Genomic DNA, 288,358 nt, shown 5'->3' with positions numbered 1-288,358 from the left:
CGGAGAAGTATTCCAAATTTGTAATGCACTGTTTGTAGTGAAACTTTTATAAGCCTGTGTCGTTGTTGACTGGACATGGTACTTTCCTTTTCGTGGACGATGGAGTAAATGTGCGTTTTAATTTCAGACGCTCCCGTTGAGTAAACAATGTGATTTACGAACTAGACGCATCCTTCAACTGCCGCTGGAGTGCATTGCGGTCGCGTATACCACGTTGTGGGCCCACGTACCGTATGCACAAATCGCACCGTTCCTGAGCGTTCAGCAGCACCTTGAACTAGGCACGCTCAACGTTAACGTTCGACAGCACGGTCCCTGTGCCGACGGCTTTACCTCCGTGTGTCAGTGAGATCTGCGTCGCACCACAGTTCCCACGCCCTCCGTGCAACTGCGATTTTAGGCGGTGTTTGTTTTTATTGAGTGTGAGCTATGAATGTTAGCCATTGGCTCTAAGTGGAAATGTCTGACACTCGCTGAAAAGCAAAAGTTTACTGACGAAGTGAAAGCAGGAATGAAGAAAGAGAAAGACATAGCTACAGAGTTTGGGATTCCGGCAAGCACACTGTCGACAGTAATCAAGACTGAAAAACATTATAATTACCACAGAAGAAGGGACAGATCGAAAACGACAACGAAAGGCTGAGTTTCCAGATTTGGAAGAGTGTTTAGTGCAGTAGCTTCTACAATAGAGGAACAATAATGTGATCATTGGTAGACTTATTTTGCAGCAGCTTTGGGACGCGATACGTTTCATGCGATGAATGGGTAGTTAGAAAATTTCAGAGAAAAACGGTACTCGATTGTTTTCCGAAAAGCGAGCGGGAAAAGCACCAGTGTAGATAACAAAATTTGTGACGAGGGAAGTTAGAATATCAGAGCGTCCTTCAAGATTACAAACCTGATTATGTTTTTAACGCAGGAGGACTTGGATTTTCTTTACAAATGGCTTACACACAAAACTTTGACTTTCTCAGGATAAAAATGTGACGGAAGCAACCTAAGCAAAGATCGTGTTACCATCCTGTTAGCAGAAAATCTGACCAGCACAAAGGAACTCAAGCTACTTATGACTGGAAAATCTAAGAAACGGCCGCAGTGTTTTTCCGGGTGTAAATCGTGGAGTACACTACGAATGAGAAAGCATGGACGGCTTCAGAAATGTTTTCCAACTGGTAAAGGATTTTGATAGGAAAATGACTCGGGAAAATCGAAAGGAAATTTTGGAAATTTGTGGTGAGTTCCTATGGGATAAAATTGCTGAGCTCGTCAGTCCATAGCCTTACACACTACTTAATCTAACTTAGACTAACTTACGCTAAGGACAACACACACACCCATGCCTGAGGGAGGACTCGAACCTCCAACGGGAAAAGCCGCGCGAAAAGTGGCAAGGTAACTAGACCCTACGCGGCTGAAAATCGAAAACTTATGTTGTTTGTGGACAGCTGCACTGCGCAAAATGCCATCCCTCCGTTAAAATCCGTGACAGATCAATTTTTACCACGAAACACTATGTTGAAATTGCAGCCCTCAGATAAAGGAATAATCAGGAACGCCATACATACTACATGTATGAAATCGTCCAAATGACAGTCCGCAGTACTAAGACATCTATCAACATTTTAGATGCTAGGAGAATGCTGGATGCAGCGTGGAGAAATGTGAAGGAACAAACGATCGTCAATTGTTTCGGAATATGTGGATTTTCGACGACAGATAACAATGAGCAATTGGTGGGTTTGATAATCAAGCACGTAAAATCATAGTTTCATTCTGACACTGGCTTATGTGAATTCTGATTTAAGTTTTTATTGTGTACAGTACTTACAGGAGACACCACCTGTCTCTATCCCCGAGTCCGAAGATATAAAAGTGATGTCTCACTTTAACACTGCTCACGTTCGTTTTGAAGATTTCCTGAATATGGACAAGTAGCAGGATCACCAACAGAAGCCGAAATTGTTGATTCCGTAAAGACAGCGAACGAAAAAGCAGGCGGCAACAGTGACTAAGAGCAAGCGGAGGAGCGGGAGAGGACGTCGAAATAGCACTGTCAGTAACGGCCAGGCAGGCCAAAGCGGCACTCGGCAAGATTAGATAGTGCGTGGAGAAGTATGACGAGGTAGCGGTTAATGTGTTCTCAAGTACGGTAATCACAGACAATGTAATTGAACCACAGATGATCAAACATTAGGGCAAGCCAAAATTACGGATTCTTTTAAGACCAATGATTTCTGGGAATTTTTATGTACAAACTGCGTATTCATTCGTGAATTAAATTTTTTTACGATGGAAGTATCTTTTTTTAAACTTATAAATTGTTGTCTAGTTCAGAAGAAATAAAACTATATGCAAAACAAGCTATCTTTATTCTTTTTTTATATTAAAAATCTAAACGTAGACCTGCATCACACACAAACGCGAAAATATTCAAGTACAGTAAAAAAATTGTGGGTTGTAAACTGTTACTTTTTCCAAAAACCTCATTATATCGAACCCTCGACGTATCGAATTAATTTTGCCTTCTATACAGATTCCACATTTCGAGGTTTGGCTGTACTGACATCAAAACTACTGAAGCGAAAGCTCCACTGCCGTAAGGTAAGCCGGCCGCTGTGGCCGACCGATTCTAGGAGCTTCACTCCGGAACCGCGCTACTGCCACGATCGCAGGTTCGAATCCTGCCTCAGGCATGGATGTGTGTGCTGTCCTTAGGTTAGTTAGGTTTAATTAGTTCTAAGTCTAGGGGACGTTGACATTCAAACAAAAATAATTGCTATGACTTCTTGTACAGGTCGTATTGTCTACTACATGCAACTGTCACTGGACATTAATTAATTCGCTTAAATATAACGTACCACCTAAAAAAAACACACAGGGTAAGGGAGAGAAAAAAACGACAATAAAGGTACAGATTAAAGCACGTCAATTGCCTTTTTCTTATTTTCAAGATAAAGAGAGGAACATGAAAAGTGAGGGAAATTCTCTTTGCTGATGACAGCGGTACGTATTATAGTTACTGACGAATCAAGAGAAATCCACTAGGAAATTAGCAAATTATCAATATGCATTAAACTGACAATGAACGTAACGCGTACAAATGTCATGAATTTCAATTTGAAGACGGAAAACGCACTGTTAAATTAGATTTTAATGGCACCTCTACAGAATGTGTAGCAAACACGAAGTTTCTGGGAATGAATATTGAATCACAGTTGAAGTGGCGTAAAACATAAAGATACTTGCAGACAAAATGTTATGAGCATGTTATGTCCTCAGAGTCATCTCATCACTATGTATCAGATGGTGTCTCTTAGTGACATACTATTGAAATACACGCTCAGTTCTTGGATGTGGAATTACTATCTGGGGAACAAATGCACAAAATGTGAACACAGTTTTCAAACTGCAGATAAGGGACTACGTATAATCACCAAAAATAGTACTCGATCTCATTTTAGAGATCTGTACAAAACGCGGTATGTTTTAGTTACACCCTCTGAGTACATTTACCAATCACTTACGAACATCAAAAGTAGCATCGACAGTTACTGCACAAATACCTTTGTCCATGACCATGGTACGATATCTAGGCTGAATGTACATTTACCAAGAAAGAGTAAACAAAAAACTCAAAATAGCAATTTATAGGAAACTATGAAATAAATTCCTCAAGAAGAATCAAGAGATTACTAAGACGAACTTACACTACGGGCCATTAAAATCGCTACACCACGAAGGTGACGTGCTACGGACGCGAAATTTAACCGACAGGAAGGAGATGCTGTGATATGCAAATGATTACCTTTTCAGAGCATTCACACAAGGTTGGCGCCGGTGGCGACACCTACAACGTGCTGACATGAGGAAAGTTTCCAACCGATTTCTCATACGCAAACAGAAGTTGACTGGCGTTGCCTAGTGAAACGTTGTTGTGATGCCTCGTGTAAGGAGCAGAAATGCGTACCATTATGTTTCAACACGTACCATCATGTATCCGACTTTGATTAAAGGTCGGATTGTAGCCTATCGCGATTGCGGTTTATCGTATCGCGACATTGCTGCTCGCGTTGGTCGAGATCCAATGACTGTTAGCAGAATATGAAACCGGCGGGTTCAGGAGAGTAATACGGAACGCCATGGTGAATCCCAACGGCCTCGTATCACTAGCAGTCGAGATGACAGGCATCTTATCCGCATGGCTGTAACGGATCGTGCAGCCATGTCTCGATCCCTGAGTCAACAGATGGGGACGTTTACAAGACAACAATCATCTGCACGAACAGTTCGACGACGTTTGCAGCAGCATGGACTATCAGCTCGGAGACCACTGCTGCGGTTACCCTTGACGCTGCATCACAGACAGGAGCGCCTGCAATGGTGTACTCAACGACGAACCTGGGTGCACGAATGGCAAATGGTCATTTTTTCGAATGAATCCAGGTTCTGTTCACAGCCACATGATGGTCGCATCCGTGTTTGGCGACATCGCGGTGAAGGCAAATTGGAAGCGTGTATTCGTCATTGCCATACTAGGGTATCACCCGGGGTGATGGTATGAGGTGCCATTGGTTACACGTCTCGGTCACCTCTTGTTCGCACTGACGGCACTTTGAACAGTGGACGTTACATTTAAGATGTCTGACAACCTGGGGCTCTACCCTTCATTCGATTCCTGGCAAACCTTACATTTCAGCAGGATAATGCACGACTGCATGTTGCAGGTCCTGTGTGGGCCTTTCTGGATACAGAAAATGTTCGATTGCTGCCCTGGCCAGCACATTCTCCATATCTCTCACCAATTGAAAACGTCTGGCCAATGGTGGCCGAGCAACTGGCTCGTCACAATATGCTAGTCACTACTCTTGATGAACTGTGGTATCGTGTTGGAGCTGCATGGGCAGCCATCCAAGCTGTGTTTGACTCAATATCAAGGCCGTTATTACGGCCAGAGGAGTTGTTCTGGGTACTGATTTCTCAGGATCTATGTACCCAAATTGCGTGAAATGTAATCACATGTCATTTCTAGTATAATATATTTTTCCAATGAATACCCGTTTATCATCCGCATTTCTTCTTGGTGTAGCAATTTTAATGGCCAATAGCGTATTTAAAAAGGCAGTTAAAAAGTACCTGTTAAACTACGCGTTTTATTCACTCAGACAAGACAGAGTCGGGGTTTGGTAAAAATGTAACACAAGTAAATGATAACGATGAAGATAATAAAACTTCAATCATATCACTAAAGTCTTCCACACTGCATTTTTCATCTTTTTCTTTTCTTTGTTTTCTTTTCTGGTAAACCTTATTCCCAAAGAAATGCCTTGTACGAAATGGAAACCGTACACTATCGCTTTTTTCTTGACGTCAGGTGATCGTACTTTGATGTCTAGTGTTATATTACCAAATGATGTGTGTAGGGTATCTAGTGTGTGTAGTGTGTGCAGTGAATGGCAGTGAGAAATCAATAAACAGTGTAGCTCTAGCCTATTACACAATTTAATAACGTCTTCCCAGAGCTGAATGATACACTACGGATAAACCGAATGTGGTAGCTCTGTTTTAAACAGTTTGGTCTTGTTGAACAAGAAACACCGCTGCAGCTGTGTGGTTACTTTATTTAAAAGCATGACCGGTTTCGTAACCTTAGTTACATCATCAGGTGAAGTTCTGAATAGAAAGAATCCGTGAAATGATACCAGAAAGCGACAACCATGGACAAAAAGAACGTCAAATCAATGCCAAAACAGTTTGAATGCAAGTAGTATAAAACGTGGCAATGACCAATACATACAACATGAGACTGGTTTACAGGTGGTATTAAACTTTTCCCCGGTTCCTAAAATTTCACTCCATTCTAAAAATCTGTAGCGTATGTTCAAGATCAGTATCGAATTCGGAACGGCGGAGGTTCCAATCTTCATCCAACCATCCTGATTTAGATTTTCCGAGGATTACCTACATAATTTCTGACAAATTCCGGGATGGTTCCTACGGTAGGGCCACGCCGACTTTCTCTCCATCATTTGAAATTAGATCCTAAGTATTTAAATGCCTGTATACATAAATTATTTTATTTTTATTGTTCCTAAATTGTAATACCACTACATGACCAACATCATTGTAAAACCACCAGTACTACATAAGTAATGCTCTTCAGTGGTTCTAGGCATTCGTTATTTTTGTTATTATTGTGCTACCGAACCACGGTGCATCTCTCTCTTTCTCTTTCCAAGCATTGTTAGCACTCTTGAGGTCAGCGTACGATGGTCACACAGTCATCCGAGATTTACGGCTGATTATGTTTCTGTGACCGGGTGTAACTCCTATTCCCTTTACACCATTTAAGGTTGGAGGGAAACTCAAATATTTTACGATAAACTGCTACTGCGGAACGGGGAGTCGATGCGGATGTCACCACTTCCTGCTCTGAAACTAGCAAAATTGTTCAAATGACTCTGAGCACTATGGGACTTAACGTCTGAGGTCACCAGTCCCCTAGACGCAGAACTACTTAAACCTAACTAACCTAAGATCATCACACACATCCATGCCCGAGGCAGGATTCGAACCTGCGACCTTAACAGCAGTGCGATTCCGGACTGTGGCGCCTAGAACCGCTCGGCCACAGCGGCCTGCCTGAATCTAGCACTCCACGCTTTAATGCACATGAGCATTGATGGAAGACTAAACTTATCTTTCTAGTGTACGACATAAAGCACTGCAGATGTCGAGCGACAGTTTCATGCACCGCGCGACTGCTACGGTCGCAGGTTCGAATCCTGCTTCGGGCATGGATGTGTGTGATGTCCTTAGGTTAGTTAGGTTTAAGTAGTTCTAAGTTCTAGGGGACTGATGACCACAGCTGTTAAGTCCCATAGTGCTCAGAGCCAGCCACAGTTTCATGCCTAAGGCATCCCTAGACAGTTATGGTGGAAGGATGTAGGCTCAGCACACACCTGTGAGAGCCAATGTTTGTTATTGCTTTCCTGAAAGAGCCCGTCACTTGACCCCATGAGCGAATTCGAGTCCTCCATGAGGAACTCACAATAGCTATTCAGTCATGTAATCGAACGCTCATTGCACGTAAAAGCAAAAATGTTCTCTAATAGCGGCTTGTTGAAAAGGAAATGTCTCTTTTCGCACAATGCTTGCCATTCCTCGCAGAACTGAATAGAGGGTTATTACGTTATATTGTATCGCAAGTTTTCTGCAGAAACGAGTGTATCAGATGACCTCGAAGGATCCGTAAAAGAACCGATATTGTTTCAGTGCACCTAACACCTATTTCGCGCGACAAATAATATCCAAACTAGGTAATTGTTTCTCTGGGGTAAAAATAAGAGTGATATCAGATTAGACAAACACATCAACAATATGGAAGGTGAATGGAGCGTGGATTTTTAGGATATAGCAAAGTTCAGCTCGTCTGCCAAGAAGCCCCACACAACACGCCAACGCAGCCTGTTCGAGGTCAATGTTCCTAGATTTACAATCCTTATTAAGTAGACCTGATAGCCCACATCGAACAGATGGAAAGATGCATTAATAAAGTCGTAAAAGATCTGTGTATCCCAAAAGAATATGCACTATAAAAGTTCAGGGAATTTAAATGGAAATCATTCCAATAAAGTCGAGACTGTTCCTAAGAAACACAGTTGGGTAAATACAGAGCACTAGTGTTCGAAGAAGACTGTAGAACAATTCCGCTGTCTCCATCCCATGTCTTAACGTACCTATTTTGGGAAAAAGATATGAGACAGTAACGTGCATACCGAGGCATATTCACAGTGACTTTTCCCGCACTCTAGATGCTGTTGGAATACGACATAAAGTCGCCATATGTTCTAGAACTCATCTACCTGTCAAAGGGGTCAGTCATCCAATATTTGGGGATGAGACCACTCGGAGACTTGCAACAAATTTTACACAAAATTTCAAACCTTTACGAAATTTCTTCTAGGTTACGATATTTCTGCATCAGGCATGACTTTTTAATTTATTACTTCTTCATTACTTACTGTATTCGCTGCACATTTGCAGACAGAATTCACAATACCGATAAATGTAACTACAAAATTGCATCATTGTATGACACATAGTTCAGGAAATTTGATGTCATAAATAATGATATGCGTGAAAAATGCCACATCGTGTGTGATGTTTTAATTTATTACTTTCTTTTCTGTCATTCACATATAACACTGAGTGTACCAGCAAAATTACGTCATTGTACCACACATAGATCGGCCGGCAGATATGACTTCAGATAATGAGATACGTAAAAAACTATAGCATTATTCATGATTTTTAGTGTAATATTTCTTTACAGCTAACTCTTTTCACTACCATTTCTCAGCCAGTAGCCGTCTATACTCCAAAATTACATGATCGTACGACATGTAGTTCAGGAAATAATTCATAAACATTGGGTTGCGTGAAGATGAAGCTATAGGGCGAAATTCGCTAGAGATACGTGTGACAATGTGTACAGTTACGTGTGAAATATTTTAAATACGTGTGAAATATATCTGACATGTGGGCAAAGCCATGAGTAAAAAACTAATACTAAATCTCAGGTATGATTTGTCAAATATGTGTGAAATCTTACGGGACTTAACTACTAAGGTCATCAGTCCCTAAGCTTACACACTACTTAACCTACATTAGCCTAAGTACAAACACACACACCCACGCCCGTGGGAGGACTCGAACCTCCGCCGGGACCAGCCGCACAGTCCATGACTGCAGCGCCTCAAACCGCTCGGCTAATCCCGCGCGGCAGGTATGATTTCAACCAAATTTGGAACACATATTCGTTACAATCTGGAAAGAAATACTGTGGGTGTAAGGACCACCAGCCTCTTATTGAAGGTGGTGAGAGAATGGGGGGGGGGGGGAGGAAGAGAAGATGGACAGACAGAGAGGAGGGGGTGGAGGAATGGACAGTGACAGGAGATTTGGAAATGGGCAGAGAAGGAAAGAGGAAGAGATTGACAGAGGGAGGAGGAATGAGAATGAGATTTTCACTCTGCAGCAGAGTGTGCGCTGATATGAAACTTCCTGGCAGATTAAAATTGTGTGCCGGACCGAGACTCGAAATCGGGACCTTTGCCTTTCGCGGACAAGTGCTCTACCAACTGAGCTACCCAAGCACAACTCACGCCCCGTCCTCACGGCTTTAGTTCTGCCAGTATCTCGTCTCCTACCTTCCAAACATCACAGAAGCTCTCCTGCGAATCTTGCAGTACCAGCACTCCTGGAAGAAAGAATATTGCGGAGACATGGCTTAGCCACAAACTTGGGGATGTTTCCAGAATGAGATTTTCACTTTGCAGCGGAGTGTGCGATGATATGAAACATTCTTGGTAGATTAAAACTGTATGCCGGACCGAGACTCGAACTCGGGACCTCTGCGTTTCGCAGGAGAGCTTCTGTGAAGTTTGGAAGATAGGAGCCGAGATACTTGCAGAGGTAAAGCTGTGAGGACGGGGCGTGAGTCGTGCTTGGGTAGCTCAGTTGGTAGAGCAGTTGCCAGCGAAAGGTAAAGGTCCGGAGTTCGAGTCTCGGGCCGGCACACAGTTTTAATCCGCCAGGAAGATTCATATGAGCGAGAAAGTGATGGACAGTGAGGGGGTAGGGAGGAGAAGAACTGGGAGAGGCGGCAGGAGATCGACAGAAACAGCGTTGGAGGAGTTGGACATAGAGAGATGGGGGGGGGGGGGGGGGCAGGAAATGGACACAGAGTGTAACCTCCCCCTCACTTGTCGACCTTAATGACAGTGAAAAATTAAACCGCGTGTACCTAATGGAAATTTGGGAAAAGCAATCGTCGCCGAAGTTAATCTGTCGGTAAAGAGGGAGGAAAGGGTTACATCTAAATGAAAGGAAAAATGCAAATGAAACTGGTGGAAATTAATCTTGAAAAAGGGGTAAAGTTAATAAAGGAAGTAAATGTGCGGCCGTTACGTTAACAATCAACTAGCTACTTGAATCTACGCAATTTAGAAATAAGAGATTTAACTCTGAACTTGAATTAAATGATTCTGAACAATTAACAATAGTAAAATTTAGTACGTACCAAGCTGAGCTGCAGTCACAGGTAAGCTAAAATACGGTAACAAAACTCGCACTCTTAATTTGTGCTTGTGTAATCTAAATATTGTAGCCAGCTATAAACACCTCAACTAAACTTTGAAATTAAAGCAGTGAAATGGAATGATATTACTTTAACGCTGGCGTCTGAATTTCAACGACACTCGAGTTCATTTCGGAAAAGAAAGGGACCCTTCTTGGTAATGCAATTGGGACAATGAGCAACAAAGGTTCATGCTAAGTTGCTGTAATTTTGTGATGCAACAATTTTAAAAGCTGAGGTCTGCCATACAGTTCTAAAACTTTACGTGCTTCCAGTCTTCCTTGTTGGTTGATTGAAGGTTCGAAGCCGTCGATCGAGGAGGTGGCGACAGTCACTCATTGTCGGCCGTCGCTATTGCAGAAGCTGGATGTTGGCGCGCCTTCTTCTCGACACGGTCACCAGGCGAAACGGGCTCCAGATGTGTGCCAGCTAACGCTTCCCGTCCGCGACACCATGTCAGAAACTAATATAGCAAGTCGAGCGCAATTACACGCTGCCAAACCCCGAAAGCGCGGCAACTCGCGGAAGCGTCACACAACACACCTGCTCCACTGCCCTCCTCCAGCCAGACTCCTCTGCCCGCGCTCCACGCGGCCGAGTTCACACTGTCAAAGATCCTAAACACTTTGGTTCTCCACACGACCTATCGATGTATTCGTTCGATAGCATAGTTTTCCCTAGGCAAGACCCAGCGTAAAAATACAAATAGTATTTACAAAACAAACCAATTATACATCGACATAAATGCATGTATATACAAATAGTAAAACAATTACAATATACAAAGACACAGAAACGTCACATCTTCAGGTAACAAAATAAGGAAAAAAATTTATAGTACAATAGATGGAAATAAGAGGATATGCATTTCCGGCTTTACAAGAGGAGCGTAAGGAGTAGATGGATAGACAGAGGGGAATGTGGAATTGACTAAAAGAAGACTCCAATAAATGTATGCATTAACATTTTTTTATAAGTAAGTTTTTAACTGCTGTAAATACTCCAGTGTGCAGCTAGTATTGCTATAAAGTACCATTTGCCATGCGAAGATCAGTAACTTACGGAGTACATCCGTAGATGTAGAAATTATTAACACTGGTCCAAAACTGTCCTCTTCCTGCGATAAAAGAAGTTCAGCTGCGGAACAAGGGCCGCAGGAAACTGCCAATCCGCCGTTAGAAAGTCCCAACACGCAGACCTGCGTCCGGCAGGGAGGCGTGTCGGATGAGCGGAAGATTAGCAGACGAGCTCCGTTCGGTGTTCCGCATTGCCTGTTGCCGCAGACGGCCGTAGAAGGATATTGCCCAGCCGCCAGCAAGTGGGCGTGACGAATGCAGCGCAGACGGCCGCCTCGCCTGCTCTGCTGATGAGTCCGCTCTTTCACAACTCTGCGCTCTGCCAGCAGGCAGCAACAGCGAGCGCGGCATGTTTCGTGCTCACGTAAGATCGCTACTCGGAAAACTTCTCAGTAAGGATCAATAGAATTCCGCTACTCTGAATCTCCGTTCATTCTGAACGTTCACGAACGCCAGAAGTTTTGCGCAGAAGTGAATATTCACTTCTATGCTCGTGCATGTCCCCAGAAATAAATATTTTGTGGATAAGTGCCTGCGACGATGCAGATATCCACGGGTATGTCAGAGGTACCCGCAATAATAAAATAATTCCTTTGTCGTTAACATTTAAGGATAGTGTCACTATTAGGAGTTCCGTCAGTTCACATTACCTATGATCGATCAACGTGACTGCATGAAGCAACACCGCAGGTGTTTTAAGGATAGCTGAAAACAGGCTGTCTATAACCATTCTTGAAATGTCTGCATGGCCCAGGCTCTCCGGAAGACCATTTCTATCTTTGCCTTGTCAGTTGCCCACTTGTTTAGACGATTTTTATAAACTTCATTTGTTTGGTCTATTGATACTATCGTTTTGTTTCAGCATCGGACTATTAACTGTAGAAATCATTTCCGGATAACTAACTCCCGACGTACACGTATCATTGTAATAACGTTCTTAACTGTGTGCCTATGAGACATGTTTCGCCTCTATCTGCTACTGCCACTCTTCAATATAAGTGATTCGGTGGAGTTCTGAAAATGCCTCTCCACTCATAGTATACACACTAGTACACAACCCACATTTTTTACTCGAATTAGCTATTGGTCTTTAAGATTCCATTCTATAGCCATAAAGAAAAATATGCTGATACTGCACAGTATTAATTATAAAATAAATACTTTGCATCACTATTCGTGCCAACGGGGGCCGCAGGCCGACTCGTACGTGTTCACTACACGGGCCGATGTCGCGAACACGAGATCTATCTACCCGTCATATTTGCGGTGCTAAAAGCTCGCCCCATTCCTTCGCTGATGAGGCGTCCCCACGACGTCTGTGATCTCCGGTCTAGCAGATGTGGTAAGGGTAAGAGCTGCCTCTTAATAGCACTATCGACATCTGTATCCATGCAGCCCTTACCTACATTTTTAAGCTGTGTATTGATGAGACCTTGTCTTTATTGTCGCGTGTGAAGCACCTAACGGATGCAAACCTAGCCACTGGCTACATGCGATGTATTAATAGGGAACTTTCTGCTAGAATACAATATAGAGCATTTGTTTCAGTTTAAAAATTTATGGCTTGACAGCGGACGCAAAACAGGAACTTCAAGACTTTTTTCCAAATAAAAGTGAGAGATTGGGAAAAGTATTAACACAGATGTCACTAGTCCTTAAAGTGTCCCATAATATGTAGGCGCCGTGCCAAAATACGTCAGTCTTCTCAATAAACTTTTTATTTCTTTGAAGTCTCATGCGGATATCATTTTATTGATAAGACACAGTTCATTATTGGTGTGGGAGCCCAATACCATGATGAGTTGTAAGAAACTAGTTCATTCAACTAGTACTGCGAGATATGTAATAGAAACTGCAGATCTTTTGCTTGGAACTCCGAGGGCGGTGACGTCCGAAACGTATAATGAATAAAGCTGTGTTTTTTTACAATGTGGAAATTCAAGCCAGTCTCTACCTCAAATGGTTCAAATGACTCTGAGCACTATAGGACTTAACATCTGAGGTCATCAGTCCCCTGGACTTAGAACTACTTAAACCTAACTAACCTAAGGACATCACACACATCCACGCCCGAGGCAGGATTCGAACGTGCGACCGTATCAGCATCGCGGTATCGGACTGAAGCGCCTAGAACCACTCGGCCACAGCGGCCGGCCAGGCTCTAGCGTACCTATCAAAGCCTAAGTTGCCTATGGCTTGTTGACTTCCCAAAAGTCTTCCATACACTCTTGTGCTGTTAGCCATTAAATAAAAGAATACCTGAGGAACATCGGATCAGTTATGTGATAAAAGTGAATGCTGCACAACAAACAGGGCTCAGTTCGATGTTCCCAATTGGGAGACATATTTGGAAAGGAAGATAGCGCCGGTATAGGCTTTAACCAGGCGGATACCGTGATTCAGCAGAGTTTTCCAAATGTGGGAAACTTTATTACTTTGTACCTGCGCTTTATGACTTTCCTAGAATGCCCATCATGTGTAATGCTGGATCTTGGATTATGGAAATGTACTTTTCCAGTTTTTTGAGTTTAAGTGATTGCTGTACTCATTTTTGTCACTTTGCAAAATCCCCCTTCGTGGTTTTATCTCCCTAATCCAAAAATTAATTGGGAATTGGGGGCCAGTCCTTTCTCTAAGATCTATGCTATGAATTTATACTCACACCATTTTTGACAGCTATCGTTTTAGATTCTAAAATAGGAGTTTATATAATAATTAATATGACAGGAGGGTATATGATAAAAACAATCTTTCATTTAAACACTCTAATTTATTTCATTAAGATATTAACCTTTAAATTTACGAGGAAGAAACACTGAAACAGCTGGTGAATTATATCTCTAAGAACATTCTGATTATAGAGTGTTATGGATATCAGTATCACTCCACTACATGACAAATTTGTAAGCAGTTAACTTACATTCCAGTCTGAGACTCAAATTTAGACCCACAAATTCCTAACGAAAAAACACAGTGACTCCTTTGCTGATGATTTCTTAAAACGATCATACACTATTGGCCATTAAAATTGCTCCACCAAGAAGAAATGCAGATGATAAACGGGTTTTCATTGGACAAATATATTATACTAGAACAGACATGTGATTACATTTTCACGCAATTTGGGTGCATAGCTCCTGAGAAATCGGTACCCAGAACAACCACCTTCGGCCGTAATAACGGCCTTGATACGCCTGGGCATTGAGTCAAACAGAGCTTGGATGGCGTGTACAGGTACAGCTGCCCATGCAGCTTCAACACGATACCACAGTTCATCAAGAGTAGTGACTGGCGTATTGTGACGAGCCAGTTGCTCGGCCACCATTGACCAGACGTTTTCAGTTGGTGAGAGATCTGGAGAATGTGCTGGCCAGAGCAGCAGTCAACATTTTCAACACTTTCTGTATCCAGAAAGGCCCGTACAGGACCTGCAACATGCGGTCGTGCATTATCCTGCTGAAATGTAGGGTTTCGCACGGATCGAATGAAGGGTAGAGCCACGGGTCGTAACACATCTAAAATGTAACGTCCACTGTTCAAACTGCCGTCAATGCGAACAAGAGGTGACCGAGACGTGTAACCAATGGCACCCCATACCATCACACCGGGTGATACGCCAGTATGGCGATGACGAATACACGATTCCAATGTGCGTTCACCGCGATGTCGCCAAACACTGATGCGACCATCATGATGCTGGAAACAAACCCTGGATTCATCCGAAAAAATGACGTTTTGACATTCGTGCACCCAGGTTCGTCGTTGAGTACACCATCGCAAATGCTCCTATCTGTGATGCAGTGTCAAGGGTAACCGCAGCCATGGTCTCCGAGCTGATAGTCCATGCTGCTGCAAACGTCGTCGAACTGTTCGTGCAGATGGTTGTTGTCTTGCAAACGTCCCCATCTGTTGACTCAGGGATCGAGACGTGGCTGCACGATCCGTTACAGCCATGCGGATAAGATGCCTGTCATCTCGACCGCTAGTGATACGAGGCCGTTGGGATCCAGCACGGCGTTCCGTTTGTCCCTCCTGAACCCACCGATCCCATATTCTGCTAACAGTCATTGGATCTCGACCAACGCGAGCAGCAATGTCACGATACGATAAACCGCAATCACGATAGGGTACAGTCCGACCTTTATCAAAGTCGGAAACGTGATGGTACGCATTTCTCCTCCTTACACGAGGCATCACAACAACGTTTCATCAGGTAACGCCGGTCAACTGCTGTTTGTGTATGAGAAATCGGTTGGAAACTTTCCTCATGTCAGCACGTTGTAGGTGTCGCCACCGTCACCAACCTTGTGTGAATGCTCTGAAAAGCTAATCATTTGCATATCACAGCATCTTCTTCATGTCGGCTAAATTTCGTGTCCGTGGCACGTCATCTTCGTGGTGCAGAAATTTTGATGGCCAGTAGTGTATATCCAACACCCGAACGTTGAACACGAGACGGGCGATCGTGTGAAATTCCACAAGTGCGGAACAGAATGAACTAGCTCACCGGTGCCGCTTTTAATGCTCATCGCAAATTTCTACTGCGCTGAGATGAATGCTGCTGGCATGGAGTAGCCTCGCCGGAGAAGACAAGGATGCATTGCGATATGTGCAACACTGTCTCCTGGTCGTCTGCTAAGATGCACTCCTTTCCACTTCATCCGAATGCGCCAATGAATTCCGACAATGATCTGCTAACGACTGTAGTCAGCCAGCTAATCTTCACGGACTGCCCTGGACGGAAGACTACACGTGGAACTCTACGGATCACCACCAATCCCAACCCGCCCGTCAATTTTCCATGGACCGTCACCGACTGAAGTCCGCCCCTGAATTTTAAGATTTAGCTTTCCTGTACTCTCTGTGCTCTTTTTTTCCGCCGAATGGTGTCTGTTGCCAGTAGCAAGCTTACAAAATAGTGTGGCCCAATAGCGATGTTGTAGACGAGACAGTGCTTAGCGGCCCCCTGTGATGCCGTGTCAGTCCCAGTTCCACGACAACAGTTCCTGTCCCTCCGGCCACCGCGCAATGCGCCAGTCTCTATTACATTTTCTGTTCACCCATCTCATTTCCAACACGTTGTGTATTCCCACGCATAGAAGAACACTCAGAAACCATTGAGTCGCTCAAGACGTCAAAGAAAGGAAATTACATACGGCACCGTACTATTTTCTCATTGGAATCACCACGGTTCTCATTCTCTGAATTACTAAACCGGTGTCAACATTAATGAGAACGGAATGTAAATTTGCCTGTCACGTTTCAGTATGTGTTTTTTGTTGTCTTTTCTTATTGCCTGGTCCAGACATTTGAGTGAGTTTTCTCGTTCTCCTTCTGTTGTGAACTTTATATTTTTGTGTACAGTATTTATGTCTTTTGACATACACAGAAAACCCATATCAAATGCCACTAGCTCAAATGCAACCTTAAACCACCCGAAGAATCAGAAACAGATACATGTTAAACAGACTAAACAGTATCCCCCAAAACACTTCTCATTACCGAAAAGTACTGGCCATTATGAAGCATATAGAATAAAAAAATGGTCGCATAGAAACAATGGTGGACAAACTAAACAAAGAAATAAGGTCGCACAAATAATGAAAAAATTAACCAAGCCACACCAACACATACAAAGAGGCATACAATGACCCACAACAAATTCACACAAAAATAGGTAACTTATTCAAGAAACAAGGCATAAACATTGCTTATAAAACGAAAAACTCAATACAAAAGCATATCTCAAAACTGGAATCAAAACCAGAGAGATACCAACAATCTGCTATCTGTCAGCTCAGTTACAGAGGTTGTGAAAAAATGTGCATTGGAATGACTGGCAGGACATTCGACGCAAGATATAAAGAACACGTCAGAGCACCCAAGTACGGTGCAAGTCATTCAACATTTGCAGACCATCTGAAACAGGAATACCACAGACCAAGCAATATTGAGAAAGATATGAACATCATTAGTATCAGTCAAGACAGACACCCCCTCCCTTTTCAAGAAAATTTCGGAATATACGAAGCATTCACACTAACAGTTGCTCAATGACCAAATAAATAAACCAGACATTATATAAAATGATTGAAAAACGCATGAATAAGGAAAGAGCCTTTTCCATCCGTCACCCTCTCCCCTCCCACACAATGCCGCTGCACTAGCGACGTGGGTCGCTCAGACGGATACACTAAGGGCTTTATCAAATCGCTAAGTATACGTAAAAAAAAAAATTATAACACTATGATCACGTTCAAACTTCTATACTAGATACGTAAAAGTCAAACTGTCAACAACTGAACAAAACATCTAATTTAAAGCATCTTGGACAGAGTTCTTTTGCAATTATTTTCGACATAAGCAACCCCGCCGACTAAGTAAGCGCATTGCAGCTGGACTTGTTAAACGAGCATTATCACTCCTACTTGCGAATCTCGGCAATTACGTGCTGTCCTCGCGTGTGACCTGTCTGTGTATACTGACTGCCGGCCGGTGTGGCCATGCGGTTCTAGGCGCTACAGTCTGGAACCGCGTGACCGCTACGGTCGCAGGTTCGAATCCTGCTTCGGGCATGGATGTGTGTGATGTCCTTAGGTTAGTTAGGTTTAAGTAGTTCTAAGTTCTAGGGGACTGATGACCTCATATGTTAAGTCCCATAGTGCTCATAGCCATTTGAACCTTTTTTTGTATACTGACTGGGAACGCAGGCAGGCCGCACATTTTTGTCGTGGTCTGAAACCTACCGCTTCAGCGCTCGTAAAAACTAAGCAATAGACTGCGGAATATAGTTATCACTCCGTCTTCAGGCCACCAGTGGATCGTCGGGGCCATCCGACCGCCGTGTCATCCTCAGTTGAGGATGCAGGTACGAGGGGCGTGTGTTCAGCACACCGCTCTCCCGGTCGTTATGATGGTGTTCTTTGACCGGAGCCGCTACTATTCGGTCGAGTAGCTCCTCAATTGGCATCACGAGGCTGAGTGCACCCCGAAGGAATATAGTTACCGCATCGATAATTCCTACCTGATTAAGTAAATGGGCCATTTAGGTCAATCCATTTTTTAGAGTTTATTCCAAATAAATGTTTGCGTTTCTCGACTCAAGCTTACTACATTCAGGTGGAGGGCACTAACCCTGCAAACGACAGTGGGTTGCCCCTGTCTGTATTTACCTTCTTACTTCATAAGTTTGTTCAAAAAATGGCTCTGAGCACTATGGGACTCAACATCTGAGGTCATCAGTCCCCTAGAACTTAGAACTACTTAAACCTAACTAACCTAAGGACATCACACACATCCATGCCCGAGGCAGGATTCGAACCTGCGACCGTAGCGGTCACGCGGTTCCAAACTGAAGCGCCTAGAACCGCACGGCCACACCGGCCGGCCATAAGTTTGTTAAGCGGTCACTTAAAGTAGGTGTACTTAAAGAATACGCGAGGAAATAAACACGTAAATAAACCTTATCGGAATAGCAGACTGTTGGGTGGGATTAGTGGGGCAACTGCTGAGCCATCTTGATGAAAGTTAGCTTGTCATTATGAGGAACAGTGGCAGGAAGCAAATATTAAAGGCCGACGAAGATTAGAAAATTGAAGACGCGTTATTAACGAAGTTGGATGAACTTGAACGCAGAGCTGAAATAACCAGTACAAGACAGCAAGGGATATCATACCAGTAGTAAGAACGATTACTTGAAAACAGCCTTGAGAAAGGCAGAGAAGTACATTATTAGTGACGGCTAATCCAGGGAGGAAGGCGTGTTCAATTCGTATGCACGGGGTTGCTTGTCGTGTGGAGTTCAAGCGGTGAATTACAAAAACTTCGGAAGTAACGTCAGCTGTGAAACTTCCTGGCAGATTAAAACTGTGTGACGGGCCGAGACTCGAACTCGGGACCTGTGCCTTTCGCGGGCAAGTGCTCTACCAACTAAGCTACGCAAGCACGACTCCCGCCCCTTCCTCACAGCTTCACTTCTGCCAGTACCTCGTCTCCTACCTTCCAAACTTTACAGAAGCTCTCCTGCGAACCTTGCAGAACTAGCACTCCTGAAAGAAAGGATATTGCGGAGACATGGCTTAGCCACAGCCTGGGGGATGTTTCCAGAATGAGATTTTCACTCTGCAGCGGAGTGAGACACATCATGGAAAAATGGATTCTGGCCTTACTTTTAGCTTTTTGTCCACCACTGTTAACCCTGAGGCCGTACAAGAAAATTTATCAACGCGGTTTGCTTCACATTAAATATTTTTTTAGGCGAGACGGGCATCTCTAAAAGAAGGACCCGACCTTTATCGGTTCCACTGCCGAGTTCCGGAATAGCAACCGGATTCCCTTTCACCCAGTGGCGACCTATGCTACGGTTGCTTCATATTAGTAAATGAACAATACAGGCCACTGACGCACTTGACGACATTTTGCTGGCATCCACGTCCAGTACATTGCTTCCGCAGGCCGCAGCAGAAACTCTGTTGAGGCCGCGTTCTCAGGAGCAGCATCAGTAGTCGCAGATGGACGGCTGTTCGCAGACAACGCCCGGCGCCTCCGGTGTATCGTTCGCGGATGCCGACGCGGATGTACCTCCACCCTCAGCTGCGAGGCATTTCCGGCCCGCCGTGGCGCTCTGATTCATGGCCGACCCTTACCCCGCGCGATAGCCATCTCTGTCCTTAAAACAGACACCTCGTTGCGGTTTTGGTGAGACGGCTGTATTTAGACGCAGAGTGCCGGTCAGTTCCCTAGCGAAAAAGCCGACACGCTACCGGTTTCTCGGAATTCAGTGGTTTACTGACAAGGCTCCTCTTAATTGCGGGTGTGTTTTATACGGCCTGTGCCAGAGAAAACGGCGAAGCCATAAACGGAACTACCATCTCTCGCACTGTGTACGACTTGAACAGAGTTGTAGTAGCAACGTATAATCTGTGCATTAATTATATACTTGCAATAAACGTTACGTAGGCAAAGATTCCGACGTAATGTAAACGCAGTAATATCACTCATGACTGACGTCGCTTAAAAAAGTCCGAGGTGAACCCCTTAGTTCTACCGCCTACGAGAGTGGCGGAAATGCCAGTTCAATCTTTCCTAACAAACAGTGCGCAAAATGTTTTAGTTAGAATGATCATATGAGACAGGATAAGTCTCTGTATTTTCGGACTCAAGCAAGTCGGCTTCTACGCTTATGTTTGTATCAACTTGTTGACGATAACGTAATGGGGCCACTAATGTTCATGTTAAACTTAATATGTAATCGGTGCTGATTACAGCTTCAGTGCTCATATGGAGATGAGCTACTTATACTTATGTCTAGTGTGACTTCACAAAACTAACCACTGTTCCAGTGCTTGATACCTGACAGTAGATACAATTTGGTATAGCATGTATTTGCAAAACATAATTCTGTACTGCTCCAGTGCTAAATCTGTTATACCCCGATCGAATGATTAATGCCAGCTACACCATCTGCTCAAAAATATCCGAAACTCATGTTATTCCTGGCGTACAAGGGACGTGCAGGGATGTGCATTCGACCAGTCACTTGAGAAGAGCCAGTGTTAAGTCTTACACGGGACAGCAGTGTGTCAACGTTGCTGTGTCACAAATCTCCAGAATTTCTTGCAGGGCAGAAAAGTGAGCACAAAGTTTATCCAATACGCCTTGACCCCAAAACAAAAAGAACTATACATGAGCGTCTGCAGCGTCTTGATTGAACTGCAAACCGCGCACATTTCTTTCTTGGAAATAATCATCATAGGTTAAGAAACTTGTTGTTATCAACACGAACCTACCACAAAACTACAAAGTGCAGGAATAAAGGGTCAGCGCTTTGATGTAATAATCGACATTCAATCTGGTGCGTTTTATTGGCAAGACACTTAGAAAATGTAACAGACCTACTAAGTAGACTGCCTACACTACGCTTGTCCGTCCTCTTTTAGAATACTGCTGCGCGGTGTGGGATCCTTACGAGATAGGACTGACGGAGTACATCGAAAAAGTTCAAAGAAAGACAGCACGTTTTGTATTATCGCGAAATTTGGGAGAGAGTGTCACAGAAATGATACAGGATTTGGGCCTGACATCATTAAAAGAAAGGCGTTTTTCGTTGCGACGGAATCTTCTCACGAAATTCCGATCACCAACTTTCTCCTCCGAATGCGAAAATATTTTGTTGACACCGATCTACATAGGGACGAACGATCACCAAGATAAAATGAGAGAAATCAGAGCTCGTACGGAATGATACAGGTGTTCATTCTTTTCCCGCGGTATACGAGACTGGAATAATAGAGAATTGTGAAGGTTGTACGATGAAACCTCTGCCAGGCACTTAAATGTGATTTGCAGAGTGTCCATGTTGATGTAGATGTAGATGTAGATGTAGTGCGACGCGCGATTTAAACAACATGTCAAGGATGCACATTACTGACAATTCACAGGATTGTATGAACGTTCAGTGCGTTGTACTGAAGTGGGAGAGGCTATGTAGAACACCTGAACCATCAAAACCACCATATTTTCTTTGTATTTATTTATTTTTTTAAGTGATCTAGTTTTTAAATTCGCGGATTATATATCTCTGAACGCCTGTTTGGTCTGAAGCATACCTCTACAAAACGTTATCTGCTCTGATGTAAGAGTTCCTACAGCATAGAACAAGTAGATGGTGAAGTATAGAGGGCTGGAGCGTATTGAGCCTCGTCTGACGGTGCAGCATGGCACCGACTAGCAGTGTCTTCACAGTGGTGCAATTGAGGCAGTGAATGCCTTTGGAGGTTATGTTCACTGCTAGGAACCAGAACACTGACTAGGTGCTCCATGGCACAAGCTGTCAGCTGAAATAAGGACTGCATTCCTGCAGGCCAAAGTGACTGTGCTTGTTACAGACTGCAGTATGTGTAGATGAAGACTGTGGCATGTAAGCAGGGCAGTACCTTGACCCGAACAGACTTCAGTGTACGAGTGGGAGGCTGATGATGAAGACAGCTATCCAGTGAGTGCCGGTGGCCATCTGGTTATGGTCACTGGCTCAATCCTGTCTGGTGGCTGGGTAGGTGTGCAGAGCTAAAGCCTTGGTGACTGTTTGGTTGGCTGTCTGGTAGCGAAGGCATGCCGCGTCCATGACTCGTCAAGAACATCTTGCCGGGTATTGATGTAATGTGTAGGATCCTTTGCAGGTGAGCTGTATTATCAGGCCCATGTCTAGCTGGAACACAAAGTCCCAAATTTTCCTGGCATCATGGTGCTCCACTCGTATTGCAGCAGAAGATAGTGAGTAAGTAAAAAGGTGTGGGTAACTGCAAGTATGTTAAACTGGAAAAACGTAGCCATCTTTAATGTCGAGCTTCCTGAAAGAAATTTACTGTTACCTCAACAACACTCTCAATGAGAAAATTTACTCAAAGAGACATTATTTTATAGTAATTACAAAGGAGATACTGATCGATGCCACATATGTACATAATAAGTAGTCGTGATGAATACAACAAGCTTTGGTGGGCAAATAATGTACCTGGAATCTTCTACACATCAAGGCATTGTACAATATTGATTTGTGATCTAATAGCAGCATACAAAGTAGCTAAAGGAGTTCAATATGTCTCTTTCATACACTATAGATCTCCAGAGGTATACATATTTTGTTAAGTCTAAAACACCGTGTATCCACGTGATGTGGACCATACTTAAAACACAGGTTACTTAAAAAGTCGAAACAAAGAACATAGATTCATTTCTTACAATTGTATTTTGGTTTTTCTAATGCTGAAAGTTACTTGTTTTCCTCCAGTCCTATAGTTCTCTTTACTTTCTTCATCTCCCATACCTTATTCGCCTTTTCGTTATAACTACAGGTTTACACAGAAGATTGATTAATGGAATGAGCTGTTGTGTGGTTACAAGCAAGAGGGCACTTATAGCTCGCAAGCTGTCCCTGGTAACAAGCTGGAAATCTCAAGGCATTAACTACTCTGTACTGCTCTCTGCTTGTGGATGGCGATCAAACATGACAAAAATCTTCCAGCAGAAGTACATGGAATCTTAAATATTCACTGAATGCACTAAAACTAGTTCCATATCTAATTACTGCTCAAATTCGTAATAATGAAATTATTTGAACAAAATTATCACCACACTTGTGTGACCAATATTAGTAATGTAATTAACATTTACATGTAGAATTGTTTATGACAATAGTGACAAAGCTTACAAAGTATTATGTAAGACACTTAGCCTGAATGAGCATGAAGTCAGTTACTAAATGAGCATATTTAACATGTCAATAGACACACTACGTAGTCATTGTCAATAAACTACCATGTTATTGTCTCAAACACACCAAAACAAAGAACTCTTCACAGTTCTAAAGACGATTAGCCTCCACATAATAGATCAATAACATTGTTTCTTGTTGTTTACATTTATTTAACAAAAAATTTGTGAATCGGTGTTCATAGTATATCCATCAATCCAATGTGGTGAGGAACTAGCAAAAGGGATAAAGAAGCTCTCTTGACTAGCATTCACCATTCCATTTTGTACAAAGTATGAAAATTCAGTAAAAAGTCAGGTATTTGTCAGTGTGTAATTAATTTCATTGTTGGTATGATATGATATTTAAGACTTGTAAGGAACTATATTCATGAAATGGTGGTCAACCAACCAGTTACCCTTTTGAGTAAAGCTGTGAGTCACATGACTGGAGTTGTAAATAAGTGAGCAGAGAATTTATTAGGTTCATTTTGTCACTATCCTCAGTGGAGCAAAATTGATAAAAAGGACTTTAGATGTGGAGTAAATGCCTGGGTTCATCAAAAATGAGACAGTAAACAACAGTGCTGTTTTCAGCAGAATCACACTTCTGTTCTCCTTAAATAATGTAGGATAGGATACCATTGAAAGCCAGCTGAACATGTCTTTGAGTCTAGCACTGTTCAATTTTCTTACCATTTATGTTGCCACTAGACATTATTGTTTTAGAAGGTATAGGGTTTATTTAAAGTGAAGTATGGAAATTCATGAAATGACCATAATCATTTAGGTACAAATAAAACACCCAAAAGTGTATTTCAAAGTGTCATAAGAACATTGAGAGTAATTGTACAGTCATCATTCGCAGAACAGGAATATGTCTTACAAAAATATGAATAATTGTAAGTAACTGAATGCTGTTTATAAGAAGTACTACACTGAAATAAAAATTACATACATGTGAGACATAAATCAATAAAATGAAAAAAATCAAAAACCTCTGAAGAGGTGAAATTAACACTAAATAAAACACTTTCTAGTTATATCTCTCACTAGTAGCGTTGTTGGGATAGCAAAGAAATAATCATCTAGATATGTTTAATTTGGGCTAGTAACTCTTGTTAGGATATATAAACCATTAAAAAATAGAAATTTGAATTATGTTATACAGTCAATACAGTTATTGTATACATACTATAATATTAAATCTAATAGTCATATATAATCCCTATGTAGTAGCTATATTTAAAAACTTGCTTGGTACAATATCGCTTATTGCAACTGACCCTACAAACTGACATACTTTTATTACATTTTCTGAAAAACATGTTGGCTATAACATCAATGTCATTTTTGTTTGTTACATATATAGGAATTAGTAGCAGCAAATTAACACTTATTTCCAAACTCTTGTTTTGTGCAAGTTGTTGGTTTCAAATCAGGAAGTGTTTGAGTTAGATAATACAAGATGCCAAAAAAAATGAAAATATTTAATATTCAAGAGAAGTTTCACATAATATGGCGATTACAAAGTAGGGTACAAACTTCTTCATCATCATGAGTGAACTCGGTGTCTCACACTCAGTGACTTCCACATTTTGAAACACAGAGCGAAAATACAGTCTGTTTCTGGAAAAAATTCTTTAAAAATCATATGGACGAAATCATCTGAGCACAAAGACAATGAAGAAGCTTTATTTTCATGGTTAACAGGCAAACATCATATAATGGATCTATTCTGCCAGTGAAAGCCAATGAATTTACATATCTGTTGGGAAATCCAAGCTTCTGTTGTTCTTTATCTTTGAATAAAAGTTTCTTACCTCACTATCAAGTGATTGTCAGGAAAATTTGTGGGGATGCTGCTGGCATACCTGATGGTATAACAGACAAGTGACTCTCTAAGATGTGGCCTGTTTTGTATGAAGGTTGCCAGCAAGATTATACATTCAATGCAGAACAAACTGGCTTGTTTTATAACATGATCCCCTGAGGTGAGACATTGAAATTTAGAGATGAACAACTGTGTTAAGGTGGAAAGATGTCTAAGACAAGAAGCACAGCTATGGCTGCTGCAAATATAAGAGGATCATGTTAAGAAAAGCTTTTTGTGACCAGAAAATGGAGGAAACCTAGACATTTTAAAAACATTCGCTCCCTACCACTAATTTAAGAAAACAATACAAAAACTTGGATGACAATTACAATTTTTGAAAAGTGGTACCACAACTTGGACTCTCAGCTCAGATGAAAGAAACAAATAGTTATTCTCCTGGTCGATAAGTGACCCGCTCATCTAGCAGTCAACAGGACACAGTGCACAAAGCTTGTGATTTTACCTCAAAACATCACTTCAATTCTAGAACCAGGAAGTTAAAAAAATTCAGAAAACGTAATATGGTAAATGTCAATTGATGAACATGTTACAAAAATCTAATAATGTGAAGAAACAATCTTCAGTGTTCTTGATATAGTTTTAATAATATTGGAAGCACGTGAAAATTTCAGTCAAAAGACTATTGCCAGTTGTTTTAAATATACAGGATTCAAAAATAACTCATCATCATCCCACAGTGAGAGCAAGGCGTTTTCAGCAATAGCTTATGGTGCTTTTGATGAAGATGAGGATGAAATTCCTCTGGTGGAACTATGGCAACAACTTTGTCCTTCTTTGTCAATGTGTGAAATAGAAGACTTTGCCCAGATATACCACAATTTTACCCTGTATGCCTCGGTGAGTGAAGAAGAAACTGTAGCTGACATCCAAACGCAATATGTGATTGGCGAACATGAAAATGAACAAGAGAAATGGTTTACTGTGGCAACATTCAATGAATCTCTCAAACCAGTGAAAACTTAGTAAAATTTCTTATTTTCAAAGTGGATTTTATTACAAAAGACAACAATAGGGCATTAAAATGAAACCATCATCAAATGCAAAATGTATACACATATCTTGAATGAAAAACAAAGATAACTAGGTCAGTACACTGCAATGTGTGTTACTGTATTGCAATTTAAGGCAATTGGTTGAAAAACTGAACAATACTATCTTCACTATGAATGTAGAAAATGAGAAAGTTAAAATTCCAGTATATGTAATTTTTTCAAAGCATAAAGTTGGAATAATAGTGTATTTGTGATTGAAGATTAGTAGTCATGTTTTGGATGTTTTCAATGTGTTCTGTAAAATTCATCAATTTGTACAAGTCAGTGAGAAATCTAGGAAAAAGTGTAGGCTCTATGTAATTTATGTATCAAATGCTGTCTTTTCTTCATGGTTCTGTTGATTAATTTTTGTTATACATACGGTAACTGGAATGAAGTTGTATCATTGAATATTCTATAGCTATAAAGCACTTACAGTAAATTGTTCATCATTTATCTCATTGATTATGAAAGACTGTGTTCGACAGTATTCAGAAGTTAATATTGTTTCCGATTCTTTCTTCACTTATTAGAGGTTTTTATGTTTTGATGGCACATAGTTGCTGTAGTACTCCATAATTATTCTTCAGTCCCTCTCCATGAATTTTCTATTTAAAATACCAAAAGATACTGCATTTCTACCACTTTTTTAAGTTTTACCTTTTAACTCTGTGGCTGCCTAAAATTCACTGGTAAGAATTTGTTATTAAACAAGCAAAAAATCTTGTTTCTGCAACTATTGACTATAATGACCATAAACATCACTCCCTGCCACATTGTTGTAAATGTTTTCAAATCTTCGTGTGTGTGTTTGTTTCTGTTTTTGTGTGTGTGTCTGTGTGTGTGTGTGTGTGTGTGTGTGTGTGTGTGTGTGTGTGTGTGTGTGAGAGAGAGAGAGAGAGAGAGAGAGAGAGAGAGAGAGAGAGAGAGAGCACATCCGTTTGTGTAAGAATAAATTTTCGATACCCTCAGGCAGTGGCGAAGCAACAATAAGGATCCAGTTTTCAGGTGTTGGATAAAGACAGTATTGAGAAGATAATAGTTTGGAATGGAAATCAATTTCAAGATCTGTTGTAAATGAAAAATAAGCTTATCATATAAAACTGACTTTCAAAACAGTATTAAAATTTTCTGTTGATGTCACTGTAACAAGTATTTTGTGAAATGAAGTATGAAGGTGTACACAAGGGAAAAAATGATGGCAGCATTTTCATCACATAATTGAAATACATGAGATATCTATATTATGGAAGTTAAACAGAGAAGATTTTTTTGTAGGTAACAATTACGTATGCCAGGTATTACCTGCAGTGGTTTAAAGTGGAATTACTGGCAATAAAATAAGCAGTAAATCTTTGTAATTAATTATATGAATTATTTTGCACTCAGTTTCTTCTACAATATACTTTTTCACGAAACTTTTATTTCTTGTCATAGTCATGTTTCTCACATTTCACAATCTATCAACAATAAGGAAAAACTTTATTTTAAAAGTAATTCCACAAAATTACTTTTGTTCAATTCAGGTAAGTACTGATACATTGAATTAGGTATTTAGTTTGTTTTATTTTTCTGTGGAAGTCTTTTTGATATATTCACTCCAAAAATATAAATGTTACTTCTTATAGGAACCATTGCAGTGTAACAAGATGCTGAATATCTTTTGCACAGCAGGAGGTGTATGATACAACCCACTTAATCTGATATATATGCAGTAAATACAAAACTGGAAAAAACTCTGATAATCCTTCTCCACTACCTCTATACATAACTGGAACAATCAGACATGTTATTTATGAACAATGATATACCAGACTACAGTTAAGGATGAGTTGGAACTCTCCACTTGTTAGTGAAACTAGCAAACAATAGTAACAAAAAATTATTTTCCATCTAAGAAATAATATTTCTTCTATTTTATTCTGTGATCCTACACCCCTACATTTCAATTCATGAATTTCAAAATAAATATATCATTTTCCAGTTTTCTCCTTTTTCAGCACAGAAATACTTTTATTCAGCCATCATAACTGTTTCTACTGTCTTTTCCATGTCCATTATGACCATACCCAACAGTCGAGATGAGCACACCATAACCAAGCAATGTTACTATTAATCCCACTATTATTTTGAACTTAAATATGCACAAACTGAATTTTGGTGAAAAAGAAATCAAATTAAATGACTTTATAGAAAATGAATATACCAACAAAAAATGATAACTACAAGATTACAAAAGGCATATTTTGTATTGCTACACATAAATTCACAAAGATAATTCCAAACCTTGTAGTGTAAAACATAAGCATAACAAAAGCCAAAAAGAAAGTAATGTAGTTCAAAGTCAACATACACAAAACAATAATCACAGTATGATAATTTTCTGAACTATAGAAAAGCTAATACTTGTTTACATTGAAGACCATCCAAAAATACTGTATACCTTAAAAACTGCATAAAAAATACATATTAATGATGAAGAGGCACTGAAAAGAAAACAAGCATAAACATACTTCCCAGTTTGGCACACTGAATTAGAAAGAGTTTTATAGTTCTGGCAGCAAAGTGTATGGCTCTCTACAAGGACAGCTTTCAGCTAGATTTTGCTATGGGGAGTTTGACAATGAGCTAACCAAGTATTCAACACAATGAAACATTGAGAAATAAACAGAAACTACCATAGTTATCATTGTTGTAATGTTTCAGAGAATGATGAAATTATGTTTTTAACAAAAATGAGAAAGTATTTTTTCTTGAGTTGTTCAGTAAACCTTCCTTCACCTTTAAACTAGGAAACTTCTCTTCTGCCAGCAGAGAGAGACTCTGTCTCTTTGGGCTTCCTCCATTATCGTGAGATCGCAGAGCTCTCCCTTACTCTAACTTATTCAATTTCTTATGTTCTCTACAGTTATTTTGACAATTGGAATTAGATTTCCATTTTTGGCTATCACTTATGCAGCATGTTTTGCACATTTGAGCTGAGGAAGCCAAGATTCTTACTCTTTCTACTGGCACAGTTGTTTGTCACACTCAGATTGCTAGTTGGAGGTTGTCATCAATAAAATTGCTTTAGTCCTTCCTGTGCGGAATGGACAAAGTTCTCACTATTGAGTGTACCTTCTCTACCTATAATTCCCATATACAAACAGAAAAATAAAATAGAGCTTCAGGACAGTGTGGTGGTGATATTTCAGAATCTGCTTAGTATGTGGATATCAGATGCGTGGGAAGTTACAAAGTATAAATGCACTCATTTAATTCTTGATTAAACAAGCTTAAACTTTTCTGTAAATGAATTTTGTAGTAATGGAAGATAGGCAGTGAGTGACAGCATACACACTAATATCTGGGAAGGTGAAAGTATTAGAAGTTAAAGTAAGTAGAAGAATATAAGTGGCAATTGTGAGACAGTAAATGTTATGACATGACACATAAATAATAGTGGATATGAATGTGTGGCTGAATGAAGTGCAGATTATGCGTAAGCAACAAATGCTTAAAATTAAGGTTTGTGAAAAGCTGTACATCATACATAATAGCAATGTACAATTCCATAAACACTGCATGACTCATGAACCTTTATGTGTGTAACACTAACTACCTTCCTAATAACAGGACCTATAACTGTCATTTAGTTTCATTTGAATGTGACAAATTAACAATACATAAATGCCTCTAACATATACAGTGTCGCGATGACCTAAGGTTTTTCCAAACAGTACTACAGCTTAAGCATTATTAATAATACAGCAGTACATGTAACAACCTTACATAATTTGCAAATGGGATTCATGTAATATCCAAACACAATTCAGGTGGCTTGAGATTTAATGAGAAGCAGTATCTTTTTATGATAATACATGTACTGAAATATAAGGCAGCTGAAGAACAACTAGGCAAGAAGACCAAGCCTAGTGCATTATGTGTGAGATATTAAACTTAAATGATGAAAGTAGAAAACGTAAAAATTCAGTAAACCAAGCACACAAAAGGGAATAAAAACACCTCTGACACGACTCTGATGGGAAAAACAAAATATCAAACTCGGAATGGATGGAGAAGAAATGCTTTGCTGAAGCATGATTGACGACAATGGAAAAGACGCTGCTGGTGGGAAAAGTAAAGAAACCTTCGGGACTAGTAACTATGCGAAGTTGATGAGGCTTGTACAGGACAGACCAATATGAAGAGCTGTATCTAAGTCTTCACATTGAGGACAACAAAAACATAGCAAACAACAATGGACCCAAAATAAAAACTGTGTAGTACCACATCTGATTACTTCAATTTCTGGGTGCCTATCAGTACGTAACTGACATCAAACTGTTATGCAAGTAAGCTAAAAACCACACTGTAACAACAGGCTGTCTTTCCTTGAAAAATGTTTTCCATAATGGATGCAGTTGGATTCCACGACTGTTCCTGCAGAGGGTAAAGCTGAAGGAAAACCGCTACCAGTCACTTTTAAAAGCAGTTTCTTAAAACACAATTGGTGTAGGGTCATCTTTATGTGATTACATTCAACTTCTATACACTCAATATTGGCGATCATTGTTTAACACAACAACAAAATTTATGTGATGTTCACTAAGGAGATGTAAATGACAGCACTGACAGACACAAAGTGATAAAAGTTAAATGTACTAATATACTTACATATAGATTCTTTTTCAAATGGTAATAAATGTGGTAAGTAAATAATAGTAACACCAATAAATATGCAATAACTATTTTCTAATTCGATCTGTATGTAAGTGCATTACTATATTCTATTCCTGTCACTTTTTTTGAGAACTTTCTGTCATGTCTCCATAGCGACGACATACTTTGCCTGTTATGTTAAACATTGCACTCCAAAAACGAATGCGTATAGAGGAAACTGAAGGTAATAGCCTGAATATCTGTGTATGGCAAGAATAGCTGTGTTTTAAGGAAATTGGTGACTAATAGCGGATTTTATTCAGCATCCTCTTTGAGAGATCGGACTGCTTGAGCTTCTTGTTCATGAGCGAAACTTTTCATAACAAAAAGTGGCTTAAAGTTAACAATTCAAACGCGACACTGCAATTTTTTGTTCTTGTGTTTGTGCTAATTGTGAGAAATAACAAGTTTTGCATCTTCTTACACAGCAGGTGTAATATCATTCATAAGTATCACAAACAACAACAGACACAAAATAAAGCCCTGTGGAACACCACCTCTGCTTCAAATCCTGAGTGGAAGTGATATACAATACACTGCTTTCTGTTACTCTGGTAAGCTTAACTACACTACTGGCTATTAAAATACACCAAGAAGAAATGCAGATGATAAATGGGTATTCATTGGACAGATATGTTATACCAGGACTGACATGTGATTACATTTTCACACAATTTGGATGCATAGATCCTGAGAAATCAATATCCAGAACAACCACCTCTGGCCGTAATAACGGCCTTGATACGCCTGGGCATGAAAACAAACAGAGCTTGGATGGCGTGTACAGGTACAGTTGCCCATGCAGCTTCAACACGATACCACAGTTCATCAAGAGTAGCGACTGACGTATTGTGACGAGCCAGTTGCTCGGCCACCATTGACCAGACGCTTTCAGTTGGTGAGAGATCTGGAGAATGTGCTGGCCAGGGCAGCAGTCGAATATTTTCTGTACTCAGAAAGGCCCGTACAGGACCTGCAACATGAGGTGGTGCATAATCTGGCTGAAATGTAGACTTTCGCAGGGATCGAATGAAGGGTAGAACCACGGGTCGTAACGCATACGAAATATAACGTCCACTGTTCAAAGTGCTGTCAATGCGAACAAGAGGTGACCGAGACGTGTAACCAATGGCACCCGATACCTTCACGCCAGGTCATACGCCAGTATGGCAATGACGAATACACGCCTCCAGTGTGCGCTCACCGCGATGTCGCCAAACACGGATGCGACCACCACGATGCTGCAAACAGAACCTGGATTCATCAGAAAAAATTACGTTTTGCCATTCGTGCACCCAGGTTCGTCGTTGAGTACACCATGACAGGCGCTCCTGTCAGTGATGCAGCGTCAAGGGTAACCGCAGCCATGGTCTCCGAGCTGATTGTCCTTGCTGCTGCAAACGTCGTCGAACTGTTCGTGCAGATGGTTGCTGTCTTGCAAACGTCCCCATATGATGACTCAGGGATCGAGACGTGGCTGCACGATCCGTCACAGCCATGCGGGTAAGATCCCTGTCACCTCGACTGCTAGTGATACAAGGCCGTTGGGATCCAGCACGGCGTTCCGTATTACCCTCCTGAACCCACCGATTTCATATTCTGCTAACAGTCATTGGATCTCGACCAACGCGAGCAGCAATGTCGCGATACGATAAACCGCAATCGCGATAGGCTACAATCCGACCTTTATCAAAGTCGGAAACGTGATGGTACGCATTTCTTCGCCTTACACGAGGCATCACAACAACGTTTCACCAGGCAACACCGGGCAACTGCTGTTTGTGTATGAGAAATCGGTTGGAAACTTTCCTCATGTCAGCACGTTGTAGGTGTCGCCACTGGCGCTAACCTTGTGTGAATGCTCTGAAAAGCTAATCATTTGCATATCACAGCATCTTCTGCCTGTGGGTTAAACTTCGCGTCTGTAGCACGTCATCTTCGTGGTGTGGCACTTTTAATGGCCAGTAGTGTAGCATCGTGTCAAGCACTTTTTCGCTATCGGGCTATTTGCGTGTAATTTTTGTGCTCAGAACATTTCATTGCACGAAATGACTCGTGTTTATACATCTATGGCGACGTCAGCCCGCGAGAGCACATTGTAGGTCTGCGCGCGTGCGCGAAGCGGGCGCTCGCCTGGAGGGGGGAAGGAGTGCGCGGAGAGACCGCCGGGCGGCGCTGGCGGCGCGGCCGGGCGCGTAACGCGACGAGGAGCCGGAGCGGCGGCGGGCAGCCTGGGCCGCAGCAGCAGCCAGCATGCAGCAGCCGCCGCCACAGCCAGCGCCGCGCGCCGGCGCCGGCTCCGACGCAGACGTGGACCCCGGACCCGGGCCCGGCCCGGCGGTCGACCCGCCGCTGCCCGACGACGACGACGGCTGCAGCCCCGAGGAGCGGGCCATCTTCGCCGAGAACGTGCAGCGCCTCGCGCTCAGTCTGCAGGTGCGACGCGCTTTTCGCAAAAGCCGCCTTGTCTGTCAGTGTGAGTGTGTCTGTGTGTGTGGAGGGGGGGGTCCCGGCGTGCACCACTCTGTGTGTGTACGTGTGTGTGTGTGTGAGGCGAGTCACCGCCGGCACGTGACACGTCGTCACGCCCCCGGTACGACATCTTTTTCCTGTAACCGGTCGCACCTCGATATGCAAGTGTGGGCTCAGCGTCACTCACTGATAGTTTTATTGTGTAATAAGATGAGTCACGCCGTAAAGGGATAGCTCCTTCTTGGCAACACGGAGGAGAGTGGGGGGTGGGGGCACTCAGAACGTGACTGGCATTCTAGTTATCGCTTGTTTATGGTATCGTGCCACAATCGGTGACCTTATTCGTTTGAAACCTAACCCGATGATACTTTATTTTCGAGATTTCCAAAACTAGTTTCACGTGGCTGAAGTTGCGGAATTTTAGCAGCTGTAAATGTTTTTCTTCACTGCCAGAGTGCTTGTGATACTCTTGTATTAATTAATTCCATCTTAAGATTTTTTTGCTAACGTAATATGCTCAGTAGGGTTTTTGCTGATGCTGAAATTTTGGTTAATTTGAAAGCGAATCCTTGGAGCTTAGAACGGAGACCGGCTACCCAGAACAGCTACAGGCGTTGCATACCGCTTTCGGTGAAAGGTGCTTCACTGCCCGCACAGAAATAACCCATTTACATTCCGTTATGAATGTATTATTAAAAAAATTTAGTGACCCTCGCACCATGTATCTTAGGAAAATAACAGTAGTATCATTTCGTCCCTGCCACAGTTCTGCCTCCTTTACCGTCCCAGCTACCCCTCCATCCACCCGGCAACACACAGTCACAAAAAAATGGCTCTCGATTTCATCACCTCTTCGCATAATTACAGGCACATAGTTGTGATCCTCTGACAGGTACACTGATAACCGCAGTATCGTATATACCTCTATAATTTTTGTACATCATTCTATAGGGCACAGCGAGTAATTAAGTCCTTTAAAAATAGGGTTTCAAGTCTTTCGCTACAGCGTTCTTTCATTAATGCTCTGGCCGGCCGAAGTGGCCGCGCGGTTAAAGGCGCTGCAGTCTGGAACCGCAAGACCGCTACGGTCGCAGGTTCGAATCCTGCCTCGGGCATGGATGTTTGTGATGTCCTTAGGTTAGTTAGGTTTAATTAGTTCTAAGTTCTAGGGGACTAATGACCTCAGCAGTTGAGTCCCATAGCGCTCAGAGCCATTTGAACCATTTCAACCATTAATGCTCTGTGTGCCAATGACGGCTCCCGCTGTTCATTCCCTTTATAAGAAATGTAAAAAATGCGTAATACCTGCCTTACAGTAAAGGAATACCCTGCGAACGCCTGGCAGAGAGGAAGCTGCAGAACGAAAATGATTTCTCAGCTGTTCTACAGTGTCTGCTGTTTCTTTAGTGCTTTCTCACAAGAGCTGGAAGGCGCTCAAGTTCAGTTAATTGCTAAATAACGGCAGATAAAATAATCGCTATCGTTAAAGAGCTAATGTTTGACCATGGTAGTCCCCATTGTTTTACTGCAATGATTTTATATCGTTTAAGATAGATAAAAATTTGAAAATTTCTCGTATTGAAGTTTAAATTTCAAGGAACAAAGTTCACACTTGCCTCAGCAGCAACAGAGTTTTGCTTTTCATCTCGGATTTCACTAGATTGCTTCGCTGGTAATCGTCTGCACAAGAAGAATGTTAAGAAAAATGTGTAGTAGTGAAGACGACGTTGAACGGCAAGAAATTTACGTCTGGTCCTTCAAAAGAAGCGCATTTTCGTTAGGCACCCAATAAATTTCAAAGGTGGTACTGCCTGATACGTTTCAGTTATGAATAATATCTTGTCTGTCAAACTGGGTCAGGAGAAAATATATAGATAATGACAGCATATATATTAATATAAAGCTGATTTTAATCTTAAAGGATTTCCTATGTCACTGCAATAAGTATGTAAAAAGTCACAAACATTAGGAAACCATTTTTAGCTACGCTAAATTGCTGTAAACAATTTTGGTGGGTGTTTGAGCTTTTTAAACACAGAATACCAAAAAAGTTTCATGTTTACGTCAACAGATGAACAAGACTGTCTGCTAGAATTGGATGTGTTCTTGATTTAAGTCAGCGATTGCTAAACATGAGTGATTGCTGAAGGGTATATTTGTTATGCATTTTAGTGCAACCATCTAACTGGTTGGACACTCAAATAGGTAAAAAAAAACCTCGATATCGGAACTGGGTCAGTCGCTTACCATCAGTGACGTTTGTAAATACATAATAAATTAGGTACACCTATGATTAGTTGGAATATTTGTGACGAGAAAATAGAATAGAAAAGAAACGGAATACCACTGGTTTTGGACATTTCGCAAACGCAATCAAAAGAAACGTTACCGACCCGATACGGGGATTCGGCTTAAGCTACTTTGAGCCGTTTTCCTACATCCTACAAAAACTTAAGACACCCAGCATTGTGCTAAATCGTTACCTGAATAAATTTCGTCGAAATGTAGTTAATTAGCAATCTAAATGCTGTGTAATACACTGAAGCGTCGGTCCCTGGACCCATTGCTAAATTCGAAGACACATTTCAAATTTTTATAAGTAAGTCAGCATTGTACTGCTGTTCACTACCTTGTGCCTTTCCTTCTGATATTTTGAAAGTAAGATATGTAAAGCTTTCTTTCTGAAATTTTGTGTACACCATGGACCACGCTTCAGATAATGTCAATCATTTAGTATTTGTCACTTATTTTCCACACATCGTACTTAGTTTTAGGACTGGTATATCCACAGGCCATCAGAATCCAACGTGCATCAATTTTGTTATAATCTAAATAAAGTTTTCTTTCTAATGATTTATTTATTGCGTGGTTACTCAGCGCTAAGATAAAAAATACAAAAGTAAATTACGTAATACATATTGTCTTAAGTTGTTTAAGAGCACTCAAAGGCCCTGGTGTAGATAATGAACTCTAGTATCATTTAAAAACAGTATCATGCTTCTCGAGTTGCAAAATAAATTTTATTGTTTACGACACATCATTTGTGTTAGCGTCTGATCGCTTTCTTTGTTGCTCTGTTTAAGTGCTGGTGGTATGGTGCGATGTTCCTTATGTCGTTTCCATTCCTTGTTCCTTTCCGTTTTTTTATAGCTCTTCCCTTGTAGTTAAGCGTTTACAAGCAACTGGGTTCTTGGTACCGTTAGCAATTTCTCTCGCTCGTGAAATAAGGCTTATAACTATTAGTGCTGTACTCGACGTTGTTAATTACAATTGTAAATTATCAGTATAAGTAAAATCACCAATACTTCATTGAATCTAATTACATTCTGTATTTTACTAATCACTGCGAGATCGAATTCTGAATGTATGCTAGAGTTTTACTTAACTTAACCTTAACGTACTTACAACCTCGTCTCAAACTTACAAAATTATTGGCATCATTACTGCTTCACTGAACACATACCATATCTGCAATATATATATTTTAACAAGCAGTTTAAGAAATCACTAGTTTTCCGTTAAACCCATCTTCCGCTCTCTGTTGTAATGATCACTGTGTACCAGTAATTCAGTTGTAGGGCTTATACCAATAATGTCAGAAATACAGATGGAGCTGGTATCCCGTTCACATGTCGACTCTCACAATTTGAGGCAATGAAAACTAAATAAAGCTTTTTTATTTCCATCATGTATATAGTCATAGAAACATTGTGGGAACTGGTGCAAGCGTTGGCTTGCGCAAAACGCATTTTCGCATTACACACATAGAATATTGTTCATCACACTAATGTTCACTTAAGCATTTGTGCATATACATTTATGCCCGGAAGGCCTTGTCTCTGTCAAGCAATGGGACATAGTTATGTTATTTACGGGATATATCACACGTCGTTAGTACATACCTGTGTGTTATGAGGAGATTGCAAGAAATCCCAGTATCGATCGACATGCTACATTTGCGTACATGAAGAATACGTTTCGTTTTACAGCCTCGACGATATTTACAACGGCCAGTTCGTACCCATATTCATGTACAGTTGTACAAGTTATGACTTCTTGTAACACACACACACACACAAGCGCGAGCGCACGCACACGCACGCAAATGATTACAAGCGAGTCGAAGCACTTATGCACATATCTAAACTCGTTTAAAACAGCAGGGTTTATGAATATAATGAGGGTGCCTTTGGCAGTTCATTAATTTCTGGAAAAGGGCATTCATTTCCGAGCACTCCACGCGGTTAGAGGTGACAATGTTCGGAGAACAGACGCCACGGCGTTTCCGAATTATGCGCATGTTCCCGGCGCATCCCGCCATAAATCCAGGTAGCGCTGCGTTACCGCTGGTTCCCGCTGGGGTCCATTATGTTCGTGCTGGCTCGACACCACCACACTGTTTTCGTGTACGTGTAAAAGGCTTAAAAATGTTCGTCGCTTGTGGACATGTTGACGTCTTCATTCAGAAAATTATTTTCGGTAATGCACGACCGAGCATTATCTCAGCAAGCGCCGGGGGAAAGCCTATCGGAATTTATTCCCGGCGTTGCTTCTTCTGTCCAGCAGATGAATCACCCGGGCTATCTCCGATCGCGAGAGTGGTCCCGAGCCTTTATGCGTCTTCCCTTGTGTTTTCACTCTCTTTCCCCTCTTCCTTCCATCGTATCTTTGTTTCCCTACTTCTTCGGTTAATGCCCGCCCTTCTATGGCCTCTTTCGTTGTGTTTTTTACATCTGTCGCTTCCTGCGTGCGCGTGTGTGTGTGTGTTGTGCGTGTGTGTGGGGCTGGAGGGAGGGGGGAGGAAAGAGGGGGGGAGGGGCAGAAAGAGTGAGTGAGCCGTTGTGTTTCTGGAGCTGGCCGGCTGTTACGGTGTCACTGAACATCCGGCGGAATGATTTCATCCGCTGGACCACCTGCCAGCCGGCGGTAACCCTCGCTTTCTTATTCGTGCCGCTCCGGCCCTTTCTCCGTCTGTTAACACATACATTTCCACATGTAGAAAACTGACAAAACAATGGAAATGTCGCGCTACTACAGAGGTAGTTGTGATACTGTTCAACGAACGATCTTACACTGTGACGGCCTTTCCGTACGTCGGCTCTGTATTACGCAAAGAACTGTAGGTTGTGTGACAGCGGATATTTACTTTATTCCCCACAGTGTCTTTTAGGGCATGCCGTGTAAGGTGCCAGTAAGGATGAATCTGGTGAAGGGTATATATAAGAACAGAAGACCAGCACGATTTACTTCGAAACTATGTAGAACAAATCAGTTTACAGGCTACGTAAACATGATTTATCTCCGTTTACAGTTGTGTGGAATGCATTTGTATATTACTACATGCGTAATATTTAATAAAAACGAACATGTTTATCTTTGACACTATGCGTCTTACTGGCGGCAATATTTAAATTTAATAGTAAAAGAAAACATCTTTGCCTTAAATACTTCAGCCGGCCATTGTAGCCGAGCGGTTCTAGGCACTTAAGTTTGGAGCGGCGCGACCGCTACGGTCGCAGGTTCGAATCCTGCCTCGGGCATGGATGTGTGTGATGTCCTTCGGTTAGTTAGGTTTAAGTAGTTCTAAGTTCTAGGGACTGATGACCTCAGCTGTTAAGTCCCATAGTGTTCAGAGCCATTTTTGAACCTTAAATACCTCACAGACCCTTATTAATCCGATAGTCCTTGTACGTTAAGTTTACAGCTTCTACAGATTTCGAAAAAGCTTTCCTCACTCCTAACGTGTACGAGCACTGATTCACAATGAAAGTAATCAAACGCTGACCAATATTTGTTAGAAGGAAGTGAAGAAATTGTGCATAATCTGCTTGGAAAGACTGCCGTATAACATAGGTCGGAATTTAAGGTAGATTGTTCACACGTGCACAGAAAACATGTGAAATATATTACTTACGAAAGCGTTGTGATAGTCGAACATAACTTCTGTAATTCCTTCTTCCACTTAAATTAGTCTGGGACGACAAATAAGACAGTAACTGAAAACAAAGTTTTCGTTATGTGTTATTTATAGTGAGTAATCGAATACGGGAAAAGTGCGGAAAAAATACAACAAAATTTAATCTGTTTGTGGCACCATACATAGACCCCTAAAATGTTGACTTCAAACAGGATAATGACTACGCCAGTGTTGTAGTATAAGAGCAGTAATGCAATACGAAAGAGATTATAGGAAAAGGAATGAGAATTTACAAATACAGCTGCCAGTAAAAGCAGTAAAATTCAAGGTTAGGGAACACAAAGGAAAGTAGCTTCATCAAGCAGGAAAAGAATGGAAGCCCCAGACTCCTAAAAAGCTTGACAAATCAACCAGCTGGATGAAAAGATTTTGAATGCAATAGATGAGGTAGTGAGGCATGCTGTGAAATCAGAACATACCTGAGAAGGTGAAGGAGAAAGAGGCAGAGGAGGAACAAAGTGTTCGTGTTCCTAAGAAACATGATTTATATCAACACTTGAGCTTGAGGATTCACTGATTACGCCCAGCAATACTTGTGTAGGCTTGTTTTAAATAACTCTGCGCCCTCGTCAATAGCTTGCATATTTCTACATTGGGCTCATCTCCTTGACTGGTAGCTCACGCACATCTAACCCTTATGCCAAACAAAGTAATACCACCTCGACGATTAATTCTCTATGCGGCTGTTCAGCATTGCTTATACGTTTTTGTTTCTTCTTGGTTACAAATTTTACACAGTTATCGAACGAGTGATCAGCCAGCGTCACATTATTTTACTACGATCTAATTAACACTGGAGTATATTTCCTCTCCGACAGGGATGTGTTGATTCTTACCCAAATTAGAATGGCTCGTTCTTGCCTCTACTATGAATTTTATGCTATTATGATTACACTATTACTTTACAAAAATGAAGTTGCCGGACCCAAGACCAAGGAGTTATTTAGTGGCAAGTAACAAAGTAATGTAGTATGGCATATTTTGCAAGGACATAGCACCGACAGAAATATCACCATGAGTTTGACACCCTCTGAAACAAGGCCATCAGCCGTCACATGAACTGTCAAAAGACCTTGATTGATGAAAGAACCAAAATTCCAAGAGCAATGAAGCTGCTTCAAACGCATACAATGCTAGTTCTTATGCCGATTTTGTGCAAACTGATAGGTCAGAGTATTATCCTCTTTATGAAATATGAACACACCGACGTTCAACGTTTGGTATTTTCTTTTTCTACTAAGTCCAATGGTTCTCAAAATACGTTGCACATTTTTTTGAATTTTCATCCAACCCCCTGCATGCTTCACTGTCTCAAAATAAGTTACGAATTGAAATACAGATTTCAGTAGTTTTATTGTGTTTATAGCTCTAGCACTCAGCTAACGAAAACATTGTATTACGTGATGCAATTAGGAACATAAAAGAGTTTATATTATGTTTTCGCTTGTTGCATAAAGACAGACGCTACATTAGTCCATTCTACAATGCATAAATTTTCGAATACATTATTACTGTGATTTTAAGAAGTATGCTCTATACATTGATCGGGTGTGATACATCACAGTTAGACGAAGCTACCGGATTACAATTTTAAAAGCATCGTTCCTAAGCTGGTCCAGTTGGTGGGCTTGACAGTGAAGTGTCTTTCGAAGCACAGAGTAGGCTCATAAAGGGCACAAGTACTTGTCATGCCCATTGTTTGCCATTCATGGTTCGCTTTGTCACAGAAGTATATAAAGGGGTGGTTAAAACAGTCAGCCATTAGACTGTGAAATTACAGAGTAACCAAAGGTACAGAAGAAAGTAATTAGTTAGGCGCCAAGAGATAAGTGGGAAATAGAATAGACATAGAAGAGGTTGTGGAGGAGGCAGGTACTTCACGGATCAAATAGAGTGCGGGGATTGAAATTCAGTGGCTTTGACACAGAGACTGATTGACTACATCAGGGCATATAGGAAAAGTGGTCTACCCGAATTTGTAACGCAAATAGTAGCACTTCTAGTAGAAGAAGGATAGATGTCCGCACCTGCCGAAGAAGAATGAAAAAACATAACTTTGCCATAGAGCTACGCGCCACAAGCCACTTCATGGTATGTAGCGAAAGTTACATTGTATACAACAGTCACGACCACTACAGCTGAATGAGCGTCTCTGTGACACCTCCGTGCTAACTAAGTGAGACAGTGACGAAACGTGCTGCTCTTCTTTGGAGATTCTCTATTTCTTCTATCAATCTTATGTTGTAACGGTCACAAAGCGACGAGAGATACTCAGATAGCGGCCGAACAGTGGTTCCGAGATTGGACTTCACTTCCTGGGAATTCTTCTGATGAATCGTAGTTTAGTTCCTGTCTTTCCTACGATTAGTTCCAAACGGTCGTTTAAATCGATCCGCATGCATACTCCAGATATTTAATAGATGTGACTACTTCCGGTGAATATTCGGCAATCATGAAATCATACCGCGACGCTATAATTAAAATGAGAGGTCTAGGGCTGTAATTGTCGTATGGCAGCGAGACTTGGTAGATATTCTGATGCGTTAATGCGGAAACGATTTACGCTGGAAAAATTTAATTCCAATTTTGGCCACCAGGTGCAAATCTGACTCTGTGAATACAAGAAAATCGTATCTAAATGTACCTATGTGTAATGGAATAGGAACGGGACGTGGTCAGAAAAGGTTAAACAAGTGAGAAAGGCAAATTCGGCAGTTCTGAGTATTCACCACTCCCTGTACTGAAAAATTTGCCTCGTCACTCCCTAGAATATTGCCCGGCCACATGTCAGCAACTTCGATCCATACCAGAAACCGAAGAGAAAATTAATTCAGAACGTTCAAATGGTTCAAATGGCTCTGAGGACAATGGGACTTAACTTATGAGGTCATCAGTCCCCTAGAACCTAGAACTACTTAAACCTAACCAACCTAAGGACATCATACACACCCATGCCCGAGGCAGGATTCGAACCTGCGACCGTAGCACTCACGTGGTTCCAGACTGTAGCGCCTAGAACCGCTCGGCCACATCGGCCGGCTCAGAACGTTGTTTTGTATCATGAGGCATCAGTTGCTGCGTCCCCTGGACTTTGTGCGGATACCAGTGTAAAATAGACCGCAGAACTTTCCGTGCTGTTGAGCATGGGATGGACAATTCTTGTGATACTGCACGAGCACTAGCAGTACCTGCGGCACATCTTACGTGGTCAGTTACAGCAGCAGCAACCTCGTCAATAACTTCCACCGGGTTAGGACGTCTTCTTCTTCCAGGTGCCACACCTAGTCCACCCGTGTTTTCAGTTTCACTATCATCTTCCTCAAAACTTTCAGTGGACGATACTCTCTCGATGCAGCACTGTAACTGCTGCCGCTCACATAAAACAGTTTCACTAACAGCGCACGGTATCTTCTCGAAAACCAAACTGTGCGCACTCACGCTGTGGATTGTCCAGTGACAATGTGGATGTTAAACCGTCATACAGTGTACAGTGCCAGATTTGCACCTGGTGGCCGCAATTGGAACTAATTTGTTTTCCAGCCTAAATCGGTTTCTCATTAATGCATTAGTATATCTACAAAGTTTCGCTGCCACGAGATAATTACCGTCTACACTAGACCTTGTGAGTAACTAACTGCAGTTTAATTTTAGCCGCCCGGTACAGAACAGGTCTTGCAGCATATTTATATATAATATGTTACATTTATTTATGTTGAGCACCAACTGCCAATCGAAGCACGAAGTGTTAATGCTGCGTAAGTCTTCCCGCGTTTCTCTAAAATTTCCTTGCGCTGTGACTTCTCCAAGTATACCAGCTTCATCTTGCGTATGTCAGAGAACCTTCTCTTTAATATGTCAAAAGTTTACTGATTGAGGCTGCCGAATCCTAAACCGATGTGTATCAAAAACTGGTATCCCATCAATAATTATAATCCGTTGAGACGCTATAGGACTCGGTGTTGTATAAGGCTTAGTCGTAAATTTATAATTATCACCTCGAAAAAATAGAGTTGCGACTTTGAAACTTGGTGGCGGTGTTAGTCGAACATTGGTTCAAATGGCTCTGAGCACTATGGGACTTAACATCTATGGTCATCAGTCCCCTAGAACTTAGAACTACTTAAACCTAACTAACCTAAGGACATCACACAACACCCACTCATCACGAGGCAGAGAAAATCCCTGATCCCGCCGGGAATCGAACCCGGGAACCCGGGCGTGGGAAGCGAGAACGCTACCGCACGACCACGAGCTGCGGACGCGGTGTTAGTCCTTCCACACATATTCATCCTTCAATGTGACGATTTTCCCTACGATGGATGACAAGGCGGCGTCCTTGATCGTAGAAGTCGCATTTTGACTCCGGGAAATTGCCACTCCGAAAAACTCCTCATCATCATCCTCGAAAGCCTGCCTCGCAATGGTTTCTTCGTTCAGGGGAAGAAAAAGAAGTAACAGGACGCCACATCAGAAAAATAGGGAGCGAGAGCGAAAATTTCAAAGCCCAAAGAAGTCACCGAAGCTTTGTCTTGATAGCTTTCCCTAAACCTCACCAGGAGATTTCGGCAGTATGCTCTAGTGGCAGTTTGCCTCTTAAGAGCACAATATATTAGCACCACACCTTGGCAGTACCAAAAGCACACTATCGTCTTACCCGATGATGGTTGGACCTTCGTCTTTTGCGGCGATCGTCAGTCCACATGATCCCATTGCTTCCTTAGCGCCTTTGTTTGTGGTTATAAATGAGATACCCAGCATACATCCACTGAGTCGCTGAACAAGTCATTCGGACTGGCGTGACGGTGCTGCAACATTTCCTCTGCTCCTTCGGTCCGACCTTTAATGGGTGCGAATAGCCGTTGAACGTTTGTCACGTTCCAAAAGTTCCGAATGCTGAAAATAGGTCCATAACTAGTTTCCACTTTTCCCATCATGGCCTCAATTTTGGAACGTCGGTCTTTGAGCACCAGGGCCATCACTTCGATTGTGAATTTCTGTTCGTTACAAAGAGGTGGTCTGCCACTTCGGTTTACGGCATTGAGAATTATTTGTCCACACAAGAGGTGTCTACCATACTTAACCACTCTGTCATGTGATGTTTCATTGTAACCATAAACTTCCGACAACTCGGCATTAATTGTTGCAATGTTGTTCCCCTTCAAAGGCAGAACAGGAATTACCACACGGTACTCCACTTTCATTAGACTACACCATTTTGTTGTGCTTCCTCTAGAGGCGTTCTACGGTACTGATGCGCCACGATTTCAACGTGGAGCAAGAGTGCAGATATGTACCTGTAAATCTAGTTACCGCATTTTATTTTTTCTACGTGATAACTAAATCGTTAATATGACTTCTCGTATTGTTTTTGGCGAATTAGTTGCCGATAAACAAAATCAACATGATATATTATTTCAGCGGAGCATCTACCCACTGCTGTTGGGATCACTGAACTGACGCAACTTTGGAAGCTGCTTCCCCATATAAGTGATAAAATCGACTTGGCACTTAAGCCCAAAAATCAAGGTTGAACGTCCCGTCGATGATGAAGTCATTTGAAATGACGCACAAGTTCGAATAGGGAAAGACAGGGAGGATATGGACCGTATCTTTTACCAACTAACCATCTCCGCATATCCTGGAAGGAAATTTGGACCTTTCCCGGTACGTACTTGAGGCCACAAATGCTGTCCACAGTACAAGCCTATATAAAGCGACAACATAGACGAATACTGGAAACAGCTGACTTAGTGTGCCTATCTTGTGTGCTAGAACGGACAAATGATGCAAACGCCCGCAACAGGAAACGTGGTGGCGAAGCCGTAAAGTCTTTATTATGGAGCAATGGAAGAAAGTCATTTGGTAAAGTGTCTTGTTTCACGCTGTTTCCAACTACTGGCCGAACTTTAGTCTTAAAAGTGAAACATGGTGGCAGTTCGGTGATGATTTGGGCATCCATATCGTGGTATTCCATGGGTCTCATGGGCAGTCAGCAAGGTTGCATTACTGCCAAGGATTATGGGACAGTCCCGTAGTACAATGTTTGTTTAATGGAGCTGCAGTGTTAGAAGGTCCGCAGCTTGTGGTCTTGCGGTAACGTTCTCGCTTCCAGCGCATGGTGTACCGGGTTCGATTCCCGGCGGGGTTAGGGATTTTTCCTGCCTCGAGATGACTGGATGTTGTTGTGTCGTCTTCATCATCATCATTCATCCTCATCACGGTCGGAGGAAGGCAATGGCAAACCACCTCCACTAGGACCTTGCCTAGCAGAGCGGCGCGGGTCTCCCGCATCGCCCCCTACGCTCCTCGGAGCGCGGGACCCCATCATCGGTGTTCCAAGGCGACAGGGCCCCTGCTCACACAGCTCACGCCGTCCAGGACTGGTTTCGTGAGAGTGAGGATGGATTGTCGCATGTCCGCTGACCACCACAATTACTAGTATTTCAATATTACTGAGCCTCTGTGATCGTTTTGAAGAGATGGGTCCGTCATCGCTATCCACCTCCGCCGTCTTTACGTGAACTAGCCACTATTTTGCAGGAAGAGTCGTATGTGATGCTTAAAAACCATACAGGACCTGTATTTAACCATTGCGAGACGACTGGAAGCTGTTTTGAATGCCAAAGGCTATCCTACACAGTACTAAGCATGATAATGTGTTTTGGTGCTTCCATATTTTTGTCCAACCCCTGTACCTCTTCTGTGGGTGGACTACACGTCCTCAGAAGCCGTCTAATGAATCTTTCATACCTGCCACTAGTTACATGTGGTTGTTCCACTTCAAATCGCTCCGAAGGCTCACTCTCAGATACTTAATGAATGTGACTGCTTCCAGCAATTGTACTGGAATTGCGCAGTCGTACAATAATGGGTTACTCTTCCTATTTATGAGGAATATGTTACATTATTTTTTCTTCAGATGGATGACCTATATCTTGTCCGATAGCTCCGTATCGGTCAACAGTTTTCGAATATGCCTCGTATGACGTCTACCCTACATTAGAAAACACGAATTGATACTGACTAGGGGTAGACTTCAGACACGGCCAACTCCCAGGTTTTGAGAAAACGATCCCTAAAGTTCAATAAGCAGAATCGAATCTAAGTTGACGGAATCGATAAATAACCGAAAGCGAGCGTTTTTATCATATTAGTGGGGTCCGCAACGGCGAATATCCCAAGAAATCGAGGAATGAATTTATTACGAGAGCCACTTACGTACCCACTAGGTAAACACTGTTTAACGAAATAGACGCTGGCGTAGCTACCAAGGCATCTGGCATGGGAGCGGAGAACCTGTTCGAGGTCACGCCACAGAGTGAGTGAAAGGTCCATTTTAGGGCGACCAGGATTAAAATTTTAATTCCTTAAGAACCAAAATCGTTTGAGAAATTTATTTGCCACCTCGTTATTATTCCTTATTGAATTGCTTACCTTACTAACACTCCTACTCTTAACAAATTCGACAAAAAAATATAAAAATGAAGAAAAAATTGCAGAATGTATTTGAGAATTGAACACAGGAACTCTGCTCCTTAGAGAGATGCCTTGGTTGTTACACCAGCGCCGCTTTCACTATCTATCATTTACGTTATTGGTAAATAAACGGTACTGGTAACAGCTGCTTTCCTCGATTTCTGGGATAATACGTATTTGAGGGTCCCACATATGAAGGTGAAATATGTCCAATTCTCAATTATCTATAGCTCAAATAAATTTTGAGTCGGTTGCGCTTCATTGCCTTTCTGAGCGATTTTCTCAAAAAACGAGAGTGCGTGGAGGGGGTATTAAGGCAAAATATCTTAGTTTTTTATTTTAGGATGTACGCTAACGACTTGTCAAGTATGAGCCGAATCGGTTTGCCGTCTGTGAGGCCCTCACCTTTTGAGTGATCTTTCTGTATATATGCAGATTGAAGCAACGAATGAAACTTTGTACCAAGGGCAAGATTAGAACTCAGGTCTCCTGGTGACGAGGCAGATGCGCTAACCACTACGCCACCGAGGCTCTGTATTGGAATAGCACCTCAGTATCACACGAAACCTAAAACCAGACGTGGGTGCTTTGATCAGATGTACACTACTGGCCATTAAAATTGCTACACCAAGAAGAAATGCAGATGATAAACGGTTATTCATTGGACGAATATATTATACTAGAACTGATATGTGTTTACATTTTCTCGCAATTTGGGTGCATAGATCCTGAGAAATCAGTACCCAGAACAACCACCTCTGGCCGTAATAACGGCCTTGATGAGCCTGGGCATTGACTCAAACAGAGCTTGGATGGCGTGTACAGGTACAGCTACCCATGCAGCTTCAACACAATACCACAGTTCATCAAGAGTAGTGACTGGCGTATAGTGACTAGCCAGTTGCTCGGCCACCATTGACCAGACGTTTTCAATTGGTGAGAGACCTGGAGAATGCGCTGGCCAGGGCAGCAGTCGAACATTTTCTGTATCCAGATAGACCCGTACAAGACCTGCAACATGCGGTTGTGCATTATCCTGCTGAAATGTAGGGTTTCGCACGGATCGAATGAAGGTTAGAGCCACGGGTCGTAACACATCTGAAATGTAACGTTCACTGTTCAAAGTGCCGTCAATGCGAACAAGTGGTGACCGAGACGTGTAACCAATGGCACCCCATACCATCACGCCGGGTGACACGCCAGTATGGCGATGACGAATACACGCTTCCAATGTGCGTTCACCGCGATGTCGCCCAACACGGATGCGACCATCATGATGCTGTAAACAGAACCTGGATTCATCCGAAAAAAATTACGTTTTGCCATTCGTGCACCCAGGTGCGTCGTTGAGTACACCATCGCAGGCGCTCCTGTTTGTGATGCTGCGTCAACGGTTGACCGCAGCCATGGTCTCCGAGCTGATAGTCCATGCTGCTGCAAACGTCGTCGAACTGTTCGTACAGATGGTTGTTGTCTTGCAAACGTCCCCATCTGTTGACTCAGGGATCGAGACGTTGCTGGGCGATCCATTACAGCCATGCGGATAAGATGCCTGTCATCTCGACTGCTAGTGGTACGAGGCCGTTGGGATCCAGCACGGCGTTCCGTATTAGCCTCCTGAACTCACCGATTCCATTTTCTGCTAGCAGTCATTGGATGTCGACCAACGCGAGCAGTAATGTCGCGATACGATAAACCGCAATCGTGATAGGCTACAATCTGACCTTTATCAAAGTCGGAAACGTGATGGTACGCATTTCTCCTCCTTACACGAGGCATCACAACAACGTTTCACCAGGCAACGCCGGTCAACTGCTGTTTGTGTATGAGAAATCGGTTGGAAACTTTCGTCATGTCAGCACGTTGTAGGTGTCACCACCGGCGCCAACCTTGTATGAATGCTCTGAAAAGCTAATCATTTGCATATCACAGCATCTTCTTCCTGTCGGTTAAATGTCGTGTCTGTAGCACGTCATCTTCGTGGTGTAGTAATTTTAATGGCCAGTAGTGTACACATGCAGACTGAAGCGACGAGCCTCTGCAATGCTATACGAGTTTAGGGAGAATACCAAGCGGGCTGACGGGAATTTGGATGGGGGAGGGTGGCGTGTTATGTTAGTATGTGTAATTCTGTAAAGCCACGGTGCCAGGGTGGAGTAGTGGTCAGCGCATCTGCCTAGCCAGCAGGAGACAGGTTCGAATCCTCCTCTTGGAGCATATTTTCATTCCTCGCTTCAATCTGCATATACATCGTAAATGTCTGACACTTGTAAATGTCTGTGGAACGATATAGTTTCATTTAATAAAAGTCTTTCTTCCCATGTACTGTGCGTGAATAGAATCGAAAGGGGAGAGAATAACACTGGTACTGTACTGTAGTAGTTACTGTGTGGTGGCTTGAGGAGAACAGTGTGGAGTGAGACGGAGGCTGGTACACGACAGGGCGCCGTGGTGACGGCTCTGCAGCAGGCGGCGGCCGCGCCCAACCAAGCGGCTGCGGCGGCGCTCAACCTGCATGCCATCGAGTCCTACCTGGCGCTGCAGAGCCTCACGCAGATCGTCGCCTCCAACACGAAGCAGGTGGGCGCGCTGCCACCGCTGCTGCCCCCGCCGCTGCCGCCCCCAGCGCACGTCCCCGAGGAGAGCCCGGTGGTCGCGGCCGCCGAGACGCCCGAGCCACCTCCTGCCGTCGCCGCCGCCGCCGCCACTACGACCGCCTCAACGGCCGCCTCCGCCCCCGCGGTCTCTGCTGGCTCGGCGCCACAGCCACCCCCGCCGCCGCCTCCGGCGGCCTCCGTCCCGGTTCCGTCGCCTTCGCTGGCATCTGGCACCTCCCACAGCCACCACGCGCACCAGCACCAACACCACCGGCCCAAGAAGCAGTTCATCTGCAAGTTTTGCTCGCGGCACTTCACCAAGTCGTACAACCTTCTCATCCACGAGCGCACGCACACCGACGAGCGGCCCTACTCGTGTGACATCTGCGGCAAAGCGTTCCGGAGACAGGACCACCTCAGGGACCACAGGTGAGTGGTTGCCAAATACTCTTCCCCATTCTCAGGATACGCTGGCGATCGGCTAGACTTACGATTTTACTCATCAAGTAGATAAACCTGAATTTTGGCCTTGTGTTTGGCATCTAGTTCTTAGTTGCTGATGAGTCTTCCGGGCTGCAATTTCGTGGCCTGGACATCTTTAGAGGCGCTACTGTCGACACAGAGATTTGCCGATTCAGCGTCGCCTGGAGCTCCTCTAAAGATGTCCAGCGCAGCTCATTACGAAACGAATGGAACCAAAAAGTTTCTTCGACGACGGCCATTCAGCCCGGAAGACTCAACAGTACTCAATCATTAAAGGCTTTCTGTAGGATCAAACTACTTCTCCCATGCCTTATTTCCCACGTTACTCGGGGTCAATCTTGTTAGTCTGGTTACGTCATTCTTAAATTTCTTCATCCTTCCTGGTCTTCCACTAGGCTGCTAACCAGTATATTTGTTGTGCGTCCAGGACTTCTAAGTACTGTTTTAGTCATATGGTTAGATTCACGGCACAAGACATGCCCGTGCCAGAATCCAGAAAACTTTTCCATTATGTTTTCTGCCTGAAAAGAGCCTCAGATGTGGTTGCTTCTTACTCTCTTAGATTCACACCTCCAGGCTAGCGTAGCAACCTTGTCTCTGTTACACGGAGCTTCCGTTCGTTTGATTTTCACATGGCCCAAATTTGAACCCTACGTCAGAGCTGGCTTTATCGCTCGTTTCTATATACATCCTTTTGACATCGAAAGGCATTCTCTCATCGCACATGGTCGCTGTTCGTGATCTCTCAATCTTTATACAATCTTACGTCTTTATATGTCAAATCTGTGGATGCTATTACTGATCCGATTGGTTGGTGTTAGAGGAGCATTGTGTAAATTAACACTCTCTGACTAAAAGTACTCTATGTGATCAAAAGTATCCGGACACCCCCATTTCATATCAGGTGCATTGTGCACCACCTACTGGCACTCAGTAGCCATTATTCATCGTGTGAGAGCAGATTGGGGCGCTCCGCGGAACTCATGGACTTCGAACGTGGTCAAGCGATTGGGTGTCACTTGTGTTGTACGTCTATACGCGAGATTTAAACACTCCTAAACATCCCTATGTCCACTGTTTCCAATGTCGTAGTGAAGTGTAAATGTGAAGGGACACGTACAGCACAAAAGCGTACAGGCCGACCCGTCTGTTGACTGACACAGACCGTCGACAGTTGAGGAGGGTCGTAATGTGTAATAGGCAGACATTTATCCAGGCCATTACACAGGAATTCCAAACTGCGTCAGGATCAACTGCAAGTACTATGACAGTTAGGCGGGAGGTGAGAAAATTTGGATTTCGTGGTGGAGCGGCTGCTCATAAGCCACACATCACGCCGGTAAATGGGAAACGACGCCTCGCATGGTGTAAGGAGCGTAAACATTGGACGATTGAGCAGTGGAAAAACGTTGTGTGGAGTGACGAATCACGTTACACAATGTGGCGATCCGATGGCAGGGTGCGGATACGGCGAATCCCCGGTGAACGTGATCAGCCAGCGTGTGTAGTGCCAACAGTAAAATGGTGGTGTTATGATATGGTCGTGTTTTCCATGGAGGGGGCTTGCACCCCTTGTCGTTTTGCGTGGCACTGTCACAGCACAGGCCTACATTGATGTTTTAAGTAGTTTCTTGCTTCCTACTGTTGAAGAGCAATTCGGAGATGGCGATGCATCATTCAACACGATCGAACACGTATTCATAATACACGGCTTGTGGCGGAGTGGTTACACGACAATAACATCCCTGTAATGGACTGGCCTGCACAGAGGCCTTACCTGAATCCTATAGAACACCTTTGGGATGTTTTGGAACGCCGATTTGGTGCCCGGCCTCACCGACCGACATCAATACCTCTCCTCAGTGCAGCACTCCGCGAACAATTGGCTACCATTCCCCAAGAAACCTTCCAGCACCTGACTGAACGTATGCCTGCGGGAGTGTAAGCTGTCAAGAAGGATAAGGATGGGCCCACACCATATTAAATTCCAGCATTACCGATGGAGAGCGCCACGAACTTGTAAGTCATCTTTAGCCAAGTGTCAGGATACTTTTTATCTCATAGTGTATCTGAACACCTGTTAGTGCACTTTAATATCGAGTGTGTCCACCCTTCGCCTTTATGACGGCTTGATCTGTGCTTGGGGCTCTTTCAATGAAGAGTCTGTCTCTCGGGGAATGGCAGAGCCGAAACTATAGAAGATGGCATTGAAACAGAGGATGACACGCGTAAAGCTGAAATACTAAACACCTTTTTCCAAAGCTGTTTCACAGAGGAAGACCGCACTGCAGTTCCTTCTCTAAATCCTCGCACAAACGAAAAAATGGCTGACATCGAAATAAGTGTCCAAGGAATTGAAAAGAAACTGGAATCACTCAATAGAGGAAAGTCCACTGGACCTGACGGGATACCAATTCGATTCTACACAGAGTACGCGAAAGAACTTGCCCCCCTTCTAACAGCCGTGTACCGCAAGTCTCTAGAGGAACGGAGGGTTCCAAATGATTGGAAAAGAGCACAGGTAGTCCCAGTCTTCAAGAAGGGTCGTCGAGCAGATGCGCAAAACTATAGACATATATCTCTGACGTCGATCTGTTGTAGAATTTTAGAACATGTTTTTTGCTCGAGTATCATGTCGTTTTTGGAAACCCAGAATCTACTATGTAGGAATCAACATGGATTCCGGAAACAGCGATCGTGTGAGACCCAACTCGCTTTATTTGTTCATGAGACCCAGAAAATATTAGATACAGGCTCACAGGTAGATGCTATTTTCCTTGACTTCCGGAAGGCGTTCGATACAGTTCCGCACTGTCGCTTGATAAACAAAGTAAGAGCCTACGGAATATCAGACCAGCTGTGTGGCTGGATTGAAGAGTTTTTAGCAAACAGAACACAGCATGTTGTTATCAATGGAGAGACGTCTACAGAAGTTAAAGTAACCTCTGGCGTGCCACAGGGGAGTGTTATGGGACCATTGATTTTCACAATATATATAAATGACCTAGTAGATAGTGTCGGAAGTTCTATGCGGCTTTTCGCGGATGATGCTGTAGTATACAGAGAAGTTGCAGCATTAGAAAAATGTAGCGAAATGCAGGAAGATCTGCAGCGGATAGGCATTTGGTGCAGGGAGTGGCAACTGTCCCTTAACATAGACAAATGTAATGTATTGCGAATACATAGAAAGAAGTATCCTTTATTGTATGATTATATGATAGCGGAACAAACACTGGTAGCAGTTACTTCTGTAAAATATCTGGGAGTATGCGTGCGGAACGATTTGAAGTGGAATGATCATATAAAATTAATTGTTGGTAAGGCGGGTACCAGGTTGAGATTCATTGGGAGAGTGCTTAGAAAATGTAGTCCATCAACAAAGGAGGTGGCTTACAAAACACTCGTTCGACCTATACTTGAGTATTGCTCATCAGTGTGGGATCCGTACCAGATTGGTTTGACGGAGGAGATAGAGAAGATCCAAAGAAGAGCAGCGCGTTTCGTCACAGGGTTATTTGGTAACCGTGATAGCGTTACGGAGATGTTTAATAAACTCAAGTGACAGACTCTGCAAGAGAGGCGCTTTGCATCGCGGTGTAGCTTGCGCGCCAGGTTTCGAGAGGGTGCGTTTCTGGATGAGGTATCGAATATATTGCTTCCCCCTACTTATACCTCCCGAGGAGATCACGAATGTAAAATTAGAGAGATTAGAGCGTGCACGGAGGCTTTCAGACAGTCGTTCTTCCCGCGAACCATACGCGACTGGAACAGGAAAGGGAGGTAATGACAGTGGCACGTAAAGTGCCCTCCGCCACACACCGTTGGGTGGCTTGCGGAGTATAAATGTAGATGTAGATGTAGAAGATAATGAGATTGGATTCTGGAGTCTGGAGCCAAATCGACTTTCTAACCCATCCCAAAATGTTCAATTGGGATCCAATCGGTATTATGGGTAGCTAATCAACATCGGGATTTCATTGTCGGCAAACCATTGCCTCACTGACGCTGCTTTATGACAGGATGCATTTTCATTGCGATGCAGTCATCATCTTCAGGTTGTTTCTCTACTGTACCTATTACACTATCATGTAAAATGTGTTCACGTTCTTCCACATTTAGCATTTTTTTAAGCGCAGTAGGAGGACCTCATTCTCATCTCTGTAACACCCACACGCCGTAACAGCACCTCCTCTGTACTTCATTACTAGCACTATATGTGATGGCAGATAAAGTTCTTCCGCCATTCGCCAGACCAGAACCTTCCCACCGAATTGGATATGGCCTGCAGTCATCTGCTGTCCAGTGACATCACTCTTTACATCAGTTCACGTGTCGTTTAGGGTTGACTGCAGATATATGTGGTTTATGAAGAGCTGCTCGACCATAATACCTCACTGTTTGCAACTGTCTGCGCACAGTCGTGCTTGCTGGACTGCTGGCAGTAGGGCATACTTCGGAATTCACGAGCGATTCCTTCCGCGGATATCACGCGATTTTTACAACCACCCTCCACAATTCTCGACGATCTCTGTTCGTCAGAACATGAGGTATGCTTTGGTCTTGGTTTAGCTGTACTTGTTCTTTCGCGTTTTCGCTTCACAGTCTCATCACAAACAGCCGACTTGTGCACCCATAGTACGGATGAAATGCCACTGATGGATTTGTGACTCACAATCAAATGACGTCCAATGGCTAGCTCATGGTCGAAGTCACTGAGCTTTTCTGACCGATCCGTTGTGCTGTTGCTGCCTGTCCACTGACAACGCTGTAGTCCCCGCCTCCTTTTATATTGGCCTCTCGTGACATCTGGGCTCTGAGCACTATGGGACTTAACATCTATGGTCATCAGTCCCCTAGAACATAGAACTACTTAAACCTAACTAACCTAAGGACATCACACAACACCCAGTCATCACGAGGCATCGTGACATCTGGTGTTCAGTTAAGCATTACATATGGATGTCTGGATACTTTTAAACAGATAGTTTACTCACTGTTTAGAAATGGCGGTCTTTCTTCACGAGTTGCAATAGACAAACTCCGTTTTCGTCCTACTTTCTCTAAGCCTACTACATTCTTGCCCGTGAACCAATAATTATGGTCGTACTGAATTTCTGGTACAGATTCTGCTATTAAAACTATATCGTCAGTGTACAAATGTGCGCATGTAGCTGGTTTCTGCAGACGTTCTGAGACATAAATCATGACCTGATTACCTCCTAGTTATGTGTTTGTAAACGCGAGTAATTTTTTTATATACCTTCTACACCTTACACCTTTCATTTAGCTGTTACGACCTTTCAACTCTTATTTCTGTTTAACATTGAATCTTTCACTCCGCAGTGTAGTGTGCGCCTATGAAACTCCCTGCTAGATTAAAATTATGTGCCAAACCGGGACATTTTCTGGGGAAATACTCTTACTGACTGAGCTATAAAGGCATGATCCACTACTCGCCCTCACGAGTACACTTCTGCTAATATCCCCTTCACTGTTTCTCGGACCTTACATTCGACTGCATACTTTGCTGGATTGTCACTTCTGGTAGAAAGGTAGTGTGGAGGATTGGCTTAGTCACAGTTAACTATTGTTTCTTATTTCAGTTGGCCCAAAAATTTAATGTTAAGAGCAATTTCTGTACAGAAATATCTGACTTTTGGCCTTTTTTCTGAAATTTTTTTCGCTATAAATAATCTTTATGACATTTGAAATTGGAATTAAACTCTGGAAATTAGTTATACGGTAAGTAAATGGCATATCGGTGGCTCTAGTTTACATATTACTGGAAAAAACATCCCGCCAAATTGGAGGCAGGAATACATTGACAATAAATCTTCCAACTATACATTAAAGTTTCCAAATGTACTTCCTCTTGTGGATCCAGTCGAATGCGAGCCTAAATCTCAACAACGTTTCTACGAAGCAATAGCTAATCACCTTCTGCTAACTCCTTTTGCATGTATCGCTGTAGTGTCATTACATAATTTCCTTTAACAAATTTTTTACTAGCGTCAGCAACTCACCCCGTGTTACAGCTGGCTGAAGTTACTCAGTCTATTTCATATCAGACCAAGTCGGGTACTGTTCCGTTATCCTAGGAACCATAATCAAAACATGGATGTTTAGACTATATTTAAGAGAGACTGTAGGATCTGATGACCAAAAGACACTTATTTTAAAAACACAAGCGCAGAATCCTCGTTTTTCAGAAATAGAAGTTCTGATGAGTTTTTATGTCCTCCCTGAAAACTCATCCCAACTATTTGTAAATGAAAGAAAGGAATAAAATGAAAATTATTTGTTTACAATCAACCGACATGGAGGTCATTAGACTTAGCATAGGTTCAATAGCTTACTAATGACGATGGAAATTGAGCTTATACTTGATGAAGGAATGTTTTGGAATTCGTGATAAGTTGTTCATGGAAACCGTATAAAATCCAAGATCAGTTTGCGAAAAGGAATCTAAGCCACTTGCCCTGACAAAAGGGTGTATACCTTACTTCTCACGCACCACGCTATGCCTCATTCTGAGACTATACTCGGATAATCGTTTTTCTTGTCCATTTTTATCTAATCCGTCTTGTGCGATGCTGTACATTTGCCCAGTGCCGTTTCTTGACGTTACCATTAAACTGTATACGAAATTTCTTGGTCTGAAGGGATTCAGAGACAGAGCAGTAGTCAAGACAGACGGAAGACGGAAAATCAATTAATTTATAGTTATTTACATAACAAGATGAGTGGGGTCGTTAGAGTTATAACTGAGACTAGGCATTGTCGTTTATTTGCATCATTTCATTTGAAGGGCTGCGTATTTGTATAGGGACAGTTCGTAGTTGTCTTATCAAAAACAAAATTATTGGTATTAACAAAAGTGATTTGCGGAAATCGCGGGAAACTGAAAAAGGAGCAGTCGACCAGAGATCTGGTCCGCTGCGGTGTGTCCGTTGCTTTGTGATGATGGTAGTAATGACCCGGCGTTTTATCTCTTCAAGTAGAAATGTGACTAGTTCAAAAAAGGCGACGAATTTTCAGTTTAACCTTAGAAGGTGAAAATGACAGCAGGATAATGGATACAGACTCTCTTCTCTGGCATTATTTCCGTTTTTTGGGGTCTTGCACGATGGATACCCCAAAATCTACTGTAGACCATTATTATTTTTTGTGATTGAAAGCCAGTCCTGTTACCTCTTATCATTTAAACTAAACGGAACGCCACCATTCTATAGATCTTATCTCTATGTAATTTCTTGTCGAAACATACTGTATATCTTGTCTCTAGGGCAAAGGTAGAAACTGACTTTAATCACCTACTTAGTAGTCGTCATTCGTATTCCTAAATATTAAAAATATCCCATACCCCAGGTCTTGCCCCCTTCCCCCACAAACTATCGTATGAGCGCTCTTGCCAAATATAGTTGAGTGTCCTGATTTGTTCTGGTCCCTGCTGATCTCATTGCCTCAAACTATACGATATATGTGGAAACCCAGTTTTCATTTCAGGTATTAGAAACTAGTAACGAGCTTAGGTATAGAATCACGACTAAGAACGGGTATCTAATCTTCACGGACAAATATATTCGTAACTCCTTGTTTGAAATGAAATTATGGGAATGTCGTTGACATAACTTATTGCTATAATGGGAAAAATGCATTGGAGCTTTTATATAAATGAACCATGACTATCTAGTTATACCGCTAAACATGATTTAGCATGAATGTAATCCATATTCTGAAGACAGTTGTGCAGAATTAGTGATGGGCCTTATTTATATACTTCATATTTTCGGTTATTTGTTGAAATGTCAAGGTAACACAAAGTGATAGCACGCCATAGCAAGTATTGCGCTGGAGATCAGCTAGACCGCAGGTTGGCTCGTCCTTCCAGGAAGCGGCGGGAGAGATCGGCGCTGGAAACCCTGGCCAGACCACCCACTTAATTAAGGCTGCCGTTATAATAGGGCGGCTACTACGGTCCTCCCACACCTAACAATGGGAACGGCTGTTACGGCAGGTAGGAGGGCGCCGCTATGGGAGAGCACAGTATAACAGTACGGTACGGTAATAACACTCATTTCGGTTCGGGGACGGATCCGCAACAGATAGCCCTGGCGCGCTCTGACGTTTACTGCCTCCGTGGGAAGGAGTGCGGATCCTTCACTGGACCGAAACTAGCAAAAAAGGAGCACGCGGCGCCCAATGAGCTTACGAGTGGGTACTGGGTCAGTCCTCTGGTCTGAGGCACCGTGTCGTGAAGTTTCTTACATTGCTATGGCGTTCAGTCCCGAGACATACTACGAATAGGAGACAGCAACTAACAAGAACAACTAAACAGTCATTAGAAAAGCGCAGGAGTGTACAATATTTACTCAACGCTTGTTTTTTTTTTTTTTTTTAGTGAGTCAAAATTATTGGTTGGGTCTACAATATATATATAAACTCTAGGGAGGATTCGGAAAAACAAGCTCTAATGAACTTACGTCCGCAAATGCATGGTTTCCAAGCTATAGACCATTTATTCAGCGACACTGTTACAGAGACTGTGGTCTAATATGCGATGTACCATGCAGCCACAGCTACGGTTTACATTGCTTTCTAAGGGGGTGATACGGTGACAGCGAAACATCAGTATCGGTGCAGCCGGAATGTGTGGTCCAGGATAATTAGCAACCTTTTTTGGTACCAGTCTTCCTTCCACGTCGCCTAACAGGCCGGGACAATCGGCGTTTCTTGCGGGTGACTTTGCCTCCCCTGTTGGAAGAACTGCCATTGATGACTCGAAGGGTTATGTGGCTGCTACATGATGGTGCTCCAGCCCACTTCGCCGTTAACGTTCGGACGCATCTCGATAGTGTCTTCCCTGGTCGATGGTTCGGATGAGGAAGTCCAGTTACGTGGCATGCTCGTTCACCGGATCTCAACCCGTGCGATTTTTGGTTTTGGGGCCATCTCGAAAGTATCCAGATGTGGAGACAATGGAGCAGCATATTCATGCTGCCTTTGACACTGCTCGGATGCAGCGTGGCCGATGTGAACGTGTAAGACAGAACATGCTACGGCGCGTCCACGCATGCGTGAGGCACATGGAAACGATTTTCAACACATACTGTAACTGTTGCTGCATGGTACAGCGCGCATTAGACCACAGTCTCTGTAACAATATGCATCACCTCGTTTCCGAGAGTTCCGCAACCTGTACAGGATATTGGAATAGAGATCAACATAAACATCATTTCAGCCCTTTTTATTGCTCATGAGAACCACACACGGCATGTTGTACCACCAAACAGCGAAACCTTCAGAGATGGTGGTCCAGATTGCTGTACACATCGGTACTTCTAATACCCAGTATCACGTTCTCTTGCACTTATGCATGCCTGTATTCGTCGTGGCATACTATCCACAAGTTCATCAAGGCACTGTTGGTCCAGATTGTCCCACTCCTCAACGGCGATTCGGCGCAGATTCCTCAGAATGGTTGGTGGGTCACGTCGTCCATAAATAGCCCTTTTCAATCTATCCCAGGCACGTTCGATAGGTTTCATGTCTGGAGAATATTCTGGCCACTCCTAAGCGGTCCATTCGGCATGTTGTTGGGCCCATGTGTACCGCGCTGCATGGTTGCAAAGATGGAACTCGCCATGGACGTCGGGAATGAAGTTGCGCATCATGCAGCCTATTGCGCACAGTTTGAGTCGTAACACTTCGTCCTGTGGCTGCACGAAAAGCATTATTCAACATGTTGGCGCTGATGTCAGGGTTCCTCCGAGTCTTAATCCGTTCAAAATGTTCAAATGGGTGTGAAATCTTATAGGACTTAACTGCTATGGTCATCAGTCCCTTAGCTTACACGCTACTTAACCTAAATTAGAGGAAAATCCAAACGACTACCACAACACCCGGGAGTTTTACACGCCATATTTCAGCAGCATATGGCCAGGAATGTGCAAGCCTTCTTCGAAGAACGAAGGGTACCACTGTTTCCTTGATCTGGCTGTTCGCCTGACATGTCGCCCATCGAAGATGTCTGGGATATGGTCGGTCGGCGACTTGTTCGTTTATATCCTTCTCTAGCCACAGTTCATGTATTTTTTTTTTTTTTTTTTTTTTTTTTTTTTTTGGAAGCGGGTACAAACCGCGTGGCAGAGTATTGCCCCAGCAGCATATTCCATGCCACGACGTCTAGCGCGATTCTGAGTGCAGCACGTGGCGGCACCATTCCGTACCGCGAATCTACAGTGTGCGTGTGTGTATGTGTGTGTGTGTGTGTGTGTGTGTGTGTGTGTGTGTGTGACGGAACCAAGAAAGAATGACTCAATAAGAGAACTGCTACTGCTTATCTCTCTCTAGGTTTGGTCACAGCCAACTCACAATGTAAATCATGCTTTAAGTTCGTTTGCATATTCACTTTCCTTTTCGTTGCTACTCGTACTGGAAATTCCATTTCCACACCAGTAAGATGTGATGGACGTAATCAGTATAGTGTAATTTTAAGAACGAGGGATAGAAAGGAAAGGAAAGTGACTATTGGTATCACATGCGCCAGGACTGTGTGCGACATCAGTGGCGACGAGTGGAAATATGTGCTGGACTAAGACTCGAACCCTGTATCTCCTGCTTAATAGGCTGTTGCGGTAACCACTGTGCCACCCAGACACAGTGTTTATCGCACTTGCGCGGAGTACCTCGCCACGCCTCTCGGCCGGCTCACATTCCCACCTAGCGCCACCTATTTGCAGTCCCTGCCCATGTCCATGTCCTCCACGCTCGCTAAGTTGAGATTCCCGCAGGAGGTCCGACGCAAATATGCATTCGCACTGAAAGTGGCAGATCCATTGCCCATCGAGGAGAATCAATTATGTGAATGCATGGTGTCTGTTCTTTCGGACAGACACTACGCATTCATGTAATCAATATTCTTAAGGTTTTCTCTGTTAACGAAGAGCCTTGACCAATTTCCTGGTATTGCCAGTTCTGTCAGTTCTGTGTGGCTTTGCAGAGCCCGGGAAATTATATTTAGGCTGGAATTTCACTCTCTCAAAGTATTCTTTCAATCACTTCTGTTTGTTCTAAAACCCAGCCATTAACATTCAATTTTACCGATTACGAAAACGTTTGTGCATTTCTGTATATACACTATGTGCTTCATTTCCGTATTCTTTCAGCTTTTGCAGTACCACTTGAAAATGACCCAAAGGCCAATACTGCAGTTGTGAAATAAACAGCTGCTACAGTCAATGGTGAATATGACGTTCTTTAAAAAATTCTACATGATTCTGAATCCCGACTATGAGAAATTAATCACTTGCTAACTGAATTTACTTCTTATGTCAAGTACACATCATCGTGCATTGTGGGAAGATCGAAACACACTGAACGTAAAACTTGTAACGGTAAAATTGCAATTCGCCAAGAAAATTGATGGCCTTATTTTGTGCCATCAGAATATTTTTCATATTTCCTTACAGGCCGACGCTAACACATTTATTTGAACAACGAACCCCACAAAATATGCCAGTTTTGACATGACTGCATTAGCCGTTTCCTTAGATCGGTCCGCGAGCGAACAAGTGCCCGACGACAAGCTAATCTAATTGGTAACTCTGTCGAACCACTGGACACTCCGCACCACGCAAGCGTAACGTTACGGTAAGTTCATCTACATCTACATCTACATCTACATTGATATTCCGCAAGCCACCCAACGGTGTGTGGCGGAGGGCACTTTACGTGCCACTGTCATTACCTCCCTTTCCTGTTCCAGTCGCGTATGGTTCGCGGGAAGAACGACTGTCTGAAAGCCTCCGTGCGCGCTCTAATCTCTCTAATTTTACATTCGTGATCTCCTCGGGAAGTATAAGTAGGGGGAAGCAATATATTCGATACCTCATCCAGAAACGCACCCTCTCGAAACCTGGCGAGCAAGCTACACCGCGATGCAGAGCGCCTCTCTTGCAGAGTCTGCCACTTGAGTTTATTAAACATCTCCGTAACGCTATCACGGTTACCAAATAACCCAGTGACGAAACGCGCCGCTCTTCTTTGGATCTTCTCTATCTCCTCCGTCAACCCGACCTGGTACGGATCCCACACTGATGAGCAATACTCAAGTATAGGTCGAACGAGTGTTTTGTAAGCCACCTCCTTTGTTGATGGACTACATTTTCTAAGCACTCTCCCAATGAATCTCAACCTGGTACCCGCCTTACCAACAATTAATTTTATATGATCATTCCACTTCAAATCGTTCCGTACGCATACTCCCAGATATTTTACAGAAGTAACGGCTACCAGTGTTTGTTCCGCTATCATATAATCATACAATAAAGGATCCTTCTTTCTATGTATTCGCAATACATTACATTTGTCTATGTTAAGGGTCAGTTGCCACTCCCTGCACCAAGTGCCTATCCGCTGCAGATCTTCCTGTATTTCGCTACAATTTTCTAATGCAGCAACTTCTCTGTATATTACAGCATCATCCGCGAAAAGCCGCATTGAACTTCCGACACTACCTACTAAGTCATTTATATATATTGTGAAAAGCAATGGTCCCATAACACTCCCCTGTGGCACGCCAGAGGTTACTTTAACGTCTTCGCTGCCTGCGCACTACATTCAAATAACGCAGCGCCCATAAACTCGTTTGTTCATCTGAAAGAAAATTGTCTAGGTCATAAGTATGCAGTTAAAAAGTCATGAAGGTGGGGCATAGGTTACAGATACATGGGTAAAACGGTAAATAGTTAAAAAGGTAATCAGGAAAACTTTGAAGTGGTAACACGTTTAGCTCACTGGTGGCATAGACACTCGCTTCTCACTGCGAACCTTTACTCTGCTGCTTTTCACATCGCCACCGTTACTTACTCATTACGCGTTAGCTATTTACTGTTTACCAATTTACTCGTTTACGCATTTACTCATAACCATTACCTGTTACACATTAACCGTTACCAGTAACACATTTCCACGTTACACTGGAAAACAGACCGCAGTAGCTGATGTCTACAAAAGCTGACAGTCCATAGTAGTTCTAGTTCACTGTACGTAATTCCCATAAGAACTCTGATGTATAAAATTTCTGAAAAATATTAGTTCAACTGCAGTAGTTTCCACTGTGTGATAGCATGATTTAATATTTTCAACAGAAGATAACAAGCGTTTTATATTGCGAACTATAGTTAATACCCTTGCATGAATTCATTATAATATTTGACTGACTTTGAAAGTGGGTAGCTGAAAGCACAATAATCCAGTGTAGTATCTACACTGAAGAGCCAAAGAAACTGGTACACCTGCCTAATATCGATTAGGGCCCCCGCGAGCACACAGAAGTGCCGCAACACGACGTGGCATGGACTCGGCTAATGTCTGAAGTAATGCTGGAGGGAACTGACACAATGAATCCTACAAGTCTGTCCATAAATCCGTACGAGTACGAATGGACAGAGATCTCTTCTGAACAGCACGATGTAAAGCATCCCAGATTTGCTCAACAGTGTTCATGTCTAGGCAGTTTGGCGGCCAACGGAAGTGTTTAGAGTCAGAATGGTGTTCGTGGAGCCACTTTGTCACTTTTTAGCAACTCTTGAGGTAAGATGTGTCGCTTTGTCCTGCTAGAATTGTCAAAGTCCATAGGAATGCACAATGGATGCAGGTGATCAGACAGGGTGCTTACGTATATGTCACCTGTCAGAGTCTTATCTAGGCGTGCAAGGGTTCCCATATCATCCCAACTGCACACGCTCCACACCATTACAGAGTCTCCAGCAGCTTGAACAATCCCTTGCTGACATGCAGGATCTATGGATGCACGAGGTTTTCTCCATACTCGTACACGTCCATCCGCTCGATACAATTTGGAACGAGACTCGTCCGACCAGGCAACATGTGTTCAGTCATCAACAGTCCAATGTCGGTGTTGTCGGGCACAAGCGAGGCGTAAAGCTTTGTATCATGCAATCATGAAGGGTTGTTTCGTTGATGTTTCGTTGAATGGTTAACACGCTGACACTTGTTGATGGCCCAGCACTGAAATCTGCAGCAATTCGAAAAGGGTTGCACTTCTCTCACGTTGAACGATACCCTTCAGTCGTCGTTTGTCCCGTTCTTACAGGGTCTTTTTCCGACCACAGCGATGTCGGAGATTTGTTGTTTTACCGGATTCGTGATACTCACAGTACACTCGTGATATGGTCGTACGGGAAAATCCCCACTTCATCACTACCTCGCAGATGCTGTGTCCCTTCGCTCGTGTGCCGACTATAACATCACGATGACACTCACTTAAATCTTGATACCCTGCCTTTGTAGCCTTGTTGTGTTATATAGGCGTAGCCGACTGCAGCGCCGTATTCTTCCTGTTTACATATCTGTGTATTTGAATAGGCATGCCTATACCAGTTTCTTTGGCGCTTCAGTGTATATAACTGCGTATTGTAATATTTGACATTATCAGTAGCCTAGAATAGATTCACTATAATGGTTGGCTGACTTTGAAAGAGCTGCAACCCTGTTTCGTGCAGATACGAATGTGAATTAGTACTCGAACAGTACTGCCGGTCCATAGTGTCCAACGGGCGCAATATTTCGGCGATCAGACATTTCGCCATCGTCAGGTGCGCTGACGAACTGAGCTCCTGATGCGCGCTGCAGAAGTTGTTGGGGCATCTTGGGTTGCCCAGTCTGAAAGATAGAAGTACAAGCCTTGCGGCTACGCCTTCAATGATAACATATAATGGAAATAAAACATTGACTTGTTGGTGGGCTAAGATTTTCCAACATTAGAGCACCTACATATTTGCTGGCCAAATACCTGCCAGAATTACTAAGCCCTTATGTGGGTAAATGCCCTCATCAATTTCGTAATTCTGTGGATTCGTAAAACGTCTCGACAACTTCAAGCTGAAAGGCTCAAATGTCCTGGTGAGTTTGGACGTTGTTTCATTATTCACCAGGGTGCCTCTTCGAGAGTCAGTTGAGCTTATTGCACAGAAATTTGACGAGAAGACGACCGACCTTTTCAAGCACGTTCTGATCTCCACGTATCTTCTTTTTAATGGAGAATGCTATGAACAAACAGAAGGAGTCGCAATGGGGAGCCCACTCTCGCCTGTGGTCACGAATTTCTATATGGAGTACTTCGAGGAGGAAGCTTTGGCATTGTCCAAATGGAAACCTACTTATTTTCTATCTTATGTGGATGACACGTTCGTGATCTGGCCCCATGGAAGGGACAAGCTCCCAGACTTCCTTACACACCTGAACTTCATACATCCGAACGTCAAATTCACTATGGAGACCGAAGCACTAGGACGATTACCATTCCTGGCCGTCATGGTCAAAAAAAGAGCGGAAGGCACCCTGGGCCACGGGGTATACAGGAAGCTGCCACCATCCTGCGCAGAGGAATTGGGTGATAAAAACACTGGTGCAGAGGTCGCGCACCATCTCTGACGCACAGAGACTGCCCAAGAGCTGGAACATCTTAAAACTGTATTCCGGAAAAACGGGTACTCGGAATGGCAGATCAGACGCGCTCTCCGCCCCACCTCTACAGTACTGCCGGCCGCGGTGGTCTCGCGGTTCTAGGCGCTCTAGGCTCTAGGCTGCGACTGCTACGGTCGCAGGTTCGAATCCTGCCTCGGGCATGGATGTGTGTGATGTTCTTAGGTTAGTTAGGTTTAAGTAGTTCTAAGATCTGGGGGACTGATGACCAGAGATGTTTAGTCCCATAGTGCTCAGAGCCATTTGAACCATTTCTACAGTACTGCGTGTGGAGACGGAAGAGGTCACGGATAAAGAGACAGCCACTGCCTATATACCGGATACTGGCGGACTAACGGGGAAAATAGGACGCATATTGACGCATATTGAGGAAGCACCGAGTAGGAACTGTCTTTTGCCCACCAAACAAAACACGAGCATTATTGGGAAGTGTCAAAGACGATCTCGGTTTGCGGAAGGCCGGCATATACCAGATTCCGTGTCAATGTGGGAAGACTTATATTGGACAGACAGTGCGCACCATCGAAGATCGTTGCCGAGAACATCAGAGGCACATTCGACTTGGGTACCCCAACAAGTCGGCGGCCGCAGAGCACTGTTTGTCCGAAAATCACGAAATGGACTACCAACATACCAGGGTCTTGACACGGACACCTAAATACTGGGACAGCGTCGTTAGAGAGGCTATCGAAATTCGTACCAGGGACGGACTCATAAACCGAGATTGCGGCTACAAACAGCAGGGCATGGGAACCACCATTGAGTCTAATTAAAAAGACGCTCAGCAAAGGAAATGAACAGGTGACTAGTGAGGACGAGGCAATTACACCGACGCCACCACAGAGGACGACGCCAGCGTCTCACCGACCGCTGGCGCGCGGGCGCTCACGGCGGAGATGGTGGTGGTTGTGGTTGTTGGATGTTTAAGGGGGACTAAACAGCGAAGGTCATCGGTCCCCCACACGGCGGAGAGAACGCCTCGCGAGAGAAGGGGATTTAAGACGGCCGCCCGCCCTCAGGAGCTCAGTTCGTCAGCGCACCTGACGATGGAGACACGTCTGATCGCCGAAATAATGTGCCCGTTGGACGCTATGGACCGGCAGTATACCCGTGGACTGTTCGAGCAAGAAATACCCCTGGAGAAGCTGAAGAACTACATAAATTACTACTGTTCTGATGAAATCGTCTCAGGCTTCCGTATAGGTGGCTGCGCTGAAATTCTGCTACGTATCAGTAACTGTCACTCAAGAAGACGATGAGGGTAACATCTATACGTCGCACAATTTCAGCGCAGCCACCTGAGACGATTTCATCACCAGAGCACGACAGAGAAGTCTATATTCAAATATACTGCTGTTCAGCACATTGTTCCATCGTGATGACATGTAGTTTCTGCTGTGTGACGTCAGAAAGTGACATATATTTTGAACGGCAGAATGAAGCTGATTCGCTAGCATGGGGTTACCATAATGTTTGACTGACTTTACTATCGCTTTTAGAGGCAAGCTGTTGACGAATTTGGATGTGGGAACAACGTCGTTTACTTTGATAATTTTCGTCGTCAAATGCACCTTGAACTGTAAGTTAGATCAGCCGTAGTGCCCATGTGTGTTGCCGGCCGGGGTGGCCGAGCGGTTCTAGGAGCTACAGTCTGGAACCGCGCGACCGCTACGGTCGCAGGTTCGAATCCTGCCTCGGGCATGGATGTGTGTGATGTCCTTAGGTTAGTTAGGTTTAAGTAGTTCTAAGTTCTAGGGGACTGATGACCTCGGATGTTACGTCCCATAGTGCTCAGAGCCATTTGAACCATTTGAACCCATGTATGTCGTTCTACACTGAATCGATAGTCAAATGTATTGGATGACGAGAAGACAAGACTTGTCAGAACAAGTAAAACGCTCAGTCTGCGAGTTTTGTCTTGCTAATGCCTGCGTACCTGCTTTGTGACACTTCTTAAGCATCATAGAACAATTTAAATGTGGAAAACCGTTTCAGGCTCCGTTGCACCTTTCACTGTTTGTGGTACAGAAATTGAATTTTTTACATACACATGTGCTACTTGTCATACTATTTGGGTAAATACTTCTTAACAAGGGACTCAGATTATTTGGATACTTTTGAGCACGACCAAGATGACGGGTCTGTGGTACACTGTGGCTGGCTGTTTCACTTTAATAGGCTGTAAAGTATTTAGGATGTGTAAGTGCTACAAGTTACACCTTTAACGTAATTTTTGAGTAAGTTCTTTCAAACATGGCACAAATAAGAAGTTCAAAGTGTTTAAATACTTTTTTCCATGACCATAATGGCTGCTTTGAGGCTACATTGTGGTTAGCTTTTTCATTTCAGTGCCCTGTAAAGTACTTTTAGATTTGGAAATACGGCAAGTTACACTCCTTTAGTAATTTTTTGGATAAATAATTTTGAATACGCCGGAAAATAAAAAAAATCAGAGTGTCTGGATACTTCTGAGCACGGCTAAGATGGCTGCTCTTGTACCACTTTGTTTTTGGCTGTTCATTTTAATCGTATGTGAAGTATCAGGCTCTGGAGAGGGGAAGTGAGAGGAGGATAATGTTACAAGGCACAATTTGGCTACCGTTGCCATAATTAAATTTTGTTCTAGAATTTTTCTTTTAGTTTCCCGCTATCTTGCATTTTTAAATTTTCCACCAACGCCATCTTGGATTTTTAAATTTCCGACCATCAGCCATCATGCCGTCACATTGCATATTTTTAATTTTCCTGGTAGGGCATCCTGGATTTCTTAATTTCGCGCCATCCTTCACCTCTGAGTTTTTTAATTTTCCACCAGCGACAGCGGCGTTACGACTGCAGCGCTGACGACTGGCGGAAATTTGTACTGTGGGTCAGAATGTACATAGCAGTCCAAATTCTTGGGTTGGGTTGTTTGGGGGAAGAGACCAAACAGCGAGGTCATCGGCCTCATCGGATTAGGCAAGGACGGGGAAGGAAGTCGGCCGTGCCCTTTCAAAGGAACCATCCTGGCATTTGCCTGGTGCGATTTAGGGAAATCACGGAAAACCTAAATCAGGATGGCCGGGCGCGGGATTGAACCCTCGTCCTCCCCAATGCGAGTCCAAATTCTGACGCTGTTCACGTCCCCTCTATATCCTACCAGGCACCAGGCCTGTTGATAACAGTAAACACGAATAACACTAGGGCATTCTGTGGCCTTTGTGTTTATCGTAGGGAACCGCCATTCTATAGTCATTTACGTACCTGTCAATGGTATGGACGGGTGCGAAGTTACGTTGGCACCCGACTGTGTCTTCTGGATTTTTTTCTTCTTTTCAGGCTGTATACTTCTGACATCGTCCTTGCTCTAACAATCCTCTGCAGTCAGCTGACTGGCTTATGGTGGTCCAGCACTGTATTAAGAGTGTTAGAGAGCATTCTTACATTAATTCAATAACTATTCCTGCAGTAACGAGTAATGTAGACACAAATTAAGATGCCGACATAAGTAAAAATAATGTCACTACAGAATGTCGTCATCTTTTTACTTTGTGTTTTTAACCTCAATCTCAAGATGAAACAAGGCGACTGAATTACAGTACACCTTATTAGAAGTGTCGTGTGACACTGAGGCTTGGACTTGTGGACAAGTCAACTTCCAAGATCATGAAAAAATTCGAACCTGTCTACAAGTGTGAAGATTAATAGCAAGCTATTAAGAACATCGGTCACACTGAAGACTATAGACGCTATGAAACCGAGACAGATACTTTTGTAGAACATGCGCTGACCAAAAGAAAACTTTATTTCATGCAGCTAATAATTAGAGGTATGAGAGAGTATAAATGAGCAGCTATAACAAAGGTAACACGCCTCCAAAATTATTGTACTGGAACCCGCACCGCTGGTACGCTCTCCAGATTATCTGGAAAGCAAGGGGCGGGGGTGAACTCTCCGGAGTAATAATCAACACCCTTGCGGTCAGACGCGGTACTGGAAGGAGAAGAAAAAATACAAAGAGGTATAAAAAGCAACGAAGTAGAAAACCAATTCAAACGGAGCGGTGCAGATAGGTAGTGAAGCAACAGGTGCAAGTGGGAGATTCTTCTCATATCGTAGCGCATTCCAATGCACACTGAAAAAGTGATATATAAATAGCTTTAAGTCAGGGAAATATTACAACTATTGCTGAATTTAAAGCCGTGACTGTCTGCGGTTATTGATGTCTTCCTTCTTCTGACCTCCTGACCAATATTCAGTTATTCGGTAAATTTGATTTGCCATTCGAAGCACAACAAACAGTTGCAGTGTACTTCACACACATAAAGCAACTCGAGCGAAAGCTAAGATTTAGACCAAACATGCCTCAATCAGTTAAAGGTCGATGATTTTGTTCGTACCATAATGTCATATTGCTGTCCATCTGCTACTTGTGTAGGTACAGGTATGAACAGGATTCTCTTATGAGCACGTGACAGTCGAGACATTTGATCGACACGACACAAGTCGTAAGGTTTAACGAAATGAAACCCGAAACTTGAAAGCGTGTATTCATTAGACTCTTTGACGCTGTGTCTTTTTCCCTGGTTTATCGTCTTCAATAATTCGTGCTATCTCTTGTCTGTCTAACCAAATCTCTTCAGTTGGTAGCAAGACGACATGCACATAAACAATGATACGTGGGCAAAATTATGTGTTTCATGCGGCCAGAGATGATACTAGCGACGCTATAAAAGCGGAAAAAAAGCGTGGCAGAAAGTACTTTTAGTTTGTGGCAATGGAGGAAATTTTTGTATTGCCACGTCACTCTTTGAAGGTGGTAGTTTCGCGTTTCACCTACATCTCTACCACGTATATCATCGCCCGCTCTAAGGCAGAGAGGACATACTCACTTTCCTCCTTTACTATCCCATTCGCAGATGGTATACACAGGAAGAAATATTGCCAACATTCATCAGTGTAAGACAAAATTTCTCTTATTCTACCGTCTTAGTCTTTCGCGAGGTGTATGTTGGAAGTTTGAACTACTTAAACCTAACTAACCTAAGGACATCACACACATCCATGCCCGGGGCAGGATTCGAACCTGCGACCGTAGCGGTCGCGCGGTTCCACACTGAAGCGCCTAGAACCACTCGTCCACACCGGCCTGCTTAAACGAGGGTGAAAATATGTGACTGTTCCAACGTAAATCCTACATACTTGGCGGTTGGGCAGATTGCAGTAACTGATTGCCGATCGTATAATCAAACTACATCGACACTTTTCGTCTACTTACGCACATTGCATTAATTTATCGTGTGGGTGAGCCGCAAACCTTAGGATCAATGCGGATCACCTTCGTGTCTCATTCCAAAAATAAGACAGAGTAAGGTGGCGCTGTGGTTAGCTCACTGGACTCGCATTCGGGAGAACGACGGTTCAAACCCGCGTCTGTTCCTCTGATTTAAGTTTCCCAAAATTTCCTTAAATCACTTCAGGTAAATACCGGGATGGTTCCTGTGAAAGGGTACGCCCGATTGCCTTCCCCATCCTTCCCTAATTCGATGGGACAGACGACCTCGCTGTTTGGTCCCTTCCCCCGAATCAACCAAAGATAAGAATTTCTTTACGGATCCGTCCCCCTGCACACAATTGCGTCCCTGAGTACAGACTCAGAGAGCAACAGACGCTATGTGGCAGGTCGTTCATACAGAGTGTTTCATAGTTTTTGTATCAAACGTCTAGGGTGATAAATCGCGTCATGGAGAACCACTCAAGTATTTTTTATTCCAGTCTTTGATCACAATATTAATTCTTTGGACGATGACCGGTTTCAATCCGTAATGACCATCCTCAGATATTTTTTACACCGTGTCCTAAAGTGATAAGGACATGGTGTAAAAGAGATCTGAGGATGGTCATTACGGACTGAAACCAGTCACCGTCTAAATAATTCATATTGTGATCAAAGACTGGAATAAAAAACACTTGACAGTATTGGATCACTGTTTGTATACGCGACCATGTCGCAGTTGGTGATGGAGAACAACTGCCATTAGAGACAAAATAGTCCGCTCCCAACGATGATAGGCGTCCCTTAGTATACTGCGACCCAGAGACTACGAGATTTTACCGAACTATTAGTCAACGGCCATGCGCTGATGGATACACCGGTTTTCTTCAAATTACCGAACTTAAGCACCGTCGGGCGCGTCAGTATTTGGATGGGTGTTCATTTGCGTACGCTGCGTGCTAGTGACAATTTCCCCTTCCCATTTACGGCAGAGGGGGTGTGGGGGTGGCGGCATAAAATCCCTGGTCACTTTGCGCTAATGACCTGGATGAAATTATAAATCTCTCCACAGCGTCTCATGAAGTGAGGGCATGCGACATTATTAATGATGATCTGTCAGCTGGATGGGGACCTTAAGCTTGGCGGGCCCTCTGGTGATGATCTGTCCGCTGGATGGGGACCTTAAGCTTGGCGGGCCCTCTGGTGCTCTTCGAGTGTTTGTACCACGTTTCACCGCCTCTCTTCTCTCATCATCTCTAATACGAACAGGGCACTAAACTCAAACACACACACACACACACACACACACACACACACACACACACACACATGCACACACAAACCATTACAGTCATCCACACTTCCAACAAATATACTTCCACACACAGCTCTCTCTCTCTTCGCGAAGAAACGTTGCCTGTGGGCTCTAAGGATATGAAATACCTTTCCACTTAGGTGGCTAAATCAGTCTTCGGGGTCTCCTAGTCATTATGCGATACGGCTTCTTATAATCTACCGAAGTAGCAGAGTCTAATGTGCTGCTTACTACCTGCCCCAGTAAATAGGATGATTTTCAACAAGAAAACATTAAGAACGAGTGTCTCTAAGCGGAGAAAGTTATTTTAGGGAATCAGAAACTTTATAATTTTGGTGGGCCTACTCTTTCACACGGGGCAGGCGACTGGATTACAGACACTGCCTAGAGTGCCTACGCCCTACCGCCTCTCAGGGGCATAACCAATACATTAGAACGGCTATCTACGGTAAGCGATGCCGTGATCATTTAGTTTCTAACAAAAGTTGTTCCCCATCACGGGATGTATCAGTACTAAACGTATGATGCAACTACTTAGAAAGACTCTGCACATATTGTGAATACTAGAGGTCCTATACCTCTATGCTGAGATATGCTAAACCCTTCTTTCGCTTCTGACAAAGTGTCTCCAATAGGAATGATGAGCAGGGTGCTGTTTGCTAGAAATCTGCATATGAATCGCACATCAGTTCGGAATCATGGACTTCGTTATCTGACGGGGCGAAATTTTTAGGAATACAATAAAAGTGGGATCGGCTTGTGCTCCGCTATGTACTGCCTTGTCTTGCGATCGAAGTCTAAGGTGGCCGTGTTGGTTCCCACAGAGGAATTTCCCCCGGTTCCAGAAAAGCGATCGCACACGAGCATGTTCATTAAGTAATGCAATACATTTTTTCTCGTCAGTTTCTGTTGAAAAAAAAAATGCGAAATTTGATGTGGGATATGGTGGAATATTCCCGGCTCAGCCCTTTTAGTTTCATGAAATTTCTATTGTTGGCGATACTATACGTAACCTTCAAAATGGCGTCTGTAACGTAAGTGCGTTCCATGTAGACAGCCATCATTGAGTTTCTTTTGAGGGAGAACCACAGCATCACAGATATTCAGGCGCTTACGGAGACTCTGCAGTGAACAAAAGCATGGTGAGTCGTTGGGCGAGGCATCTGTCATCACCGCAACAAGGTCGCACAAACCTTTCCCATCTTCCGTGTGCCGGCACAGCTGTGACTCCTGCAACGTGTTCGTCGCCACAACTCACACAAGTCTGCGCACTTCAAAAAAAATGTTCAAATGTGTGTGAAATCTTATGGGACTTAACTGCTAAGGTCATCAGTCCCTAAGCTTACACACTACTTAACCTACATTAGCCTAAGGACAAACACACACACCCATGCCCGAGGGAGGACTGGAACCTCCGCCGGGACTGACTGCAGCGCCTTAGACCGCTCAGCTAATCCCGTGGGCACTTGAGAGGGGCTCAAAAAACTTCACTGGGCTGTTCTCCCTCATCCACCCTGCATCCCGGATCTTGCGCCTTCCGACTTCCGTCTGTTTGTCAGAATGAAGGATGCACTCCGTGGAATACAAAAATAAATGGCTCTGAGCACTATGGGACTTAACATCTTAGGTCATCAGTCCCCTAGAACTTAGAACTACTTAAACCTAACTAACCTAAGGACATCACACACATCCATGTCCGAGGCAGGATTCGAACCTGCGACCGTAGCAGTCCCGCGGTTCCAGACTGCAGCGCCTAGAACCGCACGGCCACCGCGGCCGGCCGTGGAATACAGTACATGGATGAAGGGGACGTTATTGATGCAGCAAGATGTTGGCTCGGACATCGACCATTAGAGTTGTACGATGTTGACATTCAGGTCCTCCAAGTAAGGTGGCGTAACTGGACCGGGATTTTGTTGAAAACAGGTTTTTATAGTCAAAAGAGTGGAGTTTGGTATGGTGTATTGCAATCCTAAATAAAACCAACATGCTTTCAGAAAAAATGCTTTGCATTACTTACTGAATGCCCTTCATATATTTCAGACTTCTACGACATATTTTTGTTAATAGGTTACGAGAGGAAGTTCTGTCTTCCTGAAGTTCGACGAGGTCATTAGTTATGTGGAGGTGCAGTTCAGCCGACTGTGTAAGGTGGAACAGCCCCACCTCGCTATCCACAGGGAACTCCGCATTCTGCTGATGGTGCTGCAGAGATCCTGGCTTGTCTGCCATTTAGCCGCTGCAGAGCCGGTGAGCAGTTTGCCGGGCCCCGTGCCGGATATCCTTGCAGATATGCTAATAGTAAGCCATAGCCGCGTCGCCCCTGCGACCTCCGCCGCCCATTGTGGGGTCGTCTACAGCTTACGCAAGTGTCGCCCGCACCGCAGCAACACGATGCAGCTGCCACGCGACACAGGGCCGCCGTACCACTGTGCCAACAACCAACAAGTCTCCAGTCGTTTGACAGTACAGCAGTAGCCAGTCCCGACACCTACACAGCAAACTCCTCAAGAACCTTTTCGAGATCCTGATTTCAGTTCAGTAGAAGACATATTTCGGTTCTACTGCCACTAATATGTGTCTCAGTTGTAACCTAATTAAATCTGTGTGGTGATAAATACATTAAAACTATGATACAGTGAACATAGCGTTGTTGTCTGCAATGAAGGTATGCAGTGTAGCGAGAGTGTTGTCGGTACGCTGCAATACTAAGCAATTCTGAACAACATTAATTACAAACTTCAGTTATTTTATGTTAATACATTACGATATTTTTTTTATTTTAGATGTTTGCTGTCCTTCCCGCATAATCTGTATTGTGCTTCTTTATCTTCTTCTCCACCAACAGGGTTTCCTGTACGTCACTTGGAACCACTGGTTCGTATCCACGTATTTCTCAGCGATCAACATCTGCATCTATATTCCGCGACCGTGTACAGTACGTAACGGAGGATACTTCACGTACCACTACAATTTCTCATCCTGTTCACGGGAAGAGCAACTGCTTATAAACTTCCGTATGAATTAGAATCTCATTTGGCAACATTGATACGCGAATAAGTAAAATATTGCTCAATCATTTGTGGAACGTAACTTCTCGGAATTTAAACTTACCTTTCACGCCACCCTCTGGGTCTGCAGTTGATGTTGGACGAGCATCTCCATGACGCTTTCGCTCTTACTCGACGAAAACCAATATTCTTCTCTGGATAATCAACGTATCCTTGATTATCCCTACCTCGTAGGTGACTGAGGGTCAGGATCAGTCAAGCGTGCTCTTTATTAGCTGATTTTATTACGGACCCTTCGTGAAGCCATCGTTTTATTGCCCCACTAGCAATCTGTTCCATAAATTCCTGGGATTTTTTTTAGCATTCCCATTAACCCCATTTACCTAGGTTGAACTCGGATATTTAAGCCCTTTTTAACTGAGATATTGAAAGACATCAGCTAACCCGTTATTCAAAGAATGGACATCTGGCCTAACGTAACGATGGTGCTGATATAAGAGAGTGCGCACGTGTTTTTGTGTGTAAGAGTGTGTGTGTGTGTGTGTGTGTGTGTGTGTGTGTGTGTGTGTGTGTGGGTGGGTGGGTGGGTGTGTCGGACTAGGCCAATGATGCATAACAGCGGGTAGCAGTTGAATGATGCTGCAAAGTCGATTTTTCTCCGACTTTTAGGTATTTGAACTAATTACGAAGGCGTATGGTGAATCCCTGCAGCCGGCCGTTGTGACCGAGCGGTTCTAGGCGCTTGAGTCTGGAACCGCGCGACCGCTACGGTCGCAGTTTCGAATCCTGCCTCGGCCATGGATGTGTGTGATGTCCTTAGGTTAGTTAGGTTTAAGTAGTTCTAAGTTCTAGGGGACTGATGACCTCGGATGTTACGTCCCATAGTGCTCAGAGCCTTTTTTTTTTTTTTAATCCCTGCAGAGACGGAATGGCGCAAACATTTCCGTCATGGACAGGAATGGTGAAGGATGACGAAAGCTGTTGTCGATGGTCATCAGCTCAGACCTATGGAGCAGTATAGCTGTCACTGAACTAACTGTAAAGAATCACGACGTGAGAAGAGCGCCAAACATCCCTAACATAATTCCTTTGTCAATCTTGCGTGAAGATTTAAACAAGCGCGTATATTCTCACTTGCTCTGACACGGGAACGAACTGAACATCGATTTCAGTCTTCTTAAGAACGTAAACTTTCACGGCCATCGTCACCCATGTCAAAAATTAGTAGCGATTGGTAGAACATATTTTTGCAGATCTTACGGTCTTCTTATTGAGGCCTTCCTTCGAGAATTGGCTGCACACTGCGACATACTTTCTCTAATTTGAGGGAAGTACTTCATGTTTGCCGTCGTAAACGTTGATAATTGTCTATTCGGTGATGTTGTCGTGATTAGTGAAAGCGTTCAACGGTTGTTCTAGACGCTGGAGGGCGAGTCGTGAGTTGCGTCTTGTTTGTGTCTGTGTTTGCAACTGCCGCTGGCGTCCTAGAAGCACTGAGGACAGGCAGCCAAGCCAGCAGGAGATTAAAGCCATCGTCACGATCCAAATTTGCTCTTGAGTGTACAAATTCGACTACTTCTCTGAATTCCTGTTTACACTGGTAGGTTTCTTTTGTCAAAACACGAAGATTAGCAAAATATACTCGCATATCTTGAATACATGTTCGACTATGTCCAGTTTTTCATTGCGTCGCCTAAGCTGCACCTTGTTTGTCCTCTTTTAGATTTTCTTTAACTGCACGACCTGTCTGCCCAGTGTATATTTTTACCACATTTGCACTTGATTTCTTCCACTCCAGCTGGGCGTAGCAGTGTTGGTTGGTCTTTCGTCGATGTTGATAACATTTTATTTTATGATCACTTGGGAAAAAAAGACAAGCTTTAATCTTTTATCCCCGTGGATCTGTCCTATGCAATCGGTCACTCTCTTTATGGTAGAAACAAGTTGCCATGATGCTGCGACTTTTTTCTCTTCCTTGTCTGTTAATTTCCTACGCTTCAGAGCTCGGTGGACTGACTTCGCATCATATTCATTTGTTACCTACGTTTTCCTTAGGTGACTCAACTATTATTTCAAATTGGCAGAGCAACTGATACGATATTACCTTGCTGTAAGCCAGCAGAGAAATGCCTATATGCACACTGGGTGGTTATGAGAATCGAGATGTGTATATACTCCTGTATCTGTGGGTTCCTGTGTACTGGGCATCGAAGTGCGGCAGACAGCAAGTATTCTCTCTTTCCATAGTGGATCTCGGGACTACTTTCTCTTCCCGAAACTGAAAATTCCCAAGTCAGTTGATGGGCCCCTAAAGACCATCAAACACTCAAGATTTCCTTGGAATTATGAAAAAACTGAAAAACTGTAATCCATAGCGTCAAATGGATCCAGTGTGTAGTAAACAAACGGTCAAAACTCGTACGACTTTGGTTTCGATTCTTTTATCTCCTGAATCGGTGAACGCACAATGTTTGTTACAGAGTATCAGTGTGGGCCATCTGTTATTCTACCTGGTAAGCAGTGTTGTGTGTTTTGAAATTGAATTACTTGAATTGAAGTTATTTCTTAGATGGGTTTGGAAAACAGTCTTTGAAGACAATCTGGCCAATGGACGAACCAAAAACTCTCCAAAAGCTCCAGAGAGATCGCCATCCTAGTCGCTCGCCCATATGATGTTAGGTGAATAAGTTTAACGAGCTACACGTACAACAGTTATTAAGTTAAACAGATACAATGGATTTGCCTTCGTACTGAATGGCCTCAATCCATTCAAAGTGTTGTCAATATTTGTACAGCGCCATTACATAAATGAATATGTTACTATAATGAAGCCTATGATTGTCAGTGTGTACATGCTGGTGGATCTTCATCACTCACTGGATTCCTCTACATGCGCAATTAACAACAGCCTTGAGTTGATCATTACAGAGCATAACTTCAGCTGCATTATTTGCAATACATACGCGTGAGAACAAGAGAAACATCAAAATACAAATAAAGCTTCTAGCACAGATTACATTCTTGCATCGACGTGAAACCCAGCTGTTGCGGAAGGCAAAAAACTGTATCTTAAAAGCATTCACTCAAGACGACCCAAGAATTAGACCATCTTTTCAAGGCTACACATGCTTGTGTCACTGAAATACTTATCATCAGTAATAAAACACTATTGAAACTGCAAGGTACTAAGAATTGACAGTAGCCTATCTCAACTATATTTTACTCTCAATTCGCTGTAATATTAGCTCGCATATCTCATTAATCTCTCATTCCGCCTATAGTTCTCCGTGACTAAATAAGAGGGTCCTTCATTAATATTTATGTGAAGGACGAAACAACACATATGCAGAATTGTTCGCGAATATTTTTAACAGCCGTCTGTTCCAAGAACATTCATCCACAAAAATATCCCTCCCAGGAAACACCACTCGAGAATAACACAACTCTCTTTTCCCACATACGATAACTTGCAAGTAGTTGCCACAGATGAAAATGATGATTCCACCTTTGTAAATTTCCGAAGGACATTCGATAGCATACAATCCGACCACCTGATATCAAAAATTCGGCAAATGTAGTTTCTTTTGAAATATGTGATTTGCTGGAAGAACTAATTGATAGAACCTAGACGTTAAGTTACTAGGCGAATATGCCTATTCATTAGAAACCAAAATAACACGGGTGCACGTTAAGAAAGCATCACAGGGCGCCTAATATTTTAAATATACGTACACGATTTATCAAATGGCGTCAGAACCAAACGCAGTGTTGTCATTTACAAAATTGTATCGACTCTTGATAGCTCTTAAGAAATACAAAATGACATAGACCGTACATGGGCGTGGGGAATTTCAAAGTCATGGTTTCTTAAATATGGACAAATAGGATATACCGATCAACAAGAGAAAGAATGCGATGGTGTCAGATTAGAACATCAGCTGTAAAGTGTTGAATATCGTTTGAATAGCAGGAGGAGATACGAATGAAACGAACATTTGTACAAAGTCTTAGGGAAGGGTAATGGAAGATTTAGGCTGATTGAGAGAACTAAGGAAAACTGCGATCCATATTTAAGAAAGACGCGTATAAGAATCTAGTGCTCTTATTGTTACTCCAATGTTTGGTGTCCTTATCACCTGTGTGTTGCGGAAGATTTCAAGAGAATTCACTGAATAACCACTAGGACGATAATTCGTCGATACGGCTCATTCGGATGTGGTACCGAGTAATTTACGGAATTTAAATTTTTAAGAATGGCAACGCTGTTCTCGCTAAAGTTCATTGAGTTAATTTACAGAAACGGCAAAGAGTAATGGGCAACGATTCTAACGACTGCATTGCATATGTCGTGTAGAAACCACGCGCACAAGGAGATAGTAGAGTGTGGGGTGGCAGCCACTTTTTTCTGGCTACCCAAGTGAATGACGTAAGGAAGGCAGTAGCTTGCACAGTACAAGTACACACAGAGTGTAACGGGCAGAAGTGAATATATTTTTACACAGTGAAGACCACATAAACGTTTCAGCGCAAATATCTATGCAAGAACAATAGATACTGATAAACGACTTCGGCGGGCGTAAATGTAAGGCAGGGGCTCATGAAAGTAAATACTATGAGAAATTCTAAAACGTAAGCAAATATTATTTTTAGCGGATACTTAATTTCTTCAAATGGACACCCCGTGTTATTTCTTAAGCAATTAATAACATGAAAAATCTCGAAAAGAATGGCGTTTGCTGCATCGCAATACGTCAGTTACATCCCGAGAGATTGCAAAGTGAAGTTGACGCTTTAAATAAACGAAAAGCGCATCTATTGCACATCCCGAGATGCAAGCGTGAACCACACGCTGCTCCTAACCGTGACATGATTGACGTACTATGACACAGCAGCCGCCGTAATTATTGATATTTACACTGTTATTAAGTGGACTAGAAATTATACAGATGTCCAATCACACAATTATGTACAACTACCAATTACCCATCTATTAGTCCTTGGTCAGACATTTACCCTTGCCGGTGATATCCGGTTTTTCGTTACGTTATGTTCCTTCTAGTATTATAGTAAAGATCAGTAAAGCTGGAACGAGTAAACCTTTTCCCTAATTTTCATTGTGTGTGACTGGACATCCGTATTGTTTCCAGTCCACTTAATAACAGTGCAAATAGAAATAAGTACAGCGTTTGTTACGTCGCAATACGTCAATCATATCGCGATTGCGAGAAATGTGGGGTTCACGCTTGCACCGTACATGCAATAGCGGCACGTTACGTTATTTCAAGCGCAACTCAACTTTCCAATTTCTGGCGATGTAACTGACGTATTGCCATGCAACCAACGCCATCCCTTTTGTGATTTTTCATGTTATTGATTGCGTAAGAAATACTACGAGGTCTCCATTTGAAGAAATTAAGTATCCGCTAAAAATAATATTTGCTTACGTTTTAGACTCTCTCATGGTATTTACTTCCATGAGCCTCTGCAATACATTCTTACACGTGAAAGCTGTTTTTCGACATCTACAGTTGTTCGAAAGATATTTGTGCTAAAACGTTTAAGGTGACTACTTTATAAATGGTACATTAATATGTACTCACATCAGCGTGTTGGCTGTTTTTCCTCTCCATCGAACCATGTTCCCCTAAACGCGTCATGAATCTTACGACCTGATGTTTTCTGTATGACCGTAACTGCACCGTAGTCGACTATGTCTCTCATTGCCAGTGTAGACTAATCGTTTTGCGTCTACATGTCCACATTTGAACGCCTGACATCCTGTCCCGGAGTAAACAAGCATTAAGGACTTGCTCTTGTCACACGTACTTGAGGGTATTGGCCAACCTGAAAACATATAACATGTAGTGGCTATAATTATTAGTCCACAAATGAAGTAAATACTGAGGTAATGTTGTTCAGCATACCGTCCTCAGTCAACAACATAAATATCTTAAATTATACCCGTTACATCTTCTACAGATAAAAAGATTTCACAAACACGATGAATAATAGAACAGGAATTATAATCTGTGTGTGAGGGCAGTGCATTCGTAGTTCCAACTACTATTATGTTCCCTATGTGCCAAGAAAGACTTCATCTCACAAAAATAGCGTTAAAGATATCTACCGTTTAACCTGACTCTCAAAGGTCTGTCAAATAAATTTCTCCCCGTTCACACACCGAGCGAGGTGGCGCAGTGGTTAGCACACTGGACTCGCATTCGGGAGGACGACGGTTCAATCCCGCGTCCGGCCATCCTGATTTAGGTTTTCCGTGCTTTCCCTAAATCGTTCCAGGCAAATGCCAGGATGGTTCCTTTGAAAGGGCACGGCCGACTCCCTTCCCTAATCCGATGAGACCGATGACCTCGCAGTTTGCTCTCTTCCCCCAAACACCCAAACCAAAACCCCATTCACAGAGCTTTGTATTTGACTTTCAAAGTCTTATTTTGCCAGCTGAATATGTTACCTTCTGACAAGCTTGGTTTACATGAGTACCTTAACTTCCCAATAGCTAAACCGTTATACTGCGGACTTCAACACCGTAAATTTACGTACGATACAATGCACGGTAACATAAGAGAGACTAACAAAGATTGCGTTCGTCGTAATGCCTGGTTGTTGCCATAGTGTCAGTACTGTAACCTCCGCAGTGCGAAGATATGATTGAAAACGCAAGAATGAGCAATAGTAATAAAGTCGTGAAATTTTGTCTGATGACTGCAATGCATTTAAACTGAAACTAAAGATACATGTCATGTTTACGTGCAGTATTTCACTCGAAATGCAGCACATAACCAAACAGTGGCGTGGTACTATGTAGGTAATGTTGAAACTGGCATGTGAAGCTCAAAAGACAAAGATCAAAACTTTGCAATCAGTTTAAGAAATGAGTCTGTTTATGTCTTTTTGTTTTATGATTACCAATGACATCGCGCAAGTGGTAATACTTAGAACTTGTTCTGTCTGACATTAAGTTTCTGTTTTTACCTTTTGTATTTCTCACTTTAACGGATCTTACGTTCATCGATATACTTCATTCATCTTCCTTTTATTGAAGCACCTCAACCTTTAACCAAACAGAATTATATCGTTTCAGGCCTTGCCTGAATAAATTTTTAAACCGAGATTAAAAATTTGGGCATGCTATTTTGATTGTATTACAGGTTAGCATTTCTATGCCTGTGTGCACTGTATATAATGTCAAACAGCGTGTAAATATCGTATGCAAATCTTGACATTGCTACTGTCGGTAAAATAATATATTATTACTGTTACTTTTGAATATGAAATTAATATGCATCGACCGTGACAAATATAAAATATATAATTAAATTGTAACCACTTACGTTAACCCTTAGTTGCGAAGAATGTCTCCAGAGGTCCACCGATTCCTTGGCGTAGAAATACCAAAGCAAAAAGCTGTCAGAACCAGTAATCGCGTGGTGAACGTTGTTTAATGAGCCAAAACTTTCAAAAATATTATTTACAGTCAATAATCAAATGTTCAAATTTGTGTGAATACCCAAGGGACCAAACTGCTGAGGACATCCGTCCCTAGACTTACACACTACTTAAACTAACTTATGCTAAGAACAACACACACACCATGCCTGAGGGAGGGCTCGAACTTCCGGCGGGATGGGCCGCGCAATCTGTACATGGCGCCTCAAACAGTGCGGCCACTCCGCGCGGCTAGTCAATAATCATTTATCATTATCTCAGAGATCATTATTGGTTAATTCTTAGATGTATAACGCGGCAAGGACAACGATTAACTCATTAGGCTCATATACGATAGGAGTGAAGACTTTCCGTAGTTCCCTGAAATAAATTAAGGTGAATTTTAGGTTCACTCCGATGAGCTCGGCACAATTTCACTTTCCATCCTTGTACTATTTCACCTCGTGCTTCCTCTATGATGATATCTTCGTCGATGAGACGTTTAACACCTATTTTCCTTTGCTTTCTTCCATCTATTTATTGTATTAGACATTATTGTTTCAGAGTTTTTTATTCTGGCGTTGGCGGTTGAACATCTGGAAATTTGCTCCCTATACAAACACAGAATTACAGTACAGCGCAACACCATATCACGTCAGATGGGAACGAATGTTGAAACCATTCGTCTGTTACTAGGGCAGAAGTTAAATTTTGAACGCGAGTTCACATTGAGATACAACTTCATGGTGGATTAAAACTTTGAGTAACTGCAGAGCAGTATTTTGAGGAGCAAAAGTAAGTTTAAAGTAAAAGAGCTATCCCGGAACACAGTAGAATGTGTTAGAAAGTTTGATTTGCCTCTTCACCGTTGTTATTCCTCTTTTCAAAAATGCAAGTTCGCGTTTTATATTCTCTCTGCTACTGTCACTGTCAGCTGTTTAGCTGTCTACCTACCCAAAACTCCTCTAGGACTTTCAGTATATGATTTCCTGACACAATTCCCTCAGCACCACCTGATTTAATTAAACAATATTGAATTACTCTCGTTACACTTTTGTTATGTTCACCTTACAATCTCTTTATAGCTTCTCATATCTCAACATGCATTCCTTCAATCGTTCCATTACCTGAGGCGCTTATACACATTTAAACTCCATAACTGACGCCATGTCTAGGAATCCTGACCTGTTTTTCTATCATAAAAGAAACGCAGTCTGGATCACAACTTTTTGATCACCGTCTCCCGGTTTCAATCTGCGTTGCAGATAATCTTCCGGTCTGAGGCCGCAAGGCGCTGTTTGCCAACAGTAGGGCTAAGGGGTTGACAAACTGTACTTAGCTGCGCCAAACCTGATGATGGTATGTGGTGCAGTTTGAAACCGGAGGACGGTGATGAGAACCTTGTGATCCAGATGGTATTTGAATATTTATTTTAACATATAAACTCGCACTAAAGTAATGTATGTTGGCTTTGTATCAGTGCTGACCACAATAATGCATTCACTATGATGTTCACAACAGTTTAGCTACATTAATACTTCCTTGCTCATTATTAAACCAACTCCTGAATTACCTCTGCATACGTTGTGTTTACTATCTAAACCATAGTCATAACTGCCTGGCGATTCATCGTCCAGTCTCAGCAAAATGTAACTATCGATATATCTTGTACTTTATTGCTTTGTTTTCGCATAAAGTTTCTGTATGACGGCGGCAATATTTTGCCACTTGGTGTACAAACATAAGTTTATTCTTTTCGCCAGACAAAAATGCCATGCTCTTGTTGGTAAATAGACGCGACTCGACTATGAGATCGTGAGGCAAGTAAGAGCGACTTAAAAATACGTCGATCATAACAGCACCAAATACGCGCATGCCAAGATGTGACCAATGAGAAGGGTGAGGGTGGGGGCGGACGTGCGTGACGTAAACGCGTAACGCACTCGCGTGTGTACGTGTGCGCGGCCGCTGCCGGCCGGTTATAAATAAGCAGGCCATGTGTCAGGATGGGCATAACTCAAAGGCGGAGCAGTAAATATTTGACGGCGAGGGCCGTGCCTCACGGCTCCCAAAACAGGTCGGCAGCCGCCACAGAGCTCTGCGCCCCCCCCCCCTCCAACCCCTCCCCACCAACCCACCCCAAACATCCCCCACCACCACCGCCAAGAAACACCGTGATAAAACACTCTGACGTAACTAAATCAATGTGAAGCAGTTGTAAACCTGAAAGTGGGTTTGGACGCCGCACTAGTTTACTACGCGTCATCTAACGTAGATGGTTCCTTCTTCCAATCGGTTTCGAAGGAATGACATGCGATCCAGTTGTTCCTTTCTACTTTCGGCGTATGTCACATGCGAAAAGTTACTGTGCAATGGCCGGATCCTCCTGTCAGACACTCCACAGTATTTCTGCTACAGACTGGCTAGCCATCATTACATCGACTTAGGACTGGAGTCTGGAGGTCGAACTTTATTTATTTAGCCATTTACTTCGCCTAGAAAGACTCGATAGCAAGAATACATCACAATTTGTACAGTACCTGAGCAACATACAGGGTGTCCCAGGACGAATGCCGCCCGCTGTGGCCGACCGGTTCTAGGCGCTTCAGTCCGGAACCCCGCTGCTGCTACGGTCGCAGGTTCGAATCCTGCCTCGGGCATGGATGTCTGTTATGTCCTTAGGCTAGTTAGGTTTAAGTAGTTCTAAGTTCTAGGGGACTGATGACCACAGATGTTAAGTCCCATAGTGCTCAGAGCCATATGAACCATTTTTAAACCAGGACGAATGGTCACTATTCAGGCATATGAGAAGAATGATCATTCGAAGTACAGAAAGTCTACTAAACATTGGGTCTAAAATCCATATCTTAAGAGCCATGAGAACGGTTCTTCTTCAATACTGTGAATGAAAATCTCTTGTGCTGGAAGTTCTTTTCTTTCCATGATTTGAGAGGTGTTAGTGTGGACCAAACAGTGGCCAGTAAACTTGATCTCTAAAGTGCATACCTTAAGAACTGTAAGCAGTTTTTCATCTTCGCTATGTGAACAAGTGCTCATAGCAGTTGAGGTATCCATTTTAGAGCCCATTAATACTACACAACGTTTCTTATTTTTGTCCATTCTACCGCCTCCCAAAATATGAAAAGCAAAACGCTAGCAGTAAAAGACAGTTGTTTCAGAGTAGCGAAGATGAAGTTCTTGAGGTAAATTTTTTACAGACCATGTTCACTAAACTTTTTTCTTCACATGATTGTTCCTTTCATATACTTGAATAGTGACCATTGCACCTTGGACACTCTGTAGAATAATAATAATAAAGTTATTTATAATAATAAATATGTAGATTTTAAAAAACGTCATTCTTATTGAAGCTGAACAATTTCCTCTTTATATTTTTGTGAGAAGCAAGAACTAACAGACACGTGTGACAACAGCACAGAAGGAGTCAACTTGAAGGAGAAGTTGACTGATCATAAGAAGAGCGATAAAAAACAGAGTAAAATTAGTAGATGAGACGGAAGGAAGAACTTAAGTAGAAAGATATGAGGAAATCAGAGATAGTTTACAGTGTGGCAGTGACATACGATAAAATACCCGCTGGACAGAAAGAAAACAGCAGGAATATGCCGAGACAATGCGTAAGCTGATAATAACAGAAAAAGCTTTAATCTGCTCTTGAATGCAGAGTAGTTTCGGATAAGACGCTGGTTACAGGGCAGTTTGTTCCACAGTCGTATGGCTGAAACAGGGAAGGAGGTAGAGAAAGATTTAATGTTATGAGAAGGTATAGCCAAGATGCTGAGCGTGCCCGATCTGGTATTACAGTTGCGGAATGACGACAGGTATTCCACAAACAAGGAGAGGTACAGAGAACGCTAGCGATTAAGAAACCGATGACGTAAACAGAGGGTGTGAAAATCATTCCGCCTATCGGGTCACATTCAACTTAAATGAGTACAGGAGGGACCGATGTGATCATAACTCCAACTTCCAGCTAAGCGTCAACCAGCGCGCATTGAACTCGCCTCTGTAGCTGAAGTCGCTAATGAGTACTTGTGCTGCAGTTCTCAACTCGAGGTAGCCGGATTGAATCCCGAAATCTTAAGTATTTGGCCCACAAGGGAAGGAGAGGTCGTTTAATTTACCTCTATATGCCACAGCCTACTAGAAAGTCCTGGGTTAAATTTCGAAACACTCCGAGTGGTTCTTGGTGTGAGAGCATGGGCACAACTGGTGATACGTCCGTTGGAGCGAGGTGTTACCCTTTTCTCATCATCACCAAACAATAACACGAACACAGCATTACAACACACTCATTTTGGTCACGTTCATGCGACATTTTTTGGGCAAATCACACGATTAATGCCTAAGTGACGTCAATCACAAAGAGATTTGCACCATGTCGTAGTCCTAATTAATTCAGACATTAAACCCCCATTACGATGACAGCTCGGTCCCTCGCCGAAATACTTTTCGTGTCTACGGAGCCTTATTGAATGTTTGCCCGATAACTCTTCCTTCAGGGACTTATTGTTTGATATAGAATCTGACCAGTGTATGAATTTTATGTATCATACGTTAATTGGCACGTAGCGATTTTACCACTGTCTTATCCTTGGGTCCTAAATCTGACAGAAATGGTCAAACAATCAGGATGTGCCTTAAACAAGACAATGAAGAGACAGAATGTAAAACAGGATATGTGACATTACGATGTATGAATGTTGTAATTTAGTGATACTTTCCTCCCTAACAAAAAATTTCTATCGTGAACTGTAACACAGACAGGCTCCCATAGGGAAACGTCTTTGTGAAAGATATACAAGAAACATTATACTCGTTTTAAAGTGCTATCGCTACTGTGAGCCTTAAATACGCCAGAGGGTAAAGATGGGAAAAGAAATAAGGATATAAATTAGATGTTTTTGCAGAAACAAGAAAAATACAAAGAGGATGAATAATTCCAGTTTTGGTAGGAAAATTATACCATCTGTCAACGGAAACAAAATCATCGTGAACGACCACATTCATCAAAAGTCAAAAATTTATAGAAGTAGAAAATCAATCAGAATTGAAGTTGTCCGCGTCACTCATAATAAGCTGGTTTGTGGTCAGTTAGGACTGGTATGAGTACTGATGATACTGGTGCAATATTTACACATCGGCACAAACGATAGGTACGTTGCCACGCGAAGTGGCCGAGCGGTTTGAGGCGCCATGTCACGGATTGCCGAGATCAAAGGAGTGAACCTAAAATTCACCTCCATTTATATTAGGAAACTATGAAAAATCTTCACTCCTCTCGTATATGAGTCCAATGAGTTAATCGTTGTCCTTGACACGTAATACAACTAAGAATTAATCAATAATAATCTCTGAGATAATGATAAGTGATTCTTGACTAGCCGCGCGTAGTGCCCGCAGGGTTTGAGGCGCTATGTCATGGATTGCGCGGCCCCTCCCGCCGGAGGTTCGAGTCGTCCCTCGGACATGGGTGTGTGTGTTGTTCTTAGCATAAGTTAGTTTAAGCAGTGTGTAAGTCTAGGGACCGATGACCTCAGCAGTTTGGTCCCTTAGGAATTCACACACATTTGAGCAGAATTTTGTAGGTACCTGGTGGAATACAAACACAGACTTGGACTACGGGACTTCCGTATATAGGACACCAGTAGTTGTACTGTGGTCTGTAGTATTCCAGTCAAGACAGTAAGAAGTACTTTTTTCCCGCCGAAGCTTTCAACCAAGTCACGTTCTTTTCGAAATTTCATATGTGAGCCGTTTTCTGTTTATTTAGTTAGAGCTTATAGACGCGTTCCGAAGTCTGAGAACTTTAACACATTATTCTATTTTATTAATTCCATTTAATGAAGACCACTTATTAAGGCACCAGCAATCAAAAGGTCACCCACTGCTGAACATTAGTTGATGAGGGCGACTGAGTAAAATGCAGTCAGATACCAAATTTCGACCTCAATAGGAAATACTTTCGAGAAATTTGAAAGGAGGTGTTCCGTATGTAAAATACGGAAGACATAGAATATCTTTCAGATGTAGAACAAAAGCACCTATTTGTAGGTTGTAAGACTCCTGTTGTATTGCCTCATTTCTTTGATAGTTACCCTTCTCCATGTCGATGATGAACTGTTTCATCATCAGTACTATTTATTGAACAGTTTGATGCGTTTCATTAAGCACAATGAATTTTGATACCACTATTGGTTTATTTTATCCTTATTTAGTAGCAGGAATAATATCGTGCCTCGATATTTGAATAAACTTCAAACTTGGGCGACAGCCCCTACTTGCGAATTCACTATCATCAGCAGCAGCAGCACCAGCAGGTCTTCATCTTGAAGAGTTTCCAACCCCACGCTGGGTTGTTTGGAACACAAGCCTAGCCATCTAGTCGTATTTTCCCATTATGTGCTCTCTCTGGTTCTGTCAACGCGTCTTTTTTCAGCACCTTCCTACACACCTTCGATACATCTATCCCTCGGTCTTCCTCCCGGTTGTTTTGTTTGCATCTTCATTTTATGTACCTTCTTGGGAATCTTCTTCTTTTCAATTCACTTTAAATGCCCATACCATTGTAGCCTTGATGTTTCTGTCCTGTTCTACGAGGGTTCCTCGTACACTATTTCCTTTGCGCTTTCATTCCTCATCTCTTCTCTTCTTGTTACTCCTATCCTACTTCGGAGAAACTTCATTTAACTTGCCTCTAATCTGCTTACGTCTCTTTTCTTCATTACCTATGCTTTAGATGCATGTGTCATTATAGTAACTTCTATATACTGCTTTTTTTGTGGAACATCTTAGTTCCAAATCAGGCTCCCAACACTTTGCAGTGCAAGTCCCATAGTGCTCAGAGCCATTTCTGAACATTAGAATTTGCTTTTAGCGCTGAAACTGATATTTTTCTGTCTCGAGTTTGCTCTTAGTGATTAGCGAAAGTGATTATAGTTCAGCCGCAGATTGTTGACCGCTTATTCCTGGGATACACTGCACATCGCCAGGTTGTGGTTAGGTTAGGACTTGAGATTAAATAGAGGGTGAGTTCGGAACAGGCAACAGCCTAATCCTTGAAATAAGATGATGATGATGATTATGATGATGATGGCTACAAAACGCCTCGTTTGCCGCAGTTCAGTCATTGGTCACTTGAAATCAGCTATCGAAAGAGCATCTCGCATTTCCGTCATACCTCGGGGCAGCAAATTCCAATATTGCCGCGCGTAACACAGTAATAACGCTTCTGAAGTGACCCGACGTGTTTGTGAGTCACCTATAACAGAGAAGTAGCCAGCAGCCGTTGTCGCAACACTGTAGCGGCAAGAGACAGACGTCAACTGTCCAGTAATTTTAATCGAACTGCATTAAAACTTGTAATTAACAATTACGGATCACCCTCTAGGCGTGGAAGACGCTCATTTGAGCCTTGCAGCAGAGACACTTGTCTGCGAACCGCATCCGCCACTGGTCCCGACAGCTGCGACGTGCACACGAGCACGCGACGTAAGAGCCCGGTACGCCGCCTGGGGCCGCCACTCTGCCTCCGCACCCCCGGCGCCGTGCGGCCCAGAGTGGCGGCTGCTGCAACGGACGGGCTGGCCGGCCGGCCGGCCGCACTTTGCGTGGGCGGGGGGAGGCGGCGCGGCCGTGACCCGTGCCCGGCCAGCCACCCACGCGGCCGCCGCGCCGCCCGCCGCCCGTCGCCGCCTTTCAAGTCGTCCGCTCACGGCGTCGCTGCCAGGCGGCCGAGCTGCGGGCCCACGGGGCGCTCCCTCCCCTGACACCGGACGAATCAGCCGCTCTCCCCTATACTGTCGAACTGGGCCCCACCATCACTTTCTATGTGTATCTACATCTACGTTTACATCTACATCTGTAATCCGCAATCCTCCTTACGGCGCGTGGCGGAGAGTACCCCGTACCACTACTAGTCATATCCTTTACTGTTACACTCGCAAAGTGAACGAAGTTAAAATGTCTATCTGTATTCCCGCGTACTAGCCCTAATTTGTCGCGCCCTGTCTTCCTGTTCCTTAATCGCAGTGGGTGTTGGAGGCAACAAAATCGTTTTGCAGTAAGCTTCAAATGCCGGTCCTCTAAATTTTCTCAATAATGATCCTCGAAAAAAGGCGTCGCCTTCCCTCCAGGGACTTCTACCGGGTGATCAAAAAGTCAGTATAAACTTGAAACCTTAATAAACCACGGAATAATGTAGATAGAGAGGTAAAAATTGACACACATGCTTGGAATGACATGGGGTTTTATTAGAACCACCCCATATTGCTAGACGCGTGAAATATCTCTTGCGCGCGTCGGTTAGTGATGATCGTGTGCTCAGCCGCCACTTTCGTCATGCTTGGCCTCCCAGGTCCCCAGACCTCATTCCGTTCGATTATTGGCTTTGAGGTTACCTGAAGTCGCAAGTGTATCGTGATCGACCGAGATCTCTAGGGATGCTGAAAGACAACATCCGACGCCAATGCCTCACCATAACTCCGGACATGCTTTACAGTGCTGTTCACAACATTATTCCTCGATTATAGCTATTGTTGAGGAATGATGGTGGACATATTGCGCATTTATTGTAAAGAACATCATCTTTGCTTTGTCTTACTTTGTTATGCTAATTATTGCTATTCTGATCAAATGAAGCGCCATCTGTCAGACTTTTTTTGAACTTTTGTATTTTTTTGGTTCTAATAAAACCCCATGTAATTTAAAGCATGGGTGTCAATTTGTACCTATCTATCTACTTTTATTCCTTGATTTATTCAGTTTTAAAATTTATACTGAGTTTTTCATCACCCAGTACTTGGGTTGCCGAAGCACCTCTGCTATACTTACGTGTTCTTCGAACCTACCGGTAACAAATGTTGACCATTAAAACTGCCACACCAGCAAGGACTCAGAATGAAATATTCCTGATTGTGCGTACACTGCGCAGGTAGCTTAGAAATTATCGTGTGGATACTCTAAAGCGTAAATGCGGAACCCACCTAACTCTGCCACTTCGTCTATGGCCGAAAAGAAATAAAATGCGAAAAATGCATTTAATCAGAGATGCACCTGTGTCAGGGGCTCACACAATCGGCGGGAATACATAATTCTTTTTTAATGGCATATGTATGTTTTTCTACAGAAATGGAAGCTAGAGCCGGCTGCTGTGACCGAGCGGTTCTAGGCGCTCCAGTCTGGAACCGCGCCACCGCTACGCTCGCACGTTCGGATCCTGCCTCGGGCATGGAAGTGTGTGATGTCCTTAGATTAGTTAGGTTTAAGTAGTTCTAAGTTCTAGGGGACTGATGACCTCAGATGTTAAGTCCCATAGTGCTCAGAGCCATTTGAACCATTTTTTTGGAAACTAGACGTACAATTAGTGAAGGCAAGCTAGGTTTCGCTATTCGAAACCTCATACACACTGAAATATTAGACTTCGAAGGATGGCAGCGGCGCCGTAATGGGCATGACAAGGGTGACTCCACTGTCCTGCACCCTGCAGTAAATAGACGTTCTGCCTACACTGTTCAGTTTGCTCGGGCCTCCTGTGCTGCTGTCGGTGCCAAACAGGAAAATAGACTGCGACACATTTCAGGAACGTTTCAGACAGTGCTCTCCCGAGTTTGGTGTAGCTTCTGACATATGCAGTCGTCTCATCTATATGCCGGTTTTCAGTGATGAAGAAAAACTGGATGTAATGTTAATATGCGGCTGTCACAGAAACGCAACCACAGCTGTGGCAGTGTTCAACGAACGCTACCCAGACTGACGGCGTCCATCACGTCGTATCCATTTCGAACAGCTGTACAACCCTCATGGAAACAGGCAGCTGGACACCCAAAAAGTGCCAACGTACAAGCACAACTTACAATGGCAATTACATTGCTGTTCTGTCTGCTCTAGCGCACAATCCTGAGGGGAGTGTACGACAGGTACTGGAATGCAGGTACTCGAATAAGTCGTTGTAGTGTGTGGAGAATTTTGCATTGGTATACGTTTCATCCGTATCATATCTCACTCCACGGAGAAGTGTACGGGAATGACATTGAATGCCGCACGTGTTTCCAGGGAAGTTGTGGGTGCAATGTTTCTAAATAGGTGAGCTGGGCATCCCTGTCCTCCGATGTGACGCCATTTTTCTTCTCTGGGGCGGAATGAACAAGTATATGTACCACGAACCCCCAACGACACCAGCGGTTATGTAACAACGTATTACCGCTGCCTGTGAGGCAGTATCTGTTGAAACACTGCAATCTGTGCAACGCTCATTTGTTCACCGTCTCCACAAGCGAATTGATGCAAATGGTGAGCACTTCGAACATCTGGTGAGGTGACGCAGGATCATCGGACATGAAGTTACAGGTTATTTGTGAGTCCGTTTTCCTTGCTGGATATCATACACAAACTTGAAGTTCCTATGGGCTATATGCCACCCATAATTGTGTTTAGGACACTAGAACCACGTCTTACTAAACTGAACCTCTAGTTTTCATTTCTGCAGAAAAAAATCACATGTGCCATTTAAAAAAAGCGTAACTTTTGAGTTGAAAGTGGTCTTCGTTGGCTTTTACGTATTATACACTCTTGCCCATTGTGTGACTCCCTGACATAGGCGCATCCCTGGCAAATTGCATTCTTCGCATTTTGTTTATTTCGGAAAATATGTAAGATGTCAGAGTAAGGTCGGACAGCCTGTACAGTAGGAAGAACAGGTACATTACTAAACTGCCGGCCGAAGTGGCCGTGCGGTTAAAGGCGCTGCAGTCTGGAACCGCAAGACCGCTACGGTCGCAGGTTCGAATCCTGCCTCGGGCATGGATGTTTGTGATGTCCTTAGGTTAGTTAGGTTTAACTAGTTCTAGGGGACTAATGACCTCAACAGTTGAGTCCCATAGTGCTCAGAGCCATTTGAACCATTTTACTAAACTTGTAGGGGATTTGAGAGTACACAGGACGCAAGATTTAGTACTCTGGCAGCAACAACGGTATCCATACTATTAAGCGCCTAACACGGGGCAAAATCCCAGCTGCAAGTTGCCTGTCTAATGGCTTCCTGGGGCAACGAATATTAAATTTTCAATATTGCATACAACTGCTGACAGAATTTAAAAATTTAAAATGCTGTCTCATATAGAGCTGTACTCTTATGTTAAAGGTTTAACACAATAATTCAAGTATTACAGTTGGAGACTGGGTATATGTCTTCAGGTAGCGTAACTCAAAGTGCACAAAATTACTCAGATTATATTCAGCCAGTATCTGATAATGAACGCACTTACACACTGAATGACGAAAGGAAAGCCTTACCACGGTTCGCGCGGCTCCCCCCATCGGAGGTTCGAGTCCTGCCTCGGGCGTGGGTGTGTGTGTGTGTGTTGTCCTTAGCGTAAGTTAGTTTAAGTTAGATTAAGTAGTGTGTAAGCCTAGGGACCGATGACCTCAGCAGTTTCGTTACATAGGAACTTACTACCACCACGAAAGGAAGAAAAGTTTATCGTTTACTCTATTTACGCCGCTCATGCAGTAAAAGTGCCAAACATCAAGAATGACGCTTTAATTTATTACTTCTTTACTGATAATTCTATTTGCAACCCATTTTGCAGACAGTATCCACATGTGCCACTGAATATACCTGCCGAAATTATATCATTCCACCTCAAATAGTTCAGCGAAATGCGTAGACTGTACTCTTCTGGGTTCGTTTGATTCTTCATTAATCTGTGATTCACTAATCTGAAACTAATAAAACCTACGTAATTACGATTTTACATCTTCAACCATAGATGTTTTACTTTATTAACGTAAAATAATAACACAACTGTACTGAGATGTCTGAAGCTATTTATACATTGTAGTTCGATTTTTAAAGAAAGAGGGGAGGGGGAGGAGGCTTTGCTGATCGAGTCTAACTAAACCTCTGTATAAAGGAAAGTATGGCCATCCTTTTCCCCTGCGTTTGCCGCCGTCCGCAGTTCAGGATTCGCTGAAACCGCGTCCCGTGACATTAGCAGCCATTGTGGGCCCAAGCGTTACGTGTGATAGCAGCCATTGTGGGCCCAAGCGTTACGTGTGAAGCATAGAAAGTGTTGTGTATTTTCGAAGTTTTAAGTAGAATAACGCCTCAGTGCCGTGCTTCTGGCTGTTCGTTGGATGGCGAAAAGGGAGAAAAACTGCATAGAATTCCTTCCGAAGGGAGAGGTGCAACAAGAAGGAGAACATTGGTCGAAATGGGAAACGTTGCAGGAACTCGACTTAACCATTGAGTTAATTTTATTCATTTCTGGCCCTTTGTCTTAGTCTCCTTTTTACCTTTCGGTTACTTAGTTTCCAATCCATTCGAACAGCAAAAATGTTAGAAGAGCTGATGGGATGGTTCAATTGTAATTTAATCACAAAATAGAAACGTTAGACATAAAACTGCCCCTATTAGCATATAAAATGAAAAATAGTGAGTGGAACCGTACACCGTTATCATGACTGGTAAAAAATTTGACCTGATTGACTCTAAAATATGGTTTAAACTTATATTTGCGATGCTCACAACAATAAATTGTACTTTGTTCAACACAATATAATGTACAAAAAAATTGCACTAGGCAAATACCGAGCCTATGACCCTTCTTTCAGTAACCATTAACATTACCAGGAGACCATTACTACTGTGATGACCTGGTCGCTAATCTACATTGTATTAATACAAATACAGTTGTTACTGTTTCCTACAGCCTACTTTTGATCGTAAGCCTAGCTTTATTCGAACACATTTTAAAAATATTATATTCTCTTGTACTTTCGTAATCATTCTCCTAATGTCATAGAATAATTTGCAGACAAAATTTTATGGGATAGATCCGCCAAAAATATAATGCATGTGTAATCATACAGGCACGTTTATCAATTCTATTTACTAAGGTATCGCACATATATTTGAATCCAATGCTTTATAACAAAAGAGACATTGGGCGAATTTTCGTAGTACCGAGTAACAGGAATAGGAAGTAAGTCGATAGAGAGCTTTAAATTAGTGATGGATGTTTCCTTGCACTTGCGAACTAATATTGGTTCCCTTTTGTTCTGCTGACTATTGGATAGGACCAATTTATTGCTAATTACGAAAACACGTGTTCAAACAAGAACTGCGAAATCTGCTTTCGCTATTAATCAAGGATAGCAGAGAAAAAACTGTGTTTCATGTTCGCCACAACAAATGCTTTTCGACTCACTTAGCTTAAATTTGTTGAGATTTTCGTTGGTGAATATCCGACATGTTCCGTTTGAGGCCATGATCAGTTTTAGCAATGCATTAGACAGCTGAGTGCACTTCTCTAATATACACGGCTAAATATGCAGCAGATGTCAATGTATCACCAGCGGGGTAGTGGGCCCAAAATGGCGGCCACTGGCAAGTTGGCCGTACTTTCCTTATACAGAGATTTAAGTCTAACTGGTCTTGTATGACTAATGCGGGTACCTCAATCCACGCTGCCTCAGACTTCATCACTTGTAAGGGCAGTCGACTTGTGGCATGCCAATCTATAGGTAGTCAAGGTTGTTTTTACTGGGCGACATAAGTGGAGAATGTGCTGGCCAGAGTAACAGTCGAACACTTTCTATATGAAGGTACGTCACGGCACCTCAGGCAACATGAAGCCTTGTGTTATCTTGTTGAAAAACAACGTCACTGATAGTTCGAAGTCAGGAAACAACCACCGACTTAACCCCTGCAATGCCATGGCATTTTCTACATTGTGGATTACCTAGAGGCCGGGGAGTACTTTACGACCACCCTACAGATATTTAAAAAATTCATTAATTGTTCATGAATTATATTAACAACACACTTTTTAACGAGGTACTGATGTGTAAGTGGGGTTGAGAACCTGAAAATGCCTTTTAGCACACTCTTAGAGGTATCAAAGCACTTTCAATAACGCGTAGTACTCACTTTTTGACCAATATAAAAAATGTTAAAACCGGAGATTTCCTTCACTTTTGTTGACTTTTATTCTCAAAAATGGTTCAAATGGCTCTGAGCACTATGGGACTTAACATCTATGGTCATCAGTCCCCTAGAACTTAAAACTACTTCAACCTAACTAACCTAAGGGCAGCACACAGCACCCAGTCATCACGAGGCAGAGAAAATCCCTGACCCCGCCAGGAATCGAACCTGGGAACCCGTTTTATTCTCGACAGTCTATTTAAAGAGGTAATGAAATGTCAGTAAGGACTTGAACCTTGAAATAATGAGTACGACATTCAGTAGGGAAAGTGGCATCCACGCCGAAACTTAAATTTTTTGGGTTACGTTTAACTGAAAAACTTAAAAACATGTTTGCCGTCTGGTAGAAGAGTTCATCAAAAACAATAATATTTTTTTCAAAATTTTGAAATATAAATTAACTGACAAGATAACAATATTTTCAAAAGGTGGGCATAAAGTATCCAGGGGGAGAGGGGCGGGTGGGAGGGCTTCTCGTTGCGAGGGTTAACACATCAGAAATGTAACAGCTGCTTTCCAAACAACCGGCTATGCGGAACAGGAATAATCGAGTTGTGTATCCAAAGCCATCCCTTACCATCAAGCCAGGTGCTGGGCCCGTTTGATGATGATGGATGCAATCTGGCAAGGTTCGTTCTCCTCGGAGCCCATACCCACTGAAACGTACTTCCTCATGATGTACCAGAACCTAGACTCGCCTGCAAAGACCGTGTTGCGCCAATCCAGGTCCAGTATAGTCGTTGACCTCACCACTGTCGGCGCGACTATCCCTGTGTCAAGAGAAGCCATCACGAACAGAGACCGAGGGTAAAAGAACGGTGGAGCCCAGAACTAACTGGTCTAAGGCAGAACATAAGATGGAACAGGAAAGTTTATCACAGGGTAATTACGGATAGATTTAGACAAATGAGATCACGGGACCTCAGAATCACCAAAGGGCTAATCAAAAACGTATTGCAGATGACTACGAAACTATACTGGGATAAACACACCTCAACACAATTGCAAACCCACGTATGGGTTCAGCCATACAAAATAAACGCGAAGTAAATTTCCCTTTAGTTCTGGCAACGCTGAGGCACGATGACGGTACAATCACGCAAGGATGGAGGAACACAGCGCAGTTCTTGCTGAACGAACTCGTCCCAGATGAGGACCCTACAATAGACACATAAACACAATATAAACTAAGAAACGAAGTAAACGGGGACTACTGAGCTTGAACTGTCACCTACCAATTAATTGAGAGGAGGTCGCATTAGCAGTAGCCATACTAAAGGAAAAGGAAGCTCAAGACCCAGACAAAACTCACTCAGAAGCATACAACAGGTTGCACCGCAAATAACACCATACTCAACGGATTTATTAAATGATGCTCTGTAACTAGGTAGAGTACCTGCATCGTTCAAGGCAGCCAGCACTGTAATAATTTAAAAACCGGCTGATAAAGACACTTCCGAACTGAGATACTGTAGGCCAATATTCTTCCTAAATTCTGTAGCAAAGGTGCACCAACGTGTCCCGTGAGACTGTTACAGGCACGCACTGAGCAGTACGGCCTTAGCCCACATCAGTACATACTCAGAAACCAGTGGATGACGCTATAAATAAAGTTTTGCAAATCGTATGGTACATCACGTGTAAATACACTGAAGTGGTAAAAGTCGTGCAAATTGCTGTAGCTTCACGTACACAAAGTACAAGGTGGCAGCGCTGTGGTGTAGCTGTCATTTGTACTCAGGTGATTCACGTGAAAACGTGATTATGGCCGCACGACAGAAATTAACACACTCTGAACGCGGAATGGTAGTCGGAGCCAGGCGCATTCCACTTCGGAAATCGTCAACAAATGCCCGCATCTCGTGGTCGTGCGGTAGCGTTCTCGCTTCCCACGCCCGGGTTCCCGGGTTCGATTCCCGGCGGGGTCAGGGATTTTCTCTGCCTCGTGATGGCTGGGTGTTGTGTGCTGTCCTTAGGTTAGTTAGGTTTAAGTAGTTCTAAGTTCTAGGGGACTTATGACCACAGCAGTTGAGTCCCATAGTGCTCAGAGCCATTTGAACCATTTTTCGTCAACAAATTCTGTATTCCAAGATCCACAGTGTCAAGAGTGTGCCGAAAATACCAAACGGCAGCCATTACCTCTCACCACGGACTACGCAGTGGCCTACGCCCTCCACTTAACGACCGAGAGCAGCGGCGTTTGCGTAGAGTTGTCAGTGCTAACAGACAAGTAAAACTGCATGAAATAACCGCAGAAATCGATCTGCGACGTATGCCGAACGTATCCATTAGGACAGTGTGGCGACATTTGACGTTCATGGGCTACGACAGCAGACGATCACCGCGAATGCCTCTCTCCGCTCGTAATCATGTCTGTTGAACCCTAGGCGACTGGAAATGCTTGGCCTGGTCAGATGAATCCCGATTTCAGTTGGTAAAAAGTGATAGTAGGGTTCGAGTGTTGCAAAGATCCCACGAAGCCGTGGACCAAAGTTGTCAACAAGGCACTGTGCAACCTGGCGGTGGCTGCATATTGGTGTGGCCTGTTATTACATGGAATGGACAGGGTCTTCTGGTCCAACTAAACTGATCATTGACTGCAAATGGTTATATTCGGCTACCTGGAGACCATTTGCAGCGATTCATGGACTTCGTCTTCCCAAACAACGATGGAATTTTTATGGATGATAATGTGCCATTCGTCTGGCCATAATTATTCGCGATTAGTTAGAAGAAAATTCTTTACAGTTCTGTCGAATGATTTGGCCACCCATATCACTCGACATGGAACGTGATCGAGATGTCTGTTCGGGGATAAAATCCTGCACCGCCAACACCTCAGCATTAAAATGAAATGAGCGTTTGGCGTGATTGGTCTGGAGGCCCCTTGCGGGGCAGGTTCGGCCGCCTTGGTGCAGGTCTTATTACATTCGATGCCACATTGGGTGACCTGCGCGCCGGATGGGGATGAAATGATGAAGAAGACAACACAACGCCCAGTCCCTGAGCGGAGAAAATCTCCGACCCCGCCGGGAATCGAACGCGGGCCCGTAGGACGGCAATCAGTCACGCTGACCATTCAACTATCGGGGCGGACACTTCCGCATTTAAGGCCAGGTTCTCACTCAAATGAGCAAAAACTAGAATAAATATGGATTTTTTTTGAGACAATGGAGAGACACACAAAGGATCTGTTTGGGAATTGTGATTGATCACACTTTGAACTTTATCTTAGATTTTCAACAAAAGAACAAAATGGTACCCGTAACTGTGGTTTGCTCAAAGGCCTGAGAGTTTGAAGTACGCATACTGCGTGCAATGTAGCTCCTCAGGAGTTATCTAAAATAAAAAACGGATAACATCAGTCGATAAGACATTAAATTTATGGAAACTTACAGCTAACCACAATGAAATAGCCTTAAATTTAGCGATATGGTGGTAACTCGAACTTTTGAGTTCGATTTTTGGGGATTTGTTTCACTTTATGTTCTTATAAAAAACAGTTAATTTTAACAGATTTCATATATTATAGGTATAAGCTTCCGAGGGAAGCGTTTACTTTTCTAGGGTCGAAGGTAGAAATTAATAGGTTGAACCGTCTTTATTATAATCTGCAAGAAGTTTTGAAAACGTATCCGTTAGGACAGTGCGGCGAAATTTGGCAGTCAGGGTCTACGGCAGCAGACGACCGATGCGAGTGTCTTTGGAAATAGTACGATATCGACTGCAGTGACTCTCCGGGACTCGTGACAATTTCGGCTGGACCCTAGACGACTGAAAAACCATGTCCTTGTCAGATGAGTCCCGGTTTCGGTTGGTAAGAGCTGATGGTGGGTTCGAGTGTGGCAAAGAGCCCACGTGAGCATGGACCCAAGTTGTCAACAAGGCATTGATAGAACTGTTCGCGATTGGTTTGAAGAACATTCTGGACAATTGAGCGAATGATTTGGGCACCCACCGAACATCAATGGGACTCAATCGAGAGGTCAGTTCGTGCTCGAAATCCTCTACGGCTACACCTCTTCAACTATGGACGACTATAGAGGCAGCATGGCTCAGTATTACTTAGGGCACTTCCAACGACTTGCTGAGTCTACGCTACGCTTAGTTTCCGCAATACGCCGGCCAAAAGGAGGTCCACCATGATACAGGGTGTTTATAAATGAATATCAGGGTTTTAACGCTTTATAATATTTATTACATTAAACGTACAGTTATAAATGATATGTCAAACGGAAGAGGAACTCAAACAGTTGTGTTTGGCTCCAGTGCGCATGCGCAGCACGCAGTGTTTCCGCCGCAATCCGGTGGACAGTGGTAGCAGCGAAGATAGCCGAGCGCTGGATAGGCTGCAAGGGGCCCAATGACGAGGCTTGCTTTGCATGGCCTCCACGTTCACCCGACCTAACGCCAAGCGATTTTTTCCTTGGGGCTTCATCAAGGAACGTGTGTACGTGCCTCCGCTACCAGCAGACCTCCCAAATTAAAAAACCGGATTGGAGCAGCTTTTGATACAATCACTGGAGACACACTTATGAACATTTCGGAAGAACTCGGCTATAGACTTGATGTGTGTCGTGTGACAAATGGTGCTCACACCGAACATTAATAAGGTTCTTAGTAAAACTGTTTGAGTTGTTCTTTCATGTCACATATCATTTATAACTGTAATAAATATTGTTGTGTTGTTATGGTCTTCAGTCCTCAGATTGGTTTGATGCAGCTCTCCATGCTACTCTGTCCTGTGCAAGCTTCTTCATCTCCTAGTACCTACTGCAACTCACATCCCTCTGAATCTGCTTAGTGTATTCGTCTCTTGGTCTCCCTCTACTATTTTTACCCTCCACGCTGCCATCCAATACTAAATTGGTGATCACTTGATGCCTCAGAACATGTCCTACCAACCGATCCCCTCTTCTAGTCAAGTTGTGCCACAAACTCCTCTTCTATTCAATACATCCTCATTAGTAATGTGATCTACCCATCTAATCTTCAGCATTCTTCTGTATCATCTCATTTCGAAAGCTTCTATTCTCTTCTTGTCCAAACTAGTTATCGTCCATGTTTCACTTGCATACAACGCTACACTCCATAAAAATACTTTCAGAAACGACTTCCTGACACTTAAATCTACACTCGATGTTAACAAATTTCTCTTCTTCAGAAACGCTTTCCTTCCCATTGCCAGTCTACATTTTATATCCCATCAGTTATTTTGCTCCCCAAATAGCAAAACTCCTTTACTACTTTAAGTGTCTCATTTCCTTAATTCGACTACATTCCATTATCCTCGTTATGCTTTTGTTGATATTCATCTTATATCCTCATTTCAAGACACTGTACATACCGTTCACCTGCTCTTCCAAGTACTTTGCTGTCTCTGACAGAATTAGAATGACATTGGCAAACCTCAAAGTATTTATTTCTTTTCCATGGATTTTAACACCTACTCCGAATGTTTCTTTTGTTTCCTTTACTACTTGCTCAATATACGAATTTAATAACATCGGGGAGAGGCTACAACCCTGTCTCACTCCCTCCTCAACCACTGCTTCCCTTTCACACCCCTCGACTCTTATAACTGCCATCTGGTTTCTGTACAAATTGTAAATAGCCTTTCGCTCCCTGTATTTTACCCCTGACAGCTTCAGAATTTGAAAGAGAGTATTGCAGTCAACATTGTCAAAAGCTTTCTCTAAGTCTACAAATGCTAGAAACGTAGGCTTGCCTTTCCTTAATCTATCTTCCAAGATAAGTCGTAGGGTCAGTATTGCCTCACGTGTTCCAATATTTCTACGGAATCCAAAGTGATCTTCACTGAAGTCGGCTTCTACCAGATTTTGGATTCGTCTGTAAAGAATTCTCGTTAGTTTTTTGATGCCGTGACTTATTGAGCTGATAGTTCGGTAATTTTGACATCTGTCAACACCTGCTTTATTTGGGATTGGAATTATTATATTCTTCTTGAAGTCTGACGGTATTTCGCCTGTTTCATACATCTTGCTCACCAGATGGTAGGGTTTTGTCAGGACTGGCTCTCCCAACCGACAGTAGTTCTAATGGAATGTTGTCTACTCCCGGGGCCTTGTATCGACTCAGGTCTTTCAGTGCTGTGTTAAACTCTTCACGCAGTATCATATCTCCCATTTCATCTTCATCTACATCCTCTTCCATTTCTATAATATTGTCCACAAGTAAAGCGCCGTTTTATAGACCCTCTATATACTCCTTCCACCTTTCTACTTTCCCTTCTTTGCTTAGAACTGGGTTTCCACCTGAGCTCTTGGTATTCATACAAGTGGTTTTCTTTTCTCCAAAGGTGTCTTTAATTTTCCTGTACGCAGTATCTATCTTACCCCTAGTGAGATAAGCCTCTACATCCTTACATTTGTCCTCTAGCCATCCCTGCTTAGCCATTTTGCACTTCTTGTCGATCTCATTTTTGAGACGTTTGTATAAATATTATAAAGCGTTAAAACCTCGCTATTCATTTATGAACACCCTATATTGAATACACTAAGCAGATTCAGAAGGATGTAGGCTGCAGTAGGTACTGGGAGATGAAGCTTGCACAGGATAGAGTAGCATGGAGAGCTGCATCAAACCAGTCTCAGGACTGAAGACAACAACAACAACAACGTATTATGAGGTATGCCACGAATTCTGTCACATCAGTGTAGTGTTGTTATGGTGTCTGATGACGACGTGTTTTTTAATAAAATTTGGTTTACGTAAGATATATCTCTTTAAATTTTAGACGAGTGGACACTTTACTAGTTTTTTGGTTTGTTGGTTTCGTGAAGTGTATGGACGAGTTGTTTTAAGCATTTCTGTATTACATTTGTTGTTGATAATGCTTATTGCTACAGTTCGTCCATGTGAGTAATTCAGTTTTAGCTTGTTGTTCACCACTGAATAATACCTTTGGCGGCGGAAACTGGTCTTGGGTTGTAAACTAAAAAGAAAAGTGCTAATGGTGCTGGCGTTTTACTCAAACTCGACTTGTACGTTGAGCTTAAATTCATAATAATCTGTGTCGAGCCTTAACTAACATGCTACAGTTAAACATAACATCGACAGTGCGTGTGAGGCACAAGTAGCTGGCCGCTCGCCCCTAAGACAGCGCCGGGCTGGCTGCTCGCCGCCGGCGCCCTCGGCGGCCGCTGTGTGGCCGGCCGGCCGGAGCGGCGTGTTCCCGCCGCGGGGCGCCCGCACAGCACAGCACCGCACCGCACCGCGCAGCGCAGCACAGCTCAGCTCTGAGCGCGTGCCGCAGCCGGCCCGGCCCGTGCTCCATTATTTAATTAACTCTTCGCCCCGAACCAGTTCCGCTGTCCGCGGCCCGCTGCTTTTATTTGTTCGCGCCTTTTGTAATCAACGGGCCGCGTCGCTCTATCATCATCCCAAACTAGCCGGCAACGCGAGCTGCTCGCAGCCGCGGCAAAAGGAAGAGCGGCGCGCCGCCCGCCGCGATATTAGCCGGATTTACACGTTTCTATTAGCGGCGAGCGTCCGTCCAGCCGGCCGTCGTTCCATTCGGAAGTGCAGGTAGTCTGGTTTCGCGTTTGTTACAGCGATTCACACAACGTTCTCCGTGCGACAGTGATTTATGGATCAAATTATCAACTTACTACACACATACACACACACACACACACATAGTCCTGGTCGCTTCGTCACCTTCTACCGTACTCTGATCACATTATCAAGTTATTATTCTCTTATATACGAGGCGTGTTTTTTAAGTAAGTACCGTTTTGAAATTAAAAAAAGAGGTGCTAAGATATCTCAATAATTTTTTTTTTACATGTAATATGAAGAATGCAATAATTCCAATCCCAAAGAAAGCAGATGCTGACAAATATGAAAATTACCGAACTATCAGTTTAATAAGTCACGGCTGCAAAATATTAACGCGGATTCTTTACACACGAATGGAAGAACTAGTAGAAGCCGACCTCGGGGAAGATCAGTTTGGATTCTGTAGAAATGTTGGGACACCTGAGGCAATACTGACCCTACGACTCATCTTAGAAGCTAGATTAAGGAAAGGCAAACCTACGTTTTTAGTATTGTAAATTTAGAGAAAGCTTTTGGCAATGTTGACTGGAATACTCACTTTCAAATTCTGAAAGTCGCAGGGTCAAATACAGGGAGTGAAAGGCTATTTACAATTTGTACAGAAACCAGATGGCAGTTATAAGAGTCGAGGGGCATGAAATGGAAGCAGTGGTTGGAAAGGGAGTGAGACAGGGTTGCAGCTTATCCCCGATGTTATTCAATTTGTATACTGAGAAAGCAATAAAGGAAACAAAAGAAAAATTCGGAGTGGGTATTAAAATCCATGGAGAAGAAATAAAAACTTAGAGGTTCGCCGATGACATTGTAATTCTGTCAGAGACAGCAAAGGACTTGGAAGAAAAGTTGAACGGAATGGATAGTGTCTTGAAAGGAGGGTATAGGATGAACATCAACAAAAGCAAAACGAGGGTAATGGAGTGTAGTCGAATTAAGTTTGGTGATGCTGAGGGAATTAGATAGGGAAATGAGACACTTAAAGTAGTAAAGGAATTTTGCTATTTGGGGAGCAAAATAACTGATGATGGTCGAAGTAGAGAGGATATAAAATGTAGACTGGCAATGGCAAGGAAGAGAAATTTGTTAACATCGACTATAGATTTGTCAGGGAGTCATTTCTGAAAGTATTTGTATGGAGTGTAGCCATGTATGGAAGTGAATCGTGGACGATAAATAGTTTGGACAAGAAGAGAATAGAAGCTTTTGAAATGTGGTGCTACAGAAGAATGCTGATGATTAGATGGGTAGATCACATAATTAATGAGGAAGTATTGAATAGGATTGGGGAGAAGTTTGTGGCACGACTTGACTAGAAGAAGGGATCGGTTGGTACGACATGTGTTGAGGCATCAAGCGATCACCAATTTGGTATTGGGGGGCAGCGTGGAGAGTAAAAATCGTAGAGGGAGACCAAGAGATGAATACACTAAGCAGATTTAGAAGGATGTAGGTTGCAGTAGGCACTGGGAGATGAAAAAGCTTGCACAGGATAGAGTAGCATGGAGAGCTGCATCAAACCAGTCTCAGGACTGAGGACCACAACAACAACAACAACAACAACAACAACAACATGTAATATATTTTAACTAAACACTTATGTCTCAACAACACTTATGTCACAACACTTACGTCTCAATAACGTAGGTGACCGGTTTCGGTTATTTTTATAACCATCTCCAGACCCATGGTTTCCTTGGAGGATGGTAGGCGGAGCTCTTCTCAGCTGCTACGAAGTCCACTGTTCATATCAGTTGACTTCGTAGCAGCTGAGGAGAGCTCCGCCTACCATCCTCCAAGGAAACCATGGGTCTGGAGATGGTTATAAAAATAACCGAAACCGGTCATCTACGTTATTGAGACGTAAGTGTTGTGATCAAGACTGAACTTCAGTTCATATATAATACTCTATAGATCACTGTTTCCAAAAATATTTACCAAAATTTTACATGAAAGTCTGTACCTTAATCTACGCACTGACGCCATTACAGTCTGATTCTTCCTTGTTTACGTTGTGTACTGAATGTTTAAGATGCCTCCGATAATCGCGAGTCCAGCCAACTGTGAAGTACGAGCTGTTATAATATTTCTAAGTGCTAAAACGCCTAAAAGCGATCGATATTCATCGTGAAATCTGTGCAGTTTACGGAGAAAACATTATGAGTGATGGAATGGTAAGAAAGTGGATGAGAGCATTTAAAGATGGCCGCATAAATGTGCATGATGAACAACGGAGTGAGCGTCCTTCGGTTGTTAATGAAAGTTTGGTGCAGGAAGTGGACAATAAGGTGAGAGAAAACAGACGCTTTACGATTTCCTCCTTGCGGGGTGACTTTCCTAATGTTTCTCGTAGTGTTTTGTATGACATTGTGACTGAGCACTTGAATTACCGAAAATTTTGTGCACGGTGGTTACCGAAAATTTTGACGGATGTGCACAAAACCAAACGTTTAGACAGTGCATTGACTTTCCTTGCGCGGTACCACAACGACGATGATGATTTCTTAAGCCAAATTGTTACGGGCGATGAAACATGGGTGGCCTACGTCACACCAGAATCAAATCAACAGTCCATGGAAGCTGAGCAAGGGCATCGTTTTGCTGCAAGACAATGCCCGTCCGCATGTGGCAAATCAGACCAAAGATCTCATCACATCATTTCGATGGGAAACTCTAGAACATCCCCCGTCCAGCCCCGATCTTGCGCCCAGTGACTACCATCTGTTCCTGCACTTGAAGAAACACCTGGGCGGTCAGCGTCTTCAAGACGATGACGAAGTCAAAACAGTGGTGATGCAGTGGTTAACGAGTCAGACGGCAGACTTCTGTGAGGAGGGTATTCAAAAACTGGTACAACGTTATGACAAGTGACTCAATATTGACGGAAATTATGTAGAAAAGTAGGTTAAGGTACAAGCTTTCATGTAAAAATAAAATTATTCAGATATCTTAGCACATCCTTTTTTAATTTCAAAACGCTACTGTGAAAGCAGAATTAGGCACACCTGAAGAAATCGAGTACGTCTTTATTAATCGGATCTATGTAGAGAATTCAGATAGTACCGAACTTCTCATAGAAGAGGCCAAGTTCTGCAACGATCTTGCTACTTATTTATTTATTTAGCGTATGGCTCATAACATCACAGTAAAAATTACAGAAACAACACGATAGACCAGAGAGTTACCGCCCCACTGCCCTTCTCAGTATGGTCTATAAATTACTAGAAAGACTGCTCCTCAACAGAATAGGCCCAACTATACTAAAAAAAAATAAAAAAAAATCTTGCTACTGATGCCGGGTCTCGTACCGCCACTTCTTGACAACATTGCTGTTTCGCTCGCTAATTTGTTGGCGGGCTACGGTCGTTGTAGTAGCGGCGTGTGCGAGACAGTTCTTGCTCCTTCAGTTTCCAGTGACACACTCCGGTAAGCCCCAGTACAAATATGTGTACCGTATCTGAGAGCGGTACGAGTAACTGGCTCGAGAGAATAGTGCTAAACTCTTTGTCAACTGTAAGAATGTAACTGCAACCAGCATGTTTTCCTGGTACAGTGTAGTTGTACTCACGTCGACAGCACCTGTGTCGTTTGCTGAAGCGTATCAGCCTCCGTCACTAATTCTGGAAACGTCCCTGAATTGTACAGATGACTCACAGTGAGGCATCACTGGAATATTTTAACTTGACTGTTAGATTAGGGCGCTTTAAACTCTCAGCCACAATATATTTTCATTTACAATATTAAACCCAAAAATGATTATAGCTTTTAGATTCTGGTACAAGGCCCACATCTTTTCAGCTTTATTAGAAACTTACCCACCCACACGTCTTTACACACATTTAACTTCTTTTTATAACTCAGTCTTGTACGATGCCTAATGTTGGTAACTGTGTTTTATTTTTGCTTTAGATAACTATCTTTAACATTTTTCTGATATGGACACCGTCAGTATACCACCTGTGCGGAGAACAGAAATACGTTAAAACTATACCAAGGGTAGATGCTCTAACACAGAAGGCTCGGCTATGGTTAAATAAAACAGTCATTTTGTGTTGTTACTAAAGAAGAAAATTCATCATCCACTGGCAGCTACGAAAAAATCGTTTCTGAGTGTCTTACACTTCCTCATTAAATGCACGTGAATTTTCACGTGCCTATAAAGTAAAGGTATGTGTAAACATATGTAATAAATGTGAATGTATGTAACAAAATCACTTCTGTGGAATGCGTCCTTGACCGTGTAAACGCGAGCTATGTGATATGCTTGATTATACGTAATGATGCTGTAATAAATTATATTTAAGAAATATATTTACCTGGTGTTCGTAATAGTATGTACTATTTAATTTAAAGAAAGTGGAAAGTTTTCCCGCTTTGCGTGTGCTGAATGGAAAGCAGAGAAAGATAATTATTTAATAACTGGATACAATCTCTACAGAAGAGCGAGTAAAGTCAGCTGGAATGAAGTCCTGTTTTACAATTGCATGCTAGTTGCATGAACATAAGCTGGAATGACATGATGAATTCTCAGAACGATATGTCAATAAACTGCAACTTTCGTTTCGTTATTTAGCTACTGTCATCAGAATCAATTAAGTTCTTCATTTCTTGACTCTGTTACCCCTTTATCTGCAGGATTAATCCATAACTTCGATAAAGGTTTCCTTAAGAGTTTACTGCTTGTTGCTAACAATCCGTTATTGCGTACCAATCACACAGCGGCAAAAAATGTCTGGTGTAATGTGGATCTGCCATATTATGTGCTCTAACAAAATAAGCTCCCTGACTGTGTCGTTCGAGGCAATACTATTGCGCGGCAGAATGAATATGTTCTAAGCAGCGAGTTGCAAGATTTTGATACTCTGTAAAATAATCTCTCATAAAGTATCCCAACTGTCACCATAGATGCTTGCTGTTTACTAACGATCAGGAGATTCTCTACACAACGCTATCGATTTGAATATTTCTATATAACAATGTACACCGTAGGAAAGTCATGTTCCGTGTTACGAATTTTTAATTCTTGCCTGTTGCTCACCCGTTTGTGTTTGCTGAAAAACGCCACGACTTATTCAAGCTCACTTCCTCTGGTGGCGTGTGTGTTTCATCGCAAATGGCTCTGTTCAAGGTACAATGTTAACTATAAAAGATGTGTCCTTATTGAAACTGCACTGAACAGGAAAGAACGCAGGCTGCTGAGACAATGTGGCTTACGTAATCTCTCGGGGCGTTTGGCGGCTAGGCCTAAATCTCAAGCGAGTGCTCAGAATTGCAGCTAGCGTAAGGCAGGCGTATGGTAAAATTTCTCAGTCATCCTTCAAAAATTTGATAACACCCAAGATAATTCTCATGTTGATCGATTTGTTAAGGAATAAATTCGTCAGAAATCACTTAAACGGCAACTAAAAATGTCTGTACCGAGAGCTGTATACAATTTTCTGGAATCGTATAACAGTGGCGGCTTTAAAAATAATCATAAACTGCATAAATTAATTGAACGATTGTGGGTTTTAAAGCCTTCACCTGCGACGTGTTTATACCGCAAAATAAAATGGACAAGTCTATGAAAGTGTACATAAGAAATGTTTTTATTTCGACTTGTTCCGTGTACGTTCTCTGTTTTGGATTTGGAAATGTTCATCTGTGTTTTATTTACATATTCGTTTATAAACCACTGGAGACGAGATGTCTGTCTGGTTACTGTCCGTAAAAGCAACTTGGATCGCAAACTGCCCTAAATAATGTGAGGTCGTCTTAGTATTCTACGGTCATTTGTATGTTAAGATGCTACGTGACGTTTGTTTTGTAATTTCGGGACAGTTAAAATTTTATACTATTATGATGTCCAAATTTTTTGGCAAATGGCCCTGAGCACTATGGCACTTAACATCTGAGGTCATCAGTCCCATAGAACTTAGAACTACTTAAACCTAACTAACCTAAGGACATCACACACATCCATGCCCGAGGCAAGATTCGAACCTGCAACCGTAGCAGTCGCGCGGTCCCGGACTGAAGCGCCTAGAACCACTCGGCCACCAAATTTTTAAGTCGTGTAGACTACATCAATTTCATAGCGTTTTACCAGCTGGGGCTTTTCGTTTTTAATTTAAAAAGCAAATATAAAAGCTATATGTTTAATTATTCGATTGATATCGGCCATAAACGACAGCAAATATTTGTACTTTTAATGGGCTCAGCAGTTTCATCGCATGTTACTAATTTCCCAAGCATCTTTTTTTTTTTTGTAGAACAGAAACTACTTCTCTCACTAACATGTACTACAGGGATATAACATCGTTGTCTGAATTGGTTTTTTTCCAATTCGCTTGTTAATGAAAGCACAAAAGAAAGCAGCAATCGCTCATAGAACTAGTAACTCAGGACTCGTGAAAGGGATAAATTCATTTTTATGTTTTAAAAATTTTTGCAAAAGACCATATAAGGGTAAAACTTTAAAATTTGCGCTACTCTGATAGTTTCTCGAAGGTAGTATCATCTGCACCTAGACATATATCCTACAAGGAAAAGAATACTTTCAGACACAAAAATTATGATTTTAACAAGCATTGTTCTGCTCCTTACTGGAAGTGATAGCGGTTCGCACATTTCGACAACTGAGCACACTACTCGGCCAGTTATATTAGATGGATCAGCGCGAAATTCGAAACAGGATAAAATTTACCAGTTCTTAGATAAGCTGTACATAAACAGATCTGAAGCCATTTTAAAGAACTCAAAGAAATCCTAGACGAGTCTGGTGCTCGAGGCTCGAATCGTTGGATTTAATAATGTGGCGGAAGTGTTTCAACTACTACTGCTACGTCACCTTGAATGTGTAACACAATTCAATGAAAGGTGTAAAATCGTGAATTACTGTGGCGTGCAGCTTAAACTGCTATTCAGTTACACTACCTTCAAATCTCTTTTGGTAATACAACAAAATTTACAAGTGTCACATGAAACAATTTCGAGAAAGACGTCATACAAACATTGTAGTGAGCGCCCATATGCAAACAGACGCATACTGATATTTAAAATACACCGAAACGGCCACCAAAAATGCTACGATGACATAAACTGAAACACTACTGGTGTAAACAAAAAGAAGGAAGCGGCACAGACCGGTGAGAAGTTTTCCACTCATTTCAAACACACAACTTGCCCGGTAACGCAAAGTTAAGGTGACGATTTTTAATTGCTGCAGACTCATGGCGAGTGGAGTTCACCTTTAGTTTATCTTCACATTGTCAACATTGACCTACTTTTTACTGCCTAATGAGAGTGCAGAGGAATACATCTTGTTTGCTTAAACGTCAGATATCGTTTGACGTACACACTTACCTCAGACTGTAAAATGAATATTCATACTAATGACCAGCCACAGCTTACGTTATGTCATGCTATTTATTTTGCTAAATTGGCAGCATTAACAATGTGTTTGAAGAACTTAAATGTAGTCCTTGTCACAAGTTACTTGTGTTCTTACTGGAGAACATTGTCCGCCTCATCGTTCATGTTTCTGGGTAATCTGTCGCTTAATCTCTATCAGTCCTTCTGGCGATAACAAAACACGGTAATACAAAATGGCATAGGGCGAAATACTTTACAAAATATAAAAAAATGTCGGCGCAGGACGAGCCCCGACGCGGTACTTATTTAAGACGCATATCAAACAAATCAACATAATGTTGAACACAGCAGGATTTCAATAGTATCCAGTTTATTTCAAATCACTCCTAATTTACGCAAATGATTTCAGCATGTAATAAAACTGTGTCTCTAAAAGTATCTAAATGAAATGCGTATATGATTGTTACAGTTCTAAAATGTTAAAATCACTTGTAAAAAACACCCTAAAACGCAGAACGCAGCCATCTAATTATTCTACGCTGATATACACGATAAAAATTACGCTACAAAATTTGCGCCGGCTGGTGTTGCCGATCGGTTCTAGGCGCTTCAGTCTGGAACCGCGCGACCACTACGGTCGCAGGTTCGAATCCTGCCTCGGGCATGGATGTGTGTGATGTATTTAGGTTAGTTAGATTTAAGTAGTTCTAAGTTCTAAGGGACTGACGACCTCAGATGTTAAGTCCCATAGTGCTCAGAGCCATTTGAACCATTTTTTGACCAAAATTTGACATGTACACTGTTAATAATCTTATTACCCAGTAATAATTCTTGAAAGTCCTGCGGTGTTACACACATTGCATCGTGCAAAATATTTACAGTGAAACTGGCATACTAGTGAAAGTCTGAGTCGACTATTAGTTGTGAAGATCGTTCATGTTTCTCTCTGACCTGTTTTATTCATTCTTTGGGAGTGAGCTTCTGTGTCTTTTCGAGATAAAGTGGTAGATTTCCGTTTGATTCTTGTTCCGTTTCTTGATTGCCACCCCATTACTTTGATTGTTTCACCTGCCGTCGTCTTTTCTTGCACGTTCTCCTCAGTCCATCAAACCAGTTAATGTATTATCCCGCTCTCCAAAGCATCTCCATAATTCTTCTGTTTTATATGCGGACCTTCTTTCTAATTTTTCTACACTAGTACACAGTGTTGATCTTAAAAGATTTTATGAGTTTCATTGCCACTTAACAGAGATCTACACTGCATTGGAATTCTTTACTCTTACACATCTACATTTTTATTAACATTTTACATTACTTTTCCTGTTATCTATCAAAATTGCTTACATTTCTGATGATTCGGACATGACTTTCTCGATTTAGTTTTACGTCATTACTCGATCGCTACAGTTTCCTTCGCTGCAGATGTTCCTCGATTTCGTCGACCGTCTTCCCATAATTTTTTCCTTAGCGGACAATATGATTATTTTGTTATTCGTCATCCTTGAGTTACTTAAACAAGTTTATCTGACATTTTCTACTTTTGTAGTCCTGTCGGCCTCAGTTGCGTATAATATTACGGTACGCTGATAATATTTATATTGGATCTCTATATATTTAATTTTTGTGTAGATCAACATCCACGAAATCTGTAAGTAGAATTTAAATTATTACTGCTTCACCAGAGTAGCAAAAATTCCGTAACTGTTGATAAGCTATTTAATACAACGTTCTAAATGTAAATTAAATAGCACAGACGAAAATTTGTACATATTCTAGGCCACGGAAGATGTCTTGCAAAGAATGAAGGCGAAATGCACAGGGAACAAAAATTGTGTTTCATTCAGTTGTAATTATACGGTGTCAAAATAAAAATTACAACATATGTTAAACGCTTATTTCAATTTTCACAGCTTGCAAGTACACTGTAAGCCTTCTGTTTACTATTTCTGATAATCTTTCTTTAATCTTTCGTATAAAGCAACAGACTCGTTCTTCAATAATTTATTATTTATTCGATCTTAACGATGTACCGCTCTTCGTCATGGTGCCTACTACTTTCCCTCTTTTACAGACACTGAAACCTCATTCAATAATATCCTGTCGATTTTCTTATCTTTGCGTTCTATGAAGACGCTTTCTTTTATTTTATTTTTTTTAAATTTAAATGTCACGTTCCGTAGGACCAAATTGAGGAGCAAATCTCCAAGGTCATGGAACGTGTCACTACATGAACTTATAACATAAAAAGTAATAACAGATAAAAAAAATGTTCATGAACCTGAAAGAAAATCAGTCCAAACGCTATCAGCAATACAATGAGAATCATCTTAATTTTTCAAGGAACTCCTCGACAAAACGGAAGGAGTGACCCATGAGGAAGCTCTTCAGTTTCGATTTGAAAGCGCGTGGATTACTGCTAGGATTTTTGAATTCGACTGGCAGCTTATTGAAAATGGGTGCAGCAGTATACTGCACACCTTTTTGCACAAGAGTTAAGGAAGTCCGATCCAAATGGAGGTTTGATTTCTGCCGAGTATTAACCGAGTGAAAGCTGCTTATTTTTGGAAATAAACTAATATTGGTAACAAGAAACGACAATAAGGAATATACAGATTGAGAGGCCAATGTCAAAATACCCAGACTCGTGAAAAGAGGTCGACAAGGGGTTCGTGAACTCACACCACTTATAGCCCGAACCGCCCGTTTCTGAGTCAAAAATATCCTTCTAGAATGGGAAGAGTTACCCCAAAACATAACACCATAAGACATAAGTGAATGAAAATAAGCAAAGTAGACTAATTTACGTGTCGAAATATCACTCACTTTCGATACCGTCCGAATAGTGAGAATGGCATTATTAAGTCTTTGAACAAGATCCTAAACGTGGGCTTTCCACGACAGCTTACTATCTATCTGAACACCTAGGAATTTGAACTGTTCAGTTTCACTAATCACATGCCCGTTCTGTGAGATTAAAACGTCAGGTTTTGTTGAATTGTGTGTTAGGAACTGTAAAAACTGAGTCTTACTGTGATTTAACGTTAGTTTATTTTCTGCAAGCCATGAACTGAGGTGATGTACTGCTGTACTTGAAACCGAGTCAATGTTGCACACAACATCCTTTACTACCAAGCTAATGTCAACAGCAAACAGAAATATTTTAGAGTTACCCATAATACTAGAGGGCATATCATTTATATAAATAAGGAACAAGAGCGGCCCCAACCCTGATCCCTGGGGCACCCCCCACTTGACAGTACCCCACTCAGATCCCACATCACAGCCGTTATCAACATCGTGAATAATGACCTTTTGCTGCCTGTTGCCAAAGTAAGAGGTGAACCAATTATGAGCTACTCCCCTTATTCCGTAATGGTCCAACTTCTGGAGCAATATTGTCTGATCAACACAGTCAAATGCCTTTGTTAAATCAAAAAATACGCCAAGCGTTCGAAACTTTTTGTTTAGCCCATCCAGTACCTCACAGAGAAAAGAGAATATAGCATTTTCAGTTGTCAAACGACTTCTAAAGCCGAACTGTACATTTGATAGCAAATCATGTGATATAAAATGATTAATTAACCTTACATACACAGCCTTTTCGATAACTTTTGCAAACACTGATGGCATAGAAATAGGTCTAAAATTATTACATTATCCCTTTCTCCCTTTTTATAAAGCGGCTTTACTACTGAGTACTTTAATCGCTCAGGAAACTGACCATTCCTAAAGGAAAAATTACAAATATGACTAAATACAGGGCTAACATGTGCAGCACAGTACTTTAATATTCCACTAGACACTCCATCATAACCGTGAGAGTCCTTAGTCTTCAGTGATTTGATTATTGTCTCAATCTCCCTCTTGTCTGTATCACAGAGGAGTATTTCAGACGTCAATCTCGGAAAGGCATTTGCTAAGAAATTTATATGATTTCCTGTAGATACTAAATTTTTATTTAATTCACCAGCAATGCTCAGAAAATGGTTGTTAAATACTGTACATATATCTGATTTATCAGTAACAGAGATAGTATTACTGCAAACCGACTTTGTGCTGCTGACGAGACACTTCCTTCACAACTGACCATATGGCTTTAATTTTATCCTGTGAATTAGCTATTCTATTTGCATACCACATACTTTTTGCCTTGCTAATAACATTTTTAAGAACCTTACAATACTGTTTGTAATGGGCTACTGTAGCGTGATTGTGACTACTTCTAACATTTTGATATAATTCTCTTTAGTGTGATTCAACAGTGTACAAGGCACGCGGCAGAACCACATACTAATTTAATTTAATTTATTTATTTTAAGTGTTAGTGTAAGTTACATACCATCACGGAACGGCTTTTCAAAAATATAACTGTCTGTAGGACGCTGAAAAATCTGTCGTGACGATTAATTCGCATTTGCCGTTAAAACTAAGATTCGTAGTTCTCCGTATCATCGTAGCGCCTACTTCCAGAATCTGAAAATTGTTCGTGAGGCACTCCAGCCACAAATCAGTTAATATTGATTTACTTTCTGGAAGTGCTCCAGTGGTGCGTAATGACCCGTGGCAGCTGTTTGCACGAATGGAGTCGCACGTGAGCCATGATTCACAGACCGCTTTTGCTGCGCTCGCTGATTTATGTGTCTTGGCAGCTACAACTCCGGAGCAGAGAACGTTCTTTGTAATCACGGTGACCATTAAGTCGACAGTAGGCTGTTTTATATGTATGACATTTGTGTTCTGGACATGTTACGATTTTATATGTAATGCTGACTCTTAACAGGACACCACTAGGTAAGCCACTCTGAAATTTGAACTTATAATTGCCTGTCTGTGGTTTGCAGTACAACGAATTTCATCCGATACGATACGTAAACGTTCCGACGTGTTATCCCACTGCGAGATTTATGCTGAACCAACGTGAATATTTCTGCAATAAATATCACAAGTTACAGCAACCTTTTATTTGTGTTGTAGAACAGACATTAAGTACAATACAGTACTAGAAACGAAGCTGTTTATGTGAAAACTCCATGGCTTGATGAAAAGCAGAAGTTACTTCGATTCCTGAGGCCACAACTGCATCAGGTTCACTGAAACATTCCCATCTAAACGAGAACCGGTATAAGCATGTCACATGGTATTGCTTTTGGATGCATAAAGCAATTAAAGAACCCAAGTTTTAATCCTTGACAAGTAACCGTAAAATTCTCTCGTCGTGTCCCTCACGTCAGGTCCGCAGGGTCTGTTCATTTTGTTTTTCGAAAGTCGAACATAATTGCGTTAGAACGTAATTTAAATGGTCTGCATACGGATATCGTTACGAAGAGAAGGAAGACTAAGGTTTAACGTCCCGCCGACAACGAAGTTATTGGAGGACTAGCTAGAATAAGACAAGTATGGGGATTAAATCATCTTACTCAAGCAAAATATAAATTATGTTGGAATGGCATGAAATTGAAATGAAGGGTCAGATCCTTAACCACTTCACCAATTATATGAAGATTATGAAGCTTGGACGCTTACGCAAAAGAATACACGCTTACACCTGACTACGTAGCTACATCTTTAGCAGGTGCTTAAGATGCAACATACTCAACAAAGACAAGTCTACAAAAATTACATGGTATGCTTCATCATCAAACACTTCAGTAACAGTTAAGTTACGTGCGAGGAAACGAAAGAAACGAATTCAAATATCAAGGATTGTAATCAATAGCGGTGAAATATGCTTGCGTAACAAGTAAAAAAGTTTTGAATCGAGATAGATCCGAAAATTCTACATTTAAAGTTACTAAAACACTACACAAAAAATTTTCAGCTACAGATACTTAGATTAAAATAATGGAACCACTATGGCAATTATAATGATGGCAACACACGCCAGTATACCCGTCCATTTCCTGAGGGAGAGTAAATGGTTTCACATGTACTTGCTCAAATTCTTTAACTCTTTTTTTCCCATCTGTTCTTGTCGTAGCGACTCGAGCATCACAGTACTCTTTTGGTTTGTACTGATGTGCCAGACACTGAACTAGGCTGTAATGTTCTCATTTTCTCATATTACAAATATGTTTCACATGTTCCTCATTCTTAATATTGATATATTTAGTTTTCATCTGAATAGTACAAACTGTTTGTTCAGTCGTTTTAACATGTTCTCTTTGACATTCATTAATTAAGTTTTGCGGATAATTACCTTCACGTATTTGATCTGCCAACTATTCTTTTTCGTTGTAGGTGCTAATGAATCAGTGTCTAGATACCCTCCGATAAACGTTACACAGTTCGTTTTCTTTATTCATGATCATTGCGCAATGCCTCCCTTTTCCTATTTCTCCCTCTGCTAGCTACACAAAGTTGACCACAAAAATCTAATTTTGGCCGAGCGGTTGTAGGGGCTACAGTCTGGAACCGCGCGACCGCTTCGGTCGCAGGTTCGAATCCTGCCTCGGGCATGGATGTGTGTGACGTCCTTAGGTCAGTTAGGTTTAAGTAGTTCTAAGTTCTAGGGAACTGATGACCTCAGCAGTTAAGTCCCATAGTGCTCAGAACCATTTTAACCATTTTGAAAAATCTAATTTCCGCAGCGTCGATACTTGCATCGTCCTTCACTTGTATTGACCCTGTTCACCGCCATTTAGGTAACATACTGTAGACGTTTTTTAACAACATTTCTCCTTCTTCATACATTATCGTTTCCTATCCTACTTTTCGTGGACTTCTATACCACTCGTTCTTAATTACATGTGAAATTGCTGGATAGCCCAAATAAAAAAAAAAAAATGGTTCAAATGGCTCTGAGCACTATGGGACTCAACTGCTGAGGTCATTAGTCCCCTAGAACTTAGAGCTAGTTAAACCCAACTAACCTAAGGACATCAGACACATCCATGCCCGAGGCAGGATTCGAACCTGCGACCGTAGCGGTCTCGCGGTTCCAGACTGCAGCGCCAGAACCGCGCGGCCACTTCGGCCGGCCCCAAATAAAAGTCGTATTTCAGATAGGTAGATGTTTCACAGCAACAATTTTATTCTGCGGTAATGAGTCGATATAACGTGCAGATACTATATTACCTGCGTTTATGATGACGCACACCATACCCCGTTAGATGCAAATATCTCTAATTTTTATTGCGTCTCTGTTCCTATGCACTGAGAACTACTATCACGAAAAGAGGCGAAAAGGCTACAATTTCGCTGAAAAGAAAAGTTAAGATATGTTGTTAAAACAATTAAATCGTAAATATAACGTACATTGCACTATTGAGAAAAGAGCCCGTAAATTTTCTGGATTTAGTAGCACAAACTCTGTTGAACCTCAAAAACAGTTTGAGTACTGAAAACAAAAAGTAACAAAAGTGGAAGTGTGCACATTATTATTAATAGCACATTAATTATGAGACGTTCATTTCCCGTCCGGAACTTTTTTTTCCTAACGAAAAACACGCATAACACATTTTATAATTTCGGTATTGTTAACGCGTTATATTACAGAACTTAGAGAATATCTACGATAAACGGACTGCTTTAATTCCGCATACGTTTTGCAATAAAAGTCTGCCTTGAGCTAACAATTTTCTCCTTTTTCATGCATACCTGTTTCGACGATGTATTGGCATCATTAGTGGGTAAGTTGTATCTTCTGTCGAATAAAGGATAGAAATTAGTATGATAATGTATACATTTTTGAGATTATGGTCATTAACATTTTTTTACAAAACGTATGCTGTACCTTAACAGCACGTAGTGCCATTCATGACGCCGTCTGTAGTGTGCAGAAGAGCTGCGTGAATGTAATTATGTGCCATTAAGATGTATATTTTGTTAAAATATTATGAATATCATAGCCATAAATCCAAACCTCGTATATTATCATGCGAAATTTTACCTTTTATTCGACAGAAAATAAAACATATGCACTAATGATCGAGGGAAAGCGTTTCTGAAGAAGAGAAATTTGTTAACATCAGGTATAGATTTAAGTGTCAGGAAGTCGTTTCTGAAAGTATTTGTATGGAGTGTAGCCATGTATGGAAGTGAAACATGGACGATAAATAGTTTGGATAAGAAGAGAATAGAAGCTTTCGAAATGTGGTGCTACAGAAGAATGCTGAAGATTAGATGGGTAGATCACATAACTAATGAGGAGGTATTGAATAGAATTGGGGAGAAGAGGAGTTTGTGGCACAACTTGACAAGAAGAAGGGACCGGTTGGTAGGACAATTTCTGAGGCATCAAGGGATCACAAATTTAGCAATGGAGGGGAGCGTGGAGGGTAAAAATCGTAAGGGAGACCAAGAGATGAATACACTAAGCAGATTCAGAAGGATGTAGGTTGCAAAAGAAATGGTTCTGAACACTATGGGACTTAACATCTGGGGTCATCAGTCCCCTAGAACTACTTAAACCTAACTAACCTAAGAACATCACATACATCCATGCCCGAGGCAGGATTCGAACCTGCGACCGTAGCGGTGATGTAGGTTGCAGTAAGTACTGGGAGATGAAGAAGCTTGCACAAGATAGAGTAGCATGGAGAGCTGCATCAAATCAGTCTCAGGACTGAAGGCCACAACAGCAACAATGATCTAAATAGGTATACGAGGAAAAGAAGCAACCAAGTGGACGAAACGAGCTTTGACATCAAAAAGTGTTGATTTCATTAATGTGCTTTGCCCTCAAACCCACACAATCCATATCGTTTGGCTACATTCAGTAGTTCCCAGCTGAGCACACTGCACTCGCAAGTTACTGGCGGGCCAGTATGTTCCTGGACTGCCGCAGTTTGTTACATCGCTGCGGACAGCTTAATACACGAGCACCCGCTCTTGGACTGGTGCCCCATGGCCTATGTAGCGGCAGAACACGTGGTGGTGATACGGGCCGCTTTCTCCTCTGCGGGCTCACCTCCAGGTGTCGCCCTTGACCCTATGTCGACGCCCAACACTACACCAGTCGAGTGTTCTCCTTCCAGGAATTCTAGAGGCTGGTACCAAGTTACAGCAAAGTGTCGTTTGGCTCTTAGTATTATTCTACTTGCATTCTAAATCTCATGAATCGTTTGCGCAGTTTAGTTTAGGAAATCAGTACAAAATTACACAACTGCCAACTTATAGCGCTGGGAGGGTCTTGTACATAATTTTTGGGGTTTAAAGTAGACAACAGTACATACAAAATACTTAATTAGCATTTACATCAGCGCAGCAGTTCATGGTAATCTACATTCACGTTCCACGGAAGGTACTTTGTGTATCACTGCTTCTTTCTCCTTCTCCGGTTTCAGTCACGAATGGTTCGCGGGAAGAACGATTTCATGTACAGCTTCGCCTGGACTTGTATGAATCTAATTTTACTTTCATGGCCTTTTCGCGAAATATACGGTGGAGGAAGCAACATATTGGGTGACTTTTCTAAGAATGTACGCTGTCGGAACTTTACAGTAAACCACAGTGTGACACTTAACGCCTCTCTTGCAGCATCTGCCCTTATAGTTAGCTGAGTATCTCCGAGACGCTTTCGTGCTTACTAAGCGCACCCGTAATGAAACGCGCAGATCTTTTTTGCGTCTTCTCTGTTTCTTCTATCACTCCCATCTGGTACGAATCCCAGACTGTCGAACAATACACAGGTACTGATCGAACGAGGGTTTTATAAGCTACGTCCTTTGTAGGCGACAGAATTTCCTGAGGAATTTTCCATTGAATCTCACAAGGACACCACACCCCAGTTGAATTTTTGTATTCTTTACATTTATTGTGCTGAAGTTCAGACCTCAAATATCAATCTGTCACAGCAGTTCGAGTCAACTTTCAAAAACTGATGACTGACTTTGAACTTTTCCGAGCATCTTTAATGCCCTGAATCAAGCTCTTCCCCTCGATGGCTCGCTCGTCTCTGATGCAGAATGCTTATCTGCGACGTGGATGGCCTGGATTCCATTCCCGGCTGATGCATATTTTTAAGCTAAGGTGCGTGTACTACGAGCATTTCTGTGAAACATAAAATACATAAATATGCAAAAAAACTGTAGTGCTGAGACTGCTAAACACTGGCTTATTTTTTTCGTCTTCCACTCGTTAAGCTCGGACACTTACGTCATTTAAATATAAAATTCATCATATGTATGCTAATTAAAACAATTAAAACTGCTGCTTTTATGCATAATGCACGTATTTTTATTTCTAATTGACACCGCAAGCAAAAATTCAATTTTCATTGCAAAAATAGATTCTTAATTAGCGACCTTTTATAACTCGTTGTTAATTAAGATTACTTAAATTGAAAAACTTTAAAATTACATTTTTCGTCTTTATATATTTTACGCTTCAGGGAAATGCTCATAGAACATGCACCACATCTTAAAAGTATGCGCCAGTCGGGAATCAAACCGAAGACAAGCCAAGCCCAAATTCTACCTCAAAGCCGTAAAACCCACCGAAAATTTGAGCTTATTTTCGGTTACTGACGACGCTCGGGAAACTTAAAAGTCGATTTTTTAGCGACATTAGAGAGTTGCATAAAAATGCCTGTGGGGATTGATATATTTTAAAAAAATACAAATTCCGATTGATGCGACGTCTGTCAATCTGACATTTGCCTCACCAGCGACTAGTTTTATGTTGTCCTTCCACTTTAAATTGCTTCGTAGACATAGCCTACTCATAGGTACTTCTTGGCTGGAGCTGTTTATAGTGATTGTTCTGCAATCGTGCAATCGTACAATATTGAATCTATCTGCTTCTTTGTGAGCTAATGTTTGTTTATGTTGAGGGTCAACTGCCAAGGCCTGCACTGAGCGTCGATCCTCTGCATGTCTCCCTGCATCTCACTACAGTCTTCCAGCGTTGGGGCATCTCGAACTCCCGACGTTATCCACTAGGTCATTTGTATGTAGCGTAAAAAATCAAGGAATACGGCACAAGCCCAGATGTCGGTATCTACTGACTTCTGGGTCTCGTGAACGAACAGATCGAACAATCGTCCAGAACTCACTAACAATAAGTCACAAACTACATGGGAGTTGTAGGGCGTTTCCATTTTCATGGAACTACATGGTCTGGTACGGATACGGTTATAAATTGGGCTAAGTCCTTTTCCAGTAGTTATACTCGGTGTAAATATCATATCATACGTGTAGCAATCCGGTTCAACGACGATATGGGAAAGTTCAAAATTTACACTCTGCCAGGCGAATGATCAGCTATAGAAACAAATACACAATACAATTAAATAAAATGTCTCTCTTTAATTAACCAAACCAGTTTTTCTTGATGGTTAAACAGAGAGCAGCAGTGAATACAATCATTACCAAATCGATAATATCTTACACTAATGAGATCACAAAAACCAAAGAATAATTCAATAAAAAAGTTTAAGTAAAATATTTAGAGCAAAACTGCCTTAACAGGGTTACCTATAACCATTGTGACTAGTCACGTACAGAGAAACCGAAAAACGGTGTGTCAATTAGATCGTCCAAAGATGAGACAATGTGGAGACATCTTTAAACATCTTCTGCTGAGAACTTTTACCAGAAAACCATCGTTGTGAAACATAAATGGATACGTGAATGGAAACGTCAGAAATTAGTGAACATACTGCACAGAAATTAGTGAACATACTTCACAGAATCCCCAATGAACAAAGACACTCTTCTATCGCCTTGGCGTTGGTAGGGGGGGGGGGGGGTTGGTTGGAGGTAGGTGGAAGGCAGCAGAAGAGTATCCAGGAGGTACAGTCTAATAGACTTATCAGCGTGTTGTATGTAAGGAACATTTCTTACACGAAGATGACAAGTTCTGCTTTAAAAATGGATGTCCAGCATGATACGAAATAAAAGGAAATTAAAATTGACATCTTGGGTTGTCGGGTGTTCTGCCGGATATCAGCGTCGTACTTGCACGATATTTCGGTCACGTAGCTCGAGACCTTCATCAGGTGCGACCTGAGACTCAGTCTCAGGTCGCACCTGATGAAGGTCTCGAGCTACGTGACCGAAATATCGTGCAAGTACGACGCTGATATCCGGCAGAACACCCGACAACCCAAGATGTCATTAGATCGCCGGGAAAGCCTGAAGAGAAATTAAAATTAATTTTCAGATAGTTCCAAACGTAAGGATTCCTACAGATTCGTATATTCTGCTTTATTTACTAACCGGGTTTATAGTATATCGTTATCTATTCACGTAGCTGCTTTTATCTGTCCTTTTTTATTTTTCGCGCTTTTTCTTTCTCCCACTTTTTTCATTTTTTATTTTGCGATTTCGGCCTTATTTAGGAACCCTGTAGTTAGAAACTCGCCCATATTTTCATCTTGTTGAGATGATATGTCTTAATATCTCTCTTTCAGTGTTTCTGCTTTTTCAGCTTTTGCCTTTCCTCATAACAATTTGCGGTGACGAATGCTACATCACTGCGTGCCAGATCGAGATCTGAATATGGCCTATGACACAATGAGAAGCTGTCTTGCTCATTTATATCTTTTTGTAGCTGTGACTGAAGTAAATAATCACCTACATGTCATCAAGAGTTGCTGTGTCTGTCTATGACGCTACTTCAAACCTTTTATTCTCCATTGTTAAATTAGGGTCCACCAGTAATATTATTTATGTTACAGCTGGAGTCCACATTTGTGTCGTTGAATGAACATTGACCACCATTCTTGGGTAGCGGCATGCTCGTATACTTGACAAAAGGTTACGACTCTAAAATGCTCAATGCAGAAATTACTAACTTAATGAAAGACATTTACCTCAATTGGGATCTCTTTATGTCCTATGCACCATATAATTTGGAACGCAGTAACATTATTTTTCAATACTAAAAGCAGCCGTTCATACCGTTGCACTTGACATGCTGTACGCCGAAAAGAATGGCAACAAACGTAGAAAGTATGCAGATAAAACGGCGACAGATATAGAAAGCATGCCGTGACTCATATGTAAAATCGTACAATAAAACTAATCACACAATATAGTGTCTGGAACGAAACATTACACTTGTAACAACGTTTTTGTAATGTTTTGTAAAGATGCTAATTTTGCATATTTTGGAATGAAGAAACCGGCTGATGATGGCGATATTTTCGCTGAAACTAATTTGGGGAAGAAATTAAATAAAAGTGTTTTGCACCATGGCGGATGCACATCACTTATGCTAGACTCAACGTGCAATTAGAGGATATCACTAAGAACGTCTAGGCGAAATTCTGCATGAACCGCTGAAGTGTCGGAACATCTATGCTATCGATGACATCCTGAATAGCTATTTTGAGCTCAGCATTGGTTTTTAGGTTATTGCTGTACACCTTGCCCTTAATATAGCCCCACAAAAAGGAGTCGCATGTGTTCAGATCCGGAGAATATGGCGGCCAATCGACGCCTATACCAGTGGCTTCTGGATACCCCAGAGGCAGGATGCGGCCCCCAAAGTGCTCCTCCAATACATACCCCACTCTCCTGCTTCGATGGGATCGAGCTCTGTCTTGCATGAACCACGTCTTGTCGAGATTAGGATCACTCTGGATAATGGGGTTGTAATCATCTTGCGAAACCCTCACTACCATTCGTTAGTCATCGTTCCATCAAGGAATATAGCACCGATTATTCCGTGACTGGACACTGCACACCAGTCAACCGTTGAGGGCGAAGAGACCTCTCGATCGTGAAATGCGGATTCTCAGTCCACCAAATGCTCCAATTTTGCTTATTGACGAACCCATCCAAATGAAAGCTGCCGACAACAACAAGGCGCGTGCATGCCCATACTAATTCCCATCATGTCCCGCGGCCAACCGTGCAGTTTGAACGTCCTAACGCCAACAGTTCAGAGGTTATGACGATTTTATTTCATGTAGTTCAATAATTGTCACCCTGTAACAGGTTTCCATCTCTATACTATTATGCAGTTAACTACAGCCTACGTTGCTAATAATCAGATCGCAGTTCTGTCGCAATAGAGCACCTCCCCTGACGTGTACAGTTGAGAATTACTGACTAACGTATTCAGATACATATATTGGTGTACGGAAGACAGTTTAATTACTAGTACTTTTTATTTTTTTTTTCTTTCGTTTTAAGCAAATGATTAGATAATGACTCGGCAATAACCCAAAGCCTGATAATGACATTTGTGTGTTTGAGGCATAGATATATATAATTTATAAAGAGATTCGCTGTGGTTGTGGCACTAATGAGAATAACAGAATGTAGATGGAAACACTACATCTTTATTGACAAGGACATGTACGAGAACATCAAGACAAAAAAAAAAAATGGTTCAAATGGCTCTGAGCACTATGGGACTCAACTGCTGAGGTCATTAGTCCCCTAGAACTTAGAACTAGTTAAACCTAACTAACCTAAGGACATCACAAACATCCATGCCCGAGGCAGGATTCGAACCTGCGACCGTAGCGGTCCTGCGGTTCCAGACTGCAGCGCCTTTAACCGCACGGCCACTTCGGCCGGCTCAAGACAAAAGCTACAGGTCTTGAATGTGTTGGCGAAATTGGTGTCCACTACTTTTCAGTGTGGTCATGAACTATGTGACAGAACATCTATAGAAATAAATTTCATGGAGACTTTTATATGCTGGCGACGTAGTTCTAATAGCAGATTCCCTTTAAGAAATTGGAGATAATCTAAATGCTTCTTGCACGGCGCTAGAATGTAGGGGACTTAAGAGTAGGTAGGACTAAAACGGAGTATGTGTACTGCAGCTTCTCCAGAAGGGCCACCAGTTATAAACCGCAACCACATCTGGATAATGCCATTGCAACACCAAATGATCGGTTCGAGTGCCCTGGATCGGCACCACTGCTGGCGGCTCACCTCCAATTGCGCAATTCTATGGATAAAGACATCGAAACTTCTATATCAACAGGGTGGTTGAAAAGGAGGTCTCTAACAGGGGTCACCTGCTATGCGAATATGCCTATCAGATTCCAAGGAAATATATGTAAGCGAACGATAAGACCAACTCCATACAGTACGCTTGAGAATGGTGGGCGATGTGCAAGCACACGAACAAAGGCTGCAGATCACAGACTATGGGAGAGTTGCCCTACAAGACAAACTAAGAAACGACCACAAACGAGGTTCGTTTAAGGTAGCAGACGTAGTGGAAAAGCTTGAAGAGACTCACGTACTCTGGTACGGACATGTGATGCGCAGCCTGAACCTAACCATATCACAAGACGAGTACTTGGCATAAAAGAACCAAAAAGAAGCCCTGGATGCGCCCACAGAATACATGTATTAGGACTCTAAAGGACGACTTGTAAGCGATGGGCAGCCTGCAATGACACAAATACGATGTGAATGATGTAACAAGAGTAAGAGGTCCGATCCCAACTGGCACCGGAAATAAGATGGGGAAGAAGATGATGGAATGTTTTGAGCACAGGTACAGAAAATTAAATACAGTCGTTATTAGTATTGATTTGGTGCATGAGTTCGTAGCGTTTTTCCATAAGTTTAATAAACACAACAGATACACATAGTAGAGACTTTACTCATCAATAATACATTCTCCTTTACTACTTACAACAGTCTGCCAACGCTGGGGTAACTTTTCGATACCGTGACTGTATAACTCACGTGAGTTTGAGGCGAAGAACTCATCGAGCCATGTTCGGAGAACATTTTCATCCGGAAAGGAAGTTCCTGGAAGGTTGTTCGATAGACAGCGGAAAACGGGAAGAATATGAGGGCGGAAGAGGAACGGCTTCCCAGCCAATCTCCTGTAAAATGTTTTTTTGTCAGTGTAGTACAGTGCGGGCGGGCGTTATCGTGGAGTAGCATCACTTCACGCAGTCATACTGTTCGTCGTTCTTGGATTGCGTCTGCAACACATCTCGGATGTTGACAATAAATGTCACCACTGATGGTTACACGTCGAGGAAGCAATTCGTATTACACCACTCTGTCGCTGCTCCACCACACGCCTAACATCAGCTTTTGTGATCGCGGGGAGGTTTCTGCACGGGGAGTAACTGCTTGGTTTGAGCTCAGCCATTACATTTTGATCCTTACGTTAGCATAAAGGCATCATTGCTCGTCACCAGTAACGATACAGGATAGGAATGGTCGGTGTTGTTCACGGGCCAACTGATGGCGAGCAAGATGATTTTTGAGATTTTGGCTTAGAGCATGTGATACCTGTACACGCGATTTTTAAACCTTCCCCATTGCTTGCAAATGTTCCAAGACCGTGGAAGATCGCAGTACATTTACCAGTTCTCGACTACACTTACATGGCTCATTGTGGATTAATGCGTTTAAACGGTCTTTATCTGATCCCGAAGGTCTTCCTCAACGTGGAGTCACTCGATAAAACGAGAAAACCATTTTGTTGCCGTGCTCTGTCCAATGGCATTAAGCCCATGCACGGCGCAAATGTTCCTGCCTGCCTCCGCTGCTGTCAGGCCTCCAATGAACCTAAACGCAAGAACATGTAGAAATGTTGCGATTTTACCACTCGGGACTCCATTTTCTAGCTTGCTTAGCTCCAGTCACTATCTCCAAACGACAAAATGACGATATGGAAACTCATATAGCAACAGCGAGCTACAGATAATAAATAACAAATCTATATTTAAACCCATGGCAACTGGAATACCAACATGCAAAACATAGGTCACGGAAGAGCGAAATGTACATATACAGATGGCGGTAATGTGAGGTACACAAGGTATAAAAGGACAGTGCATTGACATAGCTGTCATCTGTACGCAGGAGATTCACGTGGAAACGTTCCAGAGTGATTATGGGACACTTTGAAAGCGGAATTGTAACTGAAGCTAGATGCATGGGACGTTTATTTTGGAAATTCTTAGCGAATTGAACAGTCAGAGATTCACAGTGTCAAATGTGTACCGAGAATACCAAATTTTATGCGTTGCCTATCATCACTGACAACGCAGAAGCCGACAGCTTTCACTTAACGACCGAGAGCAGAGTCGTTTGTGTAGTGTTGCGAGAGCTAACAGATAAGCAACACTGCGTCGAATAACCGCAGAAATCAACCAAAGACCAACGTGTACGTTTGGATAGTCCAGCGAAATTTAGCGTTAATGGACTGTGGCACGAGACGATCAACGGAAGTGCCCTCGCTAGCAGTACGACATCGACTGCAGCGCCTCTCGTGGGCTCGTGACCGTATCGGTAGGACCCTGGAAGACTTGAAAACCGAGGTCTTGTCAGCTGAGTAACGATGTCAGTTGGTAAGACTGATGGTAGGGTTCAAGTGTGGCGCAGACCCCACGAAGCCATGGACCCATGTTGTCAGGAAGGCACTGTACAAGGTGGCGGTCGACCCATAATGGAGTGGGCTGTGTTTACGTGAAATGGACTGGGTCCTTTGGTCCAATCGAACCGACCATTTAGTGGAAATGGCTATATTCGACCACTTGGAGACCAGGTGCAGCCATTCTTGGACTTGCATGTTCCCAGACAACGATGTAATCTTTGTGGATGACAATAAATCATGTCACTGCGCCACAACTGTCCGGAATTGGGTTTTTTAACGTCCCCTTAGAAAAAACATTACAAATGACAGTGCTGGAAAACCGCTACGTTATTTGATTTTCAAACAGCTGAGCAAAACTGAACATACTCAGACATTTCTCTCTTTACTTATTCAGATCAACACTCAACTGACCTCAATATTTTTAGCCCAATACTTTCAATATTCCCTACAAAAGAATGGCCCTGGCTAACGATAACATATACCTTTCATGAATCACTTACCTCACAAAAGCCTTCGTTACTCGAACTACTGCAATACAGCGAGCGCCAATACTGCTAGCTAAATAAAAGATTCTAACTACTGAAGGCACTAACTACTGATAGGCATAGTTAGCAAATGAAAGATTTTGATGGAGAACAAACAATATATTTACATTAATAATGTTCAAAAGTCATCATATATATAAATATATATCATTTCATGATATCCAGTATTACAAATTTACTTTTTCTGATGGACACACGTCCAGATCATCCGCTCTCGAAATTCTGTCACCTCTCTCCCCACATCCACCACTGCTGGCGGCTCAACTCCAACTGCGCAACGCTACGCGCTGTTCACATCCAACTGCCCAACACTACAATAGCGAATATTCCAACAATGCCAACCAGCCACAGACACACACAGCACAGCCAGTGATTTTCATACAGAGTGCTACGTGGCGTTATCAACGTAAAGACTTAAACAGCCTACTTAAAGTCTGAAGAACATTCTGGACAATTAGAGAGGATGATTTGGCAATCTACCGGGTGATCAAGAAGTCAGTATAAATTTGAAAACTGAATAAATCACGGAATAATGTAGATAGAGAGGTACAAATTGACACACATGCTTGGAATGACATCGGGTTTTATTAGAACCAAAAAAATACAAAAGTTGAAAAAAGATCCGACAGATGGCGCTTCATCTGATCAGAATAGCAATAATTAGCATAACAAAGTAAGACAAAGCAAAGATGATATTCTTTACAGGAAATGCTCAATATCTCCACCATCATTCCTCAACAACAGCTGTAGTCGAGGAATAATGTTGTGAACAACACTAAAAAGCATGTCCGGAGTTATGGTGAGGCATTGGCGTCGGATGTTGTCTTTCAGCATCCATAGAGATGTCGGTCGATCACTATACACTTGCGACTTCAGGAAACCCCAAAGCCAATATCGCACGGACTGAGGTCGGGGGACGTAGGAGGCCAAGCTTGACGAAAGTGGCGGCAGAGCACACGATAACCACCAAACGAAGCGCGCAAGAGATCTTTCACGCGTCTAGCAATATGGGTTCTAATAAACCCCATGTCATTCAAAGCAAGTGTGTCAATTTTTACCTCTCTATCTGCATTATTCTGTGGCTTATTAAATTTTCAAATTAATACTGACTTTTTGATCGCCAGTACATCGCTCGACACGAATCACGTCAAACATTTATGAGACTTCATCGAGAGGTCCGTTCGTGCGTAAAATGATGCACCGGCACCGCTTTTGCAATTATGGACGGCAACAAAGGCAGCATATCTCAATGTTAGGTCAGCTCAGTGTAAGACCCAGCGATTTTCTCGCAACCGCTTCGATCCTATGTCGTGTACGTAATGCAAAAACAGAAAGAAACAACAGCAGTTACACAAGAATGGAGTATGACCGTTTAAGCCGTCTTTCAGTGAGACGCTCGCAGAGAGAAAGGAGAAAGCCATTGATATGCCGGCGGTAAAATAAACAAGCGCGCGGGGATAGGTGCGTGGGGTGTCGGCGGGATGCAGCGCATCGGCGCAGCCAATCTGGGCCTGTTTAGGGGTAATTGCCGACCGCGGGCCGCAATTAGGCGCGCGCACGTCTAATTGTCGTCGGCGGACAACAATGCGCGCCTAATCCGCCGGCCATCGGCTGACTTATTGTCTGTGGCCGCGGCATTCCCGGCCAGGCGCGGCGTTCCCACGCGCACGCGTGCGTGCGCGCGCCTGCATGCCGCCGTAATCGGCGCGCTCGCGCATGCGCGTGTGATCTACTGCGGTGCCGGCCCACGCCTAATTTTCCGGCGTTTACGACCGCGGCGCGGGACGGGCGCGAGCCGCCGGCGACGGGACGGTTCCGCAGTGCGCGAATGAAATGTGCGCCGCGGCGCCCTGGCCGTGTCCGCCGTGCTTCACTGTCAGGCAGGGCGGGCTGCCAGCAAATTGTCCCATCAGGCCCGATCCGAGATCGCGAACCAACAAATTGGGGGCGCGTCATAACAGACAACAACAGCCGGCTAGATATCTGTCTTACTTGCGAGTAGTTGCGTGTAGTTGAGCTCATGTGGATGAGCGAACAGAACCGCGCCGAAGTTAGACTAGGCCTTATAACTTTACGCCACGTAGCGTACTTGCGTAAAATGCAAAAATGTGTCAGAAAGCTTTCGGCAGTACTACGGGACGAAAGGTTATAGTTTCTACCCTGAAAAAATACTGATATTTTTGTTATGTACGATCTCCACCTTCCTGAATGCACTGAGGTGACAGAAGTTATGGCATATCTCATAATATGGTGTAGAACCCTCTTTTGCGAGGCGTAGTGCAGCATCTGGACGTTACAAGGACTCAAAAAGTCGTTGGAAGTCCTCCGCAGACATATTGAGCCATGCTGCTATTATACACTACTGGCCATTAAAATTGCTACACCACGAAGATGACGTGGTACAGACGCGAAATTTAACCGACAGGAAGAAGATGCTGTGATACGCAAATGATTACCTTTTCAGACCATTCACACAAGGTTGGCGCCGATGGTGACACCTACAACGTGCTGACATGAGGAAAGTTCCCAACCGATTTCTCATACACAAACAGCAGTTGACCGGCTTTGACTGGTGAAACGTTGTTGTGATGCCTCGCGTAAGGAGGACAAATGCGTACCATCGCGTTTCCGACTTTGATAAAGGTCGGATTGTAGCCTATCGCGATTGCGGTTTATCGTATCGCGACATTGCTGCTCGCGTCGGTCGAGATCCAATGACTGCTAGCAGAAAATGTTCGCATTGACGGCACTTTGAACAGTGGACGTTACATTTCAGATGTGTTACGACCCGTGGCTCTACCCTTCATTCGATCCCTGCCAAACCCTACATTTCAGCATGTTGCAGGTCCTGTACGGGCCTATCTGGATACATAAAATGTTCGACTACTGCCCTGGCCATCACATTCTCCAGATCTCTCACCAATTGAGAACTTCTGGTCAATGGTGGCCGAGCAACTGGCTCGTCACAATACGCCAGTCACTACTCTTGATGAACTGTGGTATCGTGTTGAAGCTGCATGGGCTGCTGTACCTGTACACACCATCCAAGCTCTTGTTTGACTCAATGACCAGGCGTATCAAGGCCGTTATTACGGCCAGAGGTGGTTGTTCTGGGTGCTGATTTCTCAGGATCTATGCACCCAAATTGCGTGATATTGTAATCACATGTCAGTTCTAGTATAATATATTTGTCCAATGAATACCCGTTTATCATCTGCATTTCTTCTTAGTGTAGCAATTTTAATGGCCAGTAGTGTATTATGTATGATCTTCGCCTTGCTGAAGGCATTGAGATGACATAAGTTATGGCTTATCTCATAATATGGTATAGAACCTGTAGTATGACTTCAACTCTCTCTAATTCAGTACTGGAGTAGACGCAACCGCACAATGATGAGTGGTGGCACTTTCCCTGAGCGTGACCGTCGTGTAAAGTCGGAAGAGTCGTCTTCTGATGTTTTCTTGTGTCTTAGCTATTGTTTGAGTGCAGAAGGTACGATTGTATTGCGATAGCTTTTGTCCTGCTCTCGTTTAATTACTAGAATATAACTGGCGTGTAAAAGAGTTACGAAAATATAATAAGCTCATCTGGAGTGCAAAGTAATCATTTAAGGAACCCACGCCACATTTGTTATAACGCAAGAGTTTGTGTAGCATTTCTTGCAGCTCCTGCGAAGCTAGCTGCGATCATCTTTGACGGAGAAAGTTGGCCGCCATTTAAACATTTTATTTCCACAGAAAACACGACGAAGCCGGAGCAGAAGAACTTATTTAAAGATACTATCAAAATTAATTAGCATCAAATCACAAGATTTATTTTATCATAAAGTGACTATTTTTCAGTGATACAATTTGTTATAGGTCAGGTGCCTCTTTCCATAAATTTTATTATGCTAACGTATCTGATATGATTTGTAAGGAGCCTGCTGCTCGTTTTCAATCAGAATTTTAAGTTTAATTCGGCAACCTGCAAATATAATATTGTTTATTTGTAATTGTTTCTTTCGAGTTTTTATGTAAGATAGCTTTACGAAATTTAACTTCACGAACTTAATAGAATCCTCATATAACTTACAGCAGAAAGAGACATTACAAACCCTCTTTTGCCAGGCGTAGTGTAGCAACTCGACGTTACATGGACTCAACGAGTCGTTGGAAGTCCCCTGCAGAAACATTGAGCCGTGCTGCCACTATAGCTTTCCATAGCTGCGGAAGTGTTGCCGGTGCTGGGTTCTGTGTACCAACTCGAGTATATCCCGTAAATGTTCGATGACATTCATTTCTGGTGATCTGGATAGTCAAATCGCTCGCCCGAACTGTCCAGAATGTTTCTCAAACCAGCCACGAACTGTAGTGGTACGGTGTCATGGTGCATTGTCATCCATAAAAATTCCGTCGTTGTTTGGGAACATGAAGTTCATGAATGGGTGCAAATGGTCTCGAAGTAGCCGAACATAATCACTTCCAGTCAAAGATCTGTTCAGTTGAACCATAGCAGCTGGACGATTTCATGCAAACACAGCCCACACCAATATGGAGCCACCACCAGCTTGCACAGTGCTTTGTGGAGTCTACCATTCAGCTCTTACCAATCGAAATCGGGATTCATCCGACCAGGACACGGTTTTTGAGTCTTCCAGCGCCCAACAGCTATGGCCACCGGGCTAGGAGAGGCGCTGAAGGCGGTGTCGTGCTGTTAACAAAGGGACTCGTGTCTCTCGTCTGCTGTCACAGCCTATTAACGCCAAATTTCGCCGCACTGTTCTCACGTATAGTTCATCGTACGTGTCACATTGATTTTGGCGATAATTGCACTTAGTGTTGCTTGTCTATTAGCACTGACAATTCTACGTAAACGTCGCTGCTGTCGGTTGTTAAGTGAAGGTCGTCGCCACTGCGTTATTCGTCGTGAGAGGTAACGCTTTAAATTTGGTACTCTCTGCACACTCTTGATACTGTGCATCTCGGAATATTTTTGAATTCTCTGACAATTTACGAAATGCAATGTCCCATGCGTCTAGTTTCAACTATCATTCAGCGTTCAAAGTCTGTTAATTACTGTGGTGCGGCCATAATCACGTGGGAAACCTTTTCACATGAATTATCTGAGTACAAATGACACGGTCCCGGCGGAGGTTCGAGTCCTCCCTCGGGCATGGGTGTGTGTCTTTTTCCTTAGGATGATTTAGGTTAAGTAGAGTGTAAGCTTAGGGACTGATGACCTTAGCAGTTACGTCCCATAAGATTTCACACACATTTGAACATTTGAACAAATGACAGCTCGGCCAATGCACTGCCATTTTATACCTTGTGCGTGCGATACTACCTCTATTTTTATATATCCAATCGCCATCCCACGACGTCTGTCACCTCAGTGTAATGAAAGTGAGAGTAACTCTCTGCCGTTTAAATAAAGCTTTATTCAATGACATAAACTATGTTAATTAGAATTTTATATGCATTAGCCTCTGCTAGTCCTTTGAATTAGGTTTAAGAAAAATTCACTGGCATAGCATCTGCTCTGTGTGGTTGCACTACGATAGCGTTGAAATACGTAAATAAATTTTGGACTGTATAGCTTTTATAAGGCATCGGACTCGTATATTACGAATGAATCAAGCAGGTTTTTGTTTGCAGATAAAGCGACCGATCGTTCCCACATCTACACAAGCGTCAGCTGGCAGCTACAATTAGTGAGGCCACCAATATTTTAAAAAGTAACTTCAGTTTTATAAGGGAGCGTTTCAGGGTACTTAGACTACCTGAATGAAAGTCAAGACTTATTTTACTCTGGTATTATTGAGATAAAACAGCTCACTCTTACCAGGTGCGAAGCCAAGTAGAGAGAAAATCGGAATACGATACCGAATTATGAATCATCGTCTTATATCCATCATTTTAAAAATAAACTAGGCATTGCTATGGACATTACATAATAAATTATTTGGGGTATTGTTACTCTTAAATAAGTTACAGTGTTATCTTTGGCACTTTGCTGATACCTTAAACACTTTACATCTTTTGTTTCATGTACTTAACTTTGTGCCATGGCACTTGATGGAACTGATTTAGATTTAGCAAGTTTTATAACTTAGTGAGGAGGTTATAATAGTAAAAATGAAACACAGCAAAACCGACCATACAGAGAAGTTAAAATGGTTCAAAGAGCTCTGAGCATTATGGAACTTTACATCTGTCATCAGTTCCCTAGAACTTAAAACTACTTAAACGTAACTAACCTAAGGACAACACACACTTCCATGCCCAAGGCAGGATTCGAACCCGCGTTCGTAGCAGTCGCGCGGTTCCGTACTGAAGCGCCTAGAACTGCTCGTCCACCTCAGCCGGCACAGAGAAGTTGGATACAAGAACTAGATATGTTACTCGTAAACGTTTAGTCCAGTTACTAGTAAAGAAACTTAAGACTTTTGGTGCTTCAGCATGTGTCAGTGTTTCCTTCGTCCTAGAATAATATCTAATAGATAAGTGAGCCGGCCGAAGTGGCCGAGCGGTTAAAGGCGCTACAGTCTGGAACCGCACAACCGCTACGGTCGCAGGTTCGAATCCTGCCTCGGGCATGGATGTGTGTGATGTCCTTAGGTTAGTTAGGTTTACGTAGATCTAAGTTCTAGGGGACTGATGACCACAGCAGTTGAGTCCCATAGTGCTCAGAGCCATTTGAACCAATAGATAAGTGAGGCCTACTGCCAGTGGTGGCCACCTCCGTAGCCGCGTGGTCAGCGCAGCGGATTCTCGGACGGATCGGAGATTTTCTTAGCTGGGCGACTGGTTGATGTGATGTCCTTACATTCGTATCGTCGTAATTCATATTCTACTAAGGAGATGTGAGACGGCTGAATGGGCATGTCCTGAAGGCGAGTAAACTGAACGTATTCCTTGTCTTTCGATGTCAAATGCTTGAACAATGCAACCGATGGCAGAGAACACCTGCGGTGGCGCCAGGTTTCAAATTGGATGAACCAAAAGCACCTCACGTAATTAATGCACGTCCCCAGTAACCGCATCCAGGCTGGCCAACACACCGAAACTCATCGCTAATCCATCCGGAGCCAGCACACCTCCCTGTACCAGAAACTGTGCTCTGGCACGCATGGCTACGCGAGCAGAGGACTCCGATCCACCTTCTATATACATGGTGTTTCAAAAAGAATGTACGTATTTCGAATGTATCTTTCTTTCGCTTACGCCATAGTCCCGCAGAGATCGCAGGGTCGGTGTGGTTACAACGGATTTGGCTGTGTTAGTGTGAGGGATGGCCGGATGCCCTTCCTGCCGCCACCCTGTAAACCCCCCCCCCCCCCCCCCCCAAGGACGGAATCAGTTTACCCCAACTGTCTGTGGCTAATGTAAATCGTGAAATAGTGCGGACGTGTTTCAAATGTCTGCGACACGTGTAACTGAGGCGGAACGTAGGAACCAGCCCGGTATTCACTTGGCAGGATGTAGAAAACCGCCTAAAAACCACATCCAGGCTGGCCGGCACATCGACCCTCGTCGTTAATCCGCCGGGCGGATTCGATCCGGGGCTGGCGCGCCTACCCGAGTCCAGGAAGCAGCGAGCTAGCGCGCTCGGGTACCCTATCGGGTCCGTACGTATTTCGAATGTATATATTTATTAAACTTTAAGACATAAGAATATGAAACTTTACACACATATCTACGAACCTCTCAAGTTCAGATTACAGATGTTCAATATGTCCTCCATCAGTGACACGAACAATATCTCATTGATAAATTTCTCCCATACTCGGGCAAGCATGTCCTTTGTCACTGATGTTATGGCAGTACGGATCCGGTTCTTCAACTCTTCCATGTTCTGTGGGAGTGGTGGTACATATACGTTGTCTTTAACGATACCCCACAGGAAGAAGACAGAGGGTGTCAAATCCGGTGACCGTGGAGCCCAACTGAGACACGCTAAGTCGCCAGCTCCTTGACGACCAATCCAACGATTCGGTAGGGTTTCATTCAGATATTCACGGACTTGGTGACTCCAGTGAGGGGGTGTCCCGTCTTGTTAAAAAATGAAGTTGACATCGTGCAGCTTCGGGAACAACCAGCTTTGTAACATAGCGAGATGCTGCTGACTGTTAACCGTGTTTCCGTCAAAGAAGAATGGGCAGTAAGGAGATGATCAGGACATTGAACAAGAGACACTGACTTTGGGCGAATCTCGTACATGTTCAATGGCTGCATGTGGGTTCTGTAGGCTCCAAATTCGAACATTGTGTTTGTTTACTTGACCACTAACGCGGGAAGTCGCTTCATCACTGAACACGATGCGTTGTGCGAAAGTGTTATCATTGCCCATAGCAACAAGAATTCCGTTACAAAATTCCACACGTCTGCGTTTGTCATCAGGACGCAGAGCTTGTAACAGCTGTAACTTGTATGGCTTCATAACCTGCCAATATTCCAAAACACGTCAAATTGTTGTTGTAGGCAGTTGTAACTCCCGACTTGGAAGACGAGTTGATTTTGAAGGACTACGCTGGAATGCAGTTTGAATTCGTGCAACATTTTCTTCAGGAACACGAGGGGGTTCAGGACTCTTTCCTTTACATACACATCCTGTATCTAGAAACTGTCGATACCACCTGCGAATGTTCCATCCATTCGGAGGATCAATTTGGTACCTCAACCTGAAACGCCTGTGCACTGTAATCACGCAGTTGCACTTCGCAAACTCGAGAACACAAAATGATTTCTGCTGCGGAGTAGCCATTTTAAACATATGACGGTTACCAAGCAAAACAGAAGACCATTGAAATCTATTCATTTCTCCAATCGTCGAGCCGAGGCGCAGAGATCGATAGTTTGGAAAAAATAATACTTTGTAATACGTATATTCTTTTTGAAATACCCCGTATAATAACAATTTTTCACTAAAAGCTTTTAAACATACCAGGAATTACCTTTAAGGAACGCAGTTATTTCTTCTCTTTATATTTAGCACTAGAATGAGATTTAGAAATATAGTTTTGCTATCGGAAAGTCTGTGTGGAACTTATTTTGAAAGAAAAAACAATCCACTTTCCCGATCACTAGATTTAGATTTATTTCTAAAGGCATTATCAAGCAATGCATTGTCGAGCAATTTATGTCTGACGGAGGCTGGAGGGGAAGGGGGGTGGAACGGCGCCAAAAGTCGATCGTGGGGAAAATTATTCTCGAACCAGCCATGTATTGAGTTATTATTTAGAAGGCATAGTAAACATTGTTGTTATTGAACATAATTCCCTCTCATAATTAATCATACGTTTGCTCACTGTAAGCCGGCCACTGTGGCCGAGCAGTTCTAGGCGCTTCAGTCTGGAACCGCGCTGCTGCTACGGTTGCAGGTTCGAATCATGCCTCGGGCATCGATGTGTGTGATGTCTTTAGGTTAGTTAGGTTTAAATAGTTCTAAGTCTAAGGGACTGATGACCTCAGATGTTAAGTCCCATAATGCTTAGAGCCATTTGAACCATTTCCTCACTGTAGTATTATTTTCTTTTTGTTTGCCACGCTGTGAGGTCATCTGATACAATGGATACAACACAGAGCATATAAACCAGATTCTAAAATGATTTGACCCAATGCATGCATTTCATTTCGGACTTATGCGACCTGGCGTAAGATGATTTATGTTTAGCGCTCAGACTGATTCGTGTCATGTTACACAGCCTTATGAGCCGACAGGTTCTTGGAAGTGTAGGCAGTCTCCTGAGGTGCGTTACAGTTACGACCTCCGTTCGGAGAAGACACTCACTGGCTGTACAGCTAAGCACTGACGCACCGACAGTTCCTTTGAAACACGACGGCTCGTCCATCCCAGCTTGCGGCGCTCCTGACGGTGGCGCCGCCAGCGGCAGCTGCACGTACCTCAGACGAGCGACCGGTTGTTCCTCAAGCAGCGCGGTAGGTCGTGCTAAGACGATTAGTGCAAGTAATCTACCTGACAACGCGAAAAACCATGCATGTATCCACTCTTAGAGAATTTCCTGACTTGCAGGAATACAATAAAGAAATTTTGTGTGCCGTTTCGATGGTAAGTCACTTGCTAGAAAGTAAGAGTGAGTCAGGACGATAGCTCGCACTTCTCTGCGTCTATCTGACATGGAATAAAAAAACCATAACGGATCTCCAGCAGAAAATCATGGGACACAGAATGTTTGCTGCTGTTCTGTATACTTGACGATACGGAAAGTGGTATACATCAAATGAGTATGGATGATTCATTAACATGAGAGGAGAAAGATGCAAGAAAGAAAAATATGAAATTTGACAGATGTTTCGATAGAAAAGATTCACGATAGAAAATTACAAATCGACGCTCGGTAACCCTATCGTATATAATCGAGAATAATGTAGTAAAGTGCGGGAAACACAAGAGCCCTTTGCCTGTTCTGTCTTCTCGCTCAGTGACATCGATTGTTATACGGAAATCGTTAAAGATTAAAAACCAAAACAGACCACAGAGATTTCAGGGTTGTTTTTATTTGCAGTGAATCCAAACTAAGCCAGTCGACAAAAAGTCTCAAGGTTCCTTGTTTCACATTCACCATTTTCATAACATGCTTACTCCATGTAGCTGTGTTGTTCACCCGATCTATGATAGCTTGCAACTTAACAGTAGCCCATGTTCACAAGCAACACTCTGAAACCTGTGTAGATATAACGAAAATATATTAAAAGAAAACGTAAATGCTCCAGTTATAATTACAGTCGCTTAATAATTAGCCTACAGATATAACCAATGCAAATAGAATTATAATGTAACACCTACAATCGTTGCTTTCTGTTCCAAAAACGTCTCTCATTCACACAAGGTTTAGGTTTAACTTAACTGACGACGAGGTCATTAGACACATACGCAGCTGGATTTGGCAAAGGATATGAGAGGAAATCATCCATTTCAAACAAATCTTTACATCCTTCGCCTTAAGCAATGGAAAGAAAGACAGAAAACATGAATGTGGAAGTTCGAGCAACAATTTGAAACGGTGTTCTCTCATCTGCGAGTCTAGTGTATTAATAACTATCTGCCTCTTAAATAGTTAAATTTGTTTTAAACAAGAAAGTTTATAATATTTGATGCAGTGAAATACCCCTTGAGGCCAACAGTAAAGAGAATGTTACTAGATGATGTTTTAGGTGGCAGACGTCCTTTCCGTTTATGTGGTCGTCGAAGAAGACATCGTTTATGTCTTTCTTATCAAAAAGGGTCTGCAGCTCGTGGTCTAGTGGCTAGCGTTGCTGCCTGTGGATCTCGGGGTTTCGAGTTCGATTCCGGTCCTCGTCGGGGATTTTCTCTGCCCGGGGACTGGGTGTTGTCATCATCCTTCATGAAAGTGACTAGGTTGGACTGTGTACAGAGTGGAAATGTGTGCGGGCGCTGTTGAGTGCACAACAGACCAAACGTCATCATCATATTATCAACAAAGGCAGTGATTTCCTAAACGAATCTGCAATTATTATTTTCCGAGAAAAACAGCCTTGAATCGCTTAATGTATTTTGATATCAAGTCTAGCAGCAGTGACATAATTAGCCACAGCCTGGGGGATGTTTCCAGAATGAGATTTTCACTCTGCAGCGGAGTGTGCGCTGATATGAAACTTCCTGGCAGATTAAAACTGTGTGCCGGACCGAGACTAGAACTCGGGACCTTTGCCTTTCGCGGGTAAGTGCTCTACCATCTGAGTTACCCAAGCACGACTCACGCCCCATCTTCACAGCTGTACTTTCTGCAAGTACCTCGTCTCGGCTGAAGCTGAAAACGAGTCAGGTCTAATTACACGTAGTGACTACCGAGCGAGGTGGCGTAGTGGTTAAACACTGGACTCGCATTTGGAAGGACGACGTTTCAATCCCGCGTCCGGCCATCCTGATTTAGGTTTTCCGTGATTTCCCTAAATCGCTCCAGGCAAATGCCGGGATGGTTCCTTTGAAAGGGCACGGCCGACTTCCTTCCCAGTCCTTCCCTAATCCGATGAGACCGATGACCTCGCTGTCTGGTCTCCTTCCCAAACAACCCAACCCCCCCCCCCCCCCCCCCACCTAATGACTAGTTTTCTTACATCAGCATCGAATGCCTACGCGGAAATAACCCAATGGAAACTAACAACGCGTTGGAATAGTGTAGGGGATCGTAGCACAGTCACGGTGGTCTGCTCCTTTCCGTGGAGGTCGGGTAAGCACTGAGGTCAGTCCAAGAAGTAGAAGGCCGTCAACTGCATCAGACTACAGCTCTCAGGTTGATATTTTGAGAGGGGATTGACGAAAAACAAGTGAGAAAATTGCATATGAGGCCAGACTGTCTGGCAGTTCAGTTTACAGAATAATAAAAAATTGGCTCTGAGCACTATGGGACTTAACATCTCAGGTCATCAGTCCCCTAGAACTTAGAACTACTTAAAACTAACTAACCTAAGGACATCACACACATCCATGCCCGAGGCAGGATTCGAACCTGCGACCGTAGCGGTCGGGCGGTTCCAGACTGTAGCGCATAGAACCGCGCGGCCACCAGCGGCCGGCTTACAGAATAATAACTGACATGTTAAAGATGAGAAAAGTTGCTGCCAGATAGGTTCCACAAGATATAAGTTACGAGCAGAAAGCAGGTCCAAAGGAATCGTAGATGAATTCCTTCAACGTCATCGAACGGAAAGAGAAAAGTTCCTGGAGACGAATGTTGCCGTTGATGAAATCTGGATACGAGATTTTGAGCCAGAAGTCTCGGTCGTCACAATGGGGAAGTTCCTACTCTCGACGTACCAAAAAATTCCGGCGCAAAAACAATTAAAGGTAAACTGATGATGATATTTGCGTATGGCATACAGGGGACCCCTGTAACAGGCGTGTACTACAAGCTGTTCCAGCAAAATGTTTTGTGCCCACAATTTTCTCAAAGAAGGCCTGAAATGCTTGTAGTTGCCGTCCTCACTTTACACGATAGTGGAAGATTCCGTATTGCCCTCCCAGTGAGAGAAACGCTAGACACATATGGATGGGAAATACTTCTCCAGGCACCATACAGTTCCGATACGAGCCCATCCGACTTTAATGTGTTTCCCAAATTGAAGGACCAACTCAGTGGAAAACTTCTGATACGAGGCGTATTTTTTAAGTAAGTACCGTTTTGAAATTAAAAAAAGACGTTCTAAGATATCTCTACAATTTTACTTTTACATGAAAGCCTGTACCTTAATGTACGCACTGACGCCATTACAAGCTGATTCTTCCTGGTTTACGTTGTGTACTGAGTGTTTAAGATGCCTCCGATAATCGTGAGTCCCGCCGACTGTGAAGTACGGGCTGTTATAAGATTTCTTAGTGCTAAAGGCCTAAAAGCGATCGGTATTCATCGTGAGATGTGTGCAGTTTACGGAGAAAACATTATGAGTGATGGAATGGTAAGAAAGTTGGTGAGAGCATTTAAAGATGGCCGCACAAATGTGCATGATGAACAACGGAGTGGGCGTCCTTTATTTGTTAATGAAAGTTTGGGGCAGGAAGTGCACAATAAGGTGAGAGAAAACATACGCTTTACGATTTCCTCCTTGCGGGATGACTTTCTTAATTTTTCTCGTAGTGTTTTGTGTAACATTGTGACCGAGCACTTGAATTACAGAAAACTGTGCGCACGTTGGGTACCGAAAATGTTGACGGCTGTGCACAAAACCAAACGTTTAGACAGGTCATTGACTTTCATTGAGCGGTACCACAACGACGGTGATGATTTCTTAAGCCAAATTGTTACGGACGATGAAACATGGGTGACCTACGTCACACCAGAATCAAAGCAACAGTCCATGGAAGTTGAACAAGGGCATCGTTTTGCTGCAAGACAATACCCGTCCGCATGTGGCGAATCAGACCAAAGATCTCATCACATCTTTTCGACGGGAAACTCTAGATCATCCTGCGCACAGCCACGATCTTGCTCCCAGTGACTACCATCTGTTCCTGCACTTGAAGAAACACCTGGGCGATCAGCGTCTTCAAGACGATGACGAAGTCAACACAGTGGTAATGCAGTGGTTAACAAGTCAGGCGGCAGACTTCTATGAGGAGGATATTCAATAACTGGCACAATGTTATGACAAGTGACTCAATATTGACAGAAATTATGTAGAAAAGTAGATTAAGGTACAGGGTTTCATGTAAAAATAAAATTATTGAGATATCTTAGCACGTCTTTTTTAATTTCAAAACGGTACTTACTTAAAAAAAAAAACACGCCTCGTACATCTGATGAAGCTTCCCTGAGGCGGCCCGAGTATCGGACTGCTCAGTAATGAAAGTGCCCTATTTGGAATACCGAAGCTACCAAAACGTTAGGGAGCTGTCACAATGAAAGTTATATTGAAGGCTTGTAAGGGTATTATGAGAAAATAAATTATTTTCTTCGATTCTATCTTACAGTGTGCAGAACTCTTGAAATGACACGTAAAAATTCTTGTATTTGTACATTGGGATAGTGTGATTTTGTGTCTTGGCGGAAAGAAAAAACCTACTCACAGGGAGTGAACGTAGAAAGCGCAGATATTGCGTGAGAAATTCCCTTTTCTTCGGAGTTAATTAACAGAGTCGCGCAACTGCGACGCGCAGTCGGCCCCTGGCAGCGACCGCGGTATAACGACGTTACGTGCGCGGAATGTCGCTGCACCCTGTGGGTGGCGGGCTCACGTCCGGAGCCCCGCAGAGCTCCTTAATGGGATCGCCACCTCTCTCAATTTATATAAAGCCCGCCGAGGCGGCGAAAATACCCGATAAGGCTTCCGCCGTCCATCACCCGGCGGCGTCACCCGAAAGCAATCACAGAATTCACGTTGCGCCGCGCATTGCTGTGGGGTACTCCGTTTTGTATCTGGGGTGAAATAAATTCGTGGTATGCAGAGATCGCGCCTATGGAGGCAATGGAAACAAAATATAAATTATTCATCAGTCAAACACGTAATAAAGTTTTCATATAGGGTCTTTAAATCCCAGCCCAAATTCGTGGTTGAAGTCACTAAATTTTGTATGAACTAAACGAAACAATTTTTTTCTTTGTTTCACAAATTTTTTTTGACAGCCTAGGTTTCAGGTTGTAAGGCTATCTTTTAGTACGCAACTGATTACAGTGATGGGGTAAACCAAGGATAAACACACATCAATTTCTTAAACTATCCTTCTCTACTTGAATTATAAAAGTTCTCTCTATTGACTATCATGACACAGTTACATCTGTATTGTACAACCTTATGACATTCATTACGGTAAAATTTACTCTAACTATGACTGAACTTATGCTCGAATAGAGTTACGTGCACAGGATGGGAAACTGTATCATTACCTATTTTTTAATGAAGGTAACCAAGGTTGCACTCTTACGTAGAAACTAGTAAATGTGGGGATACACTTACCTCTTCTTTTTTTGTTTCTAATGTTTCTAATTGAACGAACTTTACACCTATATGTAAGACATCTATTACTTATCTGTGGTTCTGGTGCAAGCAATATTCATTAAAGAATGAATTTGGCCTTTATAATCTCCAGTAGTGGTCTCTGAGCCTAGTACAGATAAACCAACCAGCCTGTCGTATAAAACAGGATTGACGCTCTTGTCCGATAATCTTATAAAATCCACTGTTCGTGATGGCAGGTTCTTTATTATTTGAACTCAAAAAGAATCTACCTAACGCCTGCGGAACATAGAAAAACACAGAGAAACGCTCTATCTTTAAAATTATATCCATCCGATTACAAATTTTGCGTATAAAAGGCAAACTGCATCATTTCTTTTTTGTCTCTCGAATTCGTTGTTTACTGGGTACAGTAGGGATCTGATTTACTCCATCAATTTTAACTGAGAATGTTATCAATAATATTGGTTTTAAATTCATTATTTGTAGCTATTGTTTTTATTGTGTTAAGTTATTGGTCGTGGTCGGCTCGGGACGTGGGAATGGAAAGAGACGGTCGATTATATAGTGGAATATTACATATTTATAAGCTGTTGGGTTTACAAGAGAAACTGGAATGAATGTTTCACTAAATTTAATCCGGTAAATTTTAAATTTTTAGTTACTGTTTCTATCTGTAAGTTGATGTGTAGGAAATTAATGGTGGTGGAACGCCCTAACAATCCTGATGAATGTCATAATGCTGTACTGGTTGTATCCAACCGAAACAGTCAGAACAGTCAAAAGAGATAAATAATACAGTTTAAGTCGAGAGATGATATGTTGACACGTGTTTATCTTTGATTGAGTGTAACCTGTGGAATCAGTTGTGTACTGCAAAAACGTCCTACAACCAGAACCCCATGTTGTACAAACAGAAAAAAAGTTTGTAAAAGAAACAAAACAGAGTTTCGTTTAGTTAATACAAAATTCATTGTTTCTCCCAAAACCGGCAGTTGAATCAAATAAAATAGTCACTAAGTTCCTTCAGCATGATTGTATCCGACTTAAGAATAAGCGGTTCGTAATATAGTAGTGAAAGACACGTTACCATACTCCTTCACTTTCAGTGTGTTCAGAGGTGGCGATATGCCGTTTGCAGGCTCCAGACTGTGCACGAACGCCATGTCTACCTATTTATAACTTAATGTAACTGTTAAACGTGATGTGTGGTTCTGATGGGAACTTCAAACTCTGCTGCTTCAATAGTGCTGTGCTGCAGGCGTTACAGAGCTCATGAGTATCAGCACTATGGGTTTATAACTTCAAAGCTACAATAGGAGCAACGATATGGGCACTGGTCGATCTCAGCTCTGCATGAAGTACAGTCAACCGTCGGTTGCCCTTCCAGAAATTCTAAAACGAACGCAGACAGTAGCATTTCGTCCAGATCGTTGAGTTTCTCTTACAGGATGGATAATTTTATGTCGTTCTCGATGGAAAGAAGAGCAGATGGAGAAACCAAAGAAATGAAGTGACCACAGGAAGCATTCTGACCCCTTCACTCTTTAGCCCATACCTAACGACCAACCAAAATCTAATCTTACTAAGCATTTCCAATTGCAGATCACTTAGCAATCACAACTAAGTGGAGGACTTTCGAGAAGGTAGAGCAGAAGCTGGAGAAAGCACTCACAGTCTTGTCTGAATACTGATAAAACAACTCGCTTTAACTGAATCATTCGAGGAATCGGGTAAATGCTTTCCACCATCGATCTCAGCAAGCAAAACGAAGGCTCAATGTTTCTTGGAATAATACCACATTGGAACACACTGATAAACTTGCCTACCTGGGTGTGACGTTGGACACATCTGTGACTTATAAACACCATTGTGGAAAGATCCATCATATGGTGGCTTCCAGAGCTGATATTTTGCGGAACTTCGTAAACAGCAAATGGGGAGCAAAAGCTACTATCCCGAAAACTACAACACAAGCGGTATGCTTCTCCGGATTTGAACATACCTGCCTGGTATGGACCAGATCGACCCACATGAAGAAAGTCGACATAACCCTTAATGAAACACATCGAACAATAACAGGGTTTATGAAACCCATGCCCTTCGCAAAGCTTCACAGAGCTGCTGGTCTCACGAATTTACAGAGAGGCTCAGACAAATCATCGAATACAGACTCTATGGCACCGAGTGCGAGCCTGGACAACTGATATCTCATAAAAGGTTCTTAAACAAGGCTACTGAAGAACCACCTGATGACTATCCGCTAGCACAAGTAGCACCTGGCGCCTCGACAAAAAACTGGGCAACATGGTGGATCCTGAACCATATAACAACAGGAGAGACCTCAATGAAAACAAACACCATGTGGGAGTCGTGGTAACATGGGTGGTTCTGTGCATGACATGAGACACCTCCCGGTCTGTCTTTAAAGATGCAGCCTGGATGATTTGTGGCTGGACAAGAAAGGGGCCCTAGACAAGGCCCAGTACTGTGCTGAAAGACTATGATTTGTTTCCGGACAGGAAAAAGTGAAGTAAGTAAGGGCAAAACCGTGTTTTGCCAGCCCCTGTTGTATAGGCTGCCAGCATGAAACGATTGCTAAGTGGGAACAGCATCGACCTGTCAACTCAACCTGTTTTGCAGGGCAGCCTACATGTGACATGCAAGAAACGGTTTTCTGTGCCCCGACATTTAGGCTGTCCTGCATGACAGGAGCGTTGTAAGAGTATTATCGGCATGCTTTATTGACTTGTAATTCAGGGCCTACATTTATTGATGAGCAGGGCTGGGGATAGGTTGAGATGGATAGAAGAGGGGATAAACTGACTAGTGGAGGAGGAAGCGGTAGAGAGAAGGGAGGATGAGGAGATGCACGAGGCAAGTCGACGTTCCAGAAAAGGAATAAAGGGAAGTGGAGATAGAAAGAGAAAGGAGGTGAAGGACAGAGAGACAGAGAGAAGGAGATGAAAAAGAGAGAGTGGGAAGGAAAAGGTAGATAGAAAGAGGTGGGAAGACGAGGTGGACAGACAGAGCGAGAAATGGGTGGACACAGAGAGGGGAAGAAGGAGGTGTGTTCAACATATGTGTTGAAAGCATAGGTGGACAATGCTGTGTGGAACAAACTAGTACGTCCATCAAGTTTACCAACCTAGTGCGATTCTGGGACCAACAGACTACCGTTTTAGAAGTCAAATACAATTAAAGGAGCAAGGTACTGATGCTCGATACGTGGAACCCGCTCCACGCCAAAGCACTGTACTTAAATTTATTGAATTATCTCAGTACCCCACGGTTAGAGCTCTGCACAAATCCAGGTGTCTTTGGATACCCACAATAATAATTCCTTTGCGGAGAAAATCCTGCCGTGATGGGGGTCGGCGGTACAGCTACAGATATCAGTAGAAATCAAAGTGATAGAAATTAGATGGCTGTGTCAGTACTACGATTTTCGTCTGTTTACATTGCATAGTGATTATTGTCGTCTTACGCCACTACTGTTACTGATTCAGGCCGCAGTTCCACTATACTGACTTGAAATCAGTTTCCTGAAGAGAATAAATACTCTCAGCTCTAAAGATGGCGACATGCCATTTCTTGGTTTCCTACACAATTACACATACGTCCTGTTTCTGTTATACCAGCCTTATGCCCATCCTGTTTCGTCTACATTAAGAGATAGTTGTTGTTGTTGTGGTCTTCAGTCCTGAGACTGGTTTGATGCAGCTCTCCATGCTACTCTATCCTGTGCAAGCTTTTTCATCTCCCAGTACCTACTGCAACCTACATCCTTCTGAATCTGCTTAGTGTATTCATCTCTTGGTCTCCCTCTACGATTTTTACCCTCCACGCTGCCCTCCAATACTAAATTGGTGATCCCTTGATGCCTCAGAACATGTCCTACCAACCGATCCCTTCTTCTGGTCAAGTTGTGCCACAAACTTCTCTTCTCCCCAATCCTATTCAATACTTCCTCATTAGTTATGTGATCTACCCATCTAATCTTCAGCATTCTTCTGTAGCACCACATTTCGAAAGCTTCTATTCTCTTCTTGTTCAAACTATTTATCGTCCATGTTTCACTTCCATACATGGCTACACTCCATACGAATACTTTCAGAAATGACTTCCTGACACTTAAATCAATACTGGATGTTAACAAATTTCTCTTCTTCAGAAACGCTTTCCTTGCCATTGCCAGCCTACATTTTATATCCTCTCTACTTCGACCATCATCAGTTATTTTGCTCCCCAAATAGCAAAACTCCTTTACTACTTTAAGTGCCTCATTTCCTAATCTAATTCCCTTAGCATCACCCGACTTAATTAGACTACATTCCATTATCCTTGTTTTGCTTTTGTTGATGGTCATCTTATATCCTCCTTTCAAGACACTGTCCATTCCATTCAACTGCTCTTCCAAGTCCTTTGCTGTCTCTGACAGAATTACAATGTCATCGGCGAACCTCAAAGTTTTTATTTCTTCTCCATGAATTTTAATACCTACTCCGAATTTTTCTTTTGTTTCCTTTACTGCTTGCTCAATATACAGATTGAACAACATCGGGGACAGGCTACAACCCTGTCTTACTCCCTTCCCAACCACTGCTTCCCTTTCATGTCCCTCGACTCTTATAACTGCCATCTGGTTTCTGTACAAATTGTAAATAGCCTTTCGCTCCCTGTATTTTACCCCTGCCACCTTTAGAATTTGAAAGAGAGTATTCCAGTCAACATTGTCAAAAGCTTTCTCTAAGTCTACAAATGCTAGAAACGTAGGTTTCCCTTTCCTTAATCTTTCTTCTAAGATAAGTCTTAAGGTCAGTATTGCCTCACGTGTTCCAGTGTTTCTACGGAATCCAAACTGATCTTCCCCGAGGTTGGCTTCTACTAGTTTTTCCATTCGTCTGTAAAGAATTCGTGTTAGTATTTTGCAGCTGTGACTTATTAAGCTGATAGTTCGGTAATTTTCACATCTGTCAACACCTGCTTTCTTTGGGATTGGAATTATTATATTCTTCTTGAAGTCTGAGGGTATTTCGCCTGTTTCATACATCTTGCTCACCAGATGGTAGAGTTTTGTCAGGACTGGCTCTCCCAAGGCCGTCAGTAGTTCCAATGGAATATTGTCTACTCCGGGGGCCTTGTTTCGACTCAGGTCTTTCAGTGCTCTGTCAAACTCTTCACGCAGTATCATATCTCCCATTTCATCTTCATCTACATCCTCTTCCATTTCCATAATATTGTCCTCAAGTACATCGCCCTTGTATAGACCCTCTATATACTCCTTCCACCTTTCTGCTTTCCCTTCTTTGCTTAGAACTGGGTTTCCATCTGAGCTCTTGATATTCATACAAGTGGTTCTCTTATCTCCAAAGGTCTCTTTAATTTTCCTGTAGGCGGTATCTATCTTACCCCCAGTGAGATAGGCCTCTACATCCTTACATTTGTCCTCTAGCCATCCCTGCTTAGCCATTTTGCACTTCCTGTCGATCTCATTTTTGAGACGTTTGTATTCCTTTTTGCCTGTTTCACTTACTGCATTTTTATATTTTCTCCTTTCATCAATTAAATTCAATATTTCTTCTGTTACCCAAGGATTTCTACTAGCCCTCATCTTTTTACCTACTTGATCCTCTGCTGCCTTCACTACTTCATCCCTCAAAGCTACCCATTCTTCTCCTACTGTATTTATTTCCCCCATTCCTGTCAATTGCTCCCTTATGCTCTCCCTGAATCTCTGTACAACCTCTGGTTCTTTTAGTTTATCCAGGTCCCATTAAGAGATAGGAATGGCCGAATAGTGCGACAACTGCTGCACCATCAGCTTAACACATCCTGCAGCCCAGTTGCTGAAAAAAATAATATGCAGAATAATGGAAAAGAAACCTGAGGATCTGTTAGATGATGATGAGTGGCTTTAGGAAAGGTAAAGGCATCAGAGAGGCAGTTCTCAGTTGCGTTTGATAATGGATGCAAGGCTGAAGAAAGTCAAGACACGGTCATAGCGCTCGTCGACCTAAATAAAGCGTTGGACACTGTGAAATGTGGGAAGATGTTAGAAATTCTGAGAAAAATAGCAGTAAGCTATAGGAAAAGACGGATAATATACAAGAACCAAGAGGGAACAATAAGACTGGAAGTCCAAGAACGAAGTGATCGAATTAAAAAATGTTCAGATGTGTGTCAAATCTTATAGGAGTTAACTGCTAAGGTCATCAGTCCCTAAGCTTTCACACCACTTAACCTAAATTATCTTAAGAACAAACACACACACCCATGCCCGAGGGAGGACTCGAACCTCCGCCGGGGCCAGCCGCACAGCCCTTGACTGCAGCGCCTTAGACCGCTCGTCTAATTCCGCGTGGCGATCGAATTAAAAAGGGTGTAAGACAGAGATGCAGATTTCCCGCTTATCGCAAGCGGTCGCCTTACCATTGGCTATGCGAGCACGAATCATAGCTAGACGCAAACTTCTATACGTTGTCAACCATGTTTCTACAACCGATACTCGAACATTGTGTATATTCCCGTACCGGCGAGACATTTTACTCGAAAGTCGCTTGTCCTATAGATATATGGTTGACGACATATGAAAGGAACATTGCATCGCAATTCGGAAAACACAGGCACCGCAATATCGTATTGTATGTGACTATGCGTAACTGTTCCCACAGCGATGGCAATTATATTACAGCAGGTTTGCGTGTGTAAGAAGGCACCAACCAATAACCAGAAACTTTCGTTTTATTACCTTTCGGTGATTGAGAATTACAGGCTTCTTCATTGGTGTGAAACTAGTTTCATAGTAAAAGATAATCCTGGTAACAGCGCCAAGTGAATCACAATTACATTACTAATCTGTAACGCGTCAAAAGTGACCACAGGTCCCTAATACCAAAATACTCGAAAAATATCCCTACACGACCTATGAGATTTTTTCGTCGGAGTTCTGGTTTGCCATGTTTATTTAGAACGCTTTTTCCTAGAGAAATACACTGAAGCGCCAAAGAAACTTGTATAGGCATGCGTATTCCAATACAGAGAGCTGTAAACAGTCAGAATATGGCGCTGCGGTCGGCAACGCCTATGTAAGACAGGTGCCTGGGGCAGTTGTTAGATCGCTTACTGCTGCTACAGTGGCACGTTATCGAGATATAAGTGAGTTTGGACGTGGTGTTATAGTCGGCGCACGAGCGATGGGACACGGCATCTTCGAGGTAGCGATGAAGCGGGGACTTTCCCGTACCACCATTTCACAAGTGTACCCTGAATAACAGGAATCCGGTAAAACATCAAATCTCCGACATCTCTGCGGCCGAAAAAAGATCGTGCAAGAACGGGACCGACGACGACTGAAGAGAATCGTTCAACATGACAGAAGTGCAAATTGCTGTAGATTTCAATGATTGGCCATCAACAAGTGTCAACGTGCGAACGATTCAAGGAAACATCATCGATATGGGCTTTCGGAGAGGAAGGCCCCCTCGTGTAGCCTTGATGACGGCGCGACAGAAAGTTTTACGCCTTGCCTGGGCCCGTCAACACCGACATTGCACTGTTGATGACTTGAAACATGTTGTCTGGTCGGACGTGTCTCCTTTCAAATTGTATCGAGCGGATGAACGTGAACGAGTATGGAGATAATCTCATGCATCCATGGAACCTGCATGTCATCAGGGGACTGTTCAAGCTGGTGGAAGCTCTGTAATGGTGTGGGGCATGTGCAGTTGGAGTGATATGGGACCATTGATACGTCCAGATACGACGTACGTAAGCATCCTGTGTGATCACCTGCATCCATTCATGTCCATTGTGCATTCCAACGTACTTGGGCAATTCCAGCAGGACAATGCGATACCGCACACCTCCAGAATTGCCTCAGAGTAGCTCCAGGAACCCTCTTCTGAGTTTAAACAATTCCGTTGGCCACCAAACTCCCCAGACATCAACATTATTGAGCATATCTGGCATGCCTTGCAACGTGCTGTTCAGAAGAAATCTCCACCCCGTCATACGGATTTATGGACAGCTCTGTAGTATTCATGATGTCAGTTTCCTCCAGCACTACTTCACACATTAGTCGTGTCCATGCCACGTCGTTCTGCGACACTTCTGCGTCCTCGAGGGGGCCCTACACGATATTAGGCAGGTTTATCACTTTCTTTGGCTCTTCAGTGAACAATACGTTAAACTGATTTAACATTGTTGTCAATTCGCAAACCTTTGATAAATAACTATATAACACACTTTTAACAGTTTTTACAGTACTTTCAGTGGTATTTGCCACAACTTCATTTGTCTTCCTAGTGTTAAGCAGAAAATTTCACAGAATCTGTTTCAGTAATTAAGACAGAAACGACCCTGTACAGTTGCGGCTGCATCACGAGAACTGTATGTACAGAAACATGTAATTTACGGAACACATCAAGAATCTGACAGGCTGCGTTTTATTAAAATGTAATCACAGTAAGCCTTTGCGTTCTTATCAGTTGAGGTCCGACTTAGCAGACGAAAGATTAGCCTAGGAACAATCCTACCCGTCAGAGCAGAATGGATGACAATGATGGTAAAATTTTAATATCCAAAAAATTAGAATGAAATACTCACGAATGTGGATGGAGATAAGAGATTTGCGGAGGCGATGCGAATACCATTGATACCTATTAATTTTATAGGTGTTCATAGACTAGCGTAGGATGTCCATGGCAACAAACGGCTATTATCAGAAAGCATAGTGCTATTATCGTATATTTTCTCAGGATACGGTTCTAATTGTAGGTCTCGCTCCTGTCTCGCCGCATATATGCAACTAGGAACGACCGCAGCCAAGGTCTGGCCGCAGCAGCCGAGAACCACTTTACTGTAATGAGGGCGTGTCCCGAGGTCTCCTTCCGCCGGACAAGTTCACTGTCAGCGATCAGCGCAAGGTCTGCTGCGTTGCGTGAAGCGCATGTACCGATGTGTGTTGCTCGCCTGCAAAATACCAGTTGCCTGCACTGTCCACACAGTGTACCAAAATTACTCGTGGGCGATACAGGACTCTAAAGTCAGAGCTATGAGATTAGGAACTCATAGTCAGACATGAATATACAGCTTTTTATCGACACAAATAACAGACACGCTATAGCAACAACTAAGCGGATAGCAAATATAAAAAAAATCACGACCTCCAGTCTTAAATGGTTCAAATGGCTCTGAGCACTATGGGACTCAACATCTCTGGTCATAAGTCCCCTAGAACTTAGAACTACTTAAACCTAGCTAACCTAAGGATATCACACACATCCATGCCCGAGGCAGGATTCGAACTTGCGACCGTAGCGGTCACGCGGTTCCAGACTGACGCGCCTAGAACCGCACGGCCACACCGGCCGGCCCTCCAGTGTTAATGCAAGCTATACAACAACGCACGAATCTTTGTCTTACTCTTAAATGACTCTACTGTTTGTTGTATGATGAGACAGTTAGTTAAGACCATACCGACAAATTCCTCTTCAGTCGTTATTGGGGTTTAGCTCCAATGTCTTCACGGGCGGAAATCCACGACATTGCGACTCGGGGATCGAGTTGATCAAGTGACAGGTCATCTTCCAATCCAGTGGTAAGAGTAATTGATATTCAGGGACTCACAGAGGTCCGACTTCAGCAGACGTAAATTTAGCCTAAACAATCCTACCGTTAGATCTCCTGTATACCGAACAGGTAAGAATGTTTACTTAATTTTAATACACGCGAATGCGAATAAAAGATTTGTGGATGCGGCTAACGGTCTTGCAGATGATGATCTTATTTCTCTTATCCGCGCAGTTATCGACGTACTCGTACGCAGCCGTCGGCGTCTACTTACAAAAAGCGGGGACTCATCTGTTCACTTTACATTTTTCCATGATTATAACGTCCCGTATCCCCCTTTACATAGTTGGCTTTTGGGAAAATATGTTTGACCGAGCTCGCGTGTGCATAATAGAAAGTAAAAATTGGTAAAGCTGTCGTTTCCGGAGGAAGATGCAAAGCCGATTAGTTCAATGGTTCAAATGGCTCTAAGCACTATGGGAACTAACATCTGAGGTCGTCAGTCCCATAGACCTATAACTACTTAAACCTAATCCAAGGACAGCACACGCATCCATGCCCGAGGCAGGAATCGAACCTGCGGCCGCAGCAGCAGCGCTGTTCCGGACTGAAACGCCTAGAACCGCTCGGCCACAACGGCCGGCCGCCGATTAGTGAGGGAGAGGTTTACAACAAGTTATCTTTGAGGACAACTTATTCCACCTACTCTACTTCCAGTTAAATTTAGTTTAATTATCAAAATTCTGCAATCATTCACATATTGTTCCAACGAAAAGGGATACCACGGGACTCGGGTTACAAAACAATAAAACTTCACTAATCCTTTTGGAATAAATGAGAAAACACTCACCAGCCAAAATGGACACTGTCTGTTCACCAAGTAATTAAGTTCCTAACAGCAATGAGTAAGGAATGATTTGAAATTGACAAATCTAACGGTAGTTTCGGGAGCACCGCGAGCAAAAGCTATAGAGTAGCTACTAATCGCTACACATATGTGAATGGTCTAATGTTGCGAAATGCAGAAGTCCTGCAGAGACTCGATTATTGTTGCAGGGACTGGCAGCTGACCCATAACGCAAGTAATTGGAATGTGCGTACATAGCCAAAGAGACACATTGTTTCATACAAATCAGAGGCAACTGTTGTAAGACACCTCGGAGTAACCATTCGAAATGACCTCATGTGAGATGACCACACAAAACTAACAGGAGGAAAAGCCGGTGCCAGGCTGATTCATTGGTAAAATCTTAGGAAATGTAAAAAATCATCCTCGAGAGGTTTAGAAAACACTAGTGGGGCCCATTCTGGAGTATCGTCTTTCAATATGGGAATCTTAGCAAGTAGGATTAACTGAAGAAGTAGGGAATATCCAACGAATAGCGGGGCCTTTCGCACGGAATCTTTTGTTTGCCGTGAGAGTGTTACGAGGATACTGAACAATCTCCAGTGAGAGACGCTACAAGACATAAGTTGCACATCGAGGAGAGGTTTGCTGTCGAAATTACGAGTTCCTATTTTTCAGGAAGAGTCGTCAAACATATTACTTTCTCCCACATCCGTCTCGCGAAATGATAATGACCTTAAAATTAGAACTCATATGGAGCATTATCGACAGCCATTGTTTCACGTTCAGTTCGTAGCTGGAATAGCAAAGTGGGTGGGGGGAAGATTGTTATACCAGAAGTAACATCTGCTATGCACCTCAACCTAGCTTGTGGAGTATAGGTGTCGATATAGATTCCATGGAAGAGTTTTCATAAACACTTTGGAAGTTTTCCGTCTAATCTCTTCTGCCGCGCCGAAAGAAGGCGTCGCTCTGCTTCTCCATAACCACGAACAAAACGTACTAAAGCCGTTGCTTTTGGCATACATGCAAAGTTCAGGATTTTTGTCATTGAGACAGCGTCGCATTATCCAACCACGGATCGATGCGATGTATACTGATAAGCCACAACATTATGCCACTGCCCACCACGACGTTGGATGTCTTCTAGTGGCATTGCGGGCACGTGACGCAGTAATAAAATTATGTAAGTGGAAAATACCAGAACGGGGAAACATCCTTGCGAAGATGTGGGCTGCAAATGGGGAAACCCATTGAGATAAGTGACTCTGACAAAGGGCAAATTATTATTACGCAGGGTCTGTGAATCTGTATCTCTAAAACGGGGAAGCTGGTCGAATGTTCACGTGCTACTGTCGTGAACATCAATGGAAAGGGGCACGACAGTGAAACTACAGCCAGACGCTCTTCACAGAACGAGAAATTGGGAGGCTTGTCTGCTCTTTAAAGTAGGGTAGATGGTGATCTGTGGCATCTCTGCCGAAAGAGCACAATGGTGGTGCACTCACAAGTTTTTCGGAGCACACCGTTCATCATTGTACATTGTTGAACGTAGAGCTCCACAGCATACCACCACTACGTGTTCACATATTGACCCAACGACTTCGTCGTATACTATTATAGTGGCCTCGGGATCATCGGGATTCGGCAGTCGATCGATAGAAACATGTCGCCTGTTCATGTGAATCAAATTTTTGTTACACTAAGTCGATGGTCGTCTCCGCTAACGCCGTCATCGACGTGAAAGGCGGCTCGAAACGTGCAGCGCGCCACGGTCACCGTTTGGTGGGAGCCGTACTGTGACAAAGGAGACATTTTCCTGCGCCTGCATGGGACCTGTGGTAGTAGCCGAAGACACACTGACAGCTGCGAACCACTTGCACACCTTCGTTCTTGATGCCTTCCCCGACGGCGATGTCATCTTTCAGCAGTATAATTGTCTATATGTCGGAGCCAGAAGTGTGCTAGAATAACGAGTATTATAGTGAACTGACCGTTGATGTTCCGGCGACTAAATTTGCCTGATGTAAATCCTATGGAACGCATATGGATCGCTATCGGGCGCTGTCACCGCGTACGGAAATCAGCAGGCCGTTACTTACGTGAATTACATGACCGGTGCATAGACATCTACTGCTATATACCTCCACAAACCAACCAACAAACTGTCGGATCCCTGTTACGCAGAGTCAGATATGAATTTCGTTTCACAGACGGACAAACAAGCTATGTGGCAGGTGGTCATATTGTTTTAGTTCATCAGTGTATTCTCCTGAGGCGGCAGCTGCTGTGTGGAGCACGTTCAAATATTTACATCTGCCGCTTCATACAGTCGTGACAGTTGCATTAGAACCCGGTCCAGGTCACACTGTCAACGTAGTCTCTGGAAGCACAGGATAAATGTGCTGGCATCTGCAGATACAGATGTTACAATTCTTGGTGCAACTATCGCAAGACTGCCCTCCGTGGTCCCGACATCTCATTGAAAAGCATTAAGAACTTAAAAAGTTTGCTCTCTTGTGTCGTATCTTGTCAACACTTCTAACACAGTCTTTCCCAGCCTAGGAACAAATTATCCCCTTAGGGGCAAAATGTAATTTTCCGAGGGCTAGAAAAATACTAAATTACTTTTAAATGATTATTACTATTAACATTCTTTCTAAGACTGTAATATTGACAAGGCAAGTTACGAATAATTACATTTACTATTTAAAATGGTAGCATTAAGGAATGACAAAATGTAGTTAAGATTAAATCTATGACATATAAACCACATATGCTTAAATATATCTTGAAAATTACTTCTTCGAGTTGGGGGTAGTTTCCACAATAGGCTAGAAATTGCTTCATTATTTACTTTGCAATAGTAACTGAAATAAATGACGGCGCGACACAACAGTAACAATGTACTGGCTACTACACTTCTGTAGCATCTTCATATTATTACTATTATTATTATCATTATTATTAGTGGCAGTGGTCATATACAAAGCATTATCAGCCTCAAGTCTTTCAGTTTCTGCCAAATTGGGAGTAATGAGTCCAGCAGTCAAGTGATTTACAAACAGTAGCCCTAAGTACAGCGCACATATTATAACTTGGTTGATTTTAAATAGTTGTCCAAGGGGTGAGTGAAGCAAGTGTCTCTAGGGAGAGAAGTGGTTGAGAGAAAACATATTTTGTAATTAGCGTCTGTCTTCAGGGTGGAATGTTAGCTTTCTTTTCTGGAAATGATTGGCAGGTAGCGCTCACGACACACTCAAAATTGCTTCATTATTCTCTAAAAAATAAAAAAAAGCGGTATTAACTGTCTCATTGGATCATTAGTTCGTGGCTTGATAACACAGCTACAAAATGGTTCAAATGGCTCTGAGCACTATGGGGCTTAACTTCTAAGGTCATCAGTCCCCTAGAACGTAGAACTACTTAAACCTAACTAACCTAAGGACGTCACACACATCCATGCCCGATGCAGGATTCGAACCTGCGACCGTAGCAGTCACGCGGTTCCGGACTGTAGCGCGTAGAACCGCACGGCCACCCCGGCCGGCCAGCTACAAAAATTAAATGTCATATATCTTCTGTCATTTTTGAAAAAGAAAGTGTTCAATGAATACTATAGTATACGAGTATTCACTATGCTGGGAAAACTTCAACACAAAGTCTGACGACATTCCAGCGTCTAATGGCTGGCGAAATTATTCCAAATCCTCCCCAACACAACAGCCAGTTCTAAGTTAATTCAGTGTGAATGTACTTTTAGTGAAGAACCTGGCAAGAGGCTTTTGGGCTTCTGCTTTGGAAAGTAAATGGGTTTTCTGTAGCTCCCCGCACCAAGAATACTTCGGAAAATATGACTAAAAGTATAATTTAACTCCGTCCAAACAGGCCTCGTTAGGCCGACGGTACTGGCCTACCGCCGTGTCATCCTCAGCCAATAGGCGTCACTGGTTGTGCACATGGGGCGTGGAATGTGGTCAGCACACCGCCCTCCCGGCAGCAGTCAGACTGAGTGCAGCCCGCTTGCCAACAGCTCTCGGCAGACCCATATAGTCACCCATCCAACGCTTAGCCAGCCCGATGGCGCTTAACTTCGGTGATCTAACGAGAACCGGTGTTGCCACTGCGGCAAGGCCTTCGGCTGGACAAATATGATATCATCTGAATTATTGTATACTGTTTATGACTTCGTGTCTGTCCAGAGATACCTTTGAGTGGTGCAAATAAATCCAGAAAGTGCCGCACTATAATTGCGATAAGGTGAAAATCTCGGACAGCGGACGTCATCTGAATTTTTAAAAAGGTGCTGAATCTAATTATAGCCATTCATTTGTTGCTTCTAAATACCGCGGAGGAAATGTAGCCGCTGAGATACTACCTAATATAACCGTCTTGTTTATTCCTCTGCTGCGGGGAGAGTTAAGGCGACACTTAGCGCGCTGGGAAACTGTGGAAGTGTCGCCCGCCTCTGACAACGCAGCGCTGTCAATCTTGGCACCGGTGTCGCCTTTGTGGCGGCCCTTGCCAGCTGTTAGCAAGTGCGACCTGAGGGATGGAGGACTCGCCTCCTTTTAGGCAGTCGCCGGCGCGCTCATTATAATGCAACAGCGCCCTGATTAATGCCGGCCATTAAGATATGGCGCTCTTTCCGCGGCTGTAATTACAGAAGTAATATCGCGCCGGCGTGACGCAGCGGTGTCCTCCGCCGCCGTTCATTAGCGTAAACACGCGCGGCCAGCGACTGCGTGATTTGTCTGTCCTCGCGGCTGCGGATTTTTACTCGGAGAGGCATAACTCACCGCTGCCGACGCGCCACGCGCTGTCCATGCAAAGCAGCGTCGCCCCTCCCCTCTACGTCGGCGGCCTGGGCCAGTGTTCCATTGCACAACATCGGTTGCCTGTTGGAGTTACTCCGAGATTGCGGCGAGTCTTGCATCTCCTTATGTTGCAGACACGAGCTGGGAGAAACAAGCACCTAAACCAGTGCGTCGTGGTCGCGTGCTCGTTGAGTGAACGATGAGCAGCAGCTACGGAAATCTCGCACTGTCGTCCCGGGAAATGTCGCCGTGGAAGTGTTTTCGTGTTGCGCTTTTCTGATACAACGCTGTGTAATTGGCGTCAACTATCTCCACAGCTACGGATATCACAGTCGCATCTAACAACGCACGCTCAAGTAAATTCACCAGACTAAATATCTATTGGTTATACTAATGGTGTAGCTACTCGCAGAGGTCCAGTTAGGCCGTAATTATCGCATGGCAGCGAAACTTGGTAAATATTCTAATGCATTAATGTGGAATCGATTTACGCTGCAAAAAAAAAAAATGGTTCAAATGGCTCTGAGCACTATGGGACTTAACATCTATGGTCATCAGTCCCCTAGAACTTAGAACTACTTAAACCTAACTAACCTAAGGACAGCACACAACACCCAGCCATCACACGCTGCAAAAAAATTACTTCCAATTTTGACCACCAGGTGCAAGTCTAGGCTTGTGACCGCAAGAAAGACGATTGGAAATGGAATCAATAATTTGCGAGTACGGGGTTAACGGACGAAGAACGTGATGATGATGATGATGATGATGATGATGTTTGGTTTGTAGGGCGCTCAACTGCGTGGTCATCAGCACCTGTACGATGTCCCAATTTTTACACAGTACAATGATTTTTTACACAGTCCAATTTAGCCACTGTCACGAATGATGATGACGATGAGGACAATACGAACACCCAGTCCCCGGGCAGAGAAAATCCTCAACCCGGCCGGAAATCGAACCCAGACCCCGTCATCTAGAAGCAGCAACGCTAGACACTAAACCACAAGCTTCGGAAACGAAGGAGGCTGCATTGCAGCGTGCAGTACGAGGGGCGTTTGAAAAGTCCGTGCAAAAATAAGAACTACTTACGTGTTTGGGGTAAACGTTTATTTTTCAACATAGTCTCCTTTTAGACTTATACACTTCGCCCAACACTGTTCTAATTTGTTGATCCCTTCCGAATAATAGGAATTGACCAAGACTGCAAAATAGCTATTTGTTGCTGATTACCTAACGTTTGATTAAAATCTTTGTCCCGCCAGCCATTTCTTCAAATTGGGGAAGAAATAGTAGTACGAGGGAGCCAACTCTGCAGATTAGGGGGGATGTGAAACGAGTTGGAATCCTATTTCCAATAATTTTGAGACCACAACTGCTGAGGTTTGTGCTGGTGCATTGTCGTGATGAAAAAGGACTTTTTTGCGGTCCAATCGCCGGCGATTTTCTTGCAGCTCGGTTTTCAAGCGGTCCAGTAACGACGAATAACATGCACCTGTAATAGTTTTACCCTTTTGCAGATAGTCGATAAGGATTATCCCTTGCGAATCCCAAAAGACAGTCGCCATAACCTTTCCAGCTGAAGGAATGGTCTTCGCCTTTTTTGGTGCAGATTCTCCCTTGGTAACCCACTCTTTAGATTGCTCTTTGGTCTCAGGAGTATAGTAATGTATCCATGTTTCACCCACAGTGACGAAACCACGCTTAAAGTCCTGCGGATCCTTGCAACACTTCACACTATTCCGTTTTTGGTCAAGTGTGAGCAATCGCGGAACCCATCTTGCGGATAGTTTTCTCATGTCCAAACGTTTAAGCAAAATATTATGTACCCGTTCATTCGAGATGCCCTCAGCACTAGCAATCTCGCGCACCTAAACTCTTCTGTCATCCATCATCATATCATGTATTTTAACAATGATTTCTGGAGTCGTAACCTCTACATGGCGTCCAGAACGTTCAGCATCACTTGTGGCCATATGGCTACTCCGAAAATTTTGAAACCACTTATAAACTGTTCTAATCTAAGGTGCAGAGTCACCTTAATGTTTATCAAGCTTCTCTTTAGTCTCCTGAGGGGTTTTGCCTTTCATAAAGTAATGTTTAATTAACACATGAAATTCTTTTTCGTCCATTTTTTGACAATCACTTAACTTCCTTGATTCACGCGAAAGACAAATTCAAAGAAATAGACCAATATGCCTGAAACTTGGTGTACGTTCTTTCCAAAGATGCTACTGACTAAACATGACCTCCATACGCGCAGATGGTGCCATCTCTCGGACTTTGCACGGGCTTTTCAAACGTCCCTCGTAAGTTGGGAATTTGGGTGTCAGAGACCGTGAGCGGATGGCCGAAGCGGTTCGAGTCACTGTCCGACACAAATTTTCAAGTTTCGCCATTGCATTTCCACAATGTCCCGTGCAGCTAGAAGTCACTAGTTTCCCTCCCAACCTTTCGCTTTCCCTTTCCATGGCATTCCTCTATATCGTATATAATGTATACACTAGCCGCATCAGGACGAGTGGTATCTGTTCTGTCGGACAGAACAGACGGATTAAGAACGCGACAAGGGCAGAATAGTCAAACAGTGAGAAAGGCAAAATTAACCGCCGCTTTCTCAATTTCTTCAATATGAGCACTGGAGACGTCGACGAGATGCTCCACAGAGACAGATTTGCACCTGGTGGCAAAAATGGGAATAAATTTTTCCGGCATAAATCATATCCACATTAACGCAGTAGCATACGTACCTAGTTTCTCTACCATACGATAATTACAGCCCACACTGGACCTCCGCGAGTAACTGCACTACAGTTACAACCACTGGGTATTAGGCACCCCCATTAAAAGAAGACACTGATCGCTTTGCAGCGCTGCAGATGATTTAGAGCTGGGACGAGGAGCTCATGTGACTCACCGTATGTAAGTGCCAGTCACTTCTAGGGAACCAAAGCAGTAGGATGTGTTGAGGTGCGGACGTAACACCACGGTAGAAAGGAGTTACTGTGTTTTGAACATGTATGTGACATCACCATGAATAAAGTTGCCCGATTTGCTGGTGTAGCAAGGCGTTGTGTCCAACGTGTCCACAAGGAACGGTGTACCACTAGCAGCCGGGGAACACTGCGTAAGAACAGTAGCTATAAAAAGATTTCTACCGATAGTTACACGGAGCTCCTGTAACGCCTTGTCAACGACAACCGGTTTCATACCCGAAAGGAACTGCGGTTCCTCAGTGAATGCGGACTCATTTACCAGTTTCCGAGCGAATATTGTTGAGGAACTGGCCAGTAGCTGGCCGGACACGTGTAGTACGGCACGATGAGTCGCGATTTTGCCTCTTTTCAAAAACAAAAAAAATTCTAAATTATTGATTTTCAAGCTTTTACTTTTATTGATATCAATTTTATAATCTTTTTCAAGACATTATCTGTTCCATTCCACTGTTTCTCCAAGTCTTTTTCCGTCCCCGAAAGAATTAGAACGTCATCGAAAAACCTCAAAGGTTTTGTTTCTTCTCCCTGAACTTTAATTCCTTTGCAGGTTTCTCCTTAGCTTCTTTCATTGATTGTTCGATGTACAGACTGAATAACATAGACGATGGGCCACAATATTGTCTCAGTCCCTTCTCAACTACTGTATCCCTTCGAGTCTTATAACTGCAGTCTGGTTTCTTCACAAGTTGAAAATTACATCATGAATGAATAAACATGCGATACAAGTGTAATATTCTACTCGTAAAATATTTATTAGTTTACAAACCCGTTTCCGGCTATTCAGTCGTCGTCAGGTCGCAAATAACCTTTCTCTCCCTCTATTTTATACCCGATACATTCAGAATTTCAAAGAGTATATAGTTCAGGCAATACTGTCAAAAGATTTCTCTAAACCTACAAATCCTATAAATTTGAGTTTGACTTTCTTCAACCTGTCTTCCGAGATAATTCGTAGTGTCAATATAGCTTTGAGTGTTCCTACATTTCTTCGTAACCCGAAATGAACATCTCCGAGTTCGAAATCTACTAGTTTTCCATTCTTCTCTAATAACTCATGTCAGTATTTTGCAAACCATAATTTATTAAACTTATGGTTCGGTAGTATTCACCTGTCTTCTTTGGAACTGGAATTATTATATTCTGCATGAAGTCTGAGGATATTTCGACTGTCTCATATATCTTGCACATCAGGTGGAATTATTTTATCATTGATCTCAGTAATTCTGAAAGGGAATGCTGTCTATTCCAGGGACCTTGATTTGGCTTAGTTAATTCAGTGCTCATTCAAATTCTTCTCATAGCATGACATCTATCATTTCACTATCGCCTACTCCCTGTACTCTTTCAATAGCGTTGCCCTCAAGTTTTTTTCTCCTTATATAGCCATTCTGTATACTTCCTTCACCATTCAGCATTTCCTTCTTTGCTTCGTATTGGTTTTCCACATGCGCTTTTGATATTCGTACAGCTTCCTCTGTTTTCTCCATAGGAATCTCTAATTTTCCTACAGGCAGCATCTGTCTCTCCTCGATTCATGCAGCATCTCGCTATTTCTGCTTATCAGTTTTCCACTTTCTGTCCACCTCACTTTTATTCCTTCTCGCCTGCTTCTTTCGCTGTGTTCGTGTATTTCTCCTTCCGTTAATTAAAGATTTCTACTAGGCATTTCCTTTTTATCTATTTGATCGTCTGTTGCCTTCACTATTTCTTTTCTCAGAGTTACGCATTTGTTTTTATTGTAGCCATTTCCTCTATTGTAGTTAAACGCTGCCTAAAGCTGCTTCTGACATTCTCAGCAACCTTTGGTTCCAAGAATTTAACCAGGTACCATCCACCTCCTTAATTAACTACCTTTCGAAATTTGTTCTGAACACTACAAATTCACATTAATTACGTTTCAGGTTCAGCTTTTCGAAACGGATTTCACTGATACCATTTCATGTCAATGCACATCGTTGGTTTGTTTCGCCCTAATTCCTTTAATTTTATTTCAGCGAAATTGATTCAGACACCATGTCTGATCTCTGCCACAGGACAAGCCACTGCCCACAAATCTATTGCCCTAGTGGGGCACACACTCCGCAGGAGGGCCCATGGATATACTACTTGAAAGTAATGAGAGGCAAAAAAAAGAAGGCAACAAATTTTTGAATACAGATTTCCCGAAGCACCGCTCACAGAATTTTAACGGAGGTTCATAACTTTCTGAACAGCATGCCACAGCGTCTACAAAAATGCATCGACAGATATGGTGATTATGTCGGAAAATAGCTAAATGTTCAAGCTGTAAACTGATGTAAACAATTGTAGAAATAAACAGGTCTATGCACTTAAAAAAAGAATAGGAGATCTTACTTTTGGGATTACCCTCATATTTCGGTATGCTCGGCTATCTTTGTGTGGAATGTGATGATCGCTTGGCCCTAGGGGTGGTGGTTACTACTGAGATATCCGGTTTTCGGTTATATCGGTTTTTCTCAGCGCCACGTTCACCAGACTGTTAAAACCGCGCAAAATAACCTGTTTCTTAAACAACCGATTTTCAGTTTTTTATTCCTATTATTTCCAGTCATAAACGTAGAAATCGAACAAAGATTGAAAAATTTCGACGCCCTAAGTTTCAGGATACATAGAATCAAACTATTAAATCGCATAGGCAAATAAATGACTTTTATTCCGTCCACCTTTCGCTGCTTTTCTCGAAAAGTGGTAAGTGGCAGACCACCACAAAAAATCATCAGTATACTGCTACTGAGTCTAATTTTTGGAAACTCTGCTATAAAACCATGTTGTAATCTGGAATCATACCACTATTTATGCGAAAGGGTGAAGAACTGAGGTTGAAGAACTCTATTTTTCGTGTTAATTTGTCCGTTTTCAAGGGGCACAAGATGATGAAGGCATGTTGTGTGGACATTGGCAGCTTCTTTCTGTTTTTACTGTAACTACGAAAAAACTGCTAAGTTTGGAGTTTTCTCCTTATATTATGTCACGAGTTTGTTGTGGCTGTTCCTGTTTTTAATCTCTTTATGCAAATGGAGTATCGTACTTGACTCACACAACACTTCGTAAGATACTTCCAGACTAGGGATGCAGCCGCTCTGTAATACGAGCGATGTCCGACGGCGATTGTGTGAAACTACCACATAGACCAAATGGGCGAGTCTTGCGCATTGCATGTACGCACGGACCATCTAATAGCCGATCCCACATGGTAACAGGTACATTATTGTCTCAGCAATGTTGCACCATTTGTTACGCCATGTGTTTGTTGCTTGCTTTTCTCGGCATTGTTATCAGTGTAGCACTGATCGCTTTTTCCATTTTCTACAATAACGCAATATTTCAAAAATTTGAATTTTATAAATGCCAGTTATTCTCTTTTTAATGGTTTGTTTGGAAAAATTAACACTGCTGCTATGGCTACTTGATCTTTCGGTTTTATAAACGGTTATTAATAAAAAAATAAAAACACCTGTTATAACCGGGACCAAACGAATACCGAAAAAGATCGGTTGTTGAGAACTAAAATACCGGTATCGGTTTTAACCGGTCTGTTTTTCCCTCCCACACTTGGGCCTCTTTCGTGCAGACTTGCAGCCCCAGACTCGAGTGTGGACCATGGATTTCTCAGGCGCAGAAATCGATGCTACGCGACGTAATGCGCTTGAAGCGTGGAGCGAAGCGTGAAGGCGAGAGTTTCATTTACACACCATGTCTGATACCTGCTCAGGGTTCACGGCTTCGCAGCCAAACGCGTTTAACACGAAACCTGACGTGTAAACTCGGCTTTCGCAATCCTGATCCGTGCGGTATGCCTGTTTAGAATGCAACGAAGCATTTCGGAAATTTAACCTCTCTTTCCAAATCTGCTAGTTAAGAGGCCTTAATTTTTAGCATCACTACAAACATGTTATTGTCTCTAAAACAGTTTGTTTCATGTAGATGAATTTTTCCCTAGGGAGAATGCAGCTCAGAAGATCATTATTACGGCAAAGGAGATCAGGAATTCTCTGAGCTTTAGCATAGCAGTGGTTCGTGAACTAATAAAACATAGTAAATGCTCCTGCTGCCATCAGACTCATTCTAAAGCTTGTCACGTTTAGACCTCAAATGATATTATCAAAGATGCCTTAAAGTACATGTAAGGGCGCAGGTAGATGAAATTAAATTTCAATCTACTAGAAGTCGTTCGTGCTAACTAACACGAATTTCTACTAAAAAAGAAATAGTATGTCAAAAAATATATACAGGGTGATGAAAATAAAAGTGGCCCGAACGAGTGGCAGCATAAACGGAGGAGAAAAGGACCTACAATTACTTCTAACAGGCTGGAGCAACAGCCACTACAGCCGGTCGAACTTGGAGAACATTTACACAGTATTCATGCCTGACAGAGATGTATGCGGAGATCAGTTTTGTCGCACCCAGGGCGCCTGACCTGTCAGTGTGCTATTACGTTCCTCAAGTCTAAGGTGTATCGCAACAACCCTCTTAGTCTTCAAGAACTACAGCAGAATATTTCGGATGACACTGCAGCAATTCCAGCAGTCCAGCTTCGATCCGCCTTCAGGAACTTGCCGATGAGTGTCCGAAAGTACCAAGAGATGACTGGTGGTCTCTTTCAATACCTACTATAGTCGGATTAGGGCTGTATCTCCTTTCCTCGGCTGTGTTTGTATGTACCGTGGAACTCTGTTCTCCGGGCCACTTTTATTGGCCCCACCCTAATACGTACCGACGAAATCAATAAAGAGAATGTTTAAATACATGGAACATACTGATTAAAAGCGACTGTAGTAGTAGAAAGGATACAGCAGAGTGGAAAGAGCATGCGATTTAACAATATGACAAAATCGCCATTTCTACAGCTACACTTACGTACATACTCTGAAAGCCACTGATAAATACACAGCATGGGATATCTAACATTGTCCCACATCCTAGGGTTTCTTCCCTTTCCCATCGCGTATTGCGTGCGTGGAGGAATGACTGCTTAAATCTTTCTCTGCGCTCTGTAATTGGTTTAATCTAGTATTCAAACCAACAGATTGAACATAATTCTGGAACATGTGGAGCAGTTTCAAGCAATCTTGATTGATGTATGATGCATGAGGTATAAATAAATTCTATTTACAGACTTTGAGGACAGGTTTAAAAAAAAAAAAGTATAGTAAAGGTAGATTCTAAAATGCATACCTGACGAGCTATGAGCACTTGTTCATTTTCGATACTGTGAAACACATCTCCTCTATTGAACAAGTGCTCATAGCTTGTCAGGTATGCATTTCAGAGTCCATGGTTACTAGACTTCCTTGTTTTGGTGTGAGGAACCTGCCCTCAAAATACATAGGGACTTCAGTTACAACCTCTTTATCTGTGTAGGCAAGATACCATTGTCACACGTAGTAGCGGGTGTGGGGATTGGAAGGTTTGGCGTAAAATTATGTCTGGAAGGTCTGAAGGAATTTCAACCATGCTTCGCAAACAAATAACAAAGAAAATTACTTTGAGTGTAAGACACTCATATAATAGCTAGGGGTAGGTGTAGGAGCTGCATATGCTGTCACACGTGTAAATCAAACATAATGACCTATCTATGCGTGTCTATTTTGTCCGGTAATTTGAGACAGGCCTTTCCAGAGACGCAACCCGATAGAGAAAAAAAGAAATTAAATCCACTCTTCAATCGTAACTGGTCACTATTAGCACAAAACATCTTAAAAAACACCCGATGGTTTAACAACGGAAACAGGACTGAAATTATGCCGTACCCCAATCCTCGGCTACACTTCTATCAAATTTCCCGGCACTTTCCCGACAACGTGATATTGTGAGCAGTAAGGTATGCTGTGTCACTGTACTACTACTTTTAAGATGTAAAGAATAAAATGAAAGGCGTAGGTTGATCCATTAAAAACACAGTTGCTTCTTTACCTTGCTAGAAAGAACCCAAATGAGCACTGTCGCAAGTTAAAATACTCGCCTTTATCAAGCAACAAACTACTCTAACTCGGAACTGGACATTCCACGTCACACGGAAGCCTTGCATTCCTACTGGGGATTAACGGAACAACAGTATGAAGGCGGCATGTAACAAACGTCGAATTGCCAAGAATTGCACTACATGCTTGGATGGTGCGAATGCTAAGTTTTCAGCGCAGTCGTATAGAGTGGGTGAGAGTAATGTCATTTACATTCTGTATGCATGGAACGGTTACGTAGTGGGCTTTTCCTTCAAAAATCGTATTCGAATGTTGGTTGTTTGTGATAAGAACGTATTAAGCCTCGTGTAGCAAGGAGAAAAGTCCGACACTACAAGTCGGAATTCAACGACAGCAGCAATGTGATCTTTGATGAGTGCGATTAATCGCTCTACGATATTTCCGCTCACATTGATTGCGATCAGACACTGTCAGGCGAATATTGAATGGATGGGTTCAGACGGGTCATATACAACGTCATACAGGATCAAAATGGCCCCGTCACGACTAGTGCCCCAGAGGATAGACATACACTTAGGTGCCAAAAGTCATGGGATACCTCCTAATAACGTGTGGCACTTTCTTTTGCCCGGCATAGCCCAGCATCTCGACGTGGCATGGACACATCAAGTCGTTGGAAGTCCCGTGCAGAAATATTGAGCCATGCTGCCTCTATAGCGGTCCATAATTGCCAAATTGTTGCCAGTGTAGTATTTTGAGCACGAACTGACCTCTAGGTTACGTCCCATAACTGTTCGATACGACTGACGTCGGACAATCTGGGTGGCCAAATCATACGCTCGGATTGTCCAGAACGTTCTACAAATCAGTCGCGAACATCTGTGGCACAGTGACATGACTTCTTTGTTTGGGAGCATGAGCCCCTTGGATGGCTGCAAATGGTCTGCAAGTAGCCGAACATAAACATTTCCAGCTAATGATCGGTTTAGTTCGACGAGAGGACCCAGTCCACTCACGTCAGCAGAGCCCACACCATTGTGGAGCCACACTAGCTTGCAAAGTGCCTTGTTGACAACTTTGGTCCATGGGTTCGTCAGGTTTGTGCCACACTCGAACCCTACTATCAGCTCTTACCAACTGAAATCGGGACTCATCTGACAAGGCCGCAGCTTTCCAGTCGTCTGGGGTCCAACGGATATGGTCACGAGCCCAGGAGAGACGCTGCAGGCGATGTCGCGTTCTTAGCACAGGCACTCGCGTCGGTCATCTGCTGCTATAGCCCAGTACCATCAAATTTCAGCGCACTGCCCTGACGGGCACGTTTGTCGTACGTCTCACATTGATTTCTGCGATTATATCACACAGTGTTACTGGTATGTTAGCAATGACAACTCTATACAACCCCTGTGACTCTCGGTTGTTACACGGAGGTCGCCGGCCGTTGTGGTCGAGCGGCTCTAGGCGCTTCAGTCCAAAACCGCGCTGCTGCTACGGTCGCAGGTTCGAATCCTGCCTCGGGCATGGATGTGTGTGATGTCCTTAGGTTAGTTAGGTTTAAGTAGTTGTAAGTCTAGGGGACTGATGACCTCAGATGTTGAATCCCATAGTGCTCAGAGCCGTATGGAGGCCGTCGGTCGCTGCTTTGACCGTGGTGAGAGGTAATGCCCGAAATTTGGTACTCTTGGCACACTCTGTGAATTGGAGTATCGAATCCCCTAACGATTTCCGAAATGGAATGTCCCATGCGTCTTGCACCAACTATCATTCCGCGTTCAAAGTCCGCTAATTCCCATCTTGCGGTCATAATTATGTCAGAAATCGTCTTACGTGAATCATTTGAGTACAAATGACAGCTGCGCCAATGTATTACCCTTTTTTACCTCGTGTTACTTATGAGTAACAGAAACATATTTACTACCTACTGGCTTTATATCCTCGACCTTGGGCTGCTGACCACACACTTCCTTCACGACTGGCTACGTGGTTTTAATTTAATCTTGTGAATTAGCTCTTTTATTTGCGTACATTTTAACCACTTTACAGTACTGTTTGTAATGGGTTACTGTAACTACTGTAACTGTTGTGACTACTTCTAATATTTTGATATAATTTCCGCTTTGTTTTGCATGATATCCTCATCCCACTAGTCAGCCAACCAGGCTGCCATTCACCATTAGTACCCTATTTCGAACGTTCTAAAGGAAAGCAACTTTCAAAGAGCATGAGAAATGTGTTAAGGAAACCATTATATTTGTCGTCTATAGTATCAGCACTAAAAATATCCTGCCCCCTTTTTCCTTAACGAAGTATAAAAAATTTTCTACCACCGTTGGATTAGCTTTACTACGTAGTTTGTGAGGATGTATCAAAAAGAATCAACCGAGTTAAAAATCATAACTGTTATGTTGTTTGAGATATGTGCGTGAACAACGTACTGTTGGAAAGAGCAAACTCTCGAATTTTACATGGTTCCCGCTAAGTAGCCACACTGGCATCTGGTAGGGGGGAATGTTTAAATCAAAGGATTACTGAATAATGGATAGGTCGTACTGGACCAAATGATACAGCCTTACATTACTGGCCTCCAAGGTCACCGGACCTGAGTGCATGTGATTATTTCTTATGGGGGTTTATAAAAGGCTCTGTTTATGTGCCTCCGTTACCAACAACAATGAATGAACTAAGACATCGCATAACAGCAACTGTGGAAGCTGTAACTCAAGACATGCTTGCCGCGGTAAGGGAACAATCTGAATATCGCGTTGACATATGCCGTGCATCTCAAGGGGGGCATATTAAACACCTATGAAAAAGCATGAACATTTTTTTTTTTAGTTTCCCGATCATCAGAAAACAAAATTCATTGCATATGTTTATTAGTTTCAGAAATATAGATGTGCCAAATCGGATGATTCTTTTAGATACACTCTGAGTATAAAACTCTTTTAGTGTTAAAATACGTGGATCATGGTCTGAAAGGCCATTCACCCTTTTGCTAACAGAACTAAGATCTATGCATATTTGACGTGTTATGTTACAGCTGATGGCTGTGTACTAGTTTGGAGGCCTCCTTGACGATATCTTTAAAGAAGATAACGCGACAATGCATGTTGGCCAGTTTGCCCGTTGCTCCAACTAGCACGTTATCCAGATGCAACCCAATGAAAATATCCGACTGTGGATTTTCCAAAGACTGACACGTTATCATTCGCCAGGCAGTTTGGCGTAGAGCTGAAGCGGCATGGAACAGAATACCCATATCGGTTATCAAGCTCAATTCGACTCGATGTCTAACCAAATCAGTGAAACATCCTTCCAGCTGTAGTTCTGCACTCTGTATGCCCCCAGTGCCCTACAAATCTGATTCCTCTTTCTGTACTGCATACGCCCGATAAGGAAAATTTCGCTATTTGATATCGTTCCTGGAGTTGCAGTTTTAATGGTCTACAGTGCATTTATGCGTGGTGTATTGGAATTAATTTTAGACAAACATTTGCTACATCTCAGCTCTAGCTGAGATTTGTCTTTTCCTGTAGAGAAAGATAAAATGTATGTGCTATGGAGTCTGCCGGTGACACTGATTTAACGGGACAGGGCTGTGGGCTTGCAGCTGCAGGTGTACGGTTGTCGGAGCAGTCCGGGAGGCTGGTCAGTAATTACGGAAGGCCGTCGTTAGCGGATGCTCTGTCATTGGGAAGGCCGGCGGGGCGACCTCCGAGCAGTTGGCCGTCCGCAAAAAGCGGCCGCCCTGTGTTTCCGGACAGCTAGCTGACCGCAGCCGCAGCTGCCCCGAACAAGTCGTCAACCGGCTGCCATCTGGGGGCGTGGGGCAGCCGTCTTTAACCGGAGTCCAAATACACACATGACAGGTCGAGAGGGTTCTAGTGGACACTGTCAACAGCCCACAACGAAACATTATGTCATGGACTGAACCATTCCTTTTCTGTAATGTGTCTGCACACACACTATGCGATCTAAATTATCCGGACACCTGGCTGAAAATTACTTACAAGTTCGTGGTGCAGTCCATCGATAATGCTGGAATTCAATATGGCGTTGGCCCACCCTTAGCCTTGATGACAGCTGCCACTCTAGCAGACATACGTTCAATCAGGTGCTGGAAGGTTTCTTGGGGAATGGCAGCCCACTCTTCACGGAGTGCTGCACTGAGGAGAGGTATCGATGTCGGTCGGTGAGGCCTGGCACGAAGTCGACGTTTCAAAACATGCCAGAGGTGTTCTATAGCATTCAGGTCAGGACTCTGTGCAGGTCAGTCCGTTACAGGGATATTATTGTCGTGTAATCACTCCGCCACAGGCCATTCATTATGACCAGGTGCTCGATCGTGTTGAAAGATGCAATCGCCATCCCCGAATTGCTCTTCAACAGTGGGAAGCAAGGAGGTGCTTAAAACATTTGTGTAAGCCGGTGCTGTGATTGTGCCACGCAAAACAACATGAGGTGCAAGCCCCCTCCATGAAAAACACGACCACATCGTAACACCACCGCCACCGAATTTTACTTTTGACGCTACACACGCTGGCAGATGATGTTCACCGGACATTCGCCATACCCACACCCTGCCATCAGATCGCCACGGTGTGTACCGTGATTCGTTACTCCACACAACCTTTTTCCACTGCTCAATCGTCCGATGTTTAGGCTCCTTACACCAACCGAGGCGTTGTTTGGAACTTACCTTCGTGATGTGTGGCTTATGAGCAGCCTCTCGACGATGAAATCCAAGTTTTCTCACCTCCCGCCTAATTGTCATAGTACTTGCAGTGGATCCTGATGCAGTTTGGAATTCCTGTGTGTTGGTCTGGATAGATGTCAGCCTATTACACATTACGACCCCCTTGAACTGTTGGTGGTCTGTCAGTCAACAGGAGGTCGGCCTGTACCCTTCTGTGCTGTACGGGTCGCTTCACGTTTCCACTTCACTACTACATCGGAAACAGTGGACCTAGGGATGTTTAGGAGTGTGGAAATCTTGCGTACAGACTTATGAGGCAAGTGACACCCAATCACCTGACCGCGTTTGAAGTCGGTGAGTTCCGTGGAGCGCCCCATTCTGCTCTCTCACGATGTCTAGTGACTACTGAGGTCACTGATGTGGAGTACCTAGCACCCTTTCGAGGGTGTCCGGATACTTTTGATCACATAGTGTACATTTGAAACCAACAACGTAGTCCAGTTGGCTAATACAATCTTGTACAATGGGACCGTACAGAGACAGCCCGTTGGAGTGAGCCCTAGTGCTGAAAGAAATTTTCATCGACAGTATGTAACCAGCAGTGTGGATTAATAAAAGACGTGGAGAATACCTCGCGGAGAGCGGCGCGTTTCGTCATGGGGACGTTTAGTAAGCATGAGAGTGTTACAGACTTGCTCAGAAAAGTCCAGTGGTAGACGCTACGTGGGAGGCGCTATCACGGAGAGGCTTACTGCTGAAATGCCGAGAGTGTGCGCTCGGAGAAGGGTCGGATAGCTTCCTCTTATGCATGTCTCGCGACTCGATCACGACGAGAAGATTCCAGCAAGTAAAGGTAATACAGTGGTTTTCGATAGTCGCTCTTTCCATGATTCGTTCGTGAACTGAACAGGAAAAGGGGAAAGGATAGCTATAGTTATACTAGGACACACACACACACACACACACACACACACACACACACACACACCGTAACGTGACTTGACTATAGACGTAGTTGTACATGTAGCATATAAAGAAAAAAGTTGGCCACAGTTTTTGATCAAAAGACCTAACGCCGACGTCTTGGTTTAAGTTTCAAACCCGCCTTGTAGTATCCAACGTAGTGAGAGCAAGAGACACTGGTGATAGTGATGAACGCGTTGGATGGAGGCAAACTCGGCGGCTCCCTTGCTACTGTGCAGGAGTAAGGTACGCATCGGGACTAGGTTTTGATCCTCTTACTTCTGTTATCATTGTAACCTCCTCTCTATAATTGTGTCTGAAATTTAGCCCAATTTTACCTCCCACTCTATAAAAGTCTACGTATTACCAACACTATGTCCCCAGAAGCTGTTATCCAGCTTAAATTCGTATGCTAACCTTTGACTAAACAGAACCGAAACTGGTCTGAATACAACTTGTCTTTATCTTAAATGTGCAATTGAAGTAAAACTATTATCTGGCACTAATGTAAATTTCCACTTATCTCGCGTCTTGACAACGTTGTTGCAGATTTCTTGAAAGCACAACAGCAAACAGCAAGCAGGCAGCGGCTAAGCTAGATTTATATTTCTAGAGAAATTTTCCAGGTGTTGCATACCACTTGTGGTAATGCTTAACATAAACAGCGATGTGGGGAGAGTAACTATTCCTATGCAATGATATTCCAAGACAACGATTTTAGAATGAAGTATGTATTCAAAAAGACAGATTAAAACTTCGACTGAACTTCACACATAACACCGATCCGAACAGTACTATGCTTAACAACGTGAACAATGATTTAAAGAGCGTACAACTGTAACAAAGAATTTCAATAAAAACCAAACAGCTTAATCAGTTAATATGTTCGTGCATGGCCGGCCGGTGTGGCCGAGCGGTTCCAGGCGCTTCAGTCTGAAACAGCGTAACTGCTACGGCCGCAGGTTCGAATCCTGCCTCGGGCATGGATGTGTGTGATGTCCTTAGGTTAGTTAGGCGTAAGTAGCTCGAAATTTTAGGGGACTGATGACCTCAGATGTTAAGTCCCATAGTGCTCAGAGCCATTTGAGCCATGTTTGTGCATGGCTCAGGGAAGTCAGGGAAGTGGGGTGGTCATTCTCTCAGATCTGAGCAGGTGATCGGAGTTAACTAGCTCCCAACAATCATTTCTATAAAGCAGGTGCGCACTGCTGACATATTCCCTCAAACTTCTTCTCTCAAAAAAAAAAAAAAAAAAAAAAAGTTATTCAAAATTTATATTCCTTCCCATTATACACATCATCCTCATCCTTGTTGTCCTTTACAATAAATCTTTCTTGATCTAACAGATACCATCACAGGTCAACACAGCACTACTGAATACGTCCATCACCTACAACACTTCAACTAAGAATGCACCAGACCGCGCAGAAGCAAAGACTACCACGACAAGACCAAAGATTATTTAACAGTAACGTACCTTGCTCTCTTCCTGACGTGCACATCGATAACATACAAAAATCAAAATGATATGAAAACCTTAATCATAGGTAACACAAAAATCTACATTTACATCAGTACTAAAGGTATGTAGTGGAGGATACTTCTGGTACCACTAACTGATCGCCCCTTCCCTACTCCACACGCGAAGGACGAGTGGGAACAATGATTGTCGGTAAGCCTCGGAATTAGCTCTAATTTCTTGAACTGTTTCCAACGATTTGTCATGTAAGGTAGTCTTTTGCTTTTCTTATTTATGCGCAATATGTTACGTTTATTTATGTTCAGGGTCAACTGCCAGAGCCTCCACCAATCAGCATTCTACAAATCGATACGGTGTACTGCTGTTGCTATTTTCACAAATCTGATGCTATACTCGGTAAGTTCGTATTTTCTTCCCTACACGGAAGTACTGGACGGTGTGAAATGCCTTCCTGAAGTCAAGGAACGTGGCATCAACATGAGCGCCACTGTCTACAGAGCTATGGATCTCATAAAGAAACAAAGCGAGCAGAGTTTCTTAAGCTAGTAGCAAAAATATCAGATTCTAGCGGAATATTTGATACGTGTTACAGAAACAAAAAGGGAAGGGCGTTCTGAAACTTATGCGACAGGGTTTTTTTCTGAAAGCAGGTTGATTTTATTCAGAATTCCGTATTATTCCCCACTCTTTTGGCTGAAAAACCCAATTTTTCTACATAATCTATGCGACGGCATTACGCCATCTTACTGGTGATCCAGCGTCTTGCTGCATCAGTAACCTCCCCATCATGCACGCACTGCTTCCCGCGGAATGCATCCTTCATTGGACTAAACAGATGCAAGTTGGAAGATGCTAGATCCGGGCTGTAAAGTGGATGACGCAGAACAGTCCAAAGAAGTTTTGTGAGCTTGGAATGCACTACGAACAGAGACGTCCAGTTGAGCAGCTAGGATTTTAATTGTGATCTGCCTATGACCTCGAATGAGAGTGTCCGCACGTTCCAACATTGCGGGAGTCACAGCTGTGTGCGGCCCGCCGGCAGGCTGGGAATCGGACAGGTTAACGTGACCTCGCCGCGATGATCACAGACACCTCACCTAACGACTCACCGTACTTTTCTTCACTGCCAAGACTCTGTAGACATTTTCCAAGCGCTTATGAACATCTGCGATGCACTGGTTTTGTCGCCAAAAGCAATTCACTGGCAATTCTCTGGTTGGAAGGTACCTGTATTACAGGCGCCATTTTGAAGCGATGCATCTATCCGCACTTTGTGAAACTATAGGGATTGAAGCAGAAATATTCCATGATGCTACGCAACAAATCCCGCAGTTTTCAACAGAAGGTGGCCGGGAAAAAAATTCTTAGCATTTGTTATTGAGAACCTCTCGTAAAAATAAAGTAGACACAAAACCGCATAATTCCATAACTGTAGAAGTAACGCGTACGGCGACAGTAGGTTAACTTCCAATGTTAGGAGACGACCCCAAGTCCCTATTTGTGCGCGTGCACAATGTGCAGCATACTCAAGAATTCAGAATTCCGCCCTCGGCATAGTAAGTAGATCATTGACGTCAGTGACCCAGTCGCGAAATGGCTGGCAGCCGGTTTACACGCAGCGCGCGTGACTCGCACTCACCACAGGTAATCGATTTTGACCAGAAGGTCACTCGCGTACAACGGGCTTATGCCGCATTGGGCAGGAGTTTGTGGGTGTCGGGAAGCGCCGGCGCGGTCCTTCCCCGACAGAGGGACTGGAGCAACGCTATGGTCCGCGCGGCGCATGCCGGCCGTCCACAAGAGAATCCCGCGGCCGCCTTCCTTTTTCTCTCCGTGAATGAATTAAGCGCGCGGTCGTTTGACAGCCATTCACACGTTTGCTGTGTCGGCGAGATGATGATTTAGATACGGATATCGACTGCGCGTGACGCGCCGCTACGTCCGGAATGCCGCGAGTCATCTCGCTGTCAACGGCTGGCGGCACAATGAGAGGGCCCTGTGTTGCCGTGTGATAGGCGCCGCCGCAGAGGGGGGTGGCCGCTCAGGGGCTGCATTCCTCCAGGCCGCACGCGCCGGACCGCCCTCCACATCCATTTCTCATTTCACTTCGATAATGCATCGGCGCCGCAATCATTCTCCCTTCATGATCCTGAACATCTGCGCCTGCCGCCACAGTGACTCGTACACGTCTCCCAGACGTCTTCATAACAACATAGTACATTTACCGTTTGTTTCAAGTACCGGGCGTTTCAGAGAGATTATATTACTATTATTATTATATATATTATATATTATTTAATAAGCCACGGCAGCAAAATACTAACACGAATTCTTTACAGACGAATGAAAAAACTGGTAGAAGACGACCTCGGGGAGATCAGTTTGGATTCCGTAGAAATGTTGAACACGTGAGGCAATACTGACCCTACGAAAATAGATTAAAGAAAGGCAAACCTACGTTTCTAGCATTTGTAGTCTTAGAGAAAGCTTTTGACAGTGTTAACTGGAATACTCTCTTTCAAATTCTGAAGGTGGTAGGGGTAACATACAGGGAGCGAAAGGCTATTTACAATTTGTACAGAAACCAGATGGCAGTTATAAGAGTCGAGGGACATCAAAGGGAAGCAGTGGTTGGGAAGGGAGTCGCACAGGGTTGTAGCCTAGCCCCGATGTTATTCAATCTGTATATTGAGCAAGCAGTAAAGGAAACAAAAGAAAAATTCGGAGTAGTTATTAAAATCCATGGAGAAGAAATAAAAACATTGAGGTTCGCCGATGACTGTAATTCTGTCAGAGACAGCAAAGGACTTGGAAGAGCAATTGAACGGAATGGATAGTGTCTTGAAAGGAGGATATAAGATGAACATCAACAAAAGCAAAACGAGGATAATGGAATGTAGTCGAATTAAGTCGGGTGATGCTGAGGGAATTAGATTAGGACATGAGACACTTAAAGTAGTAAAGGAGTTTTGCGATCTGGGGAGCAAAATAACTGATGATGGTCGAAGTAGAGAGGATATAAAATGTAGACTGGCTATGACAAGGAAAGCGTTTCTGAAGAAGAGAAAGCGGTAAGCGGATCTAAATCCCCTATTCAGTCACTCGTTGACCACGATGGCACCGAAACAGAGGACGACCGAAGAAAGGCAGAAATACTGAATTCAGTGTTCCGAAACTGTTTCACTGCGGAAAATCGTAACACGGTCCCTGACTTCAGCCGTCGCACGGACGCCAAAATGGAAAATATTGAAATAAACGATATCGGAATTGAAAAACAACTGCTATCACTTAGTAGCGGAAAAGCATCCGGACCAGACGAGATACCCTTAAGATTCTACAGTGATTATGCTAAAGAACTTGCCCCCTTTCTATCAGCAATTTATCGTAGATCGCTGGAAGAACGTAAAGTACCTAGTGACTGGAAGAAAGCGCAGGTCGTTCCCATTTTCAAGAAGGGTCATAAATCAGATGCGAATAATTATAGGCCTATTTCGCTTACGTCAATCTGTTGTAGAATAATGGAACATGTTTTGTGTTCTCGTATTATGACGTTCTTAGATAATACAAATCTCCTTCATCATAACCAACATGGATTCCGCAAACAGAGATCATGTGAAACTCAGCTCGCCCTATTTGCCCAAGAAATTCACAGTGCCGTAGACACTGGCGAGCAGATTGATGCCGTATTCCTGGACTTCAGGAAGGCATTTGATACGGTTCCGCACTTACGTTTAGTGAAAAAAATACGAGCTTACGGAATATCGGACCAGGTTTGTGATTGGATTCAGGATTTCCTAGAAGAAAGAACACAACATGTCATTCTTAACGGTTCAAAATCTGCAGATGTAGAGGTAATTTCGGGAGTACCGCAGGGAAGCGTGATAGGACCTTTATTGTTTACAATATACATAAATGACTTAGTTGACAACATCGGTAGCTCCGTGAGGCTATTTGCAGATGACACGGTTGTCTACAAGAAAGTAGCAACATCAGAAGACTCGTACGTACTCCAGGAGGACCTGCAGAGGATTAATGCATGGTGCGACAGCTGGCAGCTTTCCCTAAACGTAGATAAATGTAATATAATGCGCATACATAGGGGCAGAAATTCATTCCAGTACGATTATGCCATAGGTGGTAAATCATTGGAAGCGGTAACGAGCGTAAAATACTTAGGAGTTACTATCCGGAGCGATCTGAAGTGGAATGATCACATAAAACAAATAGTGGGAAAAGCAGGCGCCAGGTTGAGATTCATAGGAAGAATTCTAAGAAAATGTGACTCATCGACGAAAGAAGTAGCTTACAAAACGCTTGTTCGTCCGATTCTTGAGTATTGCTCATCAGTATGGGACCCTTACCAGGTTGGATTAATAGAAGAGATAGACATGATCCAGCGAAAAGCAGCGCGATTCGTCATGGGGACATTTAGTCAGCGCGAGAGCGTTACGGAGATGCTGAACAAGCTCCAGTGGCGGACACTTCAAGAAAGGCGTTACGCAATACGGAGAGGTTTATTATCGAAATTACGAGAGAGCACATTCCGGGAAGAGATGGGCAACATATTACTACCGCCCACATATATCTCGCGTAATGATCACAACGAAAAGATCCGAGAAATTAGAGCAAATACGGAGACTTACAAGCAGTCGTTCTTCCCACGCACAATTCGTGAATGGAACAGGGAAGGGGGGATCAGATAGTGGTACAATAAGTACCCTCCGCCACACACCGTAAGGTGGCTCGCGGAGTATAGATGTAGATGTAGAAATTTGTTAACATCGAGTATAGATTTATGTGTCAGGAAGTCGTTTCTAAAAGTTTTTATATGGAGTGTAGCCATGTATGGAAGTGAAATGTGGACGATAAATAGTTTAGACAAGAAGAGAATAGAAGTTTTCGAAATGTGGTGCTACAAAAGAATGATGAAGATTAGACGGGTAGATCACATAACTAATGAGGAGGTACTAAATAGAATTGGAGAGAAGAGAAATTTGTGGCACAACTTGACTAGAAGGTTGGTAGGACATATTCTGAGGCATCCAAGGATCAACAATTTAGTAGTGGGGGGCAGCGTGGAGGGTAAAAATCGTAGAGGGAGACCAAGAGATAAATACACTAAGCGTAATCATAGGGATGTAGGTTGCAGTAGTTACTTGGAGATGGAGCTTGCACAGGATAGAGTAGCATGGAGAGCTGCATCAAACCAGTCTCTGGATTGAAGAATTATTATTATTACCAATCAAATTTTTTAGAAGAAAGATAAATATCTTCAGGGAGCTCCTAGGTTCACTCAAATAAAATGGTGATTTCAGAAGACAGAAGCATGAACTCTCTACACATATATAAAGAAAATCAATCATTCACAGTACGATTGTTTGCTAGACCGTATTACTTGTATGGATCCCATAAGACTGAGGCTGGTACTAACAGACCTCCAGAAAGTGAAAATAACATAGGAGGATATGCAGAAATTTATATCGCTCAAGAAGAAACTCCAAAAGCGCCTTGTTTTAAAAAAATCAAAACTAAAACCTTAAGAAATGTGTAGTTAAGTGCTGGAAACTCACGCGAGAATAGTGGCATAACGTCAAAGTTCAGGCACAAGGAAAAGGAAAAGCACAGTTGAAATTGCGTGGTCCGTAGATCGCTGAATCGACAGCAACAGTTATTAAGTTTTACAAATGTGCCCGTCTGGGTGAGTCCTGGCCAGGGTAGGCATTTGAAGGGAGGTTGTTCAAATTACTCTAAGCACTATGGGACTTAACATCAGAGGTCATCAGTCCCATAGACTTAGAACTACTTAAACCTAACTAACCTAAGGACAGTACACACATCCATGCCGGAGGCAGGGTTCGACCCTGCGAGCGTAGCAGCAGGGCTGTTCCGGACTGAAGCGCCTAGAACCGCTCGGTCACAACGGCCAGTGAAGGGAGGCTCTGTAAAGTAAAATAACCACGTAGTTTATTCTTGAGTGCGGAATGTAACTGGACGCGCCCGATTCGGAATGCGAGACCAAAAATGTGTGTAAAATCTTATGGGACTTAACTGCTAAGGTCACCAGGCCCTAAATTATCCTAAGGACAAACACACGCACCCATGCCCGAGGGAGCACTCGAACCTCCGCCGGGACCAACCGCACAGTCCATGACTGCAGCGCCTCTTTTTTTTTTTTTTTTTTTTTTTTTTTTGGTTGTTGTGGACGTTACATGACATCTGTTCAGGTTCGTTTGTTGATCCTTCCACTCAGTTTTTTTATTACAGAAGCCAACCAGCTCTCTAATCGAACACGCTGAGCTACCGTGCCGGCAACGCCTTAGACCGCTCGGCTAATCCCACGCGGCGGATTGCGAGACCATTAGCCAGTGAAGGTTGTCATGGGAAGATGTGATTCTGGGGTTGGAAAAGTTCGAACGTTAAGGAGGGAAAGGAGATTGTTCACGTCGTTGCTAGCGGAAAGCAGGAGTCTCGTTCGGCTCGCCTGAAGATGGCTGGCAGTTGTCCAGCCGAAATATCGTGGAATGAAGTTTACGACGACCGGCTGCAATCCCGAAATCCCTTTCGACAGAAGCAAGTTATAACGACTCACCGGTACGCAGTGAATGGTTCTCTGTTAATACATATATTTAAACAGATAAGACTTTTTCGAAGATTTCTGTATGCTTTTAATGAAATGAAATGTCGTGTGGCTAGGGTCTCATTTTTGAAATCTATTCGGAGAATATCTAATTATTACGTTGATATGTAAACACTTTCGAGGCGCTGCCCCAACCTGTAACGACAGTACTAGAAAACATGACACGCCAGTGAAGTGCAATCTCTAAATGGTGATTAACTATGAAAATAAATTACAGAAATCAATGATAAGCTACAAAACTCGCTATTAGCCCATTAACGCAAGTTGCCATGACCAAATTAATACAAAAATAGAGCGCTTTTTGTCACAGGCATGTATAACAGTGACGTTGCTCTATGTCCAATTTTCATTTGACGCAGCACACATGTTTTCTCATGATGGAGGTAAAACAAACAAGAATAAAATCTTTTGTTTGCATTGGACGAAATTTTGTTCTGAAGCGCGGACTAAAGATATCATTTGTTCTTTAAAGGAACACATCTGCAATTGTTTACTTTACATCAATCAGTTTTCATCGTACACCCTCCCCAGTCTCGCAAAACACAGCTTCACTAAAGGCCATCTGATCCCAATAATCGGTCGTTTCGCCTTGTCAGCGCTGCTTTAAAGCAGAAAGATCGTATCTTGTGTACTAACAATAAGTCACCACTACCCTTACACTTCTGCGTGCTTCAGTAAGAGAAAACGAGTCGACGAGTATAAAGCGACCGCAGCGCCATACTTTTCGGAGAACTACAGCGAGGACAATCCGTTAGCACTGATGTAACAACGGCGTCTTGATTTGTGAAGCACGCAACCCGTTTAATCTCTAAAGGCAATTAAAGGTAACGTACGCTGTTCTTTCTGCAGTCATCTATAGACCCTTGCCTTTTGCACCACTTATTGAGTCGTAACAGATTTTAACCCATTTTTATTAGGGATATTACTCTCAAATTTTGCGCGTAATGATACCAGAATAACAGCAGTTCTAGTGACACCTGTATGGAAGATCCTGACGAGATGCTTGCAGCTGCTTCTGCAGAGTTTAAAGCTGTTACTCACTTAAAAGCCTAGAGGTTCAAATGTTGACGTGTGTCAGAAAATTGCTACACTGCTATGCAAAGAAGACTCCTTTAAAACAACACATTTATTGTGCTGTGCACTGACTGCATGTTAATGATCCCGTTCTTCTTCGCTGAAGAAAATATTAATGCATTTTCTTACCTGGATACGGCGTAACTATAGCTCTTAACGAAACTGCAGCGTGGAGAGGCGGAATTAATCTAGTAATAAGATGTAGTACCTTCTCACTGTTCGAAGTCCGTATGACACTGCTTAGAAGACATTGTCCTTAAACTCTGGACTGCCTGCAAAGGAACGGATAATTAGACTCCTGCGGCTATGCAGTAACGTCTACGTTAACGCGGATTGGGCCAGGCGATTTCTTTCTTTGCAAGTTGGGATCTGGTGTACGCGTCTCCCCTACCAGCTGGCGTACCCGACTAGAGAAACAGGTTTTAAGCAGCTGTCGCGTCGATTACTCCAGACAAGCCGGTCAAGGTAGGCAGTTAACACGCCCATCAGCTGAACGTACGCTCACATTGAACTCTTGGAAGACAAATTATTTTAGACAATTTTTTTCCCATTTCATGTATCATTTGTCAATGTAAATCCAATTCATTAACTTCCAATATTCCGATATTCTATGTCACTTTCCTAAACTAAGCTCCCAATGTATTTACAACTAGTATGCATTACCACTTTTGACTTAGGGTAGTGATAAATGACTGTCAATGCGAAAACCATACAAAAAATTGGAGATGCTCGGCGAGGAATGGAGATATGCATGCTTGTAGTTACTAGGACAGATAGCAAAACGAACAAGTGGACGGAACAACATACTGGATTGGTAGTTGTAATTTTGACTTTAATGATGACGTAGTAAGGCGAAAAAATGGCGGATAGATCAAGGAAATCCTTCGCCTGAATTCAAGATGTAAGAAAAGATGAGAAGACGACTTAATGGAAGATACGGGGATGACTTCAGCATATATGTGGGAGTAACACAGACTACTACAACAGAAGACCACAATGCAAGCATTAGTTAGAAGCGACCTTAACAAACAATGGATCTCGATATGTACTGCAGACGACGATAGTGACCCGTTTGAAACAACTATGTACGAATCGGATACCATCTGTCTCTAACGAAACGGGAATCTCAGGAAATGTGGATACCTTGCTCTTCGAAGACCTGCATATCACAATAGAAGTGATAGTAAAAATTGTCCAGTCTGTCATGGGTCATGGGGCCAATGCTGACCAGGTCCTCTCCAGGACGCCCCTAGGTTCCACCGGACACACTATCCACCATAACCGCCCAGTACCGTTTGTCACACTGCGTTTCCGCACAACCCACCTCCCCTCTTCTATCAGAGAATAAACCAAACACCCTCTGACCACCAACTCTCCGGGCGCGAGCTATCGAACTCGGCGCACAGCTCAGTCGGTGGTTTCTTACCCCTGATGACGATGGTGGTCACAGCTGTCGAACGTTCGAGTGTTTTATTTGCAGTGACACGGCTAGTAAAACCAAGACCATTTTATTATTCTCACATTTTTGTTTGGGCTATCTAGTTTTGCCTCCTGATATGACACTCTGTGACTTTTTCCTCTTTCATCTGATAAAGAGGCCTTTGCGTACCAGCTGTTCCCTTAACGCTGTCGAGATGATTTTCGAAATGGGGCGTTCCCTGAAGAGCGAAAATGCAGAGTTCTACAACTACGGTCTTTGTCAAGTCTTCCACCGTTGGCGAAAAGTGTCACATCGAAGGGTTAATAAGTACAGGAGGTCTAACACCATAAAAAAATGCCATGGGCGCAACGCGTTTTTATCAAGGAGATAGTTAAAGTCTATTCACAGGATTGCTAGACGACCTTCTTTTTCAGTTTAGCTTCGGCGATATGGCAGTGAACGCAACGAGCTGTCCCAGAATGACACGCTCGGGGCCGTGAGAAAGCCGGTTGCGCGCTTGGTGTTTATTTAATGGCGGCGTATGGGCAGGTACAGGTAGGCGGGCGGCGTGCAGCGTGGGAACCGCCCCCGCAGCTCATTACACGGCGGGCCGTGCCTAGCCGTACCGTGCCGTACCGCTCCACGCCGGAATGCCCGCCGCGGGCGAGAGCCGCTCTCCCCCGTCCGGCTGCGTGTCCGCGTCCACATGGAGCTCTCTGCTGTGGCTGCGGTGGCGGCCCCGCTGGGAGCGAGAAGCCCGTCCACGAGGACACACGGCGATCATCTACATCTACATCTACATCTACATTTATACTCCGCAAGCCACCCAACGGTGTGTGGCGGAGGACACTTTACGTGCCACTGCATTAACTCCCTTTCCTGTTCCAGTCGCGTATGGTTCGCGAGAAGAACGACTATCTGAAAGCCTCCGTGCGCGCTCTAATCTCTCTAATTTTACATTCGTGATCTCCTCGGGAGGTATAAGTAGGGGGAAGCAATGTATTCGATACCTCATTCAGAAACGCACCCTCTCGAAACCTGGCGAGCAAGCTACACCGCGATGCAGAGCGCCTCTCTTGCAGAGTCTGCCACTTGAGTTTGTTAAACATCTCCGTAACACTATCACGCTTACCAAATAACCCTGTGACGAAACGCGCCGCTCTTCTTTGGATCTTCTCTATCTCCTCCGTCAACCCGATCTGGTACGGATCCCACACTGATGAGCAATACTCAAGTATAGGTCGAACGAGTGTTTTGTAAGCCACCTCCTTTGTTGATGGACTACATTTTCTAAGGGCTCTCCCAATGAATCTCAACCTGGTACCCGCCTTACCAACAATTAATTTTATATGACCATTCAACTTCAAATCGTTCCGCACGCATACTCCCAGATATTTTACAGAAGTAACTGCTACCAGTGTTTGTTCCGCTATCATATACTCATACAATAAAGGGTCCTTCTTTCTATGTATTCGCAATATATTGCATTTGTCTATGTTAAGGTCAGTTGCCACTCCCTGCACCAAGTGCCTATCCGCTGCAGATCTTCCTGCATTTCGCTACAATTTTCTAATGCTGCAACTTCTCTGTATACTACAGCATCATCCGCGAAAAGCCGCATGGGACTACCGACACTATCTACTAGGTCATATTGTGAAAAGCAATGGTCCCATAACACTCCCCTGTGGCACGCCAGAGGTTACTTTAACGTCTGTAGACGTCTCTCCGTTGAGAACAACATGCTGTGTTCTGTTTGCTAAAAACTCTTCAATCCAGTCACACAGCTGGTTTGATATTCCGTAGGCTCTTACTTTGTTTATCGGGCGACAGTGCGGAACTGCATCGAACGCCTTCCGGAAGTCAAGAAAAATGGCATCTACCTGGGAGCCTGTACCTAATATTTTCTGGGTCTCATGAACAAATAAAGCGAATTCGGTCTCACACTATCGCTGTTTCCGGAATCCATGTTGATTCCTACAGAGTAGATTCTGGGTTTCCAGAAATGACATGATACGCGAGTAAAAAACATGTTCTAAAATTCTACAACAGATCGATGTCAGAGATATAGGCCTATAGTTTTGCGCGTCTGCTCGACGACCCTTCTTGAAAACTGGAACTACCTGTGCTCTTTTCCAATCATTTGGAACCTTCCGTTCCTCTAGAGACTCGCGGTACACGGCTGTTAGAAGGGGTGGGGGGCAAGTTCTTTCGCGTACTCTGTGTCGAATCGAATTGGTATCCCGTCGGGTCCAGTGGACTTTCCTGTGTTGAGTGATTTCAGTTGCTTTTCTATTCCTTGGACACTTATTTCGACGTCAGCCATTTTTTCGTTCGTGCGAGGACTTAGAGAAGGAACTGCAGTGCGGTGTTCCTCTGTGAAACAGCTTTGGAAAAAGGTGTTTAGTATTTCAGCTTTACGCGTGTCATCCTCTGTTTCAATGCCATTATCATCCCAGAGTGTCACCTCACTCGTCACTTGAAATAACGGTCTTCATAACTACATAGGTCGTTCATAATTACGAGTATCTATGCCAGGAGCATGGAAAATGACTGACAGAAGACATATCATACTCACAAACACACCGGACAAACAAATAGTCATCCCTAAAAGACACACACTAATGTCGTGCAACACCGCCTCTAGAAGTGATGATAATCTCAGTTCGGCGAGGAAAAGAATTCACAAGTTTCTCTAGGGACATCTTACCAGCTGCAGTCAGATTTTCTGCATCTACATTTACATTCCGCGAGTCACCTATGGGAGAAGGAATTTTGTGTACCATTTCATTTCCTTCCTCTACTGTTCCAGTCGCAAATAGTTCGCGGTAAGAACAATTGGCGGTAAGCGTCCGTGCGGGATCGAATCTCTCTATTGTATATTCATGGCCTTTTAACGAAATATACGTAGGAGGAAGCAATATATTTGTTGACTCTTCTAGGAATGTATGCCATCGGAACTCTAACGGCAAATCACACCATGATGCAAAAGCTATCTCTTACAGCGTCCGCCACTGGAATTGGCCGATTATCTCCGTGCCAGTTTTGTGCTTACTAAGTGAACCTGTAACGAAACGTGCTACTCTTCTTTGGCTCTTCTTGTTTCCTCACCAATCCTTTCTGGGTGGATCCCAGACTGACGAGCAATATTCAAGTATTGGTCAAACGTGTGTTTTCGTAAGCTACCTCCTTTTTTAACAGAATATATTTCCTGAGGATTCTTCCAATGAATCTCAGTCTGGTTTCTGCGTTTCCTGCGATTAGTTTCATGTGATGGTTCTATTTTAAATCGTTCCGTACCCATATTCCTAGATATTTTATGGAAGTAATTGCTTTCAGTGATCGTTCTGTAATCGTAAGTAAAGGTTCTTTCTGTCTATGTATAAGCAACACGTTACATTTGTTTATGTTGAAGGTGAATTACCACTCCTTGCACCAAGCGTCTTCCTGCATTTCGCTACAATTTTCTAGCGGTGCGCCTTCTCTGTATAGGCCCTACAACACCGCAGTCCGCAAAAAGTCTTACGCTCCTTCCGATGTTGTCTACTGTGTTCAAAAATGGCTCTGAGCACTATGGGACTTAACTTCTGAGGTCATCAGTCCCCTAGAACTTAGAACTACTTAAATCTATCTAACCTAAGGACAACACACACATCCATGCCCGGGGCGGGATTCGAACCTGCGACCGTAGCTGTCGTGCGGTTCCAGACTGTAGCGCCTAGAACCGCTCGGACATTTCGGCCGGCCTACTTTGTCATTTGTATGTATTTTGAAGAGTAATGGACCTATTAACACTCCCTTGGAGTACGCCCTAAATCTTTTCTGCACCCGGAAGACGTTGAAAACAACATGTTGTGCTCTGTTTCTTAAAGACTCTTCAATCCAGCCACACAGTTGGTGTGACAGTCAGTTCGCTCGTATTTTGTTCGTTAGCCGACAGTGCGGAATTCCACTGAATACCTCACGGACTTCAAGGTACACTGGATCTATGAGGGCGCCGTATTCACCGCCTTCTGTGTCTCGTGGACGAGCAGGGCGAGCTGGGTTTCGCACGATCGTTCTTTTCGGAACTCATGTTCTTCGCTACAGACGAGATTTTCGGTCTCCACAAACGTCATAATACGCGAGTATAAAACACGTTCCTAAATACTACAATCGACCGACGTCAGAGATATGGGCCCTTATGCTTGAAAACGACAATTACATATGCTTTTCTCCAATCATCAGGAACACTTCGCTCATCCAAAGACCCAGGGTACACTGCAGCCTAACTACCAGGCAGCGGGCATGCTAAATGCGAAATTGATTCGCTGTTTAAATATTCCTAGGCATTTGCAATACGGTTAAGATGCCATGATTTATCGGACCAGTCTAGACGCGGTAAGCTGCCTGAGTTCAAATGGTTCAAATGGCTCTGAGCACTATGGGACTTAACATCAATGGTCATCAGTCCCATAGAACTTAGAACTACTTAAACCTAACTAACCTAAGGACATCACACAACACCCAGTCATCACGAAGCTGCCTGAGTGTTCGTCAGTTCAAGAACATACGTATGCAGCTTTAATGCAGTTTTATGAACACTGCTGTTGTTTTCCTGCAACGCCGGGGTGTCCAGAGTACACTCGCCATAAGGCTGTAGAAGAAAGGTCACCGCTGCTCTCAGAGAATATTGAAATAAACACACAGTTTCATGTTCTCGATAACCGGAAGAGTGGGCCCAAGCCATGATAACGGAGAACCACGCCCAAACATCATATACACTGATCAGCCAAAACATTATGACCGCCGACCTACTATCGACATAAACCCATCCAGGCGATAACAGCGTCATCTGGCGAGGAATTATAGCAAGTCATACACACGTACGGTGCATGTAGTATCAGTGAGCGTGCTGCCCGTGCATAGAATGGGGAAGGAGCGCAATCTATGTGAGTTTGACTTGGACAGATTGTGATGGCTCGAATGCTCGGCACGAGCATTTCCGAAACTGCACAGCATGTCGGCTGTTCGAGGAGTGCTATGGTGAGTGTCTTCAACACGTGGCGAAACCCAGGTGAAACCATGTCCAGACGTCGTGGGGCTGGCCGGACACGCCTCATTACAAATGTCGAACGTTGAAGGCTGGGCTGACTGGTAAAACGGAAATGCAGCGAACTGTGGCGGAACTAACATCAAACTTCAATGTTGGGCAGGGTATAAGTGTGTCTCAACATATATTGCACTGAACACTCCTAACGATGGGCCAATGTTATCACCACGACATCGGCAACTGCGGCTTGAATGGGCACGTGACCATCGGTACTGAACGTTGGCGCGGTGGCGATAGCTGCATGGTCTGATGAATCCCAATACCTTCTTCATCAAGCGGATGGGAGCCTGCGAATCTGTCGTCTTCCAGGGGAACAGCTCCTTGACACCTGTATTGCGGAACGGAGATAAGCTGACGGGGGCTCCATTATGCTCTGGGGAACATTCACGTGGACATCCATACGTCCTCGCAGGTTCGAATCCTGCCTCGGGCATGGATGTGTGTGATTTCCTTAGGTTAGTTAGGTTTAAGTAGTTCTAAGTTCTAGGGGACTGATGGCCTCAGATGTTGAGTCCCATAGTGCTCAGAGCCATTTGAACCATTTTGAACCATCCGTACGTCCAATGGATCTCCTGGAAGGCACCAAGTATATCGCTTCATAATGATAATTTTTCCCGACGGCAGTGTCATTTTTCAACAAGGTAATGCATCAAAAGGTCAGGAGTTTAATGAAGTGGTTCGAGGAACACAGTGGCGAGTTGATGTGCTGGGTGACAACTCGCCAAATCTGATCCCGGTCGAACACATGTGGGATGTGATTGACGTGGCATCAAAGCTCATCGCCCCTCTCACGGAATTTGCGGGAATGAAGTAGTTGTACGTGCAAATGTAGTTCCAGCGACCTACCAGGCCCTCATTGCTTCCACGTCACGACGCGCCGCCGATGTTATTCGTGCCATAGGTGGACATACCGGCTATTAGGTAGGTGTCATACTGTTCTGGCTGATTAGTAAACATCGACCACGGCCTCTCAAGTGGAAGGTTTTAAGAGACGTTCAAGTCTCACCTTGAAACAAGAGTCCTGCACTACGAAGTGGAAAAATACAACCTGAAGACCGAAAGTAAAACTTTTTATAATATTTACAGTCGTGATGTGTATGATGAAAAACTGTGTGCAGAAATTTTGCACTCGACTCGTAGAATATTATCCTTTCGTTGGTTATTCAATCTTTTCCTGATGGCCACCTTCGCCTTGGCCGTCCTGTACCGGAGATCCGAATGTGGGACTATTCCCTAATCTTTCGCCAATGGAGAAATCATTTTTCTTCAACTATGGACCACATGTCCTGTGGATACAAAATATGTGTCTTTAATGCGGTGGTTTGCATTGGCTTCTGCATCTTCCTGCCGTTTATCATTGCTCATTCCTCCACCTTTTGGGGCAGTTTCCCACCCCAAGGGCAATAGAGTGCCTTGGTCCTTTGACTGCTCCTCCGCCCTCTTTGACAACGCTGTAGCTGATGCTTTTTATTCAGAATTTAAGCAGTGACGGGGTTCGAACCCGGGACCAAGGACGGTTTGATTACTAATCAAAGACGCTGCTCCTAGACCACAGGTGCTAGGACTTGCTATGGATTTTACTCGGAAACACTGAGACGTATCCACTCAGGCTCATAGCCATATAAGTTACTAAACTGAAACTTCTTTGTTTAAATGAGTGTGTTCAAATTCAAATGGCTCTGAGCGCTATGGGACTCAACATCTTAGGTCATAAGTCCCCTAGAACTTAGAACTACTTAAACCTAACTAACCTAAGGACATCACACACACCCATGCTCGAGGCAGGACTCGAACCTGCGACCGTAGCAGTCCCGCGGTTCCGGACTGCAGCGCCAGAACCGCACGGCCACCGCGGCCGGCAAATGAGTGTGTCTGTACTTAAACTGCAGAATGACTGAGAAGACGAAACTTCTACGTTATTTGATTATGAAACAGCTGAGTAAAACTGAACGTACTGAGCCTACTTTCTCTTTACTTTTTCTTATCATGTCAACATTGAGCCACAATATTCCAGCGCAACGCAATCTGACTGACCTGATTTCAAATAATTAATTCAAAAGAATGACCCTGACTAAAAATAAATCTAAAAAATAACCTATACATTTCATTAAGCACTTACCTCACGAAAGCCGCGCGGGATTAGCGGAGCGGTCTGAGGCGCTGCAGTCAGGGACTGTGCAGCTGGTCCCGGCGGAGGTTCGAGTCCTCCCTCGGGCATGGGTGTGTGTGTCTGTCCTTAGGATAATTTAGGTTAAGTAGTGTGTAAGCTTAGGGACTGATGACCTTAGCAGTTAAATCCCATAACATTTTACACATATTTGAACATTTCTGAACCTCACAAAAATCTTCATTACGCGAACTACTGCAATACAGCGAGCGTCAATGCTGCCAGCTAAATAAAAGATTCTAACTACTAAAGGCACTAACTATTAATAGGCATGTGGTTAGCAAAGGAAAGATTTTGTTGCAAACCAAATGATGTATTTTTTACCTTAATAATGTGACATCCAGTTCAAACACGAATATAACTCGTCATCGACATATATAACAAAGGTATATAATCATGAATAATATTCAATCTCTAAGTCGAACATGTGTAGATTTTTAGTCTACGCTAACAATTCAGACCTCTACCCTCCATCAATGCTAATTTCTCACATCTATCACTGCTGGCTCTTCACCTCTAATTGCCCAACAATACTTCCATCACTGCTGGCGACTAATTGCCAACTGCTCAACACTACTGGCGATTAACTTCCAGCAACGAGTCCGACCAGCCACAGAGACTCTTACAAAGAAAGTGCAGTCAGTGATCCAATGCAAAGCGCTACACAGACGCAACCCATTCACAAAACGCAATGTTGCCCTTTATGGTATTTGTTCTTATTTTTAAGTGTTTAGATGAAACCCATCAGTCCCATGCACACGTTTTAATTATAATCAAGTGTAGAAATGTTCACCGCTAAGCTAAATTAATCATCTAGTCAATTGCGTGAATTGGATTGGGAAAATCCGTGGCAAACATCAATAGGGGTTCCTTTGAGTCACGAACGTTCCGTTTATCGCATAACATTTTACTGATGTGCCATTTCACTCGACAACTGCGCAAGCGGGTAAGTTTCGCTTTTTCTGAGAAGAGTGACCAGCAGAAATTTTACTAGTAACGTTTCGTCTCTAGATCGTATCTGTACGCTTGAAAAGGCAGGGATGTTGAGTCGATTTCACCGCTCAGTAGGAGCGGCATGTGTAACTTCCTGCACACTCCAGGGGAGCATCCGGGATGCTTGCCAGATCCGTCACGCTTACACGAAAGTTCCCCGCGTCAGAGGCTCAGCCGCGGGGCGGGCCTCACACCGGTGCTTCCCGGAACAATTGCACGCGGAGGCAACTCCCAGACCGCTCGGCATTCGCAGGGAGGAAGCTGCGAAACAATGTAGCGCGGGTGACGCACAGCTCACGTCTTCGAACGTTCTTCCTGGAACGAGCAGTTCGCATTAAGTACACTCATGTTCAGAAAAAAAAAAAAAAAAAAAACAGAACGACTAGAGATAGACCTCATATTGACAGGACGGGTGCATTAGAGTGTTCTGCGAAAACGATTCGCATTTGAACCATGTCAGCCCGCAGGTTCAAGATCAACAATGATATCGCGGCACACCACCTACGCGGTAAAATGTGCCTACGGCTCTCGTTGTCGCTATAAACCGAAGGCAATGGATGAGTGTGACTTGAGCAGAGGTTCAGGACGCATCGACGACGAATGCGCGAACAATACCGTCAAATTAGTGAGTCTGAAAGAGAGCGCACTATTGGAATGAGAGAATGTGATGCGGCCATCTGGAAAATTGCTGCTCGTATGGGGCGAAGTGTTTCGGCAGTGGTTGGTTGGTTGGTTTGGGGAAGGAGACCAGACAGCGTGGTCATCGGTCTCATCGGATTAGGGAAGGATGGGGAAGGAAGTCGGCCGTGCCCTTTCAGAGGAACCATCCCGGCATTTGCCTGGAGTGATTTAGGGAAATCACGGAAAACCTAAATCAGGATGGCCGGACGCGGGATTGAACCGTCGTCCTCCCGAATGCGGTTTCGGCAGTGCAACGGGTGTGTGCAGAGGTTAGAGGTTCATGGAAGGCCGTAGAACACAAGATGGGTCAGGTGGCACCACCGAGACCCCCCCCCCCCTCCCCAAGAAGATAGATCGACAACTCTAAAAAATGGTTCAAATGGCTCTGAGCACTATGGGACTTAACTTCTAAGGTCATCAGTCCCCTAGAACTTAGAACTACTTAAACCTAACTAACCTATGGACATCACACACATCCATGCCCGAGGCAGGATTGGAACCTGCAACCGTAGAAGTCGCACGGTTCCAGACTGTAGCGCCTAGAACCGCTCGGCCACCCCGGCCGGCAGTCTGATCATGTTTGAGCCCGTTTCCTCCATTTCAGAAACAGACTTCGATATTTGTTAACTTTACGGTCTCGTGAGTCACTGTCTGGTGAGCCTCCGTTCTCTCGGAACGGCGTCGCTGTCTTGTAAAGCGGAAGTAGCGGATTCGACTGCCTCTATGGGTGTGGTTTTTAAATATACCGTTACTCTGTTACCCAACAGGTGGAATTTGAGGAGAAAGATATGGATATCAAAAGTCGAGGAAAATAAAATTGTTATAAGTGTACACGAAGATAATAGTATTATAACAATGGTATAGGCAAAACCTTAAATGACATAGAGAGAAAAACAGTAATCAAGGAGAAGAATAATCAGCTACTGAGGTATATACTGCAAAATTATGTATATTAGAAAATTATTGAGTTGTTTCGAAGTTCGGAAAGTTAAATGACACATCAATGAGTTCGACTTGTTCACAGTTTCACTAAAATTCCATATAGCGACGGAAACTGGGATTTATTTCGTGAAGAGAGGGCGACTTTATCGCTGGTGCAGAACGCTAGGAAGTGAGATCTGGGTGCCAAACGAGTTATTCGTCATCATTTACGGTTTATTACCTCCACGACACTGCGAACGATATTTACAAGAAATGGCTCTGAGCACTATGGGACTTAACATTTGAGGTCATCAGTCCCCTAGAACTTAGAACTACTTAAACCTAACTAACCTAAGGACAGCACACACATCCATGTCCGAGGCAGAATTCGAACCTGCGATATTTACAAATTACCAACTTATTTCTGGAATGTACTGAGATAGGAATTGTTCTTTACCCTGGGATTCTTCCGTTATCTGGGTCCAGCACTTGTCCATAGTCTTTTAAGAAACCATATAAACGCAAATTACAGCGTCAAAATCCGGGCTGTCCTCATCCGTCTCTGTGCACCTGAACTTATTTCCTCAAAAAATGCCTTGAACTTGCTTCCTCAATACCGTGTGACACTTAATTTCTATCGAACGTATTCATTTAGTTGTAAACTTCCTATCTATGCAGTTGTACCTACTCGTATTACTGACAGCTAAATAGTTTCTGTCGCTATTTGCCGACACCCAAAATGATTATCAGATTTGTAGCAATCGTGTTACAAGACAAGCTTTTGGAGCCCACAAAATTTGACAACAAGGCCTCTTTGCGCCAGCTCCATGTTATATCTCAATGAACAAGCCATGGACTCTCCTAACTCTGCACCTAACACAATCCATTTTGAAACCCACTTCCACTCACCTTTTACTTCTAATGAAACTTTTAAACTATGACGCATTCCCTGTCTACAAAATCGGCATTATCCTATCCAGTCTAAACTGCTCCTGTCATCTTCCTTCTGTTTCTCCATTTCTCTCTCGCCTCCTCTTAGCAAGCCACCAAATCCATTATAATTCGTGATCTCTCATGATCTTCAAGCACACATCATCTACAGAACTCCCAACTTTCCAGTCCAACATCTTCAGCCATTGCTCTTCACAAGTCTACACCTTAAGAAAACTAGTAAACCTTTCGACTCTCATGTTTAACTTTCCCTCTACCAAATCAACACTTCTCACTACAGGTCCTTTCCTCTATGGAATGTTTCATCTAACATCTTCACCGTTTTCACCAGCCTCATAGAATAAATACAGGGTGTGCGCATGAAACGTGCCTGATTTCCAAATGTAACCAAAAAACTGTGACATATACATTGCTTGACAATTAATAAACCGACACATCCAGAATGATATTTTCACTCTGCAGCGGAGTGTGTGCTGATATGAAACTTCCTGGCAGATTAAAACCGTGTGCCGGACCGAGACTCGAACTCGGGACCTTTGCCTTTCGCGAGCAAGTGCTCTGCCAACTGAGCTACCCAAGCACGACGCACGTCTCGTCCTCACAGCTTTGTTTCTGCCAGTACCTCGTTTCCTACCTTCCAAAGGTTCGGAGGAGAGCTTCTGTAAAGTTTGGAAGGTAGGAGACGAGGTACTGGTAGAAATAAAGCTGTGAGGACGGGGCGTGAGTCGTGCTGGGGTAGCTCAGTTGGTAGAGCACTTGCCCGCGAAAGGCAAAGGTCTCGAGTTCGAGTTTCGGTCCGGCACACAGTTTTAATCTGCCAGGAAGTTTCAAACCGACACTTGTTAAGGAACAACTGCCAGTTGCCAATGGAAACCAACATTAGCTACGGAACGCCCGACCATTGAGTGCAAAAATAAATGTAGAAGACGAGACGTAATAACAGCAGCAAAGCCTGTGCACGAATGCCCTTTAGGCATCCGAAAGTTCATGAGGTACGATGTTTGACAAAGGCTGTTGTGGAATCGATTAGTGTGACATTCGCTGTGATAAGGCAACATGTCTGCAAGACATTATTTCAGTACTTGCGATTGTGGACGAGCAGTTGGATGGCTCGAAGCCGGTCAAAGTGCCACTACTATGACCACAGTAATGGGTGTGTCCAAAAGTGTCATTTCACGTTCAAAAAATGCCGCTGAAGGTGGAAATATTATGCAAAGCATGCCGGTGGTCGTAGGCGAATCACCACACCGCAAGAGGATAGATACGCAGCCACAGTGGTGAAAAGGAACAGACATCTCGCTCCTAGGCAGACCGCTGCAGACCTTGTAGCCGCTACCGTTGCACGTGACACTGTCAGAGTCTTTTGGAGGTGATTAAATCAGGCTGAGTTGTATGCTCTGAAGTCTATTAAATACATCCCTCTTCAACCACGCTTTCCTTGAGAAATTGGTGTGGCCTAGGCGTTAGGGTGTGGGCAGGAATTTGGCACAATGGCTGAACACCGATGCATACCTTTGCGCGAGGCACCAGTACAGCATAACAGTACTGCAGGAAGATTATTCTGGATCATGTCCTTCTGTTTAGGGATGCTGTAGGTCACCCCTTTCTGTTTATGGATGACAGTGCACGCCCACAAAGGATCGCTCAGATGTCGGACACACTGGGAAATGAAGATAGTGAACGTATGGAGTTGCCTGCGTACTACTCAGACATAAACCTTATAGCGCATACCTGGGATGCTCTTGGAAGACGCGTCTCTCAGCCAACGGCCACTCCCCAAACTTTGCAAGAACTTGAAACCGCCTTGAGAGAGGAGTGGGGCGGTATTCTCCAACGGCTCCTCAATAGTTTGTAGCCAGTGTTAATAATAGGTGCAAAATGTGCATTCCTGCCGGAGGAAACAACATTTATTACTGAGAGCTCGATTTCGACACTTATGTTGGCAATCTGACCTGTGTCAAACACGAACCTTATTTATCTATGTCTGTTATTCTGCTTTCCCTTCTGATGAAATAAGTATCATTATCCGTTATAAATATACCAGTCGACCCTAATTACGTATGTGTTGTATTTCATGTTGTCGATCTCCGCCTGTGATTATTCCAGTTCAAGAAAGTCTCTGTCCATAGCAACTGTAAGGCGGTGTAGACACTTCGGCTTTTCTCAGTTCCAGTAACATACTAGGACGCAGGTTGGACTAAGGTTCCTGTACTTAGGCACTAGACGATCTGGAGAAACTTGTTTTTGATGGTGTGGTGCAGGCGTGTGGAAATGCTGTTAACTGTTTCACGTACGACTCACGAGCAATTATTGGCGCTGTGCAGTAATCAATACCCTTGAGGCTGACACCGGTCACCGGGAGTTAAGTAAGACCAGTTAGGAACGCCGATGGAAAGAAGTAAACCGTTGCAACCTTTAGCTCTACAGATTGGTGTGTCAGTAGTAGCTACTCACAGTGATGTGTACAAACTCAAACTCAGAACAGGGAATCAGTGATCATAAGGCCGTTGCAGCATCACTGAATATGGAAGTTAATAGGAATATAAAAAGAGGGAGGAAGGTTTATCTGTTTAGCAAGAGTAATAGAAGGCAGATTTCAGACTACCTAACAGATCAAAACGAAAAATTCTGCTCCGACACTGACAATGTTGAAAGTTTATGGAAAAAGTTCAAGACAATCGTAAAATGCGTTTTAGACAGGTAAGTGCCGAGTAAAACTGTGAGGGACGGGAAAAACCCACCGTGGTACAACAACAAAGTTAGGAAACTACTGCGAAAGCAAAGAGAGCTTCACTCCAAGTTTAAACGCAGCCAAAACCTCTCAGACAAACAGAAGCTAAACGATGTCAAAGTTGGCGTAAGGAGGGCTATGCGTGAAGCGTTCAGTGAATTCGAAAGTAAAATTCTATGTACCGACTTGACAGAAAATCCTAGGAAGTTCTGGTCTTACGTTAAATCAGTAAGTGGCTCGAAACAGCATATCCAGACCCTCCGGGATGATGATGGCATTGAAACAGAGGATGACACGCGTAAAGCTGAAATACTTAACACCTTTTTCCAAAGCTGTTTCACAGAGGAAGACCGCACTGCAGTTCCTTCTCTAAAACCTCGCACAAACGAAAAAATGGCTGACATCGACATAAGTGTCCAAGGAATAGAAAAGCAACTGGAATCACTCAACAGAGGAAAGTCCACTGGACCTGACGGGATACCAATTCGATCCTACACAGAGTACGCGAAAGAACTTGCCCCCCTTCTAACAGCCGTGTGCCGTAAGTCTCTAGAGGAACGGAAGGTTCCAGATGATTGGAAAAGAGCACAGGTAGTTCCAGTTTTCAAGAAGGGTCGTCGAGCAGATGCGCAAAACTATAGACCTATATCTCTGACGTCGATCTGTTGTAGAATTTTAGAACATGTTTTTTGCTCGAGTATCATGTCGTTTTTGGAAACCCAGAATCTACTATGTAGGAATCAACATGGATTCCGGAAACAGCGATCGTGTGAGACCCAACTCGCTTCATTTGTTCATGAGACCCAGAAAATATTAGATACAGGCTCCCAGGTAGATGCTATTTTTCTTGACTTCCGGAAGGCGTTCGATACAGTCCCGCACTGTCGCCTGATAAACAAAGTAAGAGCCTACGGAATATCAGACCAGCTGTGTGGCTGGATTGAAGAGTTTTTAGCAAACAGAACACAGCATGTTGTTCTCAACGGAGAGACGTCTACAGACGTTAAAGTAACCTCTGGCGTGCCACAGGGGAGTGTTATGGGACCATTGCTTTTCACAATATATATAAGTGACCTAGTAGATAGTGTCGGAAGTCCCATGCTGCTTTTCGCGGATGATGCTGTAGTATACAGAGAAGTTGCAGCATTAGAAAATTGTAGCGAAATGTAGGAAGATCTGCAGCGGATAGGCACTTGGTGCAGGGAGTGGCAACTGACCCTTCACATAGACAAATGCAATGTATTGCGAATACATAGAAAGAAGGATCCTTTATTGTATGATTATATGATAGCGGAACAAACACTGGTAGCAGTTACTTCTGTAAAATATCTGGGAGTATGCGTGCGGAACGATTTGAAGTGGAATGATCATATAAAATTAATTGTTGGTAAGGTGGGTACCATGTTGAGATTCATTGGGAGAGTCCTTAGAAAATGTAGTCCATCAACAAAGGAGGTGGCTTACAAAACGCTCGTTTGACCTATACTTGAGTATTGCTCATCAGTGTGGGATCCGTACCAGATCGGGTTGACGGAGGAGATAGAGAAGATCCAAACAAGAGCGGCGCGTTTCGTCGCAGGGTTATTTGGTAACTGTGATAGCGTTACGGAGATGTTTAACAAACTGAAGTGGCAGACTCTGCAAGAGAGGCGCTCTGCATAGCGGTGTAGCTTGCTCGCCAGGTTTCGAGAGGGTGCGTTTCTGGATGAGGTATCGAATACATTGCTTCCCCCTACTTATACCTCCCGAGGAGATCACGAATGTAAAATTAGAGAGATTAGAGCGCGCACGGAGGCTTTCAGACAGTCGTTCTTCTCGCGAACCATACGCGACTGGAACAGGAAAGGGAGGTAATGACAGTTGCACGTAAAGTGCCCTCCGCCACACACCGTTGGGTGGCTTGCGGAGTATAAATGTAGATGTAGATGTAGAAAGTATCGGTAGTTCGTCAACTAACCATCTCGGTACTGCTCATACGCAGCGCAAGAGTGTCTATAACAGTATTACGAAGTGTTTTTGATGGCAGGAACTGCTATTATCCGACGTAAAGTCACTTGACACACCAACGTAACGTTGAATTGGCCAGTATATATCACGAGAGGCAGGCTCGACGTTATATACTGAAGCACCAAAGAAACTGGTATAGGCATGTCTATTAAAAACACAGATATGTAAACAGGAAGAATACGTCGCTGCGGTCGGCAACACTTACGTAAGACAACAAGCGTCCGGTGCAGTTGTTAGATCGATTACTGCTGCTACAGTAGCAGTTTATCAAGATTTCAGTGAGTTTGAACGTGGTGTGATAGTGATAGCGATGGGACACAGCATCTCCGAGGCAGCGATGAGTTAGGGATTTTCCCATACGGCCATTTCACGAGTGTGCCCTGAGTATCAGGAATCGGGTAAAACATCAAATCTCCACATCGCTGCGGCCGGAAAAAGATACTGAAAGAACGGGACCAACGACGACTTAAGAGAATCATTCAATGTGACAGAAGTGTAATCCTTCCGAGTATTCCTGCAGCTCACGTACTGTCTGATAGAGACCGTCGAGCGCTGAAATCAGTGGAAGGAATCAACATGAGTCCCAGCGTGCTACCAGCTGCGCAGCTAGCACAACGACTATGGTTAGAGAGTTAATAAGAATGGTGTACATTTTTCGGGCAACTCGAGGTTAGCCACACATTTCTGTGGTCAATGTTAAACGACACTTAAGGTGGTGTAAAGGGCAACGCTTGATGTAGTGTAAAGAGTGAATCTATAGACAGTGTATGACTGCAAACGAATGGTTTCAAGTGGTCAATCACTATGTATTCGATGGCAGTGTGCGGATGTGCCGAATGCCTGGAGCGTGTTACCTGCTTTCATGCGTAGTATAACAGTATGAAGGAGTGCCTTTACAGTATGTAGGTGTTCTTCGGGTTATTGTGGTTGAGAAAAGACTAAACGAAGAAGGACATGTGCACATTTTACAGTACTGTGTGCTACTAGCAACAGAGGTACAGTTAGAAGACGATGAGTGTATCAGAACGACGATGCACCCTGTGACAAAGCAGCATCCTTGAGGCAATGGGCTGTGGACCCTAACATACCGGAAATGGACTCGCCTGACCATAGTCCCGACCTGAACACAATGAAACACCTTTAGAATGAGTTAGAATGTCGATTTCGCTCCAGACCTCAACGTCCAACGTAACTGTCTTCGCTGGTTTGGCTCTTGAGGAAGAGCTGGTGACCATTCCTCCGTAGACATTGAGACACCTCATTAAGTGTGCCCCAGGGGAGTTCAAGCCATCAGAAAAGTGAAGGGTGGATACACGCTATAATAATGCCCATGAAAAGGTGTCTGGATGCTTATGATTGTACTACGTGATTCAAAAAGACAGAACAGGTTTCATTTGTTTATTACATAGAAATTATGAAAGATAGAATACATGGCGCATGTCACTAGATAGAGGACGGTTCGAAGTTTAATGTTCGTACAGACACTATACCATACACTCAGACGAGCACCATTCGTTGCCCGACAGACATCGAAACGGTATCCGTTTCATTCCACATACGAATCAATAAATCACTTTTTATTGAATCGACAGCTTCAATAGTTCGATTTCTTAGCTTTTGAAGATTATCTGCCGTAGTTGGGACAAAGATTCAGTGTTTTATGTACTCCCACAGAAAATAATCGGAAGGTGTGAGAGAGATCTGGTGACCTGAGAGACCAAAAGCAGTGTACAAGATCTTGATCCTACACACAAAATGATTCCTCTCATGGTATAGTCGCCATGTCGCTACAAGCAACAACGGGGCTGTGTCGAACCTTTGACCCTTCCTCTATCTATTGACGCGCGCAATGTGTTTATGTCTTCTGTACGTCGTCTGCAATAAACAACTGAATCTGTTCTTTCTTTTCAAATCACCCAGAATAGTTCACGTGAAACGGCCTGGAAACTGTAATGGGTCGCAAAAAAATGCAAACCTACAAAGTCAGAGTCTTCTTTGCCTTAGAGAAAAAGTTGTGAATGCATCTTCAAGTAATCGTATATGTGAAACATCAGCAACAGGACAAGCGGGAATGACCAAACAAGTAGACCACTGTGCACTCAGCAGAATCTGAATACAGGGTGAGTCAGGAGGAAAGGTATATGCTTTGACACGCGATAGTATTAGTGATTCTGGACAAAAAACGTCACATGGGTATATGCCCTATTACGATTGGTTTTCGAGACAGAACACGTTTAATATCACTTTTGTACGTTTTTCTTTAATATCTTGAAAACCGCACACCCCAACGAAAACGTGTCTCAGTACACGATGAAACTAAATTAAATTTGCTACAAAAAAGGCCGTATTTATTTTTTATCTAGGACTAACAGTTTGCACGAAGATAACGCGAGAACACTAAAAATCTCGCACGACGCCCGTGCGCTGAAGCTTAGGTACTTCTTGTAGGCCAGTTTGAGGTAGTTTTCCGACTTGAGAGACCACAAACGTCCTGTATCAAAATGTTCGCCTCAAATTCCTCTATACTATTGTGGCACGTTCTAAACAATGACAATGAATAACACAGAAACTAAATAGAAATGTACACTAAAAGTGTTCTATCTCCGAAACCATTCGGAATAGGGCATATATCCACATTAAATTTTTTCTTCAGAATCACTAATGCTATCACCCGCCAAAACACGTACCTTCCTTCCTGACTCACGATGTACGTATACATCATAATGATAAACCTGCTTTATTATGAAGTACTGCTCATCAATTGTGTCAAACATGATATCGGTAGCATTGTTCTGTTTAGCATTGAAAAGCCGTGTTTAAGTAACTCTTGTGGTAAGAGCAGCGGATGATAACGATGTCAAACCTACTCCGCTACACACAACAGGGTCACCTGCGCGCCATAAACACGCAACTGTACGCGCCGCGCTGTTGGCAGGCCTGCTGATGTACTGAGCTGCAGTGCGGCATTTATTGGCTTTACGAGCTGCAGCAGGAGCACACACACAGCGGGAGTGTCAAGGCGAATGTCTGCACCCACCGACCCATTACGGCCGGGTTAAGGTTAATGCGGTGCTCAGCCTTCCACGGGGCTTACGTCACCGCGATACGAGCTTTCTCATTAGCGGACGCCTCTGCCAATACAGATACTGTTCTCGAAATCTGAGAATGGCCGTTGGAAACTACTACATCCGTGGCATGAGAGTTCGAGGGACAGTGGTACATAAGAAAAAAGTGACTAGCGGCCATAAAAATAATCTCTTGAGACAGTCACGGTCGGAAAATAGTCAAAATGGCTTAAAAAAATAATCTCACCTCACGCATTATTAGTAACTCCATTAAGACAGTACACCGATGGATTTGGAGCGCTGTACATGGTGTAAATCATGCACGACGCTGTCATGCGGCCCCTCCAGCGTTGAGTTAAGCCATGGTAGTAAAGTTTCGGCCGATTGTATGGAATCTGCGAAGTAAATGGGACAACGTGGAGATGTGACAGAATGACAGAAAAGAGTTATTGCGTTTGTACGTACTCATAACCATGCAGTCAATGGACTCTTCCAATTTTTTCGTTTATCAACGCAACTGTTCAACGCGGTTTGATGTTCCACTCACAGACTTCTAACAAGGCGTAAGAGCAATGGTTGTAAAAACATCTGTACCGACAGGAATCGGATACGGATATCATACCTTTATCAGTGATACTCGGTTTCAGACCCGGCACGATTTACTACTGTCAGTGAACGACGGCCCATCTCAACCAGTTTCCGAGCGAACACTACGAAGGGAACTGCTTGCAATAGACACTTTCATTTGAGTACCTCGAAAAAGATCATTGCTCGGAGCGGCATACTAAGGTACACACTTTCAGTAGACCAAAGAACACAAAAACTAGATGCTAACTGGAAAAGATAGTGTTATCCACAATGTCATATTTTATTTTCAAATGATGCAAGGCGTCCAGTCAATCGACGGCTCAATGAGACGCATAAGGTGCGTCTGAAAAGTTCGGTGTATGGTCTCGGAAAATAGAGGAAACAAGAATAATAAATACACTCCTGGAAATGGAAAAAAGAACACATTGACACCGGTGTGTCAGACCCACCATACTTGCTCCGGACACTGCGAGAGGGCTGTACAAGCAATGATCACACGCACGGCACAGCGGACACACCAGGAACCGCGGTGTTGGCCGTCGAATGGCGCTAGCTGCGCAGCATTTGTGCACCGCCGCCGTCAGTATCAGCCAGTTTGCCGTGGCATACGGAGCTCCATCGCAGTCTTTAACACTGGTAGCATGCCGCGACAGCGTGGACGTGAACCGTATGTGCAGTTGACGGACTTTGAGCGAGGGCGTATAGTGGGCATGCGGGAGGCCGGGTGGACGTACCGCCGAATTGCTCAACACGTGGGGCGTGAGGTCTCCACAGTACATCGATGTTGTCGCCAGTGGTCGGCGGAAGGTGCACGTGCCCGTCGACCTGGGACCGGACCGCAGCGACGCACGGATGCACGTCAAGACCGTAGGATCCTACGCAGTGCCGTAGGGGACCGCACCGCCACTTCCCAGCAAATTAGGGACACTGTTGTTCCTGGGGTATCGGCGAGGACCATTCGCAACCGTCTCCATGAAGCTGGGCTGCGGTCCCGCACACCGTTAGGCCGTCTTCCGCTCACGCCCCAACATCGTGCAGCCCGCCTCCAGTGGTGTCGCGACAGGCGTGAATGGAGGGACGAATGGAGACGTGTCGTCTTCAGCGATGAGTGTCGCTTCTGCCTTGATGCCAGTGATGGTCGTATGCGTGTTTGGCGCCGTGCAGGTGAGCGCCACAATCAGGACTGCATACGACCGAGGCACACAGGGCCAACACCCGGCATCATGGTGTGGGGAGCGATCTCCTACACTGGCCGTACACCACTGGTGATCGTCGAGGGGACACTGAATAGTGCACGGTACATCCAAACCGTCATCGAACCCATCGTTCTACCATTCCTAGACCGGCAAGGGAACTTGCTGTTCCAACAGGACAATGCACGTCCGCATGTATCCCGTGCCACCCAACGTGCTCTAGAAGGTGTAAGTCAACTACCCTGGCCAGCAAGATCTCCGGATCTGTCCCCCATTGAGCATGTTTGGGACTGGATGAAGCGTCGTCTCACGCGGTCTGCACGTCCAGCACGAACGCTGGTCCAACTGAGGCGCCAGGTGGAAATGGCATGGCAAGCCGTTCCACAGGACTACATCCAGCATCTCTACGATCGTCTCCATGGGAGAATAGCAGCCTGCATTGCTGCGAAAGGTGGATATACACTGTAGTAGTGCCGACATTGTGCATGCTCTGTTGCCTGTGTCTATGTGCCTGTGGTTCTGTCAGTGTGATCATGTGATGTATCTGACCCCAGGAATGTGTCAATAAAGTTTCCCCTTCCTGGGACAATGAATTCACGGTGTTCTTATTTCAATTTCCAGGAGTGTAGAATTATTGGCCTTCAAAGTAATTACCGTTAGCTGCAACGCAGTTCTGACATCGGTTGCAAAGCTCTCTGGAAACTGTCAGTTAACTGCTCTTGTGAAATCGATCGAAGCACCGTGGCCACGCGTTGTTGGCTATTCGCATCATTAAAGGAGATAAGACATCAATGACATGGTGTTCATCGTCTTCCCCACCTCCCTCAGGTAGAATTTCATGATGGATCAAGCCCCTTGTGCCGAAATAGGCGATCAACATCGTATTTACTTGGAATTTGTCAGACGACTTCTTTTAGGAGGCCGGGAAGACGATGAACACCAATCCATCGACTGTTACTCGGTTTCTAGATCGTATTGGTAGTAGCAGGTCTCATCGTCTGTAATGATACAGATATCCAACAACGCGTGACCACTGTGCTTCGAGCGATTCCACAACAAGAGTTTGCTGTCATTTACAGCAGCTTTACAATCGATGTCACAAATGTGTTGTAGCTAATTGTGATTATTTTGAAGGTCAGTAAAGATGTCATTATGAGATGATGAGGATAACACAAACACCCAGTCCCAGGGCGGAGAAAGTCCCCAACCCGGCCGGGAATCGAACCCGGGACCCCGCGATCCAGAGGTGGCAACGCTAGCCACATTTTTCCCGTTATTGTTCGTTGTATTTGGGCGTAGCGGACGTCAGATGACATCAGTTTTGCTGATCCCTTCACTCAGCTTTTTATTACAACGACTAGCCAGCTCTCTGGCCGAAAACACTGAGCTACCGAGCCGGCTGTCACTAGACCACGACCTGCGGACTCAAAAGAACTATTCGATTTTACAACGGAATCTCTTTTATATGTATGCACATAAAGGTGGCACTTTTTACGGTTACATTTTCATTACTTTCACAAACTTTCAACGGCACTGAAACTTGACATTTGTGAGCTTGTCTGGAGCTTCTGAATTTACAGCGCCGGCCATTGTGGCTGATCGGTTCTAGGCGCTTCAGTCCGGAAACCGCGCTGCTGCTACGGTCGCAGGTTCGAATCCTGCCTCGGGCGTGGATGTGTGTGTTGTCCTTAGGATAATTAGGTTTAAATAGTTCTAAATTCTAGGGGACTGATGACCTCAGATGTTAAGTCCCATAGTGCTCAGAGCCATTTGAACCATTTTTTTTTTCATTCACTGCTGTTGGTGTGCGTTGTTGCCGCTCACTCAGAGTTGTTGGCACGAGAGGCACAAAGACGAGTATTCTACAAACAAACAAACAAATAAACAAATCTGTCCATACAGCGCGATCATGTGACCGCGGGTGCAGTGATGTAATGCGGCGTCGGTGCGGCACTTAACACTGCATGACATGCAGCGCCGTACTCTCCACGAAAAACACGCAGTACAGCTCTAACACAATTTCAGCTGTCGAGGCAGAGAAAGCAAAACGCCTTTGGCTGGTGTGGTAACGAACGAATGAGCTGGGTAGCTGCACCACAACAACCACTACTATCAACCACACGAATTGATAACTTAGAAAATTCATTTTATTTCGATGCGTAACTTAAAACTTTTGGCAAGTTTCTATCTTCATTCACGTCGAAGATATAGTCATGTGAATCCTTTTGGAGCACTTCGTATTGGCTGATTAGTTGATTAAGTATATGGAGTCGTCTGAATACGTGCTCGTTCTTTATACCGATAACAGTCAATGAGTGGTCAAATTGTGACTGCCCTCACCAATCGCGTATGTCTGGTATCTCTCGATCTGTACTCTGCTAAAGTCTACATGAATGCTATAGGGCCTACTTACACAGATCACGAATTTTCATTCGTTTCAAACAATTTGTTACAAGTATCCCCATCCTTTATTAGCCCAGTGATCAGTCAGGCTTGATTTCTCCTGTGGTAACTTCTTTTTTCCATTGCGTCTTTCCTCTCTTAAGCAGTAAATCTCCCACCCCCGATTCTGCAAAGAATCGAAATTGCATGTATAAAACAGCTTCAAACGTCTTATTACTGTGCTAATGAGTTAAAGTGTTAAATGAAAATGAAACGAGCGCTTGGCGTCGTTGGCCGGGAGGCTCCTTAGGGGCAGGTCCGACCGCCTTGGCGCAGGTCTTATCACATTCGACGTCACACTGGGCGACCTGCGCGCCGGATGGCGATGAAATGATGATGAAGACAACACAACACCCAGTCCCTGAGCGGAGAAAATCCCTGACCCAGCTGGGAATCGAACCCGTGCCCCCTAGGACGGCAGTCCGTCACGCTGACCATTCAGCTATCGGGGCGGACAAAGTGTTAAATAATTGACGTTAACGTGTTGTCTTCTTTGTTTGTCAGCCTCTTTTTTTCCCACATCTGCAGATATACTTTTGCATAGGTTAAATACCTTCTTTTGCAACCCTAGTTAAAGTCTTAGATACTTTAGAATAAGGAGAAACGTGTTTGGTCTTAATAAGACTTTCATCACAATTCCAAAAGACGCTATTTAACCTTCTAACCTACGCATTTTCACGTTAAGTAAGTAAGTGGGAAAAAGTTTGGAAAAGGTTTGAAATTGCACTTAAAGTTTGTTGGAAGTCGCTAAGTACTCTCATCATCAAACACTGGATGTATAATTAGCGCTGCACTTTAAGCAGAAGCTAATTTTTCTGGCATCTAAATGGTTATCATATCTGCTGAACTATTTCTCGTACAATGATGTAAGTTTGCAGGTACAGTCAGTGGTATATGAGGATGCAGTTTGCAAAATGTGTTACGAATGAAGTTAACAGGAAAGAAGTAATGAGTTGAAACGTCATGTACCAAGCCGACGTTCTCCTACAAGAACAACGAAAATGTAGTAAGCAATAAATTTTATACTTTTCATCATTTTGTGGGGGGAGGGGGACGGGGGTGCCAGCGAGAATGGACTTCGGAAAAGTTTCATATTGTGTACAAAGTCCTCCCGTTCTGAAATACTGGATGAATATAATAGGCCTATAGCTACTTTGCGCGCCGTGACTTACATTGCCTCTGGCCGAGTGGTTCTAGGCGCTTCAGTCAGGAACTGCGATGCTGCTACGGTCGCAGGTTCGAATCCTGCCTCGGGTATGGATGTGTGTGATGCCGTTAGGTTAGTTAGGTTTAAGTAGTTCTAAGTCTAGGGGACTGATGAGCTCAGATGTTAAGTCCCATAGTGCTTAGAGCCATTTTTTTTACATTGCGCCGGCCGATGTGGCCGAGCGGTTCTAGGCCCTACAGTCTGGAACCGCGCGACCGCTACGGTCACAGGTTCGAATCCTGCCTCGGGCATGGATGTGTGTGATGTCCTTAGGTTAGTTAGGTTTAAGTAGTTCCAAGTTCTAGGGGACTGATGACCTTAGAAGTTAAGTCCCATAGTTCTCAGAGCCATTTGAACCATTTTTTTTTTTTTACATTGCTTCAAGCAATGTACACAGTTTCCGTCTGCAATATATCTTTACTCTATTAAATACTTAATGTAAGAGTAACCCATTAGTGAGTAGATTATGGCATCATTTTAAATTTTTAAATTCGGTCAATAATCATTATCCGAAAAATATTGAAAATCAAATTTTTGTTGCCTCTGGAAGCTGTTACGTAGGTACCCTGATACTACACGTAGGTAACCTGGTACTTGGATGCTGTACCATGAACCGGGTTAGTTGTTCGATAATGTTGTTGTTGTGGTCTTCAGTCCTGAGACTGGTTTGATGCAGCTCTCCATGCTACTGTATCCTGTCCATCTTCTTCATCTCCCAGTACTTACTGCAACCTACATCCTTCTGAATCTGCGTACTACTCTTGGTCTCCCTTACGATTTTTACCCTCCAATTTGCCGTCCAATGCTAAATTTGTGATCCCTTGATGCCTCAGAACATGTCCTACCAACCGGTACCTTCTTCTTGTCAAGTTGTGCCACAAACTCCTCTTCTCCCCAGTTCTATTCAATACCTCCTCATTAGTTATGTGATATACCCATCTAATCTTCAGCATTCTTCTGTAGCACCACATTTCGAAGGCTTCTATTCTCTTCTTGTCTAAACTATTTATCGCCCATGTTTCACTTACATACATGGCTACACTCCATACAAATACTTTCAGAAACGACTTCCTGACACTTAAATCTATACTCGATGTTAACAAATTTCCCTTCTTCAGAAACGCTTTCCTTGCCATTGCCAGTCTACATTTTATATCCTCTCTACTTCGACCATCATCAGTTATTTTGCTCCCCAAATAGCAAAACTCCTTTACTACTTCAAGTGTCTCATTTCCTAATCTAATTCCCTCAGCATCACCCGGCTTAATTCGATTACATTGCATTATCCTCGTTTACTTTTGTTGATGTTCATCTTATATCCTCCTTTCAAGACACTGACAATTCCGTTCAACTGCTCCTCCAAGTCCTTTGCTGTCTCTGACAGAATTACAAGTTTGATAATACTGATTAACAGTTTCAGAACTGGCGATTACATTTATTTTAGTGTGTGTGTGTGTGTGTGTGTGTGTGTGTGTGTGTGTGTGTGTGTGTGTGTCTATTCTTAATTTTTTACAGAGCTGGTATGTTTTAGTTTATCCAGGTACCTTTTCTTCTCGTGAGGTTGCTAAAGAACCACATGTCGTGCGCTCCACAAAATATAGTACCATCATCATTTAAAGCGCGATTTTATTCTCCTTGCTGTCAAGGAGGAGGGACTATGCACAGAGGCACAGCAGCACAGAGAATACAGCCCCATATCTGACGCGGGGTTATCACCGGGCCCAACTAGATAAAAGGACCCTTTGGTGTACGTCACAGCAAGTGACAATACAGGTCTTCCGAGTAGCAGCGGCCGTCCCCAGAGGTGGTCAGTTACTACGTATTTTAGCCTAGCTGAACTCTTGACAGCTGCGCGTTTATACACACTCTAGCTGTCGACAACAAATGACAAGCTTAAGGACATTAGCGGGTACACTAAAGGTCTTAACTTTGTCGTGTACTATAGACAGCTTGCACGCATTTAAACAAGCAGTCAAGAATTATTATTGACCTCGTAAGACTGGTGGTGCCACGTGGTGTGACGTACGCGCCGTGGCCTGTCTCTCCCGTGGGCCTCGGGTAATCGCCGGCCGACGTCACCGCCCAGCGCCTCTCGCCGTCTCCGCCCGCGTGCTGTACAGGCGTGTTGACGGCTGCCGCTCATGCCGGCCGTGACGTCACCGGCCTTGGGGCCCGGGCCGGGACTGGGGAGGACCCGCCGCGCTGGCCCGCCTCGCGATGGCGGCCGGTCTCTCGCGCCGCCTGCCTGCCGTCTCTATAGCTGCCGCGCGACGCGGCCAACCGAAATAGAGCTCACAGTCGCTGTAACAAACACGCCGACAGACACACCGCCCTTGTAAACGGTCTCTACCGTCTAACTATTACTTTATTCGACAACAAACAAGGTTGTTCGTAATCAAGAGGGATTTTGCAGTACTTACACCACTACCGTTCTCTCTGAAATATTTCGGGAAGACAGTGAATGATCTCTCCTTAGCCACTGTTATGGTATTTTTATTTTGTTGGACGTGTTAGAGATTTTAAACCTAACTATCAAATGTTTCCTACATCTCTTTGTCATATAGCCAAAAATTAGACATCGATAGGTTGAACGTGCCATTGGGAACAGGTGGCGAAGTTCTGCCGAGAAAATTCCATTGTCTGTTTCCCGGCAGAACTTCGCTAATACATCTTAGCGGTAAGCTGCCTGTGGTGTAATTTATGCGCTCATACCAAATAGTGAATGTTCACCTCCACAGCTCAGTGTCAGTGGTCAGCGAGGCTGACTGCCCTGAGAAGAACCCAGGTTCGATTCACGGTGCTGCCAAAGATTTTTCCGGGACTGGAATGGGGTGCCCTCTGTCTCGTGATGCCAACTGAGGGGCTACTTGAACAACAATTTGCGTCTCCAGAACACGAAAACGGACGTCAGGGAGAGCAGTGAGCTGACCACATGTCCCTCCATAGCGCGTCCAGCGACGCCATTGGCGCGGGATGACACGGCGATCGGTCGGCGCCGATGGTCCCACCACTATCTGGTGACAGAGTTTACATTTTTTTTAATAACCAGACAGTGAATAATTAATTGATGTGGACCTGATGATATCGGCATGTTGCTGAAACGTGCAGAAACATAGCTATTAAACGTGACTGATGGAGGAAGTTGCCCGTTTATAACATTCATAAGACTGTTCCAAATCTCTCCAGATTCATATAACACGGATATATTTAAGTAAATCTTGTTGGTTGCAAGCTTATTTGGACACTGCTCTTTCTGAATACAAGTCCCATTCCCTGTCACTGCAGCACGAAACTTCCTTACATAACGGAACAGGAAAGAACAAAAATAGTTCTGCAACAAAATTATATATTCAGCACTGGCTCCGATAGGGGTAAGGGGGCTTGGGAGGGTGGGGGGGGGGGGGGTGGGGGGGGGGGGGGGTGCTGAGACCCCGTAGTCGTTAGTACATGCATGGTTAAAACAACCTGCTACACGTAAACATTGATATCACTGTTCAAATCCTCCAACGACGTACACTATAGACTCATACTGGTGAAACAGCTATCTTGGCGAAGCATTTCATCATCGAGAGAAGAATACCGCCAGGTGTTACGTCATCCAACCTACCGCTCTGAAACGTAGTCATAGATGACATTCCTAAAAACAAGTGAAATCTTAAGTTTTGCTTTTAGTGGCGACTTGCTCCGTGCTTTGATTAAATTTTTAATTTATTAGTTCAATAATCATAAAACCGTTTCTGACTGAAGGCCAAAACAATACTTCAGCTGTAGCTTCCATGTAACCAAAGATATTGGCATAATATTTTCTTCACTGAGACAGGAATTTTTGTGTACCATTCAGACTTGAATGGCAGTTACTCTAATCACACAGCATTTATTCCTTTTCGCATTTCACGTAGACACGACAGGAGTTTGAGTTTATTATGCAAGTCGTACTATATAACATGTAGATTTATTTACTTTATTACCAATTATCACAAAGTATCTATTTTTTATTTCAGTTTTTTTACATCGGGAAACTTACGTTTTCTCCAAGCCTCTCCTTAAAAAGAACGCCAGTAGCGCCCGTGCTTTTCAGTGATCAAAATTCTTACTTACGAGACGTACCGAATTAAATGTACAGTACTGAGACCACTGCATTCCTCATACAAACCCGAATATATACTGGCGTGCAAAACTGAAGAACGAAAGTAACTTTCGAATATGTCACTACCAAGTAAGATCGATGAAGCTTGGACCGTACACAGATATAGCTGCTGCAGTATAGTACAGATGAAAGACGAAAGAAATGCGCAATGAGACAAACACAAACGACACTTTTAGTCAAACACACCAACAACATTGAAGTCACCGTGATTTCTGGTGGTCTTCCGGACATTACAAAAGGCGGGACATGGTACTTCACAGAGTGCGTAATCACCACGGACAGCTGAGTATGTTCTGCAGCGTGCTTGTGTCCACGAGGTTGGTAAGGAGTTCTTGTGGTTGGGCATTCCATTGTTCCACCAGCGTGGTTGACAATTGCTGGAGGGTCGCCTCCCCAAGCATCCCACACGTGCTTGACGCTATTTAAGTCGGAAAAAAGGGCAGGCCAGTCCATTCGCCGAAAATCCTCTCGCTCTTCGACCTGTGCTGTTCGATGCGGTCGCGCATTGTCAACCATTACAATGAAGTCAGGGCCAAATGCACCCTGAAAAGAAGCAAGTTCAGTGTCACAATAACGCTGACTAGTGAACGTGTGGTGCTCAAGGCTTTAGAGGCCAGTAAGCTCATGCAGCGTTATGCCTACCCACTTAATAACGTCTGGAGCACCAAAACCATCACGTTCGGCAAGGTTTCTGGGTACGTGTTCCCACCATTCGGCATACGTCCAGAATCACTACTGAAACTGTGTCTGCTCTCATCCGAGCACTCGACTCCCCTCCTCATTCGTCCAGTCGCTACGCTCTTGGCACCATCTCAAACGGTTGCAGTTGTACAGGTGGTTTGGGTGCAGTCATCTTAACTGTGGTTGCAATTGTACCGGTGGTTTGATGCAGACCGTTCTTCCCTGTTGCACAACGTAGTGGTCATCGGCTACTATAGTTGACAGTGACGCGGGGACTACACTGGGGTGGTATCTTTGCCCAACGAGATTTCTGGCGGGTCAAGGATGTGTTCCGTGACGTCCACCTTTATGAAAACGAGTGGGAAATTTTTGGCAACGTGCTCCCTCGCTTTCAGTCATTTCCACCCAGTAGTTAATACGTTATGATACTTCAGATATCTTGTCCGTAAGTTGTGCAAAGCACTCTATTGTACAACCTTTGTTTCTTTCCTTGGTAAAGAAATAACAAATCAATGAAATTTCCTCATACGGGACAATTCTTAGTTACCTTACCATGCAATGCTCAAATGGTTCAAATGGCTCTGAGCACTATGGGACTTAACATCTGAGGTCATCAGTCCCCTAGACGTAGAACTACTTAAACCTAACTTACCTAAGGACATCACACACATCCGTGCCCGAGGCAGGATTCGAACCTGCGACCGTAGTAGCAGCGCTGTTGCGAACTAAAGCGCGTAGAACCGCTCGGCTACAACGGCCGGCACCGTACAATGCATTTTCTACTATTGATGAGGAGTAGAAGCACAGCAAATGGATTGAGAGGAATTGTCGTAATGATGTTACAGGCAAACTGTTTGCTCACCAGAATGTGGTGCATTCTTGGTACTTCCTACATAATCATCCCATCTTCTGTCATCTTTGCACTTGTAGCGGGTCGGGGGTGCGGAAAGTAAAACAGCCGTTCTTTTATTGGTTGATACGGTTCTCCTATATGGGCACTGGTGATTCGAAGAATGTGCAGGGACTTAGGGAGGCCGGCTTGAGGAGGAAGTGGCTGTACCAAGGCAAACGGCGTGCATGTAAAGCCATTGCCCCAGCAAAGTGAAGGCCTTGCACAGTCGGCATACCTCGGGGGCGCTTTGTCAGAAGTGGCCGCCTTATACTGTTGTTACGTTGCCGGAAGGCCCAATTTTATACAAGACAAAGCAGACCATGTTGTGGCTGAGATCACTTCTGCGGACCGCCAAGAGCCGCCGAAATCTCTTAATATGCCCTTGACTGCTCCAGCGAGTTCCGTAGCTGCAGGCACGGCTGCGCAAGTTGGCAAGCGTTTGTGTTTCGGCATCGGACCCTAGCTTGTGCCCGCGCCGCTGCACACCCAATGACTCCATGAAAATATATATCGGGATATCTGAGGATGGTCGTGACTAAGAATATGTTACGAAAGTATATGTAGATAGTACTAGTTATCTGGAAAGTAAGTTCCGATACACTGTCATTCAGACTCCTAAAACGTTGACAGTCGACCTCTATCAGCCAATGCACTACAGAACGACACACACAAAACCGAAAGCAAGCTACACAGTTCCATTACGGTTATTTCAACATGGTTCCTTGCCGAAATATTGCGACCGTTGGAAACAGAGACCCGGCCGTCCACTAGACAGTTATCCTTGCTTTTGTTTTTATTATTCTATCGACTACATTTTACGTAGCCCAGCTGTCGATAACAAGCAGTTCTTCACAAGTTTCAACAGTGTATACAGTGTGATCAGCTACCCCCACCGATATCGTTTCATGCAACCCACAATGCCACATCTGACTTCATAAACCACGCGCGAGATTTTCATATTCTCTAGCACGCTACTTGCAGACTGTTAGTCTTACAGGAAAAAAATGAACAGGGTCTTTTAGCAGGAAATTTAATGTAGTTACATTTTGTACTCAGATACGTTTTCGCTGGAGGCCGCAGTTTTGGAGTTATTCAAGTAAGACGTACAAAAGTGACGTTTTAACGCACTTCCACCCCCAGCACTCATGTCTCATGAGTCAGGATATCTAGTAGGTTGTTCGTGGCACTTCCTCCTACGAATGAACACAAATTTCCGAATACACGAACTATTCCCGATAGTCGACCTTGGTTGGTCTCTGTTGATTGGGCTATTACTCCACCAAAAAAGTCACCTGTCTTATTAATACTATTAATGCAGACACGCCTGTGAGGGTAATGAAAGAAAAAAAGACTTCCATAAACGTTGCACAAAACTCATTAATTGGAAATTCGATCCAAACTTAACCTTTACAAGCGTAGTATTTTCGTACAATAAGGCCAGTCAATGAAGATAAAAGAAGGTCGGATATGGGAAATAATTGGTGCAGTCGCAAATTTTTCAACAGTTGTAGAGGGTAGTGCCATGAACAACATAATAGAAATTCTGACCGGTGGGGTCTGAGTAGGAGAGAAGTGCGTTTGAAGGTCCCTTTGTTCGGTTTTCTTGAATAACTCGAAAACTACGGCGTCTAGCGAAAAGTTGTCTTTTTTTAATCATCAGTCTCATGACTGATTTCATGCGGCCTACCACGAATTCCTCTCCTATGCCAACTTCTTCATTTTATAGTGGCACTTGCAACCTACGTCCTCATTTATTTGCTGGATGTATTCCAGTCTCTGTCTTCCTCTACAGTTTTTGCCCTCTACAGCTCCCTCTAGTACCATGGAACTCATTTCCTGATGTCTTAACAGATGTCCTATCATCATGTACCTTCTCCTTATCAGTGTTTTCCACATATTCCTTTCCTCTCCTATTCTGCGCAGAACCTCCTCATTCCTTACCATATCAGCCCACCTAATTTTCAACATTCGTCTATAGCGTCACATGTCAAATGCTTCGATTCTCTTCTGTTCCTGTTTTCCCACAGTCCGTGTTTCACTACCATACAATGTTGTACTCCATACATACATTGTCAGAAATTTCTTCCTCAAATTAAGGCCTATGTTTGATACTTGTAGATTTCTCTTGGCCAGGGACGCCCTTTTTGCCAGTGATAAACTGTTTTTGATGTCCCCTTTGCTCCCTCCGTCATTGTTTATTTTACTGCCTACGTAGCAGAATTCCATAACTTCATCTGCTTCGCGACCATCAACCCTGATGTTAAGTTTCTCGCTGTTCTCATTTCTGCTATTTCTCATTACTTTCATCTTTCTTAGATTTACTCTCACTCCATATTCTGTACTCATTAGATTGTTCATTCCATTCAGTAGATCATATAATCCTTCTTCACTTTCACTCGGGATAGCAATGTCATCAGCGAATCGAGTCAATGAAATCCTTTCACCTCTAATTTTCATTCCATCCTTCTGCATTTCTTTTATTTCCATCATTGATTTTTCAATGTACAGATTGGACAGTAGGGGCGGAAACTATATCCCTGTCTTACACCCTTTTTAATCCGAGCACTTCATTCTTGGTCGTAAACTCTTATTATTCCCTCTTACTCTAATATATCCCAGTACAAAATTTACCTACATTAAATTACCTACAAAACGGTCCTGTTCATTTTTTTCTGTAGAACCAATAGTTTGCGCGCGCAGCGAACGAGAGAGTGGGAAAACCTCGCATGTGCTTTTTGAAGGTTAGATATAACATTGCGGAATGTATTAAACAACATCGGTACAGGCAGCTCAATCACCGTGATGTTTCCCACAAAGAAGGAAGTGGAAAAATTTACGCTGCGCTAAGTACAACAAAATTTAAAATTAATAGGAATCCGAGAATATCCTACTTAAGCCGAAGAAACGCATTAACGGAAACTGACGTGTAAAAGTTTGGTTGCAGTTCCGATAACATTTTCCTTTGTTGGGGTCTTCTGTTTTCGTGATATGGAAAATTCGTTTTAATTGGGCTTTGTAGCGGGATACCTTTCTTGCCGCCACAGTCGTCAGGTAACCTAAGGAAGGGTATCTGCCTGTCAGTCGTGTAAATAAGCTTGTATATAGTTCTTTTTTTTCTGAAGCGGAGATTGCGAACAAATCCAGAATTTGTCTAACGACCGCGGAACACCGCGTATTCAGGCTTGGCTAGGTACCGATCGTCGGTGCAGTTTCGGAGTCTGGCTCACCTCCCTCTCTCGAAAGCTAGCCCGCTGCACGTTAAACTATACGTGCGTTAAAAACTACATCGAGTAGAGAAATTGCTAATGAAGTGATAATGGATATTTGGTACAGTTCTTTTGCCGAGTGCGTGTAGGTGGGGGGAGGGGGGGGGGGGGAATAGAGAGAGAGAGAGAAGGGGGGGAGGGGGGCAACTAACAGAAGGAGGAATCGAGTGTACGTTTGGCGGCCGTTGATACAGTTAGCGTTGTTGTTGTAATCTTCGGACCGAAGACTGGTTTGCCGCAGCTCTCGATGCGAGTCTATCCCGTGCAAGCCTTTTTATCTCTAATTACTCCAACCTAAAACCATCCCAACCTCCTTCCTGTATTCAAGGCGAGGTCTACTTGTTACCGTCCGCGTCGGTAGCTGCGCCGTGGGCGTGGCAGAGTGTTAAGCGAAAGGGCTCGGCTTCGATGCCCGGCCGGATCGGAGATTTTCTCCATTCGGGTAGTGGGTGTTGTTTTGCCGTGACTTTCGTATCGTCATAATTGACATTACTATTGAGATAGCTGAATGGGCTCGGCTCGGAAGCCAATAAATTGAAAATAAAAAATAAAACACAATTTTTATCCCCCGCACTTCCTCCCTTTACCATATTGACGATTTTTTAATGCTTCAGGATTATCCTATGAACCGATCTCCTCTTTTAGGCAATACGTGACATACATTTTTCCCTCTCATATCCATTAAGTACCTATTCATTAGTTATTTGATCAACGCAACTAATCTTCATTATTCTTCCACGTATATGCCGCATTTTAAAACCTTGTACTTTCTCCTTGTCTGAACTGTTCATCGTCCACGTTTCACTTTCATACAAGACTACACTACAAGCAGATACTTTCATTAAAGACTTTCTCACTACATCTCAACAAATTTCTGCTTTTCCTCTCCATTTCAGCCGTAGGAACTTATTTTGACGCACACGAAGCAAAACGTATCGATTACTTTGAATATCAATTTCCTAATATGGTCCTAACGCAATTCTACATCGTTTCAGAGATCTAGGATGTGGAACAGTCAGCTGTGAGCCTATCTCAGAATTAAAAGGTGTCTGTTATACGTTATTAAAAGCATTAAAACGTTCCCATTTCTTTGACTGTTCTAGGTGAATATCTTCGACCACAGAGGTTATAAAAAACCGACATACTGTCGTCTATGGGTGCATTAATCTGAGGTGGAAGTAATGGATATTTGGTGCAGTTTCTTCTGTGTGTGTGTGTGTGTGTGTGTGTGTGTGTGTGTGTGTGTGTGACAGAGAGAGAGAGAGAGAGAGAGAGAGAGGCCGCTAGCAGACGCAGACGGAGGAATCGTGTGTACGTGTGGCGGCCGTTGAACAATGACTTCATCAGGATTCGAGGAGGCGCAGACAATGGACACGCGACGATAGCATCTGACACAGCTACCAAGGGCTGCGTTTGCCCGCCAGCTGCGCGAAACCCCACTGAGACATGGCGGTGAGCGGCATGCCTCTTCCCGCTGCTTTACGCAGATTATAGGACGCAAACGGGCGTCTGCTAGCAATAACTAACCACAGGAAGGTCCCGAGACCGGTTACAAGTAAGGATAGAAGGGGGACATCGAATCAGACGTCTCCTGCGGTGTGTCAATCAGACCCACGGACAGTTACACGCAGGCGCGGAGTCCACAACATGTTTCACTGCCTGAGGACGTGCGGTAGGGAGCCTCGGATGCGTCTGTGTACTTAACAGCCCGTTTACAGCCGACGTACAGCAACCACTAACGAGGTCCCACCGCTTCGTACCGCAGCGCAGGAGGAATGAAAGCACCTATTTATAGATTTTTGTTCCTTTTATATTTTTCTGCTAGCCTGCCATATGAGAATATCAGTAACTGCTCGCTATAGCAAAAAATTAGTGTATAGTATTGTTATAGGAGTTCTCGCAGTCAGTGGTAAAGGCGCAGTGGCAGACTAGCGACCCGCCCTATCCTTTCATACCGAAAATATGAAATCTAAAGAGGATGAAAAAATCAGGCAACCAGTTGCAAAGAAAAGGTTTATTAGCCCTTGGCCTACGTTTCGATACTTCTAAAGACATCTTCTTCAGAAATATCGAAACCTAGGTCAAGCGCAAAAAAAAAAAAAAAAAATAAATAAATAAATTGGCTCTGAGCACTATGGGACTTAACTTCTGAGGTCGTCAGTCCCCTAGAACTTAGTACTACTTAAACCTTACTAACCTAAGGACATCACACACATCCATGCCCGAGGCAGGATTCGAACCTGCGACGTAGTGGTCGCGCGGTTCCAGACTGCAGCGTCTAGAACCGCTCGGCCACTCTGGCCGGCAGGTCAAGGGCAAATAAACCCTTGCTTTGCAACAGGTTGGGTGATTTTTTCGGCCTCTTCAGATTTACACAGTTGCTGTTCCGCAACCTGTTTAAGATTTTCACTATAAAATCTTTACCAATGTACTTAATATTTTGGGAGAATATTACCAAAGCAACTGAAAACAGAGCTGTGCATTGTATTACATATGTTTGTTTTAATTTATGTGAAAACCACAATTGAGACTTCTGAGTTCCGTCGGGATATATTCATCGTATCAGGTCGGATTATTTATTTATTACATTAACAATATCAGCTTACATTAACTAAAACAATACAAAATTAGGTTACAAAAGTGAAAAAGTTCACAATAATGTCCTTTCATGTCAGTAGGATCTTAAATTACGGCTAAATTAACAACACAGCGGCACGACAATATGTAGCTTTTTTCTAACCTATGTGGTCAGAGATACCCACCTACAACAGTCAAAGATTAATAATTTTAATTACGTATAATAGACACTATTTAATTCTGGGATAGGCCCACGCTTGACTGTCCCACATCCAAAATCTCAGAAACGAAGTAGAATTACGTTAGAACCATATTAGGAAATTGATATTCAATGTAATCGATGAGTTTTGCTTTGTGAGCATCAAAATAACTTACTATGGCTGAAATGGAGAGAATACAAGATGTAGAGTGGCTGTAGCCCGAAATACTTTTGTGAAGAGGAAAAATTTGTTGAAATGGAGGGAGAAAGTCTTTCTTGAAAGTATTTGCCTGTAGTGTAGCCTTGTACGTAAGTGAAACGTGGACAATGAAAGGTTCAGGCAAGGAGAGAGTACAAGTTTTTGAAAAGTAGCATATACAACAGAAGAATAATGAAGATAAGATGCGTAGATCGAATAATGAATAAGCCGCGCGGGACTAGCCGAGCGGTCTAGGGCGCTGCAGTCAAGGACTGTGCGGCTGGTCCCGGCGGAGGTTCGAGTCCTCCCTTGGGTATGGGTGTGTGTGTTTGTCGTTAGGATAATTTAGGTTAAGTAGTGTGTAAGCTTAGGGACTGATGACCTTAGCAGTGAAGTCCCATAAGATTTCACACACATTTGAACAGTTCTGAACTAATGAATAGATACTTAATGAAAACGAGAGGAAAAAGTATGCCACTTTTTGGCTAAAAGATGACATCGGTTCATAGGGTAATCTTCAAGCATTAAGGAATCGTCAATATGGGAACGGAAGGAAGGGATGTGGGAGGTAAGCCGACCGGTGTGGCCGTGCGGTTCTAGGGGCTTCAGTCTGGAATTGCGTGACCGCTATGGTCCCAGGTTCGAATCCTGCATCGGGCATGGATGTGTGTGATGTCCTTAGATTAGCTAGGTTTAAGTAGTTCTAAGTTCTATGGGACTGATGATCACAGATGTTAAGTCCCATAGTGCTCAGAGCCATTTGATGTGGGAGGTAACAGTTGTATTTTGTTTTTTATTTCCAATTTATCGGCTTTCAAGCCATGCCCATTCAACCATCTCAACAGAAATGTCAATTATGACGATACGATAGTAAAGACAACACAACATCCATTGCCCAAATGAAATCGAACCTGAACCCTTTCGCTTCACAATCCTCGGCGCTCACCGCGCTGCTACCTAGGTGGACGTAACAAATGAACAGGTGTATCACGCCTTGAATCCAGTAAGGAGGTTCACATGGTTTTAGGATACGGTAGTTATGCAGAGGTAAAAAGCCTTGCACGGGTTAGACACGCATCGAGAGCTGCGTCAAACCAGTCTTCGAACGGAAGATCACAAAACCGGTAACTGTAATAAAACCTAACGCGACTTGTTTTGTACGGTGGTAACTTTGCGAGATCTGCACTACAGTAGTTTTTCGGGAGTTTTCATCTTGAAACGAAACAGGGTGATTTTGACGTATTTACCTCTTCCTACCGAGCGGTCGCGGGGCGCCGTGTTGCTTTCTACAAGCGACCTCGGCCACATCGGCGGCTGAGACCAGTGACGCCAGCATAACAGCAGTCACCTGCTGGCCGTGCTGAATGGCTGTAGCGTTTGGCTGGAGAGCGCAGGCGAGGCGCTACGGCGCTGGCCGTGCAGCGCGGCGCGGCGCTGGATTCCAGCGGCGTGACGTCACGTGATTTAATAAGAGTGATGGCGCGCCGCGGGCGCGGCTGGATCGGGCCGCGCCGCGCTCGGCGGAGCCGCGGATCGCCTGATCGGCCCTCTGGGCGCTGCCAGCCGCCAGCCGCCTCCGCTAATTTGAGGCTGTTAGGCCGGCAGGCAGCGGGGGCGGCGGCGGCCCATTGTGGCCGCCAGAGGGCGGAGCGGCGGACTCCCCAAACCTCACACAACACAGGACGCTGTCAATGCCATTAAAATGTTTGTGCCTGTAATGCAGCGTTAACAAATGTAATAGACGAAGATCTGACGTCTTGATGGTCTTCTGCCAATTACTCCGGTGTTGAAACTGCAACTATAACGATGTGAAGCAACCATATTTTTTCATAAATAGTTCAAGATGCATTGATGTTCTACACGGCAAGTAAGCATGATAAAGTGCATCTACACTGAAGAGCCAAAGAAACTGGTACACCTGTTCAGTATCGTGTACGGTCCCCCGAGAGAAAGCAGAAGTGCCACAACACGACTCAACTAATGTCTGAATTAGTGCTGAAGGGTACTGGCACCATGAATCCTGCAGGGCTGTCCATAAATCCGTAAAGAGAACGACACGGTGGAGATCTCTTCTAAACAGCACTTCCAAGGCATCTCAGATATGCTCAATAATGTCCATGTCTAGGGAGTTTGGTGACCAGTGGAGGTGCTTAAGCTCAGAAGAGTGTTCCTGAAGCCACCTGTAGGAATTATGGACGTTTGGGGTGTCGCATTGTCCTGCTGGAATTGTCCAAGCCCGTCGGAATGCATAATAGACAGTAATGGATGTAGATGATCAGACTGGATGTTTACGTGCATGTCACATTTCAGAGTCGTATCTAGATGTATCAGAGGTCCTATATCTCCCCAACTGCACACCCCCCATACCATTAAAGAGCTTCCACCATTTTGAACAGTTCCCTGCTGATATGCAGGGTCCATGGACTCATGAGGTTTTCTCCATACCCGTACACGTCCATCCGCTCGATACAATTTGAAACGAGATTCGTCCGAGCAGGCAACATGTTTCCAGTCATCAACAGTTCAATGTCGGTGTTGACGGGCCTAGCGAGACGTAAAGCTTTGTGTCCTGCAGTCATCAAGGTTACGCGAGTAACCCTTGGGCTCCGAAACCACATATCGATGATGTTTCGTTGAATGGTTCGCACGCTGACACTTGTTGATGACCCAGCATTGAAATCTACAGAAGTCAGCGGAAGGGTTTCACTTCCGTCACGCTGAACGATTCTCTTCAGTCGTCGTCGGCCTCATTCTTGCAGGACCTCTTTCCGGCCGCAGCGTTGTCGGGGATTTATTTGATGTTTTACTGCATTCCTGATATTCACGCTACCCTCGTGAAATGCTCGTACAGGACAGTCCCCACTTCATCGCTACCTCGGAGATACTGTGTCCCATCACTCGTGCACGGACTTTAACTTCACGCTCAAACTCACTTAAATCTTGATAACTTGCCATTATAGATGCAATAATCGATCTAACAACTGTGTCAGACACTTGTCTTATACTGACGTTGCCGACCGCAGCGCCGTATTCTGCCCGTTTACATATTTCTGTTTTTTAATATGTTTCAGCGTATTTTACAGTGTCATCGATCTTATTGATTATTTACATCTACTGACTTTCTGAAACAATCTAGGAACTTTCTGCTAACATTATCATTATGATGTTCTAGCACAGTTTCAATACAACAGCCTACATGCTGCCCCTCATGGCGGCCAAAACGAGAACGACGCACCACGAAGAAATTATCGAAAGGAACGGAAATTCGTAAACGTGATGGATGTGTACAGACAAAAAAATGATTATTTCAGTAAAATTGGATGAATTATTCAAGAGAAAGAGCTTGAGGAAATGAATTAGCCAATAACGCGTTGGATCATCTCTGGACCTTAAACAAGCAGTTAGTCTATTGGGGTTGGCTATGATAGACATAGTTGATGTGTGCTTTCCTGAGGGATGTCGCGTCAAATTCTGCCCAACTGGCGCGTTAGCTTGTCAAAATCTGGAGCTGTTTGAAGTGTCCTGGGCATAACACTACAAACGTTCTCTCCTGGGGAGAGATTCGGCGACCTTGCTGGTCAAGATAGGGTTTGGCAGGCACGAAGACAAGCAGTGGAAACTCCTACCGTGTGCAGACGGGCATTATCTTCCTGAAATGAAAGGGCATGGAAGCTTGACATGAAAGGCAACAAAACTCGGCCTACAATATCATCGACGCTGTGCTGTGCTGTAACGGTGTCGCAGATGACAACCAAAGGGTGATGTCATGAAAACAAATGGCACCCCAGACTAGCACTCCTGGTTGCCAGTCAATCACATAGCGGGCGACAGTCAGGTTGGCATCCCACCGCTGTTGTTGGAGTCCTACCACAGTTCGGGGTGCTTGCCAGATCCTACCTTGGCCAGCGAGGTTGCCGGATCTCTCCCCAGTTGAAACCTCTGGAGTGTTAGGGGCAGGCCCCTCCCACCAACTCGAGATTTTGGGAGTTTAAAGCGCCAAACAGACAGAATTTGGCACGACATTCCTCAGAACGTCCAACAGCTCTGTCAATCATTGCCATGCCAATAACTGCTTATAAGGGCCAGAAAATGGTTCAAATGGCTCTGAGCACTATTGTACTTAACATCTGTGGTCATCAGTCCCCTAGAACTTAGAACCACTTATACCTAACTAACCTAAGGACATCACACACACCCATGCCCGAGGCAGTATTCGAACCTGCGACCGTAGCAGTCGCGCGGTTCCGGACTGAGCGCCTGAACCGCTAGACCACCGCGGCCGGCATATATAAAGGCCAGAGATGGGCAAGTACGAAGTCTCAGGGACAGTGTAAAGTAACTGCCTCAATATTCTGTTATTCATGTTTCTGGTAATAAAAACGGAGGTGCTGTATAATCTTATTAAGTCTACAAATTTCAAGTTAAGAAATGGTCTACGGTTTTTGGTCGCTGCTCCTAAAATCGGCAAAAGAAGAAGGGAAATCACGGTTTAATCTTCCGCTGATGACGAATTCATTTGAGACAGTGCACTTGCTGAGAATGGAGAAGAGTAGCATAGGAAATCGGCTATGTCCTTTTCAAGGGAATCGTCTTGGCATCCGTATTGTCCGATTTAGGAAAACAGTGGAAAACATGAATCGGAATGGTTGGACAGAGATTTGATGTACAGTTCTCGTGAATGGCGAATCTTGTGGCTTTCCACTGCACCATGTCGCTCGATTAATGTGGGTCAAACGATCGTGTTGTTACTGCAGAAATATTGTAGCAGTCTAATGTATTGCCACGAACAACTATCGGCTGACATTGAACAACATTGCGCGAACGGTAAACGTTAATCACGGTTCATCACACCTTGTCATGTACCTTGTTTTACTGTATTACAAAGTGGGTGTTCTAGTGACTGACGTCTCAATTTCTAACAGCTATATTTTGATGAAGAAACAACCATATTTTGATGAGTGTGAAGAAATCACCCCTTTAGGCAAATAGACGCCTCTTTCATTAGAAGACTCGTCATCAGGATCGTAACACAGGCCGGTACCACCAACCAGATACAAGGAAAGGAAGAACTGCTGATCATCAAAACCCAAAGAGATATCAACATTGCACAGTTCGAAAAAAATGATTCATTTGGTGCAGTACGCGTTGGAAGTGATACTTTCGTACCAGTACATGTGTTTCAAAGTAACAGTTAATTGGTATCTCATTCCTAAAGTAGCTACCGCGGATGACTTGCGGTTTTGTTCATATTCAGACTTTCGACAGAGATGCAGGAGCTTTTAAACGTAGGAAAATACCTAGGTTTCCGCAATGGAAACCCACATATTTGGGCGTCAGCACTGAAGCTTGATCACCTGTGTCACCAGATGTCTCCATCTGGTTCAACAGTTCCTAAGCATGGTAAATAAAGTACAGAAATTCTAGTCTGTTTGGCCAGCGGACTTTTTTGGTCAGATGATCCGGGGTTGGAATATACGTTGATTGTCAAATAGTATGGTGCTGATCTGGAGCCATCAATGATGAATCAGTGCGACAGTCATTGGCGGTTGACTATAATGCGATTATTCAGGCACACGGGAAATGTTACGGAAATACTTACATATTTAGTAGTATACAAACTTTTCTGTTGATGGCAGTTTTTAGCAGTATTCATTCCCATTATTGGCGGAATGTGTTCCTTTTGCAGGAAGTAATAACTGAAAAATCATTCTGTTAGAAACCCTAGCAGTAGGGAAGGACAGTAAAGAACACACTTTCTGATTCTGAGTTTAATTCCTGCACGCTTAACATTCGTGAGCGCCTCGCCGGACTTTTCGCCAAAACTGCTGAGAGTTTTGTTTCTTTGCGGCCCGCCGCGTATAACTCCTCCTCCTTGGGCGTCGCCTTGGTGTTAATGCGCGCAGCATCCTCCTGTGACCAGGTGTCACGTATAATGCGCTTGTTTGTTTATGGCCCTGAAAGCCCAGCGATCTTAGTGCTGCTGCCTGAGTGGACAATGTGTAGGCCCACTCGGCACTTTGCATCTCGTTAATTGCCGAATAAATTCGTACTTCGTGACAGTCGCCTTACATTCGTATATTTATAGTTCTGAACTTTGACGTCTGGCAGTATCTTACAGTATGCTCTGATTCCAAGATAAAGATAGCGTTATTAGATAAAACGAATGCCAACTTGCGTAACATTTATTAAGACGGAGGTTGGTAAGCATTGTCGGACCTTCCTATTAGCTTCACACAAGTTCTTGTTGCATCATTTGCATATCTGTGAGCGTATGTGGGCTTACATTCAAATGACTCAGAGAGTGAAGGAAAAGCCTTACGATTTTATTTTTTTTTAAACTAATGTGAATCTAAAAACAGTAGCCAAAATAAAGGCATTCAGAAAGCACACATCTTTGGACATCGACATAATCAAAATCTGCTGCAGGTAACATTTAAGAAGGGGGGGGAGTTGAGGTGTGGGGATGAATAACTCTCATCTTATGATACTACACAGGATCATCAGATGAAAGGCGGACGGTGTGTTAAAAGGGATCGAGTGAAATTAATGCACAGCTGACGGACACAAAAAGAGCGCACTGAGTCGGAATGCCAGATACTGTGTGATTGTTGGATTACGTCTGCTTATAATCCTCGAAAAAGGACTGCTGACGAAGTGCGGATGTTCCTTTTTTTTTAATCTTCGCATTTAATTCCTCTATTTAAGTACAGAGGGAGGGGAGGGGGGTGGGGAATGGGAGATGATATGGTCTTCCCCCACGGCACGTTTTCAACTATCACATTTGCTCCAGTAAATGAATTCATATTATCGAATATGGCCAACAAAAGAGGTTAGTAATATTTGGTGCAACGGATAACTGGGATGTGTGTAAGAAAGCATGTAATAGGAAGTGACGTTGTTGAGGTTCGTCAGCGTTCATTTCACTAAACATTCACCCATTTGAGCCTCTTTCTCTTTTAGGAGCACACATACATTCTGTTAACATCGATACTTTCGGGTAGGCACAGTAAAATGAAGGGAAAGGTTTTCTGATCACAAATGGTGACCGTTTATTCTAATTAAGCATAGACTTGCTACCGAAATATATTTTTAAACAAGTTCACAATACGGGATATTTATGGTAGAAAGAGGAACACAATTTAATATACGTTTTCATCTCATGACAGCTTATTAAATGGAGTGTCCTTTATTACATATCAGAACGGGAAGCAGCGGAAACGTTGTCGTAAGCAGGACCAACATCGTGTTCGAGACGGCAACGCAACGGCAAAAGATGGAACACGACTCACTTAATCCACTCTCACATATCAACCGAGAATGAGGAACATCTGTTCTACGATCTACTTCCATAAACATGTTCAGAAAACAGACACAGAGGGCAGGAATGAGTACCAGACTTGAGACACTGACTACCAAAAATTCCATTAAAACTGGGAAAACAGGGAACGAATGAAAATTCTCGAAACGTATAGCTTTTCACTGGGCTTGCAATTTCACAGTCTGCAATACGCATAACAGTGTTTAACAGTAGCTAGTAAACCGAGAACATGTCGCGTGGCTCAAGTCTGCAGAGGGCGCTCGAATACAGGTAAACTATACATTCTAGAGGTGCAACTCGTCCGGAATAATGGAAAAGACACTGCGAAATACGGAGGGCTGGTTGTTGAATCGACGTTTCGTGGCCAGTTCAGCTCCATTTGGACGGCATGTGGAGATCGAACAAAGACAAACATCCGAAGCAGTGGATATTAGGTTAAAGTACACAATTTATCACATGTTTCGTGAAACAATAGGCGATCAAACTGGCAGTTACGCAGGTGATAAGAACCTAACACTTCAGACAAAGTTCACACGTGGTTGTAGTTTCCGAAGAAACAAACCACACTGCGTCAAGTAACCTTCAGTACACGAAATTACGTACAAAGGAACGAAAATATTGTTGGCGAAGCACTTCCCTAACACAACGTAGCTGAAATAAATAGATTAAACACTTTTGCAGATTAAGCTATTTCAGTACCTTGAGCTTTTACCTGACTGGAAGGCTTGCAAGACCGGGGCCTTATATAGTCGCCGTATGACTGAATAGAAAAGGGCGCAGCCGCACGCGTCTCGAACGGGAGTAGAGAAGGAGGAGGGGGGGGGGGGAAGGGGAACTGTTAAAAGTAGAATGACCAACCGCGCCTATTATACACCTCTGACGCTGCCCATAACTCTCTCCAGCTCGCTTCCCCCAGGTTAAGTTGTAAGGCTCATTCACTACGTTACTAACTCTGGCTGTCGTGTAAACTTTTGAAATGCACTCACTCTCCCATCCAGCCATTCATAGAAATTCACAGGAAAAGTGGAGGACTCATAGGTCTTACACAATTGAAATAAATAAAGAGGTTGGCTCATACTTTCTCCAGGGCCTTTTTATTGGCTTCCCATGTAATGTGTGTTGCGAATTAAAAGTGTTTGATTCCAGTACACTTCGATGTTTTCTGTATATGATATTTATGAAAAATCTAATTGACCTGTTTCGCATTCACTACCATTATGCTCCACAATGTGCACTGTAACATGCCTGAGTCTTCCCTGGAATGCCGTCCACAAGTCGGTGGAGACCATGCTGCTCAATCCTACTTCAGTCTTCGAAGATGGTCCTTCTCAGGCCATCCAGTGAGTGAGAAAGTTTGTTGGGCTGACGCACTGCCAGTTTCAACTGATCCCAAACAGGCTCAGATGTGGTTATCTCAGCAGGTGACTGCATCTAACTGCCCACAGCTGGTGGTCTGTGATTAGCGTCACTCCCTGTAGATCATGGGGTCCCGAATTCGATTCTCAATCTAGTAGGAGATTTTCTTCGTCCGTGGACTGAGTGTTTGTGCTGTTCTAATCATTTCATTTCATTTTCATCGACACTCAAATCGGTGTAGTGGCGTCAAACAGAAGACTTCCACTACGCGGCCGAACAACTTGTGGAACCTCCTGCCCAATAATTCCATACAATCATTCCATCTCATTCCTTTCCATTGATTCCTATCTCCTGGAGAAAGGTGTTCGCGTTGTACATATGGCATCCTCGCGCACTGTCGTCTCGAAAGACGAAACCATCGTCGAAATGTTACTTTAAAGCTAATAAACAGACTGGAGACTACTACCCCAATCCTTCACAACCTTCAAATGTGCACAGATAGCGATGAAAGGCATCTGCTATTCATAATGGCTCAAAATATAACTGACGCCAACTCCCAAGTGAATTCATCAATGACACATGTAATGCTACCAGGCCCCCTCCACATTCCAGTACGACAATCTTCAGGCGTCAGAGAACTACTGCATTCGATGGTGAAGAGAAGCCATCAGCAATCAAGGTTCCATTCCAGCTATTCACCTACCCATATCATTCGCGCACAACATTTCTGGGAGGATGGGAGGACGTCATAATAGACGACGCCTGGAGATAAAGTCGATCGTGTAAGTAGTTTGCTTCGTCTGAATCCAGACAGTCCTCCGAGCTACCTGAACAAAAGGGAGCAAGCAGTTGTGGCCCAATCTCCACGGCGTATCTACGAGCCACAGTGTGTAGGTAGCAGCCGCCAGCTGCTGTTGTTGATTGTGGGCGGCCACTGCAAGGCAGAACTTCAATGTTTCATGTCTCAAAGTAGTGATCGAATGCTCGAATAATATCATTCGTTCTGGTGCGCGACAATTCGGTCGGAAGCTTCCTGTTCTGGTAACTCTTCTAGCCGTAAAGTGAAAATGCAGGGTAAGCTTTGAAAGGCGATCCTTCGAGGTATATTGACAGTGTACACAAACTGTGTTGTCCCATTCACAGTCGCGCCATACTGATCTGCTCTGAGAATGCAGATGGCTGTACGGAGTAATTTTCTGGGGTCAATAGAGTACTGAGAAAGCAGTTTTCGGTTAAAATCACACACACACACACACACACACACACACACAAACACAAACTAAGCCTTGAGCGCACAGTAAAACGTTTTTTAGTAGTTTGTATCTAATATAAACTAGCCCCATGTGAGTTTCAGTAAACGTTTGCCTGTAGATTAAGACAGACCTCATTGTTGAAGAGTCAGCCCATCTGACTGTGGAGAGCCCAGGTTCGTTTCCCTGTAAAACGAGGAATTTTTCCTCGATGCGAGTTTCAAAAATGGCTCCAAGCACTATGGGACTTAACATCTGAGGTCATCAGTACCCTAGACTTAGAAATACTTAAACCTAACTAAGGACATCACACACATCCATGCCCGAGGCAGGATTCGAACCTGCAACCGTAGCAGCAGCGCGGTTCCGGACTGAAGCACCTACAACCGCTCGGCCACAGCGGCCGGCTCGATGCGAGGACTGGAACGGGTACATTCAACCTCATTATACCAATATACTTGATTGAGACCTAGCGGCGCCTTGTCTGCTAAACCTGCAACGGCCGGGATAGCGGTGTGCGGACCTCCCTCCACCCATCCATACCATATTCAAATGACGCCACTGGCAGATAAGTACACAGCTGTCGGTAGGTCCTGACTAACCCGTTTCTGGCCAGAACACCGGTGCTTCCATTTTTGTTATTGCAGAAGAACTTCAATTGCTAAGGCACGTACATGAGGTTGGCTAAACACTGCAGTAAAAAAGGACTAGCCAGCCACTCTGAAAGATATATAACCGTCCACCTATGAGCTTAAGCTGCAGTACTGGCAGTGTATTAAACTTTAAAGGCTTTGCTGTCTCATCTCAACGTCAATCAGAACAGAAGGCAGTTTCCCCCTTCAATTTATTTTGTCTTGTCAGAAAATAATAATTGCAGTGTTAAAACGTGACATGCGATGATTTCTGCCCATAGCTGTACATTAAGGGGATGATTATGATGAAGATGATGAGATGATGATAGAGTGGTAGCGAAGCAATACATTGACGGACTGTGCCCAATTAGGAGAGGAATCAAGATGACTTCGACCTTTCAGAATGACAGGCATGAAAAATGAGAGTGCCGAGTAGCTGGTTCTACTGTCTCACTGGCGCAACTTACTGTCCCCAACTGACAGCCACTCCTTCTCCTTCTTTCTGATTCAAGAGCGAGATAACAGCTACAAGGAGATAAAAAAAAGTTAGGACGCGCAGCTAAGAAAAACTGAGTTTATCACGTTTCATGCGTAGTATTATGGGCTAATACGTGCACTCTTGCTAAATTTTAACCAGTGTGCTATCTAGTAAACTTCAAATGGCCAGTATGTGGTTATGTTCACAAACAGATCATTTACACGTAGCCCCACACTATTTCGAACCACAAAATGCAACAGTTGTGGCGTCAGAGAGTGGAAAACTCACTTCTCAGCGTCTGTTGTCAGGAGTGTCCCAGGAAAACGTGATAGGATCGCTCTTGTTCAACCATATACATAAACAATCAACAATCCGAAGGACATTGTGACCAGCAGTCTGCGACTGTTTTCTGGTGATGCTGCAGTGTACGGAGAAGTACCGCCGTTGATTGACTCGGACAGAATGTCTATTAAATGTGATGAATGGCAGATTGCTCTAAATGTTGAGAAATGTAAGTTAATGAAAATGAACAGGAATAACAATTCTGCACTATTCGATTACAATAGTAATGCCTGTCACATTTATGTCGATTAAATTTAAAGCTGCACCATTGCAAAGCGGCATGAAATGGCCGTCATAGGGAAGGTGAACTGGTTTTGTTAGGAGAATTTTAGGAAGTTGTAGCTGATTTAAGAGGAGACCGACTACACGATGTTATGTTATGTTATGCTATGTTAACCGGGGACCTAGAAACGACGGAGAGGCTCCGTCCCCACCGCATCCGCAGTGGTCCACAACCCCACGACGACTACCGCAGTCCACAACACCCCTCCGCCGCCCCACACCGAACCCAGGGTTATTGTGCGGTTCGGTCCCCACAACACAACACGAGTTTAACGACGGATGGGAGGTGCCGCTGTCGCGCTTGCCAGCGCACTTACTCCGAGATGGAGGATCACCCGCTCCGAGTGCGTCCCCATTGGGGGCCCCTTTAGAAAGCGACTCGTGTCCACCTTGTATTACTAGTCATTCGACAAAAATATTACAAGTCCCCTATGTTTAATAACCATACCAGGCTTGTTTTTGACATTAACAGTCACAGGACGTCCTTCAACATTACGCTTCAAAGTACAAGCGAAAGGACGCCAACGAAGCCAGTCAAATTCCTCAAACAATATAACATTGTGTATGCGAGGATCATAACCTCCAAAACCAAATTCTGAACAAAAGGGCATATAAACATGCTGCTTACGTGAAAGTACCTTTTCAATTAAGGTCGATTTGCCAATATTTGTCTCTCCATATGAGGGAACGTCTCACACCAGACGAGTGTAACCCCTATGTTTGCGTGCTAGAGAAATGGTGGTGTACGCGTACGTGGAGAACTTGTTTGGGCGGCTTTCACCGACATAGTGTAGCTGAGGCGGAATAAGGGGAACCAGCCCGCATTTGCCGAGGCAGATGGAAAACCGTCTAAAAACCATCCACAGACTGGCCGGCTCACCGGCCCTCGAGACAAATTCGCCGGGTGGATTCGTGCCGGAGACCGCCGCTCCTTCCCGCCCGGAAAGCCATGCGTTAGACCGCACGGCCAACCGGTCGGGAGACTACACCATACTTGTGCGACCAATTCCTCGTCACTCAAATGGCTCTGAGCACTATGGGACTTAACATCTGTGGTCATCAGTCCCCTAGAACTTGGAACTACTTAAACCTAACTAACCTAAGGACATCACACACATCCATGCCCGAGGCAGGATTCGAACCTGCGACCGTAGCGGTCACGCGGTTCCGGACTGATCCTCGTTACTGCTCGAATGTTTGGGATCCCCACAAGGTAGGAAAAAAGGAAGACATCGAAGCGTGGGCGATCCACGAACCCAAAGGGAAATGCCTGGAGGGAAGAATTTCATTTTTCAAAACACTATTGACAATGCTTAGAGAACTGGCATTTCCAACACTGTCACCAGCATATATCTCGCGTAGGGACTTGGAAGAAAAAAATCAGAGAATAAGGCTCGCACAGAAGCATGTAGAGAGTAGATTTTCGCACTCTCCGCTTGCGAATGGAAAAGGAAAGGGCAGCAGCGGTACAAGGTACCCTCCACCATGCGCCATATGATAGCTTTCAGGGTGTGTTTGTAGATGTATATTTAGGTTTCTGAACGTGCAGAGCGGTATTTGGAATCGCGAGTAATTGAGGCTTGGTGACAGAGAGCGTTGTCATTCGTAAGAGTTCTCCGCTGTCGTCGTCAGTAAAATTTTCCTGGGTTTGAGACCGCATTGTCACTGTGTAAAACTACCGAAGTTTCGGTCATTGTTGCAAGTGACGTTCTTCAGGGTGTTTTTGTTTACTGCTGAATGAGAAAAATTTGTTTCTTATATACCTGTTGACGTGGCTGTTATCTAATTCTGATAGGCTGTTAAGAATGAAGGGGAGGGATGTTAGAAGATCTTTATTGGCGTTTTTATTTTTTCTTTCCATTGGTGGAAACCCGACGTTTTGGTTGGTGCTTGTATTGATGCTTGTGACTGGTGGAAATCGGCGAATGCAAAATAAGGCGGCAGTTGTGACGTTGCGTTGTTTTCCTGCTTTCTAGCGCCGGCGCCGGTACTCTGTGTACCTGCGGCCGCTATGGTCTCCCGTGCGTATACGAAGTGAAACTACATGTTACTACAATAAACACAGTCAAGTGGAGAAAAATTTTGTATCGTAGGCATAGTTAAAAGCTACTTTACGCTTGATTTCGAGAACTCGCGTGTAGTTGGCTCGCGTTGGCTGTAGCCACGGATGCGCACTGCGGTGGCATAGGATACGTTGCAGTAGGCATACCGTATGGACAAACACTCTATCTATGCGGAGGTCACAAAAGTCATGGGATAGCATATCCACATATGCACATGGTGACATGGCGGTAGTATTAAAGGACAGTGCACTGGCGGAGCTGTCATTTGTACACAGGTGATTCATGTGGCAAGGTTTCCCAAGGGATTATGGCCGCACGAAAGGAATTAAAAGACTTTGAACACGTAATGGTAGATGGGGTTGGGAAAATTGGACATTCATTTTTGGAAATCGTTTGGGAATTCAGTATTTCGAGTTCCACAGTGTCGAGAGAGTGCTGAGAATACCTTTGGCTTTACCTCTCACCACAGACAACGCAGTGGTCGAGGGCTTTCACTTAACGACCGAGAGCATCGACGTTTGCGTAGAGTTGTCAGTGCTAATAGACAAGAAATATCGCGTCACATAATCGCAAAATCGGTGTGGGTCGTAAGACGAACGCGTCCGTTAGGACATTTAGGCGAAATTTGGCATTAATCGGTTACGGCAGCAGACGACCGACGTGAGTACCTTTGCTAGCAGTACGACATCGCCTGCAGCACCTCTCCTGAGCTCGTCACTGAACCGTTTGGAGTCCAGACGACTGGAAAATCGTGGCCTGATCAGATGAGTCCTAATATGAGCTGGTAAGAGCTGATGGTAGTGTCAGAGTGTGACGTCAACAAGGCACTGTGAAAGCTGGTGGTGGCTCCATAATGGTGTGTGCTGTGCTTACATAAACTGACTGGGTTCTCTGATCCAACTGAATCGATGATTGACTGGAAATAGCCGGCCGAAGTGGCCGTGCGGTTAAAGGCGCTGCAGTCTGGAACCGCAAGACCGCTACGGTCGCAGGTTCGAATCCTGCCTCGGGCATGGATGTTTGTGATGTCCTTAGGTTAGTTCGGTTTAACTAGTTCTAAGTTCTAGGGGACTAATGACCTCAGCAGTTGAGTCCCATAGTGCTCAGAGCCATTTGAACCATTTTTTTGACTGGAAATAGTTATGTTCGGCTACCTGGAGACCACTTGCAGTCATTCATGGACTTTATGTTCCCAAGCAACCAATAAATTCTTATGGATAACAATACGCCATATCAGCAGGCCGCAGTTGGTTGCGATTGGTCTGAAGAGCGTTCTGGACAATTGGAGCGAATATTTCGGCTACCCAGATCGCCCGACATGAATCCCATCGAACATTTATGGGCCATAATGCTGCACTAGCAACCAATTGAGGACGGCTATAGAGGCAGCATGGCTCAATATTTCTGTAGGGGAATTCCAATGACTTGTTGAGTCCACCCCTCGTCGAGATGCAGCACTTCGCCGGGCAAAAGACAGTCCGACACAATATTAGGAGGTATCTCGTGACTTCTTTTCACCTCAGTGCATGTGCTTACTTAAGGAAACTCTAGGCACTCTGCGCGGTTCCCTAGGTGGACAGTGAAGTGGCGGACTTCCTGGCTGATGGTCCCAAGCCGTGGGCAGCCGCGCTGAGCCGCAGCCGCTGGAGCCGGCGCGCCGTCGGCCAGTCTAATTTATGTCGCCCATAATTTCCGCCGGCGGACGGCCATAAAATAATTTTGGAATAGGGTGCGAGCGCCCGCGCCCTCCCGATTCGAATACCGTTCGCTGGGCCGGCTGGCCGTCCTTTCCTTGGTACCGGTCGTAAAACACGGCGCGCTGTGCCGTACCGGCGCGCTCGCAAGTGAATTGTAGGCCGTTTGTCAGCGGACTCCCGTGCGCCGACGGCGCTGATGTAAGCCGCATCGATTCCACATTTCGAGTATCGAATTTATCGCCAGCGCCGACCCCGCCGTTGCTCGTCGCGCCGGTGGTCGGGCTGGGCCGGCCCGTATTGTTGCGGCGAGCGGACCACACCCTCGCCCTTGCCGGCGCTGGCGCTCCGATCGAGAAATACGGCTGTGTATCGCGCCGACAAATGGTGTGAGCTTGTAGACGTACCCGTACATGTTTCTCCTGGTGGTCTGCGGTCACCGCATGTCCCTCACACGCTGCGAACACAGTTTCGATTAACCTTCTCTATCACTTCAAATATCAGTACTTTAATAACCTACTGGAAACGCCACTTGGTGCAGAATTCGAACAAAATACGAAGAAAGTGCATGTCTCTGCATGGTGTTGGAAGAGGATGGTCAATATTTAGGGATATACCAGGAGCGCTCTTTTGAACCATAAAACTGCATATGGACATATGCTCTATTCCGATGATTTCCGAGACAGAACATAGTTAATGTACATTGTTATTTATGTAAATTTTATGCTGAATAATTCAAACAACGTTGAAGAAGAATATAGTGACTGCGAAGGAATCACAAAGTGAATCCAAGAGGGCTCAATTTTGGCTCCCTCCTATCCCTGGCAGAAAAACATCTCGAGCGAAGAGGTTGAAAGCAACGAGGTAGGTTGGGCTAGCATAAAACATCTAAGAAGTTGGGTGGGTAAGACAAATAGGGGCGCCTAAAAACAGAAGTACGTGAATTGCGTTCCATTTCGGAGATCATTCGGAATAGAGCGTATGTCCACATGAAGGCTTTTGCTTCAAATGACCGTTTCTTTCGAATCCCTGGATATTGACCGCTCCTGCTGGGCCACCCTGCATTTACATATACAAGGTGTCTTACCTAACTTTGCCGCCTCATTTCGTAAATCAAGTCCGCAGCTTGTGGCCTAGTGGCTAGCGTTGCTGCCTCGGGATCACGGCGTCCCCAGATCGATTCCCTATGTCTAGGGACTGGGTGTGTTGTCCTTGTCATCTCAGCATCATCATTCATAATAGTAGCTAGAGTGGACTGCGTACAAAATTGGAGAGTGAAAAAATTAGGACTTTGTACGGGGGCTGATGACCTCGCAGTTGAGCGCCCCACAAACCAAACATCACCATCATCGGAAATCAAACAAAATATGAAAATGCAATTGGCCAGGATTGTACCTATGTCAGGGGCTCACACAATGGGCAGGAATGCACAATCAGGAAATATACACACACATCACTTTCAACACAAAGCTACGTATCCTTTTAAATGGCACATGCATGCTTCTTCAATCGAAATGAAAACTAGAGGTACAATTACAGATAACACATTTGGTTCACTGCTCTATACATTATTTTTTCTGGAATATTTAGATATAAATAATGGAAAGGGTGCCATAGTTTCTGCAGTGAGGCTGTAATGCCGTAATGCGGGTTACTTGCGCTGTCCTGAAGGCAATCCTTGCTCTACGCAATACGGCAGAAACTGGTGGTGGCGTTGCCACCCTTTAAAGTCTAAAGGTTTCAGAAGGTATAATAAGGTTTACAACAGTGAAAATAATTTTGCCGTCACTAACTGTACCTTTAGTTTTCATCTCCGAAGAAAAAACACATAGTACAGTTTTTAAAAAAAGTTGGTTTTGTGCTGGAAGTGTTTGTTTACATTTATGAATAGTGCATTCCTGCGCATTGGTGAGCTCCAGACGTAGGTGCATCCTTGGCCAAATGCATTTTTCACATTTTGTTTCGTTTCCGAAATATATGAGGTGGCAGAGTTATGTAATACACACTGTATACAGGGTGTTACAAAAAGGTACAGCCAAACTTTCAGGAAACATTCCTCACACACAAATAAAGAAAAGATGTTATGTGGACGTGTGTCCGGAAACGCTTAATTTCGATGTTAGAGCTCATTTTAGTTTCGTCAGTATGTACTGTACTTCCTCGATTCACCGCCAGTTGGTCCAATTGAAGGAAGGTAATGTTGACTTTGGTGCTTGTGTTGACATGCGACTCATTGCTCTACAGTACTAGCATCAAGCACATCAGTACGTACCATCAACAGGTTAGCGTTCATCACGAACGTGGTTTTGTAGTCAGTGCAATGTTTACAAATGCGGAGTTGGCAGATTCCCATTTGATGTATGATTAGCACGGGGCAATAGCCGTGGCGCGGTACGTTTGTATCGGGCCAGATTTCCAGAACGAAGGTGTCCCGACAGGAAGACGTTCGAAGAAATTGATCGGCGTCTTAGGGAGCACGGAACATTACAGCCTATGACTCGCGACTGGGGAAGGCCTAGAACGACGAGGACACGTGCAATGGACGATGCAATTCTTCGTGCAGTTGACGATAACCCTAATATCAGCGTCAGAGAAGTTGCTGCTGTACAAGGTAACGTTGATCACGTCACTGTATGGAGAGTGCTACGGGAGAACCAGTTGGTTCCGACCCTGTACAGCGTGTGCAGGCACTATTAGCAGCTGATTGGCCTCCACGGGTACACTTCTGCGAATGGTTCATCCAACAATGTGTCAATCCTCATTTCAGTGCAAATGTTCTAATTACGGATGAGGCTTCATTCCATCGTGATCAAATTGTAAATTTGAAGAGAGGTAATAAAATGAGCTCTAACATGGAAAGTAAGCGTTTCCGGACACATGTCCACATAACATATTTTCTTTCTTTGTGTGTCAGGAATATTTCCTGAAAGTTTGGCCGTACCTTTTTGTAACACCCTGTATAGAGTGCATCATAAATAGCAGTAAAAGCTGATAGCGTGAAAGTATATGATAAAATATTTGAACCATTGTGGAAGTATTCAGTTTACAATCGAAACCGAAAAGCAGGGATGACTTCCATTTTTGGATGTTTCGCTTCGTCACAGATTTGATGACACCTTGGCATCCGCAGTTTACCGGTAGCCGACTCATATGGACATAAGCAAATAGCTGCCCCCATCCTTCCTAGACGATGAGTGTTCTCAGAACTTGGCTTCACAGAGCACGTAACACTGATGACGAGAACAATCTGCAGGATGAGTTTCTACATTTAAAGGGAGATGGAGTTTTTGAAACTGATGGGTGTTCTCCGCAACGGATAAGCAACGCGCTACGAATACAAACTAAAGTGAATGTACGGAACGAGGAATAATAAATAGAAATATTCAAATCCGTGCTTTCCTGCCGTACGTGGAACGCCTGTCGTCGAAAATAGGCCAGATACTCAACAGTCACACATTTATAGTTATTTTTCGCCCTCATCCGAAGACAACAGCACTTTTGAGCTCCACCAAAGATGACTTAAAGCTCCGCACGGTTGGGTTTAAAATATCCCCTCCGAATGTGGCTTTTCGTACATCTGGCCGAGGACCCGTGCAGTCCACGGAAGATGAGCTTAACATCGTAACTATACCCGGCTCTTATAGCCCAATAAACACTCAGAGGCAGAGCACTGCATTGATGCGGACCTCTCTAAATAGTATGACAATGTCGAAATTCTAGCTTCGACTTCATCTTTCTGGGAGTCGGTGGTGTAAGGAGCGGTTGAAATTCATTTGACGAAGAATTCAGTTACTGGAGATAGCGGTTTCAGCTCGGGCAAATAGTGGAATCCGACACTTCCTGCAATTTTCATTTCATACATATTTCTTTGCCGCCGCTCAACGTCTCTGGCGCTTGTGTACCTGTGGCCGGTTACGCAGGGGTTCAGTCTGCGATTTACAAGGATGGAGCGCGGGCTGTAGCTTCGGTTCGTCGGCTCACTCTGAAGACAGGCGTAGAATGCACGGCCAAAACACACTGTAGCGCCAACGACACTGGTATAGACATGCGTATTCAAATACAGATATATGTAAATAGGCACAATACGGCGCTGGGGTCTGCAACGCCTATATAAGACAAAAAGTGTCTGGCGCAGTTGTTGAATCGGTTACTGCTACTACAATGGCAGGCTATCAAGATTTAAGTGAGTTGAAGCTTGGTGTTACAGTCGGCGCACAAGGGAGGAGACACAGCGATGATGTGGGGATTTTCCCGTACGACCATTTCATGAGTGTACCGTGAATATCACGAATCTGGCAAGACATCAAATCTCCGACATCGCTGCGGCCCGAAAAAGATTCTGCAAGAACAGGACCAACGACAACTGAAGAGAATCGTTCAGCGTGACAGTAGTGCAACCTTTCAGCAAACTGCTGCAGATTTCAGTGCTTGGCCATCAACGAATGTCAACGTGCGAACCATTCAATGAAACATCTTCGATATGGGCTTTCGGAGCCGAAGGCCCACTCGTGTACCCTTGATGACTGCACTACACAAAGCTTTACGCCTCCAGGACCCGTCAACACCGACATTGGACTGTTAAAAACTGGAAATATGTCACCTGGTCGGACGAGTCTCGTTTCAAATTGCATCGAGCGGATGGACGTGTAAGGATATGGAGACAACCTAATAAATCCATGGACCCTGCATGTCAGCAGGAGACTTTTCAAGCTAGTGGAGGCACTGTGATGGTGTGGGGCGTGTGCAGTTGGAATGATATGGGACCCTTGATACGTCTAGATACGACTGTAGGAGGTGACACGTAGGTAAGCATCCTGTCTGATCACCTGCATCCATTCATCTTTATTGTGCATTCCGACGGACTTGGGCAATTCCAGCAGGACAAAGCGAAGCCCCAGATGTCCAGAATTGATACAGAGTCGTTCCAGGAACACCCTTCCGACTCTAAACATTTCCGCTGGTCGCCAAACTCTCCAGACGTGAAAATTATTGAGCATATCTGGGATGCCTTGCAACGAGCTGTTCAGAAGAGATCTCCACTACCTCGTACTCTTACGGATTCATAAACAGTCCTGCAGAAAGCATGGTGTCAGTTCCATACAGCACTACTTCAGACATTAGTCGAGTTCATGCCATGTCATGTTCCGCCACTTCTGCATTCTCTCTGGGGCCGTACACGATATTAGGCACGTGTACCAATTTCTTTGGCTCTTCACTGTATTAGATGAAAAAATAAGGTTTATGCTGTTGCATGCCCAAGATTTAATGAAACAGTCGCGGCCTTGCGAAACATGAAGATGAACTGTAAGAAAAACTTAGAACATAAAAGTTCCAAAATGAAGATGAACTGTAAGAAAACTTTAGAGCATAAAAGTTTTAGTGAACATTGGTAATTAAACGAGTCGCCGGCCGTTGTGGCCGAGCGGTTCTAGGCGCTTCAGTCTGGAACCGGGCTGCTGCTACGGTCGCAGGTTCGAGTCCTGCCTTGGGCATGGACGTGTGTGATGTCCTTAGGTTAGTTAGGTTTAAGTAGTTCTAAGTCTAGGGGACTGATGACCACAGATGTTAAGTCCCATAGTGCTCAGAGCCAATTAAACGAGTCGATTGCGAGATAATTCCGAATGTGCGGTTACGATCTCTTTCTGACTTCTGAGTAAGTATTGTACTAGTTAGTTCAAATTTGGGACCGATGACCATAGCAGTCTGGTCCCTTTAATCCCCCAAACCAACCAAGTTCAAATTTACGTGAAATGTAAACTTTTTAATTGATTTGCCTTGTAATTGGGTTCAAATTTCACCTTCTGCCTATAGCAGCAAGCAATAAAATCCTTGAAACTTCCCGACAGAGTATAACTGTGAACCGGACCGAGACTCGAACTCAGGACTTTTACTGGCAAGTGCTCTACCATTTTTATTTATTTTTTTTAATTTTTTTTTATTTTTTTATTTTTTTTTTTTTTTTGTTCGTTACATTTGTTCGGTGCGGATGTACCTTGACATCCGTCCAAGTTCATCGTTGATCCCTCCTCTCACTCTTATTATGACAGAGGGCAGTTAACCCTCTGACCGAACACGCTGAGCTACCACGTCGGCACCATCTGAGCTACCCAAGCAAGGCTCACGACCCGTTCTCACAGTTTTACTGCCGCCAGTACCTCGCCTCCTACCTTCCAAACTTCTCAGAAGCTCTCCGGTAAAACTTGTAGAAGTAGCAATGTTGTTGTTGTTGTTGTGGTCTTCAGTCCTGAGACTGGTTTGATGCAGCTCTCCATGCTATCCTATCCTGTGCAAGCCTCTTCATCTTCCAGTACTTAATGCAACCTACATCCTTCTGAATCTGCTTAGTGTATTCATCTCTTGGTCTCCCTCTACGATTTTTACCCTCCACGCTGCCCTCCAGTACTAAATTTGTGATCCGTTGATGCCGCAGAACATGTCCTACTAAGCGGTCCCTTCTTCTTGTCAAGTTGTGCCACAAACTCCTCTTCTCACCAATTCTATTCAATACTTCATCATTAGTTATGTGATCTACCCATCTAATCTTCAGCATTCTTCTGCAGCATCACATTTCGAAAGCTTCTATTCTCTTCTCGTCCGAACTATTTATCGTCCATGTTTCACTTCCATACATGGCTACACTCCATACAAATACTTTCAGAAACGACTTCCTGACACTTAAATCTATACTCGATGTTAACAAAGTTCTCTGCTTCAGAAACGCTTTCCTTGCCATTACCAGTCTACATTTTATATCTTCTCTAGTTCGACCATCATCAGTTACACTCCTGGAAATGGAAAAAAGAACACATTGACACCGGTGTGTCAGACCCACCATACTTGCTCCGGTCACTGCGAGAGGGCTGTACAAGCAATGATCACACGCACGGCACAGCGGACACACCTGGAACCGCGGTGTTGGCCGTCGAATGGCGCTAGCTGCGCAGCATTTGTGCACCGCCGCCGTCAGTGTCAGCCAGTTTGCCGTGGCATACGGAGCTCCATCGCAGTCTTTAACACTGGTAGCATGCCGCGACAGCGTGGACGTGAACCGTATGTGCAGTTGACGGACTTTGAGCGAGGGCGTATAGTGGGCATGCGGGAGGCCGGGTGGACGTACCGCCGAATTGCTCAACACGTGGGGCGTGAGGTCTCCACAGTACATCGATGTTGTCGCCAGTGGTCGGCGGAAGGTGCACGTGCCCGTCGACCTGGGACCGGACCGCAGCGACGCACGGATGCACGCCAAGACCGTAGGATCCTACGCAGTGCCGTAGGGGACCGCACCGCCACTTCTCAGCAAATTAGGGACACTGTTGCTCCTGGGGTATCGGCGAGGACCATTCGCAACCGTCTCCATGAAGCTGGGCTACGGTCCCGCACACCGTTAGGCCGTCTTCCGCTCACGCCCCAACATCGTGCAGCCCGCCTCCAGTGGTGTCGCGACAGGCGTGAATGGAGGGACGAATGGAGACGTGTCGTCTTCAGCGATGAGAGTCGCTTCTGCCTTGGTGCCAATGATGGTCGTATGCGTGTTTGGCGCCGTGCAGGTGAGCGCCACAATCAGGACTGCATACGACCGAGGCACACAGGGCCAACACCCGGCATCATGGTGTGGGGAGCGATCTCCTACACTGGCCGTACACCACTGGTGATCGTCGAGGGGACAATGAATAGTGCACGGTACATCCAAACCGTCATCGAACCCATCGTTCTACCATTCCTAGACCGGCAAGGGAACTTGCTGTTCCAACAGGACAATGCACGTCCGCATGTATCCCGTGCCACCCAACGTGCTCTAGAAGGTGTAAGTCAACTACCATGGCCAGCTAGATCTCCGGATCTGTCCCCCATTGAGCATGTTTGGGACTGGATGAAGCGTCGTCTCACGCGGTCTGCACGTCCAGCACGAACGCTGGTCCAACTGAGGCGCCAGGTGGAAATGGCATGGCAAGCCGTTCCACAGGACTACATCCAGCATCTCTACGATCGTCTCCATGGGAGAATAGCAGCCTGCATTGCTGCGAAAGGTGGATATACACTGTACTAGTGCCGACATTGTGCATGCTCTGTTGCCTGTGTCTATGTGCCTGTGGTTCTGTCAGTGTGATCATGTGATGTATCTGACCCCAGGAATGTGTCAATAAAGTTTCCCCTTCCTGGGACAATGAATTCACGGTGTTCTTATTTCAATTTCCAGGAGTGTATTTTGCTCCCCAAATAGCAAAACTTATTTACTACTTTAAGTGTCTCATTTCCTAATCTAATTCCCTCAGGATCACCGGAGTTAATTCGACTACATTCCATTATCCTCGTTTTGCTTTTGTTGATGTTCAGCTTATATCCTCCTATCAAGACACTGTCCATTCCGCTTAACTGCTCTTCCAAGTCCTTTGCTGTCTTTGATAGAATTACAATGTCATCGGTGAACTTCAAAGTTTTTAATTCTTCTCCATGGATTTTAATACCTACTCCGAATTTTTCTTTTGTGTCCTTGAAGTAGCACTATGTCTCCGCAATATGCTTGTCTCCGCAATATACTTTGTTCCTGGAGTGCTTCATTAGGGTTTCCAAAAATATCGTAAAAATTGCTAATTTTATGGGCTGAGGAGAATGTGCCTTGAAGCTCATTGACCCCGCTGCTACTGCGTACCAGCATCAGGTCTTCCCCTTTCTGCCGGCCGCGGTGGTCTAGCGGTTCTGGCGCTGCAGTCCGGAACCGCGGGACTGCTACGGTCGCAGGTTCGAATCCTGCCTCGGGCATGGGTGTGTGTGATGTCCTTAGGTTAGTTAGGTTTAAGTAGTTCTAAGTTCTAGGGGACTTATGACCTAAGATGTTGAGTCCCATAGTGCTCAGAGCCATTTTTTCTTCCCCTTTCTGTCCTTTCATCATCATACAATACAAACACGACGCCACACAATATTCCTTCACACACGGACGCCAATCATATTCACCTGCTCTTAACATCTATACTTAACGTGCAACTCTCGCACTTTGCGAAGGAAACGTGTCATTGAAAGCAAAGGAAGAAAAATCCTTCCAATTAGGCTGCGGGATGTCCAGCCAACCATACCGTATGACTTTAAGCTGACACGAGAAGACTTCTGCGACGGGGAACTTTTTGTGATGCTACGTACGCGGCTGGGGCCAGGTCGTGTGCGCTGGCCGCATCTGGCCGGGTGCTTAAAAGTAGCGTTTATGCGCGGGCCGGGCGACAAGTGTCGGGTGTCCGTGGCGCCGTGGGCGGCCGCGATGACGGCGCTGCGGCAGCGGCCGGTGTCGCCTTACAACGGCCGCGCTTCGCACTCGGCTAACCTGGAATTTAGCTCCGCGTCTCCCTCTACGTTTCTCCCACGGCGGCACCAGGTACACGGGAGGTACAAGCCCTGCTGGGCTATATACCACCAGAATTTTAACGTAATAAAAGACACGGGGACGTGTGTTATGTGATGCACCAGCGTCTACAAGTCAACGGCAATGGCCACAAAAAAAAAGATAAACTGAAAGAACAAAGGTGAGCAACCTCTGTAAATGACCACCCCGATTTTCCACAGTATCAGAGAAATTGAGTTCTTGCTGCTTCAAACAAGAACGTGTTTCAGAGATAGTGAAAAGTAATGCATTAGCCCTGCGGTCACCCAGCACTGGCAACTTTCGTTGCCAGACGAGTGTGGTAACTCAGTTAAGCACGATCAAGAGCACAAACTCGACGACACGGTCGATGCCTTAACTCAGCTGAACGAGCAGGATCACTGATGGCTACAAGATGGTCAACAGATGTGTCAGGAGTTGCACCTTCCTTTGCAAACTGTGGCTCGCGAGCTCAGAGGAATTGGTCTCTGCAGTATAATCTACCAGTGTCTGTTCAGTTATTAAGGAGTCAAAAACATCGAGAACTGTGCTCCTTACGGTTTGGTACCGCTTAAATTTGCAGAGATTTACTTAGTATGTTGCCTTCACGATACTGGAACGTTGATAGGAACATTACGAATGGAGACGAGTCTGGTGATGGTGATATCTTAATGTGAGGAGATATAATGTTGAACGGGTGTACAGACTATCATCTTAGTTAACGCCCAGAGGCACAAATAAAGAGTACTGCAAACCGATAAGTGAGTTTTCGTACGTGCACTTCTTTCTGAAGTGCTCTTTAGGAACAATAATATCCATCCGAATAGCGTTGCTCTTGTGAATAGAATACTCACAGTTGAAAACATGCGCCACGTGGAGTGCTCGTCGAGGTCATCTCATACGTCTCTTATACAGCACAGATAGAATGCGCTTTTCTTCTCCATCATTTTACAAGGAGAATTTTACATGCATGACCATAGGTATTAAAGTAAATGTATATATACAGAGTAAAGAGACGAATAAAATTCGTACCAAGGTAGGGATTCGAACCCGTGCAGATGTGCAGAGCCACTGAGCTAGAGTGGCTTAGTAGTTAGCACATCTGCCTGGTGAGTGGGAAACTCATGTTCGAATCTTGGCCTTGCTATAAATTTTCGTTCCTCACTTCAGTCTGCATATATACGAGGCATATTCGGAAAGTAAGGTCCGATTAGTCACGAACTCGAAACCAGTGTGAAAATCGGACGGAACTTTGCACAGATGTGTTGGGCAGTGTCTTTAGTGTGCCTGTCGATCGTTTCACGTCGCTCTTTTCAGTTCAGAGCGCAAAGTGATCATCTACGAGTATAAATGCCTGAAAAATTGAAAATTTGTGATAAGTTACTATGGGACCAAACTGCTAAGGTCATCGTTCTGTAGGCTTACAGACTACTTAAACTAACTTACGCTCAGGACAACAAACACACACCCATGCCCGAGGAAGGACTCGAACCTCCGGCAGGGGAGGGGGGGGGGAGGGGGGGGAGGAACGCGTGGTGGCAACAACAGTGTCTCCAACCAAATACGTCGGTCTGGTGAGAGATTTCGCCTGAAGCTATGCGGCCCACATAACGTAAATGTCATGCGTTTCTTTTTTCAATACAGTTTTCAGCCACATTCTGCAGGTAAATGAAGACGCTCCTGCAGAGTTTTCGATGGGAAGTGTTTGATCACCCACAATACAGCCCTTAATTGGCTCCCTCCGTTGTTCATCTATGCTCATATGAACCGCTGGCTACAAAGACAACATTCTGGCACAAACAACGAAAGGGAGACCAGCGTAGAGAACTGGCGGAAAGCACAGGCGGCTGCTTTCTGTGACGAGAGTACTGGAAAGTTTGTACAACACCACGAAAAATGTTTAAGTCGAAGCGGCGACAATTTAGAAAGGTAACTGGAAGGTGTGGCTAACTGTTACAAATAAAAAATTTTTGATTTTCACTGTGGTTTCCATTTCGCAACCGATCGCACCTTACTTTCCGAACAGCCCTCCTACATCATAGATGTCTGAGACTTGGAAAGGTCTCTCGAACCATAATTCCATTTGGTAAAGCCACTATGCCTGGATTTCAGGTAGAATCCCCCAGTGCTGAGGTGCTATTCAAGGACAGTTGGAGAGCCTCTGCATGTTGTTCGAGTTTAGGCGTGAATGGGGGCTTGAGTCGAGGAGGAATGTGTGCTAGGGTAGTCTGTACAGTCATGCAAAGCCTTTGCGTCAGCGTGGAAGAGTGGGAGACCACGGTTAGAATCCCAGCCTTGATATAAATTTTGATTCGTCGCTTCAGTCTTCATACAATCATAGATTTTGAGACTTGAAAAGATCTCTGGAATCATAGTTTCATTTAATTAAAGTAAGTGTTGGCAAATGACTACTCCACAGAGACACTTCAATTATTTATTTATTTATTTGTGTTTCTCTTCGCTAGTAGTTTCAGAGTCGTAGGTACATCATCAACTGCTCATTCTCGTCGAAATCAGGCAAGCTGTCATGCTGCAACTTCGCAACATCGCTGTCCATGGAACATGAATGAACGCTTCAGAATGGGATTGCGACCTGATACATAATGTTTACCTGTGGGACTATAATTTAAAAAGAGAGAGGTAGATAAACAGATGGAGTGGAGAGACGAATTACCGTCCGTCAACAGCCATTAAGCTGTCTTCTAGACCTCACACTGATATTTCTCAGGAATGGGATAGAGTAGCCAAGAGGCTTTTTGAATCAGCTTCCCGAGAACACTCCACATCGCAGAAAAGTGTATGTGGTAGCAACATTTCCTCATATTTTATATCAGTGTTCTGTTGCTGTCGTAGAGATTTTCTGCTTTCGTTGAAGCTTTTCAAATGTAAACTTTAGATTCTACCGTAATTTTTACGTTACACTCTTCAGAAAACATTTACTGACTAACCTTTGTTTTAGACATCACCTTTTGCCTGTAAAAGTTTTCAGCTCATGTTACTGGACTTGCAACAAACTAATATATGAGAGACCTTGGTATATTTAAATATTTGATTCGCAAATTAATTCGACGCGTTATATTTAATGTTCTATGTAACGTAAGCTAAAGTCTTCTTAGATCTCTAGCATAAGACTAAAAATTTAAATTTTGTATTTTTTTCTGTAATAAATCTTGTCCTTGATGTGATCTTGCACAAAAAAAAACCAGGGAGGTAATGTCTTGAGACAAATAGAGCAACCGAAAAAGTTATCACGAAAAAAAGGGAGAGGGGAGGGTACTCTTTAGTAACATAGTTCCTGGAGGAAGATGAAATGCTATTTCTGTAGTCCACCCCACTGCAATATTCAGGCAATCTTCGACAGCCACAGAATGGCACAATTATTGAACACTCCATAGAGTCGATTTTCATTGCTGTCATATTAAACAGTACGTTAATTTGTCGAACATTTCTGTTTATACAATAATGCTTTCGTTGGCTCGAATGTCGACGTCATTCTATTTTGCAATTCAAATAAGTCACTTTCTTTTGCTGGTGACAACCCCGAGTGAAACGCCTACAGAAAACCTGTAAGTCGTTTTGTAGTGGGAACACACTACGCAATATAATCATGAACTGTATGCTGTTCGTCACACATATAATGTAATTCAAACATAAAGTGACTCCACGATGTGTACGATCGACACATAAACCTCCTGTACGATCATAATACTGCATAATACTGCAACGATTTCTGAGAGATGTAGACTGCTCTTAATTTAATAATTACACCATGTCTTGTCAAGTTCTTGCCACGAATGTCTCATGTGTGCTTATTAAAGATATGGAATTGTAATGATTCTCTCCCAATAGAGTACGTACAAAATGTTTACTGCCGCTAACATTTGTTAAGACATACTAGAAGCACTAGTTCTACTTTTGAAAATTTGTGTTTTATTCTCACTCACTCAAAACAATGCCAAATCACAAACACAGTTGAGTACCACAAGATAGGACATAGATTCAGAACGAACATAAATACACGATAACAGTTTCCTTGTCTTTCTAAAACCGACATATCGAAAGAGCTTCACCTAATACTAACCCTTTCGTCAACAAAACGAGTCTGAGGCAATTCGCGGCAGTCAAGGATAATATAAAGCATGCTAGCTGTTCTTGTAGCTTCTAGCACGTCCTATGAGTCAAAACATTGTTTATGTATCTTCTGTTTTTAGATATTAATTCAATTTTAATTTATTGAGTGCTCTTCATCAGTAGTGATTCCTTCGTGGATTTCTTAGAATAGCAGTTGATGATAAAGTTTACAAGTTACAGAAAATATTCTTAAGGCTGACAACTTCAGGATATAATGAAACATTGGTTGAGTATCGTCAGCATCGCAGGAACAATATAAATAGTAACATGTTTTGTCTAATAATATAATTACATTTTAGAATAATAATAAATTATATAGTTTTGTTTTATTAGTACTTACTGTCATTTATTTGGAATCTAATCTTCACAGTGTAGCAACCCAGTATATTAAAATATCGGTATATAAACGAAAAATTATATTTGTGGCAAATTTGCTCCCTATGGCGAACTTTGTGAACATCAACAATTTGGATTACACAGCTTGTAAATAAAAATGAGTTCAAATATGTTCGGAATTTAGGAGGTATTGCAAATTTCCGTAACCAAGAAAAGTCCAGTCAGGCTGCTACAAGTTTTTAGGGCAAAGGTTCCTTCCAATGTTTTTTGTTGATCTGCGAACCTCTCAGCAAGTGATTGATGATGGTGGCACCTTTGGTGGAATTCGAGAAGAACTGGTCATTTGCCAGCATCGGGTTTCATCCTCACCCTTGTCGCTGTCATACTCAGCAACAGCAGAAACGTGACTCTATAAACTCGACAAGCACTCATCACAGTCTCCTACAACCGACAGATCCACTCAAGGCATAAATCTCAAACTGTCAATACATTCAAACAGATCTTGTAATTAAATTTCCTCATCTTTTTCTATGATAATGGTGACTAGGGCCTCCCGTCTGGTATACCGTTCGCCTAGTGCAAGTCTTTCTATTTGACACCACTTCGGCGACTTGTGCGTCGATGGGGGTGAAATGATGATGATTAGGAAAACACAACACCAGTCCCTGAGCGGAGAAAATCTCCGACCCAACCGGGAATCGAACCCGGGCCCTTAGTATTGACATTCCGTCGCACTGACTACTCAGCTACCGGCGGCGGACTATGATAATTGTGGAGGCTGCATAAATGAATTAATATTTGTTCCACAGCTGGGACTTACTAGGTGGTAATGCTAACCATTAGCATTCTTGCTAGTAAGCAAGGAGACCTGGGTGCAAGTCCCGACCACAGAAATGGAAATGCCGTGTGGCTAGGGCCTCCTGTCCGGTAGACCGTTCGCCTGGTGCAAGTCTTTCGAGTTGACGCCACTTCGGCGACTTGAGTGTCGACGGGTTCAAATGGCTCAAATGGCTCTGAGCAATATGGGACTTAACTTCTGAGGACATCAGTCCCCTATAACTTAGAACTATTTAAACCTAACTAACCTAAGGACATCACACACATCCATGCCCGAGGCAGGATTCGAACCTGCGAACGTGGCGGTCGCGCGGCTCCAGACTGTAGTACCTCGAACCGCTCGGCCACCCCGGCCGGCAGTGTCGATGGGGATGAAATGATGATGATAAGGACAACACAACACCCAGGTCCTGAGCGGAGAAAATCTCCGACCCAGCCGGGAGTCGAACCCGGGCCGTTAGGTATGACATTCCCTCGCGCTGACCACTCAGCTACCAGGGGCGGACAGTACCGACCACGGCACGAATTTTAATTCATTTATTCAGCTTCCACCACTATCGTATCAACCATATGGTTGTGGGTCTCCCAATCAAAAAGACTGTTTACAGCAATGATACTGATACCGATTTTTAATTCTTTTCCCGTTTCCCCAGGTACATCCACAGCAAGGAGAAGCCGTTCAAGTGCGGGGAGTGCGGCAAGGGCTTCTGCCAGTCGCGCACGCTGGCGGTGCACAAGATCCTGCACATGGAGGAGTCACCGCACAAGTGCCCCGTCTGCGCGCGCAGCTTCAACCAGCGCTCCAACCTCAAGACGCACCTGCTGACGCACACGGACATCAAGCCGTACAACTGCTCGGCCTGCGGCAAGGTGTTCCGCCGCAACTGCGACCTGCGCCGGCACAGCCTCACGCACAACCTGGGCGCCGCGTCGGCCACCGTCGCCCCCACGCCGTCGTCGTCGTCGTCGTCGTCGTCGCCGTCGGCAGCCTCCGTGGCCGGCAGCAGCGGCGCCAGCACCTCCTCCGCGCTTCCGCTGCCTCTGGCGCTGGCCGCGGCCGGCGGCTTCGTGCTCGAGGCCGCCGCCGCCACGCAGTGATGACGTTACGCGTCCTCGCACCGCCTCACACTACCCGCTGTTACCCCCGAGGGTCGCTGCTCAATACTGAAGAATATATAATAAATGTTCCTTTGTTTCGTATGTTAGTTTGGTGAAGTGCATCCTCTGCCACTACTATTAAACTCTAATGGTGTCTGACCGCTCCACACCATAGTGGGAACAATTGCGCTCGCAGCGAACACAGCATCATTTCTCTGGTCATAGCTACAAAAGCACTATAACTTACTTCGTGTACATATGAAATAGTTTCAGACCAGTTATCTGTCGGTAAACTGTAAGATGTTCAAAGTCCATTGACTAACTACACGCCGAAGTCGTGGCGGTAGTCTCTTTCAAGCGTCGTGGTGTAAGAAATTTCCTATCTTTACTAATGCTCATCCCACCCTACCGCTATTTCCGTGATTTTGGAAATTTATTTTTGTGGTCAGATGCCTGCTTTTCCTCAGTTAACCCGAGGCAAAGAAGATGAAAACAGCTTCGTTCTGTGATTCGTGTAAACTTTAGTTCTGCGTATTATAGGGGAACACGAAGCAGAACGGGATACTTAATGATCACAAGGAAACACTTCTTCAAGTGATAAAAAAACACCTTGCAGTGTAACCTAATGTACCTTATTTTAAAATCACTTAAAACAATACATTTTGCATTTTTTCAGAGAAAGTCTTGCATATTTCCCGTTCCGCCCCACCCACGAAGCAGAATGGGATAAGGGTATTTTTTGTTAAATTGCTGCATAAACGTTGAATTTGAATTACGAATATCGTATTGAACTATGACAAAATGTTGTATAACAGGCAATTCAGACTAAGGAATGTGTAATTTAAACAATTAAAAAGTCATTCTTCAAAATAAGAAAATATTTTAATGTCATTCTGAAAAATGTACAATGCTTAATAACCACCAAACCACTAACTACTAGCCCTTTCGACAATAGTCACAGGTCAGTATTTCCTCTTCATCTTCACTGTCTATGCCAGCACATGAATTGCGTGCCCACTCTGGCATGCGACCCAGCTCTCATTAGAAACCGAGTAGTAGTCCCCACAGTAGAGACACTCAGCATCCTCTCTCTCTAATTCTCTCTTGTCGATCATCTTCTCCCTTTTATTTTTCCTAAGGTCTTTGATGTCCTCTGTTTTGGTTTTTTTGGGTGTACAGTTTGATATTTTTGCCTTAAGTTGCATTGCACCTGACGTCTCTGTCCTGACATTGTTTATATTTGTGCACCCTCCTCCTTTCTGTAGGCCAACTTTACGTGCGACAGCATTCTGCAGTACCTTCTTATAAGGAGAACCTGTTAATACGACGGTTTTTTTCTTTTCGTCTTGTAGTCCGCCGTGTATTTTGACAGATTAGTGGGATTGGAATGACAGCCTCGGGCGATATCCGGAAACCTTAGTTGTTCGGCGAACATAGCTGGTTGGGAGAGTCTGGCACCCATGAACATCCAGGCTGGGTCTGCTTTCTACTTGCATCAAAATATGACGGGGCAGAACGGGACACTATCCCATTCTGCCCCGTCCCGTTCCGCCCCAAGAGCACTTCTGAGGTTAACAACTTTTATGGGGTGTAATAACTGACGTATTTAAACGCATTAAATAACTAAAGTATAACAAACGCCATGCAATTTAAGGGAATGTGTCATTTTAGCGTATACAATTAACAATTAACAGCTTACCTGGCGTTGAAATTTACCAAACGTTAGAACAACGCAAGTGTTAAATTGACGGAGAACAATTCGCTTAGATCTCGCACTTCAAACTAAATCAGAATGGCTGCCCTCACTTCCTTTCCATTCGGAGAAATAGTTACATGCCCATACAACAGGTTGCAACACTGTCCAGTCTAGAAAAGAGCAATTTCCCATTGTGCCCCGCTATCCCGTTCTGCCTCGAATTCCCCTACATGCTTTAACTTTTTGTGTATCTTCAGAGGCAGATGTTGAGGACTAGACCAAAATTTGCCTAAACAACCCCATAACCCACACTCACGGTGGCCGATGAAACAGAACATCGTTCATCAAACGGTTCTGCGGATTCGATCCTGGCCTGATTCATGGCACTATCTCGAAAGCTGATGCGCTTCACATGAAGCTATACGAGCCGGTCGATACAAAAAATTTTCCTCACTAACCAAGAGAAGCAGGGAGAGTGGAGTATAATTCCTGGTCTCGAGATAATGTCTAGGCTTCTCCGTACTGTCTCGTGGAGTAAAGTCATGTGACACTGTTGACAGTCAATTGCCTATCTGATCGAGACGTTAACCTTGGCTGTACTGTCGTTGCTTTCTTGAGACGAAACTGCTAAGTGCTCATTTTAATGTTCTGAATTCCATTCTGTCCGCACTCTTCCACATTACGGCCATCACACTACACTGTGTTCCATGAGATACGAGTAAATACTTCACAATTTGTAGCGCGTCAGAGGAAGGCAATCTTGATGTCAGTTTATACCTCCACATTTCCCCCACCATTCAGAGAATACATACGTGTGTGTGTGTGTGTGTGTGTGTGTGTGTGTGTGTGTGTGTGGCGTGCATGCGTGCGAGTGTACAGCTGACACCGTTCCTCGCTTCCCATTTTCGATTGCTTCTTGTTCATCCTGTCTCGATATTGCAGATCTCTATTTTGCATTGCTTCACATGCATCTTGACTGAGTAATCCACAAATCTGAGGCGTAAAGCTGAGTGTAGGACCCTCACTGCCATGACACTTTGGCTGTATTCTCTCAGCCATCTTCGAGTGAGTCGAATTCTGTAGAATGGAGTTATCATTTAATAATTGTAGGTAGCTAGCAAGCGCCTACGACTACAGATGCTAAGTCAGCACTAAAGAAACAACAATACGGCGTCAGTTATTAAGTCAAACGCCCAGCATTGAACATTTTTGGAGCTAATTTTTGTCGATGTGGGTTTTAATTTCCATAGCCGCATGTGCTTAATATCTGACTGAATAGCAAATGCCAACGTCGACGCTGCAGCGATAACTCTAATTACTGTGGCATGACGGTAAACTATCAAAACATCAGTACAAGAAGTTAACTACATCCTGCGGTGTGTCTGAAACCTTAGGGATTACAAGTTTTCTCTCAGTTATAATGAAGTAGTTTTTAACGTCTCTGCTCAGTTTCCTTTCCAAACTTTTCTTAACACACTCGGCATTTCAATGGAGAAACAGTCCAAGCTAAAAATAAAACTAACCCGTGTAAAGTGTATTATAACCATTTCATTTCGTCAAGTAGAACAGAAATTAAAATGTAACATTCATACATATTGCTTTTCCAACTTTGGTTGTTGTGATAGCAGAAAGCTAATAATATGGAGCCTAGTGTACTGTTGAAATCTCGATCTCTTTTGCCTTGCTAAGTTTGGAGTGACATAGGAAATAATAAGCATGTTTCTCAACAAGTTGGAGGTTACTTAACACAAAAATTCATCTTCTAATAGCTTCAATTACTTCGTTCATTTGCACGAACTTCTGTCTAATCAAAGTCCGTCTTCCATTCTTATAAACATGATTTAACGTCGTTATCAGTTCACAGTTTTAGTATCCAGCCTAGATACTAGATTTGTAGGTTAAACTATTTGAGATTTTTTTCCTTTTTTTATGCAGACGGTTACCAGTTGATTCGTCGTTCATCCTGGAGTTTTCCATTAATACTAGCTTACATTGCGTTTATACGAATGAAGTCGATACGCAGGTTATTCTTTCACAGTGTTAAAACATTAGGAATCACGAGATGCAATAGAAAAAGCTTTTTTTCCTTCGAGCTTAATATTATTAGTAAATTATCTTACTCGAGGAGACTGAACAAATATTTATTACCTTGCAGTGGCAGAGTCAGGCACTTCTGCACCCCCTCTCCCGATCTTCTTGACAGATAAGATATTCGTTCTGTCAGAATACATTAAATGCTCATTCCCAACAACTGCACCCCTGTAATCGTACTGGCTTGACTGCTCTGATTCAGCTTTACACTGTAGTCTACCATGTGGATGTCTCTTCATCTCTGCATAACTAGGGCAACCAATTTCAAGCCTTGATCTCTGTCTGCAGTTTTTACCCCATACTACTTTACATTATCATATTAACTATTCCCTGAATGCATTCTTTATTTCGCATTATCTTCATCATCTTTTCGTTGCCTCGACAGTTCCATTTAATCGAAGAAATTGTCTTAATCGTTAACGGTGCAACAGCTTTACTTTGGCTTTCAGCTATGACCAGAGAGCGTGTCGCTGTGATCAGCTGGCAATAGCAGCTGCGTATTATTAACTCTTTCCGACATTTAGGCTCCCTGCCTACGGTAGTGAGCCGGTATTTAGCCACAGGTTAGAAAAACTCACCATACGATCCCCCAGACGAGCCTCTGCGTGCATCGATACCGCGTCTCAGCATGACACGGGGCGACCGCATGTCACACGACGCCGATGGATGGCTCTGAAGGCGACCACAGGCAGCGTGCGGGGGTGGGTGGGTGCGGTCGTGCGTGCGTGCGTGTGTGGGGCCAGGCAGCGCCATACGGTTGTGTGTCCTCTACAAGGATCTTGTACATACAAGACTGAGTGTGACTGCGCTGAACACTTTGGACAAGGACTTGCCAGTCGCAAGGCTGGGTGAATCTGCAGTGTGTGTGTTGCCTACTTAGTCTTTACGATTAGTCTTAAGGTTGTGAGAGATATCTTGGTCTCGTTTATTGTCCTCTATTTTCACGTTTAAAATAAAATTTTCTTACATTTACATGGCATTTCGTTCACTTTACTTCTCTTCCCGTTGAAAGGTGAACATGAAACCTGTCTCCAATCCGATACTGTCCCTCACATTTCTACGATAAACACAGGAAAAATGATGTGAATGTCACATCCATTATCTACGAATAAAGTGTGATTTTCCTCTAGTCAATTAATTAAAGCACATACATACGTGGCAGACCGATAGCGCTCTAACAAACCAGCTCACAAAGCCGGACCATGTGTGTTTGTCCGTCACAGACACAAAAATGGTTCAAATGGCTCTGAGCACTATGGTACTTAACATCTAAGGTCATCAGTCCCCTAGAACTTAGAACTACTTAAACCTAACTAACTTAAGGACATCACACACATCCATGCCCGAGGCAGGATTTGAATCTGCGACCGTAGTGGTCGCGCGGTTCCAGACTGTAGTGCCTAGAACCGCTCGGCCACTCCGGCCGGCTCACAGACAGAGACAGGCCTCTATTTTCCACTTTTCCACTACATCTTAAGCATACTTACAAAGATAAAGTTAATTCGAAAAGAAAACAGTACTCATGTACATTTCATGTGATTCCCAGCTGTAATATGAGTGTTCAACATTCACAAAGGCAAGTTAAATGCTTGGTTGAGCGACTGAATTAATTTGGGAAGCAACAAGAGCCATCATAAATTAGTAGCAGTACAAGCTGAATTAACATATTGCAGCAGACTGCCAGATGCAAAACGAGTAAGCCATTTCTTACATATGGGAAAACAGGCCAAAGGTTACCTTCCACAGTGTGGCCAGCACTAGATTCCAGTATCTTAGATCACCAGTAGTCAATTTATGATCTATAATTGCATTTTAGCGTTTACGTTTTCTCAGTATTTGATTGTGACGGAAGGGTAAGATGGTAAACAGCTGAAAACAGTTGTCACATGTACAAACATAGCTATACTCTCAAACTCAGTACATAAAGACAAGAACATTTCCCGTGCTCTGTTAAAGACTGATCCAATGCCATTAAATGTATCATTAGAAAAATAATGTATGTTCAGATAGACATTTAAAGAAATTGTCAAGTTGTGCTAAGTCGTAGAAAGTAAATTAGCCACGAAAAGATATTGTCACTGGCAAAAGACATTACAAAAATTCATTCAATTTACGCTTCTATGTGGGCTAGATATCGCAGTACGCCTTGCATCATCGAGTAGTTGGCCCACGTTTGCAAGAAAACAGTATTCGATAGGTGCGTTCGCCTTCGTGCGACCACGTTGTTGGTAATGCCCATCTGGTTTCATAGTTATAAAGGTGATAAACTATTCGCGAGGCAAATCGGCACCAGAACATTAATGACACATCCTACCCTCTCTTGAAGCTCGTCTGTATGTTTCACACAGTTCTACATTCATAGTTTCGTAAAAAGAAAGTTATTGTAAAGTGAATAGCATACTGCTGCAACAACAAGCTTTAATGATGAAGATGTCTTGCAGTGTGACGAGAAAAATCATTTAAAAATGTTGTGAGATTTTAGAGAAGGAAAGAGTAAATTTTACCGTACCGAAACACGCTAGTACTAAACATATAAAATAACTTTAATGTCACTGTGTGTATTCATTATAAAGCAACAGGCCACTGATGGCGGAATTATCGTCTAAGCTAGTACGGGTGTGACAAGCAAGGCGGACGTACAGATCCTATGCATCATGCTGTAGCAGCTCATATAAGTACACTCTCTTATTAACGCTGTGAGCCAAAATGGGAGTGAAGATGTATGCTCCGAGTTGCGAGAGAAGGAAAAGTCTAGCTCATGTTCAACGCGGCTGGAAATTACGAAGATCGTAAGACAACAATAGGCAGCAGTGTTTTACTCTTCATGCCAAGTACAAACAAGCTGCCCCTCTATAAGGCAAGAAACGATACTATCTTTCTTTTCAGGACAAATATAGTCTTTCACTCTAATAAAGCAAGAAACGTTTGTAATGTGTATAAGAAGGCAGCTGATAAACATTGCTATCATTAGTCGGCGATATAGGTGTATTTCTGCTTGACAGTCCCCTAGATAAAAAAGAAAAAAACTACGTGTCAAAAACTACGCAACGACATACATACTGACGTAACACGAATGTTTAAGATATATCATAACCGCTGCTATTCTCATCTTCTGGGTTTATTCTCAGTCCAGTTTTACAGTTTCGGCTTTCAGTCATTTTCAAGTACACTAATGTGAATTACGAGTGACAAATATAACCCGCGTAGCATCTACGAGTAATAGTCCTGAGACGACTACTTTCGAGAGCGAAAAAGTTTATACAGCTAAAATTTTCAGGTAACAGCATAGTTATGGCAAAACGCAACAAGGTGAAATTCATAATTACTTCACAGTCACATATGTTAACACTTCTCGTACAATAAGACTAAACACATGTACGGTGAGTGTGAACACAGGAATATCTGTCATCAAGAATGACTGCACATTAATAATTCACAACAAATGGCTGTAATTGTACAGTTTTACTTAGAGTAAATCAACAAGTTGATTGCATTTAATTTTTTTAGTAACTGTGGTCTCATGTTCAAAAAATTACAATTGGCATTCATTTTTCTACAGTCAATGATTTTCACAAATATGATATTACATATGAGTACCTATATATGTGTTTCTTAGTTGTAATTAAAAGAGAATAGAAAGAATTCAATAACTGTAGCACTTTTACCACTGACAAAACCGTAGTTGTTTGATAGGCTATGAAACACCAACTACAAATGTTCACATGTGAAGAAGACAAGTTTGTGCCGCTTTTGGAAAAATAGGTAAAAAAGGAAACTAGTCACTTTGCAATCGACATCCTACTCTGCCAAATGCGTTCACTATTAGCAGTTCGATGGTTTATGATTAAATACAGTTCAATAGCAGAGCAAATTAAGCGATCATTTCACTCATACAGTTTTGTGAAATTCTAAACCTGGATAAAACTTGTCGTTGAAAGATACAGTACTTCTTATCGGTTCGTAAGACAAATTTCTTATGGAAGTTGTAGATTGCTGACACGATTTACTCTTCGTTGCACTGTTCAAGCATTCCAGCTTCTTTTACACCTTTCGATCAAACGTAGCACTTTACTCGCATGAAAACAGTGATCGCTATCAAGAGCTTACAATCGTCCATAAATCCTCACAGGAACAGTACATCCAGCTGACAACTCAGGGACAGCACGTCATTTCAACCACAACGACGACCTCCACGAATGTGGTTATATTTCAGTGGTAACAACAAAATAATCATTATTAGAAGGTAATGGACTGCATATTACAAGTTTCTCATCATTTTTTCTCCAGCTGTGGATGCAAACTATCTAGGAGAACATTACTACTGATAAATCTCTAAGTAATAACGATAGTCACATAACCATTACTTATCATCTTCAATACACCTAAATTGATAAAAAGCGACCAATATGTCAGGAGAGATGCCAAAAAAAAGGGGGGGGGGAACTAGTTGCTCCATTAGTGTAAGTCAGAGCAAGCTGTGTGTTGCTGAAGTACTGTGTTGTAATCAGCTAGGACGATGGTCTTCTGCAGTGGGTGGAACGAAGAGTTGCTCGGTTGCAATATTAAGTATTCTGCGTATCCCTTACCGCAAAGCAATGAAAGTCACTTTTCGACAGTATCGTTGTACAATACCGTATCTTACTCACTTACTCAGCGTGTTCCGTTCCAAATAAAAGTCACAACAAGGAAAAATCTGTTCCTTCTCAAAAGCAGAGGCAGGGTGACTGTTCTTCTGTGCTGGTCTGGTACTTACTATCCATCAAGTAACAACAAAGACTAGAAAGTGGCATGTATTAAAAATCAAAAGTACTCATCTTCAATTCCAAGCTAATGCTTCTTAATGATACAGATTTAATCTGTACCGAACCACAAAAGACTTTTGAATTAAATGAATCCTTTGGTGATTCTGATCTGTCAAGTGGCTGGCACTGAAGTTCAACGCTTTAATGAAACTTCCTGAATGCTTTAAACTGTGTGCTAGAGCAGAAACGTAGGAGGGAATTACTGTGGGAACTGGTGTGACGGCGGGCTCTGCGACTTACATAGATATTAAATCAGTGAGATACTGTTCAGGAAAGCGACAGGCCTGGGTTTGAACGCCGGTCCATCCTAATGTTTCGCTTCGCAAGAGTGCACACACCTTCGCAGAGTGAAATATTCGTTCTGGATTGACACTTTGTTTTCTACCTTCCGTATAATTTACTTCTCAGAACCTCAATGATATCGTCTCAGTACTTGGAAGTGACAACAGCTCACATCCGCTTACGGAATAGGAAATTCAGTTGATCCAAAGATCTTTCGTCCAATATCACTTGCGTCGGTTGTCGCAGAATCATGGAACGCATCAATTCAAACTTCAAGATCTATCCGTAACAGAATAAACTTTTCAATGGATAACAGCACAGAGACTGCATAAAGCAATCATGACAAACACAACTCGTGAAATTGACGCAGAACATCTTGACTACCATCAATAAAGGTAATAATGGTGCCATTTTTTTTAATTTAAAAAACAGAAGCTTCATCAAATCGGTGCCTTGTAAATAAAATACGTTCTGATTGTACGTCTAAGCAGGCTTATAACTGGCTCGAAAAATTTTTGACGGGTAGGACACAGTGCATTATTCATACAATAGCGTCACCAACAAACACCTACGTAATAATAAATATCTCATGTACCTTAACAAGACAATTAAAATTGCATCACCCTCCATGTATGTACATGGTTTAAGTTGTATTCTTTATCTTCAGGTTCACGCAATGAATATTTTCTGAAGCAGTTTTATTTTGCCAACCCTGTACATTAATGACGGAGTGAGTAGCATGAATTGCAATCTCAGGAGTTTCACAGAAGATGTATCTCTTTTCGAGGAGATTCTATCGGATAAAAATTTTTGTACCATCCCGTTATACTACGACAGAGCATCAGCCTGCCACCAGGACTAACAGTTACAAGGGAACGTTACAAAGTAACTTGCACATTATTATGACAGGCCAGGTAACTATTACAGGATGTTGGATTATACTCCGAGGTGACAACACATTGGACTCGCATTCGCGAGAACGATGGTTCAACTCTGCATCTGGCAATCTAGATTTAGGTTTTCTGTTATTTCCCTAAATCACACCAGGAAAATGCCGGGATGGTTCCTTCGAAACGGCACAGTCGATTTCCCTCCTCATTCCTTACACAATTCGATCTTTTGCCCCGTCTCTGATAAACTCGAAGCCGACAGGACATTAAACTCAAAATTTCCTTCCTTCTTCTCAAGGTGACACAGATATATGATGCTATTTTTCATTATACTCAAGAGGGAGTATATATAGGGCATATACAAGGGCAATGTACTTGAGAACAATATTATGGAAATGGAAGAGGATGTAGATGAAGATGAAATGAGAGATACGATACTGCGTGAAGAGTTTGACAGAGCACTGAAAGATCTGAGTCGAAACAAGGCCCCGGGAGTAGACAACATTCCATTAGAACTACTGACGACCTTGGGAGAGACAGTCCTGACAAAACTCTACCATCTGGTGAGCAAGATGTATGAGACAGGCGAAATACCCTCAGACTTCAAGAAGAATATAATAATTCCGATCCCAAAGGAAGAAGATGCTGACATATGTGAAAATTACCGAACAATCAGTTTAATAAGTCACAGCTGCAAAACACTAACGCGTATTCTCTACAGATGAATGGAAAAACTGGTAGAAGCTGATCTCGGGGAAGATCAGTTTGGATTCCGTAGAAATATGAGGCAATACTGACCCTACGCCTTATCTTTGAAGCTAGATTAAGGAAAGGCAAACCTACGTTTGTAGCATTTGGAGATTTAGAGAAATCTTTTGACAATGTTGACTGGAATACTCTCTTTCAAATTCTGAAGGTGGCAGGGGTGAAACACAGGGAGCGAAAGGCTATTTACAATTTGTACAAAAACCAGATGGCAGTTATAAGAGTCGAGGGGCACGAAAGGGAAGCAGCGGTTGGGAAGGGAGTGAGGCAGAGTTGTTGCCGATCCACGATGTTATTCAATCTGTATACTGAGCAAGCAGTGAAGGAAACAAAAGAAAAATTCGGAGTAGGTATTAAAACCCATGGAGAAGAAATAAAAACTTTGAGGTTCGCCGATGACATTGTAATTCTGTCAGGGACAGCAAAGGACTTGGAGGAGCAGTTGAAAGGAATGGACAGTGTCATGAAAGGAGGGTATAAGATGAACATCAACAAAAGCAAAAGAAGGCTAATGGAATGTAGTCGAATTAAGTCGGGTGATGCTGAGGGAATTAGATTAGGAAATGAGACACTTAAAGTAGTAAAGGAGTTTTGCTATTTGGGGAGCAAAATAACTGATGATGCTCGAAGTAGAGAGGATGTAAAATGTAGACTGGCAATGGGAAGGAAAGCGTTTCTGAAGATGAGAAATTTGTTAACATCGAGTATAGATTTAAGTGTCAAGAAGTCGTTTCTGAAAGTATTTGTATGGAGTAGAGTGAAACATGGACGATAACTAGTTTGGACAAGAAGAGAATAGAAGCTTTCTAAATGTGGTGCTACAGAAGAATGCTGAAGATTAGATGGGTAGATCATATAACTAATGAGGAGGTATTGAATAGGACTGGGGAGAAGAGAATTTTGTGGTACAACTTAACTAGAAGAAGGGATAGGTTGGTAGGACATGTTCTGAGGCATCAAGGGATCACCAATTTAGTATTGGAGGGCAGCGTGGAGGGTAAAAATCGTAGAGGGAGATGAATACGCTAAGCAGATTCAGAAGGAAGTAGGTTGCAGTAGGTACTGGGAGATGAAGAAGCTTGCACAGGATAGAGTAGCATGGAGAGCTGCATCAAACCAGTCTCAGGACTGAAGACCACAACAACAACACTCAAGAAGCCTCTGTAGTCGTTCACGTCCTCAGCAATGAAGATCTACTACTTGGTCACGGAGATGGCGCCATTTGAGAACTGCTGACTGAACGTCCCCATCATAGGAAAATTTGGGATTGCTGCGAAGCGATTTCTCGATGGCTTGGACACTGCCCTCTGTCGTCGATTTCGATGGTCTTCCTTTCTGAGTTACTTCAGAGTTATTAGAAATGCGGACTACATTAATGATTAAGACAGGGAAGCAGGTGGAAACCTACATAGATGGATGAGAATTGTTATTAAAATGAGACTGAAGAAACCCCCATAGTGATCCGAGTTTGGGATCGTAAGATAATAATCACAATTGACGGTAGCTGGGATGGGCGATGATTTCCGTTGTCGTACACTCAAGGACTGTTCGGATAGAGTTAGTTTAGTTTTTTAGGGAAAAGGCGGGCACGATAAAACGTGTCATTATGATGGGAGCTGCGAATGCAGCGCTGGGAAGTTTGTGGGGGCTGCCATAAGAATACCATTCGGAGTAAAAATGAAAATGTAGCATAGTTTGTAGAGACAGACACTCCGTCATCTACAACCAGGTAGAACAGTCCAAGGTTGGGCAGAACAGAAAGGAAAAATTGTCCCTCAGAAAATTATGTATTGCCACAGTTAAGGGGTAGGAGAAATTAGTTCACGTAGCATTCAGGGGTGTCTCTGATAGAGCCATCAAGTTAGGCCATTGTATTATGAGAAGGATTAATATTATTAAAGTGTACTGTCTGATCTCACCCCAGCCTGGAAAAGTTAGCAGTGGAGGTGAAGACACACTGTCCAGAAAAAAATGTGCTGAGTGTTGAAAGAGGTTGAACCTGCATCTAAAGGCAGCTCCACCTCTAGGGCATAGTAAGTTTTGTCTTAGTTTACAATGACTAACCAAGTACAGTAGCGTAGGCAGTGATTTTGATTGATACCGATGAAGTACATTCTGAGTGTGTCAATCTATACTCACTGAGATGAAGGAAACTTATGTCTTGCAATAAGCTATCATTCCAACGCATGATGGTAAGTGGAATGATGTGGGCGATCTAGATGTCAACTGCCTCATTGTTGTCACTATGTCGTCACTGATGACCTTTTGCTTACGAGGACGGGTTTAAATAATTTTCTGTCAAGAAGAATATCATACTGATTATTTCCTGCAGAAACAAAATCATCTTGGTTGTGTGGTCTTATGTTCCACGTGACATAGGGCATAAATCATAAACCGCACAGTATAGTTGTGTCACTGCAGCTTATGACAGTAAATTCATATGCAAGCAAATTTCTCATTTGTGGCGGTAGTTGATCAGAAGTAGTTGTGCTCGTGTGAGCCATATGAATTTTGATAAACGCACCTGTAACTTTGCTTACATGCTGTAACAAATGTACAACTACCAAACTGAGAGACAAAGTATTAAGTTTATAACTAAGTTTGTTTGTTCTTCATTTGCTAGTGTATCAAACTCAACCAGAGTGTTTATGTCTTAGAGAAATTCTTCAGCTTAGCGCACAAAGAACTACACAACTGATAAGGGCAGATGAAGCTAACAGGTCGAGAATGTGCAGATGGACCTCGAGGATGCAGTACTAGCTGGTAGGACTGTGTTTTAATCAGACCCACACCCCTGCTAGGCTCTTACTTCCTGGTAAAGGCTGTTATTTCCGTACCACATTGCTGATTACGATTTGGAATTCATTTTCTCTTGATGTTACCCAATATACTTCATGCTCAGTAGCACTACAAGGGGCTAAATACAGTTCATTTCTAACACTAGAATATTGAAAATGTTACAAAATGGTGTACTGTGGTGCAGGTAGATGGTATGGAATACTGTAGTGCAATTAATAATAAGGTAATTAGCTGGTCGAATATTCTCTAAGAAAAAGTATTGGGTTATTAAATGCAACACTGGAAAGTATCAGTTGGAAAGTGAGACCATCAATCTTGTGGCAGAAGGAGAGAGTGTTCCAGTGGACCTAGCAATTTTGTGGACACTGATAACATGCCCACGTCGGTCATAAAACGCCGTAGCCGGAGGTCAGAGGCAGCAGATGGACTGGCGCTGGGGTCAAACGGAGCCATGCAGTGGGGTGGCTTCACATCTCAGCAGTGGCAACGCCTGGAGTAGCGGCTCAAATTCTTTATCAACTGTTAGACACACATGTAACACGTCAGAGCAGAATGACTGATAGGGACAAAGATCCAGTAGATTCCAGTTCACCACGTGAAGTCGAGGGTGTGATTGACATGGACAGTTAGGAGCCAACTGTAGAGTAGTGAAATTCTCAGTGGATATGTACTCTACAGGAGTATTGTATGAAGTTGAAATGAACTTAGACCAGACTAAATTTGAACCACTCATAAGCAATCTGAGCGACTCCTTACCTATGGGTGCCGATGACACTCGGGCTATAACAGATTCAGTAGCAGAGCAGTTGCATCCAGACGTGAAGATGGATGTGCAAAATGTTTTATTGCTGTCACCAACTGCAATATTGGATAATCTTAAGTCAGAATTACAAAAGGTAATGAAAGTTTATGAGCTGAAATAAATAAGAGTAATGAAGAGGTCAAGTCTCACGCATCGCCAGAAATGTCGAAGTTGAAATGGGAAGTAAAGTAGACACTGAAGAACAGTTTGCCCAATGCCAAATAACCGGTCTGGTCACACTAATGTCACCACGGTATGTGTTTGACATCGACATACAATAACCACTCACGGACGGTAGGTGTCAGCACTAGCAGTGCATAGTGTATAAAGCATGTTGGGGAAAATAGTGCAGTCGTTTTCGTAATGCGGAATTGGAGCGATTTATTTGACTTGCAGAAGGGCATGATCATTGGCCAAGGGCGGAAATATATGCAAAACGGCTAAGTTTCTAAACTGTTCGTATGCCGTCATGGTTAAGGTATACCGTGCATGGCAAAATGGCGCTATCCAAATCTGCCGCCGAGGCAATTGTGATGCACCAAGGGCAGGTGTGAACGACGGCTGCAGGGATGTGTACGGGCGAAAGGAAGTGCTACTATTGACAACTGACCACCCAGATGAACCAAGGGGCTACCAACTGTCTCCTCAACGACTGTTCAGCGAATTTTGCTGCACGTAGGCCTCTGCAGCAGGCACCTGGTTCATGCACCCATGCTGTCTGCTGGTTATCGGCATGCCAATATCGCAACTAAACATAAATTTTTTAATAGAACTGCGGCCTTCTGTCACGTTTGCTTGAACTTGGTAGAAAGAATCAGGTTGTTCATTGGTTTGCTCCTTCTCATACATAGCAATAAGCTCATCAGTTGTCAGCTCCTGATAATATGAGTCCAGCAGTTCTTGAACGTCATCGCCATCCTCCTCTAATTTAATTGCCTGTCAAGACGACGACTTCTTCAGTCACTTTATCAATTTGATCAGAATCTGGTGTTGATTTCCTCTGGGTTTCAGTGGTGACAAAAATGGACACAGTTTTTCCAGACGCTATTTAAAGTTTTTTTGTGAAATTGCTTCGAATATTTTCCAATGAGTCTCATTACATCTAAAACACCGAGGTCGTTGTTCCGCCTCACAGCTTCATGTAGACGTGCAAGCGATCTCATGTATAAAACTTTAAACGATTTAATGATTGTCTGGTCCATCGACTGAAGTAAGGTGGTTGTATTCGGTGGCAAAAACACAACTTTCACACGTGCGTAGAAATATATAGAGTAACGGGAGGATGACTTGGTGCATTGTCAGTTAATAACATCACTTCAAATGGAATTTGTTGTAACTGGCAATAATTTTCGAAATTTTCGACTTCGGGTTTGAAGTGATAATCACACCAGTCTTCAAAAAGGGGAGCTGTCACCCAAGCTTTTTCATTCGACTTCCAAATCACGAACAGCTCAGCTTAAATATATATACGTAGACGGTATATGTCCGAAAGAACAGATACCATCGGTGACCTTGCAGCTCGTTAGAATGAAATTACAATGAAATGAATACCCCTAGGTGCATACAGGCGTTGATAAAAGTCAACGGGAACAGTTAAAAATGTGAGCCCCGACCGGGACACGAATCAGGGATCTCCTGCTTACATGGCAGACGCTCTGTCCATCTTTTTTTTGTTTTGTTTCGGTACTGTTCGTTGCGTTTTGGTGTGGGCGGACGTCACAAGACATCCGTTCAAGTTGATCGTTGATTTTTTTTACTCAGTTTTTTTTATTACAGAGGCCGTGCAGCCCTCTGACCGAACATGCTGAGCTACCGTGCCGGCAATCCATTTCGGCCACCGAGGACACAGAGGATAGTGCGACTGCAGGAATCTATCTCTGGCACGCCTCCCGTGAGACCGACATTCCCAACTTATTGTCCCGCACTATATTCATAGTGCCCATGCCCATTACACTCATTACTCGCGGCCTTTTTCCGATTCCCGTAAAGGGCGAGCACTGTTTGTGCATCCACACAGAAGAAATATATAAAGATGATATCTGTTGTTTTCGGACATGTCCGGAAGAACACATACCATCTTCATATATGTATACATACATAGTTAAGGCTCACCGTCCATTTGACCATCTTTTGTGGGATGCACAAACAGTGCCCGAACTCTAACGGGAATCGGCTAAAAGCCGCGAGTAATGAGTATAATGGGCAGGGGCACTACGAATATAATGCGGGACAATAAGTTGGGAAAGTGAGTCTCACTGGAGGCGTGCCAGAGATAAGTCCCTGCAGTCGCACTATCCTCTGTGTCCTCGGTGGCTCAGATGCCGGCACGGTAGCTCAGCGTGTTCGGTCAGAGAGCCGGTTGGCCTCTGTAACACAAAAACTGAGTGGAAGGATCAACCACCGAACTTGAACAGTATGTCTTACGACGTCCGCAACGACCAAACACAACGATCAATAACGAACAAAATGAAAAAGAGAGAGAGAGAGAGATGGATAGAGCGTGTGCCATGTGAGCAGGAGATCCTGGGTTCGAAGCCCGGTCGGGACACACATTTTCATCTGTTCAAAATGGTTCAAATGGCTCTGAGCACTATGGGGCTTAAGTTCTAAAGTCATCAGTCCCCTAGAACTTAGAACTAATTACACCTAACTAACCTAAGGACATCACACACATCCATGCCCGAGGCAGGATTCGTACCTGCGATCGTAGCGGATGCGCGGTTCCAAACTGTAGCTCCTAGAACCGCGCGGCTACCCCGGCCGGCTGTTTCATCTGTCCCCTTTGATTTATATCAACACCTGTACGCAGCTAGGGGCATTCATTTCATTCCATTTTTAAAGCTCTTGTATTTTCTGAGGGATAAACTATGAGAGGGCTTAATTTACAATTACCAGCGGCATTCGTGCCGACCATCACTGTCAACAGATCTTTGGCTGCTTTAAAACCTGGAAAGGTTTTATCTTCAGGCGCTATAACAGTTCTTTTAGGCATCGTCCTCTAGAACAGACAGATGGTGTGGCTTGTTCAGTCACCTTCATGTGTCATTGCCTTGAGTTCCTCTTAATACATTGAGGCGGTCTCTTAATCAGCGCTTGCCGCCTCTCCACTTTCTGCGACGATGTGACAGTTACAACGACTCTTGAACCAGCTAAACCAACCATTACTGGCTTGAAACCTTTCATCTTTGGCTGCCTATCCAGTTCCTTTTTACAGTCTCTGAAAACTGAGCTTATCTTGAGAGCACACTGTGTCCTGATCAGCAGGACAATTTTTCACTCTTACTTGATTGCACACCATAATTTTAACATTCTCTTTGATATGAACGACAACACCATGAAGTTTACAAATTATACTTGAATTCAAAAACTGAGCGATTTCACAGTTTAGAGATTTTTTCTTTACCTTTTATTATTGCTCTGACCTCTGATTCCGGTAGATCAGACTTGTTTGCCAACTCCAAAATTTTAATTTTTATATCAAAGACTACGATAATATTACATTTGCATCCGAAAAATAATCATTTTCTTTTCTTATTTGATGCATATGAATCAGTTCAGCTTCGTTTGCATGACATAGTTAGAATCCATCAATCAGATCATCTCCGTGGATAAAACGACTCCTCACAAAACACGTCCGAACCCTAATAACCCGAACACTGCGTGGGTGGAGTGGAGAAACAGAGGTGCGCAGCGCTCAAAAAAATGAATCGTGTGACTGTGGATCTGCGTAAAATGGGCTAGTGTAAGTCGGGGTGTTACTGTATGCATCTAACCAAGACGAATCACATGCTGGACTCAGAGCAAGCAGCGTGCAACTCATATCAAAGACAGCAGCTAGTGAATAATAAAGTAGCTGATGTGAAACTGGGCAAAACAGCCTAAAACATCTTAAAATTATCTAGAAGAGTAATACAGAATTCACCTCTTACCTCAGTGGAAGTGGCATTCATTTGTTGTAGGAAATATATTTATTTCAATTTCACATGAAAATGTGAACCAAAAATTATTCACTCAAGAATTCACGGATGTGCTGCTGGTATATTGGTTAGAACAAGAACAGATTCTTTTGCCACGGAACATTTAAAAGGGCAATCTATTCTCTGAGCTGTAATATTAAAAAGAATTCAGAGAAAATTTTTTAAAGACTATTGCTCTTTGGAAATTCAGTGAGAGACACTGGTGCACTTCTGGAATGAAAGCAAGTATTAATCGGATCGTGGTACCATAAAAGGGTTCTCCAATACTGATGGAAATGAATCAAGTATACTGACGCAGGCATGGCTATAGAATTGTTTGCCACAGGTATAGAACATATGTTACTGTTCCATATTTGAAAAGAGCTGGGTACAGCACCACGGGATAATTATGACAATTATACCTGTTTCCTTGGATTTTGGAATAGGTACATAGCCAGTATGGCAGCCAGAAGAACGGGTAGCCACAACAAAATGCACAATACAGTTGACAGAGTAGTAGCCATCGTGATAAAATACAAAATAAGGCAGTCAGTATATTTCATATGTCTCAGTGTGGGACCAACCAGACACAATGAGGACAGAGGTCCCTGTATTAAACAGATGGCCAGGGACAATGAGGTCCCAGGTCCCAGTATTAAGCAGAGCAATATCAAATAATATCTATGGACTGAGTGTAAATGGAGTGCAGAAAGGAGATACTACAGATGAACTTGGTGGCATGTGTCGGCAGCGATTGGGGACCGTAGACCTGCTGGCTAGCCTGTCACAGCAGTGGAAGGGCTGTTCTAGTGACTTTGATTGGGGTTGAAAGAATGACATCCTTAAAGATTGAGCTAGCCATGTCAGCAGTACAGGGTGATTGGTGTGGCCATCCCTGCAGTAGTTCTAGCCATCATGACATTCTTGACGAGTTTCGTGTCAATGACATGCTTAGTATTATGACGCTGTCTCACGAACAGGAACCGAATGTAATTGTAATGTAGCAGAATAACGTTTTACTGAACTGGTAAGTGTGGGAACTTAGGCCTCCAAACCAAATTTTTAAAGAATGTAAGAGTGAAAGCGTTTTCGAATTATAAATAAGCTAACTTGAACAGCATATTATGTAGAAAGTGCAAAGGTGTCTTTTAAGGAAAGCGATTATATCTATAAATTTGTTTTCGATGTAGATCCCTAATATGAACTGCCCTGAAGGCTGTTACGAGAATGATATGGTTTTAGACACACAGGCTGAGAGGGGCATAGCCCCGCGCCTTTGTGAATAGTTTCTGCATGACAAATTCTTAGGGAGCCCAAATATCTGCTTATAGGAAGAGTAAAATCGGAAAATTATTAGCTAAGCCAGAGTTCGATAGAAAACCAATGATTAAAGATTTGTGATATGAAAAGGAGAAAGTTTCCACTGCAGCTGACATTCAATCTGTTGTCACACAGTTATTAGATGGTTTGGGGAGCGTGTTATTTAATCAACAGCACTTCGAGATTTAGACAATCTCTCAAGAATATTTTACAGCCTTGCCATGGGCTACAGACATGGCAGTACTGCCAGTGTTAAAGGTGATACAGGGATGTTGTCGAAAGCAATCCAGAATGAAGTCACACTGATGCCGCAATTTGAGGACGCCATCATAGGGCACACATTCTTGATCATTCCAAAGCTAAGTGTTAACATGATCACAGGGGAAGAATTTTTGAATTTGTAGTAATGTGATTTAACTTTTGATTTCTGTGATATAAAAACGTATGTAAAAGAAAATCAGTAGTGGTACTGTTTCTGCAGCAAAAGGGTGGGGATAGAATATTGGAAGCTCAATATCCAGAAGCAAGAGATGGAGATCCAGAGCACAAACTAGTTCCGGTACAGAGAATTAGTTGGGAGAAAAGGGAGCACAAGCAGATTACGAACAACGTAACTGAGACAGCTGAGGATATGGCTATGTTCTCAGATACCTATAAAGAAACGTCGAAGCCGATTTTGCTAAGGAATGAAGGTGGGTGTTCAGATTCCCCTGGGATTGTGAAGAAATTTGAGTGTCAGTTAAATATAAAGCATCTTGAGAAGTTTTTAGCCAAGACAAACCCTGCGCCTTTGGCACAAAGAGAACTGGTTCACACATGTGATCAGTCTCAGAGAGCACTAGCTACTTCTGTACTAAATCATGGGGCTCGTAAAAGCTGTGGCAGTTAATCGCTGTGGATGTCTTTGGCCCATTGTCTGAGTCAAGACGGGATTGCACTTATATTTTTGTGGTCTTTGATGTGTTCTCCAAGCACGTACAGCAGTATCCAGTCTGAAGTGCAAATGCGATAATCTTAATAGAGAAACTGGAGAAAGAATATTTTGTACATGTGGGAAAGCCAAATGTGTTATTTTCGGATAATGGTCCACAGTTTATGGTAACCAAGTTTGAAGAGATGTTGCAGAGGAACCCGGTTAGGTTTATAAGGATTTCACCACACTTCTCACGTGGTAAACCCAGTGAGAGGGTAAGGAGAGAATTAAATCTATTGTATTGGAGTTGCTTTCACATACATAACACCATCTTAGCGAATTTTACTGTATCATGTGAAGATGTAATCAACAATTTATAGCATGAAGCTACAGATTTTGTGCCTTGTGAACTAATGTTTTGCCGGAAATCCACAAATATTATTGGTGAAAAAGTGGATTTTCTGGTGAGCCAGATTCTCTCATACGATGAACTATAGAATTTGGTCAAGGACCGAATATCATAGAGAGGCAAAAACGACATGATTACCAGGTCAAACACTTTTTCACCCATGGTCAAGAGAGATCGAGGAAAGTGCAACATGACATCAAAATGTCTTTAATGGTGCGTCATGGACAATTCCTGGCGGAGAATTTACCACATATGAATGCTTATCGACTGGTCTATCCAAGATCCAAAATACACTCCTGGAAATTGAAATAAGAACACCGTGAATTCATTGTCCCAGGAAGGGGAAACTTTATTGACACATTCCTGGGGTCAGATACATCACATGATCACACTGACAGAACCACAGGCACACAGACACAGGCAACAGAGCATGCACAATGTCGGCACTAGTACAGTGTATATCCACCTTTCGCAGCAATGCAGGCTGCTATTCTCCCATGGAGACGATCGTAGAGATGCTGGATGTAGTCCTGTGGAACGGCTTGCCATGCCATTTCCACCTGGCGCCTCAGTTGGACCAGCGTTCGTGCTGGACGTGCAGACCGCGTGAGACGACGCTTCATCCAGTCCCAAACATGCTCAATGGGGGACAGATCCGGAGATCTTGCTGGCCAGGGTAGTTGACTTACACCTTCTAGAGCACGTTGGGTGGCACGGGGTACATGCGGACGTGCATTGTCCTGTTGGAACAGCAAGTTCCCTGGCCGGTCTAGGAATGGTAGAACGATGGGTTCGATGACGGTTTGGATGTACCGTGCACTATTCAGTGTCTCCTCGACGATCACCAGTGGTGTACGGCCAGTGTAGGAGATCGCTCCCCACACCATGATGCCGGGTGTTGGCCCTGTGTGCCTCGGTCGTATGCAGTCCTGATTGTGGCGCTCACCTGCACGGCGCCAAACACGCATACGACCATCATTGGCACCAAGGCAGAAGCGACTCTCATCGCTGAAGACGACACGTCTCCATTCGTCCCTCCATTCACGCCTGTCGCGACACCACTGGAGGCGGGCTGCACGATGTTGGGGCGTGAGCGGAAGACGGCCTAACGGTGTGCGGGACCGTAGCCCAGCTTCATGGAGACGGTTGCGAATGGTCCTCGCCGATACCCCAGGAGCAACAGTGTCCCTAATTTGCTGGGAAGTGGCGGTGCGGTCCCCTACGGCACTGCGTAAGATCCTACGGTCTTGGCGTGCATCCGTGCGTCGCTGCGGTCCGGTCCCAGGTCGACGGGCACGTGCACCTTCCGCCGACCACTGGCGACAACATCGATGTACTGTGGAGACCTCACGCCCCACGTGTTGAGCAATTCGGCGGTACGTCCACCCGGCCTCCCGCATGCCCACTATACGCCCTCGCTCAAAGTCCGTCAACTGCACATACGGTTCACGTCCACGCTGTCGCGGCATGCTACCAGTGTTAAAGACTGCGATGGAGCTCCGTATGCCACGGCAAACTGGCTGACACTGACGGCGGCGGTGCACAAATGCTGCGCAGCTAGCGCCATTCGACGGCCAACACCGCGGTTCCTGGTGTGTCCGCTGTGCCGTGCGTGTGATGATTGCTTGTACAGCCCTCTCGCAGTGTCCGGAGCAAGTATGGTGGGTCTGACACACCGGTGTCAATGTGTTCTTTTTTCCATTTCCAGGAGTGTAGTTTTTGGATTAAGGTGTGCGATGTTCCTGAGAAAATGAGTGTCTCATTAGGAAAGCGTAGAGGGTTTCCCATGCTTTAGGATGTTTCACAGTAGGGGAACAGTGAACACCTGAGATGTATACAACAATCCTTCCTTTACTTTTCTGTTCTCTTGCTCTCATCCTTGATCTATTTTCTTCCTATCTAGAGTGGTTATAGGAATCTGAGAAAATTCCTTGAAATAATTTGTAGGGTAGTTATTGAAATGGCGATCTAATATGACAAGTAAATAAACTGTAGATATAAAATGAGAGAATGGTAATATGAGAAATGTAAAGTATCCCAGTTAGCTAAGTAAGACTAAATGTTTGAATAATAGGTAAATGTATAAAGATGAGATGAAGTAGAAACTAGGAAGAATTCTGACTAACCTAGGACACTGGAAGTAACGATCTGGGATATTGATGTATGAATAATGGTGGAGTGGTTGAGGTTAAAAAGGTTGACTGATGCCTAAATACAAAGGAAATGCGGCTTGGAATTGCAGTAACAGCATGGAGTGCACACAAAGTATGAGGACAGTGTTTCTTTCCTCAAAGAGATGAGCGTTTTGCATCACATATAAGTGAATGATCTGCAAATATTGTAAATAATGCTACGAAATTAGAGAGTGAGCAGCACAGAGCACAAGAGTAATATTAAGATGAAGAAGTGGTCACATTTCATGCATCTTGTAAATTGTGGACTGAGAAACATCGAGGTTCAGAATGGTGTTAACTTTTGGATGGACATGGTTTTAGAGTGATCGGTGTGAAAGAAAGATTGAGCAGTCACTAGCACCAAAAAAGGTAGAGAAAAGTTATATACACATATAGATCACTTATGTTCTTATACTGATGTCTTGCGATAAAGTAGAAAAAGCGAATCAAACCAAGAAAGTGTGATATTCAATCGATCGTTATAGGACCGGATCGAAACTGGAGGAAAATGATCAATGGACCTGAGATTTGGAGCCACTGGTAGGAGGAAAACGTGATAAGAATTAGCGGCGAGCTTCCAAACTTTCTCCGTTTTCCTGGTCATGAGAAAAGGTATTAAGGAACTATCCTGGGAAAGTAACAGGAAAAAAGGACCTGGGCCTAGGTCATAAACAAACTCTGTAACGTGACAAGGCCTTCAGGGAACATTGCGTGGCCAAAATTCTGATGTTTGTGAACCTAGCCCACAGCTGAGAATGACAGATACAGAGTAGGGACTGGAGTAGGCGGCACAAAGCAGCAGTAATGAGGAAAGAAGCGACGTCATCTCAGTGACGCAGTGTGCAGCAGTACTTTCCCCTCCTCCATGACTCCTGTTGAACCAGAATCACCAAATGTATTTCCAGTCACAATTTTAGCTGTAGTGTCTCAGACAGTATGGAGACACAAGTCAGAATGTTATATAATGCGAAAGAGTAACAGTGAAAACAGCAAATACACTGCCTGAGGAGGGTGTTCCATTGTAATTTGGAGTGTTACACTTGGTTTTGTGTTTAGATCTAGTCTATGAAAATGGAAAGTTGGAAGTGACAGTTATACACTGATATTTTTCTCACAATATATCGTGTTAATTATGTAACGATAAGAAATTGGTAATGGATAAAAGGTAATGAACTGGCCAGAATGTAAGACTGAGAGGTGTGAAAAAATTGTTGTTCCAAGCAAATGCTGGTAGAAGGAAAGTATATCTAAACTGCTTAGTAGAAAGAAATGTGGAGTTTCTAATGCTTTCATTCCGAAGCCCTGGAAGTTTTAAGAACAATGTGGGCAGAGTGAGATACGGCAGTGATCTGTCATCTCATACCGTTACCAAGTTTCCAGATTACAATAATGATTAAGATAAGGAAGCAGGTGGAAATCTATATAGATGGATGTGCATTTCTATGAAAGTGAGATTGGTCAAAACTGTATCACCATCTGAGCTTCGGGTAACGAGTTATTATATTCTGATTGAGTGTAGTAACAGAATTTACAGTAGCTGGCAGTGGCAACGACAAGCCATTGTCATGCCATGGGGAGAATGTGTGAACAAAAAGACGTGAGTCATCATGGTGGGAATTCCGAGTGTGGTGTGGCGAAGTCTGTTGGGCTGGTGTAAAAATACCAGAAGGGTCAAGAATAAAAATGCGCCATAGTTTGCAGGGACAGACACCTCCTCAACTATGAGTGCATGGAACAGTCAAAGGCAGTGCAGCACAGATATAAATAACAGTCCATCATAAAATTATATATACTAAGAGACAGGAAGTAGGGGGAATTATTTCACATAGCGTTCAGGGATTGTCTCCACTGGTGCACTTGAGTTAGATCATTATATTATGAGAATGATTAATATTCCTAAAGTGGACTGTCTGATGGCACTGCAGCCCAGAAAAGTTAGCAGTGGGGGTAACGAGGCATTGTGTAGAGAGGATGCATCGGGTGTTACAGTTTGAATGTGCATCAAATGGCATCTCAACATCTAGGGCATAATAAGCTTCCTTTTTGCTATGTCGAGTTAAAAATGTCTAATTGAGTACAGTCATATAGACAGTAATGTTGATTGATGTTAACTGTGTATATTTTGACTGTGAAAATCTACACAGACTTAGATGATGAAACATAATGAGCAAAGGTTGTGCTGTTCAATTGCTATCACTCTAATGGATGTCGGACAGTGTGGACTATTTAGATGCCTACTGCCTCAGGGTTGTGACTAAATCGTCGCTGGTGACGGCATGGTCGCAACGGCAGGTTGGGATTATTTTGTGTACTGTAGAGAATTGTATTACTTACTGGTAGGAGATATTCCACACAGTATTCCATTCCCAGCATTGCGAGTGATTTGTCGTTAGTTTCAAGACTGGGACGACTTGTACTCAGGTTCATGATTCCAACTGAGGCGTTACTTGACCGAGTAGTGGCAACTCCAGGTCACGAAAATTGACAATGGCAGGGAAAGTGGCGTGCTGATCCCATGGCCCTCCATACCACATCAAATGACGCCAGTGAAGGACATAGGGACTCTCTAGCATGTAAACATTTTACGAGATTTGTTTGTCATCACCAGCCTCACCCAGAATGTTAATGTGTTAGAGTATTTCGACATCAGAGTTCACATGTTGGAGCAAAAAGTATGAACAACTGCACAACAGGTAAGGGCAGATGAGGTTAGTAGGTTGAGTAATTGCAAATAGACTACAAGGACACAGGACCAAATGGTGGGTCTATGTTACAGTTTTATCATGCACCCCTGTTACGCTCCTGCTTCCTGGTACAAGCAGTTGGTTCCTTAGTACGTTGTTGGTCAGGATTTGGCATTTATTTTGAATCAATGTAAAGTGTCGTTTTTTAATAAAATTAATTTCTAATACGAGAAGATTTAATAAGCACTATGGTACTGACCTCGACATTTTTAAATATTCTGCCAGATGATGAACTCCATGTCGAAACCAACTTCAAATAATTAATAAAAACGAATACTCTTAGCAGCTACTGGTTGTTGTTTAAAACAAAACGTCTTTCATGAGAACTGTGATGCACGATTTTAAGGTTTTATATAAATGGATATTGAAGATACATGTAGTGAGTATTAGTGAAGTGGAGTTGGAAGAAGAGTACGACTTCTGGTCAGTTGAGTACAAAGTGATCAATGTGAAATGATGTGTTTATAGTGCAGGAGTAGGTCTGATAATGAACAAGAAAAACAGATTATTGGTAATGTATTATGAACAGTAAGTGAACTCATTATGTTATCAAAGATAGAAAGATTATATGCCTACTAGCTCTACAGATGATTAAGAGATTGAAAGAATATTTGATGAGATTAAAGATATTGAAATAGTTCACGGAGATGGAAATTTGACTGCAATGAAGGACTGGAATAATACAGTAGGAAAAGGAAGAGAAGGAAAAATAGCGAAAAAGAACATGGACTGGGGAAAGGAATGTAAGGGGAAATCATACGGTAGGATTTTGCACAGAACTGAATTTAGTAATTTCTGAGACTTTGTTTCAGTCATGAAAGGAAGAGGTATACATGGAAGAGATCTTAGGACACCAGAAAGTTTCAGGTAAGTCACATAGTGACAAGACAAAGATTTCGAAACCAGATTTAAAAGCAGCAAAACACTTGCAGAGGCAGATATGTGTAAAGACCATAATCTGTTGGTTATCAGCTCCAGATCAAAATTAATGAAAATGCAGGACGGTAAGATATGAAGGAGAAATTTGAAGAACCAGAGGTTGTTGAGAGCTTGAAAGGTATCATTACACAACAACTGACTGATAGAGAAATATGGAATACAACAGACGATGAATGAGTAAATTTGAAAGATTAAGTAGAGAATGCAGCAGAGGTCCAAAGAAGCACATAAATAAATGGACAGCACTCAAGATCCTGAATTTAACTGTCAAAAGGAGAAGACAATAACAAAGGCAATGAAGCAGGACAAAGGTATTACAGATCTCTAGAAACTGTGACTCACACAAAGTTCAAAATGACAATGCAGAAATTGCTAGATGAGAAATGGAAAGCTGTGGGAACATTGATGCTGCCTAACAGAAACTTAAAGAAAAATCGGGTGAATAGAGAAGTACATGTACGAATACTAAGATTTCAGATGATCAATCCAGTACTACGCAAAGAATCGAAGGCCTAAAGTTGAAAGGAATTTGTAGTCTACAATGAGTGTACGAGGAAAACTACTTAGTGTGTTACAGAAAGTGAAGGTACAAATGGTTCAAGTGGCTCTGAGCACTATGGGACTTAATATCTGAGGTCATCAGTCCCCTAGACTTAACTACTTAAACCTAACTAACCTAAGGACATGAACACATCCATGCCCGATGCAGGATTCGAACCTACGACCGTAGCGGTCGCGCGGTTCTAGACTGAAGCGCCTAGAAACGCTCGGCCACAGCGGCCGGCGACAGACAACGAAGTAAAATTTGGAAACAAAATGAAAAGTTTTTTCTTGCCTTGTGAAGCATCATAGAACAATTTCGATGTGGAAAATCATTAATCTGAGGCTACATTGTGAATTACACCACGTGTGGTATGCAGATCGAAATATAAACATTGCTAACTGTTGGCGGTGACAAGCAACAGGGGCAGAAAGTAGCAGTTCATTTCTTTTAGCATTATGAAATTTTGTGGAACTGTAGTTGAGGTAATATTCAGGTTCACCAGCTATACATCTCTAATTCATTATTTAAATGGCATAGATGAACATTGGGTTGTTTAGGAAATCAGCCTTATGCAAACAATTGCTTTATTTTTATATTCACCCAGATCTGTTTCGACACATAAACTAATTGTGTTTCCATAAGGCCGATTTCCAAAACAACCCAGTTTTTAAACCGTAAACACGGAAGAACTAAAAGAGGAGCTTCAAGCCTTAGTGAAATAACACTGGTTTTTAACTGTCTATGGAGAGTATATTTTATACTCTTTCTCACGTTCCGTAGTGAAAACTGAATAATTTGCAACGAAATTGATAGGTGCGACTGGTGAGACTCCATAAACTATTTTTTGTAGTGGTGAACGAAAACATTAGTTGGCAACATCATTTCTAATACAGCCCAATTTTAAATAATACAGATAGATATTTGTGTTTTTGTATGTGTGTGTGTGTGTGTGTGTGTGTGTGTGTGTGTGAGCGCGCGCGCGCGTGAGAGAGAGAAAGAGAGAGAGAGTGTAAAGAATTCAGAGGCAAATATCTCATGCCGTTCTACGCGAAATTCTTTGATGTTGGCGCATATTCAAGTGAAAGGTTCGAAAATGAAGCATCAATTCAACCTTGGCTCCTTTTTTTTACGTAACTGACTGCATCGTTTTCATACTATGCAGATGAAATACAGAGGCGTGTGCATATAAGTACACAAATCAGAGGTAAATATCACATGCTATTTTACGCAAATAGCAATTTTAATAACAGCTGATGAACTATGGAGGTATGCATCTGTGTAAGCAATTCTGGTGCAAGTATATAGCGGCATTTTATGCAATTATCTTTGAACGTGTGGCCATTTCAAGGGACCTTCCGTAACTTTTCGGAAATAATGCATATCTTGAAAGATAGTGCCATTTTTAAGTAACTAACTGCTCATTTTAATAATTCGCTGAGATTGAATGGAGAGGGAAAGGGAGGAGGGGATGGGGAACGGGTTACAAAAATCTTGGACTTATTTGTTTTTTTTTTTTTTGAAGATTTTTTTACTTTCCTATTAACACAGCTGCGTTAGTTCCCAAATCTTGAATTCTGATTCGCTACTTAATTTTAATGACTCCGTGTATTCTGCGATTGGGTGCTTCATTTTAATGGCTCCTAAAATACCAGATGTGTTTGGCGGAGAGGGAAGGAAGAGGGAAAGGGGGGAGGAGGAGGCGTGACCTGTCAGGTGGTGGTGATGATGACGTCGTCGATATGGCTAATGTCCTCACTGACAAGAGTGATGACGTCACTGTTGTGAGGGCCTGGCTTCTGACGTTATCGTTCTTCCCATTTTGATGTGGATTAAAGGCCCTAAAGAAGAATGCCACAAATGTGCTGCAGCCGACCTGTAGAAAGATGAGTTTTGATTCTTGATAAATGTAGGAACATGCGCTACGATACTCATCTTATGTGTCATATATGGCGATAGACGGAACGAAGCAAAGCGACATTAGTAGGATTTCCAGATTTCAGAATGCCGACTTGAATATTGTCTTTGAAATTATGGAGGTAGCATGTATCAATTTACAGGGAGTGAAAAGTAATCTACAATTTCTAAAGGAGTTATAGAGATGAAGGACATGAAAGGAAATCAGTTGTTGAGAGGGGATTGTAGCCTATTCCCGATGTCATTTAATCTGTACATTAAGCAAATGAGAGACATATTTGGAAGAGGAATTAAAGCTCAGGAAAAAATTCACTTTTTTCATGTTCGCTGCTGGCACTTTACTCCTGTCCGAGACGGCAAAGTGCATCGGTACGCAGTGGAACGGAATCGGCAATGTTTTGGATAGCAGTTACAAAATGAGCATCAACTAAAGTAATACACGGGTAATGGAATGTAGTCGAATCAAATTAGCAATACTGTGCTACTTAGATTAGGAGAAACGATACTAAAATTAGTGTTACTTGGGTAACAAAACACCTGAGCATGGCCCAATTAGAGAGGGTATAAAATGCACACTGGCAACATCAAGAAAAGAACATGTGAAACATCGATTACACTTTTAAATGTTAGGGAAGCTTTTCTGAAGATTCTTTAGTGAGGCTTTTCTGAAGATTCTTGTGAAGTTTAGCCTTGAGTGAAAGTGAAAATAGACGATAAACAGCTCCGAGAAGAAGGCAATAGACAGTTTTGAAAAGTGTTGCTATAGGAGAAAGCTGAAGAATTGATGAGTAGATCGAATAGCTAACGAGCAGGTACTGATCTGAACTGACGGATAAAGAAATTTGTGGCGTTACTTGGCTAATGAAAATAATTGGTTGACAGGACAGGTGGGCAGATTATGACGCAACAGGCAATAGTACATTTGGTAACGGGAGGATGTATAGGCGGCAAAAATTGTAGACGGAACTCAAGCTTTGACGAGTAAGCTGGTTCAAGTGGACGTACCAGCAACAGTTATGGAGGATTGAAAACCGTTGCAGAGGACAGAATGGAGAGCTGCAGTAAACCAGTTCTGACAGAAGACGATCACAACAAGCTACTTTCAGAATTAAACACATTAAAAGAGGTTCCATCCATTCAGACATCAGTTTACCCTATTTCTGTTAAGATATTCCAAATAAATGGTCCAATATCTCCCTGTACGTTCTATCGCGTTCGTGCTCAAACGTCATTAGATGACCGTCGAGTATCTACCGTGTCGAAAGGCATAAAAAAGTCTGTAACACTAAAGACTTCGAAGAGGTGCATGTGATCTATTCAGATAAGCTTTGTTCTGTCATAGTTACCGGATGCATACGGGTAGTTTGATTAAGTGCAATCAATAATAAATGACCTTTCGAGTTCACTTCATTGTTACTTCGTTGTAAATGTGTTACACACCTTCTGATGGATGCTGTCTCTTAATGGCTACTCGTTCTCGTTATTAGACGCTGCTCCTGACAAATGCGTGGCGACTCCAGGTAGCCAGCGGCGTATATCATGTCTGTTCTCTCATACATTACTTTTATGGCACTGCGGTTACCCGCTTAGTTTGAAATGCATTGTCGTAGTGGCTTCTACGTATCTTAAAGCCTGCGAAGCCACAGAGTATCAGCCTCTGGTAAAACATCAATGCGAATACCATTATAAAGATGGCTTTATTACAGTACTAGTTACAGAAGCAAAGGGTATTAATCGCGATATGTTGTCGTCACTTTCAGTTGCAGTGGCAGCTTAAAAGTCACAGTATAGTGACGATAAAAATAATGCTACCAAGCGCATATATCAACCGTCAACTGTTCCGGAATGTATTGCAGTCGCTTGTTTACTACAAGCATAGACATTCCACACAGCTCAAAAAAAAACTTGAAAATCATGGCCTCCGTCTCATAAAACGGGTTCGCTATGTTCACCGGCCGCCGTGTCATCCTCTGACAGATGGCGTGATATGGAGGAACGTGGGGTAAGCGCACCGCTCTCCCAGTCGTTGTCCGCTTTTTAGACCTCGGACTGTAAGGTGGAATTCATTTAACAATGAAATGGGACCAAATGCAATCAATTCCTACAATAGTGTTTTAAATGAGTTAGAAAATATCAGCAAACTTTAATTACGAGGATAATTCCAAAAGTAAGGTCTCCTATTTTTTTATAACTACATAGACCTGTTTATTTCTACAAGTGGTTTACACCAATTTACAGTTTGAACATTTAGCTATTTTTCGACATAATCACCATTTCGGTCGATGCATTTTTGTAGACGTTGTGGAAGTTTTTGTATGTCCATGTCATACCAGCTCGCCGCCATGCTGTTCAGAAAGTTATGAACCTGTTCTTTCACCTCGTCGTCGAAGCTGAATCGCTTTCTGGCCAAATGTTCTTTTAACTTAGGGAACGGGTGATAAGTCACTGAGCGCCAAGTCAGGACTAAGGGTGGGTGGGTGATTATGTTCCACTAAAACTGTTGCAGGAGAGCAACGGTTTGCCGAGCGATGTGTGGGCGAGCTTTGTCATGGAGAATATGTACGCCATTGCTCAACATTCCTCTTCTGCGGTTCTGAATTGCCCGTTTGAGTTTTTTCAGTCTCACAGTACCTGTCAGCGTCAATTGTGGTCCCAGTGGGCATAAAGTCGACCAACAATACACCATACAGGCAGACTGTGTTTGTTTGAATTTACGCGGCTTTGGTGAAGAAGGATGCCGCCACTGACGTGATTGTTGCTTGGTCTCAGGTGTAAAGTGGTATGCCCAGGTTTCGTCACCCGTGACAATTGAGTCCAGTTGGAAGAGCAGTTGAACGGAATGGACAGTGTCTTGAAAGGACGATATAAGATGAACATCAACAAAAGCAAAACGAGGATAATGGAAAGTAGTCGAATTAAGTCGGGTGATGCTGAGAGAATTAGATTAGGAAATGAGACACCTAAAGTAGTAAAGGAGTTTTGCTATTTGGGGAGCAAAGTAACTGATGACGGTCGAAGTAGTGAGGATATAAAATGTAGATTGGCAATGGCAAGGAAAGCGTTTCTGAAGAAGAAAAATTTGTTAACATCGAGTATAGATCTAAGCGTCAGGAAGTCGTTTCTGAAAGTATTTGTATGGAGTGTAGCCATGTATTGAAGTGAAACATGGACGATCAATAGTTTAGACAAGAAGAGAATAGAAGCTTTCGAAATGTGGTGCTACAGGAGAATGCTGAAGATCAGATGGGTAGATCACATAACTAATGAGGTAGTATTGAATAGAATTGGGGAGAAGAGAAATTTGTGGCACAACTTGACTAGAAGAAGGGATCGGTTGCTAGGACATGTTCTGAGGCGTCAAGGGAGCACCAATTTAACACTGGAGGGCAGCGTGGAGGATAAAAATCGTAGAGGGAGACCAAGAGATGAATACACTAAGCAGATTCAGAAGGATCTAGGTTGCAGTAGGTACTGGAAGATAAAGAAGCTTGCACAGGATAGAGGTGCATGGAGAGCTGCATCAAATCAGTCTCTGGACTGAAGACCACAACAACAACAACATCTCTCAGTGCCACGACGAATAACTGCCTGCGTAAAGACCAGAGGTAGACCAATGCTCAAACTGTGAAGTTCTTTCTCTTGAATAAATTATCCAGTTTTTTTAAACTGTTTGTACATGTACATCGCATCTTCCGATTTCCATCCCATTCGGACAGTTCCTTCATGGTGCGTCTCTCTCTCTCTTTTTAGTGTGCTTTAAAATTCTATATTTTTACGAACGAGCCGCATTTTGCAATCGGTATGTAACTATTTTACATGACGTCCATCTAGCCTTCAGCAAAGATAGAAATATTCTGAACTATCACTGCGATCAGTATTAGGCTGCCCAGTAATTACGGTTGCAATTCGCTCGTCCTTTTCTTTGTATGCTGTTACAGAACTGAAGGCAAGTCGTCTGCTGTGGTTACTGAGGAAGTTGGCAATTCGTTATTTATATATGCAAGAATGGTTGCTTTAAATACTGCCCTTCAGGTTTCAAGATCATAAATTTATGTTAACAGACTGGACCAAGCCTTTCCACTCCACCCAACTAAGCTACATGCCATAGTTGGTCCCAGGTTTCCGGGTTCGATTCCCGGCGGGGTCAGAGATTTTCTCTGCCTCGTGATGGCTGGGTGTTGTGTGATGTCCTTAGGTTAGTTAGGTTTAAGTAGTTCTAAGTTCTAGGGGACTGATGACCATAGATGTTAAGTCCCATAGTGCTCAGAGCCATTGGAACCATTTGAACCATAGTTGGTGATACATTATTAATATCAATTCTGTGTTTATCACAGCTTTCAAAGGTTTACGAAACTCAGTGAGCTATTTCGGTTGTTATAAATACCTTGCACAAAGTAAGATACTCCTATTCTTCATAATGTTTCCTTTATGGTGCAGGCAGACCGCGATGTTATACGAATTCATGAGTCTAAACTTCACATATTCAGTTCAGGTCGGGACCACACTGTGGATCTAACGATGTTATTATCATGATCCTGGGTTAATTTGATTAAATAATACTTTATGTACTGACATGCAGTGAGTTGGGTCCATCGGAACGTGAAACGGGAAAATTCTTCGGACAGCCTATGAGACACCAGAACACTGAGGGCAGTTGCGGTGAGGTGGTCTCTGGACGCACTGAGAGACGATCGTACGATAGCATGAGTGGCGATAAGGCCGCTAGTCTCCAGTACTAAATATTTTACCTAAACAGTCAGCGTTGAACACTGATTTTTAGTTAGAGTATAAATAATTTACAACATTTTCAATGCTAGGTTGAACGGACGAATATTTAAATGAAGCGTTCTCGAGTCACTAATTACCGACCGACTAATCCCACAGTATTTAGGGAAATGTTGAATGGAATAAAACGGATGAAACAGATAAACGTCTGTCAGTAAAGTAATTAGAGCATATAACTTGCACCAAAAATCTTCATTTATTTCAGCCACTGCACATTTTAAATATCGACACTTCAGTTGAGGGAGAAAACATTACGTGCTTATGTGGATGACATTTGCGGTGGATCTCTTTATTAAATGGAGGAAGATTTTATTTAAAAGTTATTTCGTTGCCTCCAACACCAAGTACTAAATATCAACAAAACTGTACGTTTATTTTTACAATTTGCCTCGAATGATCCACCACATTAAACAGCCTAATTAAAAATACCCTGGGTAGTCACTGTTACCAGAATAAAAGGAATTTGCTGAGACCCTAGATTTAGCATCAGCCATCGCCAGCTGACAGACTGCAACTGAACGATTGAGCAAAAAATCTGAATGCAAGGAGTAAATTGTCGTAGCTTCACGCAGCGCCGCACGATTAAAAACCTGCTATCAAAGCAAAGATATTCGGTGACAACTCGAGTACACTTTTACGTTAATTAATTTGGTAAAGTTAAATTTGTGTAAAATCTGCAATCATAGCAAAGCTATTCGGAGGCAAATCGAGTATACTTTCACGTCAATTCACTTGGTAAAGTTAAAATATTTTTCTAAAAAAATTGTTGTAAAATCTTCCAAACCATCGTGGAATTCGCTTGAAGCCGCTAACCCTCATTTATTGTGGGATCAAGTTACAATCACTTTCACGATAATGAATTGCATCTTCAGTTAATCTACAGCAACATACATACGAATCACAGGCCACTGAATGCAAACATAGTACGGTATCAACTGACCAGTGATGAACACCTGATACTACTTAGAGAAACAGCCATCTCGACTGCAATGAGGAAGTAATGACATAGTGTGCAGACGCAGCTGCTAGTAAGTCGTAGCGGAAACTGACATGGGCAGTGAGTCGTAGCTGAAGCGCGAGTGCTTGTAGGTGCAGGCAGGGGGCAGAAGGGTTGTGTAAGACGGTGGTACCTTATTTTTCGAAGGATGGAAGTCGTTTTACAAATGGAATTGACTACTGAAGATAAGTGAGTGCTGCTTGTTGTTGGTTACATTACTAACACTTTTAACACAGTGTATTAAGTTTTCAGTAGTGTGCTTCGTAATTTAGCTTTTGTACAAATACCACTAATTAAATCTTGAAACTTATTAAGTGGTAGAAGAAAAGAATGACAACTGAGAACGAAACATAAAACACTCTCTCAATATTCTGCCTGAGCAATGGCGGTTATAATTACTGCTTTTACAATCTTTCATGTTTTCAACGTTATTTTCTGCTTGGTTAAGCCCGTATTACGACGTTCAGTATCAACTTTCTTAGATTTTCAAGTCAACAACGGCGTATACTTTCCTAATTAAATAGCACTATTTCATCTGAAGTTTTTACAATAGATATTTTTCCAATTTTAATGAACATTTTTGGAACACAGCAGCTAAACAGGCCGGAGCTTTATTACACGATAAAAAGAACATACATCAGGTACCGCACGAGCAAAATCAGTCTTTGGCCATCATATAATTTTTAATAAGCATGCCAAAGGGACGGTACAACAGAATTTGCAAGTCCTTCATTACGCTAATAAAGGCTTATTATTAAATATTTTGGAGGAGATCGAGATATATGCCCATTATAGAGATGAACCGTCAGTGCTTCTCAATGAACAGATGGATTTTCGTGAAAAACATTTTTATGATCTCTTTGACGAAATTCTATGAACACGTATGTACTTTTTTGTTCAGAAAATCATAGGACCCAGTTGTATGCATGGCAGAAATGTACCTTAGAACAGTACGTAAATATTAATATCACAATTTTAAACTTCCAACTATAAATATTACGAAATATGGCTCCATTTTTAATAAATCAGTTTTACGACATTTAAAAAATCTATGTAATATCATATCACTCTGCAGCTGATCATTCCATCATTACATATATATCCAGTGCCAAATAAAGTTAATATAAGACAGACAGACTGAATCTGTC

General features: G+C 43.4%; 1 protein-coding gene across 1 annotated transcript; it reads left to right on the top strand.

Annotated features, from left to right (window-relative positions):
• Nucleotides 1-49,032: 49,032 nt before the first annotated feature.
• On the top strand, nucleotides 49,033-252,388 carry LOC126456449 (protein sister of odd and bowel-like). Its single transcript, XM_050092199.1, has 4 exons — nucleotides 49,033-49,071; nucleotides 49,460-49,642; nucleotides 49,694-50,043; nucleotides 251,944-252,388. Exons 1-4 carry the CDS (start codon nucleotides 49,033-49,035, stop codon nucleotides 252,386-252,388), a joined length of 1,017 nt encoding a protein of 338 aa, XP_049948156.1.
• The last annotated feature ends 35,970 nt before the right edge of the window (nucleotides 252,389-288,358 follow it).

The sequence above is a fragment of the Schistocerca serialis genome, chromosome 2, assembly GCF_023864345.2.
Source record: "Schistocerca serialis cubense isolate TAMUIC-IGC-003099 chromosome 2, iqSchSeri2.2, whole genome shotgun sequence".
NCBI classification, from domain to species: Eukaryota; Metazoa; Arthropoda; class Insecta; order Orthoptera; family Acrididae; genus Schistocerca; species Schistocerca serialis.
The sequence above is the reverse complement of the archived record's forward strand: the minus strand, read 5'-3'. Positions and strand labels throughout refer to the sequence as shown.

Coding starts and splice junctions, on each gene's coding strand:
- LOC126456449 (XM_050092199.1), top strand. CDS start 49,033: ATGCAGACTGAAGCGACGAGCCTCTGCAATGCTATACGA. Junction 49,643..49,693: donor CCCCGCCGCTGCCGCCCCCA/GCGCACGTCCCC, acceptor GAGACGCCCGAG/CCACCTCCTGCCGTCGCCGC. Junction 50,044..251,943: donor GACCACCTCAGGGACCACAG/GTGAGTGGTTGC, acceptor CCGTTTCCCCAG/GTACATCCACAGCAAGGAGA.